The following is a 288,358-nucleotide window of genomic DNA, read 5'->3' as shown; positions in this document are numbered from 1 at the left end:
ACGAGGACGTGGAGGCAGGAGAAGTTGGGGATGCCCCGGAGGCAATCGCGTTACTGCGGTTACTCCTGTGTCCAACAGAAATCAGGATAAAGAACCTGGCCCTGATGGCAACCAACTCCTCTGCTAGAACTGTAGCTGGCCTGGTTACACCAAGGCTACATGCCCAGATTGTTCTTCCCAACAGAAGAAAAATGAGGATTCAAAAAAAGAGCGAGGGAGCAAGTAGACCAGGTCCCTACAGCTCCCCTAATTACCAGGACCTTTGAGATTAGCGACATAATGGGAGTAGCACAGGTGCCGCACAACACGATGAGTGATTCAATGCTAGCTCAAGTCAACCCTTCCGACATGCAGTCTACCAGCGATGGAGGTACCGTTATAAGCGCCCTAGTTGATAAGTTCCCCAGGTGGTGACTGACTGTTGAAGTCAGCGATTATATTTTTCGACGACTTAGGGACACCGGAGCTTCTCACACTATCCTTGGTTCCATCACCATCTCTATCGCTGCCGCTTTAAATCGGCACGTACGACCGAATGTGGGCCCCGGGGCAAAGGCAGTTGATGGCCACTATGTACCTATTATAGGTAGCGTAAAGTTATCTTTTACTTTAGGAGAGGTAACGCGTACGATTGACTCTCTGATTTTAGCTGAAGTCGACACTGAGTGCACGTTAAGTGCCGACTTCAAACGCGCCTTTTCAGCCGTGTTAGATCCTAAATCTAACAGGCTGACATATGATGGCTGCGACGAAGGCGTGCCTGTAGTGCAGAAAAGAAATTGAAAAAGTTGCTCCCCGATCCCTCTTGCGAACAGATAGGTTGTACAAGTTGGATGGCACATGACATAGACCTCAACTGCCTGAGTCCAATGAAGCAAAGATATTACCCGGTATCTAAAAGGATAGAGGACGAAATGCACGAGCAAGTGCGTAAGATGTTACGACTAGGAATAATTCGGAAGTCCCAGAGCGAATGGTCAAGGCCGGTAGTTATGATCTTGAAACCTGACGGTACGTATCGATTTTGCGTCGACTACCGTAAAGTTAATGCGGTGTCGAAAGTTCCAGCATATCCATTGCCCTACATGGATGTAATCTTGCGCAAAATCCAGCACGCCAAGTATATAAGTGCTCTAGATTGTTCTGGAGCCTTCTGGCAGATACCTCTCACGGAGAGATCAATAACAGTCACGGCTTTTACGGTCCCGGGTATGGGCTTGTACGAATTCGTTTGTATGTCTTACGGCCTGCGGGTGGCCCGGATACATTTCAAATACTGGTGGATAAAATTATCACGCCTGAAATGAAGCCCCTCGTTTTTACCTATTTAGATGACCTGATCATCGCGACTGACACATTTGCAGATCACCTGAAATGGCTCACGATGATTCTGGAAAGAATTAACGAAGCGGGCCTCTCCATCAATAGGAAAAAGTCCATGATTTACATGTCCGAAATTCGTTATCTCGGCGTGTTAGTTAATCGTGACGGCTGCCGGCCAGACCCTGAAAGAATGCGACCAATCTTAGAGTACCCTGCGCCAAGAAATCTACGACAATTGCGACGTTTTCTTGGTATGGCCTCCTGGTACCCGCAAATTCCTGCAGGATTTTGCTACATTGGCTGCGCCTCTTACAGCTCTCACGAAAAAGGACACCAAGTACGTATGGACGGACGAGCAACATACTGCTTTTACACAAATAAAAGCACTTCTAGCTACGGCCCCTGTCTTAGCAAGACCTGACTTCTCTGCGCCGTTCATTCTGGTGTGTGATGCCAGAGATACGGGCCTTGGCAGTGTTTTACTTCAGAAGATAGAAGAAGGGGATCGCGTCCTATGTTTTGCTAGTCATATCTTCACGCCTACGGAACGCCGACTATCGGTTACCGAACATGTGAATGCCTTGCAGTCTTATGGTCTATAGAAAAATTCAGGCCATAAATTAAGGGATATCGCTTCACAGTGGTGACTGATCACCATAGCCTAGTGTGGCTCAAAAATCTGCGGAGCCCCAATGGTAAGTTAGGTCGATAGTCTTTGCACCTCCAGGCATACGATTCTAACATCGTACACCGCAAGGGCAAGGATAATGTCGTGCCAGATGCACTTTCTCGCTTGTACGAGACAGACGAAGACGTAGCAGCTTCGCTAGCGTCTTTCACGGTTGTAAAAGATATAAAGGATCCGTGGTACCGGCATAAGTTTCTGCAGGTCGAACGGGATCCAAAAACGCACCCTTACTGAAAGATTGTTGGTGGCCGTTTGTTTCCGTATCGACCGGACACTGTGATCGACGATCTCATGAGAGACGACGACGCCTGGAAGCTCGTTGTTCCAAGAGAACAACGCGAGCAGATTCTCATGAAATGTCATGAGGAACCCACAGCTGGTCATTTAGGCCGACACAAAACTCACCAGAAGGTGGTGCTGCGTTATTACTGGCCAAGTGTCTACAAAGATACCGCACACTTTGTACGTAACTGTCAAGTGTGCCAGCAAATTAAAGTCGAACAACGAGCCCCTGCTCGACTGATGGGAAAACATGTTGTTTCCCGTCCGTGGGAAATCGTCTGTGCTAATACGATGGGCCCCTTTCCGAGATCACCTCAAGGAAATGAACACGTACTCATCGTCATGGATATTTTCACGAGATGAATAAAATGTATTCCGATCCGCAAGGTCAATGCCAAACCGATCAAAAAAAAGAGATTAATCATCGCATCTTCTTACGTTTTGGAATCTCTGATAGATTTCTATCGGACAATGGCACGCCCTTTAAAAACTCGTTAGTTGACTCATTCTTAGATGCACATGGCGTCTTTCATAGCAGATGCGCTCCTTATTCCCCAAATCTAACCCGACCGAGCGAGTGAATCGCACCGTCAAACCTATGATTGCGGCATTTATTGCGGATAAACATAATAAGTGGGACAAGCATATTGGCGAGTTCGCCTTTTCCTACAACACTGCTATCCACAAGACTACTCGCTCCAGTCCTGCCTTCTTAAATTACGGACGGAATCCAGGACCACCATATAACGTTCGACGCAGGGAAGAGCGCGTTGCTCTACAGCAGCTAGAAACATGAAGAATGGTACTCTCGCATACAAAAGCTTGACGAATTACGAGCTCATGTCCGCGAGAGGAGTGAAGCTGCTCATCTGCGTCAAGAGAATTACTACAACCGGAAACATCGCGATATTAACTATAACATCGGCGATAAAGTTTGCGTAAAGAACCGAGTACTTTCCTCTGCGGCTAAAGCCATAGCAACTAAACTCTGCCCTAAATACGCTGGCACATTTGTTGTTGTATCTCGCCTTGGCATGAATTCTTATCAGCTTCGGAACGAGAATGGAGTCGATGTAGGAAAAGTCGCTGTCTGTGACATGAAGCCCTGTTTCGATACCGAGCAATTTCCCTCGGACGCGACACGGGATGAGGGTGACGTCTTGTTCGGGGAATATTTAAAGCTTTACATTGATGAAAGCGCCCGCGCAGATGCTCTACCAGTGATGGAGGAATCCACGGTAACAGCCTCTTCTGTGCCGGGGAATGATGATGCTTTCGAGCTGCCGCATCCCCCGGCTTTGTCCAGAAGGTCCGGGATGAGATAGAGCGCCAGGCCTTTCTCATCCAAGCTGGAGAACGCTGGAATAAGGCCAAGGCTATCCAGAAGGAGCGCGAATGCCTTCTGGCTAAGCAAGAGCAAAAGCGGCAGGAAATCTTGGAGCTCCAACGCCAACTGGCTGGACTAAATGTCCAGTACGCATGGGCTTCTGCCGCGACTGCGAGCGCTGGTCTGTCCCCGAGCCACATGCCAGATCCAACCCGTCGGGATCCTCGCCTGCTCACCTATGAAGAGCGTTGTGAGATTGCTAGGCAGGCCTAAAGGCTGCCTGGCAGATTTTATCGGGGAAACGAGGGTCTAACCCCTCAGTATTCTGCGCTCCTGCACTAAGATGCCCCAAGGCCAGGTGGCAAATACGATGGTCCAACCCCGGAGAAAAGGGGCATTCGGTTCTGTTATGTCTGCAACTTGACGGCAGTCAGTAAGACCGAAAACTGCCCAAACTTCTTCCAACAGTGGAAGTTTAAGCAAGGGCTGGAGCCGCGATACACCTACGGTGACGAATTTGGTCAGTGCCGCCACCATTAGGCTACAATCATCACGGCCACCTCTCTTTAAGTCTTTTGCCTCAAGGCCTCGACACCGAAGAAAGAAGTGAGACGAGTGAAGATTCAAACTGAAGATCTTTCGCCTCTTGGCCTGCGCGACATTCAAATTTTGCGCCATTGCGCCTACAATGTAAGGCTTTGCCGTGCCTCTTTTATTTTCTTAATCATGGCATTAACGCCACTTTAATTTGTATTCTTTCGTTGACACGGTCCCTATGTCACAGAGAAAGAGCGCGATAGGGAATATATTTCTTGTTCCTTTTCTTTATAATAATAAATTACTTATTTTGACTATTCCCTGTAGTTTTCTTTACGAGAGAGACCTGAGATCCGAGTTGGTACCGCCCTCGTTACTAACATCTGGGGATTGGGAATATAACGAGTTGAACATCCACTCGTTATCTCTCTCTCTCTCTCTCTATATATGACCATATTTTTAAGAATATTATATATTTAAAATATTTTATTATTTGAACTATATTTCCTCTTAGCAGCAGCAGACGACGATTGCGGAGAAGGTAAGAGAGAGCGCCAGCAGAGAGAGACCGGGTGCGCGTTTAGGCTTAGCGACTAGTATGACAAACCGCGCGCCGCGCGCCGCGTGACGAAGGGCCAGCAATTAGCCGATAGCTCGCGAGACGTGCAGAGGCATTCGATCCTGCGTTCGATTGTATTAGCATTTTTGTTTGAGATACGCCTCGTGGCAACAGAGAGACTTTCGACTGTGATAAGTGAGAGAAGTGCAACTGTGCGTGCGATATTTCTCCTCCCTGGCGACAAGCGACTGCGCTGTTAGGCGCAGGCGCATGTAAGTACCGACCGTTCCATAGATCTCTCTCTCGCTTCGCCTATCTCGCCGCTCTCTCCGAACCGCCCTGTACACTGACACGTACATAAGCTTTACATATTCGTACACTATTAAAGTATGCATGGTTTTCTTCGTACTACCTTTCCTTCCTATCGCTTCCCTTAACATTCGCGATGTAAGCTGCGTGACCCACGACGCTCTCCGCGGGCCAGTTAGCGATTTGACCTACCGGGCCGGTCTTGCGTAGCAGAAAACGCAGTGCCGCAAAGAGATGCATCCAGCCTCTACTCATTGTCGGTTAATTAATATATTGGAACGGTAAATCCCCGTTACAAGACACACACACACACACACACACACACACACACACACACACACACACACACACACACATATATATATATATAATGTTAATATATATATTATAACATTTAGCCAGTACACTCCAATGTGTATTCTGACTTTGTTTTACAATGGATTTTACAATTTAGTTGAATTTATTTTATTTACTTATTCATAAGTTTATGTTTTTAAGTCTGGTGTTTGTGATAGATGACATGAGGAATCTGTTGACAAGTTTGTTTGGATGGTTTTGAAGTCTGGAGTTATATTTTGTGTAGAAATTTTTAATTTCTTGTTTGACTGTTGGAACCTGTAGATCGTTTCGGATAATTTCGATCGATACGAACCATAGGGCCCTACTATATTGCGTAAGACTTTCGATTGAAATCTTTCCAGGATTTCAATATTTGAATTGGAAGCATCTCCCCATAGTTAAATGCCATAAGTCCAGACTGGTTTAAGCATAACTTTATACAACATCAGTTTGTTTTCAATTGATAGCTCCGATTTTCCTCCGATGAACCAGTAGATTTTCCTCTATTTTAGACCCAGCTGTTTAAGTTTAGTGAATATAGGCTCTCTCCATGTAAGTCTCGACCTAGGTAGATACCTAGATATTTTACTTGATTATTTTGCGGAATGAATTTTTCGTTTAACTTAATAGGAGTGTTACGTCTCACGTAACAGCCGCGAATTGACAAGAATTACTCAAACGCTACTGTCTCTTGTCGGTCAACGCGTAAGCGCTGAACCACGGGTGTGAGACTCAAATGAAAGCAGGGCGGCAACGTATCTAAAGTACCGAGTGAATAAGTAATAATTAAATAATTTACCTGCAGTTTAACTGGTTCAGAAACTCGTAACTTAGAACCCAGAGGTGCATGTGGATTAGGTGTAACTCTCAAATAAGTTATTATAGAAATAGATTTATAATATTCATTGATCAAATTACAGCAGGTGCGTAGTGTCATAGAGTGTCTCTTACAATTATTTTGCGTTCTCTTTTATAGCACAAAATACATAAAAACTTATGGATAAAGGGTGAATCCCAGAAGTGGTAAGTGCTTCACTCAGATTAAAGTCAGCTATTAAATGACTATTGCTTTTAATTACGGGAACTAGCCATCCATAAATATTCAAATTTTACCGCCATAAAATAGTCTGACTCGTCCTCGACATAACACGCCCGCCCCTGAAGACCAGCGACGCAGGGCGCTCGCAAGTTTCACCTGCCTATTTGAAATTGCGTACATTAAGATAATATACTTATACTTTGCACATAATGAAGTTATAATAAGCACTACGTACTAAACACTTAATGATTTTACATATATATATGTTTGAAAGAGAAAAACTTCGAAGCATTATAAAGTCTCTAATTTTCAAAAGGCAAGAAACCACCACTCCACACTACATTTAATCTTCTAAGAAATATTTCTTCTCCTATGGTGCCAGGTTTACTTATACAGCATTTTTCTCCGGGTTGAAGGGCATTCTTATGGGCGGTTGACCAGCACTCCCAACAGATGAGGAAGATATTCTTCGGTCCGTGGGATAAATATTTTAAAATACACAGCTTACAAAAACGCCACATAGGTAGAGGCCGAGAGCACTGTAGACTAGGGTGGATCGTTTTTGGGTCATGTTCGAGAATTGCTTCGTAATAGCAAAAAAAAGTTAGTATTACACGTGACTTGGAAGTACCCGAAGCCTGGATTCATAATTTTATGATCTTCTGTCCCCACAATTTGAAAATACTCATTTTTTGAGCTTTTTTCGTCATTTTCACGTTTTTTTTGGCAAATCTGCTCCCCTAAATTGCAAAATCAATATTTAAATATTCTTGGCACATTGTTGCATTGACAAATAGTATAATAAAGCTTTTCTATTCATTGCCGAAGCTGTATAAGCCGGAAAAAAAATTTGTCGAGCTTTGAAAGTCATTTTTTTTTGCTTATTTTAACCGATTTTGGCTTATTTTCACATTGCTATCAAAAATAGAATTTTCCATGTATTTCAATTTTGTTGACGGTTTTAGTTTTCTTGTAACATCAACTTCGCAAAGAAAAAATTCCCGAGGGGATTCAGCGAGTAGAAAAAATTTGGTGGGCCCGATTGTAAAGAGTATTTTTTACGAATTATTAGTTTTTTTCCATTAAACTAAACAACAATTCAGGAGAAATGTTACATCGAACTTGGAATATTTCAACGGTCTCGCAGATCATACTTTCATGCAATATTTCAAACTCATTACCGAACTAAAATTAAAAAAACAAATCAATTGATAACGTTTTTTTAAAAATTATAGTAATAATTGAAGATCGACAAATGCTCGGTCTTTATAAATCGTTTATTGTATTTTGCGACAAAAGTTATGAGGTATCAACTGAAACACTATATAAAGATGTTTATTAGAACTCAATATTTTCAATTTATTCAATCTAATATAACAGTACTTCAGAGAGTTGTTATTATTGCATCTTTAGACTATATTGGTATAACTTATTTTTGTATTTAATCTGATTTCGTAGTTGGAAATTGATTTTTAGTATCAAATCGTTGGAATGTTTTTCTGGATTGTAAAGTTGTTATAATAAAATCGTTTCTATTTTCTAATCCACATACTTTGCTAGAAGCTTCTGTAACGAGTTTAACTAGACGCTCCACAGCTACGGTATGGCATGGAAAACGGCAAAAATCCCAGTCTATGAAAACTTCTTGACTTGACAATCTGGCTGTTAGTTCTTCATTGCTGATTTTCATCAAAACTGGCGGTGATGTATAATAACTAGACCAATCAATCATTTCATAGTAATTTGCAGCAGAAAAGTTAAATTTTGGAAGCTTCCGATATTTTTCACCTATTGTATAACTGTTTGCTTCTAATCTAACAGCGATAATTCGCTCTAAAGCAATTTGGCGAATAGTCAAATTTTGATCCATCATCATAGCTAATAGAATATTTTCAGGCATCGCGAAAAATGCATTTCTTGCAATAGCTTTATCTACAACATCCAATAGTGCTGGAGAGAGGTATCTTGTTAAGCGTATTGTTTCAAAAAGATGCCGAGATCCTTCTGCAATAGACTTATTTTTCCTGATAGAAAACCATTGTGGTACATATACTTTTAATAAGAAAGTAACTAAAGTTATTAACTCAGAACTTGGATTTGGTGTTGAAATATATAATCGAAGAATGCCATTCGCGCAAGTGAGCCAGCGTGCATGGTTTAAACAACCTGGTTGATTTGTGCTCAAATCTTCCGAGCATTCACCTGCTCCAATGGCTTTTGCAATTTGCAAGAAATACTTTTGATCCGTGCTCAAATCGTCAAAGTCAATGTCCGGCAAAGTAAATTCGATTTTTTCAAAGCGAATTACAGGCAAAGTTTCACATGAATTTAACTGTTTACCTATTGGACTAGTAAATGATTTTGATCCATCAGTTCGTCCATCGAGGTGCTGAAAGAGAGCACGAAAAGGCAATTCGTTGAAAAGAAGAAGACAAATGCTCCATTGAACTGGCCTACCAATTTTCGTTTCAATCTTTCTGATCACTCCTCCTTTATGCCCAGTGTTTACTACAGTGCCGTCACATCCAACTAAAATTAATTCTTCAAAGCCTCCTTTTTCCGAAACAAGATCCAATAGTCCATTGCATATATTATCGGCACTAGATGATTCTGTTACCAGGTGACCAACGTAACATGATTGAGGTTCCGATAATACAGAGATATGTTCTTCCATAACAGTCATTCTCCGGTATTTTGATCCATGTTTCAATTGCACAATGGTATTATCTTTTCGACCATCAAAATATAAACCACGGATAACACTTTCATCTTGCAAATTTTGAATTTCCGTGCTGACTTTTCTCTTACTACGTCTGACTTTATTTCTATCTATCACTAAATCATTATTTTGTTTTGACACTAAACCATGGTCGATTAAGGTAGCTGAAGAAATAGCTGCAATAGCTCTGTCGCTGACATTAAACCGTTAGCCAACAATAACTGTTTCAGATAACTTACATTTACTCTTTTTCACGTTCGCTTCTGGTATTATAAATCCTTGAGAATCATCTTTCACTACCTTCAAGCTGTCCGGATCAGATGACTGGCTTGTTTGACTTGTCTGGACTGAAGTTTGTGAATCACATTTTGCAAGAGCATTATTATACTTAATTTTCAATTTTTGTTCATTTCTTTGATCGAGTATAAAATTCCATAGACTTTCTGGTATTTTCTGTTGAGCCGGACATTGGCAATTTGTCAAATCTGAACATTTGCATGAAGAAATGTCAAAAAGTCTATTCAAACTCTGAACGAATTCATCAATTCTTGTTTTGTCTGACTCTCTCTTATTTGCTAAAACTTTCTTGATGTCGTTGTATTTTTGATGAATGCTAACAACCAACTGCTTAACTCTATTGAAACTTACATTAGGAATCATAGCATTCTCACATACTTCGATCACTTTTTCAGCTACTGTTTGACAAATCTCTGAGAAAGTTGGTTCTTTATTACTCTTAGATAGTTTACCTAAAATAAACCGTTGACTGTTACAAAAAAGTAGTACATCTTTATATGTCGGCAACATTGTAGAACATAATTCCTTCGGTCTACCAAGCAAAGGGCAGGTACATGCTGTTCTTGTGAATTTTGACATAGTTGCAGGCATCGTTATATCCAATTCAAATCATAAACATCTGAAATAATTATCAGGAATAAATTAATGAAATCGAATAAATTAAACAATAATTTTGTCCATACGGCGGCAATGAAAATCAAAATGTGTTGCTAGTACGACTTGTAGCCATCAATATACAGAACTATGTCTTGTATATAATTTCCAAATCATGCAATGCTAAAAAAAAATCATGTATTATTCAATTGAGAAAAATGCATTGATTTATTGATTTCATTTTTATATTACTAAAATAAACGAAGCAAAGGCGTTTGTCATTCGAAAAATTCCTTCGATTGAAATATATCACAACATAACCTACAAATACCATGCGAAAAAAATCAAACGAAAAAAGTTTGAAAGTAATCCAATTTACTTACTCACTCATAAAAATAATTGTTATCAATGTTTCGTATATTTTTAAGAGCTTGAGTATTCTATAAATCCAACTGATTGTTTTTAGCAAAGTAGTAAATCAATAGCAAAAGTATAACGATGCTATTTATCCTAATGCACATAATATTTATATTCAATCCATCAAAACCACAACACTGCCGGCGACGAAGGATTACCCGCTCAGCTCAGTTAGCTGTTCGATCAACCGACTATGGCGCTGCCATGGTGAGAACTAGAACTAATGTCATATTTCAAATTACAACGATGATTAAATGAAAAAAAAATTCGGTGTTACGTTCATTGAAATATTCGAAAATATTATTTTTCATGTCTCGATAAATCTTAAAGAACCCTTTACAATCGGGTCCGCCAAATTTTTTCTACTCGGTGAATCCCCTCGGGAATTTTTTCTTTGCGAAGTTGATGCTATAAGAAAACTAAAACCGTCACCAAAATTGAAATACATCGAAAATTCTATTTTTGATAGCAATATGAAAATAAGCCAAAATCGGTCAAAATAAGCAAAAAAAATGACTTTCAAAGCTCGACAAATTTTTTTTCCGGCTTATACAGCTTCGGCAATGAATAGAAAAGCTTTATTATACTATTTGTCGATGCAGCAATGTGCCAAGAATATTTAAATATTGATTTTGTAATTTAGGGGAGCAGATTTGCCAAAAAAAAACGTGAAAATGACGAAAAAAGCTCAAAAAATGAGTATTTTTAAATTGTGGGGACAGAAGATCATAAAATTATGAATCCAGGCTTCGGGTACTTCCAAGTCACGTGTAATACTAACTTTTTTTTGCTATTACGAAGCGATTCTCGAACATGACCCAAAAACGATCCACCCTACTATAGACAGTTATCAAAAGTTAATAGGTCCGCAAAACCCACACCTCCATAAGGCAAATATACAAATTCGGCGTATGTTCTTCCGCGTTCGATCCTTTCTCCATGAAAATATGCTACAAGATTATCTATCCATACCTGCATATCTTCTCTCGTACATTCATCCGGTAGTCGAGGAACATACTCTACATACTGCAGCTGATCATTTTCGTATCTTAACTGCCACCTTTTCATGATAATTTGAAGCTGCTTGTTCGTTATATCCGGTCTGGGTACTAGCGATAGGATTAGGTCGTATCCCATCATACGAGCGCAATCCTCCGATGCCTTTCGGTACTCTTCGCAGCTGTTATAGCAAATCTGCCCTAGAACTTGGGCCTCATTGTTGGATTACCTGCCCTGGATGGTCGTCCCATTTTCATTGCTTCGCCGTTTAACCACAAGATGATTCCTCGTCGATAAATTTCCGGTAAAACCACGTTGTCGTATCGTTTCGGACTTTTGAACAAGTTTAAGGGATCGCTTATCACTCCTTCTTCTTTGATCACAAATCCGTGGTTTTCTCCATAAACTTCTTCCAACTTTTACAAGACCCTACTCACGAACATGTTATACAATTACTTATAAAGATACAGACACAAACCTAGTTGACACGATGCTGTCTTACTGGCAAATAAGTTCCCTTTATTTTATTCTACCAATCAAACCGGGAGCTTAATCACTAGTCTAGCTATAAAACTCTAACTTTTATTTCTTTCCTACTCCTAGATACTACTTAATTTATTCGAACACCAGGTGTCGAATTTAGTGTATTCTATGTTAACTGTTTTTGAAGGAGCCTTGCCAGGAAATTGCAGTATAAATTGACTCTATTAATAATTTATTTATTTATATCTATTTTTATATAAAAATAGCCCCCAAAGAAAATCTATTCACTAAGATTTAGCCAATAGTTACTGTTTTCTGAAAATAACTGATCTACTTGCCTACTCCACGCCTGAATTAATTCACTTCCTCCTTGATGGAATCGGCACCTTTCGTCATCATTTTCTAATGACTTCCGATGTTCGGTTAAGGGGTACTCCAAAATTTGCATCAACACGTCCTTACACTGTTTACTTAAATGTAACGCCGTGCAGTAACGACAATTACGTACTGTCAATAATGGTAATTGACACACTGCACAATATCTAAACGTAAGGCGATTATCTTTATTAAGACTATCATAATCAATCTTAAACAGATGCTAAATGAAGATATCAGTACTTTCACTCACGGTTTGAAATAGCAAATTTTGGCTCCTGAATAAACTATCCTTTGGTACTGTAAGATATTCCGGATATTGAAATATCTCGTTATTGTTTCTTAATGTAAAACGTTTGCCTCTGGCTTGTTGTTGTGCCACTGTGCATCCTGGTATTACTGGACCTAGCAATGAGTATCCCATCTTCGTTACACTTTCCTTGCATATTTCTTGAAATTCTGATGAGTTATTATATATTATTTCTCCGATTAATTCATACGTGTTGGTTGGCTGGAAGGTCCGCACTTTGTATCCGTATTCACTTGCTGTTTTGTTCAATCAGCGGCAAGCTCCCTAGCGATAAATATGAAACGGTTCGGGTGTCCAACAGTAGTTTTCACTCGTTTCGAACAGTCCTAGAGGGTCTCGTTGCACAACACCTTTCTCGTTAAAAAGAGAAAACCGTGGTAAAATCCTCGTTCACTTATGTGTTTGATGGAAATACACTGAGCGTACATTTTTCACTGGATTATATTAATTGCTTGCTCTGTTGTTTTCTATAGACTAACTAATTTCCTCTTACTCCATTCGTTTTAATAGTGATTTTTTCTAATTCCCTACCTCTTTCTTTCTACTTTTATGTTCCTGGATGATTACCATTTTACAATCCATGACCTACTCTAGTCACACTAGGAAAGCTTTATTACTCACACCTGGCCTAATACTACGGATAACGTTCCCCCGCAAAGCTAAATATTTCATATCAATGCTAAAACTGCAACTGGCTGACTGACTCCCTCAATAACAGGTATACTGATTTATTCTTTGATATTTATTGATTCTGAGCTTTCGATTCCTATTTGTTCAGACGATTCTTCCTTTAGTTCTTCATCCTGGGTTGATTCTAATAGAGTCGGTAATATATTTTCATAGTCATGAACCTTTTTAGGAGGTATGCGGGGTATCTCGTAAGACGGTGGTCCCGTAAAATCGTATCTAAACCCGGTATCTAATTTCGACATTGGTATATATGTTTCGCTTATTGTAGTGCCTCTTCTACTTTGTTTTTTGTTGACATAGCAATATACTATAAACATAATTAGAGAGCTTATAATTAAACATAAAATTGCAATGCTGATACAAATAAGGTTCCAAGTTGACAAGTTCATTGTTTTTGATTCTACTTTTGTTGTTAGGGTATTGATCGGTTTTATCTCAATTTTAGTTGTACTGTCTAACGGCTGGTCTATATTTAAAAGGGTTAGTTGAAAAGGCGGAATAATTAGATTTTTTATTACTTCATTGCCGGTCGCACCTCTATATATTTTTCCATATGACTTAATTTAACATTACATTCATATAAAGTTTTGATTTTTGGCTTTATTAGCATGTTGAACTCACAAGATGCTTTGGTATTTTCTATTAATTCAACACTACATATTCTATAATATTTTACGATGTTACATCGTTCAAAGCCCGTTTCACTCATAAAGAAATATGAATTATTAGTTTCTGATACAACAATGTAATCATTCCGCGGTTCAATATATGCAGCGATTGACTTGCTTGTCTCAGCTTTGTCTCAGATTGTCGAAAAACTGGAAAAGACATCATTTTGTATACGACAAACTGTTCGGCATCTATGAACGGTAGTACTATTTCTACAATTAGTATTTTTCTATACATCATAAAATGTAATTGTGCTGTCACCAATATTTGCTATATTAATACTTTAACAATGGATTTTAAAAGTTATGTCTTTTCTATTTCATGTATTACTGCTTGTAAGGTGTGCATAGCTAATAAATATTTGTTATATTTAAACATTTCAACCATTAATAACATAATTTCTTTACTTTCATGTTACAGTTCTTTAATGACTGAAATTGTTTTGTGGAAATTAGCGGCCTGATTTTTGTCTGTTATGTTCGGGTTCTGTTTTAACAGTTGCACGCATCTTTTAATATAGTCAGTTTTCGAGTTTACTGATTTAATTTGTTCATGCAGGCCGTTGTCAAAGTAATAAGTGTTCGGTTCATCGCCCACAATATAAGATAGATCGATTATACGCATGTTAGTTGCTCTTTCTATAACTTTTTTTGTGTTACTCGATGCGTAACTGTTTTGAAAAGATAAAGCTTTTCCTCCCCCCTTAATTTTGTCAACAGACAAAGTGTAGACAAGACGATTCATGGAATCGTCAACATGATTAATATCCCGCAGATCATCCATAACATGCTGTATAATCGAACTTGCTTCTATGTTGGATACATTATCTTCTATGAAGATGTTATTCAAAGTAGTTACTTGATTAGTAAGTACCTTGTTCCAAATGAAAATGTATCGCATGTCAATGGTTCTTAATAAACTCCAATTTTCACGCGTAAAGGCTATACGTTCAATTTTATGAAACGCAATCCCTGGATTGTCTTCAATCAGATGTACGACGGGGTTATCTTCTCGTCCCCTAACTGCCATAAATTCAGAAATTTTCGTTAAGTTAAGAAAATACAGGCAGATTGCTGCTTTTTTCATCTTGTCTGTTTTTTTTTGGGTGTTCTGCAAACTGCAATTCGATATAGGTTACAATTATTATTCGATAAATTATATATTTTTTTTATACAAGCTTATAGGACCATTAACGTCAAATACACTATTGTTAATCCATGCTTGGGTTAGGTCGTGTATTATCGTTATTACAATTTTTCTTAAATAATACTCTTTTACAAATTTTATCTAATGAATCAAATACGTAATTTAAAAAATGCGTAATTAATCAAATTATGTAATTAAAAAAAAGATCTTTGAATGTTTCGATACTGATTAGTTGCTAAATCTGTTGCGTTTGCAATATTTTCTAATTCATTTAGATTGTTGCTAATTTGTTCAGCGTATGAAACTGCCTGCTGTAATGAACTATAAAATTTGTATTGACACATATATCTTTTTATGCCTTTGTTTAGGTATTCAACAAAACACATCGTTGCTAATTGTTATCTTTCTTCCATAGTATCTATTACTTCATCTAACTGTAATTGAGCTAAATGGCCTGTAATCTTGTATGATTTTAATAAGTTTATGGCTCTTTTTCCAAATTTATGAGTTGATTCGTTATTTCTTTGAGCCATACATATTACTTTTGTCTTTATACAAATTAGATTTTCTAGTTCTTAGATTTTTTTTTGAATCATTCATGGGGACTAATCTAATTTTAATACCAATTTTTTTTATTTATTCGTCCCTATCTAAATGAGCTCATTTATTCCTTGGAGAAGTTGATCGAATGCAAGGCTCTTGTTATACGGGATACAGTCTAGTATCTATTAATCTGTTTTCTACCTGTTGTGCGTTGGGTTTAAAGGTACACTCGATTATTTTCGCTTCTAATACTGGTGCGTCCGAGGAACTTGGAGCAGATAGGGAATTTGGAGGGGTGTTTATATAACTCTTGTTGGCCACTGATCCCCGCTCGATTTTATTTTGATTTTTATCTTGTTCCTGTTCTTCGGTAGGAGTCCTAGCTAAATGAACAAGTAAATTTGTGAGTGAATTTCACACTGCACCTATTATTTTGATAGACCATCCGAAAAGCGAATAGAGTGCGTATCCATGAATGATTGTATCGAGTATAAATTTAATCACGCGAAAAAGCATAATTACGGAAATAACGCCTGCGCTTACCGAACCAAAGCTCATAAATCTTCCCCATAATTTCGACCATGTGGATTCGGTTAATTTCTCTAGCGCTTTTTCATCGAGCATATGATAAAATGATAATTTTGCTCCGGGACGTCCGTTCAAGGATACACTTTTTGCTACTTTATTCAAAATCGCGGCTTGTTCGTTTGGAAACATTATATAGCTTTTTAATTTTTCAATATCTGACAAACTATAAATTCCGCTGTTAGTTAAGTCAATGGGTGCTAGATATTTCCATGTTTGTTTTGTCTGAGGCTTTAAAACTCCTGGTCCGTCGCTAAAAAAGGTCGGTCGTGGTAATATCTTAAACCATCGACTTCCCACCTTAAACATTACTGGTACTGTCTCATCACAGGCTGTTTCTGTACCGAAAAATTTCAAAATTTGCGTGCGAGGTGTCATAGACATAGGTCTACCGTCGCGCTCTACAGGTAGTTCTTGATAGCACTCTGAAGAGTTTCTTGTCCGTCCATCTACTGGTAAGCACTTAATTATGTGAATGACCTCACCTGCGAGTAGGCTCATGTAGCCTGGTCCGTTCATCAAATAATAGGCTAATAAATCCGGACTAATTGTTGCGATATTTAGTGCATTCATTATGACTTTCCTTTCCTACTGGCACTGTTGATATAACACGTCATAATATTACTTTTGTAAACTTCTTCTTACGTGTTTTTCAAAGAAAAGTATCTTTGCATTAAAATATGCAAATAAATCAATGTTTTTAATGTTTTTATCTTTTATTGCTGGGAAGGTATCTTTATTTTCATCGTCTAGGATAGAAATTCTCGGATGTTCTGTTCTGGTTAAGACAAATCCGCATTTAGATAATGCTCCTAGATCTTTAAATGCGAAGGACACTCATTGTGTATCTAATACGTATAGTGGTAGCCTTTCGCTACCCTGTTCCATGAGTTTATCTACGTATCCTGCGTAAAGTTCTGTGAACTTATTTTCTTGGCACTCGTGCATGAGAATTGGGTCCCAGAAAGTGTAACCAAGAACACTATCTATACATTTACGTATCGTCACTGAATTTACAAACCGTACCTGTTGATAATGTGATTTTATTATTATCTAGCGATACTGTTCTCAGTGTTCTTGCAATGAAAATTTTAGCTTATCCTGTCACAAAAACGTCTTAAAACTCGCCATATGTGTCATTATAGTAGCCTGCATTACTGCATCCACCCGTGCTACCAGCTGATCCTGCGAAAGTTGTTGCGTGTACTACTGAATTATTCACTAGTAAGGATTGGAAGAAGCGATCTCCTATAGATATTGATTTTGTGTACGTGCATTCTTTCGCATTCGTCTCTTGATGTTTCGCGTAGATATTTTATTCTTCCTAATCCAACTTCCATATTATGATTATTATAGCCGCATCTCTTAGCATCCCTATCTATTTCTATTTTGCAATAGCGCACTCGGACCGACGAGTATTCATCGAGTCGCAATAGTGATACTTCGATCCGCGTAGAATTGACGATTGGTGGTGGCAATTCGCAGTCTGCAATATCTACTAAAGAAAAAGATGTAATATTTGCGAACTTCTGCGCACAATCATAAGCAATGAAGGCCGTCGCCTTGGTGACAAGTTCCAAGAGCAGTAGGCAAATTAGAAGATTTATCATCTGCAAACAATAAATTTAAGGTATTCCTTAATAGATCTTAATCATAACATGCAATCTGTGCGATTGTTTATTAAATTTTGCGAAACGATTATTCGGCTGGCCTTATATGCGATATGCGTAAACGGTTCGTATGTATAATTTTGCTGCGGTTTTTGCCGCTCTCAATTCGTCCATTTCCGTTGGGCCATAATTTCGATACCAGATATGGACCAGAATATTGGTCATCGAATTTTTTTGGTTCGGGGCCACTTAAAAGCCAAACATATCGTTTACCTTAATTTCTCTGGGATTGATTTTTTTGTCGTAATAATGTTTTGACTTAATTTTTGCAAGTATAATTTTTTCTCGAGCAATTTGGTGCAAAGCATTCAAATGGTTAATGTTAGTTGTGACATATAATCGGCATAAGTAGGCACAAGATCTTCCGGTTCTGGCGGAGTCGCTGATGGTACTCGTGCAACTCTTGCAAACATGAGTTCATATGGAGTATAATGCGTAGCCTCATGTCTACTAGTGTTATAATTGAACATTGCCATTTCTAAAAATTCAGCCCAATCTTCAAACTTTTTTGTAAAAACTTTTAATTATTCGTTTAATGAAGAGTGTTGTCTTTCTTTTAATCCGTTTGATTCATGATGCTTGTGCGAAATTGTTTAATACGAAATCTTTTCGCTACTCTTTTCATTAATTTTGACAAAATTTTGCCCGCAATCGGTAAGTAAGCCGTTTGGTGCTCCGAATACACAGACAACACGTTTAATAAAAGCATCTGCTATAGTAATAGCCAGGTATTGGAATACCAATAGCGAAACGTGTGAACATGCATTGAAATGTTAAACAATAACGATTATTTAGTTTGGTCGTTGGCATCGGTCCCACAATGTCCATTGCAGTTTTGAAAAATGGTACTGCCAGAGAATCTGTGACGACCATCTTCTGTTTAGTTTTTTCACGTCCTAATTTTTTTGTTTGGCAATCAACACCTTGTTGTATGAAACTAAGTACATCCTCATTAAGATGTTCCCAGTTCGAGTTGTGTCGAATATGATTAAATCTTTTATGCACTCCCGCGTGTCCTCCGACTGCTGAACAATGTGCTTCTTGTATAATCTCCGCTCTCTCGTTAGGTAGGGCATGTTTTATCTGTCCGGTGCATACTATGACCATGACATCTCGTTTTCCAAGCTTATCTCGTATACAGTTAATAATTTTACTGAATAACACGTTCTTTATGCTTTCACTTTTGGCTAAGTTAAAGGTGACTATCTTGTTTTCATCAATGATGTTTCTTAAATTCATGAATAATGCTTTTAGCATAATAATTATGTCCTCGGTGCTTTCTTGTTGTTCGTACCTTAGCGGCATTATTAAATGATATCTTTTCTCAGTAGATAAGCAATGTATGTTCTGGGACACAAAGGAGCCGACAAAGGATGCCGCCAATGTATAAGGATACGTGTATGTTCTGGGACACAAAGGAGCCGCTCGATGAAGGTGTGAAGGTAGTGACACCTTTTAATTAATGGTCAGACCCCATGGTGAGTGTCTAAAAGGGATTTGATGTACCTTTGACACCTTCCGCGTGCCAGTGGGCCCCATGCTGAGTGTTAAGGGGCATTTGATGTTGGTTTGACACCTCACGCGCGCCGCCAATGTATAAGGATACGTGTATGTTCTGGGACAGAAAGGAGCCGCCCGATGAAGGTGTGAATGTAGTGACACCTTTTAATCGCGATAAGGTGAGACCCCATGCCGAGTGTTGCATTTGATGTTCATTCGACACCTCCCGCATGCCAGTGGGCCCTTCGAGGGGGTCAGTCTCCCCCCCCCTCCTTCGATAGTAAGGCGCTTCACCCACCCACCCATCCACAGAGGTTGTTAAGGTTGGATGCTGTAGAAGTCGGTAGGGTGTTTGGTAAACTATATGCTTATGCTGGCTGAGTGAAGGACCCTCGGAGAGGGGGTAGCGTCTCTAGCTTGCTAGACGCGTACGCCGTATAGTGCGGATGCTGTTTTCACTCTCTCTCTCTCTCTCTCCCTCTCTATCCCTCTCTCTCGCTCTCCTTCGATAGTAGGGCGCTTCACCCACCCGCCCACCCACCCACAGAGGTTTTAAGGTAGGATGCTGTAGAAGTCGGTAGGGTGTTTGGTAAACTATATGCTTATGCTGGCTGAGTGTGGACCCTCGGAGAGGGGGGTAGCGTCTCTAGCTTGCTAGGCGCGTACGCCGTATAATGAGGATGCTGTTCTCTCTCTCTCTTTCTATCCCTCTCTCTCACTCTCCTTCGATAGTAGGGCGCTTATGCTGGCTGAGTGTGGACCCTCGGAGAGGGGGTAGCGTCTCTAGTTTGCTAGGCGCGTACGCCGTATAGTGTGGATGCCGTTCTCTCTCTCTCTCGCTCTCCTTAGTAAGCTTATGCTGGCTGAGTGTGGGCCCTCGGAGAGGGGGTAGCGTCTCTAGCTTGCTAGGCGCAGCCACCACCAACCCACCAACCTCCTACCTTTCGTCTGACTACTCCCTCTTCAACCTACAGCGCCGAAACCGCTGCTTTCAGCGCCACCATAGTGCTTAAAATCCGTGCTCGATGGGAAAAGAGCGCAGTCTTTCGAGACAGCCCGCTTCACTAGCTTTCTTAGCAGTTGTGATGATGCGTCATCACTCGAAAATCACGCTGCCTTATGCTAGCCCCGCTCCCACTAGAAACGCGCGGCCAAGCGTCTATTGCCATACACCCGCCCACGCACTCCCGGACCTCGCGAACTATGACCTCTAGAAGTCCCCCTGACCGATTCGCACGACCCTTACGCTCGCGTACAACCCCTCGCGCACTCACGACCCGATCCGACAATCCCCCGGGGAGCTAGAAGCCCCTAAAGTTTCCAGCCGCGATCAGCTGATCGCAAGCCCCCGTTAGTTAGGCAGGCATAGCTAGACTAGAAGTAGGAGCGATCGAGCGCGTGAGAGCGAGCGAGACCGCCGATGCTAGACCGATCGGAAGCGAGCGAGGGGAATCGGTAAGACCAACGAGCGGTAGATAGAAGAGGATAGACAAGCGACGCTAGTTGACCGACCAATCGTTATCAGCTTAGGGGTGGTCGAACTAATGAGGGAAAACCGACGCTATCTTCGCGACCAGTAGGCAAATTAGGCGCGAAGGACTGACCAATAAACAAATTGCAAAAAAACATTAATATAGACGGCGCTGAGACCTGGCTTAGCAACAAGCTAGCCAATCAACAAATACGAAGGGGAAGTAAACCAGGAGAAGCGGCGCGTCGCCGAAAAACGGCGCGCCAGTAACCGTTAAGCCTCGACGGTGAGTAGTCCGCCGAGCCTCGCTGTTGCGCGGTACGCAAAGGAAGATAGATACAGTGAAAAGAATAAGTATAGCAGCGAAAATAGTGAAAGAATAAGTATAGCAGAGAAAATAGTGAAAGAATAAGTATAGGAGAGAAAATAGTGAAAGAATAAGTATAGCAGAGGAATTAGTGAAAAGAATAAGTATAGCAGAGAAAGTAGTGAAAAGAAATAAGCATAGGAAGAGAATAGTGAAAGTGAGAATAGTGGAGAGAATAGTGAAGAAACAAATAGCGATAACAAATAACGATATCAACAAGCAGCGATAACAGATAAAGTAGCGAAGCAACGACCACATCAATAACGGCGACGCAAACAATTATAATAGCGGTCGCTACAACGGCCTTAACGACCATAGTCGCAATAGTGATCGGCCGGAAAATTAACAAGAGTGAGTACCTTTCTTTCTTTTCTTAATGATTTTCTTTGTGTCACCGCTTATTGCGAGATTGCCGTGCATTGCCGACCGTCGCGTTTCGGGAGTGCCGTACGACCTTCGTGCGTTCGAGATAATAACGTTAGCGCGCCTCCATTGCCGACCTCTGAAAATCCGCTATCAGGCCGTTGTACTATCGCTGGCCGCAAACGAAGTTGTCGCGTAATTACCGAACGGGAGTGCCGCATGACCTTCGCGCGCATTACGCCTTGTGATCGAGCCTACTTGTCGTTATTTCCGAGCTTTTCTTTGTTACGTCGTTTCTTTGTCCCGCATCTGGAGTCGTCGCATGACCGCCGAATGTCCGCGCGCGGGTATGCCGTATGACCTTCGCGCGCCCGTTGCCGTTGCCGCGCATGTTTTTGCTACCGACCTTTCGAGCATAGCTTTGCGCGTCGCCGTACTGTTGTCATCCGGAGAACGAGCCTTCCTTAGAGTGCGTGCCTATGAATTCCTCTTTTGAGCCGACCTACGCTACATTACGCGAGTCGTGTTAGACCTTTGTTCGACCGGTAGAATTCGGATACATATTCGCCTTTATTTTGTTCGCGATCGTCGCTACAAGTACCGTCAACACCGCGAACAGTAGTTAACCTTCGCGCGACCGACCGAATTCCTGAGCGCAATTGTTTCGATCAAGCTGGAATTTTCGCCGTGAATAAATAAACCGACGTTGTATATCCGAATCGTATCTGAAGTCCGAAACATTCAACCGAGTTATTGTTTGTCTAAGCCGACTTCGCGCCGTAGTACGCCACTCGCGTCCCCCAGTAACCTAGACCAGGCTGACCATCGGGAGGGATAGACCACTGGGGTTGACCTGGGAAGTTCTTTTGCGTAATAAATCCGAATTGCCCTTACATCCGACTTATTATTGACTGTACCCGCTTGATCGCCTCATCCCCCGTAGCTTTCGTGATCGGTTTGAGATCGGTAAACGCGTGCGCGACTGCCCTGATCAACACCTAGCCGATAGCCGCCGTCGCAGCCACTACGCCACCAGTCCAGGGAAGGAGCTATCCCCCCTGAACCACTAGCCCGTCAACCGGGGCGCCCCTGCGACGCCCCCCTTGATGTACCCGCTTCTGGGTTAATAGCCGCCATGCCCCGAATCTTCTAGCTAGCCGAACGAGCCGCAGCCGTGGGTGGCCTTGTAAACCACCCGTTGCCCTCCTTCTTTCCCCTTTCGCTCGATACGATCTAGATTCGAACGAATCGTCGCCTAGGACTTCGCGCTCCCGCTTCATTCTTCACAGGTGATAGCCGGCCACGCGCGCAAGAACACCAACGGCGACGAGGAGGGAGGCAACGGGGAAACCACCCGACCTCACAGCGACCAGCAGGACCACCGAGCCGAGAATCAGCCAACGTTGCAGTGCTACCCGCTCTCCTAACGCGAGAGCGCGGTAGCTGGCGCCCAACATATAATAAATAAAGCTGCATACGTTGTCTCGGCTGACTGCGCGCCGCTGGCGACAGCGCGAGACCGGAAGAATAACCGTCTCTTATTTTTCCCCTCCCTCTCCCCCGTCGCACAGTGACAAGCAGTAGTAGTAGTAGTAGTAGTAGTAGTAGTAGTACTAGTAGTAGTAGTAGTATTACTAGATATCCTACGTGCATTTTCATTACAATGGCTTCTATTTCTTATTTTGAAAATACAGTACGCGATTTATGGAAAGCCTATTACAACTCAGACGCTAATAAGGATGATTTTATTAGATGGAAAAATATAATAATTACCGCTTTGCATTCTCTTGAAGAATATATGTTACGGCCTAACTTAAGTAGAGCAATACGACAGAGATGTCAAACATGCGCTACTCATTTGAATTCAATCGAAATTAATTTAAATAATTCCATAAAAGTCAGAGGAAATGTTAATTCATTACGAGTCATTCCAAACCAAATTGAAGGGGACGGAGTTGTTTGGCGTGAAATAAATTCAGCATTTGAAAAACGTATCATTACTGCATTCATAGCCAATCAAGAACATAGAGATATAAAGTCATTCTTAAAAGCAGCAAATAAATTATTACAACTACAAATACCAAAATATCTTTCAATTCATAATGCTCTAAAAATAAATATAGAAATGTCAGCTCAATTTACCGTAATAAAAGATAATGTAGAAGACATTCAAGTAAACACCGAAAATGTTTCTATTTAAAAAACGACAGATCTTAAATTATGGTTTACAGAAAATATTGAAGATGTTATACTTAAAAATTTAGAAGAATTTCAAGAAAAAGATTCCGGTTGGACATTAAAAACTATCATCGGTATTACTGTTAATATAAATAAATTTAATCCTTTCAAACCTGGCTCATATATTCAACTACCAAAACAAATAGCAGATAAAAAAGCAATTATCAATGTTCAAAATACAGATAATGAATGTTTTAAATGGGCTGTGCTTGCCTGTCTTCATCCAGCTAGATTTCATAGCGAAAGAGTTCAAAATTATATGCCCTTTGCGAATGAATTGAAATTCGATGATATAAACTTTCCTGTTGAGGTAAAGAATATTCCTAAATTTGAAAAATTAAATAGTATTTCAATAAATCTATACATACTAAAAAAATACGGTTTGAAATTCGAAGTCTCACCATATTATATATCAACTTTAAAACAAGATAAGCATGTAAATCTTTTGTTACTACAAAGCGATTATATTGATGAGAATGAAACAGAAAAATCTAATAGATCAAATAACAGTGATAATTTCAAATTAAAATTCCACTATGTATGGATTAAAAACTTATCTGCTCTTGTTAGAAGTCAAGTAACGAAATATACTGAACAAATTTATCTCTGTGAACGCTGTCTCCACTATTTTAATAATAAAGAAAAATTGAATATTCATGAGACAGATTGTTCAAAATTAAATAAATATAGAGTTAATCTACCTAATTTTCCTCTTCTGAAATTTAATCATTATGATCGAAAAGAAATGGTTCCGTTTATTATCTATGCTGATTTAGAGTGCTTATTGAAACCAGTAAATAACGGACGATCCTTCCAAGATCATGAAGCCTTTAGTGTGGGGCTTTATATAAAATGTAGTTATGATGATTCCAAATCAGTCTTTAAGATGTATGGAAAAAAACTGAATGAAGAACAATCACCCGCACAATGGATTATCAAACAATTTCAGATTTTGTTAGATGAAATGAATCAAATATATAAGAATGCAATAGAAATGAATCTTTCATGGCGTAATCAAATGGATTTCAAGATGAGCAAAATGTGTCATATTTGTAGAAAATATTTTCAACCTGATGAAACAAGAGTCAGAGATCATTGTCATTTGACGGGTCGATTTAGAGGTGATGCTCACGCATCCTGTAATTTAAATTATAAGAATCCTTATTTTATACCAGTTGTCTTCCATAACCTTACTGGATATGATTCTCATTTTATAATAAAAGAAATAGCTACTAGCTCTGATCTTGAGGGAAATGTGACTGTTTTAGCTGAAAACAAGGAAAGATATATAGCTTTCACAAAACACGTGGACGGTAGTACTATAAATTTTCGATTTATTGATTCGTTTCGTTTTATGCCATCATCTCTCGAAAAACTGTCGTCATACTTAACCAAACTAAATATCGTAGAGCATGAATTCAAGATAGATAAATATACAAAAACACAAATAGAATTATTGGAGAAAAGGCGTTTTTCCATATGAGTATGTTAACAGTTTTGAAAGATTAAAACAGACTCAATTACTACCTATCGAAGATTTTCATAGTCAATTGATAGATAGCAACATCTCTGAAGCTGACTATGAGCATGCTCAAAAAGTGTGGAATGCATTTGACATCATTGATTTAGGACAGTATTCTGATTTATATTTAAAAACTGACGTATTACTCTTGGGCGATATTTTTGAAAATTTTCGTAAAACGTGTATGGACGCTTATCAACTCGACCCGGCACACTATTATACTACTCCTGGATTAACATGGGATGCTATGTTAATGTGTACAAAAATTGAGCTAGAACTTTTAACCGATATAGACATGGTTTTATTCATCCAAAAAGGCATTCGAGGAGGTATTAGTCAATGCTGTAATAGATACTCAAAAGCTAATAATCGATATATGGGCTCAGAATATAATGAAAAAGAACCTAACAAGACTTTGATGTACTTTGACGTTAACAATTTATATGGATAGGCGATGACGCAATCATTACCATATAAAAATTTTAAGTGGGTCTCTAACATCGATGAGCCTCATTTTTTCAATGTTTCCGATAACAATGAGGTTGGATATATTTTAGAAGTTGATCTAGAGTATCCAAAAGAACTACACGACGAACATAAGGACCTTCCACTTTGTCCTGAACACAACACACCACCTGGATCAAGACAAAAAAAACTTTTAACAACACTGTATGATAAAGAACGGTATGTCATTCATTATAGAGCGCTAAAGCAGGCTATTAAATACGGACTCAAAATAAAACAAATACACAGAGCACTTCAGTTTAATCAAAAGCCTTGGCTTAAAACTTATGTAGATTTGAATACAGAAAAAAGAAAACAAGCTAAAAATAAATTTGAAAAGTTATTCTATAAATTCATGATTAATGCAGTATACGGAAAGACTATGGAGGATGAAAGGAAACGAAAAGACGTTAAATTAATTAGTACATGGAGTGGTAGATATGGAGCAGAAGCACGGATCGCACAACCCAACTTTCATAGTAGTTAATCTTTGATGAAAATTTAGTAGCAATACAGTTATCATGGACGTCTATTAGTATTAAAAAACCAATATATATTGGACTTTGTGTGCTAGATCTCTCAAAAACATTAGTATATGACTTCCACTATGGCTACATAAAAGAAAGACTACCTCATAAAGCAAAATTACTTTATACTGATACAGATAGCCTCGTATATGAATTTAAAGATGTTGATATATATGAAATAATGAAAGAAGATATCAATAAATTTGATACATCAGATTACTCAGAAAATAATCAGTTTAATATGCCGTTAGTTAATAAAAAGGTTCTCGGTATTATGAAAGATGAATGCAATGGTAATATTATGAGAGAATTCATTGGACTTCGAAGTAAAATGTATAGTATACTAATAGAAAACCATCAAGCAATAAAGAAAGCAAAAGGCGTAAAAACACATACTGTCATAAAAACAATAGATCATGAAGATTTTCGAAACTATTTATTGGATTTAGAAATTATTAGGCGGGAGCAATGTAATATACGAAGTGTATTACATCAAGTAAGAACAGAAAGAGTGCAGAAAGTAGCACTAAGTCCATATGATGATAAACGATGTATATTCGATAAAAATCCTGATACACTTCCATGGGGTCATTACAAAACTATTGAACCGTCAAAGCTTAAAATCAAGAGTGCGGAACAACGCAGGAAAAGAAAGATCATAGAAATGGATGAAAATCCTCAAGAAAGTTGTAAGCTTCTTCCAACCTCCGACAGAAGTCGCTCAGAACAGAGTAGTAATAGTGGGGAGGAAGAAGGCTCAGTTAGGAAAAGACTAAGGATAGAATAGTGAGAGAGTGGAGACAACGGTAGAGTGGGGGACAACGGCAAACATGGCGACTGAAATCTGAGGAGTATGGGCAATGGAATCATTTGAGAAATTACTCAAGTGGGGATAAGGCGAAAAGAGAGGGAAATTACGGCGGCTCGAGTTCTCCGAGAGGGGACGCATGGTACAAAACGGAGAACACACCTCAGTCCGTCGCAGTTCTTCAGCAGTAGGTTGAAGCAACAGCAGTAGTCTCTCTTCCTAGTTCTCCTATTAAACTTCTAGAGTTTCTCTTAAAAGTAAGTTTCTTGTATACTAGTAGCTCTCTAACTATATATCCTAGTAGTATTAATTATTGATTGATTTTTTGTTATTGTAGAATGGACTTTTCATCAATTAATAGAATAGCTAAATCGGCATTTTTACCAAGAAAAACGATGGCACAATTAGAAAATAACTGTACCTACATGATAACGAGATTAAGATGGCTTAATACTCGTTATGGATTTAGTGTAGTTATAACAGTAGACGACGAATTCGAAATATTTCTACCTAAGCGAGTAAGCTTAGCATTAGAAAAAGATGAAGATATGCTGAAAAAATTATTCGAGACCATGGAAAGAAAGGAGTTGTTTATTTACCATCGAGAAGGCTCGAATTTTGAATTTAAAAATTAATCTAGCATAATATGTAAATGAATAAATAGTAAATAAATTTATATTTAAAATTTTAATTATCTCTTTAATCCTAATTTAATTATTCCTTTAAATCCTTTTTTTTTTGGAGAGGTTGAAGTAAAATTACTTATACGTTCTTTCTGCTGAGTTTCGACTTAGTGTAAAGGTCTCATAAGCAATGTTAGTAGTGGAAGCACCTCACAGGTGAGAGCGATGGTTGGGGCTCTCACCATTCCCTAACAAAAAATAAGAAAAGAGGGGGGGGGGGATTTCGGCGGCTCGAAAAGCGAAGTAGTGGGGTTATATTCTAAAATATCGATAAGATGTTAATAGGAATACCATTCTGTTCGAAGCATTGGTAAGAAGAAGAAGTAGTAGTAGTAGTAGAAGCTTAGTCATGCCAGCTATAAGAGACAACAGGAGATCTCACTCCTCTTCTAGGCATGTATGGTTTGCGAAGAATGTTAAAATACATCATCTTCCATACGAAGAAAAAGACTCTAGAAAAGGTATTTGGAAGCAAATAGCACGAGATCACGAACGTTTCCAAAGACGTATTGCTGAATTGAATAAAGTTATATCACGAGTATTACTCAAGAAACGTATATTGATGATGAATAGAATGCTTGGTCCTATATTAGAAAATCATCACACTATATATATGTTAAATAAAATGGAAATCTAATTTAAAGTAGAGGGAGGCGGTTGTGGCGGCTCGAAAACCAAAGTAGTGGGGAAAGGTTTTAAAAGAGCTGTGAGCCTCGAAGAGCTTCATTCTGCCTCAAAAATAGAGTAGTAGTAGCAGAAGCAGTAGCAGCAGCATCATCATCAGCACCAACAGCAGCGAGAGCAGTATTAGAAGTAGTATTAGAAGAAGAATACGTAACATTCTAGATTTCTTTACCTACAGCAAAATGAATTTTGAAATGTTGAATAACATTGGAATGAAGCTTTTCGATATACTTCCTGAAAAAAGTCATTATGAATTGCATGAAGATGAGAATTATCTAATAACATTCATGAGACAAGATGAATCTCGAATTATTCTTGAACTCGATTGTGAGTTCGAAATTGTTCTACCGGACCGAATGTCAAGAGCGATAATTCATCATTTGGATCTTTTTATTTATCTTTCTGATAGAGTACAAAAATATGCATTATTTATTCAATATTATGGATGTGATCGATTTCAATTTAATATTAAGTAAATGTATTTGTATATCTTATTAGATCTCAATAAAGATTGTATTATATCAATTTATTTTCTGGACAGGTAAATGAGTCATTAGTGTTTCTATTAAAGCAGGTTTCGACTTGTCTTAATGGACTCACTAGTGTCGAATATAAAAAATGGAAGTACCTCATAAATAAGAGCGAAGGTTGGGGCTCTTATCCTTAAAATAAAAAAAAACAATGTAATATTTATAAATGAAAACAATTATTTATTTAAATACAAGCTAGATACATATAAATTTATATTTGTAATTCATTGTTGTATACTCTTCTTATTTATCCAAGAATTGTGAGTATTATCAAAGCCAAGCCATTTTACATAGACTTCATTACCCCGTCTTCTGAGAATTTTTTCTACAAGATAAATATCAGGATACATAGCTTTCTGTAGTTCTTGCTCATAAAAACCTCCAACAATGAGATTTTCTTGATAATCTAGTAGGTGATATGTTACAGGTTTAGTTCTCGAAATACGATGAATAGTAAAAATTTCTGTAGACCAATTAGGCGTATATCCTTTTTCAAAAACGTGTTTAGACTTGCTTACTCGCACTTTATCTCCTACCTGGAATTTCGGTTTTTTGAAAAGACGTTGATCGTAAGAGAATCGTGTCAAGGCCTGCATTTCATTTTCTTTAGTCACGTCTTTAGGCTTCATATTTATTGTACGGTGTTTTTGATTATTATAAGATTCTATTAAACTGGGGAGAAAGTCAATCCACTTATAATTTCCTATTAAACTGAATTTTTTCCACATAATATTTTTTAGTGTTCGATTGAAACGTTCACAAATTGATGCTTTAAGATTGCTATAAGTAGAATAAAGGTTTATTTTATATTTTTTCATTAAACTTTGAAAATTTGTATTGTAGAACTCTTTGCCTCTATCCACTTGGAGATTTTTAGGAATGCGTCCCTTTTTTAATACAGACTCCATTGCGTTAGTGACATCTGTAGTAGTTTTCTGTTTTACTGGAACTCCCCAATCATATTTAGAGAACGTATCTATAATAGTTAACAGATAGCGAAAACCTTTATTCTCTCTAGAATAGTTTTGCATCTCAACAAGATCAGCTTGCCACGTCTCATCTATTCCGCGTATATCGACTTTTCGACGAGGATAGTTTCGACGTGCTGGTTTGTGTAACTCATCCACCACTCTTTGATGTTTCATTTTAAAGTTTTTTTTTTTAAATTTCAAACGGTCCAATAGTTTTAAAAATGTCTAACGGTCCAATAGTTTTTTCTATCACTTTCTCTTTCTCTTTCTCTTTATGATTACTAATATTATCTTTTTCTAACTTAGCAATAATTACTCGATGCTTTACTAATTCTAATCTTATTGTATCCAATGATTTTGAGAGATCATTTATCATACTCGTAAGCGTAGTAACGTTAGCTATAATAGTTTTTTGCAACGTTCGTAAGTTTACAGCATCGTTACTCTCCTGAGGATCGGCTATATAACAAATTCTTTTGTTATTCGCGTCGTATTGTCCGTCTTTAGTGATATTATACCCTATACCAGGAGGACCTTGATTACCCTCCTTTTTTTTCAATGTACGTCCAAACACATCAACACTTATTTTATTACTGAGGAATATTTAGAATTGTCTTAATATATATAGCCAGCTTCACGTAATTCTTCAATGATTGAATGAATTTCATTAATATGACTAGGATTACCAGCGGTTTGTTCGGCGATAAGCAATCTCAATCGATCAACGAGCTCGTTTGGATCATCCCAATATACATAATCAAATAATGTTCCTTTTCTTGCTATTTTATAGTTAGGAAAAAGACCTCTTCCATCAATAGTCAATTTTCGCTTCTTAGCACTACCACTTAAAGATAAATTTGGACCAATATACTTTTTGAATTTATTTACATGCTTATTGCGATATTCTCCATTTGTTTCATATCTCTTACGATGAGCGTTAGTGATTTCAAGAATTTTTATATAATTTTCAATATCTGATGAACTGATTAATTTAGAATTAGGTTCTTTACGAAAGAGAAGTTTCATTAATCTAGGCGTCTTGCTGAATGCTTTATCATTCAGTCACATTATCATTCTGGAAAGAAATTGTAGAATTGCCTATGACATATGTATTTTCATGCAAGCGAACGCCAAATATCTTGTCTAAATTACTTTTCTGTTGCGGTTCATGCAATAGTCGAATATAGTTTCCTACAATCGAGTCATCCAATAGCTGTTTTTATTGTTTTGAACTAACATTGTCTAAATTTATTGCGGTTCTATCAAGTGTTGATTCACTAGTCTTACTAAATTCGTCTTCATCACCGTTATCAGTAATAGACATAGCGGATTCAAATGTAGAATCAAGCGGATGTAATGTTGAATTTAAGTCATTAACAGTACTATTGCAATATCGAGATTTATAGGGAGTGTCAGCTGTTGTTTTTGACTTGAAAACTTTATCGAACGTAATTTTCTTTTCCTTGTTCGTTTCCTGTTCAGTATTATCGTTAGTTTTATCAATAGCTACCTCCACAAGTTTCTTCAATGGATCAACCATAGGTTTAAAAGTTTCATACAATGTATTTTCTAAATCAGCTTTGTCACGTTTTATTAGTTGATACTTACGTCTGATGGCATCACGAGCCTCAGATAATTGCTTGAGCATCTTCTTTTCTTTTTCAAAATTAGCCATGTTGACGCTTGCAATTTCTAAAGTTAAATAATCTTCATTCGTTCACTCCGTTATATTTATAGCAAAAGAATCGAATCCTTTTCTATACCGTCCATGATTGATTGGTCTATCTCTATCAATAACTATAAATCCATGATTATCGTCTCTCCAACATTTTGAACAAATTGCTTTAACCTTCTCAAAAGTCATATCTGAGTTAACATGATCGTTATAAATATGTTTAATATTCACGTCATCTTGTCGAAACAAAACTAGTAAATTCACATTATCTCGAATGAGATGCTTCGGTATGCGAGCGTATGATTGACAGAGATAGAAACTATCTACCTTTTTATGTCTTCCCATACAGAAGAATGCTCTCACGTTGTCCTGCTTTTCAGTGGCTATATCGTCAAAAATCATGATGGAATTTGGATTAGCTTTATCCGGTGAAACAACTGCCTCATGCTCGCTGAATGCATAATACTGTATACCATCAATCGGTTCCAATAAATCTTTTAAAAACTTATACTTTGGTTGATTGAGGGACTTTGAATAAACATAAATGTTTTCAAATCTAAGTCCATTAGGATGTGTGATTAGTGTTAGCAAACAGTTAGTTTTCCCACAGTTACTAGGACCACAGAAAACTGCTCGTATACTATCAGGCAGTAGTTCACCATGTCTTTTTTCTCGTTTTTCCGTCTCAACCACATTATCAAAATTTATGACTTGCAACTTAAGTGGTTGCTCTTTGAAGTCCATATTGTTTTCTAATCACCGATCGAAGGACGAATGAGACTACTAACTATAAAAAGACTGTTTATATATTTTTAGTTTTATTAAGACTTTGTCTTCTGATGAGGTATGATCATTTGTTACAAAAGAAAGACTGGTGGTGCTGGCTTAGTGAATAAGATCATTAATAACTTACCATTCGAAGCTCATTTGCCTGGTTATCAGTATTGCGGACCGGGAACTAAATTGAAAAAACGACTTGCTCGTGGTGATCCTGGAAAAAATCCGCTAGACGCTGCTTGTAAAGATCACGATATTGCTTATTCTCAAAATCGAGAGAACATTGAGGTGAGAAACGAAGCCGACAAAATTCTAGCTAAACAAGCCTGGGATAGAGTGCAAGCGAAAGATAGTAGTTTTGGTGAGAAAGTTGCTGCATTTGCTGTAGCCAACATAATGAAAGTTAAAAGTATACTTGGTATGGGTATTAAAATTTTAAAACGAGGAAAGAAACGAGGTAAGGGATTAAAAAATCGCCAACAACAACGACAGCGACGAAAGACACATGTAAAAAGTAAAAATCTATCAATTGCATTAAAAAAAATTATTAACGCTGCCTCGAGAAGTGTTGTACCTAGTAATAAATCACTCTTTGTCATTCGTTCGGCTATAAAAGGCGCTAAAGAAGCTGTGAAGAAGGCTGGAGGAAGAAGAAAAATAAATATTCCTCGTATTCTGCCAATTCCTAGTAAAGTGGGTGGAGCTCTTCCTTTTTTAATTCCATTATTTGCCGCTTTGAGCGCCACTGGAGCTTTAGCTGGAGGAGCTGCTTCAATAGCAAAAGCCGTTAACAGTGCTAAGGCCGCTCAAAATGAATTGAAAGAAGCTCATAGACACAATAAAACTATGGAAGCTATTGCTATTGGTAAAGGACTTTATTTGAAACCACATCGTAAAGGTTATGGTCTTCATCTGAAACCATATTCAAGTGGAAAAGGTTTAAAAAAAAAAACCTCGAAATAACTTTACCTAATCGAGCACTGACAGATCATGATATAAGAAAATATGCTAAAATACTAAAAATTGCAAATTTTCGAGGTGTTTTTATGCGTGATGCTCTACCGACCGATGGGCCTCGATATCAAGAGACAGCTATTGTAAATTTGGATAATAAACGGGGGCCAGGTACTCATTGGGTAGCATATAAAAAGAAAGGCGATGAGGTTAGGTATTTTGATAGTTTTGGTAATCTATAGCCGCCTATAGATCTATTGCTTTATCTCATAGTTAATAGAATCATGTATAATTATATTAGATATCAAGATTTTAATACATATAATTGTGGCCATCTTTGTCTCAAATTTCTTTTAAACAAACTATAGAAAAGACGACTAGTATATAAAATACTCATGCAAAGAATGACTGTCATTTAATATGAATCTGTCATGGAGAATACACTAACATTGAGTCTCTCGGGAACATCATCCGTACTCGAATCATATTATTTTCCACCGATCGAATTGATAGCAAACAAAAAATACGTTCTTGGTCTAGTTGAGCTATTGACATTTAATTCAATACCAAACATTGACGTTGGTTGTAATAAATTTTACATTGAAGGTCAAGAAGCTATCACTTTACCGACTGGTAGCTACGAAATAGAAGATATTGAAAACTTTCTCATAGACGAATTAGCACCTAAAGGTATATCGTTTAGCCTAAAACCAAATAATAATACTTTACGTAGTGTCATTCGGTGCAGTCAAAAAATACATTTTGAACCAGAAGATTCTATTGGATCAATTTTAGGCTTCACTAAACGCACGCTCGTTGAAAACGAAACACATAGTTCTGACTTACCCGTCACTATACTCAATGCTTTACGTGTAGAGTGTAATATTACTACAGGCTCTTACATAAACGATCGCAAAGTACATACTATACATGAATTTTTCCCAGCAGTCCCACCTGGATATAAGATTATAGAAGTTCCCTCTCACGTCATTTACCTTCCAGTCGCTATGAGGAGTAATGATCATTTTCAAATTCGTATAGTTGATCAAGACGGAAACCTAGTTAACTTTCGAGGAGAAGTCATCACAGTGCGAGTGCATATAAAGACCATATCTTAGTAATGGGTATCATTTACAATATAAAGAGCGGCCGAGGCTATATTAAAAGACAAAAATGTCGAACAGCAATCAGTCAAGAGCGAGCTATCAGACCGCTCACACCTCAGAACATTCAATTCCTGAAAAGCTTGAGACTAGAAGTCGTCGAAAATCGTGGAAGAAAATATTGTGCATATTAGTGTGTTGTATAAAACAACAACAACAACAACAATATGGAGGGAATTCTAGACATTCATTCAGCTGTCACTTTCGATGAGTCTATAGCTCATTATGAAGTTCATGCGCATCAGCCTTATTCATTATCATATTTCAATAATAGCGATGAAATTCATATAGCAATTCAACATCAAGATTTATCTCTGCTTCCATCGCGCAGTATGATTCATATTTGTGGTAGGTTAACCAAGCCGGACGGTACTACGCCAGTGGAGAACACTTTATTAGTCAACAACACCCTCTGTCATTTGTTCGAGGAAATACGATATGAAATAAATGCTATTGAAATTGATAAAGTGAAAAATGTAGGCTTAACAACTCTCAGGAAAAATTGGCTTTCACTCAATCCATGTCAGAGCTCTATCGCTGAAAATGCCGGATGGAATGGTGATAACAATGAAGTTTTAATATGTAACGCTCAAGGTTTTTTTGATGTGACTATACCTCTCAGTATGTTGATGGGCTTTGCTGAAGATTATCGGAAAATTGTAGTCAATGTCAAGCATGAACTTATTCTCACAAGATCAAGAGATGATTTGAATGCTATTTTGTCTGCTCCAATTGGGAATCCTGCTGCTTCAGAAAAAATAAAAATTACTTTAACTAAGGTTGAATGGCTGATGCCATATGTGATGGTTGCAGACAAAGAAAAAATCAAATTACTCAATCAGATCGGACGAGATCGTGCAATTACAATGAGTTATCGTACTTGGGAAATGTATGAGTATCCAAAATTACCACGTACATCAAAGCATGTTTGGAGTGTTAAGACTTCCAATCAATTGGAAAAGCCTCGCTTTGTTATTTTAGCTTTTCAAACTAAACGTAAAAGTACAGCGAGTGTTAATTCTAGTAATTTTGATCATTGTAATATTAGTAATGTGAAGCTATTCCTCAATTCACAATGCTATCCGTATGGAAATCTCAATTTGAATATCAATCAAAATCAGTATGCTGTTCTCTACGATATGTATACTAATTTTCAAAACGCTTATTATGGTAAAGAAAACGAGCCGTTACTCAATAAAAAAGATTTCATTAATAAAGTGCCGCTAATAGTTATAGACTGCTCCAAACAAAATGAAACATTAAAAAGCGCGCCAGTCGATGTTCGCCTAGAATTTGAAACTCGGACTGATTTTCCTGAAGATACTGCAGCCTACTGCTTAATATTACACGATCGTATTGTACAATATAACCCGATTAGTGGTGATGTTAAAAAATTAGTTTGAAATTAACAAGACATTATGTAATCAATGTAAACAATGCTTTTCAATAAAAAAGAAAATAAATTATATATATTGTTGGAATTTAATAAAAACTACCTATAACCATACTATATAGTGTCTATGACGCCCTATACTTTCGATTGGTGAGGTATGGTGACTATGGCGCCCTCTACTTTCGAATAGTGAGGTATAGGCTTTATATAGAACAAACACGTGCCTCTACTCTCATAACGGTTTTGGGAACTAGTAGAGTTCACATTAACTTCAGCATCTTTTCAAATGGATTTCGTAATAGATTTTCAAGGCTTTCAAAGTTTAAACGAGACTTTTGTTTGTAAAGAACTCGCATATCTACCATTAGATATAGATACTGTTCCAACTGTGTTTTTCTTCGAACCACCATATCATTGGTTTCAACTTCCTATCAAGTATCGAAAAGTGAATCATTTCTTAGAAACGTGTCATCATGGTTTATTATGGAGATCCGGTCTTATTCCATATAAAAATTTAGCACGTGTACTAAACAATCATTTAAATAATTCTAGAAATATTTATGTAAAAGGATTAACAAAGAAACAATGGTTACAAAAAATTTTACCTGAAAAGTAAGTATTTTTATTTATTTATTTTTTGTTAGAAATTAAGATCATTATTAATTAAAAATTGTTTTCCTTTTTTAGAAAAATTTTAGAACTTGAAAGCGAGATGAGATGTCCGCCAATGAGTGCATTACCTTACCCATTAGAAACAATATGTACATATCATTATAATAAACCAGCTAACTTTGTATGTGCCGTTACAAATGCACAAAGATTGTTTTCCTGGATAAAAGCTAGACTGAAGCAATCTGAAATGGAAGGTATTGATGAAGTGGACAATATTACATATAAAAATTCAATTCAATATTTCAATATAGCGATGTCAACTACTGAAAATAAAGATTATAGACAGACTGTATTATATTCAATGTATAGTTGAATGAACAATAAATTAATAATTAAACGAAAATTCCATAAGTTTTATTAATTAATATTCGAATAAAATAATAATCGAGGTTGAAAGGTTCCCGAAATCTAATGAAAATACTATAGCGCTTGCTTAGAGAAAGAGAGAGAGAGCAGCATAAAGCTTACCAAGCTATATGCTACCCTCTCTCCAAGGGCCCCAATACCCTACTATTAAAGGAGAGCGAGAGAGAGAGAGCAGCATCTACACTATACAGCGTATGCGTCTAGCAAGCTAGAGACGCTATCCCCCTCTTCAAGGGCTATACGGCGCACGCTCCTAGCAAGCAGCTAGAGACGCTACCCCCTCTCCAAGGGCTATACGGGGTACGCTGCTAGCAAGCAGCTAGAGATGCTACCCCCTCTCCTAGGACATGCATCTAGTCAGCATGTTTACCGTTGAAGGAGAGTGAGAGAGGAAGGGATAGAGAGAGAGAGATATTTTTTTAAATTTTAATCAATTTATTTAATTTTATTACATTACCTTAAATTTAATTAGATTACAAAAATTTTTTAATTTTCAATTATTTTTCCTACCACATGGTTTGGTAGGTCGTGTTGGTTTCCTGTTAAAACAAGAAAATACACTAGGGTCCTCGATTATTTTAATACATTTTACCTTAGGTACCACTTTCTGCTTGCTCGTGGTAGATAAAATTATACTGTTGATGCTGCTGCTGCTGCTGCTACTGCTGGTAGCGATGACTGCCGGTGGAAGGGCATTTTCGATGCTACTCATGGGGCATCTTGATGGTTCATTTCGATCCACAGCATCAGTAGCAACATTCATCTAAAAAATAATATTTATTTTTAAAAAAATTTAGTTATTAAATAAAAAAATGTATTTATCTATAATAAATAATCTTACCTTAAGAAATTTCTTCTTTGGTGGAAGAGATGTAAACGCTGCTAACGGAACAGCGTTTCGACAGCTTTTCTTGGCTGCTTTTACGGCTGTCGTTTCCTTCGCAGCCCTCGCAGCCTTTTCGGCTACAGACTTTGCAGCCCTCGCCGTCTTCTCAGCCGCAGCTTTAGCAGCCCTTTCAGCCCTTTTATATACATATTTTGCAGCCTTTGCTGTTCTTTCAGCCGCGGCCCTTTCGAGCTCAGCGGCCCTCTCGCTTGCGGCCCTTTCAGTTGCAGCTTTTTCGGCTGCAGCTTTTTCGGCTGCAGCTTTTTCAGCTGCAGCTTTTTCGGCTACAGCTTTTTCGGCTGCAGCTTTTTCGGCTGCAGCTCTTTCGGCCGCAGCTCTCTCGACTGCAGCCCTTTCTATTCTCTGAACATCGCTCTGTAACTAAGAAAACAATATATATATATACTTATTTAAAAATACTTATATAAATATAATTATTTATATACATACCTTTATGACTACTGTTAATATCTGTTGAATATGTCGCCTATGCGACGGCTCCGTCACGATTATATTTAGCTGAAAAGAAAAAATAAAAAGATTAAAAATAAATATATTTAATGTTATATAAAAAATACTTACCACTCTTAAAATGGCAATAATTAACCAATAAAATATGCTAGTTGGTAAACTAGCTAGCAGGATCGGAGGAGTCTGAAAAAATAAAAAATTTATTATAAAAACTGTCTTAAATAATTAATAGAATATATAGATAAAAATACTTACATTAACCATGAAAATAATCATGGCATTTATTATACTTATTATTTGTACACTATCCATTTTAATTTTTTATAAAAAGCAAAGAATAGTTACTAAAAATATTAAATGCTTCGTCGATGTATACTTCTTGAGCACTACCGAACGATTGACTCCAGAAAAGATTTTCGAAAAAATCAGGATGATTCCTACTCTCCAAAAGAAACTCTAGTCAAATTGATAAAAATCTTTAAAGGATGAAGAACATTGATTTCGCTTTAGACGCTCAGCATGTTGGAGGAAGTTAACGCAACTAAACAAGGCTAACTCAAAAACCTTATCTCTAAGGCAAAAAAAAAAAGAGCAATAAAATGACTAACAGACAATTCATCATTAAGATTACTCTATCTCCAATCACCTACTGCGTACATACTTTCGAACGCATCTTCATTGAAAAAGGAACATCGAATGCGTTTTAACCTTCAGCATGAGGTAAAGCGTTATTGGAGAAAGTGCAAGCTGGTGTGGGTGGTCGAAAGTTTCCTAAATTATATGTGTGGCCCTGAAAAAGGATAGTACACACTGCTAGAACGCATCTTCATTTAAAAAAGGAACATCGGTTATGCTTTAGACTCTTAGCAACGACTTCTACAGCAACCTACCTTAACAACCTCTGTAGGTAGGTGGGAGAGTGGGTGAAGTCAAAGGTACATCAAATGCCTTTTAGACACTCAGCATGGGGTCTCACTCTGTCGAAGGGGCCCCATAGCGCCCTACTATCGAAGGAGAGCGAGAGAGAGGGATAGAGAGAGAGAGAGAGAGAGAGAGAGAGAGAGTGAAAACAGCATCCGCACTATACGGCGTACGCGTCTAGCAAGCTAGAGACGCTACCGCCTCTCCGAGGGCCCTTCACTCAGCCAGCATAAGCATATAGTTTACCAAACACCCTACCGACTTCTACAGCATCCTACCTTAACAACCTCTGTGGGTGGGTGGGTGGGTGAAGCGCCCTACTATCGAAGGAGGGGGGGGCCTACCCTCGAAGGGCCCACTGGCACGCGGGAGGTGTCGAACGAACATCAAATGCAACACTCGGCATGGGGTCTCACCTTATCGCGATTAAAAGGTGTCACTACCTTCACACCTTCATCGGGCGGCTCCTTTCTGTCCCAGAACATACACGTATCCTTATACATTGGCGGCGCGCGCGAGGTGTCAAACCAACATCAAATGCCCCTTAACACTCAGCATGGGGCCCACTGGCACGCGGAAGGTGTCAAAGGTACATCAAATCCCTTTTAGACACTCACCATGGGGTCTGACCATTAATTAAAAGGTGTCACTACCTTCACACCTTCATCGGGCGGCTCCTTTGTGTCCCAGAACATACACGTATCCTTATACATCGGCGGCATCCTTTGTCGGCTCCTTTGTGTCCCAGAACATACATTGCTTATCTACTACTTTTCTCAACTTTAATTAGTTTAGGATATCCTACTTTTAAATTTTCTAATCTGGGTAATTTATTTACTTCTTTGAAAAAACGAGCTCCTTCATCGAGAGGTTCTCCTTTATCATTGACAAAATACAAATAATTATCTGTTCTCATAAACAATTTTTCGCTACAATAAATGATGTTGCTTTGAGCTAATTTATTTTCTATTTCATTCTCATTATTTGCGATCTCTTCTGTTGCGTCTATCTTAGTTTCGTTTGATTCGTATTCGTCTTCTTCTTTGATGGTTTCTAAACTAGTTTGTAAAGTCACACCTGTCCCCTTGCTTTGTACGTCTGTTGCTTGGTATTTTCAGGGGTTTTTGACCTCTTGTCTTCTCTTTTTTGTTGTGTTGTTACCTCAGTGGCACTTTGGTCTCGTCTCTTTTTCTCTTTACTAGGTTTCAGTGCGCTTATAGCTTCTTCGTATTTAGCGCTAGGCTTTCGTCCAGTGCGCTATCGTGTGATCATCCCTTCCGGTTCCGATACTATATCATCATTTGCTTCTAATCCTTTTACTATATTGATTGGTTCTTGAATTAATTGCGAGTCTAATGTATGTAATTCTATTGAGTTACGTGACAAAACATCTGCATTTATATTTGTAGCTCTGGCTTTATATTTAATTTCATATTGGAAATCTGCTACCTTCAGTGAATCTTACACGCACATGTTCTGCTGGACATTCCGAAAAAGAATCTGAAGTACTCGACAACGTTGTTAACAAAAAAAAAACGATTAGAGGAGTCACGTGATCCAACAGACGATAAAAATACTGTAGATAATATTGATGAAAGAGAAAAAAGTTGTACAGCAGTGAAAACGACTGAAAGTAAAGAAGCTCATGACTCTGAAATCAATCGTTCCCCTCGTCGTGTGTACAAGCCATCTCAAGAGAAGTCAAAAGAACGAATTGATACATTGAAGACTCAAATTGTAAATTTGACAAAAGTAAATGATATTGGATTTGCAAATGAAAAGACTGAAAAACATATAACTAAATTAAGAAGAAAACTTTTAGCAGACGAAAATTCTTTGAAGAAAAAAGTTAATGATGCTATACGAAAAAGAAAAAGTCGTAAAATACAAAGTTTGAAATTAAAAAAAATATGTAACAAATTTCCTGAAGTGAACAAAGGTCTCAAATACAGAGATGATGTGATTGGAAGGCCCAGGCTGGAAGTAGACCAGCCAGAGTTGCTAAAAACGATGATTGACATTGCTACACATGGAGGAGCAGCTGACCCGCGACGCCGTACTGAACGTACGTTTTTTTTGCAATTTTAGAAAAAAATTCAACTATAAACATTATTTCCTTGTCTTAATTTGAAATAAACTTATTGAATTTAGCATAAATAATTGCATAAAGATTTCGTAAATTGAAATTAAGTTTATTATATTTTAAATAGTTAAATATAAAAATAATAATTGGATTTTTGGTTTTATCAACATTTGATTAATATTTTAGGACTTGTTTTTATGTGCACAAAACTTACAATATATAACAGATATAACTTTTGAATTTCAGTAATCAGAAGTTGCAAGACTTTGGACGATCTCACCAAAGAGCTACAGAATGATAGGTTTAAAATTTCAAAAAGTGGAGTTAATCTTCGGGTTCTTCCTCGACGCAGCAATACAGAAGAGGGCAAACGGCACGTGAAGACTGTGCCTGTCAAACTCTGTCGACCAGAAGCAGATCACCATGCCAAACATCCCGATGGACCTTTTTGCCATGCAACGATACTTGCGTTAGAAACATTGGCATCCGTACTAGGGCCTGCAGAAACAGTTTTTATGTCTGTCGATGATAAGTCAAGAGTTCCTATTGGTCTCACGGCAGCTAAAAAGCAAGCTCCGATGCTTATGCATTTGCAGTACAAAGTTTCATTACCCGATCACGATTGGGTTATTGGAGATCGACATAAGTTAATTCCATCTGTCTACGCGGGAATTGTCATCAAAGCAGACAGCGAGGGATGCCCAAATTCAGTTTCTCACTCCGGGCCAACGTATGTCGCAATTCGGAGTGGCAAACATTGCTCGTCGACGGCCGAGACGCATGCGACGGATCTTGAGCGTGCATTAAATTTGGATAGCTTCACACCTCTTGTTAAAACAGATGATGGTAGTATAAAACCTGTTATGGTAATTACTACTGACAGTGGCCCAGATGAAAACCCGCGATACACGCGAGTCATTTCATGTGCAATTCAGCATTTCCAAAAGTTCAAGCTTGATGCTCTTTTCATCGCTACCAACGCTCCTGGGCGGAGCGCGTATAACCGTGTGGAGAGACGAATGTCGGTACTGAGCAATGAATTGGCAGGCCTTATTTTGACTCATGAGCATTTTGGAACTCACCTTGATAGCAGTAATAAAACAAAGGATCAAGCATTGGTATTGAAAAATTTTGCATATGCAGGTGGTGTTCTTGCAGAAATTTGGGGCGATATTATAATTGATGACTATCCTGTAGTGGCAAAGTACATCGACCCAGAAAATGTATCATCAGTAGAGATGCCTGAAGCTGCTTGGTACAGTAAACACGTTCGAGAGTCTCAATACTTTTTGCAAATCGTCAAATGTGATGACGATGAATGCTGCGGTCCTTGGCGCAGTAGTTTACGGCTTCTTTTAAAATCTCGCGTTCTGCCTCCTCCAATGGCCATAAAGCAGTCACCTTCAGCACTACATATACCACCGTTCGATGAAAACAACAAAAAATTTTGTCCTCTTCTATTGCGATTGGCACTGAATATTGATATTGAAAACAAGACCTTCTCTCAAATTCCATATGATATGTACTGTCCAACTGTACAATCTCGAATTTCAGATAGAGTTTGTTCAGCATGTGATTTATATCATGCTTCTATCAAGTCAGTTAAAAATCATAGGAAAATACACGGAAAACAAAAAAACATTAAGAAAATAAAACCTGAAAAAGTCATTTCTGTTCGAAAAACGAATCATACAGAGGAGTTGTTATGTATCATTAAAGATGCGGAAACCGGAGCTGAAAATATCGAATTGTGACGAGAGCAAGCAGTACGCTTGCTCCTCGTCTGCCCTCCTTCTCTCTCTCCCTCTTATCACTCGGCATGGCGACGTGGTCAGCGTTCGGCGCATATATTTATTGCGCCTAACCACTGGCCTTTATGTTTTTCCAGCCGCCGAAGATTGCCGAGCAAGGTTGAGAGCGCCCGAAGAAGCAAGAGCGCAGCGACTATGAGACAGAGAGAGACAGAGAGAGAGAAAGAGAGAGAGAGAGAGAGAGAGAAAGTTAGCGAGCATGCTAGAGTGCGCGTCTATGCACGTACTATGCAGGTTTGGGCCGGCGTGTGACGCGCGACCAATTAGCGCTTTTGTCGCACGCCGCCTAATGAGTGGGCTTGGTGGGAGAGCCCGGCGAGAACGCGAACGTTGACCATGCGTCAAGTCGCGTGAGCCAGTTCCCGGAAGAAAGTTAAGGAGAGAAGTTGGAAGTAACAGCGCAAAGAGAGAAGAAGAAATACACGTGCAGGAGTGACCAGACCAGAGCGAGCCGAGACAACGTGTGGCGGCAACACCTGCAGCAGGGCATTCAGTGTCGCCCTCGCCGCCATGCACGGCATGACTTCCAGGGGGTTCACCACGGGCTACGCCGAGGAAGACGTCCAGCCAGCGGCCAGGTCAACTCCCCGTTGCCGGCTCATCGCCAAGGACAAAGGTCAGGTTATCTCTCTCTCCCGGTATTTCTCTCTCTCATGGTGATGCGCGGCCGCGTAGGAACGATAGGTAGCCAGGCGATCACTTGCCGGCTACGCTTATCGTAATGCGGTAGAGAGGTTTCGACGTATTCTTTCCTTTGTAAGGAGGCAAATGGTCAAGGCGATTTAGTCGCCGGGCCATTCATCCTCCCGCGTTAGTTTAAGTTGTTCTGTACATGTGCGCGTCATGCAAACTTTATTATAACCGATTTTGTATTTGTTTGTCTGAATAGATTTAAGTTGTATGTTCTAATTAAGGAAAATTATTTATTCGTTCGACCTATCCTCTCGTTCCCCGATTGTTAAAGAGCGAAAGTGCCTCTCTTACTCTCAAATAAATTAATTTAATAATTAATAAATTAGTGACATCAGTGCCGAATAAGGCGCTGCCCCCGTTACAGAATGGGTAGAAGAAGAAGATGTAACTTCTGAAGAACGACCTCCAGTTATTGAGACTACTGAAATGCCAGTAATTCCATCCTTCTCTGAATGGTTAACCAACCCCTGGACTCAAGAATTAAAATTTATTTATCAAAAATTATTTAAAATATGTTTAATGAGCTAAAAATGTATTTATTAAAAATTATTTAATATTGTTTTGTAAAAATATGTTTTAATATTGTTTTGAATAATATACGTGATAATATAAGTGAAATTCTATTTTTCTTATAAAACTATTTTCAAGTTAGAAAAATTAAAGGGGGGTTCAATGGCTTTGTGACATCCTTTTACGGGGGTGGATTAAAAAATATGACCAGGTGTGACAAAAGGGAGGGGTGCTTTCAGTTACACGAAAAATTAGTGGACGCCCCCTAATGACGGTAAATTTTTTTGCATATAAGTATGGTATTGATGGAAAATTAAGAAGTCTTTAGTAACAATAATAAAAATTAAAGATAATAATTATTTTTAATTCAAACTTACATCATTTCAATATCAATAATTATTAGCTTCAAATTGAAAGCAAACTTAAAAATTAATTTATATTCAAAATTAGTAGAAATTAATTACAATTATAAATTTTTTGAAAATTAAGAAAATATATTTATATGATCTTTTAGCAAACCAGACTATGTAACAGGCTGCCGTTTAACCTATTAAACCTATTTGTTAACTCGGCCAACGACGCCTTGTTATCTACGTGCCGAAAGCACGTCAACCTACCTCGTCCGGGAGTGCGCCTGCGCAGCGTCTCCTCGCCAATCCGAGTTGGGTTCCCCAACTCGCCACTTGGCGGCGCTGTCGCTCCTGCTTAGCAGCGCTCCGGCGGCTGCTGCTGGAAACTAGGTTGGCGATTCGCTTCTACCGATCTCTGCGTGATCCTTGCTACTCTACCGGCTTATTCGAATCGAAAGTAAACAAACGCGAAGTCCGGACAAAGGAAAGACAAAATGATGATTCGATTTAGTGACAACTATTGATCGCTTTATTCAGATTAAATCTGATACACGGGGAATTTGCCGAGAGTCTTGCGCACGCAATTACAATTGACAATGTCAACGGATGGAGAGAGAGAGAGAAAACCTCGCGACCGGCGCGAACTAACCGCTCGCACGCAATAAATAATTTCCTCGCGCACGCTGCGCGGGATCGCACGCTAACAACAATAAAGGGGAGGTGCACCTACCGTGAGATAGTTCAGGATACGGTGGCCAACCGTATCCGATTTACAAGCCGCTGATTAGCTGCTTCGCCGCTCGCTGCACTGCCGCTGTTACTGTTGTTGTTGTTGGTGCTGCTGTCGCTATTGCTGTTGCTGTTGGTGTTGCTGGTACCACTGAGGATATCGTCGAGGTCACTCTCGCAGCGATGCTCGTTGCTATCGCACTCGCCTCGCTATGCACGCACCCACTGCAGCACTTTCCACCGGTAAACCCTGGCTTTCTGGATCTCACTCAATAACTGTCCAAAGCGTTAGTAGCACGAAACCGTAGAGTAGATCCAGCCGGTCTGAGTGACACAGTCATACTGCCTACCGATCTCTCCCCTCCCGGTCATTGCCCCCACGCGCCCTCTCTCTCTCTCGAACCGATCGCGGCTATTCCGCTCAGCCGCTTGTTAACCTACGCGAGTCGAACAATTTTCGGTAATCGTTGCAACTAAAATAAAATTTATGTCATTAATTAAATGTAAAGCCAAAAGAGTTTTTATCTAATTCTGTTCATTGATGGTTAGTAATACCATTTTTATTTTTTTTTATCTGGTTGTTAAAAGAAGTTTTTTTTTATTATTCTTAATTTAAATAATAAATTAAGTAATAGGATAATTAGGAAAGTTAGATATAGTTAAGAAGTTAGAAATTTTTTATATAAAAATTAGTATATAGTAGGATCGGTTATTTTCATTCATCAAAAATTTGCCGCCCTTAGAAATTTTTCTAATTTTTCCTCTTACGATGCCACCTTTTGTAGAGTTTAACAATTTCTCGAATGACGTAATTAATACAATAGATCAGGTAGTAGAAGATTTATTAACATTAAAGGATAGCCAAGATACAGTGATAAATTTAGTAAATAATCATATCACATCAATACTTCAAATAAACCAAAACGGTTGTAAGCTTAGTGCGCGTGTTACAGAATTAGAGTTGGAAAACAAGAATAGAAGTAAGCAAATAGCTAGTTTAGGACATCTTTATGTTGAATTAATTAAAACCAATAATACTTTAAAGAAATAGTTGAAAGGATTAAAGAAAAAAATAAGAGTCTATAGAAAACTAATTAATCCAAAAGGAATTTGTCAAATATGGTAGCAAGATTAGCTAAAGAACTTGAGAATTTGAAATTGTAGAAAAGTTTATAGAAAGAGTTGAATATCTTTGCCTCCCATTTTTTTTCTTTTGTTTGTTTGTATATTGACTTAAAATATTAATTAAATATTTTCTTCTCTCTTTCTTTCCTTTTTCCTCAGTGAACCGCGAAAATAGTCGAATTAAAAGGAAACGGTTTCCTACTCGCTAAAGAAAAAGGTTGGCTTTCGCCGGGCTGATTTTGTAATTCTTTCGAATTACAAAATTACCCCGACGGTCTGACCCAATATATTTACGAGGCAGAATGCAAGAAGCAATTTCAAATAAATAGAGATAAACGGGATTTGGACGTGAAAATAAAGAATATACTGGCAGAAAAGAAACCCTTTAATTACAAACACGGATACGACCCACACGGTATAAGAACGTTTAAAAGATTGGACCCGATCCCAAGGAAAACCTTTATAACCTCAACGGATTTAAAAGAGTTAGTGGTGGAACCGTCTCCACCTATTTATAAACCAGAAATAAAAACAAAAGGGTCTCAACAAGTCCCAAGCAGTCACAATAAAGACAAATAAATTAGAAAATTTAGAAAAGGAGCTATTTACAGACAAATAAAACCATATTAAGAAAAATAAAACGAGCAAAAGACGAAGCCAAACAAAGGACAGCGAGAGAAATAAAGGAATTAAACAAAAAAATTAAAATTAAAGAACAAGAAATTCCCGAAAAATTAACAACTTATAAGCCCTCTGTACAATTAAAAAACTATATAATTATACTTATTTAAAATATTAAACTAATTCTCATTCTTGCGTCAAACCCACATCTAAAATTCTTTTTCCTTCCTTCTAATAACTATATATAAATTTACATGAGTAATAAGAACCCAGATGACAAACGCCTAACAAGCAGCCAAGCCCAGAATACATCGTGGATAGTAGGTAGTGGTTTGGGACGGCTTAGACATTCTTACGAATTCGAGCAGCAAAATATCGACGGTAAAGAAACTATAATTCTAAAATCCGAGTTAAATAATCAAATATACCTTGACCTAGATAAAATATATCAATTTAACGAGGAATTAAATAGTATAAAGTTAACTGAAGAAATAGATACATTAATAGGAAAAACAGCCCGGAGTAGTAGAATAAGTTCGAATGAGAATTTGAATAATATCGTTACAGATATTAGCGACAAAATCTTAAATAAATCGATATATTGTGATGATGCGTCATCACACAAAAATACACTACCGGCACGATACGGCAGAACAGCCACGACCGCATACACCCACCCACGCACTCCCGAATCTCGCGAACTATGGCCTCCCTGAGAAGTCTCCCTGACCGATTCGCACGACCCTTACGCTCGCGTACAACCCCTCGCGCACTCACGACCCGATCCGACACTCCCCCGGGGAGCTAGAAGCCCTTAAAGTTTCCAGCCGCGATCAGCTGATCGCAAGCCCCCGTTAACTAAGGCAGACCTAGTTAGACTAGAAGTAGGAGCGACCGAGCGCGTGAGAGCGAGCGAGACCGCCGACGCTATACCGATCGGAAGCGAGCGAGGGGAATTGGTAAGACCAACGAACGGTGGATAGAAGAGGATAGACAAGCGACGCTAGTTGACCGGCCAATCGTTATCAGCTTAGGGGTGGTCGGACTAATGAGTGAAAACCGACGCTATCCTCGCGACCAGTAGGCAAATTAGGCGCGAAGAACCGACCAATAAACAAATTGCGCGGGCAAAAAGTATTAATATAGACGGCGCTGAGACCCGGCTTAGCAACAAGCCGGCCAATCGACACTAACTAAGGGGAAGTAAACCAGGAGAAGCGGCGCGAGATAAATATTTTGCATACGACAACTACGCATTCGCTACTTACCGCTTATGTCGACGATTGCCCGCCTAAATCAACTTCGCGTCGTAGTACGCCACTCGCATTCCCCCTGTAACCTAGACCAGGCTGACCATCGCGAGGGATAGATCACTGGGGCTGACCTGGGAAGTTTTTTTTGCATAATAAATTTGAGTTACCTTTAAACCTGACTTGTCACTGACTACACCCACTTGATCGCCTCATCCCCCGTAGCTTTCGCGATCGGTCTGAGATCGGTAAGCGCGTGCACGAATACCCTGATTATCACCTAGCCGATAGCCGCCGTCGCGGGAACTACGCCGCCAGTCCAGGGAAGGAGTTATCCCCTAGACCGCCAGTCCGCCAGCCGGGGCGCCCCTACGACGCCCCCCCTCGATGTACCCGCTTCTGGGTTAGGAGCCGCCATGCCCCGAACTACATCTAGCTAGCCGAACGAGCCGCAGCCGCGGGTGGCCTTGAAAACCACCCGTTGCCCCCCCTTCCCCTTTCGCTCGATACGTCTCTCCGTTTCAGACTCGAACGAATTCGTAGCCTTCACAGGTGATAGCCGGCCACGCGCGCAAGAGCACCGACGGCGACGAGGAGGGAGGCAGCAGGGGAACCACCCGACTCTCACAGCGACCAGCAGGACCTTGCCGAGAACCAGCCAACGCTGCAGCGCTACCTGTTCTCCTAACGCGAGAGCACGGTAGCTGGTGCCCAACGAAATAAATAAAAGCTGCATGCGTTTTCTCGGCTGACTGCGCGCCGCTGGCGACAGTGCGAGACCGGAGAAATACCCGTCGATTATTTTTCCCCTCCCTCTCCCCCGTCGCAATATAAAAACTTAGCTGTAAACACAAGTCCTATTAAAATGAGTCAAGAGTTACAACGAACCTCTAGGCAAACAATCCAGTTAAAAGACGCGTTACAAGTTTGACCCAATTTTGATGGAAACCCTAATCAATGGATTCCATTAACAGAAGGTTGCAGGGAAGCCTTATATATGTTGCCTTCAAGTTGTGAAGAAGATCTTGTGAAATTAATAAAAAAAAAATTTAAAAGAAAAGCAAGATCAACAATTGTTGACACCAATTTTAAAACTGTTTTGAACTTATGTCATTTAGCTGATATTTTTGCCCCACCTCAAATAATGAACTAATTGTTAGGAGAATTAGGAAACGAATATCAGGAAAACAATCAAAAAGTTTTAACGTACGCTAATAGAATACGCTTATTAACACCGAAAATAATTGAAGCAAAGAAACGTCAAGACAATTCTGATATAATAAGTTCTACTGACAAGCACGACTTAGAAGAAAACGCATTTGTATGTTTTGAACGCGGTCTAAAACAAGAGATAAGAATAAATCTTCCACCAGGAGTCAATGCCAATAATACCTTAAAGGAAGCCATCAAGGTAGAAAATGAATTAGAACTACAAAAAAATTTAAGAGAGAAAATTACCAATGTTCAAGATTATTTACAACCGAAAAAACTGAATATAAAATTATGCCAATTTTGTGAAGAACACGGACATGACGCCTTAAATTGTAATATATTTGTAAATAAACCAAAATTATTTGAATTTGGAAATCCAGGACATGATATAAATAACTATTTCTCTACAATAAAGTTAAGTAATATAAGCTGCCAAAATTGTGGGAAAAAGGGCCATACTGCATTTGAATGTAAATCACATTTACATTGTCAAATTTTCAACAGAACAGGACACATTGCTAGAAATTGTAAGAATCGAATAAGAACATAGACCATCAATGAAGTTATATGCCAGTTATATAATAATTTCGGACACAGTGCCCAAAGTTGTCAAGATACAGACAGAATACAACTCATCAATGAAGCCATTTGTCAGTTATGCAATAATCGAGGACATATAGCTAAAGAATGCAAAAATCAAACCCCCAACATCAATAATAATCAATTTTTATCTAATCAAACTCCTCTTAACCAACTTGACAGATTCAATATAGAATATCACTTTTGTAAAAAGCGAGGGCATGTCATCGCTGATTGTTTTAAAAGGAAATGGTTGGATATCCAGAATCAGGGAAATGGCCAGCAGTTCTCTGTAATTCCGACACAGAGGACAAATATGACTCGGATAGAAACCAGCGAGGAGCTAGAGGATATTCAACTATACCCATAAAAAATAAAACATAATTTGCTGCAGAAGTACCAACAATAAGCGTTAGATTCTTTGAAAACATATACCACACAATGTTAGACAGTGGATCAGAAGTTAATATTACGATATGAAAATTGGAGTAATACAACATTACTTAGAATTTGTGGATATGACTACGCAACACACGTTGAAATCTATCGGCCTAGAAAGTTTTCGAACCATCGGAATAATCACTCTCCATGTATATGAAAGAAGGACTTAATTCTTGGTAGTTGAAAAAGATTCTCCCTTTCCTTGTGACATAGTACTTGGAGCGAGTCATCTCTCATCAAATAAAGTTATACTTAACTTTAAAACCCGACAATTCATCTTATCAGATAGGACTATAAATTTTAGGAAAGTCAGAGATTTAATTTATACAGGGATTTGTTGTGTGCATAACGTCAGAGGCGAATCCAAAATAGAACGATTTATTCCAAGAATCGAAGTAAAAAACCCACCTACTAGCTCAAAAGAATTTTTCCTAATAGTCTACGGGATCTGAATGTAGTTTAATCAAAAAAGGATTATTGCTACCCGACAACACTATTGACACTTCTCTCATTATTAACTTAAAAGGAATAGACAGAAATATGCTACTGATACTAGGGATAACAGAAATTAAACTTTTTGAAACAGATACTATTTTTAGTAACGTAGTTGAAGATGATTTTGAAATGACACATGCTGGAATATTAAGTGCAGTTTTTTTTCGAAGATGCTAAAACAATAATAAACTTCAAGGACAATGTTTCTGAAGTAGAGAACTTTTCGGTACCACTTATTATAGATAACTTTAACAAAAAATTCACGCAAAGGGAATTTAATAAATTAATACAAGAATTGATCCCTATAGAAGAGTTAACGCCACCAAGTTGAACAGTACGCCAAGTATTTACCATTTCGCAGAACGAAACTTTTTAAGATCTTAACTTCCTTAACCTCTCAATGCATGAGTATATGCTTGAGGCTACCCGACGGGACCTATAGAATAGCGGAACGATGTATTTCGTTGATATTCATTACGCGAAATTAAGATTAATCAAACTACAATTCAACCATTAACATTAGCTGGAAGTTTCAGATCTGACGGAGGTTGTAACGGTGCTGTGTATTCCGATGCATATGGTACTTGGGAGAATGTCGTAATTCAAGGTCTATTAAAGATAACTGTGTAAAAATATGTTGCACCAGTAGATTTGAATAATGATCAAGTAAGACCGAATGCACAAAATGCAAGTTAAGCGAGGAAAACTGCGTAGATCCAGAAGGAGGTAATACGTTTTAGAAAACAATACCAAGAGATGTATGTACAGTGCCGCTCACGCACTTTTACCCCCCCACGGGCAAAATCAGTCTAACTTCAAAGTTTTATATCTCTGGTAGAAATTAACGTACAGAGACGCGCGTGAGTGCGTTTGAAAGGTCTTTCGGAGAGCTTTCAAATGATATGATTCACGGTTGCCATCGATTGTTTTTTTAAATTTTGCAACAATTATACAAAATTGAAAATTCTGAAATTTTTTTATTATTTTTGACAATTAGCCAATTTTGGAAAAAAAATCGTACGAAAATTTGAAGTACACCATTTTTTAGCTATTACCAAGCCCTATCTGAATCACTCATCAAAAATTTATTTTCGTCAAATATGACGCGCGCACGGGCATTTTTTCCTGGAAGTGACAGTTTTTTTCAACATTTTTTATCTCCGTCAAATTGTAACAATCGAAAAAAATTTATAGGAGAAAAAATGTTTGTTGTTTCACGTAGAATACTGCAATAATTTTTTTTTTGGTTTTTCGAAAAATTTTTTTTTTCGGTTTAAATTATTTTTCAAGATCGAAAAAAAAAAGAGTTTTTTTTTTATGTAATTTACGATACTTGTTATGTAGTATTATTGAATGGGTGGGAAAAAATTTTTTTTTGTGGTTTCTCATCTTTTTAGCGTACCGACTGTGAGAAAGAAAAATTAAAAAAAACCGAAAAAAAAAAATTTTTCGAAAAACCAAAAAAAAAATTATTGCAGTATTCTACGTGAAAAAACAAACATTTTTTCTCCTATAAATTTTTTTCGATTGTTTGCAATTTGATGGAGATAAAAAATGTTGAAAAAAACTGTCACTTCCAGGAAAAAATGCCCGTGCGCGCGTCATATTTGACGAAAATAAATTTTTGATGAGTGATTCAGATAGGGCTTGGTAATAGCTAAAAAATGGTGTACTTCAAATTTTCGTACTATTTTTTTTCCAAAATTGGCTAATTGTCAAAAATAATAAAAAAGTTTCAGAATTTTCAATTTTGCATAATTGTTGCAAAATTTAAAAAAACAATCGATGGCAACCGTGAGTCATATCATTTGAAAGCTCTCCGAAAGACCTTTCAAACGCATCCACGCGCGTCTCTGTACGTTAATTTCTACCAGAGATATAAAACTTTGAAGTTAGACTGATTTTGCCCGTGGGGGGGTAAAAGTGCGTAAGCGGCACTGTAAGTTTAAACCTCTATGGGATTTTGTATGAAGGAATAGCCAGTAAGATCGTTGATGAACATCAAAATCACATATATTCTCTAGTAACCGAAGATATTACCTTCGCATTAATGGCCAAAGGTAGAAGACAAGTCAGTGAATATGAGATAGTTAAAACAGAAAACCCTAAGTTATGCATTTTCGAGACCCCAAGAGGAGCTTCAACCTTCGTTATAGCAAAAAAATGATCCTTAAATAATCTAGACATATTCGCCTATGTTAATTCTAAGTTTGTATTCGTCAAACGCTACATTAAAAATCAAATAAACAATTTGTACAGAGATGTAGTTGTACAGCGTTGTAGACAAGAACGCGCAATTTAAAAAAATGCTTTAGCGATAGCTACATATTCACCTGATCAGTTTGCATATAACTTGATGAAAAATAAACTAATAATCAAATAATAGACTCCTCTCCTTCAAATACATAAGGATATTTTTTCTTTTTCTCCTTCTCTTCATGAATAATAAGGAACCGGTTGATAAATAACTAACGCGCAGCCAATCCCGGAATACATTTACATCTTGGACAGTAGGTATTGGTTCAGAACGGCTTAGGAATTCCGACGAGTTTGTGCACGAAAAAGTTGAAGATAAAGAAACTATAGCCCTAAAATTCAATTTTAGCGATCATATACGAGGTGTGTTCAAAAAATAACGAGAATTTTCGTTTTATGAAAAAAATATTTATTTATTCATCTACATTAATATTGTCGCCTTCAAAGTAGTCCCCTTCGGATACAATACACTTATGCCAACGCTTTTTCCAATCCTCGAAACACTTTTGAAACTCGATCTTTGTAATAGCTTTTAGCTCTTTCAGCGATTCGCTTTTAATGTCATCTATGCTTGTAAAACGACGGCCTTTTAATGTTCTCTTTATTTTTGGAAATAGAAAAAAGTCACATGGAGCCATATCTGGCGAATATGGACGCTGAGGCATCGTTACAATTTCGTTTTTGGCCAAAAATTCACGAACAAGCAATGAAGTGTGAGCAGGCGCATTATCGTGGTGCAAAAGCCATTTTTGCCACAAATCCGGGCGTTTTTTTCGGATTGCTTCACGCAAACGACGTTGAACTTGTAGGTAGTACTGCTTATTGATTGTTTGACCTTGTGGCAAGAATTCATAATGCACTATGCCATTAAAATCGAAGAACACAGTGAGTAACCTTCACATTCGACCGTACTTGTCGAGCCTTTTTCGGTCTTGGCGATCCAGAATGCCTCCACTGGGACGATTGAGCCTTAGTTTCGACATCATATCCGTAAACCCATGTTTCGTCACCTGTTATAACACGTTTTAGTAGTTCTGCATCGTTATTGACTTCATTTAGCGACTCCTGAGCAACTTCCATTCGCCGCTGTTTTTGTTCGAAATTCAACAATTTTGGAACGAATTTTGCTGCCACACGTTTCATACCCAAAACATTCGAAAAGATTTGATGGCATGAGCCAACTGATATGCCAACATCATCAGCGACTTCTCTGATTGTGATTCGGCGATCGTTCATAACCATTTCTTTCACTTTTTTCACGTTTTCATCGGTTGTTGATGTGCTTGGGCGTCCGGGTCGTTCGTCATCTTCAACGTTTTCGTGGCCATCTTGGAAACGCTTATACCACTCATAAATCCTTGCTTTACTCATAGCAGACTCACTATATGCCTTTGTTAACATTTGACAAACTTTACTACACTTTATTTCATTTTTTACGCAAAATTTAATACAAATTCTTTGATCCATTTTTTTTCACAAACGAAAATCGCCGAGCTCGAAAAACACGTCTAACGTTAGCGGCTGCCACTTAAAAAGTAAGCAATGAATATAGCTGAAAATTTTATCGTACTTCAGGGGCATGTGTACCAACATAATAAAAAAAACTTTTATACAAGCGGACTCTCCAAACCCGCGAAATTTAAAAATTCTCGTTACTTTTTGAACACACCTCATATACCCTAAGCTTGATAAACTACAGAAGTTTAACGAAGAACTAGATCATTTGAAAATAAATAAAGAACCGGAAGCATTAATAGGAAGGTCAGCTCGAAATAGTCGATTAGGTTTTAGGGAAAATTGAAGCGACGTCACTATAGATATTAGTGACGAAGTTCTAAACAAGTCTATACGTGAAAACCTGTTTGAAAAACCAAATGCGACCAAAATAAATCAAGAAATACAAAGAACCTTAAAGCAAACCATCAGGCTAAACATCCAGCTAAAATATGCGTTAAGTGTTGTACCCAACTTCGATGGAACCTCCAACCAATGGGTATCATTCACCGAAGGTTATAGGGAAGCCCAAAATATGTTACCTTCAAGTTGTGAAGAAGGCCTCAGGAAATTGATAAAAGGAAAACTAGAAAGAGAAGCAAGATCAACTATTGTTGGCACCAATTTTAAAACAGTAAATGAGCTATTATCACATTTAGTAGATATTTTTGCGCCACCTCAAACCATGAATCAACTGTTAGGAGAACTGGGAAATGAATATCAGAAGGCTAATGAAAAGATCTTAATATATGCCAATAGAATTCGCCTGTTAACCACTAGGATAATAGATGCAAAGAAAAGACAAGACAATATCGAATTCATTAGCACCGACGAGAAAAATGCTTTGGAAGAAAATGCATTTGTATACTTTAAACGCGGCCTAAAACCGGAAATAAAAATAAATATACCACCAGGAATCAATGTCACCAATGCCTTAAAAAAAGCTGTAAAAGTAGAAAAGGAATTAGAATTACAGAAAAATCTAAGAGGGAAAATCAACTATACTATTATCTACAACTTAAGAAACATATAAGAATTAGTCAAATTTGTGATGAACACGGACATGAAGCCTTAAACTGAAACAGATTCGTAAACAAACAGAAATTATGTGATTTTTGTAAAGATCTAGGACACGATACAAACAGTTGACAAATATGTGGGAAAAGAGGACATAAATCGCGCGAATGTAAATGCGTTTGCAATGCCAAATTTGTAATAAAATGGGACACACTGCTAAAGATTGTAGGAACAGAATCAAAATCGAGACTATACATCAAATAAAATACCAATTATGCAATAATTTGGGATAAAACGCTCATGGTTGTCGAGATGTAGGAAGGACGCAACTTATTAACGAAATCACATGTCCAGTATGCAATAACAGGGGACATACAGCTGTAAAAATAAGACCCCCAATTTTAACAGTAATCAACTTCTACCTAATCAGCCTCTTCTTAATAAATATGACATATCCAAAATAGAATGTCTTTTCTGCAAAAAACGAGGGCACATAATGGCTGCTTGTTACAAAAAGAAATGGTTAAATGCCCAGGATCAGGGAAATGACAAGCCGTCCTCTGTAATTTCGTCACAGAGGACGAATATGACTCGGATAGACAACAACGAAGAATTAGAGGATATTCAATATTCCGATAATAAATAAAACTAAATTTGCTGCCAAAGTACCCATTATAAGTGTCCGATTTTTTTAATCCACGTATGATATGCTAGACAGCAGATCAGAAGTCCATATTATGAAGATTGGAGTAATACGACATTATATGGAATATGTAGATATGACCTGACGACATACATTGAAAGGCTAGAAAGCTTTCAAACTGTAGGAACAATTACTCTCCACGTATATGGAAGAAAGACTGAATTCCTAATAGTTGAGAATAATTTTCCAATTCCCTGTGATATAGTATTCGGAGCTAGTTATCTTTCATCCAACAAAGTTATTCTTGAGTCCGAAACCCGACAGTTCATTTTATCAGATAGAAGAATAAATTTTGAAGAAATCAGAAATTTAGTTTATACTCGTATCTGCTGCATGTACAATATCAAAGATGAATCGAAAATAGACCGAGTTATTCCAAGAATCGAAGTGAAGACTGCACCCACTGACTCGAAAGAATATTTCTTAATAGATACCGAATTAGAATATAATTTGATTAAAAAATGTTTCATTCAGCGATTGACCACTGTAGTGTACGCACGTGCAAATACAGCTCTCTAGCCGAAAAGCGGAAGTATTAGCCGATCTAAGTGCAGTGTCAGTGAATATTACAAAAATTGTTTGAAATCAAGAAGCTGAGTAATGTAAACGGCAGAAATGGCCAGCCAGTCGGAGGATACTACGATTACTCCTGATAAAAACATAAAAAATTGGAAAATAGTCAGCGTCAAAAGAAAAAGAATCAGCCCAGACAAACAAAGTCACGACAGGGAACGACAATCAAAAATACCGGACTATTGGCTAAGTAATACAAAAAACAAGTACGAACTTCTACAGAAAAATAACGAAAACGAAAGTGAAGACGACAATGAAGTAAGTAAAGATATAAACACAACTAAAGTAAAATCACCCCCGATCTTCGTATATAATGTAGAGGATATTCGTCCGTTAGAAAAACTGTTAAACTAAATAGCGAAAGACAGCTATACTCTAAAGATAACGGGGCGATCAAATCCAATCGTTAATATCCGAAAAATACTTGCCGATCGTTAGCGCTTTGAAGCAAAAACACACACAGTTCTACACATATCAACGTAAAGAGGAAAAAGGGTTTAGAGTAATTTTAAGAAGTATACACCCTTCAGTAGATATAAAAGATTTGAAAGATGCTATAGGAAATAAAGTACTGAACATCAGCAATATTCGACATCGTATCTCAAAAATACCTTTACCAATATTCTCGGTGGAAATAGAACACGATTACAAAAGCCAAGAAATTTATAAAATAAACAGGCTACTTAATACCGTAATCAAATTCGAACCACCGAACGTTAAGAGAGAAATACCGCAATGTCATAATTGTCAAGAGTTCGGACACACAAAAAATTACTGTTTTAAGAGCGCAGTATGTGTGAAATGTGCTAAACAACACTCAACTAAAGATTGTCCAATCAAAGAAAATATAAAAGAAATAGTATGTGCAAATTGCCAAGGAAATCACACAGCAAGCTATAAAGGATGTCCTACATGTAAACAGTTACAGCAGAAATTATATCGTAGACTTCGGGAAAAAGTACTAAATCAAAACAATATTCAAATGCAGTCAAATTCAAATTTAAATCCAGACATCAATAAAATTAGACCAAACATATCATATGCTCAAATAGTTTCAAAACAAAACGAACAGAGAGAGACAGACATACCAAAACAATCAGATATACAGACAGACTCAAATAATCACTCACAAGACCAAACCAATAACAAACTTGAACGTATGATGGAACAGCTAATGCAAAGAATGGACTCAATGTTAAACCTACTAACAATTCTAGTTAACAAAATGGCATAATGGAAAATTAAAAAATTGTAATCTGGAACGCAAACGGTCTTATGCAAAGGCATCAGGAATTACGAGCATTTTTAACGTACGAAAACACTGATATTATGTTGATTTCAGAAACTCACTTAACTAACAAAAATTATCTACACATTCCAAAATATATAGTGTACAAAACAAACCACCCACACGATAAAGCACACGGAGGTACTGCGATCATCATCAAAACAAAAATAAACCATTACGTTAACGAACACATTAGCGAAATAAATATACAAGCAACTACCGTAACCATCAACGATAACAAAGGTCCAATAACTATATCAGCTGTTTACTGTCCACCAAATAAAGCAATAACAAAAGAAAACTGGACGTACTTCTTCCACTCATTAGGAAATCGCTTTATAGCAGGGGGCGATTATAATGCGAAACACCCATGGTGGGGATCAAGATCATCAACTGCAACTCCACGAGGTAGAATACTGTACGAAATCTTAAGGAAAAATAACTATATACCAATTTCCACAGGAGAACCGACTTACTGGCCAACAGATATAAATAAACTACCTGACTTGATAGATTTCGCAATTGTAAAAGGAATCAATAAGAATAGCATTAAAGTATCATCAAGCTTGGACCTAACAACAGATCATTCACCAGTGATTATCACACTATAATCACAAGTTGACCAAACAGTAAACAGCTATAAAAAAACAGACTGGAAAAAATACGATTTATACATTGCAGAACAACTTAAATGTAACATACCACTTAAAACAGAAGATGATTTAGAAAATAGCATTAAAACACTAAATCAACTGCTAACAGAAGCCATAGATAAATGCTCTGTTAATATAAACAATAAGAAAGTACAGATATTCACCTCTAAAATAGTAGCAAAGAAAATCCAGGAAAAAAGAACTTTAAGAAAAAGATATCAAAAAACCAGATCAAGTCAAGATAAAGCTAAACTTAATAAAGCAGTCAAAGAATTAAAAATAATTTTATATAAAGAAAAAAATGCACAAACTGAAAAAAAACTTAAAGAACTGAATCCAACAGAAACAACGGACTACTCATTGTGGAAAGTTACCAAGAGACTCAAAAGATCAACTACATTTATCCCACCCATCAGAAAACCCAATGGCAGATGGGCTAGATCCAATGAAGAAAAAATAGACACGTTTGCTGATCACCTTTACTCAGTATTTAAACCACATCAAAGAATCATTACAAAACAGGAAGAAACAATATTACTGGAAGATCACGACGTACAAGACAATGCATCCATTGAGGCAGTTAAAGTAAGGAAGGAAGGTTAAGGCAAGGAAAGCAATCGAAAAAAAACAATACTGCACCGGACTATTCCTTGATGCAGCACAGGCATTTAATAAAGTATGGCACAGAGGACTCCTGTATAAATTAAAAAGATGCTTTCCAAAAAGACACTATGAAATACTTCAATCATATTTACAAAATAGAACATTTCAAGTCACAATAAACAAAAAAACATCTAAACAACAATTAATAAAAGCAGGAGTACCACAGGGTAGTGTGCTGGGACCAACACTATATCTGCTTTTCACCACTGATCTGCCAACGTCTCCAAACATCATGACAGCAACATACGCTGACGACACAGCCATTATAACAACACATAAAGAAGTAATAAAAGCATTCGAAGTACTACAAAAATACATAAATAATCACCTGCAAAATTGGATAAACGCATGGAGAATCAAAGTAAATGAAAGTAAATCAATACACATAACTTTCACACTTAAAAAAGATACGTGCCCACCTATTCAACTAAACGAAAAATACATACCGCAAAGCAACCACGTAAAGTACCTTGGAATACACCTAGACCAGAGACTCACATGGAAGGAGCATATATTTATGAAAGGGAAACAACTTGGACTGAAATGGAGAAAAATGTACTGGCTTATAGGAGGAAGATCAGAGCTATCAATAGAAAACAAAATACTACTGTATAAAGCAATAATAAAATCAATAAGGACATACGGAATACAGCTATGGGGTGCAGCTTCAAATTCAAATATTGAAATCCTGGAGAGATTCCAGTCGAAAGTTCTTCGGAATATCACACGGGCCCTATGGTTCGTACCCAACGACATTATTCGGAATGATCTACAGATCCCAACAGTGAAAGAGGAAATCAAAACGTTCTACACACAATACAACACGAGACTGCAAAATCATCCTAATGAACTTGTAAGTAAACTACTTAAGACATCATTAACCAGACTCAAGAAGCATAAACTAATGAAGATATAAATGAAGCACAAATAACAAAATAATTAAACCGGATCATCACTACTTGTACAACATCAAAAAATACAGAATAATACCCACTGGAGTATCATGCTTAAACTACGTTCTAACATGTCAAAATGTAACAAACATTTACTTATAGTCTCAATATAGATAGATTGTAATGAAACTTGGAGTTAAATTAAAAAAAAAAAAAAAAAAGTTTATTACCACCCAGCAATACTATTGATACGTCACTCATCATTAACCTGAAAGGAATAGGTAGAAATATGTAACTGACTCTGGGAATAACATAAATTAAACTATTTGGTACAGATACAACTTTTCATGTAGTTGAAGATGATATTGAAATGGTTCATACTGGAATATTAGGTGCAGTATTTTTCGAAGATACCAAAGCGGGAATAACTTGAAAAGATAATACTTTTGTAGTCGAGAATTTTTGAGTGCCACTAATTGTAGAAAAATCAGACATCGAAGAATATGACGATGTCGATTTTAACATAGCTGAGTTATACGTCGAAGAAAAAACTAACAATTGTAGAAAAAAAATAGATGATCATCTAGATTTGAGTCATTTGGATAATACAGAGAAAGAATATGAAGTGGACTTAGTCAATAAAGTTGCTGATGTTTTTTATTTGCCAGGAGACAAATTACCAGGTACTGAACTAGTAATGCATGCAATACATACCATTGACGACATTCCCGTGAATTACAGACAATATCAGTTTCCACATGCATTGAGAGATAATCTTTATTACCATGTTGACAAATTATTGAAAGCTGGTATCATTAAGGAATCTAATTCACCGTATAATATATCTGTGTGGATAGTCCCAAAAGTTACAGACCCAAACGGCAGTATGGTGCTCGACATGAGAGGACTCTATGAAAAAACCGTAGTCGACTCTTACCCTATTCCAAATATCACATAAATTTTTGACCAAGTAGGAGGAGCAAGGTTTTATTCCATGCTCGATCTCACCATGCGATTTTATCAAATTAATATGCACCCAAATAAACGCATAAAACAGTGTTTAGTCTTTCGGTCATTACGAATTTGAGCGTATGTCATTTGATTTAAAGAATTCAGCTGCAACCTTTCAACGACTTATGGATACCATATTATGCGGACTCCAAGGTCTCGAATTGTTTGTTTATCTTGACGATATAGTCATTTATGCCAACAGTATTGACGAACACAATCGAAAATTTAAGTTACTAGTTCAGCGATTAAGGAAAGCGAAACTAAAGTTACAAATTAATAAGTGTAAATTTCTCATGCAAAAGGTCATCTATTTAGGGAATCTTATAAGCGAGGATGGCCTAGAAGTAGACCCCAAAAAAGTTGAAGCCGTACAAGGATTTCCAAGACCAGAAACCGTTAAAAATGTTCGCCAAATCTTAGGACTATCTGGCTACTACAGGCGCTTCATCAAAGAGTTTGCCGAGATAGATCAACCATTGACTAAATTGTTACAAAAAGATACAAAGTTCAAATGGAATGAAAAAGCTGAAAAGGCATTTTTTGAATTAAAAGAGATGTTATGTAACGCGCCTCTTTTACAATTCCCTGATTTGTCTAAAGGGTATAACATACGTAATGATGCCTCTGGCACTACTATCACTGGAATACTATCCCAAGAACCGATCTCTTTACGTACTCCCTGATCTGATCATACATCTTAGGCCAGTAGTACAAGAGCCTAGCCCTGGGGAATGGACGCTCTCGTCCTTGATGTCCTGCTGTAAAAGCATCATGGACCTCCTGGAGCGCCTGGTGCCTTTTCTCCCTAGGCACCGCAAGCTTCCACGCTTCTTCGTTGTCGATGGACCCTTCACCGTCCTCATCAGGCTGATAATGATACAATCTCCCTCCCACTACCTTCCAAGTAGGGTGAGAGTGTGAGTCTTGGCATACCTCCTGGTATTGCTGTAAATACCAGGCATCAGTGGTCTCCGGACGACTATTTATGGCACTCACTTCAGTCCTCTCCTCCTCATAGGCCCTAGACAATGCGTCCGGCACCACATTAGAATCTCCCCTTCGATATTCAATATCGAAGACATTGCCTTGCAATGCTAGCGCCTAACGCGTTAGTCTTTCCGTGAGATTTTTCATACTGTGGAGCCATTTCAGGCAACTATGATCCGTGTTGACCTTGAAGTGATTCCCTTCAATGTACGACCTGAACTTCCCAATGGCCCATACCACTCCCAAGCACTCTCTTTCTCAGACTGTATAATTTCTCTCAGCGCTGTTGAGTGATCGGCTGGTGTATTCCATTACACGCTCCTCTCCATCAATATCCCGCATGAGGATCACCCTGATCCCACTGTTGCTGGCGTCAGTTTATAGTACGAACTGATCGCAAGGATCGGGTGATTGCAGTAATAGGGCGGTAATCATCGCCTACTGCAACCTCGTGAAAGGTTGCTCTTGCTCCTCCTCCCACGAGAAACGTACATTCTTTTTCGTCAGTATATTATAATAATATATATATATAATATTTATTATAATTAGTATATAATATAAAAAAATTCATCATAAACTAATTATAATAAATGTATATAAATAGCATTTTTTATATATATATATATATATATATATATATATATATATATATATATATATATATATATATATATATATATATATATATATATATATATATATATATATATATATATATATATATATATACAGGGTGGCCCATTTTAAGTGATCCACTCAGATATCTAGATTGGAGTGAGTTTTATCGAAAAAAGTTTCAGACAAAAGTTACTCAACTTTGAGGGGGCCATGTTTCTATGACCTTGGATGTGACCTTGGAGGTCATGTTCAAGGTCATTTCAAGGTCAACTTTGTTTTTTTAAATAGGAACCCCCATTTTTGACCCCGGATTCGGAAACAGCGGGAAATTTTACGTCCAAAACGATATTTTTAAATTTTTTTTCATGGCCTAGAGAAGGTCGATTTAAGGTCAAATGCTTGAAAAACTGCCTAAAAGCGTTTTTTTAATTTTTAAGATATCGAAAAATGACCTCTACAAAATTTGTTCAGAATAGAGTGGGCCACCCAATGCACCAAAAACCTTTGACCTTTAACCTCATTTTGAAGGTCATTTCAAGGTCGAAGTGTTTTTTGTAATGGAAATCCCTCTTTTTAACCCCGGATACGCACATAGCGCGAAACTCAACACAATACCTTATCCAAACGTCGGATTTCGCGCTATGTGCGTATCCGGGGTTAAAAAGAGGGATTTCCATTACAAAAAACACTTCGACCTTGAAATGACCTTCAAAATGAGGTTAAAGGTCAAAGGTTTTTGGTGCATTGGGTGGCTCACTCTGTTCTGAACAAATTTTGTAGAGGTCATTTTTCGATATCTTAAAAATTAAAAAAACGCTTTTATGCAGTTTTTCAAGCATTTGACCTTAAATCGACCTTCTCAAGGCCAAGAAAAAAAATTTAAAAATACCGTTTTGGACGTAAAATTTCCCGCTCTTTCCGAATCCGGGGTCAAAAATGAGGGTTCCTATTTAAAAAAACAAAGTTGACCTTGAAATGACCTTGAACATGACCTCCAAGGTCAAATCCAAGGTCATAGAAACATGGCCCCCTCAAAGTTGAGTAACTTTTGTCTGAAACTTTTTTCGATAAAACTCACTCCAATCTAGATATCTGAGTGGATCACTTAAAATGGGCCACCCTGTATATATATGAGCGCTTGGAGGCCCTATACCAATCTTGTGTAGCCAATATACACAATAAGAATTGTCTATGGTACTAGGGGCAGTGGCTCTAGCGATAAAGCATCGGCCTGGAGATCCAGAGGAAGCGGGTACGATTCCTCGACCTGTCTGTTCGTTTTTTTTCAATAAAATTTATTTTACTACGTCGAAAAATTTAACACACATATATAGGTAATTCTAGGCTATTTCGATTGACTTGTAACCCTTAGGTTACGGATTTTTTTTTAATTTGGCACAATTGTTGTACACATAAAACTGAGATTTTTCCCAAATTTTGGAGACGATACATTAATTATATCACAAGTTATTAACAATTAAAGAAAAATGATAAAAAATTTTCAAACAGCTATATTTTAAAAAGTAATAATGATATCGAAGTCGGATTTTTTTCAAAATACTTATAATGCCTTAAAATTTCGAAATAATTACAACAATAAACAATAAAAATTTTTTTTCGAAAGTTATTAACTTTTTGTTTAAACAATTGCTAATATCTCAAAAAGTATATTTTTTTTTTGAAAAATTCTTGCTCCTACGTATTCCTGAGGATTTTTGCTGTCGAAATCAATCATAAAATTCAAGGGCCCGACATATCGGAAAGCGTAGCCCTAATCAAAAGAAGACGCCTCGGCGTAAGGCTGCGGTAGCGCTCCAGCGGACTCACGGTCGAAAGGTACTTTAGCTTTAATCTAAAAAACTAATAAAGATACCGAATCGGAGTTTTCCCAAATTACTTATAATACCTTGAACTTTCGAAATAATTACAACAATAAACAATAAAAATTTTTTTTTGAAAGTTATTAACTTTTTGTTTAAACAATTGCTAATATCTCAAAAAGTATATTTTTTTTTTGAAAAATTCTTGCTCCTACGTATTCTTGAGGATTTTTGCTATCGAAATCAATCATAAAATTCAAGGGCCCGACATATCGGAAAGCGTAGCCCTAATCAAAAGAAGACGCCTCGGTGTCCGGTCGCTTCTTCAGGAATACGTAGGAGCAAGAATTTTTCAAAAAAAAAAATACTTTTCGAGATATTAGCAATTGTTTAAACAAAAAGTTAATAACTTTCGAAAAAAAATTTTTATTGTTTATTGTTGTAATTATTTCGAAAGTTCAAGGTATTATAAGTAATTTGGAAAAAATCCGATTCGGTATCTTTATTAGTTTTTTAGATTAAAGCTAAAGTACCTTTCGACCGTGAGTCCGCTGGAGCGCTACCGCAGCCTTACGCCGAGGCGTCTTCTTTTGATTAGGGCTACGCTTTCCGATATGTCGGGCCCTTGAATTTTATGATTGATTTCGATAGCAAAAATCCTCAGGAATACGTAGGAGCAAGAATTTTTCAAAAAAAAAATATACTTTTTGAGATATTAGCAATTGTTTAAACAAAAAGTTAATAACTTTCGAAAAAAAATTTTTATTGTTTATTGTTGTAATTATTTCGAAAGTTCAAGGTATTATAAGTAATTTGGGAAAACTCCGATTCGGTATCTTTATTAGTTTTTTAGATTAAAGCTAAAGTACCTTTCGACCGTGAGTCCGCTGGAGCGCTACCGCAGCCTTACGCCGAGGCGTCTTCTTTTGATTAGGGCTACGCTTTCCGATATGTCGGGCCCTTGAATTTTATGATTGATTTCGATAGCAAAAATCCTCAGAAATACGTAGGACCAAGAATTTTTCAAAAAAAAATATACTTTTTGAGATATTAGCAATTGTTTAAACAAAAAGTTAATAACTTTCGAAAAAAAATTTTTATTGTTTATTGTTATAATTATTTCGAAATTTTAAGGCATTATAAGTATTTTGAAAAAAATCCGACTTCGATATCTTTATTAGTTTTTAAAATATAGCTGTTTGAAAATTTTTTATCATTTTTCTTTAATTGTTAATAACTTTTGATATAATTAATGTATCGTCTCCAAAATTTGGGAAAAATCTCAGTTTTATGTGTACAACAATTGTGCCAAATTAAAAAACAATCCGTAACCTAAGGGTTACAAGTCAATCGAAATAGCCTAGAATTACCCATATACAACAGAATGAAAGTGTGGAACATAGAACGCATGAGCATCAGCTCGAGGAGTACATCAGCTGAGCTGACTTGACAGTGCCGAAGTCAAAATGCATGGGCATCAGTTCAGTAAGCTGATACTCCCCTAAGCTAAGGCCTCTCTAGTTTACCTACTCGAGTACCAAATTAGATCTATAATAAAGCTCCAAGAGGATCATTTGTGGTTAAAAATGATAAAAACAGCGGAATAAATGTCATTACACTAATAGACTCAAAGCTCGTTTCCATTTTATTCTCTGCAGCAGAAGTAACACCGTTATAAATACTACAGTATAACGTTACGAAAAAAAAGAAAAACAAAAAAAAATATGTATCTTTTCCAAACGCTTTCACTACCTATAACGAATATATAGGAGACGTTGATACACTTGACCAATATTGTAATCATCTTACATCTCCCATAAAATCAATAAAATGACATAGGTAGTATTTATGCGCTTGATCCAAGTAACTATAACAAATGCTGTTATTTTACTCAATATAGTGAATTCCTGTAATAGAAAAGCAAAAGTAGCTACAAAAGATTTCGCTTTGAGTATTTGCCAAGAGTATTGGAAGGGCTCAAAACAGGACCACATAATACGAACGGATGCATACAAAAGATGCTGTACAAATGAAAAATGTAAAATAAAAACTTTAAAATATTATGTTGATTGTGGGAAATATTATTGTGAAGTATGCTATGAGAATGTCCATTCTTCAAATGACAACAACAAAATTATAAGTTTACAAAATTCGAAAAAAAAAATTAAAAACTATAAAAAAACAATAAAACCTGAAATTATTTATGAACACTACTTCCACGTGATGAGAATTGGGTAACATTCATTCCGAATTGCTAAGAGCGTTTACACATACCTAAAAAAACCTAAAACAGTTATAGTAATCTTTATTTAAGCTCGATTAGGACATTTTGAAATTTTTTCGTCGAAAACAGAGCACTTTACGAAATAATTACCAAGAATACAAGTTTACAATTAGCCGAGGAGTACACCTGAATTTTTTCAAAGCGATTGAAGAAATTTTGAAAATTTATCAAAAATTGACAATTTGCAAAATTAAGAAAGTTGCTCGTAACTTCTCCGAAAAATTCAGACATATTCTTTGACCAATTCTAAACATTTTTTCTTCTGAAGTATTTTTTCTTGTAAAGTGCTTCTTTCTAAGAAAAAAATTTTGTACTTTGGGCACCATTTTGAAATTTTTAACTATTTAAACTGACTTCAGCACTCTATATTCTTAAGACTCAGATATAGCGTCCATGCTCTAGACCGGTTCAAAGTCAATTCCAAACCGATAACTCTAAAAACTCGATTTGAAATAAAAAATTATCTTTAAAATTCGTGATTTTTGTATTTTAAACAACACTTTTCGATAGAAAATAAAATTTCCGAATAATTTGAATGGTACGATTTGAAAAAGCACACTTCAAGCTATAAGAATGCATGTGCTGTGATTTTTTTTGCCTTGAAATACAATAGCTATGAGGGCGGGAAGAGAGTTGTGCAAACGTGTTCGGTTGGGCGTTACTGGGTCAATAAAATAAAGAAGCCTTTTCTTTAAACGAAGAATTGGTTGTTTAAGATTATTCAATTATTTAATCATAGTACAAAATTTTCATTTGTCTCATCACATCCCATTATCCACACACACACGCGTACGCACACATATATACACACATAAACACACACATTTTATTAATTTATCATGTGTGTATGTATGTATACATACATACATACATTTTTAATTTTACTTAGGAATATAAAATAAGACAAGAACATACTAATTTGAATAAATTATTCAAAGATAAAAACTTACTATCAACAGGAAGATTACTTGTTATGTAATAACTATGGTATCAAAAATATATCAATACTTAGATTATTGAAATGAAACTTTATTTATTTTTAGACAGATATTAGCTACATTTCTATTAAATTGAATAAAATTTATAACCTTAAGCTTTATTTATTCTTAACTAGGTCAACCGCTTTCACTTAAGTAAATACAACGCAAAATTGAATAGTATTTTCATTGAATTTCTTATTATTATGTTTGTCTAATAAGGACTGTAGGTTTTGGCGCGTGCGTAATGGTTATGATGTTAACTTAAAATTAAACTTCGATTCATTTTCATAATATATTGTTAACAATCTAACTTCACACTACAAAAAATATTTCTAATAAAGGTTAAATAAAAATCCGTTAACTGATACAAATTATAAATAATTAAATTATTTTCAAAGTAGTGAGAATAAACGCATAAATTGTGATATAATTACATCTTCTCAAATAATATTACAAAAATTACTACCTAATGAATAACCACCATTATTTGCTATTGAAACAGAAAATATATCGTTATACTATTATGCGTATTATCTTCCTATTACAATTACAATTATTTTTTTATTATCATTTCATTTACAATGTATTTATAAAAAGAAAAACATTTTGTTAGAAAAACATAACTAAACGGATATGCTTTTTTTATGTATGAATAAATGGAGTTATATATTATTTAAGTCTTGAGATTGTAGATGCTGTGAGCATTAAATTTCTAGCCAGACGATTTGAATCTTCATTTAATCGATTGATGTATCTTGTGCAAATTGTTGTAATTTGTTCTTTTACGGACGATATGTTAGCATCTTTCCTTAATATATTATTTGTAACAAATCATTGAAACCTTAAGACACACTGTAAAATGTTCCAATAATATCAATGTTAAATTTTACGGCAATACCCTACAGTTGAATGTCATTTGTCCAGACTAGTTTGATAATACATTCGAATATTAATATTTTATTATTGATTGATAATTTAGATTTTCTACATATTAGTCAGTAATATTTACTCAGCTGTAGCTTGAGTTGTTTATGCTAGGTCGAAATATAGTCTTTCCATATTAGCCAGTACATACTCGGTGCATATTTGGTTTTGCCTGCTCGTTATATTTTTGTTGCTTATTTAGGTGTACTGGAGACACTTGTTTTTAAGATATAGGTTATCTGAATTGACTTTGTTTATCAATTAATTATTAATTAATTAATTTTTATAATATATTCTTGTATTATTGATACAGTTTGAGTACTCCTACATATTATTACACTTGAGGTAGGTGCTGTATTACAGTGGGATATTAGTATTGTCATTTGCATATGTGGCGATATTAATATTTATAATTTTTGGAAGATTATAACTATATAATAGATACAATGTAGGCCCAAGAACTTCTTTGGAAAGGGGGCATCCATAAAGGACGTCCGATGCCAAAAGGGAGGGTCAAAGTAGAAAAATGTGACCGAATATGACAGTAAATAGTGGGGAGCTTTTTCATTTTCGGACGGTCACAATTTTGTGTTGGCTATTAAAAATACTGTAATTTCTAAATTTTGTTTTTTCAAAAAAATAAAATATTTTTCATTTTCTAGTATAATTAAAACCTTTTAAATTATTAATCGATCAAAATCAGAAAATATTAGTAATTAGAAAAAAAATTTACTGAAGGATTTTTTTGGTATGTACTAAGTTTGAATTTTGGTGGTAATCGATCGAGTGGGTCAGTACAGTGAAAAAACGTCCAGGCGGCGCGCGCGGCGTGACGATATTATAGGTCGATATCTATGGCAAAAGCGCGAGACACACAAATGACGAAGCTCTGACTTGCTCTAGCGTTGTTGTCTCAATAAAGAATTAACTCTTTTGTTTCTTGTGCACACGCTGCAACAAACGTCAATAAATCACTCACAGTGAATACGTGAGATTATTGGAATGGTTACTCCTGGTGAGTTGTATAATAATTTTTGGGCAGCATTCAAAGATGCATATCCGAAACAATCGAAAGGCAATGTACAAACAGATTTCCATGCTGAATGGAAAGAATTGAAAGATAAATTTCCGGATAATGCTGATTTGGAGCGTGAAGTGCAAACACGAGTTCGATCTTTGCAAAATAAAACGACAATAAACAAATCAATGACTATACTGAAATTCCTCAAATCAACACCGAAATCGTCCGAGCATGCATCGACGAGTTCATCAGTGAATCATACACACACATGTTCTGCTGGACATTCCGAAAAAGAATCTGAAGTACTCGACAACGTTGTTAACAAAAAAAAGGATTAGAGGAGTCACGTGATCCAACAGACGATAAAAATACTGTAGATAATATTGATGAAAGAGAAAAAAGTTGTACAGCAGTGAAAACGACTGAAAGTAAAGAAGCTCATGACTCTGAAATCAATCGTTCCCTTCGCCGTGTGTACAAGCCATCTCAAGAGAAGTCAAAAGAACGAATTGATACATTAAAGACTCAAATTGTAAATTTGACAAAAGTAAAAGATATTGGATTTGCAAATGAAAAGACTGAAAAACATATAACTAAATTAAGAAGAGAACTTTTAGCAGAAGAAAATTCTTTGAAGAAAAAAGTTATGATGCTATACGAAAAAGAAAAAGTCGTAAAATACAAAGTTTGAAATTAAAAGAAATATGTAACAAAGAGCCCAACCGGGTAAGCATGTGAAAAGTGCCCTTAGACCTTTCGAAAAAGTGACAAAGCCCAATGTTCCGGCTTATAATGAAACCCCCTCTGCCAAATTTTCAGACCCATATTGACCCATAGGGCAAAATGGGACACTATTTTGTGGTTTTAGGTTTTTTGACAATAGCTTGGTTGGTTGTGAAGATACCTAAAAACTGTAAATACAAAAGTTGTAGGGTTTTTGAAGAGCTACAAACCTATAAACACCAAATTTTTTTTAGCGCGAAATTCAAATTTTTAAAAGCATTCGAAAATTTCAATTTAACGCCAATTTTGTCCATTCATACCTGCAACTCCGAAAAAAATCTTGAATGTTTCTCATAGATAGGAGTACATGTGTGAATTTTTTTAGATTTTTATAGGTGGTAGAAAAACCACTAAAAACGAATAAAAAATCCAGTTTTTCGATTCTAGCTCTTTTTGGTTTCATTCCACGATAAAATCAATAGCGCCATCGTATTCTACGTTGAAAAGTACGTCAAAAACATGCATAACACTTTTATCATCAGACCCATTACACCCTAAAAAATCGACGACTAAACTCCCAATCTTAGCCTGCCCACATGTAATACATGGAAAATCGAAGGTCGCACGTTTCATTGTCGGTTTTTCTTTACGCGGTAGAGCTAACGATGAAAGTATGATACATGTTTTCGACGTATTTTTTAACGTAAACACAATGGTGTAACTGGTTTTATGGTAGGCCTAATCCCGAAAACGATAAAAGCGAAAAACTAGTGGAAAGCAGCTGCTTTCCAGTAGTTTTTCGATATTTTTTTGACTATAGCACTTTTCAATTACCATTCTACGATAAAACCAATCGCGCCATCGGGTTCTACGTTCAAAAATACATCAGAAACATACATCATACCTTTATTATTAGTATCATTATACGACGAGAAATCGACTATTAATCTCTGAAACTCCGTTGAAAGGCTGAACCCAATATTATTATTATTCCTGGCTATATGCATGACTTATGTTTACTACTCGTACCTTGATAATGATAAAAAAATATTATTTCCCTGTTCACGACGAAGTGCTAAATATTTTAGGATGTTCTTTGTGAAAAAAATCTGTAGGATTTTTCATGAGATTTTTGCACTATTTGGTACTGCGGCACTGTTGAATAAACCACGTAGTTTCAAAATCCTTTTTACTTACTTTTATTTTGCACCCGAATCTCCGATAAAAAAATATTATTTTCCTGTTCACGACGAAGTGCAAAAAATTCTAGGATTTTTAAAAGTGATAGAAAACTATTAAATATTTCTAAAACTCAAAACAACGGTATTCCATCGACTATTCGATCGCAGTGCTGCCCTGGTGGCCATTTGCGAAACGATACCTTGCCACATTAAAAGAACCTCCCCCTCCACGAGATAAGAAAAAATAAAAATAATAATAAGAAGATAAGATAAAACACAGAAAAGAAGTCAGAACTCACTCATATCTACTCATGTCCATGTTTCTGACTAGACCTAAAGAGAGGTTCTTTTAATGTGGCAAGGTATCGTTTCGCAAATGGCCACCAGGGCAGCACTGCGATCGAATAGTCGATGGAATACCGTTGTTTTGAGTTTTAGAAATATTTAATAGTTTTCTATCACTTTTAAAAATCCTAGAATTTTTTGCACTTCGTCGTGAACAGGAAAATAATATTTTTTTATCGGAGATTCGGGTGCAAAATAAAAGTAAGTAAAAAGGATTTTGAAACTACGTGGTTTATTCAACAGTGCCGCAGTACCAAATAGTGCAAAAATCTCATGAAAAATCCTACAGATTTTTTTCACAAAGAACATCCTAAAATATTTAGCACTTCGTCGTGAACAGGGAAATAATATTTTTTTATCATTATCAAGGTACGAGTAGTAAACATAAGTCATGCATATAGCCAGGAATAATAATAATATTGGGTTCAGCCTTTCAACGGAGTTTCAGAGATTAATAGTCGATTTCTCGTCGTATAATGATACTAATAATAAAGTATGATGTATGTTTCTGATGTATTTTTGAACGTAGAACCCGATGGCGCGATTGGTTTTATCGTAGAATGTAATTGAAAAGTGCTATAGTCAAAAAAATATCGAAAAACTACTGGAAAGCAGCTGCTTTCCACTAGTTTTTCGCTTTTATCGTTTTCGGGATTAGGCCTACCATAAAACCAGTTACACCATTGTGTTTACGTTAAAAAATACGTCGAAAACATGTATCATACTTTCATCGTTAGCTCTACCGCGTAAAGAAAAATCGACAATGAAACGTGCGACCTTCGATTTTCCATGTATTACATGTGGGCAGGCTAAGATTGGGAGTTTAGTCGTCGATTTTTTAGGGTGTAATGGGTCTGATGATAAAAGTGTTATGCATGTTTTTGACGTATTTTTCAACGTAGAATACGATGGCGCTATTGATTTTATCGTGGAATGAAACCAAAAAGAGCTAGAATCGAAAAACTGGATTTTTTATTCGTTTTTAGTGGTTTTTCTACCACCTATAAAAATTCACAACATGTACTCCTATCTATGAGAAACATTCAAGATTTTTTTCGGAGTTGCAGGTATGAATGGACAAAATTGGCGTTAAATTGGAATTTTCGAATGCTTTTAAAAATTTGAATTTCGCGCTAAAAAAAATTTGGTGTTTATAGGTTTGTAGTTCTTCAAAAACCCTACAACTTTTGTATTTACAGCTTTTAGGTATCTTCACAACCAACCGAGCTATTGTCAAAAAACCTAAAACCACAAAATAGTGTCCCATTTTGCCCTATGGGTCAATATGGGTCTGAAAATTTGGCAGAGGGGGTTTCATTATAAGCCGGAACATTGGGCTTTGTCACTTTTTCGAAAGGTCTAAGGGCACTTTTCACATGCTTACCCGGCTGGGCTCTTTCCTGAAGTGAACAAAGATCTCAAATACAGAGATGGTGTGATTGGAAGGCCCAGGCTGGAAGTAGACCAGCCAGAGTTGCTAAAAACGATGATTGACATTGCTACACATGGAGGAGCAGCTGACCCGCGACGCCGTACTGAACGTACGTTTTTTTTGCAATTTTAGAAAAAAATTCAACTATAAACATTATTTCCTTGTCTTAATTTGAAATAAACTTATTGAATTTAGCATAAATAATTGCATAAAGATTTCGTAAATTAAAATTAAGTTTATTATATATTAAATAGTTAAATATAAAAATAATAATTAGATTGTTGATTTTATCAACATTTGATTAATATTTTAGGACTTGTTTTTATGTGCACAAAACTTACAATATATAACAGATACAACTTTTGAATTTCAGTTGTGACGGAGAATTTCGGCTAGCCGGCTTCTCCTTTGTCTCTCTCTCGTCCGTTCGTTGCGCCCGGGCTGAGGGTGTATTTGTATACACTCTCATGCCTACATTTTCTCTGTTTGAGGTGCGGCGAACGGGCATTGGCGGAGCTGGAGGCGGCCGACGAGGCGACGATCCGTTGCCAGGATCGTCATGCGGGAGAGCGAGCGGGATGGGGAGAGCGCGGGCTACGCACGCATCCGACGCGTGCGCGACCGGGGGGGAAATCGGCAGTATCGTTTGGGCTGGCCGATCGCGTGCGCGCGTTGTTTTTCATTCGTCGCCGATTTTGTTGTTTTTTCCGTTAGTTTTGGAAGCGGTGCGGTGCTTCGTCGTCGTTTTGTTTGAGGATGCGCATCCGGTGTCTGGGCGCGCATCGGTGGTAATTTTTCTTGTGCGTGGAGTGAGTGGCTGGGTCGCGCCCAGCCAAGCCTTGCCGCCCAGCACCGGTGTGCGCGGGTAATGGCGAAGCCCGTACCGCCGGCGCGCGCGCGTTCGGCGAGCGGCTGGGGAACAGCCGACGGCAGCGGCAGCAGCGAGTAGCAGTGGCCGGTTGGCAACAGCGGTCGACGGCGGCAGCAACCAGGGGTGGCAGCGGCCGGTTGTCAACAACAGCAACAACAGCGGGGAGCAGCGGTAGCAGCAGTAGCGAGCGGTAGCCGGTGGCCGGGCGCGGCCAGCTTTGTTGCAGTCTCCGTCGGCGAGGTCGGTGCCGGTTTTTCTCTCTCTCTCTCTCTCTCCTTCCCTCGCTCTCTTGCATGTCCGGGGGTGTTCACGGGTGCAACGGTGCAGGTCGGGCAGTGATGCCGGCCCCCGTTGCCGGGTTTTGAGGTCGCGGGTGCATTCGCGAGCGAATAGGCTTAGTCGAATTATCGGGCAGTGATTGCCGATAATCCGATTGAGCGGATTAAGCGGATTAGCGAGTTCTGCCGATTTGTGAGACGGAGCGTGCGTGCTCCGTCCACTTATTAATTTGTGTTCTTTTTCTTTTACTTTCTTTTATTGTGTCGTATTAATAAATTTTGTTATACATATATGTGTCATATGTTATTGCGTCAACCCGTTCGTTTTCCCGACTTTCCTTTAATTCGTGCGCGATTGGCACACCCGCTCGGTGTGCCATTCAGTCGTGGGAGCATTCGTGCCTCCCGAGCCCTCCTTAAATACTGTGCGGACGGCCGCGAGCAAAATATTCCCTTGAATAGTCGGCTTAAATAATTCCGTTACACAGTAATCAGAAGTTGCAAGACTTTGGACGATCTCACCAAAGAGCTACAGAATGATAGGTTTAAAATTTCAAAAAGTGGAGTTTATCTTCGGGTTCTTCCTCGACGCAGCAATACAGAAGAGGGCAAACGGCACGTGAAGACTGTGCCTGTGAAACTCTGTCGACCAGAAGCAGATCACCATGCCAAACATCCCGATGGACCTTTTTGCCATGCAACGATACTTGCGTTAGAAACATTGGCATCCGTACTAGGGCCTGCAGAAACAGTTTTTATGTCTGTCGATAATAAGTCAAAAGTTCCTATTGGTCTCACGGCAGCTAAAAAGCAAGCTCCTATGCTTATGCATTTGCAGTACAAAGTTTCATTACCCGATCACGATTGGGTTATTGCAGATCGACATAAGTTGATTCCATCTGTCTACGCGGGAATTGTCATCACAGCAGACAGCGAGGGATGCCCAAATTCAGTTTCTTACTCCGGGCCAACGTATGTCGCAATTCGGAGTGGCAAACATTGCTCGTCGACGGCCGAGACGCATGCGACGGATCTTGAGCGTGCATTAAATTTGGATAGCTTCACACCTCTTGTCAAAACAGATGATGGTAGTATAAAACCTGTTATGATAAATACTACTGACAGTGGCCCAGATGAAAACCCGCGATACACGCGAGTCATTTCATGTGCAATTCAGCATTTCCAAAAGTTCAAGCTTGATGCTCTTTTCATCGCTACCAACGCTCCTGGGCGGAGCGCGTATAACCGTGTGGAGAGACGAATGTCGGTACTGAGCAATGAATTGGCAGGCCTTATTTTGCCTCATGAGCATTTTGGAACTCACCTTGATAGCAGTAATAAAACAAAGGATCAAGCATTGGAATTGAAAAATTTTGCATATGCAGGTGGTGTTCTTGCAGAAATTTGGGGCGATGTTATAATTGATGACTATCCTGTAGTGGCAAAGTACATCGACCCAGAAAATGTATCATCAGTAGAGATGCCTGAAGCTGCTTGGTACAGTAAACACGTTCGAGAGTCTCAATACTTTTTGCAAATCGTCAAATGTGATGACGATGAATGCTGCGGTCCTTGGCGCAGTAGTTTACGGCTTCTTTTAAAATCTCGATTTCTGCCTCCTCCAATGCCCATAAAGCAATCACCTTCAGCACTACATATACCACCGTTCGATGAAAACAACAAAAAATTTTGTCCTCTTCTATTGCGATTGGCACTGAATATTGATATTGAAAACAAGACCTTCTCTCAAATTCCATATGATATGTACTGTCCAACTGTACAATCTCGAATTTCAGATAGAGTTTGTTCAGCATGTGGTTTATATCATGCTTCTATCAAGTCAGTTAAAAATCATAGGAAAATACACGGAAAACAAAAAAACATTAAGAAAATAAAACCTGAAAAAGTCATTTCTGTTCGAAAAACGAATCATACAGAGGAGTTGTTATATATCATTAAAGATGAGGAAACCGGAGCTGAAAATATCGAATGGGTAGAAGAAGAAGATGTAACTTCTGAAGAACAACCTCCAGTTATTGAGACTACTGAAATGCCAGTAATTCCATCCTTCTCTGAATGGTTAACCAACCCTTGGACTCAAGAATAAAAATTTATTTATCAAAAATTATTTAAAATATGTTTAATGAGCTAAAAATGTATTTATTAAAAATTATTTAATATTGTTTTGTAAAAATATGTTTTGAATAATATACGTGATAATATAAATGAAATTCTATTTTTTTTATAAAACTATTTTCAAGTTAGAAAAATTAAGGGGGGGTTCAATAGCTTTGTGACGTCCTTTTACGGGGGTGGATTAAAAAATGTGACCAAGTGTGACAAAAGGGAGGGGTGCTTTCAGTTACACGAAAAATTAGTGGACGTCCTTTATGGACGCCTCCAAAGAACTTTTTTGCCTGTTTTAATTAGATATTGTTGAATATAGTTGAATAAAATTTATTTGGTAATATTTTACTCAGTTTGAATAGTAGGCTTTATCAAAATCGAAAGCCTTAGCCATATCCAGAAATACTGCATTAAATTATTCATTTTTTCGAAAGTGTTTCTGATTTTAGTAATGATTCTGTTTATTTATTCAATTGTACGTAGCATGCTTATTACAAAAACTAAATTGATAATCGAATATTATGTTCTATGTTCCTGGATAATACTCTGTTTAGTTTGTGACGGTAAACATCTTATTAGCGCTGACAGCCCAACCATGCGACTGCCTGCGGCGGCAGCACCTATCGGTTGGGGAAAGATGTGACGAGGGAATTCGGCACGCGACGGGACGGAACGCGCGCGTATGAAAATGAACTAGTCGAGGATTCGCTATCGATATTGCCTGACAGAGTCGAGGATTAGCTGTCGATATTTCCAGCGAGAGTTGAAACTCAGAACCTGAGCACGCCGCTACAGCTAGTGAAAAAGAGAGTTTTTCCCGAGTTTTCCTGAGTGTCGAGACGAGATAAATAGGAGACAGAGAAGCTGTGCCTGCGCCTGACGGAGCTGAGTGCGTGTGAGCGTGTGTGAGTGAGGGGTTTCGCCATCGAGGGCGAAACCGAATACGTGAGCTACCTAGACGTAAAAAGACAGACTGTCCCGCAACTAGAGTGCGAACTTTTACTCTCGTGCTACCGTACAAATAAAATTGATAATAACTAATCTCTCGTACTCAATAAGAATCGTGCATGTAATAACTCGGCGAACAAAGAGCGGCGAGCGATCCGACACTGCATGTTATTGTCGCGCGTGCGTCTTGTAAACATAAACATGCGGGCCGAATACATTGTAGACGTTAGAAAAAATAAACTATCTCGCATGTGATATTAACCGTAATTCTGATATTATTATTTTGTGTTAGTAGAAAGTTGGTTGACTGACACTCGTTCCCTCCTGCTCTCCGATTTTCGAATTTAAACGTGTAGATAATCCCGCGCGCTCTTCGATGCGATCGCGCACATAATTAAATAAACGGATAGCTACCCCGTTACAAGTTTTTTGAATATTATTTTTTCACATATTTTTGAGAGTATTAGCAACGATCTGATTGGTCTGTAGGTGTAACGAGCTAAGTGGGTTTATCTGGTTCACTTTTGTAACGAGACTTTTGCTCGAGGTATTTCGAACAGGAACCGAAACAAAAATTAGTTATTATTGGCGGATGAAAATTATATGTAGTGGGCGGTGTCACTATCCTACACAACTCTATGCTCCTGCATAGGCGCGTTCAGGGATCAGCTGTTTCAGGTTGCCTATTTCGTTAAAAGAGAGAAACTGGACCGCGGAGAGTGTCGTGAGCTACGCGAAAATTAACCAGTGAATAACCGAGAGGGAACGGGGCGCGAATCAATAAAGTAACTGACTATGATAAGAAGAACGGGAGTGGTTAGGTTAATAATTCGGCATGAATTTCAAGTAAACAGCAGTTTATATTGGCAAGAGAGAAGTTGACACAAAGTTCAGAATGGTAGAACGAAAATCAGGCGATACGCCTGCGTCATGTAGGCCAGTGCAACACAAACACTCATGGACATGCCACCGAGAGAAACGAGTATAGCACACGCGCCACGTAAGTGAACTGAACGCGGGCTCACGCCACGTTATGAGCTGCCGCCGATAGAAAGCGAACCGGCGCACCGTATACAAATCTGTAATCTGACACGCTTACTTAGTTGCATTCGTAAGCGAACGATAGTTGATACGACAAAGCGTCAATATGCGGCACAAAAGAAATGATTACATGCGCCCGACGCACTAGTCGCAGTAGCAAGCAGATCAAACCAAAAGTTATAGAAAATGAGCGTGAGAAGAGAGAGCATAAAAGAGAGAGAAAGTCAAGTGACGAGCCAGTACTTACAGTGCTGATCTCTCGCTTAATACTTAAGGATTCGGTAGCGTAATCGCTTCGTGGACCTAGCATGCGTATCCGCTTCTCCACTAGTGGGCGATCGCCTTAATGTTCTCGTTCGGATCCTAGGTTATCGCTGCTGATACTGCTAGTTGTATGAGAGGCTGCCTTGCTTCTCTCCTCGCTACAATTCTCCGTGTCGTACTCCTATCGTTCATCCTTTTCACGATTTAAACACACGAGTTCAGAAATGGCGATTTTGGTTATCACAATTTAAATACGAAATAATATATACAAAAGGCAAAGCTAATGCTGCTGCAAATGCACTCTCAAGGAATCCGATAGATGTAAATATTATTGAAGAAATAGCTAGATCTCAGAATTTATTACCTAAAATAGATGTGAGAAATTTAACTATAAATGTTACGAATAGCTTAATTGATAGAGATTTCGAATTTCTCATCGATACAATCTCTTACAGAAATATAATCAAGATTAGTTCCATACCTAAAAGCCTACTAATCAAGCTGAGTAAAGAAATACTATTACAACGATTCTTGATACTAGGATGCACTACTGATTTTTATGTAATAGACGGTAAATATGACCCACCCTTCGACGGAATCATTGGTTCTAAATTTCTACATGAGATAAAATGTAAAATAGACTTTGACAAATTACAATTAACTCAATCAGGAACAATCACACCGATGAGACTAAATAACAGCGAATATAATAATACTGAATTCAGAATAATGTGAAATATAGATTCACATATTGTCAAAGATGATTTACCATTAGTTAATATATGTATTCACGACCTTGGATGCTTAACACAATTCTCTATTAGTACAACAGCTAAACTGAGTATAAAGACTGTCAATCAAGAATGTGATCGACAGAGAGGAAATTAATAAAAATGAACAAATTATCCTACGAGATATTGACGGCCAAACCTATCAAACATTGGGTTCAGTGCAAACCGAAATCTTTTTAATACCGAATAAATGTTACATAGTATCTGATTATTTCCCTATAAACTCAGAAGGGATACTAGGAATCGACTACATCATTCAGAGTAGAACAATGCTAAACTTTAAAACAAGGATAATGCGGATTGAAGTCATGGTAATCCCTTTTAGAACACGAAATATTAGGCTTACAACTCGAAAATCCTACAACTATTTAAGTCTAAGCCAAAAGCTGATCAATTGCTCTGTTGCTGAAATAAATATAATGACGCGCGGACAAAAACAAAACCTGGAAAATTCATTGCCCATTAAAAGGTGAACCCTATAAAATGACCCCGAGGAAGGTCTCGTAAGAACCCACCTCAGGTTCCACTAAATATTGAACCTGAAACTTTAATAACAAGACCAGAACCAGAAGAGCAACCTCAGTTGCCAGGATATCCCTCTAAAAGATCTAGAAGTAGTCCAAAGAATGTTCGACTACCCCCGCCGAGTGACTAGAAATCGGATAGTTCTGATAAATCTAACCAATCCAACGAAGATTTAACTTTTAATGATCCTGACGAAACTTCAAACGAATATATGAGTATAAAACTGGTTAAGGTTGAGCATTTAATCCATATGTGTGCCGACAACGTGGCTTACTTTATTGATAGTAAAGGTGAACCTTGCGATGAAGGTGCCAAAATAATGATTAAAAACAATCAGATAGAAGGTAAACAAATTGCCAATGTTGGAGAAGTAATAAAAGAAAGAAAGGGAAAAAAATACTATCGCATTAGACTTTGTATATGTGGAGAAAGACATAGAATCGCTGAGCTATATAAAAGACAGTATACTCGTAACTTTACATGTATTAAGGGACCTACAGATTAGCCTAAACCTGACAGAAATTTGTTTGACTAAAAGTAAAGAAATAAGAAATTTAGAATGGGGAAAAATAGTAAATTTACTAGACATCGTCTTCAGAAATACAGGGATAATGATCTTTATATGTACGAACTCCCTTGAATATGTGCCTTTAGAAAGACGCGTCATACTATTTTATGAATGCCATCAATCCCCAATTGGAGGACATCGTTCTGTTTCTAAGACGTTTTACCGGATACACCAGGATTTTTATATTGAGAGAATTAAAAGGAAGATATTCAAAGACGAATATAATGCCTAGAGTACCAGTTGAAAAAATTAACTGCTCTATAGACCAAACAACCCATGGTAATAACTAACACCTGTGCAACTACTTTTGATAAAATAGCAATGGATACTGTAGGGCTCCTAAAGAAAACTCCGAAGAATAAAGAAGATATTCTAACTATGCAAGATCAATTAAGTAAATTTTTTCTAGCAGTACCTTAACAGCAACAACAATTGCCGATGCAAAATCAAAATTCAAAATCATAAATTCAAAATCTGTTTTAATTGACCAAGGGAAAAATTTCTTGAGTAATCTGATGAATCGAATAGCAAAACATTTTAAAATTAAAAAATTAAAAACCACAGCTTTTCATCCACAATCTAATAGTTCGCTTGAACGCTCCCATCACGTTTTGGAAGAATTTACAATATAATAATTGGGACGAATGGTTAGACTTAGCAATGTTGAATTATAACACTTGTGTTCAAGAGAGCACTAAGCACACTCCTTATTAAGTCGTTTTTGGTAAATTAGCTAGATTACCTTCAAGTTATCCATTACAAGAAGGAGACTTATTACCTACATACAAAGGCTATGTCACTGATTTCGTAACTAGAATAGTAGGAATTCAAAAGTTAGCAGATGACAATTTAGTAACTTCATAAGAAAAATCAAATGATGATGAATTTATGCTTTTCGTATTTAAAATCGCCAGAGTTCCATGTTAATCTATGATAGTAGAGTTTTAATCAGATATTTTGTCGCTTATTTTTCTCCGCTAGTCTTCGATATGGAAAGGGAGGATTGAACAAGAGTACGAGTAGTTCGTCGTTATAGTTAAGTAGAAGTATCGCTAATTCTTTCACAGCATAAGTTTTGCCCGGCATCATGAAGCCTGGCATATCCACTAAGTACTTTATTACGATAGAATAGAGCTACGACTGAGCTGCTTAAGAAAAGAGTCAATTCTATAATACCCCTCTCCCCTCCTAAATAAGTTTCTTCACATCTTCATTTATCAGATTATACTGAACGATGCGATCGTGTAGAATAAGACAATACGCTGTAGTTCCTTCGGGAATATTTTCTTTGGTTTCTAACTCACAAGCGGACATTTACTGGAGCAGTCTTTAATGACTCGTTTTGTTTCGAACAGTCAATCACTATAAGTGGCATGTAATTTTTTGTAACGGTCCTATCTACGAGCTCTTCTCTTATTTTCATTGGATTATTGCAACCCGCTAAACTCATGAATCTACATATATCAATTAGTATATTAAACGGCGCCACCTCATATATTATATAATTGTATTAGTGCTAGAGTCAAATATCATGACCATATAAGGAGCGTGACGTCACTCTTCTTATAGATATAGATATGATGATTTTTATTTTTCAATTGAAATGCGTTATTAAGAGTAATTTCGATGAAACAAAGTATATTTCTTAGAGATTTTAGGGCATAGATTAAGATTATAATATTTTTATTTACTTTTAACTAACTAATCGTATTAAATTTGAATATGCAAACTTAATTTGTTTATAACTTTGTAAATGTTAATTATTATAATAAAGCGGATACTCTAAACTCAAGATGACTATCTGAGAAAAATGAGTAAGAATTCGGTTCATTGATAACAGCTTAATTATTACTGTTATAAATAAGTAGACAATTAATAACAAATAATATTATACGAATCGAAAGCCTTAATTCTGTATAAAATGACAATATTGATATAATTTATTAATCGTAATTATCCCATTTTATATTTACCTTATAAGATTTTGCAAAAATACGAAAATTGATTATTATTCAAATGTTATTAATTAATTAATTTAATTAGTTCTTTTTCGGAATTACTTCTACAAGCAATAAACTATTTTTATATCAAAAAATTTATTGTCTAAAATTTAATTTTAATCTAAAATTTTATTGTAAATATTGCGCTATTGTATTAACTAACTTCATTAGTTAATAATTTTTAACTCCAGTTTTTGCAACGGTAGTCGATTCGATTAATCGATCCGTTCGCGATTCAGTACACTCGTGATGCTTGAACGAACAACTAAGAGAGAGAGAGAGAGAGGGCGCGCGAGAGTTTAAAAGTTTTTAGTTAAGCCTCAGCTGTTACTTGGAGAGTACCACCAAATTGTTTCACTGTGTTTCGCCCTTTTTATAAATCAGAAGTTTCTCGATTTTTTGGATTCGTGCGCGAGTGATCAGCATCACCGCATGCAAAACACGGCAGCAAAGCAGTAGTAAATTTGAGAGCAAGTAGGCAGTACAGCTGATACTTGAGGAGCATCGATAGTTGATTTCGCTGCATAAACAATTACGGCTAATCACCATAATTGCACCACAGTGTAAGTGCACCTCCCTTTTATTGCGCGACAAAATACTAGCGAGAATATTTTATCCATCGCGATTGTTATTTTTTGTATTCGCGCCGAGCGTTAGTTTTCACGGCAAAGTTCGAATACTCTCTTTCTCTCTCTCCCCATATTATTATTAATCATTGTAAATCCTATTCGCATGCGTTAGTCTTTCGGCCCATTAAAGACTGCAATTTTCTAGAATTAAACATTATTAACTTTATTCACCGCATTACGTCATTTCGTTTCTTATTAATTTAACGGATCTAATACGGATTAAATTTTAAACCGATTTTATCTAGAGGATTAGGTGGAATAAGCATTAGCTCACTCACACCTAAGATAAATCGAGTGTCACAAGTCAGGTGACTTAAGGTGAGTTCAACTCGGTTGGAATGAAGACACTGAACGAAAGTATCAAACGTAAAGGCGAATACACGTATACTCATACGTTTAACGGAGCGGCGGTTAGCTCTTCATCGTGGGAGTTTGTGCTTTACTTAATTCCTATTGCATCAGTTAATCAACCCCGTTACAGTATAAATTATACTTAAATTATTTATATCAACTTCTGTATTTTTTACATGAATTAGATTTTCATTAGCATTGTCTATTTTTATTGTAAACAAGGGAAAATAACTTTGCACACTAGCGTAAACAGCATGAAGAGGGCTGTCCTGCGAAAATAGTCGTGAAAATTTGTGTATGAATACGCTGAATTTTGCACTGGCTGGTATTCTCTCCCAGCTTTGCAAAGTGAGCGCTCCAGATTGAATAAACTTGACTTATACCTCATTTATTTCTCTCTAGTGATTAACTAAGTAATTCTTTTCCTATTGTAATTTACACTCAACTTATAGAATATTTCGCGCTATGAAAAAATTCGGCTGAATCACATCGTTTCTCAAGAGAAACTTATACTCTGCTTGTGGGACTCTTTTCACCATAAGATACTAGGGTAAAGTTTATCTTTCCTCAAGTCCGATCCAAACAATTATAAATATTTCATTATATTATTTTATTTCAAATTCAATATTCAGATATATTTATCATAATTATACGAATTCTTACTCATTAACGCAAGAGACCACGAGAGTATGAATAAAAATAAATAATAGTAGGTAATTAGTAACATTATATTTTATATTCTAGTTTTTTGAGCATCGGTTCGGCATCTTTACCGTACTATACGTTTTGAAAATTGGCATACATATCGTACAACATTGCGTACTGGTTTTTACTATAATCAATATTGAGATTGCCACATGGATAGCACTGAGAATTTAGGTACAGTTTTACATTTCTGAAATTATAATGATCAAATATAATAACGTTCGAGTTTGATTCATTTTTTCGATTAGTTTGGAAAGCTAAGATGATATATCGTAGTATTTCCAACTAATTTGTCGTTTTAAATGTCCAGACATGATTTGTATTGGTAGGCAGCGCTGGATATTCGTACAGTTCCCAACAACGAAAACTCATTCAAAAACTTCGTTCGATTTCTAGAAAGTCGAGTAGACGTATTTTCTTTGCACTCGATGCAATCACATAGGACATAAGCCATTCGACATGTGTTACATCAAGCTTGAATCCATCGTAAGCTTCAACGTCCTTGACGGTCTTCTTCGTTTGATAAACTATTGTAACGGTCCAGTCTGATTTGTCCCCTTTTTCCCTCTGCAAAATAGCAATCCGTCGTGCACGAGACAATCAAAGAAAAGCGGTAATTGAGCTAAGGCGCTTTTCTCACACATATGCAAACGTGTTAGGGCAACTCTGCGAAAACATTAGCATATAAGGAGCGTGACGTCACGACCGAAGGGAATATATTGTTTACAATGCAAAATCGACAATTATAAAGTTTTTCGAATGAACAAAAGCATTTTTTTTAGTCAATTTTGATGCGCTGATCTTGAATTTCATGTTGTTATAATTCTCAAGCTGTATTTATTGGTTTAATTTAATTTACAAGTTAATAGTGTTAGTTATTTTGCAATAAATAATTATATTGTTAATTTGAATATGCGATTACGTCCGCGACATATTGAAACAGTGAAACTAGAATTTGACACTTTGGTAACTGATTATTCATTGAATTATCAATAAATAAAAAAGTTCTAATTTATTTAAACAATTAAAATTGCGTTGTTAGATAGCGAGTTGATTGTACATATCTGCAAAATTAATGACAATGATTGTCACTAATTTGCTGATTTTTAAATGGCTAAAAATTTTGCAAATTCGTTTTTTAATTATTATTCAAAATTGGATAGCTATATTAATCGTTTTTAATTTGAATAATGTTTTACTCATCACAAGCGGTTTTTTTATGTAAAAATTTTCCGAAAATTTATTGTAAAATTGGCGTTATTTGATTATCAAATTGTATTACTTCTAACTCTGAAAGGCGATTTTTCTTCGAGAAACGATTTATGTTAAAAAACTCGTTATTTTATATTTAATTTTTTAAATCATAAAATTGCAAATTCGATCGAGCCATTATGCGACAAAACATGTGCAAAGTTTTTATCAATTTCAAAAATAGCGTTGTAGGGGCTACCAAGCGTAGAAAGGAGCCGATTTCGCAAGTATAAATTCGCTCGTCGCTGCGACAAGAGGATTCACTATCCTACCTTGCCTAGCAGGGCGAGCATTGATTAGAAATAAAGGCTCAGCAATCTCCTGAAACTAATTTCTTTATTCAGTGGTTAGCCTGCTAATTCCTCTCCTTTTGATACCTGAGCGCTCAACTCATAAGACTATCTCTCTTATGGGCAATTCTTGGCTATTTCAAACAGTTTAAAACTTCAAATCACCAATTTTGTTCAAAGTTGGTAGACTTGTAACAAAACTTGTTCCTTGTTACCAATTCTTTTGCGGGGTAAGTGAGGCGCTTTCGCTCATGACAATTGAGAGGGAAGAATGAGGGGAGGTTGATAATAAATTATATACAGACACGAATCAAATCTCACTTATAACCTATTATTATTAATAATCATTCACACTAAACAAACGCGCGCATAACATAATCTCAATTACCGACTAACAAACTAAAAATCGAACAATAAACTGCTTAAGATAATCACAACTGAACATTTCGCATTTCACTAATATTTACTCGCGTACTTAACCTATTACAAACTTACTTAAAACTACGCGGACTAATACCGGGAAATTGCCCGGCACGTGGGCGCCTGGACAATTCACCGGTCGCAACTTATATCACTACAAATTAACCTTAGCGCGAACCTTCAGATAGCCGGCACGTGAGTGCCAGGCTATCTCTTTCACCGCGTACCGGTTGTCGCATCAACAGAGAGAGAGAGTATAGAGAGAAAGAAGAAAAGGAAGACTTGACCTTTTTTCTTTGTTCCTTGCAACGTCGAGAATCCTGGGCGATGTGCTGCCGCAGGACGTACCGGGCGTCGCTGGTCAGATCGTCGCTACCCGCTGTCGCTGACCAGGTCTCCGTCGGTGGCGTTGACTCGCTTGGCAGGTGGGCTGGCTGCTGTTGCTGGCAAAGCCGTTGCCGGTAGGGTTAACCGTCCTTCCTTCCGGCTATCCCAAACTGCTCTCTCTGCTGCGCTCGGACTTCCGCACTCTAGCAAGACTAGGCTTAGACTCCCTCACTCTCGTAAGGCTCGGCTGCGACTCTCTCACGCACTAATTCTTACGCGCATTCTTGCAGTCGCTCTGCGGCGCTCGCTCCTCTCCCTACCTTGACCTATTAGTTAGGCGGCACGCGACGCGTCGCTTTTCGGTCACGCGTTGCGCGCCTGCCAATCCCTGCATAGGCCTAATGCTCTCTTTCTCTCTCTCTCTTTCTCTCACTCTCTCTCCGCGCTCTTCAACTTTTCTTGCGCTCAACTACGCTGGCTCGTCCTTAGCGCTGAAACAAAAGACCAAGTGTTAGGCGCATACTTAAATGCGCCCAACGTTGGCCACCACGCTTAGCCGAGTGGGGGAGGGAGAAACGCGGACGAGAGACGGGCAAACGGCCTGCTCTCGTCACAGACTTGTTATCTATACAGAGGTCAACATCTGTGCAGAGTTTTAGATCAAATTATTAATAAGGGGCCGACTTATCAACTGTTGAAAAAATATTGGACTTTTTTTTATTAATTCGGTTTCTCGGAGACTAATAAAGATATGAACATGATTCTTTTTTTAAAAGACGCGGAAAGAGTTTCACTTTTAAAATGTAAATAATAAAATACCAAATCATTTATTTATGCTATTTTATTTAACAATTTTTTCAAAAAATCGACGATATCTCAAAAAACGATATTTTTTTTTTTTAATTCTTGTACCACCGTGTTCCTTGTCATTTTTGACATAAGAAACCGTTGAGAAAATCGAGTGCCCGCTATTAGGATTAAGATAGCACTAAAATGAAATGAACCGCGCGCTAGCCGCTCGGCCGTCTGCTACTCGTGCGGTTCCAACGTTGCTTGCTGCAATTGCCTTCTTTAAAGAATAAATAATTTCATATTCTAATAGTCTATATGTATTTATTTAAATAATATATAAATGTATTAATTAAGTAAATGAACTATTTTTTTATACAATCTGATATAATATTGAAATTAAACATTTGCTCTCTGCGTTTGAGCGGGCTTGAGACCGACGCATATTTAGGATGCGGCCGCATTAAAAATGTTTTTTTTTATCGGACCTACACCATAATACTCTTAATAAGTTATTTACAAGTAATTTTACAAAAAAACCCTTAAAATTATGCGTCTTATTTCAAATTTAGAAGAGTATGAAGTTTTTTTTTACTTAATTAATACATTTATATATTATTTAAATAAATACATATAGACTGTTAGAATATGAAATTATTTATTCTTTAAAGAAGGCAATTGCAGCAAGCAACGTTGGAACCGCACGAGTAGCAGACGGCCGAGCGGCTAGCGCGCGGTTCGTTTCATTTTAGTGCTATCTTAATCCTAATAGCGGGCACTCGATTTTTTCAACGGTTTCTTATGTCAAAAATGACAAGGAACACGATGGTACAAAAATTAAAAAAAAAAAATATCGTTTTTTGAGATATCGTCGATTTTTTGAAAAAATTGTTTATAATAATGGCATAAATAAATGTTTGGTATTTTATTATTTACATTTTAAAAGTGAAACTCTTTCCGAGTCTTTTAAAAAAAGAATCATGTCCATATCTTTATTAGTCTCCGAGAAACCGAATTAATAAAAAAAAGTCCAATATTTTCTCAACAGTTGATAAGTCGGCCCCTTATCAATATTTTGATCTAAAACTCTGCACAGATGTTGACCTCTGTATAGATAACAAGTCTACGAACTTTGAACAAAATTGGTGATTTGAAGTTTTAAACTGTTTGAAATAGCCAAGAATTGCCCTTTTGAGAAAAAAGTAACCTGAGAGATCTCCTTCCTTCAAATTTATGAATTGTTGAGAATTTAGATTGAATATTGGTTGCGGCGCTGTCGGGCAGATAGATAGATGCAATTACGCTCAATTGTATTTCAAGACGGTTGATCGAGATAGAAAACTTTGCGTTTACTACTCGACAAATTTTGATATTTCATTTCTAGCAGAATATACACGTGTCTACTTTTTGCTACTTTCGGAAACGCGATTACAAACGCGATAGAAAGAGTCCGAACTATTATTTTGATAACGCGAGATAGACTCAAACGTTACACTATATTTGCATCGGTACTCGATCTTATGAGTTCATATCTCATATTCACTAGCACTTTGCGATAGTCCTCAGCGAATCGAAATATGAAGCTCAGAGGTATCAATATATCAAAGTCTCCATTCGCATTAGTCATTTCATGGTTCTCTTTTTCTATATTTATCTGTAAGAAACGCCGAGAGTAAGACCCTTAAACTGTACTCGAGATGTGTAGGCGACAAAATTTTGGGAAACGGCAATAAAAATTTGACCAGCGCGTGAAGGTTGTAAGGGGGGAGAATTCGAGCGATCCCAGTAGCGATAACGGTAATGAACGCTGGGCCTTCTTATTGGAAAAAGACAAGTGCGAGCCACGTGTAACACAGACGTGTCCTATCACATTTCTCTCTGGTTTTTCAAAGCCCTGCGCCGTAAGCCGTTCTCGAGTTCGTGCGCGGTTGTTAAAATTAAGGAATCGTGATGCTTGGATACACGTGCCTCGTCTTTTTGCCGCTCCTTGTCTTGCTCATGGATGTGCGCGAGCGCTTTGAAAGCGTACTCGAGGCCGTGATGCCCCCATCAGCTCTGAGGAGTTATCTTCTGGAGGCTGTAGATTTGAGCATAATCAGCGTTAGGTAAGTTGCATAAATACGGGAATGGTAATCACATGTTACCCTAGACCGGCGGGCAAGCAGACAAGGGAGCGGACAAGCGAGAGTGAGGGCAAAAGACCGAATGGAGGGGGCAGACGAAGAAACTCGCGTCCGGACTGCGTGTAGAAGGCGTAGAAGGTTTACGCGGTTTTGTTTTCAAAAATCTTTCGTTCGGCAAGCGTGCAGCGACCCAAGCGACAACCATATGCGCGACACATGTCTGACAGATCAAATTTTTGGTGCAGTAAATAATGTAAAAGATTGAGCGACGTGTGTGACTGCTAGCATATCTTATCATCCGTTAGTTTCCCCAACATTGCCTGCCGAAGACCTGTAGCGCCTCTAGCGGAAGGATTCCGCCGTGCGGGGCAGAGAATGAAAGTCTTAGGACTGTTGGTTCAGCCAGCAAGCGCACAAGTCGTTCATTCTTGCTCTCGTAAGTTAACACTTGTTCTTACTCTGTAAACCGAAGTAATAAAGAAAAACAAGAAAAATATATACCATTATTTCCTGCTCACCTCACCCTTTTCATTATCCTTCCGGCATTTTCGACAATCAAAGTTTGACTTGGAGTTAGATATAACCAGTTCTTCATAACTGTTGTGAAACCTACGTTCTTACATTTATCTATTTCTATAGCGTACAGTTTATACTGAATTTCTTCAAACATGTGATAAATACATTATTAACAAAACTAGTATTCTTTAACAAAGTGTTATTGTTGCTACATAACCGTCCACAAATGTGTTACGAGCTGGGAGAAGGTAAAGGACACAAATCTTTATGTTGTGTAACGAAAGTTCGTTAGTTATCAGTTTTTAAGGTGTGCAAGTGAGGCGCATTCGCTCATAGCAATCAAGGCAAAGAAGCAAGGGGAAAAAAGCAAAGAAATGAAAGTGATTAGGGAATTATACACACAACAAAAATTCGCATTTAAACAAATCTAATTCAAATCAAATAAAAGTCGCATTACATTTGAATTTCAAAAACCGTACATGAACAACCACAAAAAGAACAAACCGCATTATAAAATGAACTCTTATAATCAAGTTTAACAAATATTAATCTAATGAACAAAACGGTGTTGCTTTTTTTTTTTTTTTTTATTTAACGTCGCTCTATTTATGCTCCGTCAGTGCTAATCAGCGACGGAGGCTTGCAATGTGTTTGAGAACAAAGCACATAAAACTTTTTTTCAGTGGTACTTGTATCAATCAGCAGGAACTGGGAATCGAACCCGGGCCTACCAGGTGCGAGTCCGTCGCCCTACCGACCGAGCCATTGCAGGCCTCAACGGTGTTGCTGACACGTCTTAACACTATAGAACACAACGATGTTCTTAACACCTATTACAATAGAGAACAAAGAACAAATTAACTAACTTATCGCGCTTACAAATCTAAGCTATATACAACGCGCGTCGCCCAGCAAATGACCGCCTTGACTATGCACCGACTTAGCCTACTAAAAGAGAAAGTCGCCCGGCCAGGTATCGCTTGGACGATTTTCTATTTGAGTGATTTATGACCCCGACCGTAATTAGGGCAGGTAGCCGACGTGTGCACGCCTTGCTACCTACTGGACGCTTACAATTACGCACTGTGCCATACCGCTGAAGAGAGAGAGAGAGAGAGAGAGAGAGAGTGAGAGAGAAAGATTAGTTTGCGAGACTTGACCTTCAATAATGGAACGGGAGGCCTGGCTGCGCCCTGCGCACGATGTTGCTGGCCGTCGCTGTGGAACTCCTATCGGCTTCTCCGAGTAGCGTCCCGAGCAGATGCTGGAACAAGGCAGTGTTGCTCTATCCTCACGGTTCTCCTTGGCCCTTGGCGGTGTGTGCGTTCGGCAGGCCCTTTGTCCTCAACTGCACTTCAACTTTGCACCGCTGACCGTCTACCGTCTTAATGAAAACCTTCTGACTCTCTGACTGCTCGACTCACTACCGCCTGTCGCTCATTTTTTCCATGATCGACAGCTTCTTCCTCGTTCTTTTTTTCTCCCTACTTGATCTACTTATTAGGCGGCGCGCGACCAATGCGCTAATTGATTCGCGACGCGCGTCTGCCTAATCTTGCGTGGGGCACGCACTTCCCTAACTCTATCTCTTTCTTTCTAACACCTCTATACTCTGTCGTCAGCGTAACAGCTTCGAGCCGGCTTGCCCTCGCTCGGAAATTTCCGTCGGCTGAAACCATGCAGTAGGCGCATTCTTAAATGCGCCTTACGCTGGTCACCGTGCCTTGCCGAGAGAGAGGGGGAATTGGGGAAAATTCCGATGAGAACAAGCACAACGCTTGCTCTCGTCACCGTTGAATTGATATATGAATCTCGTCACTAATTTTGAAAAATGAATTGGTATAAGGTTGGTGAGCGTGGATCTCGTAATGAGCAAAGATTCATCGAAGACCATAGGTGACTGTATTTCTAGAATGTTCACTATTGTTTCGTTGAAAGCAGCAAAAAAAAATTAGGCAATTTATTTTCAACCAGGAACTACTCTTAACCCAACCCAAGACTTTTCAGGAACTTTATGTTTTGACGTGTTAAAGCTTTCGCTTTCCGTTAACGATTAATGACTGGAGTTCTCCGTATTGACATTTTCAATTTCCGTCGATGACTGATGGTGGGTTTGCATTCTTCAGTGCTTATGTAGCCACTACCACTCTTTAAATCGTAAACAATTCCCATCATACGCTTTTGAGGTGTAATCTGATGGTTATGTCTTTATCACAAAAATTAATTAAATTTCCGTCTTGATCGACGATGCGTAATTATAAATAATTGACAGACTTTTTTGTAACTGGATGATAAATCACATGAGAGGGGTTTTCAATAATTTTATATCCAGGCGGTACTGCTGGATAAAATTCGTGAATATCGTGAACAGTATTTCCGTTCAAGTAAGCGCCAGCGGTTATGTTACACTGAACTCTTATAGCGTTCACCTTGCGAATACTGACGGGAAGATCATAGTTTTGAGAAACGTTTTCCTCTAATATACTTTGTGAAAAAACCAACAATCGTCCAATAGAAGTCTGCTGACGAAAATTGATAGGTTCAGAACACTTGATTGTATAATGCAAGGTGTTGTCATTTGGTTTCAAACTTAATGTTATATTATTATCAGTAAGAAGACGTTGCACAGCTCTGCGAAGGAATTTATCAATGTCGTCGACCTTGAAGGTCCCGACAGGTATGTCGATAATATGATTTGTAAAGTAAAATTTATTATTATGTACGTCAATATTAGGTATCGAGTTGAACGTTAAGAACTCGACTAATCCCAACTTGTAATGTTTATGCTGTAATAGTTTAATTGATAGGAAATAGTGCGCTTACAACAGTGAAGAATTACCCGAGAGAGTCAGAGTCAACGAATCCTCCATAATTGTCCGAACATGACTACCGATATTTTCACATTGCCTTTACTTTTATACCCTCGCACAAAAACTGCAAACAAAGTTGGTTGTATACGCGAGAATTGAAATCATGATATTTTTTCGTATTATATTTGATCTCGATATCACCAAGATGCATCATTAAATCAATCGGTCACCTAAGATCTCCAAAGCTGTCAAAATTATGACGTCTTTTGCGATTTTCCGATAAGCCAGCCAGTGCGTTCTTATTTCTTCAACGCCATCAAAATTGACTATAGCTGATTCGTGAAAATGATGACTCATGAAGATTCCGTGAAAATTTGGTATATTCAAAATTTTTCATCAAGTTAGTGATTGTGAGGGCTCTATCCAGTAGATTTATTTTGACTTTTTTTTTGTCAAACCTGATCCCAGATAAGGTTTAAGATAAAGTCCATAGCCTTTTTTATAATGTTTGAGATACAAGCCTTTTCCCACAATAATGGCCTCTATCGTTTTGTTGTGTCTCATGTTCTCTTCCAATTACTGTTTTGCAGACTTCACATTGTTCACAGCTTTTGCGATTCCAGTGGCGCTGGTAGCTAGAGAACCAGTTGCATTCAAGCCTGTAAAAAGTGGTATGAGGGAGGGCAAAGCTTCACCCATCTTAGTTGATATTCGCAGAATTCGTGGAACGTTGATATTTTCTTTTCCACCAACTTTTTTTACGGTTGTACGAGCTTTTTTCAAAACAGAACCGATGACTTTGCCCGCACATTTACCCTTGGACCATTTGAATGTGACCGATTTGATCACGCTTTTCAAATTAACTAACTTTTTCGAATTCTTGCGTCCTTTCGTCTTCGTTTTCTTTTTTCCCTTCGCGAGATCCATACCAAACTTTGGTTTTAATTTCATGGCGTTAGATATAGCGTAAGCAGCTGCTTTCTCACCAAACTAGAATCCTTAGCGAAGACTCTATTGAACGCTTTTTCAGCTAAAACTTTGTATGTAATATTTCTAGCCTGTATATTTTCTCAGTTTTTCCAGTACGTTATATCGTGTTGCTTGCAAGCTGCGTCAAGAGGATTGATTTCTCTATCACCGTAAGCTAAACGTGTCTGTAACTGGTCTACAATATTTAGTCTAGAATATGGAGCTCAAATGGAAGTTTATTGATGATATCATTGACCAATCCTCGTCCTTTCTTTGCTCTTTGACGTTGACATATGATCATCATTCGATCAAACCCAATACACGACGAACGTTTGACACTATATAAACAGGTATATACGAGGGTCACTTGAACAGTCCGTGCAAAGTTAGAGAGATGGCGCTACTAGTGCGTATCAAGGCTATTTTCAGTTAGTGACATATCTTTTACATTCGTTTTAATCAAAGAAATCGAGTGGTTGTAAAAAAATGGACGAAAGAGAATTTCGTGTATTGATTAAACATTACTTTTTCAAAGGCAAAACGACTCAGGGGATTAAACAGAAGCTTGATAAACATTATGGTGATTGTGCACCTTCGATCAGAATGGTTTATAAAGTAGTTTCAAAATTTTCGGAGTGGCCATATCTGCACAAAAGACGCTGAAGGTTATGGCGACTGTCTTTTGGGATTCGCAAGGAATAACCTTCATCGACTATCTGGAAAAGGGTAAAATCATTACAGGCGAATATTATTCATCGTTATTAGATCGTTTGAAAACCGAGTTGCTAGAGAAACGTCCATGATTGGCCCACAAAAAAGTCCTCTTCCACCACGACTGTAACAAACGTCGAGCCACGGCGCGTAAGGAACGAGAAAATAAATCGTGCGCGCGAGAAAATAGGCCGTGATGACCGCCGGGCGTGTCGGACGGCAACTCAGCAGCTAGCGTTAAGCTAAGAACCCCGTAATAAAAAGAAGCGGGGATGTTTGGGGAAACCCGGAACGCGCGCGCGTCAGGATTCGGAAACGTGTCGGCCACATGTTGGGGCCCGGGAAAGGACCGTTCGAGCACGTCTGAAAGGGAAAGTAAAATATGGGCCCCCTTTCTTTTCTTTTTTATCTATTTTTAATTTCGCGTGGTTGTCTCTTCGCTGCGAGCTGTAGGGCGCAGTTTCGGGTATCAAAAAAAAAAAAAAAAAAAAAAAAAAAAATTGTACGCGGCGCCTTATGCGTGCAAGGCCTTACATCTGGATGACACGCGAGATTGGCGAAGGAGTGATCGGGGAAGCGAGGCCCCTGTTAAGCGAGAAACAAAAAGTTATATGGGGCCATCGATTCGCTTCGGTCTCGCTCGCGACTTGAGCTCGGGTGAAGGCAAAGTGTGTTTTCGTCGCCATGTTTGCTGATGTCAGCTCTCAGGAACTGATCCGAGAGGCTGCTAGACCCTACGGGAAGCAAGTGGCTTCCGAGTTCTCGCGGGTCGAAGAGAGAGACAGAAGAGGCCAGCCGGTTGGCCTCTGGTCGAAAGGCTGATGGGCGAGAGTGCGAGCGGGGGCGGGGACGGAGCGAGAGTGCGCGCGGCGCGTTAAGGCCCAATAGAAATAACTACGTGGAAAATTCGGCGAGGGAGGGATAGGGCCGGAAAGGCTGGAGAGGATGCGAGCGAGAAAAATAAAAAGAACGAGTCAGTCTGCGCTCGGCCGCTCTTTCGCCGAAACTAAGAGGGTCGCTGCCTCAATCACTCTTCGAGTCGCGAGCGTGCGCCTTACCTATTGTAATCTGTTGTTGGTGTGTACTTATTAATAAAAGAAAAACTTCCATAATCGCGCCTTCGACTATTTTTGATTCTCCTCACCCCTTACAATTTGGTGCCCCGGGTGAGGAAATACGAAAATCTTGAACGGAAATAGTGCGCAAGGCGGTATTCGAGTTCCCAACTGCAATTCTTCAGTGCTTCAATCGTCTATCTACGATGGCGCCGAGAAAGCGCCCTATGCCAGCAGAGGCGCCGAAAAGAAATACGAGGAGACGACGCGTGAATAATGATGACGAAGTCATCAGCGAAGCGCCACCGAACTCTACAGCTCCGCCTTGAAGGGCTTCGCAACCCAGAGCACGAGCCACAGCTGTGAGACCGCCAGCCCGACCACCAACAAAAGCGCCAAGGCGAGCACCCCGACAGCAGCGGGAGATGACACCACCGCCGAGTCCGCCCCTAACCGACCCACTCGAGCCGAACGTCAACATCATGGAACCAGCATCACCGGCAGCCGAGCAACCCAGAGATCATCTCAACAACGCAACCTACGGCAGTGATGCAAGAATCATCGGTAACGATATTGGAAGTAGTGTAGCGAATAATTCCGTGAATGCGAACATAAACCCGTTCGAAAATGCGATACTATTGTTAACCGGGACGTTGACTGACACGATGAATGCGATCCGCCAAGGCGCCGAGAGCGGACGCAACTCGCGTTTTACCGATCAGCTAGACGTAGATAAGAAACTACCGGAATTTTCGGGAAAGCTCCTGCAGTGGATTCACTTTGAAAAGACCTATACGGAAACAGCGGGCAACTTCAGCGACCGTCGTAATATCGGACGTTTAGAATGGTCAAGCGTTCGACCTAGTTAAAACATTGTTAGCAACGACTGATAACCTAAATGATGTGATGCGAGAATTAGCGAAGCACTTCGGGAATAAGTATTTGTTAGGAAAAGACATATTAAACAATCTGCACGCGCTACCTTGCTTGAGAGCAGAGAAAAACAAGCTAGCTTTGTTCGCGACGAAGTTGAAAAGCGGTATAGATGCGCTGAAACTACTAAATATGAGAGAATACTTAAACAGCGTTGATCTTCTATCCAGCGTAGTAAATAAGATTCCGGACGACTTAAAATCGACGTATTGTCGATCGAGCGCGGCCGCCGAAGACGGGCTGTCATACCTCGAACGATTAGCGACGTTTATGACCACTGAATCGGAAATGGCGATCCGTGCGGGAATATTTGACATCGAAATGGCAACCTCAAAGAGTAGCGAAAGCGCAACGAAGAGACAACCAAGGAGTGCGCGAGCGGGTTTAGTATGCGCGGCCATAAGCCAAGAGGCAATTGATAAGCTAGAAGATGCAGGGTTAAATGATAGATGCGAGCATTGCAGTAGAATGTACTATAAAATTAGCGATTGTCGGGACTTCAAAAAGGAAAGCACGAAGCGTAGGTGGGCGTTGGTTAAACTGAAAAAACTCTGCTTCAAATGTTTGAAAAGCGGACACGCGCGCCCACAATGTGATGCGAAAGTGTGTGAGACGTGCGGAAACCACCACCACACGCTGTTACATTTTGTTAGACGAAGGGATGGCCGGGATAATTGCGGTCGCGGAGAAGACCGGGACAACGCGAGTCGCGATCAACGGCAAAATCGAAGTATACGAGACGATCAACGAGAGCGTGGTAACTCGCGAACACGGGATAGAAAATCGAGTTCAAGAACAGATTGACTACCAGTGCGACGAGGTTTATTGCGTATCGCGCCGCTGAACGTAGAGGATCCTAACAGAAAGTTGATGACGTGTGCCTTATTAGACGGGGGATCGACGGTTACGCTGATCGACGCGAAGTTCGCACGCGAATTAGGTTTGAAAGGAAGAGTATTTGAAACATCGTTGCAAGGTTTGTACGGAGGCGAAAGTCGAATAAAGTGTGAAAGGACTAGCTTCGTCGTTAGCGGACCGTTCGGTAAAGAAGAGATCGAACACGCATTAATTGTCCCAAGATTAAACTTGCCGTCGCAATCGCTCGCGAAGGAACTTGTGCAGCGCGTTAAAGACCGCGAGAAGATAGAACTCTCTCCTTATCGAGACGCGCCCTTGCGTATTTTAATAGGACAGGATAACTGGCCGTTGATAACATGCAAAGAATCGAGGCAACTCGAGGAAAATGGCCTCGTAGTCTCGCGTACGCGTTTAGGTTGGTCTATTCACGGGTATATAGAGGAGCGACGAGACTCAGAGCTTAGCGCGCCCGCGTCGGCTACCTGTTTTGCGACAAGCGAGCGACAAAAACGAGCGGAGCTCGAGAGAATAATAAATCAGTATCTAGAGTTAGAAAACCTCGGGGTAGTCAAAACCACAACCGTAGACAAACACGAAAGGGCTCGAGCGATTCTAGAAGCGACTTCGCGAATGAAAGAGGATAGATGGGAGACGGGATTGCTGTGGAGGTCAGGAATGATGCCGGATTTAGACAGCAAGGCGACGGCTCTGAAACGCTTGTATTCGTTGGAAAGAAAACTGGATAAAAATCCGTTGTTCGCCGCGCGTTATTACAAGGAAATGGATCGGTTAATTGAGAATGGGTACGCCGTAAAGGTCTCGGAGGACGTGAAAAGACCAAGGGATATAATGTACATACCGCATTTCGGCGTCGTAAATATGAACAAATCCGAGAAAGTTCGTTTAGTTTTTGACGCGGCAGCGAAAACGGGGGGAGGTCGCTGAACGATTTGCTAGAAACGGGCCCAGATTTATTAGAATCGTTGATAGGGGTTCTGCTTCGATTCCGTCAGTTCCCGGTAGCTGTGAAAGCGGACATTCAAGATATGTACTTGCGAGTTAGCATGATCGAGCGCGATCGCGGGGCCCAACGATTTCTTTGGCGTGGCACGGATCGGAAACGCGAACCAGACATATGGGAGAACACAAGTTTATTTTTCGGGTCGGCTTCGTCACCCTGCAGTGCAATTTACGTAAAAAACAGGAACGCGGAGAGATTTTTAGATACCAAACCCGACGCCGTGAAGAGTATCATTCGAAACAGTTATATGGACGACTATCTAGCGTCCGGGAAAACCGTTGAAGAGATGAGAGAACGCGTTCGCGATGTAATAATGATAAACAAAGAAGCAAATTTTCACTTACATGGATGGGCATCGAACGACCCGAAAGTAGTTGCCGACGTAAGTGATGAAAACAGATTAGGGAGTCAAAAACTAGCAAGCTTGTGCGACAACGAAGATAGAGTTTTAGGACTATATTGGGATAGATCGCGCGATACGTTAAGCTTCAACGTCGGCCTGAGTAAGGTACGCGCCGAATTGCTTGAAGGGAGAGAGAAACCGACCAAACGCGAGTTTTTCAGTGTAGTGATGTCGGTGTACGATCCCCTAGGTATCATAGCTCCGTTTACGCTTCAAGCGAAGCTAATCATGCAGGATATTTGGCGTAGTGGCGTTGCTTGGGATTCACGGATCCGAGACGACGAGTTCAAAGCTTGGCTTGGGTGATTGAAAAACTTAGAGGAAATGAGGAACTGCGAGATACCGCGTTGCTACTTGTCGAAAAGGTCTAAATACGCGAAAGTGCAATTACATGTTTTTTATGACGCGAGCTTGCAAGCGTTCGCCGCGGCCGTATACTTGAGATCCGAAACACCCGACGGGTTAACGCACCTATCTCTCATCATGTCAAAGTCGCGAGTTGCACCGAAAAAACCTATGTCCGTCCCGCGGTTAGAGTTGCAAGCAGCGTTATTAGGAGTGCGGTTAGCGAAAACAATCGAGCAGGAATTAGAATTAGAAATCGAAAAACGAGTTTTTTGGTCTGATTCGACGACTGTGCTGCATTGGATCAGAGGTGAACCGCGCACCAAGCAAATGTTCGTCGCAAACCGACTCGGAGAGATTGTAGATATGACAAGGACGGAGGAGTGGCGATGGGTCCCAACTAAATCAAATCCAGCCGACGACGCGACGCGAAAATCGGAAAAATCAATGGGTTCCGGTGATCGATGGTTGGTAGGTTCCCGATTTTTTACTAAAAGCGGCCGATTCGTGGCCAACGGAAAGAGCGTTAAACAATTCCGAGGTACAAGAGATAAATGAGCTTGAATCGCGAAGGGAGTATGTAGGTACGAATTTTAGTAAAGACCCGGAAACAAGCGAGATTCCTGTGAGCATAACGATACTTGGCTGGGGAAGAATTCGTAAAACGATGGAACGCGTGAGAAAGTTCTTTTACGTATGGTATCGCAGAACGTTTGTAGAATCACCCGGGAACCGAACCTCGCGACGGCGAACAAGCGCAAAGATCAGCGCCGTACGCGCACAAGATGAATCGCCAGTGGAAAAGGCCGTCGAAGCGGAAGAAGCGTGGTATAGAGTAATTCAATTGGCATGTTTTCGGCAGGAAATCGAGGCGTTAAAAAGAGGGAAAGAGATAACTAAAGGGAGCAAGCTAATCGGAATAAAGCCATTCATAGACAAAAAAGGGCTGCTGCGAGCAAAAGGGCGCGTGTCAAAAATCGCGTCCGTACTATTTGAAAATCAACCGATAATCCTAGACGCGAGTCATTTTGCCACGAAATTGCTCATCGCAGAATTTCATCGTCGGTACAATCACACCAACAATGAAACGGTGATCAACGAACTGCGCCCACATTTTTACATCGTCGGAGTGCGAACGAGATTGCGATATCTCGCGAGAAATTGCGTGAGTTGTCGCTTGCGCCGGGCTAAACCATTAAATCCACCGATGGCCGACTTGCCCGCGAGTCGCGTAGCTTACGGTGAGCGCCCATTCACACATTGCGGGATCGACTACTTCGGCCCTATGTCTGTGAAGATTGGACGTCGGAGAGAAAAAAGGTGGGGCGTGCTCTTCACATGTATGTCAACGCGAGCGATACACGTGGAGATAGCACATACCTTGAGTGCAAGTTCGTCGATTATGGCAATTCAACGGTTAGCGGCTAGGCGAGGCTTCCCGCGTCGAATATATAGTGATAACGGCACAAACTTCGTTAGGGCAAATAAAGAACTGAAGGACGCGATCGCGGGTATCAACAAAGAGAAGCAGCAAAAATTCAGCGAACAGAATCGTTTTGTATGGCATTTCAATCCGCCCGACGCCGCGCATATGGGAAGGGTCTGGGAGCGACTAATTCGCTCTGTGAAAGTTGTTCTCAATCACGCGCTGAATGACCAGGCCCCGACGGAGGAGGATCTCGTTACACTCCTCGCGGAAATCGAACACATGGTCAACTCAAGGCCGTTGACTCATGTATCGGTCGACCCGGGAGACGAAGAAACCCTTACGCCAAATCACTTTCTGTTGGGGACGTCGTCCGGTCATTTAAAATTTGAGAAGTATGAGGCTCAAATTTTCGATCCGCGAAAAACCTATGAAATAGCTCAGCAACTAGCGAACGGTGTTGGAAGAGATGGTTACCAGAGTACTTGCCAACTCTATTGCCGCGACAGAAATGGAATTCGGACGTTCCGACCCTGAAAATCGACGACATCGTGTTAATATCCGATTACCAAGCGCCTCGAAATACGTGGAAAAAGGGCAAGGTCATAGAGATACTCCCGAACAAATCTGACGGCGTAACTAGAGTAGTGAAAGTGCGCACTGGTACTAAAACATTCATTCGCCCCGTGAATCGTTTAGTGAAGATATTTAGCCCCGCGGATGGAATCTAAAATTAAATGAATTCTTAGATTGGGGGGAGGTTGTAACAAACGTCGAGCCACGGCGCGTAAGGAACGAGAAAATAAATCGTGCGCGCGAGAAAAGAGGCCGTGATGACCGCCGGGCGTGTCGGACGGCAACTCAGCAGCTAGCGTTAAGCTAAGAACCCCGTAATAAAAAGAAGCGGGGATGTTTGGGGAAACCTGGAACGCGCGCGTGTCAGGATTCGGAAACGTGTCGGCCACATGTTTGGGCCCGGGAAAGGACCGTTCGAGCACGTCCGAAAGGGAAAGTAAAATATGGGCCCCCTTTCTTTTCTTTTTTATGTATTTTTAATTTCGCGTGGTTGTCTCTTCGCTGCAAGCTGTAGGGCGCAGTTTCGGGTATAAAAAAAAAAAAAAAAAAAAAAAATTGTACGCGGCGCCTTATGCGTGCAAGGCCTTACATCTGGATGACAGGCGAGATTGGCGAAAGAGTGATCGGGGAAGCGAGGCCCCTTTTAAGCGAGAAACAAAAAGTTATATGGGGCCATCGATTCGCTTCGGTCTCGCTCGCGACTTGAGCTCGGGCGAAGGCAAAGTGTGTTTTCGTCGCCATGTTTGCTGATGTCAGCTCTCAGGAACTGATCCGAGACGCTGCTAGACCCTACGGGAAGCAAGTGGCTTCCGAATTCTCGCGGGTCGAAGAGAGAGACAGAAGAGGCCAGCCGGTTGGCCTCTGGTCGAAAGGCTGATGGGCGAGAATGCGAGCGGGGGCGGGGACGGAGCGAAAGTGCGCGCGGCGCGTTAAGGCCTAATAGTAATAACTACGCGGAAAATTCGGCGAGGGAGGGGTAGGGCCGGAAAGGCTCGAGAGGATGCGAGCGAGAAAAATAAAAAGAACGAGTTAGTCTGCGCTCGGCCGCTCTTTCGCCGAAACTAAGAGGGTCGCTGCCTCAATCACTCTTCGAGTCGCGAGCGTGCGCCTTACCTATTGTAATCTGTTGTTGGTGTGTACTTATTAATAAAAGAAAAACTTCCATAATCGCGCCTTCGACTATTTTTGATTCTCCTCACCCCTTACAACGACAATACGCCAGCTCACGCCTTAGCAGTTGTGGCCGCAAAACTGATGGAGATAGGGTTCCATTTCGTTTCACATCCCCTCTATTCTCCAGACTTGGCTCCGTCGGACTACTATTTGTTCCCTAATATGAAAAAATGGCTGGCGCATTGTCGTCATTAAGTACTTGTAAGTAATAATGATTTTAAATACGACGTTATAGAAGTTATTTGATAATGTATAAATATACGAGGTGTGATCATAAAGTAAGGTGAATTTTGAAATTTAGCGGGCTACGTCCTTCGATCTTCGACTTTTTTATTTGGTTATGTCGGTACACTCGTCTAGAACATACGTTCCAAATTTCAGCTTTGTAGTATGTTTGGTTTGTTTGTGAGAGGCATCAAGGTTCGAAGTGTTTTGCGTGCTCCATGATTTGCTGCTGTCTAAAAACATGGATCAAAGAGTTTGCATTAAATTTTGTGTGAAAAATGAAATCAAATGTTCCAAAACACTTGAAATGCTGAAAGTGGCATACGGTGATTCTACTTTAAGCCAAAATAATGTTTACAAGTGGTATAAACTCTTCCAAGAAGGCCGAGAAGACACCGACGACGAACCTCGTTCTGGACGCCCCAGCACATCAACAACTGATGAGAATGTTGAAGAAGTGAAGAAAATAGTGTTGGGAAATCGTTGAATTACCATTAGAGAAATTGCTGATGATATTGGCATCTCATTTGGTTCGTGCCAATCAATTTTGACGAGTGTTTTAGACATGAGACGTGTGTCAGCGAAGTTTGTTCCGAAATTGCTCAATTTCGACCAAAAGAAACGTCGCATGAGCATCGCCCAAGAGCTACTGAATGACGTCAACGATGATCCAGATTTACTCAACAGGGTTATAACAGGTGACGAAACATGGGTATACGGTTATGACGTCGAGACTAAGACTCAATCGTCCCAGTGGAGGCATTCTGGATCACCAAGACCAAAAAAAGCACGCCAAGTTCGATCAAATGTAAAGGTTTTGCTTACAGTTTTCTTTGACTGCAGGGGCGTGGTGCATCATGAGTTCTTGTCACAGGGTAGAACAGTAAATAAGGAATATTACCTGCAAGTTATGCGCAATTTGTGCGAAGCAATCCGCCAGAATCGTTCGAATTTGTGGAAAAATAAAAATTGGCTTTTGCACCATGATAACGCCCCTGCTCACACATCGTTGCTTGTGCGCGAATTTTTGGCTAAAACCAACACAGTAACTATGCCACAGGCACCGTATTCCCCAGATCTGGCCCCCTGTGACTTCTTCTTGTTCCTAAAACTGAAGAGGCCCATGAAAGGACGACGTTTTGCCACGATTGAGGAGATAAAGACGGCATCGAAGGATGAACTAAACAAGATCACAAAAAATGATTTTTTGAAATGCTTTGAGGATTAGAAAAAGCGTTGGCACAAGTGCATTATATCCGAGGGGGATTACTTTGAAGGAGATAAAATAAAAATTGATGAATAAATAAATATTTTTTGAGAAAAATAAAAATTCACCTTACTTTTTGATCACACCTCGTATAATTGTAATGCGGTACATTACAAAGCTTTGCCTGAGAATGTTGCATTATTTGCAACACCTCAGGAAAGCCACCCCCGTCCCTTGCCGTCCCGTAACCAGACGTATAATTATAATCTATGCGCGCCCTAATTCAAACAATAAATTTTTTCCATATCCGTCTACCCAAACTTGAGAAAACGACGTAACAAGTTGGAAAACGCAATCTCTATGGATGAATTAAAAGATGGAACGTACGAGGAGTAAAAAGAGAGCGCACGCACACATACACTCCCGACCACGTGTTGCCAGCTATAACGAAAAACATCAAAACTTGACTGGTAAGTCCAGTGGAAATGCATGATAACGGTATGTGCAGATCCGTTACACTTCCCAACACTGACACAAACACTCTGGAGATTCTAGCACACTTGGGGGGAACAGAAAATCGTCGATGAAGCGGCAGCCGGCAGTCAGCTGTGTCAGACTGCTGCGCACCATCGGCGACATTTTGAGCTCCACACACACTGATACTACCGCCGATCACTGATCACCCCCGGAAACATACACACACCATACCCGGACACACAAAAGTATCACACAACCGACGGGTAGCATTCCAGGAGGCGCTACAGAGACCGGCAGCGAGCACGAGGTTGACACGCGGGAGCAAAGGCGGCCATCTTGAAGAGCGAGACAGACTAAATGAGAGCGAGCGAGACAGACCATATGAAGCGACCGAAGTAAAATAAATATTATACAGATTCAAATGTAAATGTGATGATAAGGGCCCTACTAAAATAAGACCGAGTTACAATTATATTATTACTACAAATAATTTAGCGATGCAATTTATACATATAACATATTAAAATATAAAATTAGAAATACTTGTATGCGGCCGTTATAACCCTTTTAAATGTATTAATAAGTGACAAGCCATCTGACAAATTAAATTAGTAACTTGATTGATGAAATTCGAAATTCTGACGAAGCTCGCTCGTGACGTCACGACCAATAAGCGAATTAGAATAAAATTTGATTTCCGTCCGCATCGAAAAATAACTAAGAGTAGTGGTAGATCTTTCTCATCAATCAATGTTAGCCGATTTAGTGGGGGGGGGGGGAGAGAGGGTAAATAGCGAAGAAAGTAGGACATAAAATGAAGGCGTTGTACTTTGCTACTTTACATATCGACCAATGACTAAATATTCGGAGGGCGCTACCTATATCTGAATTAGCATAACGGCCATTAATAGGATTTCTTCTCGTAAAAAGGAGAGAAAATAAAAATCTTAGACCGCGAAAATCTGTTTCTCGTCCATTTTGCCACTGATCGCTAGATTAGAAGGAACAATTGCGTCAGATTCGCTGCCGTAGTTTCGCTTGTCGAGTTCTTCAGCCGAAATCTGTAAGTAGGCAAAGTGCCGCTCACTAAAATTAATTTTGAAGTGCGGTGCGTGGTTTTTCTCGGGCGTCGTGATGCGTGGATCCGCCGGCACCGGGAATTTAGTGCTCTGATCGAGTCGCGCTGACCATTCGCTATTTTTCCGAATTTGTTGGAAGTGCTAGGATCAAAACAAAAAGGAATTCAGTGTTCCAACCAAGTCGCGCTGACCATTCGCCAATTTTTCTGAATTGTCGTGAGTGAGGATCAAATAGAAATGGAATTTAGATAGTGAAATACAAAATTACGGTTACGAATTCAAGGATCGAGAGTGTTAGACCGTCGTAGATTTAATCCGCCGGAACGTGTGAATCTGTTTCGCCGCGCATTGAGTGGCGTTAAGTCGTGCTGACTATCTACTATTCAGACTGTAATTGTATTTGTATTTTAGAATAAAGGAAAGTCAAGTGTGATCGATTTTCATAATTTTATATCTCGTTACCTTCCCTTCCCTGCATGTTGATATTATTTTCAGCCGCAGACCAGTTAATAACAAGAAGTCATTATTCGCCATTTTCGGTTCCGACATTAGATAACTTACCCGCGAAATCGAACGAATCTCCGACTTGTCATAGCTTGAGCTGCCGGCACTTCGAGGACACGAGAAGACAAATAAGTTGACAACTGTTGGATACCATGGGCATGATACCAGGGAAATCGCTGTATCAACGTCTACCTGCCCACTCTGCGCAGTCGCACCTTGGGTGAACAGAGATACGCCGCGATACTCTGACCCTACCTCCGACGATCGTCCTAATTTAGGTAGGGCGGTCTGGCGCCCTTATAATTAGTCGGAGAAAAAAGGCCAATTAGGCCTTGTGGTGGAACTACTTCGAGTGCGCGGCTGAGATCCCCCGAAATTCCCCCGCCACAATATATTTTTTAATTTAAAATTATAACGTGGATAAATCACTCGTTATGTCTCTCTTTCTCAGACGACGATATTTACTTATGTACATTATTCATTATTCATATATTCATTATTACATATATTCATTATTCATATATTCATTATTACATATATTCATTATTTTCATAATGAATATATACTATATTCATTATTTGGTATAATTCTAACTTTTGTACCATGCTTAGCAGTAGCAGCTGCAGTGGGCAATAGAATACAAGGTAAGAAAGAGAGAGAATATAAACAACACAACGCGAAGCAGCAAGAGAGAGAATAGACTCGCGTAAGCTTAAACTGAGTATATGCTCATGTGCGAGAGAGGGAATGAGGAGAAACTGTCGCGCTATATGAACTGATATATGTTCGGCAGAGAAGGAGAGAGAGTGGAGAGCTTTTCCGCGGGACTAGCTTGTTGATCGTGTCCGAACGCGCATGTGTTCTCGCCGGCCGGCTTTCATATTGTAATTCGACAATTCTTTTCCAATCTTAACTTGGCCTTGAGGCATCTCGAAAAAGAGACAATTGATGGCAAATCGTGCATCAAGAGTGCTGTGTGAGAGAGTGCGTTGAATTGAGTGAATGCAAGGCCGTCGCCAGGTTCGCTGTGTTCGAGAGCCAAGCAGGGTTCATCCGAGGCTCAGTCGTTCTTTGTAAGTACCTTCTCGTATCTACTGTCTCTCTCTCTCGCTAGCTTGTTACTCTCTCTCTTTATCGCTGCGCTGCACTCCTTGTAAACTCTTATGTTATGTAAACATCATTTTATCATAAGATAAACTATAAATAAATTATTATATAAATAATTTATTATATAAATGTGCCTTCTTCTTATTTACACCTGACTCTACTGCCTCTCACGTTCCCCCGTCAATATATTAATACGAAGATGAGCTGCTTGATCCACGACGCTCTCGCGGGCCTTAAGGCATAACTCGTGCGGCTACTGCACGCCCGCAACGAGCTGCATATTATATCCTTCGTTCTCTCGCGAAATAACGCGGGCAAGTAACAACCCCGTTATAAAATATATCCTTATTTTTTAGAATACCATAAATTATTATGAAAAATGATTGCAGAGATAAACATCGTCTTATTGCAGAAATAAGTTTTGCATTTCAGATATGAAAATTGTGAAACAAGATATTCTCAGCAGCTGAATTTCAGCATGTACAAGTCATGTCGAAGCTATTGATATTAGATAATTGCATTTGAAAATTTTATATAAAAGTACATATTACATTTCTAAAACAATATTTGGAATATTTTATCGTGCAACCCCCATTTGCATTAGATTAAGTTTCGTTATTAATTTCCATAACGATAAACCCGACGAAGTAGTCTTATGACATTTATTTGATGCTTATGGTGACGACAAATAATGAAGGCCTGATTATGTGACTTACAACCATATTTTTTGAAATCCAACATAATAATAGTTATATTTACTAACTATATGATTATTTATATTGTTAGTAAATATAACTATTATTATGTTGGATTTCAAAAAATATGGTTATTTTTACAGGTGGGTTTATACCTTTATAAAAATGATTTCACATTATTCTCCGGTTTACCGAAAGTTTAGACTAACAATTATATTTTCGATTTATACCTCCTAGTATTTTTTGCCAATCCATATAGAACAAATAATGAGCATAATTATTCAAATATCATTTTTTCTGTAAAAAATTGAATAGATTGATATTGAAAATATTTGTATGTTGGACTACAGAAAATTATATTATGTTCCGAGGAAATAATACTGATTATACAGAGCTTTGGGCAGGAATAACATTTACAACTATCGTAAAATTAATTTTTACAAATCAAAGCTGATGCAGTTAGTTAGGAATATTTCGAAATAGGTATTGTATGCAGAGATTGTATAATGTCTAGTCGCCAGCTAGTTTTTAACTTTCTTGAAAAACGTGTGGGGGTATATAAGGGGAAAATAATTCATTGAAGGTACTAAGGTTTCAACCAATTATTACGCTGTAAAAATAGAAAACTATGTTTATAAAAATAGTATGATTATGAATATTTCAAATTTATGAAATAAAATAAGAAAATAAAATCATTGTTTACATAACATTAACATTATAATAAAACAATATTACAATAACAAAAAACATTATATTATAATAAAACAATAATACAATAACAAAAAACATTATATTATAATAAAACAATAATACAATAACAAAAAACATTATATTATGTTTTTTGTTATAGTAATATTGTTTTATTATAACGTTAATGTTAAATACAAGGATAGGTCAATGAATAAAAGTCAGATGTTTAATCGTAATCTCCGTCGAGTGTTAATCATTTATTGAAAAAGGAAAAGATGATCGTTGTAATCGTAAAAGAAAGAAAGTCACACGACTAGCTAAGGCGTTGATGTATCTCGAGCGGCAGGAGAGAACTGAGCGCCTCCGTCGGCGTGCTTGCCGCGAAGCATCGTAGAAGGGAGAAGGGGAAGATAGGCTGGACAGTGCCTTGCGCCGAGAACAGAATGCGCCATCTTGCTGCTAACACTCCCTCCTGGCGCACTTGTCCTTGAGTTTTACTTGTCCCAGTCCTCCTCCTCCTCTTCCTTTTCAGGCTCCTGATTTTCTACCGTATCGATTACTTCTGTAATTTCAATTCTCTCTGTCACTTCCGTGACATCTAAACCTATTCTCCAGTCAGGAACACTCGTTCTGTGTGGTTTGAAGCTGTTTTCATATCGTGTATCTTCCCTGGGATAGGGATCGTTGTGTTGTTTATGATGACCGAATTGCTTCCTTCGTTCATCAAAACCTTTCTTCATCTCGAGTCGTTCCACCTCTGTAAATAATTGTTATTCATTCGTCAACTTTCGTTATTTCGTTCGCTTCGTTAGTCTATTCTTTATTGCATGTTTAATATCGCTTTTGTTTGTTCTTCGTGTATCGTAAACGTCAGCGGTTTCGTGAATATATCCGCTAGTTGTTGTTTTGAAGCTATCCACTTCAGACTGATTATTTCCCTCAATAAGCACTCTTTTACGTAGTGTTCGCGTATTTCTGTGAGGTGTCTCAATCGCATTCCTCCTTGTATTTGTGCACTCGCAATAGCTGCATTGTTATCGCAGTGTAATATCGCGGGATATATCGGTTCGTTAGTGAGTTTCTCGAGTGATTTCGCTATCGATATGAGTTCAACACAAGCTTCGCTCATTGCAATATACTCAGCCTGACATGTTGACAATGACACGTACGCTTGTTTTCGCGTTCGCCAAGACATCGTGTCTCCGTACATTTTAATTAAGTATCCGCATGTCGTTATCGATCCTTTACAGTCTGCTAAACTGGCGTCCGAATAAACTTGCATATTGTCTGTTTCACCTCTATACGTTAAAGTGTAGTCGTTAGTTTTATTTAAATATCCGAAAACGCGTTCTACAAGTTTCCATTCTGTGTCTGTCGGATTGAGCTGATGACGACTTAATACGTTTACTGTATATGACAAGTCCGGTCTAGTTGCGTTCGCGAGATATAAAAGTGAACCAATTACTTCGCGATATTTGCTCGGATCAATTACGTGTTCATTTCGCGACTCTGCTTCTCGTTCTCGTCTTTCTCTATTTAAGACTTGACTCGACACCATGGGAGTTCGTTTAGGGTGTATTTCCGTATACTCGAATTTTCTTATAATTTTCTCTATGAATTTAGTTTGATGTAATTTCAACGTTCTTTCGCGTTCGTTTCTTTCGATCGCGATACCAAGATATTCTTTCGGTTCTCCTAAATCTTTCATGTTAAATCGAGCTTGCTGTTTTTGTCTTATTTCGTTCATTTTCTTCTCGTCATTTCCTACCATGAGTACGTCGTCTACATATATTATGATTATAATCATTACTTCGTCTTTAATAAATATAAACATACACGGGTCAGAATCCTCTACTCTGAAGCCTAACTTAATTAATTCTTCTGTGATGGTTTCGTACCACCTTTTCGGACTAGTTTTCAAACCATATAATGATTTTTCTAATTTTAACACGAGTTTTCGTTTTTCGTCTGCCGTGTATGGCATCCCTTCGGGTATTTCCATATATATTTCGTCATGTATTCTACTGTTTAGAAACGCGGTTTTTACATCTAATTGAACCATTTTGAATTTATGTTTATTCGCGAATGCAAGTATTGTTCTAATTAGTGGCAATCGCGATACCGGTGCATAAGTTTCGCGTAAATTGTAAAAATTACTGTCTTTAAATCCGCGTACAACTATTCTCGCTTTTCTTACATTATCCGTTTTAGTTTTAAAAATCCAACGTGAATCTAATATGTTCGGTTTCCGACCGTTACTGTCCAAATTTGGTCTAGACACTACTCTATACACTTCGTTTTCATTCAGTGATTCTAATTCTTCGTCTACTGCTCTTTTCCATTCGAGTCTGTCAGTAAATTTCATTGCTTGTCTATACGTTGTCGGATCTTTGTTAATTTTGGCTAACAGTGTGTAGTAAGTTTCGTCACAGTTTTCGTCATTGTTACAATCGCTCAAGATCAGCATTGCTGTGTTAGTCTTTTTAGGTCTACCTCGTTTTCGTTTTTCCGTCTTTTCTGGTACTACTCCCTCCGTTTCCGACATCTCTTGTTCGTTATTTAACTCACGCGTTTCTCCCTCCGTTTCTAAATTTTCTTTTCCGTCGAATTTCAATTCCTCGTATTGTTCGTTTGATTTTCTATATACTTTCCCGAAAGTTATTCTTTCGGCAAATCTAATATTTCTACTTTCGTACATTTTCTTATTAATAGGATCGTATAGTATATATCCGGTGCGTATGTAACCAACGTGTACAACTTTAATCGTTCGCTTATCGAATTTACTCGATGGATTCTTTGTGATATAAGCTATACAACCGAATCTTTTAATTTGATTTATATCTATGTTACAGTTTGGAGCGAATAGTTTAATTGGAGCTCGAAAGTCTAAAGTTCGATGCGGTGTAATGTTATACACATATGTCATTGCGCCTAACGCTAAATCCCACATTTTGGGCGGTAATCCGGAGTCGAACAAGGCCGAACTAATCTTTCGCTGTATAGTTTGGTTGAACCTTTCGGCAACCCTATTGTGCTGCGGAGTGCCTAGACATACTGCCAGGAGTTCCGCCCCAAATTCTTTTAGCACTTCAATCGTTCGTTTTCCAGTATATTCGGTTCCTTGATCGCATTCTAAGTAACATATTTTAGAATCTTCTCTTCTAAGATTTCTTGTCGAGATGATAAAATCTCTTAGACACTCGGGTACTTCGTTTTTATGTTTAATTGGATATGTACCCGCGTATCGAGAGTGGCTATCAATGAATGACGAGATATATCTATAACCTTTCGGATGAGATGTCGGCGTGATATATCCCATTAAATCCGCGTGTATTCGCAACAAAGGTTTATCTTCGCGATGTCTTACATTCTTAAATGGAAGTTTCTTGAGTTTAGTTTGTATACACGTTTCGCATTCTTTAATGCTTTCGTCAATTTCATTTTCTTTTAAATTTTTAATCTCGGGGTATTCTATTTTTATTTTTCGAATATATTCGCTCGACGCGTGTCCTAATCTCATGTGCCATATTTTCGCTGTACTAATTCTATCTAATTGTGCAAATTCGTCTAGTTCAGTATATATATTCGTTATATCTCTTCTTCAGTTAGGTTTTCTATTTGTCTGTCTCGAACCGTACTCAACAGATCTTTAGTTTCACTTACTCTATCGTCGGTTTTTCAACCTTTTCTTTTATTTGTTTGTCCGATTTTTCTTTAGTCGTGTTTAATTTACTTCTTGTTACTACGTTTGCGTGCACGTCTGTTTTAATTCGTTTACCCTCGATCGCTTTTAAATTCTTATTTTGAGATCCGATTTTAATAATCCAAAAAGGTCGTTTATATTTACCTGACAAAAACGTTTGTTCGGTTTTAGGGTCGTATACATCGATTATTTTTCCATCTAGATATACACTTAATCCTCGATCCACGAATTTTCTTAATGATATTAGATTTTTGGCTAGATCATTCACGTATATTACATTTTTTAATTTAACGGGTTTTCCTTCGTTATTAAATCCTTCGATTATTCCTTTTCCGTTATATTTTAACCTAGCGTTTGGTGATTTATTCGCGCAATAAATAAAACCTGTTTTATCTCTATCGGGGGTGACGAAGCTTAGTCAGTTATTATTCATGTGATCTGACGCTCCCGTATCCGCGATGTATTTGTCCGCGGTTTGATTTTGATCAATTTCGTCTTCGCTATCGCTTCGTTCTGTCTCCGAGTTTTCGCTTTGCTTTTCGCCTTCGTTATCCGCGAAATTACAACGCGCTTTGTTTTTATTGAATTTTCGGAATTGACCTTTTTCAGGCTGGTACCTTGACCTATCCTTGCTGTACTGCTTCAAACTGTCGCCTCTTCTTTCGTTGTAACGAGTTGTGGTATCGTTCCTTAGCTTCTTAACCGACGTATTACGTCTTTCGTCATCGTAACTTCGTTTCCTTTTCTCTCGTCTGCATTCTTGAGCTTTATGTGTGCCAATTAGGTTACAATTGTAGCACTTGAATTTGCCCGGATTAGGGCACTTGTCTTTGGTGTGTCCATCGTCTCCGCATCCGTAGCAGATTTCCTTCTCTTTATTTGTTCGTTTCGTCATTGCATGATTTGCATTTGAAGCTTGCACAATTTGTACAGGTCCTACCTGTAATAAGATTCGTTTTAGTTCCATGTATGTCAATTTAGTTCCTTTTGTCATTTCGGTTATACAATCGGCTGTTGCTATAGACGGTATATGTTTCTTTACCGCTTGAAATATCAAATTATTTTTGTCTCTATCTACGTATTCTCCTATATCAGACTGGTTTTCGTATTGTTTCACATAATCTTCGAATCGCGAGCAAAATTGAACTATATTTTCTTTGTTCGGATTAAATTTAATATTTATCAATCGTCTATATGTGTCGTGTTCAGTCATACCTGTTTCCGACACTTTAACTTGTTTAATTTCATTTAGTCATTCTCTTGGGTTATCATGTTTTGTCACGATATCTACATATTCTTTACCTAAATGATTGAGTATTATATCAAGAACTCTAACCTCGTCGTCTTTATATTTACCTGGATTCGTATTATTACGTACAGTTTCATCACTATCTATGACATAAAAAATTTTCCGCGTTTTCAGTTCGGTATATAATAATTTCTCAAACATGTCGTATCTCGTTTCTTTGGTCAAACTGTACTTTCTATTAGATCCCGAGTCTGCGTTCGTTACTTCTACGCTCATCCTGCTATAATCTATCGACTCATTTCGCGTATCTAACTTACTTATTCTATCAATAACATTGTTGCTAATTTTCTCGGTAATTAATCTTGTCAATTCGTCTACATTTTTACATACGTATGTGTTGTCTTCCCTTTTATCATTCGTTTGACTACTTATTAGATCAGACGTGTTTACCTGAGCATTTCGATCAGCTCTATCATCGCTGTCTCTCGCTGATGCAATCAACGTGCTGTGTGCCAGTGGTGTCGATTTCAGCAACTGACTGCTAGTTGTTCCCGTTTCTCTCGTTCGTGCTGATACTGGTTCATTGCACTGTTTTTCTCGCCGAGTAATAGTTTTATCCAGAACAATTACGCGCGCGAGTGCAACAACGTGATCAACAGATTACAGCGTTACGGTAACAGCAGATTTGCAGCTGATAGGCGGTACGAGGCAGCGCAGCTGATAATCCAAGACCAGAGGCAGTTGATAGTTTTACTGACATCAACAATTACGGCTGATCACCGTAATTGCACCGCAGGGTAGGTGCACCTCCCTTAATTATCACGTGACAAAATACATTTGGTATTTTGTCCAATCGTGTTAGCGTTAATTTTTTTTTGTATTCGCGCCGAGCGTTAGATCGCGCCAATATTTGAATCTTCTCTCTCTCTCTTTCTCACCGAAAATTATTTAATTGTGAATCCTATTCGCGTGCGTCAGTCTTTCGGCCCGACAAAGACTGTAGAGATTTTTTATTAATAAAATCTGTTAAACTTATTCGCCGATTTCGTCATATAATTTTCCTAGTAGTTTAAGCAATTGAAAAAGGCTTAGGTTTTAATCCGATTACAGCTAGGGGATTAAGTGGATTAGGAGTAAAGTCGCTTACACTTAAAACTCATCGAGTGTCACAAGGCACGTGACTTAAGGTGAGTTCAACTCCGCTTGATCGAAGACAACTAAGTTAAGTCAGCTGACATTAAGGCGAATACACGTATTAACATACGTGTTAACGGAGCGGCGGTTTGCTCTGCATCGTGGGAGTTTTCTCTTAAATAAATTTCTCATTTTGTAGATTTATCCCCCCGTTACATATAATATAATATATAATATTATATAATATAAATATATAATATTATATAATATAAATATATAATATTATATAATATAAATATATAATATTATATAATATAAATATATAATATTTACATGATTATTGATAGTATAACAATGGAGTACCACGAGTAAGAACCGAGAACCATGGAGTAATCAATTTTCGTAAAACAACATAAATGACCCTGTAATCCTGTTCAGTACCATAAGAAACAATGATGAACCATGATAATAAAAAACATTAAAATACCATGGAAACCCATGGAGTATCATGAAGTAGCATGGAGAACCATGAATTCTATAGCTGTAGAATGCCATAAAACACCCATGGCGTACAATAAGAAACAATCGAGAAACATGAATCATTAATTATTTTTACACGTGAGTAGTAGACGTAAAATACGTTGAAGACGTAGAGACCTATAAAAATAAAACAAAGCGTTAGAAGAATTTTAAAATGGCGGAAAGACAACATTACTCAAAACTTTAACCCTTTGAAGCACAGTGTCCATCCTGATGGACACATTGATTTATTGCTTCTTTTGCCATTTTAGAACAACATTATGGATTTCAACAGGGTCTTTTGCATTCTTTCAGTTCATTAATAGTTCAAAAACATAATTTTGCAGTTGAAATCAATATATTGGGTTATTTTTTAATATTTTTAAATGAACAAGAAGAAAAAAATTGAATTTTTGGGGAGAAATTCATTATTGACGCGAATAATGAGAGTATCCCTTTCAAATTTGGTATATAAAGGTTTTTGGTGTCGCTGAATAATAATTTGACATCAGATTTCAAAAATTGTGTATCCAAGATGGCGGATCTAAAATTGCGGGCAAGAAGATTTCCTATATTGATACCAATACTCTAAAATTCATATCTAAAGTGTTTTAGGGGTCGCAGATAACGATTCTGATATCAGGTTTCCGAAATAATGCTTTCAAAATGGCGGATATGTATATTTTTATATTGGCTTGAATACTCTCAAACTCATATCTAAAGTGCCTCAATCTCAGTGATAATCAATATCATACTAGTTTTCTGAAATTCTGCAGCCGAGATGGCCAAAGGATATGATTGATGTACATGCTTATTTGCATGACTTGAAAGTATATCTCAGAATAGTGGATACTTCTTTCACTCATTCTCGGCATTACCCGGAGCTTACGATGAGGACGTGATGAATTCAAGCTCCATTTACGTTTTTTTTTGTATTTTTCATATTTTATATTTTTTTTGTATTTTTTATATTTTATATATTTTTTTTATTTTTTATATTTTATATTATTTTTTATTTTTTATATATTATTTTCTGCATTTTTTATGTTTCATTTTAGTCAATGAGTGTCAACAAATATATGGATGACTCCAGAAGCAAAGAGCCGATCTTTATTTATTTTTCGTAGGTCGGGGGTTGAGGGCCTTTTGGCGAATTGTATGAGCACCAAACACTTTGTATTGAATGTACTCTCCATGGGTCTGAGGGCCATATATATATATATATATATATATATATTTTTGTTTTTTTGAGAGATTCATTCACCTAATCAGAAAACAAAATACTAGAATATTTGAAACAGAATACTAAATTATATTATTAGATTTATTATCAGCACCCTTAGAAATTACGTTTCATGAAAATGAAGTCCCTAAAAATGAAATTTGACATCCGAATTTTTCGATCCGCCATTTTGGATATATTATATCGGAAATCTGATATCAGATTCGTTATCAGCGAGTCCTAAAAGCCTTTACATTGAATTTTGAAGTATTCAGGCCAATATAGAAAATAAATGCCTGTCCGCCATTTTGAATTCGCCATTTTGGATACATCATTTAGGAAACCTGATATCAGATTCGTTATCAGTGACCCCTAAAACTCATTAGTTATGAATTTTAAAGTTTTCAAGCGAATATAGAAAAAAATCTATGTCCGCCATTCTGAATCCGCCATTTTAGATGCAAAATTCGAACAATCTAATGTCAGATTCATGATCAGCGACCTCAAAAACCCCTATATATAAATTTTCATCTAAATATCCTGGAGAGAAAAGTGTATGCTTCAAAGGGTTAAACTCAAATAACTTTCTCATATCAAATGCTATTGAAGTAAATCTTTTTTTGGATAATAGAAGAGAATCTGAACTTTTTAAACTATATATCAAATTAGGGAGTCTATACGTTGAAGCAAGAAAAAATAGGTATATTCTGTTAGACAAATCTGACTTTTCTCCATTGAACTGTATAGAATATTATGGCCGACCAGCGATTGTCATGACCACTTCGTGTCTACTGGCCTACGGCTCTCGAGCGCGGCCCCTGATATCATGAAGGATGAAATTATTTATTTTTATAACTTCTGTTTCACGTAATGTGGAACAGTTGCTATTGCATCACTACATAATAATTGTTATGAGTAGTAAAATTTGTTGACTCGTAAAATAATCCCTTAATAACGTGCATAGAATTTCAGTAATGTGACGTCGTGGCAACGACACAGCTCAGGTGCGCCTGAGGCTTAGTGCAGTCTCAGGGTTTCGATGTCGCCAGAACTGCGATTTCTCGTCTAAACTGGCGTGGATCACTTGTCAAGAAAAATGTTTAATCGGGGGGATAGTACCACAGAGCCTATACTTCTACCTTCAGATTCCAATCGAAAGTTGTAATCTTTAGGCGCGAAGCACCACGGGTCCTATCAATAGTAGTACCCGGGTTTCCCTAACAAAATTAATAATAACAAAATTAATAATTGAAATAGAAAATAAAGTGTAATTTATTATATCGCACGCTGTATTGTACAGATTCGTGGGTGATTTATTAAATTATTCACTAATCATGCATTCCTATTTATTTTAAGTTTTAGTCGGAGTATTAATACAAGAAAAAAAACTTATGAAACTTAACAAGGCGATTATTTTCTAATTTCTTACAATAAAAGTTCGTTTAACAACATAGTGCGTATATATAATTTTTTTTTTTTTGGATTTTCACTGTTTTTCTTATTTTCTAGCTAATCTAAACTTCAGAGTGAGAACTCCATGAGAGGTTTAGGAGGTCACAATTATCTGGGATGTACGATATCTATGCTCCTGATCTTTCTATTCTCCATGAAATATTTATTTTCTAAAAATCTTTGTTTTTTTTTTATTTTTTTTTAACGTCGCTTTATTTATGTTTCATCAGTGCTAATCAGCGACGGAGGCTTGCAATGTGTTTGAGAACAAAGCACATGAAACTTTTTTTAGTGGTGCTTATATCAATCAGCAGGGACTGGCAATCGAACCTGGGCCTGCCGGGTGCGAGTCCGTCGCCCTACTGACCGAGCCATTGCAGGCCTTTCTAAAAATCTTAAAGGGCTAACAGTTCTTGATGAAATTAAATGTAATTTGTGAAAATCAATTTTTGCGTTGATTTCGTCCAAGAATTTATAACTTATGACACCGTGGCAAGGTAAATCGTATTTATCTTCGATAATGTAAAATTCTGTTACGTGTCCTAATGTAGGCATTTCTACACTGTATTTTACTTCTATATCTTCTGTAAATAGTCCAGATAACATAATGCTTTTATTCAAATGATTCAGTAATCCTTGCGGGACTACAACACGTTTCAAGACATTCATTGAGGTAGTTGTGTCAATCAAAAATTCTAATTCATTTTTCGTTAAATGGTTATTTACGGCTAGGATCAGATTTCTTGGTTCTAATTCTTCGTAACAGTTTCTTATCGTATTTATTTCTGACATGTTCGCGGGATTGCGCGATAATGCATCAGCAGCTGAATTAGAAAATCCAGGCTTGTAAATTATTTTATAATCATATTGCGATATCCAAAATCGCCATTTGTGTACTCTTGTATTCAGGTCAGCTGTTTTGAACCAGACTAAGGGTTGATGATCGGTTATTATGGTAATTGGTCTATTATATAAATAGGACTTAAAAACTTTTATGCTTTGCACAATGGCTAAGGCTTCCTTTTCGTCTTATTCTTTCGCATCGTATTGTCCGTCTCTAGTGATTTTATACCCTACACCAGGAGGATCTCGATTATCCTCCTTTTTATTGAATATACATCCAAACACATCAATACTCATTTTATTACTGAGCAATATTTCGGCTTCTCTTAATATATGTAGTCAGCTTCACGCAATTCTTCAATGATTGAATGAATTTCATTAATATGATTAGGATTTCATTAGCGGTTTGTTGGACGATAAGCAATCTCAATCGATCAACGAGCTGGTTTGGATCATCCCAATATACATAATAAAACAATGTTCCTTTTCTTGCTATTTTATAGTTTGGAAAAAGACCTCTTCCATCAATAGTCGATTTTCGCTTCTTAGCGCTACTGCTCAAAGATAAATTTGGACCAATATACTTTTTGGATTTATTTACATGCTTATTGCGATATTCTCCATTTGTGTTGTGATGTTCGTATCACTTATAAATAAAATAATTCGAACTCTCGTAATCTAGCTAATGAGTAAGAATTTGTTTCCAATGATTTTACTCTAATTGTCAAGAAAATAGATAAATAAATCAAATGTAATAAATAAGTAAATCAAATATACATTAGTAAGTGCAATATTTCGAGGAAAGTCAGACAATGCCCTAGTTTCTTATGGTGCGAATTGCCCCAAAGTAGAGCTAAAGTCTTTCTTTGATAGGATATAATTCGGCCCAAGATACTTATAGCGCGGGATGTTCTATAAGTCGAGCTCAAATTATAAGGAAAGGATAGTCTTGCTTAGTTAATCACAATGAGAGAAAGAACTTAGGTATTAATCCAAGTTTATTCAGACTCATGCGCTCACCTTGCAAGGCTAGAAGTGAATGCTAGCCTGTGCAGAGATGGGCCTATTTATACACAGATTTTCCCGCTTATTTTTGCAGGAGAGATGTCATCGAAAATTCGAGAGACATTTGCGAATTTCGAGAAATGAGTTTTCTTAATTTACAAGTGAATAACCATTAATATTAAGTTTTTAACACATGTAAACTTTACAGAATTTGTTATTTATTGATTTTATACAATATACAATTATCGCCAATAGTGTCGTCAAAAGTTATTAACTAATAAAGTTAATTAACGTGATATTACATTATTTACAATAGAAAATTATTAAATTTTCATATAACTTTATAGTTGATTAATTTTGGAAGTATTCTCCAAAATTAATTATTTAAATTAATTAATAACATTTGAATTATGACTAATTTTTTATATTTGTAACGGTTTTTTCTAATCTTAATATACAATTATTAGATTAATTATCTAAGATTTCTAAATTATAAAGTTATCATTATCAAGTATTAACTTAATATTTTCGTTTTATATATAGCTTATTGTGTAAATAAATTATTAATTGTTTATTTATTAATAACAGTTATTATTCAGCTGTTATTAATGAAACCAATTCTTACTCATGTTCTATGTTTGTTCACTTTGTACATGAATTATTTATATTTTTCTAATATTTCATATGTTAATAAATAAATCAACTTTGCATATTGATATTCATTATTATTTCATAATTGAAAGAGATTTTTGTTATAATATTATTAATTTACATGCTAAAATCTATATAATCGATACTTTGTTATATTAAAATTATCTATAATTAACATATTTTTCTTAATATCATAAATCATTATATCTATGTCTATTACTTTGTGACGTCACGCTGTTTATTTTGATTCGACTCTTATTTGTATACAGTCGCGTAAACAGTGAGGTAGCGCCGCTTAATGTATTGTTTTGAATAAACAGATAGATACGTTAGACTAGTTGCAGTCATTCAGTGATTTAATAAATAGCTCATAAATAGGACCGTTACAGTGTCCTATCTCTTTCGATGAACGTTAGTGAATTCAAGAATTTTTATATAATATTCAATGTCTGATGAACTGATTAATTTAGTATCACGTTCTTTACAAAAGAGAAGTTTCATTAAAACAGACGTCTTGCTGTATGCTTTATTATTCACAGTCACGTTATCGTTTTGGAAGGAAATTGGAGAATTATCTATGATATATGTATTTTCATGCAAGCGAACACGAAATGTCTGTTCTAAATTACTTTTCTGCTGAGGTTCATGCAATAGTCGAACATAGTTGCTTACAATTGAATCATCGAATAGCTGTTGTCTCTGTTTTGTAGTTACATTTAAACTACTTCTGTTCTAATTTATAGCAGTTGCATTAAGTGATGATTCATCATGATCATGATGATGATCATCATCAATAGAAATAGCAGACTCAAATGTAGTATCAAGCGGTTGCAATGTAGAATTTAATTCATTAGCAGTACTATTGAAATATCTAGATTTGTAGGGAGTGTCAGTTGCTACTTCTGACTTTTCGATTTTCTTTTTCTTTGTCGTTGGCTGTTCAGCATTAGTAGCGTTACTTTTATCGGTAGTTGCCTATACGAGTTCCTTCAATGGATCAACCATAGGTTTGAAAGATTCATGCAATGTCTTTTCTAAATCAGCTTTACCGCGTTTTATTAGTTGATACTTGCGTCTTATGGCATCACGAGCCATGGATAATTCCTCGAGTACCTTCTTTTCTCTTTCAAAGTTAGCCATGTTTACGCTTGTAATTTCTAAAGTTAAATAATCTTCATCCACTCACTCCTCTATATTTATAGCAAAAGAATCAAATCCCTTTCTATATCGTCCATGATTTATTGGTCTATCTCTGTCGATAACCAAAAACCCATGATTATCGTCTCTCCAACATTTTGAACAAATTGCTTTGAACTTCTCAAAAGACATATCTGATTTAACATCATCATTGTTAATGTGGTTAATATTCGCGTCATCTTGTTGAAACAAAACAAGTAAATTCACATTATCTCGAACGAGATGATTCGGAATGCGAGCGTACGATTGACAAAGATAGAAACTATCTACTTTTTTATGTCTACCCATACAGAAGAATGCTCTTACGTTATCTTGCTTCTCAGTGGCTATATCGTCAAAAATCATGATAGAATTTGGTCGTGTTTTATCTTGTGAAACAACTGTCACATGCTCGCTGAAAGCTTGATACTCTATAGCATTAATAGGCTCTAATAAATCTTTCAAAAATTTATATTTTGGCTGATTAAGGAATTTTGAGTAGACATATACGTTTTCAAATCTAAGATCATTAGGATAAGTGATTAATGTTTATAAATAATTAATTTTTCCACAATTACTAGGTCCACAGAAAACGGCACGGATACTATTAGGCAATAGTTCGCCATGTCTTTTTTCTTGTTTTTCCGTCTCCACCACTCTATCGAAATTAATGACTTGAAGCTTAAGAGGCTGTTCTTTGAAATCCATGCTGTTTACTCATCATCGACACCTCAATGAATGAGTTTGTTAGGTATAAAAAATCTGCTTATTTATTTTTTATTTCAATAACATGCTGTCTTTCAAAGAAGTATGATCACGTACTATAAAAGAAAGACTGATGGTGATCTAGTGAACAAGATTATAAATAATTTGCCTATCAAAGCTCACTTACCTGAATATCAGTATTGTGGTCCTGGTACAAAATTGAACAAACGATTGGTACGTGGAGATCCTGGTAAAAATCCACTAGACGTTGCTTGTAAAGAACACGATATTGCTTATGCGCAAAATCTGGAGGATATTGCGACAAGAAATAAAGCTGACGAAATTCTAGCTAAAAAAGCTTGGGAAAGAGTGCAAGCTAAAGATAACAGTTTTGGTGAGGAAGCAGCTACCATCATTGTAGCTAATATTATGAAAGTTAAAAGTATGCTTGGTATGGGTGTTGAAATGAATAAAGGTAGTAAGAAACGAGGTAGAGGATTTAAAAAACGCCAAGCACGAAAGAAATGTTAAAAAATCAAAAAGCCGTCAGTTACATTGCATAAAATTATTAATAGGGTCTCGAAAAGTAGTGTGCCTAACAATCGAGCTTTTGTAGTTATCCGTTCGGCTATAAAAGGAGCCAAAGAAACTGTGAAAAAGGCTGGCGGTAGAATTAAAATAAATATACCACGTATTTTACCTATTTCCAGTAAAGTTGGTGGAGCGCAGTAAAGTTGGTGAAGTTTTAATTCCATTATTTGCTGCTTTAAGCGCCACTGGAGCTCTAGCTGGAGGAGCTGCTTCAATAGCAAAAGCCGTTAACAGTGTTAAGGCTGCTCAAAATTAATTGAAAGAAGCTCATAGACATAATAAAACTATGGAAGCTATTGCTGTTGGTAAAGTACTTTATTTGAAACCTTATCGTAAAGGTCTTTATCTGAAACCATATTCAAGTGGAAAAGGTTTAAAAAAAAAGCTCGAAGTAACTTTACCTAATCGAGCACTGACAGATCATGATATAAGAAAATATGCTAAAATACTAAAAATTGCAAATTTTCAAGGTGTTTTCATGCGTAATGCTCTGCCAGCCGATGGACAACGATATAAAGAGACAGCTATTGTAAATTTAGATGATAAACGTGAACCAGGTACTCATTGCCTGGCATACAAAAAGAAAGATGATGACGTTATGTATTTTCATAGTTTTGGTAATCTATAACCGCCTATAGATCTATTGCTTTATCTCAAAGTTAATAGAATCATTTATAATTATATTAGATATCAAGATTTTAATACATATAATTGCGGCCATCTTTGTCTCAAATTTCTTTTAAACAAACTATAGAAAAGACGACTAGTATAAAAAATATTTATTCAAAGAATGATTATCATTTGATATGAATCTGTCATGGAGAATACATTGACATTGAGTCTCTCGGGAACATCATCCATACTCGAAACATATTATTTTCCACCGATCGAATTGATACCAAACAAAAAATACGTTCTTGGTCTAATTAAGCTATTAACATTTAATTCAAAACCAAACATTGACGTTGGTTATAATAAGTTTTACATTGAAGGTCAAGAAGCTATCACATTACCGACTCTAGCTACGAAATAGAAGATATAGAAAGATTTCTCAAAGAAGGATTAGCACTTAAAGGTATATCGTTTATCCTGAAACCACATAATAATACTTTACGTAGTGTCATACAGTGCAGTCGAAAAATACATTTTGAACCAGAAGGTTTTATTGGATCAATTTTAGGCTTCACTAGACACACGCTGGTTAAAAACGAAACACATAGTTCTGACTTACCCGTCACTATTCTCAAAGTCAACGCTTTACGTGTAGAGTTTAATATTACTACAGGCTCTTACGTAAACGATCGCAAAGTACATACTATACATGAATTTTTCCCAGCAGTCCCATCTGGATATAAGATCATAGAAGTTCCCTCTCAAGTCATTTACCTTCCAGTCGCTGTGAGGAGCATTGATCATATTAAAATTCTTATAGTTTATCAAGACCGAAACGTAGTTAACCTTCGAGGAGAAGTCATCACAGTGCGAGTACATATAAAGACCATATCTTAGTAATGGATATCATTTACAATATAAAGACCGGTCGAGACTATATTAAGAAAGAAAATGTCAATCAACTATTACGTCTCGTGCATCAACTATGAATAGCTAATGAATGAGACGTACCAATATGTTGACTAGTGGTTGGATATGTCTCACTTATAGTAAATGTATGTGGAAATGTAAATATGTATGTATGATAATTGAACTACCTTGATAATCGTAGTTTTTAATTGTTGATAGAAATGCAGCAGGCTCTAACTGCTGGTTGAATTGTATTGGATAGGTCGTTGAATAATACTTGCACGATATTACTTTGTAACAGTCGCGAGTTTATTAAGTAAAGTAATCATCAATTGTCGGACCGGTGTATACGGAGTTGAGTCTTACAGGTACTTATTGACTGACTGACGGACTACTGATCAACTGCCCTAAGTAATTTTGTTCATTTCATTTTATATCTTTTACAGCTCTTGTCAGCTTAGTGTTGCGATATGGTGTGACATTTTGTTTTTGCTGAATATAAATTCTTGCGTTCGGTGACTTTATTTCGGAGTGTCATTTACCTCGTGTTTCGTCAGCTTTTTGCTGACGTGCGAATAATTTAGCAGCTTTGAATTTTACGAATGTGCATTTGTTACAAAAGGGATGCATCGTAAGACGTAACAACTTTATTTCGGAGTGTCATTCACCTCGCGTTTCGTCAGCTGATGTGCGAGTAGTTTAGCAGCTTTGAATTTCACGAATGTGCATTTGTTACAAAAAGGATGCGTCATAAGACGTAACACCCCAAGGCCTAAGACATTGCAATGTTTGCATAAAAATACTTCTGAAATTCAAATCTACTAGCGGTTTATACAGAAATTTTGCGATGTGTGCACTTTAATTAGTATATAAGGAGCGTGGTTGCTCGACCTTGTACAGTTCAATTTTGACTTGTAATTTACAATGTTTGGATTTCCAAGGGAGCGTCATTCGATGGTCTGCGTAAGTATTTTACAAATTGATTGTAGTTCTTGTTACTTAGTTTCTAGTTCTTGTTGTTATTATTATCATTATATATTTTCCTTTTTCTAGTTTGCGGGTTGGCAGCATTCCCATGCGGTAAAGAAAGCCAGACGAGAGGGCCTTTACCAGCCGCACCTAAACCCGGGACCCGGAAATATGTGAGAATAGATGTAAGTGTTTTACAATGTATATTTGTATATTGGTATATTGATATATCTGATTAATTTGTTTCCTGTTTGCTTGTTAGTTTCAGAAATGGAAATTAGTGCGTATTCTGAGGCATTGCGACCGAGTGACACGGACGGCCTTCTTCTTAGGGGAGTACGGTCCAAATGAAGATACTTGGAATCTTCGTGAATTATTTTTTTATGATTTGTTAGTATATTGTAACGGTTTTCATCGAGTATGTGTGGAGGTTTTTAATGATTTTTACTATGTAATTATAGGTCCAAGTGATATAATTGTAATTGTATATAAGTGTAATTATATTTGTAAACATAATTGTAATTTTGTAAACATAAATATTTTTTTTTCTAGTCTTAGCCTAATATCTTAAAGCGAATATCTCGCTTCCCTCCCCGCTTAAAATGTAGCTATGACGTAAAGCATTTAGGATACTGAACGACACGACAATTAATTAGACTTTTGTTGAAAATAGGTCATGATTGTCTTTGACTAGTGTTGATTAGAGAGGTAAGCTTTGTTAAGGAATACGACAGTGGGCATCAGTGTAAATTTGTATCTTGACGTCTGTGTCGTTCAGGTTTGTGTGTACTGTATCCAGTTAAATTTTTGCGTTTTGTTTGTTATTTTTTGTCATACTGTAATGGTTCTGTCGTCCTAGTATCACTAGCAGGTGGGTTAGTGAGCTGAAGAAGGCCCATAGTAGATTCATAAACCAGCCATAAACCATGTGCAGCGTATATCCTCTGATGATGGTATAAATCGTCAATTTTATTATTTGCAGTAATATTAATATCATTATGATTACTGATGAGATTGATCCGCACGTGATTTGTTTGTTGAACATGTGATTCCAAGTGCTTTCAGCCAATTTCGCAAGTGTATTTTCTGTAAAAATGTTCTTTGTTGTTCCTTCTCCTGATATCTCTTTAGCTATAATATTTAACAGAGATGCTTTTTCCATGGGGAACATTATTTGTTGTTGTAGTTGGTCCAATTCTTGTTGTGAGCCGCTAGTTGCTAATGAATCTATGGATTCAAATTTCCATTTTATGTTTGTGTTAGGTTTGAGTGCTTGTGGTGGTATTGTTTTCATTGGTTTGGGCGTTAGTTTTATCCATTTGTTGTTTACTTTGTAGTATGTAGGTATTATGGAGTTGCAGTTCATTGGAGTACCTTTTCTTTTGAGGATATGTGTTTTTGGAGTAAGAAACCAGGTTTCATTGCCTGAAATTACTGGTAATTCGTTGTAGCATTCGCTAAGGTGCTGTGCCTTTATTACAGTAGGGGTGCATTTTATGACATGAACTGCTTCTCCTGCGATCCTGGCAATGTATCCAGGTTTCTTCATGATGTTGTATGCGAATTCGTCAGGGGAGAGGATTGCAAGGGATAGGGAGTTTTGTATTGTTTTCCTCTCTACTTCGACCTATCTGTAATGACTTTTCTGTAAAGGTCGTTCAGCTGTCTACCCAAATGCTTTTCGACATATACAAATTTAGAATTTACGTGTGTGAATAAATCTATCGTGACCTTGCTTTTGCTAGTAACAGTATCTTTATCGAATTTGTATTTGTTGAAGTTATTGTTTTCTTCCGCGATAAAGAGTTTTGGGTGTTCTGTTCTTATGAACTCTCTGTAGCATTTGAATATTTTATCTTTGGCTGTTAAAGCAAAAGTCGTGTCGCTAGTGTTTACCATGTATATTATGTCGTTATTGTGTGTGTTAAAATATTTTGTTACTGGACCTTTATATAAAATATCATAAGTGTTGGTAAAACATTCTTCCTGAGGTAAAATATCCCAAAATGTATAACCCCCGTCAGAGTCTTCGCAAGTTGTGTCTGAAAATTTACACGTCGTTCCTGAGCTTAAATGTAATTTGTCATTACTCAGACAAATTTTCGCATAGGCTTGTATTAATGTGGTTTTAATTGTGCCTTGAACATGTACCTTACTCCACGATCCGAACCTGTCTGCGTAGGCTACGCCGCTGCAGCTTCCTGCATCGCCAGCGAAGTCTATTCCCTTGGTTGTTGTGGCGTTTATTTTTAAATCAGCAATCGTATGAAAATTGTCATATTTAAAAATTCTCGTTTCGTGGATAGTTTGGCATTGTTCATGGCTCAATTCATACAAGTATTCTTGTTCGCCGTTTTGTTCAGGTTCGAGATGTCCGAATAATCCGCATTGGTATACTGTCCGATGGATTTCAATTTTGCATTAATGTACTGGAACATCTCTAAATTCGGCTGCTTGGATAAGTTCTACATTTACTATTATTGAGTTTATGGTTTCGGTGTTAAAGTCGCATTCGTCAGCGTCCAGTAGGGAGAATGTTGTGATGTTAGTGTTTGTGGTGCCGCAGTGACATCCAATGTATGCATAAGTAATTTGAAAGAATGTAATGAATAACGTTATTTTTGAAAACATGATTTCTTTGTCCTAAAACAGAGAAAAGTTTATCAGTTTATATACTCTTGTGTAATATTAATTTATTTGCATGAACTGTATTCGATTTTCCACCCTTATTTATTGTTACGTTATATTTATCTGTGATGTTTAATATTTCAAAGGGACCCAGGTTGTGATTCTTTTCTAATTTTCCTGGTTTAGGTTCTTTAATGAGCCACACTTTATCTCTTATTTTGAAATTGCAAGGGTTTATATGGCGATCGTAGTATTTTTTTTATTTTTCTTTTGCTGTTACGAGGTTTTCTCGCGCTAAGCATGCAATATCCTGCATGTTTTGTATAAGTGTTGATAGATAATTATTGAATGTTGGCAATTGTTCTGAAATTTTTAACGGTTCACTAGACGGTAATCGTAGTGGGTAAGCGAAGACCAGTTCATGTAGAGTAAATCTATGTGCGCTGTGAACGACAAGCGTTAAGGTTAACAAAAGGTTAACGTTTAATACAAGGTTGTAATGAAATTGGGCTAATTCTAATAAATTGTCCCATTCAATTTTTTTACTAGAAAAAATTTTCAAATATTCACAAAGGGGGTGATGTGCTCTTTCTAGGGAGCCGTTTGATTGTGGTGAAAATGCGGTTTTTTCTATTTTTGCTAACTTAAATCTACGAGCAATGGCTTTTAAAATTTTACTCATAAAGTTCGCTCCTCTGTCGGTGAGGACTACTTTTGGTGAACTGAAAATACATATAAATCTTTTGATTAGGGCGTCTGCAATTGTTTCTGCGGTTTGTTTAATGAGTGGAAAACTATTATGAATTTTGGGAGTAGAGGTCTTGTATAGAAAGAATGTATTTGTTCTGATTACACAGGCCTGCCTTAGTATTTTTTGGATAATGATTCTAGAATCATTATTGATGGACAATTGGCCGAATTTTTAAGCTCATGGTGAAACCTCAAAAATGGCAAATTTCCATTGATGATATCTTGATGAAAAAAAATGATATCTTAAATTTGAAAAATGAGTTTTAAAGGGTAAGAGTGCTTCTTTAAGATGCCGTCAACCGTTTTTGAAAAGAATATAAACTCACGATGTAATCAAGCCTTGAATATGGCCAAAAAACGTTTTTTCGACCTTTAGGGGACGATTACTCAAAAACCTGACGTGATGGAGAAATTCTGATGACGGATTCGAATTCTACGCCAAAAATTACTTCGGAAATGACCCTCAGTTGCAAAAGAACAAAACCTTGCAGGCCTGTGTTATAGTAACGTTTAGAGGTCCTACTATGTCCATTGCGATTTTGTCGAATGTTTTCATGGGAGTGTCCGTTATTATCATTGGTTGTCTAGTTTTTATTCTTTTTAGTTTATTTCTTTGACAAGTTTCACAATTTTTGATACGGTTCTCTATATCAGTTTTCAGGTTTTCGCAATAGTATTTGTTCTTTATTCTGTTTCATGTTCTGTTGATTCCCGCATGTCCTCCTAGTGTACTTGAGTGATATTGGTCGAATATATTGTCTCGGTCTTCGAGTTTTACGTAGTCGATGTAGTTTAGGCAAATGATAATTTTAGTTTCAGAAGTTTCGAATGTTGTTGCTAGAATGTTTTCTATTTCGGCCCAATGTATGTTTTTTAGTTGTAGGTCTCTTGAGATGCTGAATGTTGTTATTTTCTTGCAAATTATTAATGTTCTTAATAATTTGAAGAGACCTTTGTGATTCTCCTTTATCCTCATAGCAGACTGTCTTGTGTCAAGACAGGCTATGAAGATATTTTTTGTTCCTGACTGTATTATTTCAATTTCCTGGGGGCTGTAGAATTTTGTCTGGTTGTATCTGTTTGATTTTTATTAGTCTTTCTGTTGCGTTATCTAATGATTGATGTTTGTTGTCGATAAAATGTTGTCTTTTCTTGATTCGATGGGTTTTTTCGTAAATCGAATGTTATGTTCTTTCTGTATTTTTGCTTCATTATTTGTATTTTCTTCATTTTCCATATGTACTTGAACTTGTGTAATATTTTTATATCTATTTTCTTTTTCTTTGTCTTGTTTTCTTGTTATTTTGATTTGTTCCTCTTGTTTTTCTTGTACTTGACGTTCATTTGTTATTATTTCTATTGATTCTTGTTTTGCTTTTTGTGCTCTGGTAACTGCCTTTATTTTTATATCTTCCATCGGATTTCGTGATATTGCATCGGCATTTGTATTTATTTTGCCAGGTTTGTAGATAATATCATAATCATAATCTGCTAGTTTTAGTCTCCATTTTTGTACTCTTGATTTGTTATCTGCTGATTTGAAAGATAACAATGGTTTGTGATCACTAACAATGGTAAATTTATTTCCGTATATGTAATTCTTAAATGTCTTTATTGCGAATACTATGCCAAGTGCTTCTTTTTCGTATGTATGGTATTTTTTCTCTACTGATTTTAAGATTCTTGATGCAAATGCTATTGGTCTGTCATCACCAATCTCTCCTTGAGAGAGTACACAACCCAGCGCGTAGTTTGAAGCATCTGTTGTAATGATGAATGGTTTTTTCATATCTGGGTATTGAAGAACTGGAATTGTGCATAGGGCATTTTTTAATTTTTCAAATGCTTTTTGTCTTTCTTCAGTCCAAATAAATGGTTGTTCTTTTTGCAGTAAATCTATGATAGGTTTTGCTATTTGTGAGAAGTGTCCAATAAAGCGTCTGTAGTAGCTTGTTAGACCTAAGAATTCTCTGATATTTTTGAGTTTTCGGGATAGGAAATTTCTTTATTGCTTCTATTTTCTTTGGATCTGTTTTGATGCCTTCTTCACTTATAATGTCGCCTAGGAATTCTACTTCCTTTTGGAGAAATTTGCATTTACTCGATTCAATTTTTAATCCTGCCATTCTTAATTTTTCTGCTATGAGTTTGAATCTTTTATTATGTTCTTCAACTGTATTTGCAACGATAATTATATCATCGATGTACAGGTAGCAGAACCCTTTTTCCAATAGGTCTCCGAATACTTTTGTTAGTGCTCTTTGGAAGACCCTAGATGAGTTTATTAGTCCGAAAGGTAATACTTTGAATTCAAAACGTCCCAAGCCAGGGATACTAAACGCCGTTTTATGTATATCTGATTCTTTCATTTTTAGTTGATGAAATCCAGAAACTATATCGATGGTGGTGAAAACTATTTTTTCCTATGCAGTCGAAAATTTCTAATATGTTGGGTATAAGATATGGGTCTGGAATAGTTTTTGCATTCAATTTTCGATAATCTATTACCATTCTCCATTTTTTCTTTCTGTCTTTTGTTATTCCCTTTTTTGGCACGATCCATACTGGCGCGTTAAATGCAATTGTTGAGGGTCTAATTAAGTTATTTGCAATTAGCTTCTTTGTTTCATCACATGCGATTTGTTTGAGTGTATATGGCAGAAGAAATTGTTTAACATATACTGGTTTATCATCAGTTAAATTAATTTCGTGTTCTTCTATGTTGCATTTGCCAAGTTTATCTCCTTCTAACCAGCATATGTCTTCGAATGACAGTATTAAATTTTCTTTTTTACGTTGAGTCAGGTGTTCTAAGTTTATTGTATTTATCAATTGCTTTCGTCGTATTTTTATTTCGTGTTCTTGTGTCTCTTTTTGTGCGATTTTGTTGTGTGTAATTGTAAATATATGTGTCGATTTTAAATTAGTTTCTTTAGCTGTGAATTTTTTATTAATGTTTTTGAAGTTATTTTCTATATCATTCATAATGTGAATTTGCTGCTTCGTTATTTTGTCATATTTTCTGTCAATCTCTCCTGCAACGTTACCTTTTCACGTGTTGCAAAAATTTGAATAATCATTAATAGTATAAAATATTTCTTCGGTTTCATTGGATTCGTCTTCCAGGGCTTTACTAATATTTCCAATAAATTGTGCCAAGCTTGAGTGATAGTTAAGTTGAGACAATATTTTTGTTTCTGGATTCCCATATATTTGATCATTCGTACTATTTTTCGTTTCTTTTTGTATGTCACTTATTATATTTATGATTTGTGTTACATCTTTATGTATTGATACTTCTTGCTGTGTGTTGTCGTATTTGTTTCGATATTATTTTTGTCTACTATGTATTTTTTGTCAAATGCTATGGGTTCCCATGTGTCATGATGTTCATTAATTTCTTTTGATGTTTGTACTGTAAATGTGTTTGTTTGATTTCTGCTAGTAGTTTCTTTTAATGGCACTTTTTGATTGTTTATTTCTAAGTAACCTCTATCTAATTTTAATTTGTGTTTGGATAAAGCATTTATTCCTATTATTCCATCGTAAGGAATAGAAAAGTTATCTGGTGCTACATGGAAATCAAATGGTTCATCTGCAATATGCATTTTTGTTGAACCTATTGTTCTTATGGCGTCTTCTGTGATTCCTGATATAGATATTTGTTCGTTTCTATTTAAATGCTTTTGTGGAATGCTGCTATTCTTGATAATGTTTAGTTGTGCTCCACTGTCTACTAGTAGTTGCAGTTTGTTATTTGAGTTTGGTTCAAATATTTCTATGTACTTGAGAAGGTTTTTAAGTTTGACAATGTATATTTTGGTACAGTCGTTTGTAATTTGTTGATTAATATCAGTACTGTTTTTAGCTATATCTGTCTTTAGCATGGTACTCTCTATTTTCTTTACATTTCCTTCGAATTTTCTGTATATATCTATGTCCTGTTTTGTTTGTATTGGGAGAGTGGATGTTTCGTCGTGGAACGTTTTTAATGTCTGCTCATTCCTTAGGCGTTCCTTCCTAAAGTTTTCCGAGTTTATCCCATATTTACGGCATTGTTCTGTTGTATGACCGATACCTTTACAGGTTCTGCAAAATATTCTTTCTTCTTGTAATCTTTTAATTTTTTTACAGTTATCTATGTTATGTCCTGTTTCATTGCAACCTTCGCATGTGATTGAAATATTTTGAAGTGGGTAATTTTTTAGTGCTTGTAGTTTCCTACATTCACTCGCTGTGTGACCCATATTTTTGCAATAGGCACAGAATTTTTTCCTTTGATCATTGTTAAAATTGTTTCTGTAGCCGTTATTGTAGTTTCTATTGTAGGTGTTGTAGTTTTGTGGAGTTTGCTGAGGGCTTGCAGATTATTGTGTCTTCGCAATTTTTCTGCAGAACTTTGCTGTGTGACCTAACTGATCACATAATTGGCACTTGTAAATTGATTTGCTTCTTTGTTCTGTGAAATATATTCGCGCTTCTTCACAATCCTGTTCTTCATGTCTCTGTCCTTGGCGTAGGGTGCATATTCTATAAGGTGATCTATTTTTACCTGTTGTGCAAATTTTGATAGAGTGACCTTTTTTGTTGCATTTTTTACAAAAGACTTCAGGGCACTCTTGCGTTGAATGACTTCCCTCTTCGCAAATATCGCATTTGTTTACTTTTTGTGTGATCTTATTTTTACACTTGATGGCTTCATGTCCCGTTTCTCCGCATTTCCAACATTTTATGTAGTCGGCAATGTAGGGGCATTGACCTACCTCATGTCCTAATTCTTGACAGTATTGGCAATGGATATTTCTTCCTTTTGTAACGGAATTATTTAAGCCGACTATTCAAAGGAATATTTTGCTCGCGGCCGTCCGCACAGTATTTATCAAAAGGAGGGCTCGGGAGGCACGAATGCTCCCACAACTGAATGGCACACCGAGCGTGTGTGCCAATCGCGCACGAATTAAAGGAAAGTCGGAAAACGAACGGGTTGACGCAATAACATATGACACATATATGTATAACAAAATTTATTAATACGACACAATAAAAGAAAGTAAAAGAAAAGAAACACAAATTAATAAGTAGACGGAGCACGCACGCTCCGTCTCGCAAATCGGCCTAACACAAAATTCGCTAATCCGATTCGATCCGGCAATCACTGCCCGATAATCCGACTAAGCCCGCTCGCTCGCGAATGCACCCGCGACCTCAAAACCCGGCAACGGGGGCCGGCATCACTGCCCAACCTGCACCGTTGCACCCGCGAACACCCCCGGACATGCAAGAGAGCGAGAGAAAGAGAGGGAGAGAGAGAAAAAACCGGCACCGACCTCGCCGACGGATACTGCTCGCTACTGCTACTACCGCTGCTACTCGCTGTTGTTTCTGTTGTTGACAACCGGCTGCTGCTACCCCTGGTTGTTGCTGCTGTCGACCGTTGTTGCCAACCGGCCGCTGCTACTCGCTGCTGCCGTCGGCTGTTCCCCAGCCGCTCGCCGAACGCGCGCGCGCCGGCGGTACGGGTTTCGCCGTTACCCGCGCACACCGGTGTTGGGCGACAAGGCTTGGCTGGGCGCGACCCAGCCACTCACTCCACGCACGAGAGACAAAACCACCGATGCGCGCCCACACACCGGGTGCGCATCCACAAACAAAACGACGACGAAGTACCGCACCGCTTCCAAGACCAACGGAAAACCAACCAAAATCGGCGACGAACGAAAACAACGCGCGCACGCGATCGGCCAGCCCAAACGATACTGCCGATTCCCCCCCCCCCCCCCCCGGCCGCGCACGCATTGGATGCGTGCGTAGCCCGCGCTCTCTCCATCCCGCTCGCCCTTCCGCATGACGATCCTGGCAACGGATCATCGCCTCGTCGGCCGCCTCCAGCTCCGCCAATGTCCGCTCACCGCACCTCAAACAGAGAAAATGCAGGCATGAGAGTGGATACAAACACACTCTCAGCCCGGGCGCAACGAACGGACGAGAGAGAGACAAAGGAGAAGCCGGCAAACCGAAATTCTCCGTCACAGTTTGTTTAGCGGGCAAGCGCTTATTGAGCTGTTTCCACACAGCTGTTTCCTAAAGCTTCTTCTGCTTCTCTCTTCATTCTCACTTTCAATAGTTCTACTACATTGTGTTCATCTTGGTCATCTACTAGATTGTTTACTCGTCGTAGTCTCCTGATGTACTTTGCGGGCGGCATATTTTTACAATCGAAGTCCGGGACATAATTTACCAATTCTTTGAGAGATAATTTGATTGGATGTGAATTTGCCATATTTATTGGGTTTGTTGCTGGGCTTGTGATACGTTGGTTTTCTTGAATTTGTTTTCCTTGAATTTTCTGAGTGTTTCTTTCACTCTCTTTTTCTTTTGTGTATTCTGTTGTGTTTATTTGCCTAATGTCTTTTGTTGAGTCTTCACTGTTCTGGTGTTGGTCAGAGAATTTGGATAATGCGTATTTTGTGTAGACTGATTCTTCGTTTTTGTTTATGGTGAATAATATGTCCTTTGGTGTCCCTAATATTAGACTTTGTTCACCTAAAAATCCTCCAATGTCTGAATATCTATCGTGTTTTTCTGAGGCAAATGTGTCAAACGTCTGGTCTAATAGTGAGTATCTGTCTGAATCAGTGTAGTCTGTTTTGTTTGTTTATTTTTCTGTTAAATCAACTAATTGGTTAGTTGTTGGTATGATTTTCTTTATTGCTCCTGTGATTTTCTCTTTTTCTGCGATTTCGTCTTTGGTCCTAGTCGGCGATCTTCGTAGTTTGTTACTCTTTTTGAAAGCTAATTCATCCAGTCCTTTTTCTAAAAGGTTTTCTAATTTTGGATTCTTGTCAATTTGTGATCGCGTAAGTTTCCTAATTACGGATGATATGTCCTTCATTGTGCTGGACTTCTTGCTCATTTGGGCATATTTTTTTTTTTTTTTTTCTTTTCTTTTATAAACAAAGGGAATTCGACAAAATCAAAATAGAGTGAAGCAGGGAAAATATAAGAAAAATTATTGTTAGCAAAAAAAGTTATGGTAGAAATATGTAGAAGCACAATTACTTATTAAGATGGCAAAAAAGAAAAAAAAAAAAAATTGTAACAATGAAATTGTTAGATACATAATAATATATATATTGTTTGATTTTCGTACCGGAACCAATTGTTACGTCTGGTGCATCAACTACGAATAGCTAATGAATGAGACGTTCCAATATGTTGACTAGTGGTTAGATATGTCTCACTTATAACAAATGTATGTGGAAATGTAAATATGTATGTATGATAATAATTGCACTACCTTCATAATCGTAGTTTTTAATTGTTGATAGAAATGTAGCAGGCTCTAAATGCTGGTTGAATTGTATTGGATAGGACGTTGAATAATACTTGCACGATATTACTTTATAACAGTCGTGAGTTTATTAAGTAAAGTAATCATCAATTGTCGGACCGGTGTGTACGGAGTTGTATCTTACAGGTACTTATTGACTGACTGACGGACTACTGATCAACTGCCGTAAATAATTTTGTTCATTTCTTTTTATATCTTTTACAGCTCTTTTCAGGTCAGTGTTTCGATATGGTGTGACATTTTGTTTTTGCTGAATATAAATTCTTGCGTTCGGTGACTTTATTTCGGAGTGTCATTTACCTCGCGTTTGGTCGGCTTTTTGCTGACGTGCGAATAGTTTAGCAGCATTGAATTTTACAAATGTGCATTTGTTACAAAAGGGATGCATCGTAAGACGTAACAACTTTATTTCGGAGTGTCATTCACGTCGCGTTTCGTTAGCTGACGTGCAAGTAGTTTAGCAGCTTTGAATTTCACGAATGTGCATTTGTTACAGAAAGGATGCGTCGTAAGACGTAACACAACAACCAGTGAACAGCCAGCTAACAGACCGCTTACACCTAAGAACAGTCAATTCCGGAAAAGTTTGAGACTGAAAGTCGTCGTAAATCGTGGAAGAAAATATTGTGTATATTAATGTGCTGTATTAAACAACAATAACAATATAGAGGGAATTCTAGACATTTATTCACGTGTCACTTTCGATGAGTCTATAGCTCATTATGAAGTTCATGCGCATCAGCCTTATTCATTATCATATTTCAATAATAGTTTCCATATAGCAATTCAACATCAAGATTTATCTCTGCTTCCGTCACGGATTCATATTTATGGTCGGTTGACCAAGCCGGACGGTACTACACCAGTGGAGAACACTTTATTAGTCAACAACGCCCTCTTTCATTTGTTCGAGGAAATACGATATGAAATAAATGCTATTGAAATTGATAAAGTGAAAAATGTAGGCTTAACGAGCCTCATGAAAAATTGGCTTTCACTCAATCCATGTCAGAGCTCTATCGCTGAAAATGCCGGATGGAATGGTGATAACAATGAAGTTTTAATATGTAATGCTCGAGGTTTTTTTGATGTGACTATCCCTCTTAGTGTGTTGATCGGCTTTGCTGAAGATTATCGGAAATTTGTGGTCAATGTCTAGCATGAATTGTCACAAGATCAAGAGATGATTTGAATGCTATTTTTCGAGTACGTATTCCAGTAAGGAATCCTGATGCTTCAGAAAAATAAAAAATTACTTTATCTGAGGTTGAATGGTTGATGCCATATGTGATGGTTGCAGACCAAGAAAAAATCAAATTACTCAATCAGATTGGACGAGATCGTGCAATTACTATTGTTACAATGGCCACCTTTTCTCGTACTTTTGAACCGCGAGTAGCACTGCCCTACGAGTCATCCACCAGCAACCAAAAGTAACCTACAGTAAGGGATATTTATTAAAGTACCTTTCAGTATATTATTGGCCATAATAAACCATTGAATGACCGCTTACTCTGTTCACATTATGTGCCCCTAATACTAAGCATTGTAATTGCGACTAGTTATACTTATGTGATATGTACCATGGCATGCGGCCATGCTCTTCTTATATTATGTTCTCCTATTCCATATTATGATTTTCTATTATTAAAGATTCACTATTATACACATATTATATTATATAGCTAGCAATACCAGTTGCAAGCTCCTTAAACCTCATGTTCTCCTATTCCACATCATCCCTTTACCTACGGTATCCACGATACAGAATCACGAAGGGGGTAGCACGAAGGTAGCACGACAGTGGTTGTGCTCCACCTACCTTATGTTTGCCTGGTACCTCTAATACTCTAACTATGCGCCGGTAACATAGAATATGTACCATAGCAAGCCGCTATGATCTTTACCACTTATGTTCTCCTATTAGCATTGCGACAATTTTCTATATTTCTACGTATAAGATTTCATATGTACTCCTTCTATATAAGCATCCCGAGCATGATGCTCCTTCTCTATACGTTTACTTGCGAAATGTATGAGTATCCAAAATTATCACCTAATCAAATATAAGGAATACGCAGTTTTTAGGCTGCTATTTGTTATTAGCCACTCGATATTTAATTTTTTTGCATAAAATTGTTGTATGTAACATTAAGAACTAGTGTACGAAATTTGAGGCCGCGGAACGATATAGAACTACCCCTAAGTTAAATCAACAATATACGCGATCAAGGAAATTCGCTGTGTTTACGCCCCCATTTTTTATTAGCCACTCCTTTTTTGTTTTTTTGAATAATATTATTGAATGTCATATAAAGAACTGGTGTACGAAATTTGAGGCCGCGGAACGATATGGAACTACCCCTAACTTAAATCAACAATATATGCGATCAAGGAAATTCGCTGTATTTACGCCCCCATTTGTTATTAGCCACTCCTATTTTTAGTTATTTTGAATAATATTATTGAATGTCATATAAAGAACTGGTGTACAAAGTTTGAGCGCGCGGAACGATATGCCACTACCCCTAAGTTAATTTAACAACTAATGAAATATCGGGAATACGCAGTTTTTAGGCTGCCATTTGTTATTAGCCACTCCTTTTATTAATTTTTTTGCATAACATTATTGAATGTCATATATAGAACTGGTGTACAAAGTTTGAGCGCGCGAAACGATACGTACCTACCCCTAAGTTAACAATATAATTTAACAATATACGCGATCAAAGAAATGTGGAGTTTCAATTCTCCCATATGTTATTAGCCACATAATTTTTCACTTTTATTGTTTCCAAATGTTGAATGTTATATAAAGAAATGGTGTATAGAAATTTGTTACATATAATAGTTGACTATCCTGCAAATAATTAATGAGCAAAGTTTGATACTGGGAAAAAACATGAAATTGTCCTTAAATACATTCAAGAAGAAAAATATTTTTAATTTATACTAGTTCTGCTTCAATTTATTATGTGTATACATAACACATAGTAGTTGATGGTGTAATATGTGGTGATATATATCTATATATTGTAACGGGGTAACACCGTTTAATTATTTTTATTCGCGCGATTTTATCGAAAGGGCGAATGTAATCATCTATGCTCAAAGTGTAGTCCGGGGAGCATGGGGAGACAGGCGTCAGTCAACCAGTAAATCTATTAAGCTATAAGAAAATGAGTGGAAGCAAAAAGAAGTAAGCGAGTCGAAAAGACTTGTTAGTAACACGAACAGAACCTTTTATTATCACTTAAATGCTACATAAGGTCGGCCCACGCGTTTGTTTACATCGACGCCCGCTCATCGACAACACGTATTGTCGGGACGCTCGCTGCTCTTTGTTATTGGAGCCATTACATGCACGCTTCGAATTTTATTAATCAATTATTAGACATGCAACCGTGATCGCGAGATTAAGCTGGCCAGCTTACCTTAATATCGCAGGGGTACGAAGGTGACACAGACGAGTCGCACAACAAGAAAATTGTCCTATTGTTTATATCGCGGATCGCGAGTTCGCGCACACGCGGTTTCGCCCTCGATGGCGAAACCTCACACACACTCTCTCGATCTCTTCACGGGCGACGTTTCTCCGTCGGCTCGGGAATCTCCCCTTGATGGTTGTATGGTACCTTCGCGACAGCGGTCACTGCTAGCTGGTACTGTTCTGGGCGTTCTTCTCTCAACAATTGGCTTTAACAGCACTCGGATCAACAATAGCGAAAAGAACAGCGGGCGAACGTGACGATGGTCAGTGCTTCACTAGTTCGGTTTCAATCGCGCGCGTTCCGTCTGTTCGCGCGCCGAATTCCTTCGTTACGTATTTCGTCCCCCCCGGTAGGTGCTGCCCTCCCAGGCAGCAATCAGATTAGGTTATCAGCGCTAATTTGACGTTTACCGTCACAATATATATATTTAACTATTTATTTAATTATTGCGAACTTTTTAATACAATTATTAATTATAATTAGTAATATAACATTTGTAATTTAATATATTGTTAATAATTCATAGTTATGATTTTATTATATAAAACCAATTTCCTTTCTACATTCATAAGGGCTTGAGACCTTCATGTGAATAATGTTGTTTTACAATACAAATCTATAAATAATAAATCAATTCTTTATTTTCATGATAAATATTTTCAATAATTATAATATGCAACGATTACCGAAAATCGTTAGACTCGCGAGAGGTAAATGAGCGGCTAAACGAGAGGAGCCGCGTTCAGTTCGCGAGAGAGAGAGAGCGCGCGTAGGGGCAATGACCGGGGGGGAGGCTCCGACCGGCAGTATGACTGTGCCACTCAGTCTATCAGCGTCGCGCTAACCTCCATTCTTCCTAGTTTTTCGTGCGTTTTTCCTGGTGACATTACGAACGTTGGTGCAGAGTGCTGAGTGCAGCAGCAGCAGCGAGGGTAGCAGCAGTAAATGCAGCAGCAGCAGCAGCAACAGTAGTAGCAGTGACAACAGCAACAACAACAGCAGTAACAGTATTTGAGGCGGTGCAGCGAGCAGCGAAGCGGCGTTCCAACGATTTGCTAGTCGGATACGGTTGGCCACCGTATCCTCATCGTTCTTGCGGTAGGTGCACCTTTTCCCCTTTTTACCGTTATATTTAGCGTGCGATCCCGCGCAGCGAGCGCGAAGAATTTGTTGCGCGCGAGCGATTAGTTCGCGGCATCCGTGGTCTTCTCTCTCTCTCATATTCAGCGTGTATTGTCATTCACGCGAGCGTGCGTAAGACTCTCGGCAGATTCCCCGTGTCATTGATTTTATTGAATAAATCAATCATTATCTTTATTTAAACGAGTTTCAGTTATTGTGTCTTTCCTTTGTCCGGAGGTCGCGTCAGTGTTTGTTTACGGTCGATTCGAATTCGCCGGTAACGTAGCACGAAGCACGTTAATCGTTAGGCGGGAATCCTCAACTTAGGTTCCTGCGGCGGCCGCACGAGCGCTACTAGCAAGGGGCGACAGCGCCGCCAAGCGGCGAGTTGGGGGAACCCAACTCGGAATAGTGAAGAGACTCTGCGCAGGCGCACTCCAAGGCAAGGTAGGTTGCTGTGCTTCGAGCACAGAGATAACAAGGCTTCGTCTAGTCGTAATAAAGGCACTTTCAAGAGATTATCGACTAAACGGCAGCCTGTTACAAATATTCAATAATTGTTAAAACCAATAATTTAAGTTAACTGAATTTTCTAGATTTATATCAATCTTAGTCCAGTGACTTACTGTTTTTACAACTTTTAATTCTCAGATAGAAATCTGATTTTGTAGCTGAAACTGAATAGACCATGAATTTGATGATTATATAAAAACTTTGGAAGTTTTATTTGATTTTAAAATATTTCATATTATTAATTTTTACATCCTGTTTTGGAATTGTCTCACACGTCATTTCTTTGTCTTTATTAGTAAGATCTATTATGTCAAGATTTTGACGATCATCTCCTTCGAATTTTCTTTTACTCGTTGATTTATCTAATTTCTTCTTTTTATCGGTCGCCGTAAGAGCACGTATTTGCAAATAATTCTTGATATATTCTGTGCCATCAACTCTATTTTCGCCGCAGTTATACTACTTTTACTTATTTTTCTTTCATTAATCTGCACTTTCTGTAACTCTTTTGTTTCCAAATCATTCTTTAAGTTTTCTTCTACTTTTCGTAATTTTTTTGCTTCATGAATAAAAATGATGATGATGCATTAAGATGGTTCTTTTTACAATGCTTTTTGATATTTATCTTAGTATCTGCTGATGACTTTCTATCCCACGTCTCTTATAAGTACGGGTTAGCAACAGTTGCTGGATATTTAGCTTTCTTATTCGATAATCTGGTTCTTTTTATACATGGGTTGAGTTTAATGAAAACTGCCATTTCTTATCTGCTTTTATCTAGTATGCGTATTACATCACCAATACAAGACCTAGTATTTCCATTCAGAACATTATTTTTCATAACTTTTGTGGAGCTTTCGATGTAAGCATTGCTTACTTTTGAGATAGTGTTATCTACTAAATCCAAATCTAATCCACTCCACATCATCCATTTTTTTATAGCGTATTCAACAAATTCTGGAGCAAAGTATTTATTCGATACTGTTTTTGGAATTTCCTTTTCGCATTGTATTTTACTACCATAGATTGCATATATTTCTGGTAATAACGTTGATAAAATGGTGATTGTTTGTAGGTGGCACGGTTAAATAGCACTAGCTATTAAACTTCAATTATTAATTAAACTTATTAATTTATTAATTAAACTTCACTATCCACTATCTCAAAATCTTCATTTGTGTTGCCAACATCCCGTTCACTTTCTTTATTTTTAATCAATAATGACTGCAATGCATTGATACTATCATTCATATTTTTTCTTCTGTAGTCAGTAAAACGTTACAAATGTGTTGAAATATTTCGTCCTTTTCAATAAGATTTCTGCACAAGATTAATGAACAAATGCAATCTAACAAGAAGCTATCTACGTTCTTTTTTTCTTTTTGGTCGTGCATTTTATTATGTACAAAACGTGAAAAATTGACTTTCAAGGATCGTGAAACTGCGTGTGCAAAGTGAGCGCAGCATATTTTTACAATAATAAATCCTTTAGGTGGTAATACACCTTCTACACAGAAAGTATACAAAATGTCTATATACTTCGGTAATAGAATATTGGTCCATTCTAACAGCAATGAGTGAATGAATACCCATCACCAATCAGTAACTATACATCGTACAATTGGCCATCTTTTTAACTTTTCCATTGCAAGATTTCTGTATACTTTTACAGCCATTTACTAATTGATGAAACGCCATTCAGATGTGATCATATGCGTTATTTTGACTATTGCTGCATCATGTCTTATTAATATATTATAGTAATAGATCTTCTTACAATTCAGGTCCTGTGGATTTCGTATTACAGATCCCGTCGCATCTATATGAAATATTGCATTTTTTATTTCTGCTAATACATTCAACTCTTGTTCTGCATGCATGATAGCAGTTAATGGCAGTTGTACTATTCGCAAAAAAGGATCTTTTAGTTTTGCATGTTCCATCCACAATTGAAAAAGATCGGATAAATCCATTGACTCCAATTTACACCGATTTTTTGTTTTTAATTTAGATACGGCCTTGTAGACTGTTGACGTTTAGACTCAGACAATTCAAACTCGCTGTCTATACTTTCTAACTAACGAAAGAAATTTTTACGTGAAACTGGTTTTATTTCTCTCTTCCATTATTTTGCCTTCATTTCACCAATCGGGAATTTCTCAACACTTTCTATATTAATCTTATTATTTTTATATACAAAGGAATAAGGATCATCAATTTCCTTTTCACTTATATATTTTTCTATTTGTGTATCTTCCAAAATTGCTGCAGGATCATCTCTATTTTCTTCAATAGTAAGGGCACAATATTTTATCCAAGACAACCCAATGACCTTCCACCAGATTCCCAAGTAATAAAATATAGAAGCAAAGTTGATCTTCAGAGACAGCTGTATTTTCATCTACTTTAGTTATATTCAAGTCACCTGGTTTTTTAATAAAAACTTTCATATTAACTCGATATAACTTGATGAAAACTGCTATTTCATACAAAGTCCCGTATTCTCCTAATTTTCCCATTACGTTTTTATAATGAGTAGCATCACTATATTTAACGATACTAGGATTAGAATATATCCCCGACGATAATTCTGATTCCCAGATTTTCGTTGTGTAATCAACTATACATTGTCTCACTTTTTCATGATAAGATTGATCATCATACAAGAAGTCAGATAAATATCTAAATAAACAATTTCCATTAACAATAATATTTTTTTGTCTGTAATGGTGCAAGCCATCAGACTCAACGATATCTTCTAATTTATTTTCTATTTCATCACTTGAAACTTCACTATTTTTTATAACTTCACTTCTATCTTCAGCAAGTTGTTGCTCCTTATTAATATTATTAAATAAGTTTAGCTCATTATTAGATGAATACTGTAATTTACAGTTATCATTAAACTCTTTTTTATGGTCTTCAGTTACTCTACCGTCTTTACATTTATGTAAACAAACCGATTCTTTATAATAGCGTCAGCGTGCAATGCCGATAAATTCACTACTATTACCAATTATTTATAAAGAGGGAAGGTAAGGGAGGCGGTGTATCGCTCCAAGCAAAGCAGGAAGGAGAACAGCGGGCAAAAATGATTTCACACACACAACTCGTTAACAAACCGTTTATTACAAACGCACTACCTCGAGTGCCGACGAGAGTGCAAATCACTTATTAGCAATAATGCACAAACTTAGTCTAAATGAGATGACGGCACGTTAGCGCCATGTCACCTCGTTAACCGGCTCAAACAACAACTTATACTACACTGCCGAAAACTACGCCGGCTCGGGAAAGCCTGGCGTAGCAACGCGAACCGTGAGAATCGCCGTTTTAAAATGTCTAGGGACGTAGTAAATCACAAAAAATTAAAACTAAGCGTAAAAAAAAATTAATTTCCTTTATTTTTTTAATGCGCTAAAACACCGAAAAAAAATTTTTTCTCTATTTCTTTATTTTGACTTTATTTTTGTATTCTTGGGCACAAAATGAAATTTTTTTCCGAAACGTACGCAAGTCGAAGTAATTGAGGATTGAAAAAAAAGGTTATTTTTTTACAAAAAACGCCGTAACTCGGTTAAAAAACATCGGATAGAACCCCGCGGGGGCTAATTTTAAAGGGAAAGACATTACCCTCCGAACCCCTCTGGTCGATTTGCCCTCCACCGCCTGGTTCTAAATTGGCATTGATTTAAGTCGAGGTTAAAAAAATTGAAATTTTTTTAATCAGTTTTTTTACTGTAAAAAACACATATTTTCATTTTTAAGTCTCTGCACGTCTTAAATGGAAGCTTTTGCAATTACCTTTACAATGCCCTGCTGTTTCTTGTGATGCGATGATTTCCGACCGAGATACAAAACTTTCAAGTTTGCCCAATTTTGAGGTAAGCATGGCAAAAGTGATTGACGGGCAGTGTAGTTCTGAGTTTGGCTATGTCCATAGATACTTAATTTTTTTCACAAACCCGCTGTCACCTTTCTTCTTTGTACTCTTACAAATCTACAGAGAAACGAAATTAAATTAACATAAAAAATTTTTACGGACATCTACATTTAGTCGGATGTCTATCTACATAAAATTGTTTAATAAAAGAATTTGTAGTTATATTATAAAATTAATCACATATTGACTGGCTGTCGAGTATCTATAATTATATAGTAAGAATATAGGAAGAGATAATTAATGAAAATAATTTCGACAATTTTGTATCTATTAACGAGAACCTGAAGAAACAGAAATATGAAATAAGCTTTTACTTCGTGAAAGGATAATATATTAAGTAACGTTCATCCTTCTATCTAAAAAACATTTAAAATCTCAAATGATTTTGATTTGTGGATTGAGGGATCACGTGATGTGACGACGTAGAATTAGCGAGATATTTAAAGTTTTTCATTAATATTTTTCAATTTCAATTTAAAGTAAATTATTTTAATGTGAATAAGTACTATTAGTTGCTAATATTCTAATTATAATTATGTTACAGATGGAACATTACATGACAATGAAGATTGTTTAAATATACCATTACGTTGTTTGCTTACAGTTTCAGCAATTATTATTAAAAATATTTTAGAACACTTATTCGTGAAAAAAAACATAATAACGTGAGTTAATGTGCGGTATTGTCAACTAAAAATATTGATTGATTAATCATGAATTGATATAGGCGACATGAAACTAAAAAATACCAGTTTGTAGATATGACAAATGAGTATTTATAAAGTACAGTTGATGCTATATTAAATAAAATAATGGTGAAATATATGAACTTTGAAAATTATTCCAGACGAATAATTTCCCGTAGAATCCAAATCCGGGATTAAAAATAAAGGTTTCCATTTAAAAAAAACAAAGTTGACCTTCAGATGACCTTGAAACTCAAGTTTAAAGTCAAGTTGGAGGTCACCATCGGCATCCTAAAACTTTTATCCAAACGTTTTTTCGCTATCATGCTTCCGAAACGAAATAATTGGCCACCTCAATTAAAATAGTTCACTCTGTATAAAAATAATATCTACTTGCGCGGCAAGTTTCGTTTGTCGCACTCCCTAAGAACCACCCCTCCAGCTACTTCAAACGGCCATTCCCAGCGAATTTCAAAGTATTATTTTTTTTCTAAAGATGTTTTTTCTAGTAGATATTGGTTAGATCTATATGCTGTAACGGGGTAAAACCGTTTAATTATTTTATGCGCGCAATTACACTGAAAGGACGCGCGTAGTTAATTATGCTTAGTACGTAAATCGGGGAACATGTGGAAACGTGCGTCAGTCAACCAGTAAGTTCTCTTATCTAAGGAAAGCGAGTGGAAGCTATGAGGTATAAGTGAATCAAAAAGTACTTGTTAGTAATACGGACTAGATCTTTTATTATTCCTCATAATCTACAGAAGGTCGGCCCGCGCGTTTGTTTACATTGACGCTCGCTTGCCGGCAACACGTATTGCCGGGACGCTCGCTGCTCTTTGTTGTTAGAGTAACGACACGCACGCTTCGGATATCGGAAATTAGTTATCAATCATGCAATCGCGATCGCGAAATTAAGCTGGCCAGCTTACGTTATATTTGCAGGCGATCGGAGAAAACACAAATAACTCGCACGACGCAGAACAGTTTCAATTGTCTATTTCGCGAGTCGCGGATTCGCGCACGTTATGATTTCGCCCTTGATGGCGAAACCTCACACACACACACACTCGTCCTGGCCTCAAACTCGTAGCTGAATGGCACCTTGGCGGCTACAATCCTGAATAACTGGATGCTGCTGTTTTGATGCGTTGTAGTTGTCAAGGGCACGTGAATCGGCGGTGGCGATAACGAAAAGCGGGCGGACACAACGATGGTCTAAGCTTCACTGGTTCGAATTCGAAAGAAAAGTGATGGAAGCCATATTGAAGCATTTTATTCGTGACCTGATTGGCCCAAATGAAAAAAAACGCGAGAATTCAAATGATTTTTATTTTGGAATTAATTAAATTTATTTTTAGCAAAAAAATAAAAAATATAAAAAATATAATCTTTCATTCATCATTTAAGATCATAATGTAGTTCATTGTTTATCAGTTTTATCCCTTATAAAAAAGTGATGGATGCTACGTTGAAGCATATAGTGATCTGATGGCTGAGATATAATTGTGTGATATACTTATGTGGCGGAAAATAAGCATATAGGTGTGGTCTTGAGTTGAGATTTTACTAATAAAAATTCAAATCATCATAATTTATCATACGGATAATTTTGAAGATAAGGAAGTAAAAAAAGTAAACTGTAATATTGTTTATACACTCATAATATGAAACTAACAACGACAAAATCGTTTCATACAAATAATATAGGTTGAAATTGCTCTAAATATTTTCTATGCAACGATTACCGAAAATCGTTTGACTCGCGCGATGTAATTAGCGGTTAAGCGAGGTGAGCCGCGTTCGGTTCGCGAGAGAGAGAGAGCGCGTAAGGGGCAACGACCGGGAGGGGAGGCTCCGAGCGCCAGTACGACTGTGATACTCAGTCAACCCGTGCGCCTAACCTCCATCCGTCCCGAGTTTTCTCGTTTTGTTGTTTCGCCATTGACTATTCCTGGTGAGCGTGCGTGGGTGAGGTGCAGCAGCAGCAGCAGCAGCAATAGCAGCAGCAGCAACTGCGTTAGCAGTTACAGCAGCAGCATCGACAACAGCAACACCAGAGGTGACAGCAGCAACAGCAATAACAGCATTGGAAGCAGTGCAGCGAGCAGCGAGTCGGTCGATCAACAATTTGATTGTCGGATACGGTTGGCCACCGTATCCTCGTTGATATTGCGGTAGGTGCACCTTCCTTTCCCTTTTGTTAATTGTTAAATTTTGCGTGCGAATCCGCGCAGCGAGCGCGAAGAGTTCATTGTTTTGCGTGCGAGCAGGTAGTTCGCGGCAATCGCGGTTTTTTTCTCTCTCTCTCGAAAAGCGTGTGTTGTCATTCACGCGTGCGCGCGTCAGTCTCTCGGCCAAATCCCCGTGTAATTGATTTTATTAAATAAATCATCCCTTGGTCTTTATTCGAACGAGTTTCCGTTATTGTGTTTTCCCTTTGTCCGGAGGTCGTGCCAGTGTTTACATTCGATTCGAATTCGCCGGTTACGTAGCACGAACCGCGCGAGTATAGGTAGTCACGAATCGACGACTTGGGTTCCGGAGGCGGCCGCACGAGCGCTACTAGTACGAGCGACAGCGCCGCCAAGTGGCGAGTTGGGGGAACCCAACTCGGAACATCGAGGATACTCTGCGCAGGCGCACTTCGGGCAGGGTAGGTGATTGTGCTTCGTGCACTTAGATAACAAGGCGTCGTATAGTCACTTTTAGGTGGATTCAACGATTTATTGACTAAATGACAGCCTGTTACATGGCGCCCAACTGATTTAGGACTCACACACGGGGAAAATTATACAAAAAAAAAAGAGAGCAACGCGCGCGAGAGAGAGACGTTTGCGCGCGTGCGTAATAAGGTGCGAGCGGGTAAAATAACGCGTGGCTCGTCCGGTACGTGCTCTGCAGTAGGGGAAAGACGCCTCTCCGACCCAATAATAGCTGCTTTTGTGAGCCGAGAGCACACTAACCCCAGGGGTCGAAGAGACGTCCGTAGTCGCTCTAACGTGAAAATAAAAGGTGACTAACTGTATTTAGGTTAACTTTTTGCTTTTTAGGTGTTTTATTACACATTAGAGTAAGTAAGTGGGGGTTAGTCACCGAGCGACAGTACCCGCAGAGCGCGCAATTAGGGTGTGTGTAGGGTTAGACTAACTAACCCGGTGGAGCTAACAAACAGTTAGCCTCCACCTATAGGCAGGTAGCTGCGAAGCGGAAGTTAGTACTTCCTTAGACTACGCGATACCTGCACACACCCACAAGCCACGCGTATTGTTGCCTTGTAAATAAAGGCGTAACTGGGTAGTTGGCGATAAAAATCGCAACACCCCGCTCGCGCCTTGGGCGATAGGAGGCGGTAGTGGTCGAGTACGAAAACTAACCTCAACCGTCACCTACGCCCCAACATAAGCGTCATGGAGGACACCGCCGACGCGATAACCCGGTGGGCTTCGGAACTGCCTTCGACACAACTGGAGTTGCGCACAGATGGTCCTAGGCTGATGCAGGCAGTCCGATTAGCATATTGGTTGCTAGGCGAATACATCGACCTAGACTTCCAAGGAGCGGCGTTGGATAGGGAGGCCACACAACGCAGGCGACGGAGCCGAGAGAGGTGGCTGGAGACCAAGCGACGCGAGCTGGAAGCAGCCGACGCCGAGGATCTTGTCGCCCACCCACTCATGCTGCTATATAGGGATGAGGCGGTGGAGGCGAACCTGACGCGGACTCTCGCCGTCTACGAGAACTTGGAAGAGGAGAGCCAGAGCGAGATGGGGGAGCGAGAGCCCGCAGAGGAAGAGGGGACCGGCGAGGTCAAGGGGCCCACGGAGGGGGTCGGCAGTGAGCACAAGGGCTCCACCGGATCGCCGGATAGGCGAAGAGCCCGTCGCTTCGAGAACGCGGAGCTACAACCTCCAGAGGAAGAGGTGGAGCGGTGCGTGACCGAGCGACTAAAAGAGGAGATAGAGTGCAACCGGGTCGGGATAAACCGCATATTGGAGATGCTGGAAAAGCACGACCAGGTATGCGCTCGGTGGAGCGAGCAGCTGACCGCTCTGCAGGTGGAGTTCCAGCAGTTTAGAGACCGGGACCCCACCAATCGACGCACGGTCATACCAGAGCGGCCCCGCAGGACCGTGGACTTCCAGTCCACGTATACGTGCCACTACGACCCAAGGGTACCAGGTAGTACCCCGGAGCCCCAGCGATCGACCCCTGGCGAACCTCGAGAGGCTCCCCAACGGCAGATGCCTCCAAGGACGGAACAGCCACCGACAAGAGGACCAAGAGACTCCGACAATGGTGAAGGGCAGATGATCCCAGAAGGATCCGCCTGGTATGACGCCAATGCGGCGTCGGGGTACTACGCGACTCGGGACGCGGGTAGGATTGTGAGAGGGTGGAAGCTGCGATACTCTGGTACGGCTTCAGAGTGCGTAGACACCTTCTTGTCTAGGCTAGAAGATCTACGCGCGGGGTCTGGGCTAACGGACGGCGAAATCTTGTGCTCGGTATCAGAGCTCCTCGAAGGCGTTGCGAGGACATGGTACGAGCTTAACAAGCTGAAGTGGAGGAATTACGCCGACTTCGTAGCAGGCGCTCGACGTTGGTTTGGGTCGAGTGAGCTTCAGCAACAGAGGTTGCTACAAGAGGCCCAAGCTCGGTACCAGGAGAAAGGAGAGCTGGTACGAGAATACGCCTGCCACCTCCTCTTCATGTTAGCCCAGTTGCGTCCGCCGTTACCAGAGCAGAGGCAGTTAGATTTGCTGTATGCAAATCTCCTACCCGCCATCCGGATGCAACTACGGAGGAATGCGTTCTCCAACGTGGACGAATTCCACGCCCGGGCGACCGAAATCGAAACCGCTTTGCGGGACGACGAGCGCCCGAGGACCAGGTTGGAGCCAACGTCCACGTTGTACCCCGAGCACATGGGGGTGTCAGCTAAGGCACCACCGCCCCGGGCAGGACCCCGAACGGCGGCCATGTCCAGCAAGTCTCGGGGTAGGGAGCAGCGGCAACCCGAGTCGCCGGTTAGAACCCCGGCCAAGAGACCCGAGGACCGGCCCACCATCGCTGCAACGCAGGTAACAGACCCCATCGAGGATCTGTCGTCGCAGATTGCGATCCTGCGGCGCGATATGGACCGGTACTTTAAGGAGAGGAAGGCTAACTCTCCCAGGCGGCCGAGGGGTCGGCCACAAGAGAAGGGGAGGAATAAAACACCCCCAGGGTCTCCTGGCCAGCGACGAGAGGGTCAGCGGAGGAAAATAGATTACTCCCAACCCATCAAGTGCTCGTCTTGTGGCAGACTGGGCTTTACCAGAAGGTACTGCCCGGATTGCAACAAGGGAAACGGGCAGGGAAGCGGAGGACGGAGGTCCCCTCCGCGTCCCCAGTAAAGGTGACCTCTCGTCGCAGGTCATTTGAGCGTGGCAGAGGCCCGTCAACGACCTCAGGGTTCAGGGAAACCTCGACAGGGGTATCGGACCCCACGAGACCCAGCAGTGCAGCGGCATTAGAAGCGACAGCGACCGAACAGATGCCTGATCTGGGTAACCGGGCATTCTGTATCCTCGAAGGGTACGGAGGTCGGATTCAGGTGGTGGAGCAGGGGTTTGAGTGGGCCGGAGAGGAGACCACCGGACCCAAAAGCTCCAGGAGACCACCTGACGCTCCGGAGGATACGCCGGCGACCCAGACACCTGCGGGTGAGAGCACGTCGACGCGAGTAGCGGCTGCCCAAGGCAAGAAGAGCCGTGAAAGCCTCCCGTCCACAGAGGGGAGAGGGACGGCAAAAGCTCCCCGCAGGTACAGACCCGAGGATGAAACCAGGTGGTGGCTTCAGGTGGGAATAGGTGCCTATAAATTAAGGGCACTCTACGACACCGGGGCCTCATCAACGGTAATGGGTCAACTCGGGCTTAGGTTGGCATCTGATATGGGACTGGGCCTGGACGTCACTCGAGCGGGAGAGGCGAAGCTCGCTGACGGCCGTCCATGTCCCATCTTGGGTCATGTGATTTTCCCCTTCACGGTAGGGGGAATCACAAAAGACGTAAGGGTCGCCATAACGCCACTGCTGTCTGATGACTGCTACGTCGGCGCGAATTTCGTGAGGGAATTCAGCGCCAACCTGAACCCTGACACGGACCAGCTGTACTTGGCGAAAGCCAAAGTGGCGGTACCGTTGGAAGTGGCAAGCGTCACTGGTACGTCGTGCCTCGCACCCGTAGGCCTGGTAGAAGCCACGGAAGCACAGCGTCAAGAAGTGGCTAGCCTCGTCGATGGATTAATTCCAGACGAAGGCGAGTGTTTAGGCTGTGCTGTGGGGGTCGAGCATGAGATAGACATCGGAGACGCTCGACCCTGTAAACAGAAATACTACCCGGTCTCCGACAGGGTGCGAGACGAAATGCACGCGCTGGTCAAGGCCATGCTGGACAACGACGTCATTGAACCAGCAACCAGCGGGTGGTCAAGTCCAGTGGTGATGGTTAAGAAGGCGGACGGCAAATATCGGTTCTGCGTAAATTACCAGAAGGTAAACGCAGTAACCAAGCCGGACGCCTACCCATTACCCTTCATGAGCGACATCCTGCGAAGGATCAGGGATGCTAAGTTCATCTCGACACTGGACTTGAGTAGCGCGTACCACCAGATACCTCTTAAAAAGGAGTCGCGCCCAATTACGGCGTTTACGGTCCCCGGCCTGGGGCATTTTCAGTTCAAGAGAATGCCCTTCGGATTGTCCTACGCCGGCGCGACTTTCCAGAGGTTGATGGACAGAGTGATTGGCCCGGATTTAGATCCTTTCGCTTTTGCGTACCTCGACGACGTGATTATTATCTCGCCGTCTTTTGAGGAGCATAAGCGACACCTGGGATTGGTTTTACAACGAATCCTGGGTGCGGGCCTCACTGTGAATAAGACCAAAAGCCACTTCTGTAAGTCGGAAGTCAAGTACCTGGGGGTCCTAGTGAACCGTGAAGGGGTAAGGCCAGATCCAGAGAAGATCAAGCCCATCATGGAGTACCCAGTACCACGGACGATCAGACAGGTGAAGCGATTCATGGGGATGATGTCGTGGTATCGTCGCTTCATACCCGACTTCGCAACAATCGCTGAGCCGATAAACTGCCTGACGAAGAAGAGCATCCCGTTTGCGTGGCAGCAGGAACAGGAGCAGGCTTTCGAACGGTTACGAGACGCAATGGTCTCGGCACCGATCTTGCAGTCGCCAGATCCCAACGCGCAGTTCGTGCTACAAACGGACGCGAGCGATAGTGGGATAGGCGCGGTATTGACGCAAGAAGTCGATGGACAGGAGCGCGTAATCGAGTACGCCAGTCGCTCCTTAAACAGTGCGGAGAGGAATTACACAGTCTCCGAACGAGAATGCCTGGCGGTAGTATGGGCTATCGGGAAGTTCCGGCCCTATGTTGAGGGGCACCACTTCAAAGTCATCACCGATCATAGTTGCCTTAAGTGGCTCCACAGTATGAGGAATCCTACAGGAAGGCTAGCGCGTTGGGCGTTAGCACTACAAGGACACGTGTTCGATATCGAGTATCGAAAAGGAGACCTCAACGTGGTGCCAGACGCTTTATCTAGGGTCTATGAGGAGGGGGTGGTAGAAGTGGGTGCCATGACTCATCAGCCGGAAACTGCCGATGCCTGGTACCTTCAGAGATACAGGGAGGTATGTCAGGACCCACATTCTCAGCCTACCTGGAAGGTAGTGGGTGGGAGACTGTACCATTACCATCCGACTGAGGAGAGCGAAGGGTCCATCGACAACGAGGAAGCCTGGAAGCTAGTGGTTCCTGCCGAGAAGAGGCATCAAGTACTTGAGGAGGTGCACGATGCGCCAGCAGCGGGACACCAGGGGAGAGAACGAACGTTCTCCCGGGCTAGGCACCTGTATTTCTGGCCAAAGATGTACGACCAGGTCAGAGAGTACGTGCGGAGTTGCCCGGTATGTCAGCAATGCAAGGCAGAGCAAAGGCCGCCTTGCGGGCTGATGGGTCGTCGAGAGGTCTCGCGACCCTGGCAGGTGGTGGCCAGTGACATCACTGGCCCCTTCCCAAAGAGCTCACGAGGGTTCGAGTCTTTGGTCTTTTTAGACCTGTTCACTCGGTGGGTGGAGTGCGTGCCCGTACGCAAGGCCAACGGAAGGACCATCGTACGGGAATTGCACGAGAGGGTGGTCACCAGGTTTGGGGCGCCGGAGATTTTTCTTTCGGACAACGGGACCGAATTTAAAAATCAAGAGGTCGATGCCTACCTGTCGAGGAACGGCATCCAGCGCGCCCTTACCCCAGTTTACCACCCACAGGCAAACCCCACGGAGCGAGTGAACCGAACCCTCAAGGCCATGCTCATATCGTATGTGGAGCGGGACCATAAGAGCTGGGACGAGCACCTGCCTGAGTTCAACTTTGCGTTGAACTCGGCAACTCACAGCGCGACAGGGTATAGCCCGGCCATGCTGGTCTTCGGTAGACAGCCCACTCCCCCCTCGACCTTTAGAAGGGCCCAGGATCAGTTGGCTCGGGAAGTGTCCGAGGGCCAAGAACTGACCGAATGGGGCGAGCACATGCGCCAGTTACCAAACTTGTGGGAACGCGCTGGCTCTAAGTCCAGGGAGGAGGCGGCTCGTCAGGCGGTCTACTACAATCGGAGAAGACGTCAGGCCGACTTTAGGGTTGGGGACTGGGTGTGGAAGCGGAACCGCATCTTGTCTTCCGCAGCTCAGGGCATTTCGGCGAAGTTGGCACCGAAGTATGCTGGTCCCTACGTGATTCTAGAGGTATGCGGGACGAATACCTACCGCCTAGGTAACCAGCAGGAAGAGTTGCCCGAGCTGATCCACGCCAAGGACCTCAAGCCCTATTTCGGCCCATACTCTGATGAGGACGACGAGGAACCAGGAGGCGGGGACTCAGCACCGTTGGACGAAGAGGAGGGCGTAGGCGACCCGCCAGCGAAGATCGAGGAATCCAGCGAGGATCCGATATGCGAGCGCGTCGCGAATGCAGCCCCCTCGAACGAGCGTGAGAAACCCGCGACGGCTCCGGAAGTACCGATCGAGGCGCCGGTTAAGCGAGGTCGAGGAAGGCCGCGCAAGGACCCCGCGCGCGAACCTCGGGAACCAGGTGGAGGCGACCTGGATGGCAATGCGGTAAGGGGAAGGGGCAGGCCACGTAAAACCGCTCAGCACGTGCGGAAGGTGGTGCTGCCAGCTGCCCCCGCAAAAGTGCCATGTTCGCGAGGAAAGCGCCGGGGACCGGGGCGTCCTCGTAAACAATAGCGCCGAGCGTTACACGGCGACGGGTAGGTTAAGGGCTGAACCTGAGAAATCCCTTGACCCCACTTCTTCTCTTTTACAGATGGAGAGGAAGCTGGTCATCAGTGAGGAGGCCCTCGAGACGGCCACCCAGCTACTGCTCGACCTGGGGTTGGGCCCGGGCGCCGATCGGCTGATTGGCGACCTAAGAAGATTCGTCCGGGCCCAGGTCGAGGCGACCGCTCGAGAGGGCCGCTCACGTCAGCGGGTGGATGACTTCCTCCGGGAAGGCATGAGGGCCCAAACCTCCAGGCCTGCGACCCGGGAAGCATCCACCCAGACCGACGGTCCACCCGAAGAGGGCCGTCGGTCTCAGTCCACTACGGACCAGGGTGTGCAGACCCAAGGGTCGAGCACGGCAACCGTGGAGAGCTCGACCCAGTGCCCCGGGCCAAGGGAGGCCTGCGGCCGACAGCATTGGGTCTGCACCCACCCACGAGTCCCCCAGCAGGTAGGTCTCGAGAACACCTGGAGGCACGTGAGGTTGGGCCTCCAGGAGCTCGAGAACGCCTGGGAATTCGTCGGGGAACTCCAGCGCCAGGTACACACACACCTGGGGGAGTTCCTCGACTTCCGAGGCGCCCAGGAGATGTTGGGGGAGTGGGCTCCTGTAGTCCGGCGGCAGAGGGCCTACGGTGAGGCCCTCCTGCGCGTTGACCGGGGGTTGGAGTCCCCAGAGGCCGCGGGCCCGCCGGCAGTGTTGCCACCGGCGGCCCCGACAAGTAGAGATGCGGCCAGGACTCCGGCCAAGCCCCCGACCAAGACCCAACCCAAGAAGGTCTCGGGGGCCCCCGGCGCCGGGCAGGAATTTGTGGTCCGAGTGGACGGGTCGGTTTCCGACCCGACCGTGGTGATGCGAACCGTAGGGGGACGCACATCCGCCACGGTGGGCGGCGTTACCTTCATCGCCGCCCCGGCGTCAGCAGCCACGCCGCCCCAACAACCGTCCGGAAGCCAGGGCCATGGGGCGGAGCCCAGCCTCATCAGGAGACCGGGCAGGGGCTGCTACATTTGCGGCCATCCCGGCATCACGACGACGTCGAAATGCCCCAACAAAGCGGAGCACTGGCGCTACCCCAGGCACAAGGCGCCAGGGGGCTCCGGCAGGTGACGGGGGGGCATCGGTGGTCCGGGATGGGCCAATAAAATGTGTACATTGAGAATAGGATGTGTTGGTTTTTCTCCTTTCCCAATCCTATCCTTGGGGTCGCGAGTCAATAGGGTAGTTCGATCCGGTAGTTCGAAGCTAGGAGGGGGCTGCAACGATTACCGAAAATCGTTTGACTCGCGCGATGTAATTAGCGGTTAAGCGAGGTGAGCCGCGTTCGGTTCGCGAGAGAGAGAGAGCGCGTAAGGGGCAACGACCGGGAGGGGAGGCTCCGAGCGCCAGTACGACTGTGATACTCAGTCAACCCGTGCGCCTAACCTCCATCCGTCCCGAGTTTTCTCGTTTTGTTGTTTCGCCATTGACTATTCCTGGTGAGCGTGCGTGGGTGAGGTGCAGCAGCAGCAGCAGCAGCAATAGCAGCAGCAGCAACTGCGTTAGCAGTTACAGCAGCAGCATCGACAACAGCAACACCAGAGGTGACAGCAGCAACAACAATAACAGCATTGGAAGCAGTGCAGCGAGCAGCGAGTCGGTCGATCAACAATTTGATTGTCGGATACGGTTGGCCATCGTATCCTCGTTGATATTGCGGTAGGTGCACCTTCCTTTCCCTTTTGTTAATTGTTAAATTTTGCGTGCGAATCCGCGCAGCGAGCGCGAAGAGTTCATTGTTTTGCGTGCGAGCAGGTAGTTCGCGGCAATCGCGGTTTTTTTCTCTCTCTCTCGAAAAGCGTGTGTTGTCATTCACGCGTGCGCGCGTCAGTCTCTCGGCCAAATCCCCGTGTAATTGATTTTATTAAATAAATCATCCCTTGGTCTTTATTCGAACGAGTTTCCGTTATTGTGTTTTCCCTTTGTCCGGAGGTCGTGCCAGTGTTTACATTCGATTCGAATTCGCCGGTTACGTAGCACGAACCGCGCGAGTATAGGTAGTCACGAATCGACGACTTGGGTTCCGGAGGCGGCCGCACGAGCGCTACTAGTACGAGCGACAGCGCCGCCAAGTGGCGAGTTGGGGGAACCCAACTCGGAACATCGAGGAGACTCTGCGCAGGCGCACTTCGGGCAGGGTAGGTGATTGTGCTTCGTGCACTTAGATAACAAGGCGTCGTATAGTCACTTTTAGGTGGATTCAACGATTTATTGACTAAATGACAGCCTGTTACATCTATTAATAATCGAAAATTTGGTTTTTGAATATGTAAAATAAAAGTTGTAATATTGCAATCTTTATTCAAAAAGTTGAATAAAAGTTAAGTAATATATTAACCCGTTTAGAAAAAAATAGTATAAGATTATATTTATTGCAGTTTTTGATATAATAAATCATAAATTTGAAAACGTGTTTCATCACTGTTATAGTTGTGGGTGGGGTTGAGCAGAATTATTTTCCGAGTGTAAAAAATTATACTTCAATTATTTATTTGAACGAATAAGACATAAACAAATTTATAATATCGCAATATAAATCGGCGAACTAAACAGAAAATTATCTTAATTTCTAACGGAAGCCGAAGGGACGAGCGACTTGCCCATTTGCCGGCTGATACTGCAGTACAATTTTCTTGGTAGCGCACCACGAGCGCCGCGCCGCGCGTCTTCTCTCTTCCCGCTACGAATTTTCAGCGGTCCTCGCCCCGCTTCTCGGCCATAGCGCGGGGCGCTTTTCTTCCCTTTCCCTCTCTCTCCTTCTCTAATCCTCTCTCTCGTTACAGTGCCTCCGGTCCTCGGGTTGGCCATAAGCCTTCCGTCTCCATGTATGGTGATCCACATATGTAGACAGGGAGGACCTCCTCCCCCTGAGGGATCTATAGCCCTCAAGGAGTATAACTCCTTGAGGCTAGAAAAAGGCGCCATGGCCTTAGCGGCGAGACAGCGCAGGTGCCATCTATTCCGAAACCGAGTTTTGAGAGGAATAGAGAGAGACTAACGATATCGCACAATGGTATCCAACCGATGATATCGAACACCCGTCTAAGCAATCAGGCATGTCGCTCCCCCCTTTCACGCACAACTTCAAATACTTATTCATAACGGCGTATCCGCGCTTATGCTAGTTAACATATCGTGGGTTATTTTTTTATACAAACTCGAGTCTTATCTCTATCTTAAAGTTAGGTTCACGCGCGCGTCGCATTCAAACTAATAAATCAATGCGCAAAGCATGCAGAGAATTCCTCGAGAACCGCACGCATATTTTATTTTCCGCCGCGCGACAAGAACGGAGCGAGACAAATTAAGCTGTAAAACAGCAACAAGAAACCTTTCGGCGCCGAGACCTTTTCTCTATTATACGCACGGTACACATCTTCGACGCACGTGTGGCTTTCGCGTTGTCCGGGAGTGTGCGGCCGATACGATCTTTTAGACCCGTCAACGAGACTCTTTTTATGGGATCAGCCGTTTTGCTCGATGTCTCTCTTGTCTGCGGGTTTTCCCTCGATTGCCCTACCGCGCACGCGCTCCGCGGACCGCCCATATACTTTATTACCAGTGCGCGAGACAATTCAAATGGGCCCGTCGCTTCTGCACCGCGCCGCCCTTCTCTTCGCTGGTCCTTTTTTTTACGTTTTTAACAATCTCCCCCCAGTCTAAGAATTAATTCAATTTTAGACTTCATCCGACGGACTGAATATTTTCACTAATTTATTTACCGTTCTCACGAGTTCTTTTTTGTTCGCGCGAACTTTCACGGTTCTAATCATCTCGTCGGACTTGCTTCGATAAACCTCTACGACTGTACCCTGTCTCCACGAATTACGAGGCGCTTGATAATCGACGATGAGCACGATGTCGCCGACTTTGAACGGCACGGTCGGCGTGTGCCATTTCGTACGCAGTAGCAATTATTAATTATTAATTATTAATTCTCGCAACTATCTTTTCCAGAAGCGATTGGCGAAATTTTGTACTCTTTCGAACGCTTTCCGAGGATGGGATATTTCAGTGTCGTATTTTTCAAATCGTACGTGACCAGACGAGCTACCCATCAAAATGTGATTCGGCGTAAGCGCTTCCTCATCTCGCGGATCGACTGAGACGTGTGTTAAAGGTCGCGAGTTGATCATGTGCTCGATTTCGACGAGTAGTGTGTACAGAACTTCTGGCGTTTGTGCTTGACCGTCAAGAGAATGATTCAGCGCGGTTTTCACGGATCGAATCAGTCGCTCCCAAGCCCCCCCTCATATGAGAAGCGTAGGGTGGATTAAAATGCCACTAAAACGATGCTCTTTCGCGAACGTTAATTGCTTTAACATATCGTCGCACATTGACTTTATAGCGCTTTTCAGTTCTTTGTCGGCTCTCACGAAGTTAGTGCCGTTGTCGCTATACATGTGTCGCGGAAACCCCCTCCTGCACGCGAGCCGCTGAATCGCCATTATGGCCGAACTTGCGTCCAATTCATCTGCTAATTCGAGATGTACCGCTCGCATAGTCATGCACGTAAATAACACGCCCCATCGTTTCTCCGACCGTCTCCCAATTCGCACTTCCATCGGACTGAAGTAATCGATTCCGCAATGCGTAAAGGCTTGTTGTCCATAAGCCACGCGACTTTTCGGTAACACGGCCATCGGCGGATTTATCGGCTGCGCGCGACGCTTTCGGCAAATAAAGCACCGGTGGGCTAGCCATCGGAGTCTTGTGCGGAGTCCAACGATATAAAATAGCTGACGTAACTCATTCATAACCGTTTGATTATTCAGTGATCGTATCTTTTATGGAACTCATGTATCAGTAATTGGTCGCGAAATGACTTGCGTCTAAGATCACAGGGTGAATTTCGAGCCACAGTTCCTCACCGTTCTCATTTTCGACCTTGATAACGCGCCCTCTTGCTCGTAACAAACCTTCGCTATCGATATACGGGTTTAGGTCAATCAGTTTACTGTTTTTCGGTAATTGAGCCTTCCTTTTTAGCAAATTGATCTCGTGCAAAAAACAAGACGATTGGATAACGCGATACCAAACTTTTTCCGACGCCAACGTTCTCGCCTCCTCCGTCTCCACTTTTCTATACGGCGGTAAAGGAACTGCCAGGCGCGTGTCCCGTTTTACCCTTGACACTTTGGCTCTGATCACGCGCGCTCGCGCCTTCTGTTGTTTCGGTTTTTTACACGCGTTGTCGTACCAAATATAAAAGTATTCTCGGATGTTTGCTACTAAGCTTCTAATTTGACCCTAACCAACTATTTTATACCTTAAATCTAAACTATTCCACTTATCCGGCGTATCTGAAAGTCCCGATAAATTCTTTACGAGCTTCCGACTCATCAAGTTCACGTCTTTTAGACTCGCTCAAGGCTTCCAGAGTCGGCCATGTGTCGGGATGTTCCTCGAGAAATTTCGGGCCCGGTAACCAACGATCTGTCGAAGTCATTGGCACATCCGTTGCTCGCGTCGCGTCGTCAGCCGGGTTAAATCTCGTAGGCACCCAGCGCCATTCTGCCCGTTTCGTCGACTCACCGATCTCACCGAGACGATTTGCCACGAACATTTGCTTGTGCGAAGGGTCGCCGCGGAGCCAGTGCAAAACAGTCATCGAGTCCGACCAGAAAATTCTTTCGTTGATCGCGATTTCGAGCCCTTCTCCTATCACGCCCGCGAGTCTCGAGCCGAGTAACGCAGCTTGCAGTTCCATCCGCGGCACCGTCGTCGGTTTTGTTGGGCCAACGCGCGTTTTAACCATTACGAGCGATAAATTCATGGACCCGTAGCACGCCTCAGATCTTAGGTACGCTACCGTAGCGTACGCTTTCAGACTCGCGTCGCAAAAGATATGCAGCTGTGTTTTGACATCATCAAACCTAGAGATATTGTAGCAGCTCGGAATCTTGCAGCGTGCAATTTTGCCCAGGTTTTTTAGCCAAGTCACCCATGTTTTAAACTCTTTTTCCCTAATCTTTTCGTCCCACTTGACTCCGCTGAGCCAAATGTCCTTCATTATGAATTTCGCTTGTAACGTGAATGACGAAAGTATACCGAGTGGATCGTATACCGACATCGCGATACTGAAAAATTCACGCCAAGTCCGCTCGAATTTTCCCTAACCCTACATTAAAACTAAGTTCGTCTATGTCCTTATCCCTATATAAACGTAGCACGCGATCTTCGCCGTTACAAAAGGCTCGCTTTATCGCCCTCGACCAGCTTGTCCTTATTGCTTTCGCGAATCTCTCAGCGTTTTTGTTTTTTACATAGATCGCGCTACACGGAGGCGATTTTGAGCCGAAAATCAAACTGATAATTTCGTACTCATCCGGCTCGCGATCGCGATCGGCAATTGTCTTGTCCGATTAAAATGAGGGAATTATGGGAAGCAGAGCAGGTGAAATAAGAAAAATATGGTGTTTAGAACAAAAACTTTTATTCCTACTTAGCACAAGAAGGCGTGCGAACGCCTCGACTGACCGACTCGGTAAGCCGGGGAGCGCGCTTGCCGCAGTCAGCGCCGCGAGCGGCCTTTCTCACTCACACGCATAGCATGACACACACACACTCGTAGTGACTATTCCAACACTCCCTCCTGTCATGTTATCAATAGTTATGCAGTTACAAAAAAAGTAAACCTAAACTTACTACATGGTCAAATAAAATAAACTCTAATTTTTACATTGTCTCTCTTAAAGCTGTTTCAGAACCTTACAAACAAATAAAATACTCTGTTGCATTCAACGATCTTAATTTTCTAATCTTTGTAAACAAGTATAAAAATACAAAAGTCTATACAGTAATCTACCATACACCTCGCGAATAGCGCCAATCCTTTAATCCTTCATCCCAATAATAGATGTTTCCCAGTTTATCGGTAGCATAAGTAACACCGCCTTTGACTTCATAGAGATACTCCTCATCAGAGAAAGTTTCCTGAGGGGCAATTTTCTCCTCAGATTGATAGTCGTAATCCTTTTGATATCTCGACTTATCCCAAACAGGATCATAATATTCAGTCTCTCCTTATCCTAATGAATCTGTAAACATGAACCGTTATTTATTGATTATTTTCTCCATCAAGTTTTCGTGCAATGAAAAAGATAGAGGTTTAGTGAAAATATCAGCCAGTTGTTCCTTCGAGGGTACCCATTTAACAATCACGTGTCCTCTAACTGCGCACTCTTTAACAAAGTGATACCTTATTTCAGTCAAATGCCTGAGACCTACAGCACCTTGAATTTCTGTGCATTTTATAGCCGACAAATTGTCACAGTGTAAAGTCATTGGGTAAAGAGATTTACCGACAAATAATTCTAACGAGAAACCTAAAGCTATCATTTCCTTGCAAGCTTCGCTCATTGCTATGTACTCAGTTTGACAAGTAGATAATGACACGTAATGTTGTTTTTGGGTTTTCCATGCAATGATATCACCGTATAATCTAACTAAGTAGCCGCATGTAGTTATTGAGCCTTTGCAGTTAGCTAAACTAGAGTCGGAGAAACCGTCAATACCTTCGCCTTTCCCTCTGTAAGTCAGTGAACTTCCTTTAGTATATGAGATATTGAAAAACGCGTTCTAACATTTTCCAATCCAGCAATGTGGGATTTAATTGATGTCTACTCAATATATTAACGGCATAACTTATATCCGGCCTCGTAGCGTTTGCTAGATAGAGGAGAGATCCTACAGCCTCTCTAAACGCGGTCGGAGAAATTACGTTTTCATTTCTATGTTCACCTTCCCTAGCTCTCCTTTCTCTGTTTAGGACCTGATTGGTCATCATTGGTGACCTCTGAGAGTGGCCTGTTCATAGCCAAATTTTCGAATCATTTGTTCAATGAACCTCGTTTGATTTAGTTTCAACGTACCCGCCTTCCTATCTCGACTGATAGTAATGCCTAGATATTCTTTGGGTTCTCCCAAGTCTTTCATACGAAATTTTTCCATAAGTTCATCTTTATATTTCATTAGAGCCTTTTCACTGTTGCCTGTTAATATGATATCATCAACATAGAGTAAAGCTAATACAACTAATTTTTCTTTAATTAATACAAATAGACACGGGTCGTTTTCATTTCTAGTAAAGCCAAGTTCTTTTATCGTATCAAAGAATGTTTCGTACTATCTTCTCGGACTGGTTTTTAACCCATACAGAGATTTTTCCAATTTACAAACTTTTGCCTTTTTCTGAGATTCCGTATACAAAAGTCCGTCTGGGATTTCAATGTAGATTTCCTCAAGTACTTTACTATTTAAAAATGCCGTTTTTACATCAAGCTGAAACATAGACAAATTATGTTTATTTGCAAAAGATACCACAGCCCTAACTAGAGATATTCTTGTCACAGGAGCGTATGTTTCGTGTAGATTGTAAAAGTTTTTGTCTTGAAATCCTCGGGTAACCAATCGCGCCTTTTTAATTGTTTCCGTCAGAATTTACTTTTTCTTTGAAAATCCAACGCATGGTGAGAATATTTAACTTGCGACCTTGAGAATTTAACATCGGCCTATTTACACTGAGAGAAATGACCTTATAAATTTTATGATAAATGTAAGAAAAATTACTATAATAAATTATAAAGTAAGGATATACTTGTCTTATGATAAACTTTGATATAATTAAATCAATTATTACAATTATTGTAATAATTTTTATAAGAAGTGGCGTATAAAAATTGCTACAACGTATTATAAAAATTACTACAATACATAACATAAATTAGGATATTATAATATTTCCGATACCTATTGTAATATTTACTATGGCTATTATAATATTTACTATGTACCTAACTAATTTTATAATAGCATATATATTTTTTTCTGATTCTGCTTTGTAAAAATTGCTATACACATAGCAAAATTGGCCATTTTCAAATAATGCCACGGATTATTCTAAAATTTACTATGTGAAATAGTAAAGAAAGCAACTTAAAGTAGTTATATTTACTGCTTTGAAAGATAGAGCGCTCCATCGTAGTGTTAGGTTAGGTAAGGTGTGCTAAAAGCGCGCTTGACACGTGCATCAAGATCAAAACATGGTGGTGTTCGCCGGCACGAATTTTTGTGGTATCTTGTGCTTTTATATTTGGATTGACAGTCGTAAATACCATATAATATCAATTTTAGTAATTAAAAAGTAGTTGTTGGTTTGAAGAACTGTAATATGTATTGATTTGCTAGAACGTTATATCAATCATTTTCATAGTGCTATGTATGTAACATTTTCAACCTAACTTTCATTCTTTCCATATATCATTTCTTAAGGAGTAGTCGGTTGTTTTGGTTTGCAATTGAGTATATTTAATAATTAATAATGGAAAATGAAAGGGACTATGAGGAGGTAATTGTTGGATTTTATGAATGTTTGTTCGTAAATCAATTTCAATATCTGTTATGAAACTAATTAGTTGCATTTCTGTACAATGTTAGGCGCAGGTTATTGATGAAGGCATTGAACATCAAGAGTTAGTAGATAGAAGGCCGCTTGAAAATATTATTAATCAAGAGGTAGTGATTCAACTCCCACAAGCAAACATAGATCAACTTGAAGAAGATCAGCCTGCTTATGTTAGCACAGAAAGTTTTAATTTGATGATTATTTTTTCTATTTTTTATAATATTTAATAAAATAAATTTGTAATCTTTTTAGGGGCTACTTGCTTATATGCAAAATAAACCAGAGGGAAAAGCTATTTTGAAGGCGTATATTAGCACAGACCAGGAAACAACCATTGAAAAGGACAATAAGAAACAGATTGAGTAGATTAGTAATTGGTCGAGAAAAAGATAGAGTATTGAAAAATATTGGCGTAGAGGAAAAGTTGGAAAAGTTCGTGTAAGTAGATATACTTAACCATAAATTTTAACTTTGGAATATATGTTTTTTGTGCATATTTCAGAATCGTAAAGCAGCGGTTTGAAACATTAGCCAATGAGATAGCACACATATTCAAGTATGAGTGTCCTGCTACCTACTTTATGGGACATGAGCAGCATACCAAAGGGTCCAAAACAATCAGTATTTTAGTAACAGGCAAGCTTTGGAATCATTATAATTATACCAAGAAAAAGCTCAGAGAAGATCTAATTCTCAATAAATGTGCAGGTGGTCGACCAACTAATATTTTAAGCGCTGAAGAATTAGAATCTGCTATTACAGGTAATGTGAAACTCTTGCTAAAATATTTATAATGATTATTACTATCTACTCATTGTAATGTACGATTGTATATTTTCAGCGAATGAACATATTGACTGGTTACAAGGTCACGTGGAACCTTGGGATGAAGTAGCAGAGCGATGGAATGCATGCTATGAACTGAGGCGAGCAATACTAAGCCAAGAGTATTTGAGTGTGTTCCAGTACATGGAAAAGTTTCCATGCCTGAAAAATAACGAAGCAAAACTATTGGTATGTCTAGAAGTTGTATTATTTATTACTTATGCTATTATTACTCATTTTACATTATTTATTTATCTCTAATTACATTATTTATTAATTATGTTACTATTTCGAACTTAATTTTTTCAGTATGACATAGATTTTGAAAATTTATATCCGGATAATCACTTTGTACAGCCTGAAGATTGGGTAAAAATTAATGATTCTTTAATATCGTCTTTGGAACGTGATGGAAAAATTACAAATGCGCAGGATTCCATATGGCTTGGACTTTTGTTATGTGGAGATTTGAGTACAGGTGCATTAAACAAAGTGTATATATATATATATATATGTATATATATATATATTTGTGTATAAAAATTTGCACTATTTCTTGCTTTGTTATAGCAAATTAAAAGAGGAAACCTTCATATTTTTTTAAAGCTCAGAAAATTATATTTTTAGGTTTGTGACGAGAGCAGGCCGTTTGCCCGTCTCTCGTCCGCGTTTCTCCCTCCCCCACTCGGCTAAGCGTGGTGGCCAACGTTGGGCGCATTTAAGTATGCGCCTAACACTTGGTCTTTTGTTTCAGCGCCAAGGTCGAGCCAGCGCAGTTGAGCGCAAGAAAAGTTGAAGAGCGCGGAGAGAGAGTGAGAGAAAGAGAGAGAGAGAAAGAGAGTATTAGGCCTATGCAGGGATTGGCAGGCGCGCAACGCGTGACCGATAAGCGACGCGTCGCGTGCCGCCTAACTAATAGGTCAAGGTAGGGAGAGGAGCGAGCGCTGCACAGTGGGAGATTTGGAAATTTTTTTGGACAAAATTGAATATCTTTTGATTGGAAAAAGATATCGACATCAATCCAAGGGCATTTTGAAGCTTAATTGGTGCTGAATAAAGGAAAACTATCATTATCAATATCATTATATATATCTTTGACCTTTAAAAATAAGGTCAAAGTTGGCATTTTATGAAAAAATTTCATTCTTTCCAATTTTTAGCCTTCAAACGGATGATAATTTAATATAAATATATCGCATTTTTTTAGGATTTTGAACGAGAATTCCGAATCCGTTATCAGAATTTCGATTAAGTATAGTAGTCATTGAGAAAAACGCGTCCGAAGCCAAGGAAAGCCCGGTTTTCCTTGTTATTTGTGGTTTATCTCCCTGCAAACTGTGGATATCGTCTTTTTCATGACAAACATATGTTGTTGTTTTATGTATGATTGAATTTCCCCATGAATGGGTACGGAGAAATTCAATATGAAATTCAATATGAAATGGACATCAACAAGAAGAATAAACATAGAAACACATAATATCATGAATATCATATGAAAAACTACAGCTAACAACATTCATAACGAAAATAACTCACCAGTATTGTTGTAAGTTTAGTAAATCTAAAGGTCTACTTATTGAAGTAAATATATAACTTTTCTAAGCGTCTATCAAAATGGGAATCCCGAAAAGCACTCTGGATGGGATAATAGAATTGAAATCTACTATAAAAAAGTAAAATCTAGAAGAGCACTACAAATGTGAAAGTAGAATAAAGAACTTTGAAAATAATTTCTCTTGATAATGTATTGTTGTAATAAAATAATTATATTTAATTATTATGGCGTACATTATAGTTGTCATTTTAGGTAATAGAATTTTTTATTTAGTATAGTCAATTAGTTAGAGAACAAGAGTCATGGAAAACCGGGGTTTCCTCGACTTTGCAAGTGCTTTTACCAATTAACAATATAGATAAATGAAATTCTGACAATAAATTCGGGTTTCTCGTTCCTAATGAAATATATATTCGTTTTTCTCAATGACTACTATACTTAATCGAAATTCTGATAACGGATTCGGAATCCTCGTTCAAAATCCTGTAAAAATGTATATTCCGTTTATGGAATAAGACGATATCCACCGTTTGCAGGGAGATAAACAAGAAATAACAAGGAAAACTGGGCTTTCCTTGGCTTCGGACGCGTTTTTCTCAATGACTACTATACTTAATCGAAATTCTGATAACGGATTCGGAATTCTCGTTCAAAATCCTAAAAAAATGCGATATATTTATATTAAATTATCATCCGTTTGAAGGCTAAAAATTGGAAAGAATGAAATTTTTTCATAAAATGCCAACTTTGACCTTATTTTTAAAGGTCAAAGATATATATAATGATATTGATAATGATAGTTTTCCTTTATTCAGCACCAATTAAGCTTCAAAATGCCCTTGGATTGATGTCGATATCTTTTTCCAATCAAAAGATATTCAATTTTGTCCAAAAAAATTTCCAAATCTCCCACTGTGCGCCGTTGAGCGACTGCAAGATGCGCGCAAGAATTAGTGCGTGAGGAGAGTCGCAGCCGAGCCTTACTAGAGTGAGGGAGTAGAAACCTAGTCCTACTACAGTGCGGAAGTCCGAGCCCAGCAGAGAGAGCAGTTTGGGATAGCCGGAAGGAAGCACGATCAACCCAACCGGCAACGGCTTTGCCAGCAACAGCAGCCAGCCCACCTGCCAAGAGAGTCAACGTCGCCGACGGAGACCTGGTCAGCGACAGCGGTTAGCGACGATTTGACCAGCGACGACACCCGGTACTTCCTGCGGCAGCACATCGCTCAGGATTCCCGACGTTGCGAGGAACAGGAGAACAAAGGTCAAGCCTTCCTTTTCTTCTTTCTCTCTACACTCTCTCTCTCTGTTGTTGCGACGGCCGGTGCGCGTGAAAGAGATAGCTTGGCACTCACGTGCCGGCTATCTGAAGGTTCGCGCTAAGATTAATTTGTAGTGACGTAAGTTGCGACCGGTGAATTGTTCAGGCGCCCACGTGCCGGGCAATTTACTCGGTATTAGTCCGCGTAGTTTTTAAGTAAGTTTGTAATAGGTTAAGTACGCGATTAAGTAAGTATTAGTGAAATGCGAAATGTTCATTTGTGATTATCTTAAGTAGTTTATTGTTCTATTTGCAGTTTGTTAGTCGGTAATTTAGATTATGTTATGCGCGCGTTTGTTCAGTGTGAATAATTATTAATAATAATAGGTTGTAAGTGAGATTTGATTCTTGTCTGTGTATAATTTATTTATCAACCTCCCCTCGTTCTTTTCTCTCAATTGTCATGAGCGAAAGTGCCTCACTTACCCCGCAAAAGAATTGGTAACAAAGGATCGAGTTTTGTTACAGGTTTAAAATTTTAAATCACTGCCTTTTAGTAGATTTTTTTTACAAAAAATACTATCGTTTTTTTTTATACTACAAATTTATTTATTTATCGAATCCAATTTTTCAGCTAAAGAAGACTTTATTCTTTTCTATTTGCTTTGCTACTTGATTAAACCTAAAAGAAGCGGGAAGAGGAAACGAGCGGAGAACGGCGGAGCTCTCGCAGAAGCACCACAAAAATTGTCTATGCATGAGCGTAGAGAGTCATTTATCCTTAGAGTTGAAGTAAAATTCTGCGTTTTCAAAAACGTTTTATTTATCAGGAATATGGATTTTAATGATTTATTTATTAATTACAGGCTGCAAATGAAGTAGAAGCTAGAATTGCTGATTTGAAACAACGCTACGTAGCAGCTGGTGAAACATTTCAGCCTGCCATACTTGCAGTCGGATCGATAAATCGAATCAACAGCTTTCACGTTGTTGTTAACAATCAAATCTACGACGTCGACAATGTTATGAAAGCAGTTGAGTTAGCGATAAAAGTATTTTTTGAACTAGATTGTAGTTATCCTAAATATTTAAAAACAATTTAGGTTTTTTTGCATACAATTTATTCAACATTTCTCTCGTCGATGACGAAGTAACAATTGATGGTAATGCTCTTTTAGGGCAAATTCGCCAATTAGAATTATCACGAAAACTAACATAGAGTATTGATATTGTGGTCAAATAGGATAAATAATTGTTAGCTTATTCAATTCTGATTTTTTTTATTATTATTATTATGGCTGATATAAGATGTTCTCATTGTGATTTGTCTTTTGACAATTACAAATTTTTGTTTGAACACGTATTGCAATACCACAACAATCTAAGTAATCTACGTTGTATTTTTGAAAATTGTAGTAGAGTATACTCTAATTTCGATTCATTTAGGAAACACGTGAATACGAAGCATAAAGATTTATTGCAATTAGACCATGCTAAGACCGCGCCATTACATTCTACTGTTCATGAATTTATCGATATTCCACATTCCACTGAATTTAGCGATACTGAATTTATCGACAAATTTAGTGATATAAGCAGTGATTCGGATGAGACTGTTGAGTACAATTCATCCCATGAAATGGATGTAATTGAAGATGACGAATCGCTGTATTATTTAGAGCCACTAAAAAAAATAGTTGTAAAGTATAGTGCAAGTATTTCTAGATTAAAAAATATACCGAGAAAACATGTCAATGACGTGATTGAAAAGACTAAAAATCTTTTATCTGATATTTCAAAGATTTTAAGACATGAAATTACAAATGAACTCGTTAGTGAAAATGGCAATAAGCTTTTTAATATCAATCGATTACTCGATCATTTTTCGAGCTGTCTAAATAGCGTAGATTCTGAAAAAAAAGATTCACTCATTATAAAAAATTGCAATCCTTTATTCCACCAGTTAGTGTTGGAGTTGGAGAGAGACTTGAATATCGTAAAATAAAAAATGTACAAACGCTTGTTCATGTGCCCGTAAATATACAATTCATACCATTAAGATTTATATTAAAGCACTTCTTTGAGCTTCCTGATATTTTCAATGAAACAATGAGTATGTAGATGAAATCATATAAATATATTCAAACAAAAAAATATCAACAAATTTTGTGCAGGGAGATTTTTGGAATGAGCGATTACAAACATTCAAAGATAAAATTGTATTTTCACTTATAATGTATTATGACGATTACGAGAATAACAATCCATTAGGTACACATAGAGGAATATCAAAATCGGGTGCGGTCTATATAAGTATACCGTCGTTACCTCTGAAATATCAATCAAAAGTGCAAAATATTTTCTTATTTTTATTATTTAACTCGCTAGATCGGAAGATTTTCAAAAATCCTGTCATTTTATCTAAAGCCATTGATGAGATAAATTTTTTAAATGAATGGGGCATTGAACTTGATTTAGTTAATGGTAAGAAAAAAGTGTTTTTTGAATTGGTCCTTTTTATTGGAGATAATCTTGGTCTGCACACATTACTTGGATTAACTGAAAGTTTTCATGCTAAGATTTTTTGTCACCATTGCTTGATTGAAAGTGATAAAAAACATACCGTTTTTCTAGAAAAGCAATGTAATCTTCGAACAGTCGAGAATTATCAAAGCTTGCTAAATTTAAACGATCCAGAAGTAACAGGAATATTGGAAAAATGTGTACTGCACAGAATACGTCATTTTCATTGTAATGAAAATATCGCTGCCGATATCATGCACGATGTGTTAGAGGGCATTTGTCGCTATGATATAGCTCTTTTATTGAATTATTTCATTTGTCTTGAAATCACTAACTTTAGATGATTTTAATTCAAAAATACGCGGTCTTGACTATGGTTCTGGACACAATGTCAATAAACCTACAGAGTTAACCGAGAAAGCGATTAAGAGTGGATATATTATTTTATCATCAAGCGAAATGTTCTATTTAGTTTTAAACATTAATTTGATTATAGGCCCGTTAGTACCTGTTGATAATGAACAGTGGCAACTGTACTTATTACTAAGAGAATTAGTTGTAATACTTTTGAGTAGCAAAGTACACTTATCTGCCTATAAGTATTTAGAATCAATTATTTTCGAATATTTGTCACTTTTGGTATCGCTTTTTCCAGATTCATTCAATCCAAAGCATCATTTCCTGATTCATTATCCTCGTTTTATGAAATTATTTGGTCCCTTATGGAAAATATGTTGCATGCGTTACGAATCTAAAAACCAAGAAGGCAAAAATGTTACCAAAAATACTACGAGTCGCGTAAATATAAACAAAACAATTGTTATTAAGCATCAGCTATATTTGAATTATAGATTCATGGCAAAAGAAACTGCCGATCCAGTGATTAAGTCCACAAATCATAAAGTTAAATCAACAAACACACTGGATGAATTTCATAAATATAGCTATTTGATAAATAGTTCTAATGTCATAATTGTAAAGTCGGTTTCTTTTTATGACAAAATTATTAAAAAAAAAGTATAATCGTGACGGTTACTCCTTCAGGACCAAACTTTCAAATGGTTCATGAAATCATTTATTAAAATTCCAATCATATTTTTATAACCAAAAATCTAAATGATTGTTATTATGATAATCATTTGAATGCTTATAAAGTTTATAGCTAGACAGCTTCGATTGGGGAAATTTAGAAGAAAAATTCATGATTGTTACTTAACAAATATGGTATTATTAGGCGACAGTTTTCATTACATTTGTAAAAATTGGATGTGAAATAAATAATGTATAAAAAATTGATATCTTTATTCTATTCATTGCATAAAATACTATTTTATTTATCAATTTATTCCATGAGAAAATCGATTGATTTTCGTCACCTGATTTTATGTGGTACCCAAGTACGTAACACAACTAGGTGGCGTCTTCTAACTCGCGAGAGACCGAAACTCTGTCCAGTTGATATATAAGGGCAGGGCTTCCTGTCGTATATATATAAAAATGCGTGCGATGCGAATTGTGTAGCGAATTGCGAATTTCAGGTTAGGAATTAGATAGGACAATTAAAAATTAAGTTTATCGGTGAGGAAGCTGGGAATGGAACTATTGAAAAGAACGTGATAAAAGCACCACTGACTATCTTACGGCAAGCAAGATAAATTTTTTCCATTTATGGTTCGGAAATCTATAAAAATTATTACAATCTTGATGAAAATTTGCGATATTGGAAAGTAAAATTTATAAAAATCTTCAGCAAAAAGTATTTTCTGATTATAGTAAAATTTATATTTGAAAATTTTACTATGTAACATAATAGTTATTCCTACAATGCAAGTATGTCCCAAGCTTATAATGTTACATAGTAAATTTTATTACAATTATAATAAATTTTATAAGGTCATTTCTCTCAGTGTATTACTCGAAATACTTGGTTAATTGTCATAGCATCTAATTCATTTTTAACGGCTTCAAGCCATTCTGTCTTATCGTGTCTGCTCAAAATTTCTTTGTAATTTTTAGGATCGCCAGTAATATCAGTCAACAACGCGTGATATTCTGAACTAACGCGACCATTTCTTATTCCTTTAAGAGACGAGTACAACAATATTGGCTCAGCTACCTTTTTACGCGGCCTACCTCTTTTCCTTTTATTCGAGAGCTTAATCTCTCCCTCCGAATCTGAGTTTTCAGTTCGATTGCTTTCTCCCTCCTTTTCTAAGCTTATTGATTTATTTTGAATTTTATCATTAGACTTTTCGGGATCATCGTGACTTATTTGCAATTCTTCGTTTTTTTCATTGTAAACATCGCCGTAAACATATCTCTCTATAAATTTAACGTGCCTTGCTTCAATTATTCTTTTAGATTCTGGATGATATAACAAATAACCTGTCGGATGATATCCTACTAGAAATGTTCTAATTGATACTTCACTGAATTTAGTTTCGTTTTTAACTTTAGTGTACGCGATACATCCAAACCTTTTCAGCTGATTTACTTCGAACTTGTAATTGGGTGCTAATAATTTTATGGGAGATTGCATATTTAACGTTTTGTGTGGACTCATATTGTACACATGAGTGACCGTTCCTAACCCGACGTCCCACATAGTGGAAGGCAAACCTGAGTCTAACATGAAAGCTCTTAGCTTTTTCTGAATTGTTTGGTTAAATCTCTCGACTACGCCATTGTGTTCTGGTGTCGATGGGCAAACTGTCTTAAGTTGAGTCCCGAACTCGTTCAAGACGTCTATTGTTTTTTGACTTGTAAATTCCGTACCTTTGACGCATTCCATATAAATCCCATAACGTCCGCGTGTATTTTCAGCAATGGAGCCGCCTCCCTACGTCTAATTTTGAGAAATGGTAATTTATTCATTTTTGCTCGAAAGCAAATGTCACATTCCCTTATACTCTCGTCAAAAACGGACTTATCAAAATTTTCTATTTCGGGATAGAGTTTCTTGAATTTAAACAGATATTGAGGTGACATGTACCCGAGCCTAGCATGCCGTAATAAGATTGTATTTAATTTTTCCTTTTTTATAGATTTCAATTGAATACCACCATTAATTTTCCCAGCAAGTATATTATCCGCCCTTTCAATTTTTCTATTGTTTATTGTTTTCAATAGTTTGTTTTCAGTTGTTATTGTTTCCTTTGATTTTATCTTTTTATTTTTGGGAGGTAATTCTCCTCTTCTTGTCGCCAAATTAATGAATATTCCTTTATTTTTGTTTGTATTACTACTAGTACCTGATTGATTTATTACTAATTCTATTTCCTAAAATGGTTTATTGTAAAAGCCTGAAATTATCGTTTTGTGGGTAATTGGATCGTATATATTTATCCTTTTATTGTCTAAAAATATTGTGAGCCCTTGATCGACAAATTTCCGAAGAGAAAGCAGATTTTTAGCTAAATTTTTCGAATAAATAACATTTTTCAATTCCACTTTTCTTCCATCAATTAATTGCAAATCTATATCTCCTTTACCTTGAAAATTTAAATTCGCCTTAGAACTTGACCCTTTTGCTTGTAGTTTAAATTTTTGAACATCAGTCATGTGTTAGAAATGTGTTCTGTCGCGCCTGAATCAGCTATAAATTTATTTATTGTTTCATGTTCGCTCTCGGACTCTGAGCTTGACCGAGAGCTCTCCGTTTCATTTTCATCAGCTAAGTGAGCCCTTACTCTACCTTTACCCTTCTAAACCTTTTTAGAATTATTAGTGAACCTTTTACCTTGTTTTGACTGAGGATTTCCCTTGACATCCTCGTTTCGGAAACCGAAGGGTCTCCTGTCGACCTTGGGCTTTATCGAAGTCCTTGGCTCAAAATTTCGACGCCTTTTGAGTGGGACCTTTGGTGGCCTGTAGCCGGGTTCTTCCTTGCAGTCCGACCTTCTGTGACCGCGGCGTTTGCACCTAAAGCAAACATTCTCTCCGTAAGGACAGGAGGTGCGGTCGTGCTCATCATCGCCGCAGTAATAGCAATGTTCCTCAATGCTTTCCTTACTACCAAAACCTTTTGACATAGTGTTCATCGCACTAGTCTGCTCTTTAGTAGTAGTACGGGGTCCTATCTGTAAAACAAGTTTCTTTAGTTGATTGTAATCACAGTGAGTGTTTTTGGATGTTTGACTAACGCTATCAGCTATCGTAACAGCAGGGAGAACTTTCATCACTGATTGATAAAAAAGCTTTCGCTTGTCATCATCCGGATATTTTCCGGTTTCACAGTGATTTTCGTATGTTCTTACGGTCTTTTCAAATCGAGCAATGTACTGAACAGTATTTTCCTTTTTAGGGTTGAATCTAATATTTATTAAATTTTTAAACGCTGTATGCTCGTCTAAACCAATCTCGCCCAATTTAACATCTTTTATCGCGTCTAATATTTCTTGGGGTGGAGAGTTGATCAAATGTATAAAGTCGTTTTCATAGTCTTTCAAATTAATACTATTAAATATAATGTCCCTGACTGTATTTTCATCCTTTCCTAGTGTATTTTTCATTTTCCTCAAATACATAGTCTAAATTTCTAACCTTCAATTCAGCAAATAAGTCCCTTTAAAGGTTTCAAAGTTCATTCCTTTTGTTAAATTATACCTCCTTTGTACGTTTAAATTTGATTGACTATCAGAGAACTCAATATTTATTTTGCTAGAATTTTCATTTGAATTAATATTACATTTACTTGCAAAGTCGCTCAAATTCTTTTTGACACCTTCAGTTATACTTTGCGTTAAAAATTTTATATCAATTTTATCTAGATTATTATTCGCACCTTTGATACCCTTATCACCGTGAAATCGTTTTACCTGATTGTTTGGAGTAGAGGAAGCGAATTGTTTCGGAGCGCGCTTTTCGTCGTACTGTTCCTGATCTAAGTCGCTCGAGATTTCTCCGTCTTCTCGATTTTCCACTCCCGCGGCTGACTTTTGTCGAAAACCGCTGGGATCGTCCCAGTCTTCCCCTGACTCCTCGGACCTTTCGGCTTGCATCACAGTTTCCTCGACTTGATGTTTGCCGCCAGCGTCTATGGGAGACTCGGTCTCGTCGAGGTCCAAAATGGGGTGATGTCGTTAAGTTCGCCTGAATTCAATTGGTCCCCCCTATGCGCGAATGTGACCCTTCGAGGCACGACCTCGACAGATTTTACTTTGGGGCCGGGGCCCTTTTCAGCTTCAGCCGAGACGACCTTTGTGATTTCATCAGCGTCGGCGTGAAGACTCGGTGCCTGCGACTTCTCCATGAAGGTCAGCATCTTTGTCAACAGCTGGTTCGTTGTGTCGAGCCTTTGTTGAACCGCCTTGAGCTCGTCCTTAGTTTCTTTATTGGAAGAAATTATCATCATTATCGCCTCCTTCGTTAGGTGGAGGTGGCTGAACAGCTGGTCGGGTCTTGGGCCTCAAAAGCAGCTGCTTGTTGCCCAAGATCTGCTTGAAGAGCCATCCAACTTCCGTCAGATCCACTACGTCCTGGTCTGAGAAAAAAAATCAAATAATTAATACGATATCTTGAATTTTGGTTGGAGGTTTTTGTGCTACTAAATGTCTTGTTGACAAGTTGACATTCGTAACGAGCATTACGTCGGGCTTATCCAATGACTTCTAAGCCTTCTGTAATACCCTAGTCCAATATCATTTCCCTCCATGGATGACCAGAAGCGAAATGATATTGACCCTCGCAACTGTGCCTTTATGTTTGCTGAGAGCGAAAACACCCTTCCGATAAACATCCATAACCGTGAGGTTTTGGATGCCAGTGCACTGTTCCCTTTTGAAAAACTGATATTTTTGTTTTCCACCTTTATCATATTCATAGATGTGCATCTTACCTATTTTCACAATCTCCTTGTTGGTAAATGCCAAGCAAAAACCTGGAGATGTCAACGTTTGCATCATGTAGATGCCCTCCGTTGGATGCAAAGCTTGCACACTTGTACCGCGCCCATAGCTTCTCCTTGATGCCTTCAAATGTTTTTCCTAGATAACGTAATGTTCTATAATTAGCCTTTTATTTTCAGAGATATCATGCCTTATTACTTTTAATTATTCAAGATAATTAGTATTTTTCTTCTTTAATTAACATTTATCCTGAAAAATTACCCCATTCTTTTATTTTTAAATTTGAGGCAACGCATTGCCGAATCCGTTTTAATTTACTGCGTGCGCAGACACTCTAACATTTTTATGCGAGATTACGTTCTGAGATCGCGCGTCGGCTGAGGAACTTTCCGAGCTTCCGCTCCTTCGCGTACACTCTACGGAACGCTCCACCTTTCCACCTCTCCGTGAACCCGCATGATGATAGCGGCGCGGTGCGAGCATGAGCGCGCGCCCGTCTTCTTCGCTCTCCCCGACCTTCTCTCGAAAAGACTGGTCGCGCGCCATGCTGCCGTTTCCCCCGCGACGCGCTCGTTTTTCCGCCATCTTGGACACGCGGCCGCCGCGTGCCTGTAATTCTGAGAATCAACAGGTTGGCGCCTGTCGCGTGCCCTGTGTTTCTCGATTGCGTCATTCGCCGCTAATCCCGAAATCGAGCGTCTTTCAACGGGATTTTTGACGAAACTATATTTTTCGTTCGCCCGAGCTTCAACGACACTCCCTTCAGAAAATTGCTTTTTCGCGACGCGAACTTTTATGAAATTTTCAGGCACCTACCTTCAACCTCCTTTGACTGTTTTTCCTCGTTCGTCGATTAAACTCCTTTGTCCGACGGGTCCATGACCTGGCCATAGCAATTCTTTGTTGCAGCTAGATAACGAAAGGACATGCAAAACGCACTGCAGTCCTTTTCTCCTTCACTTCCTTTTCACTCGCAAACTACCTCGCAACTTTTCCTTGCTCGCGCCTCGCACGTGTTGGCAGCTCTCGCCTTTGTCCGAAAAGTCCTTCGCGCCTTCCTACCCTCGCACACACTTTTACTTTCACTTCACACGCGCAGCGGAAGCGTGCTGGGCCCATAACCTGACGGAATTATGGGAAGCAGAGCAAGTGAAATAAGAAAAATGTGGTGTTTAGAACAAAAACCTTTATTCCTACATAGCACAAGAAGGCGTGCGAACGCCTCGACTGACCGACTCGGTAAGCCGGGGAGCGCGCTTGCCGCAGTCAGCGCCGCGAGCGGTCTTTCTCATTCACACGCATAGCATGACACACACACACTCGTAGTGACTATTCCAACAAAATTAGTGCCCGCGCGTTCGCGTACGGTACCACGTCTATTCCGATTTATAATTTCACGACTCGCGCGATATCCTGCGATAACGATTGTTGCGGCAAATCAAGTTTAGGGGCTACCATCGTGTGCTCTACCGTTCGCTCTCCGAGTGTGCCGCTTACGCGGAAACTCAACCTTTCGCACCTCGCATTCACGGCGCCGCGCCGCTCCATAAGCCCCGGATCGACATGTCCAACTGCACCCCGCGCAACCCCAGCCTGTACGCGAGCTTTTTATCGATCACGGTGATCGTTGAGCCTCCGTCGAGTAATGCGTAAGTGTCTTGTTCCCCGCCCGGCCCTATGCACGATCTTCAGCAGTCCCTTTCTCGTCTCTAGTTAACGCTTTGTGCTGGGCGAACGATCACGCGCGCGCCGGTTGTCGTCGCGCCTCGGGCCGTCCTGCACAGTGTGCGTCTGTGCGCTCTCTCCTTACCTTTCGCCCCATCGCGGTCACCCAACTTTTTGAAAAAATGTAAGAGCGAATGGTGATTTTTGCCACAGTGATCGCATTTCGTTCGACCCTCACATTGGTGCTGCGTGCGTCCACGCTTCAGGCATTTGAAACAAACCCCGAATCTTTGGACTAGGAACCACTTCCGGCTTACTTTTTCGCTTTTGAAATTGCGGCAGTTCGACAAACAATGATTGTCCCGATTGCAGAGCCTGCATTTATCGCCCGGTTTCGAGCTCTCGCTTTTTTCGCCGTTCGTGTCCTGGTTTCACGACGCACAAACCACGGCTGTTCTTGAGTTCTTTGTGTGCTTCTTCGGCACATTAACGCACCGGTCGCTGTCCGCGAACGATGCATCCTCGATATCAAAAATTCCGCCTTGTAACGCCAAAACTGACTCCTTGCTTATGAAGCTTGCGAGCTTTTCCAGCGTAGTCATCATCGCATCCCCGGGGTGTCGTCGGGGTACCGGTAGAAAGCCGTTTTCAAGTCGTTTGGTATCTTGCTAGCTACGCTCGCTAGCAAGTCGATGCTGTTAAGGTACTCTGACAATCTCATCGATTTCAAGGCAGCAACGTACATGACAAGGTGTTCGCGAACCCGACAAGATTGATTTTGCCTGCCTTGAGGCTCGGTAGCTTTTTCAGATCATTGACAAGCTTGTTTGCGATCAAGTGCCGATTGCCGAAACGTTTGTCCAAGGTATCAATGACAAGGTCCGGATCCAGCGTCATATGCAGAAGAGTACCAATGTACGCCTCCGCCTCGCTTATCAAAGCCTTCTTCAATCGCCCGATATTGTAGCGAACGGTGAAATATCCGGCCGTCTCCGCGTAGGTCTGCTTGAAATGATCTCACTCGAGTGGGTTCTCGCTGAACTCGGGTAGCTTTCTGATGTGATCAAGAGAGGATACAACCGAATTTTCAGCCACGCCGTCACGTATCACACGCATAGTCTCGACCAACGCATTCGAAATCAGTGTTAGCGCACTTTCTGTCGGATTCGTGCCCGCACTTGGTGGCATATTAGCTACAGTACCTCTACCTTCGTTCGCAAGCCCGCCTTCGTCGGCGGCTCGAATGTTGTCTCGTACTTGCTGGCTGGCAGGAGCTGGAACTTCGGGCGGCATGGCAATGATGGCGTTGATCTCTACGGGGTACACAGGCTGTGGCCGCTGGTGTTCGGACGCTCGACGTTGCCGCTGCCTCTGCTGTCGTACCGTCACCACTTGCTCGTTGTCGCCTCTCGCTCTGGGCCTGGAGCGCCTGCTCCTTGGCGCGGGAGCAGCTTCCAGGTTGGCTGCAGGTGTGGCGTCTACGTCGTTCGGTCGAAGTCTGCTTGCGTCCGGCTCTTTGTTGGCGGGTGCCAGCGCGCGTCGTTTTCTCGGGGCCAGTTCGAAACACGCGTCAATTAGCACAACACGACGATAAAAGGCACCTACACTCTGTTATTCCTGCTCGGCTATTCGTCTTGCCCACCCGGGGGCGCTAATTGTTATAGCTGTGGGTGGGGTTGAACAGAATTATTTTCCGAGTGTCAAAAATTGTACTTCAATTACTTATTTGAACGAATAAGATATAAACAAATTTATAATATCGCAATACAAATCGGCGAACTAAACAGAGAATTATCTTAAGTTCTAACGGAAGCCGAAGAGACGAGCGACTTGCCAATTTACCGGTTGATACTGCATTACATTTTCTTGGTAGCGCACCACGAGCGCCGCGCCGCGCGTCTTCCCTCTCCCCGCTACGAATTTTCAGCGGTCCCCGCCCCGCTTCTGAGCCATAGCGCGGGACGCTTTTCTTCCCTTTCCCTCTCTCTCCCTCTCTCATCCTCGCTCTCGTTACAGTGCCTCCGGTCCTCGGGTTGGCCATAAGCCTTCCGTCTCCGTGATTTGGGTGATCCACATATGTAGACAGGGAGGACCTCCTCCCCCTGAGGGATCTATAGCCCTGAAGGAGTATAACTCCTTGAGGCTAGAAAAAGGCGCCATGGCCTTAGCGGCGAGACAGCGCAGGTGCCATCTATTCTGAAACCGAGTTTTGAGAGGAATAGATATAGAGACTAACGATATCGCACAATGGTATCCAACCGATGATATCGAACACCCGTCTAAGCAATCAGGCATGTCGTTCCCCCCTTTCAGGCACAACTTCAAATACTTATTCATAACGGCGTATCCGCGCTTATGCTAGTTAACATATCGTGGGTTATTTTTTTACACAAACTCGAGTCTTATCTCTATCTTAAATTTAGGTTCACGCGCGCGTCGCATTCAAACTAATAAATCAATGCGCAAAGCACTCAGCGAATTCCTCGAGAACAGCCACCCATATTTCATTTTCCGCTGTGTGACAAGAACGGGGCGAAATAAATTAAGCTGTAAAACAGCAACAAGAAACCTTTCTGCGCCGAGACCTTTTCTCTATTATACGCACGGTACACATCTGCGGATCTCTATGATGGTTTTAGCCATAAGATCATCATGGGTGATCTAAACGTCGACATGGGCTCGCGGTCGGATGATACTCTTACCGTTGCGCGTCTGTGTGGGGAATTGTCGCTGTGCTTGGTTCGGCATGGCCCAACTCATCGTGTGGGCGATTCCCACAGGTGGATTGATATCATGCTGATTGACACATGCGACACCATCACAGACTTCAAGAATAGATGTCGCGATTAACATCTACGTGCCATCTCCTGCAACGGAAAGCTTCTTGTACCGCAGCTTGCGTGGTATTTGCTTGGATTTACTTTTAGACTTTTTGACAAGCTGGGACTGGGAACTTGCTGGTTCGGCCAGGTCAGATTTGGAGGGTGCCATTGCGGGTCTTAATAATAATTTAATTGCGGCCATTAACAAGTTTGCACCTGAGAAGACGTTCTGCCTTAGGAAAAAATATGCTCCTTGGTTTGGTCCGGAACTGAGGGGGCTCATCGACAAGCGTGATGCTCTATTTAGACTCTATAAGCGTACTAGGCGAGCGGATGTTTTGGAGGAGTCTCGCAGGCTTGGCAATGAGGTCGATGTCCGCATGGAACAGGAGCGCATTAACTTCCTTCAGAACCATCTATCCAGCGCTATTGATGAAGGCAAAAATATTTGGAAGGAAATGCGGAACCTTGGCCTCTTGCCGGGGGCAGGTGGGGATGGGCTTCACGGTTTCACCTTGGACGAGCTGAACGACCGCTTTGCTGGAGTCTCGGTCTCGCCGCTTGAAGACATAGACAGCGGGATGGACGGGATGGACGCTGCGGATGAGAGGGGTTTTACCTTCAAACCTGTTGGCGTTAGTGACGTTATCTTGGCTGTCTCTCATTTCACATCGCAGGCGAGTGGCGTTGACGGGTTTCCTCATGGGTTGGTGGCGAAGGCTCTTCCGATCATAGGTGAATACCTGAGGTCAATATTCAATTCTTCCTTTGCTAGGGGGGTGTTCCCGGAAACCTGGAAGCGGGCACAGCTTATCGCCCTGAAGAAAAGCAACACTCCTTCTTCGGCCTCGGATTTTCGTCCGATAGCTCTGCTCTGCTTTATCTAAGGTTCTCGAGAAGCTTGCCCATGACCAGATTAAGGAGTATCTGAATAAAGAAAATCTTTTGGATCCCTTTCAGACTGGCTTTAGGCGGAACCACAGTACACAGACAGCATTAATAAAATTGACTGATGACATCCGAATGGCCGTTGACAGGCGAGATCGGTGGCGGGCTGGGCCCATGAATCGGGTCTGTGCCTCAATACCGGCAAGACCAAAGCAGTCATTTTCGCAACCAATAAGGGTGTGAATGACATCTATGCGGAGGGCTTGCCTGGTGTTGAGGTTCAGAAAGGCATGCTCAAAATATATAAATATCTCAAAATATCTCCTCCCTTCAGCGAGGAGATAACCAGCCTTGGGGTCGTGTTGGACGGTAAACTTTCGTGGCGGTCGCATATTGATCGGGTCGCGGCAAAGGTCAGGAGAGCTCTGTATGGCCTGCGCTTTATCAGACCTTACACCACGGAGCTGCTCCGACGCAAATTGGTGGAGTCGCTGATCCGGCCTCACCTGGACTACTGCACTGTTATATACCTGGGGGCCTCGGCGGAGCAGAGGGAGCGGCTACAGAGGCTGAGCAACGCCTGTGTGAGATACATCTTTGGTATCGCGCGCAATGTCTCGGTCTCTCCATTTAGACAAAAATTGGGCTGGCTTCGCGCGGACGTTCGCAGGGAGTATTTCGCTTCCCTACTCATGTATAGGTGCCTGCGAATGCGTGAACCTGGATACCTGGCGGAGTTCTTCAAAGAGCACAAATCAGGGTATCCGGGGAGAGCGGGGCAGGCGGAACTTAGAGTTGCCAGGGCTAGGACGGAAACGGCCAGCAGATCCTTCCAGGTAATGTGTGCCCAACTTTGAAATACCCTTCCCTCGGACCTGAGGCATGCGCCGTCGCTGGGTAGCTTCAAGAAAAGGGCGTGCGTATATTTTGCTGCATTTAACGTATAGGACGCAGAGAGACCACTGGAGTGCCATATGTTATTTATTTATTTATTGCATTGTTTGATGACGAAAACTAGTCACAATAGAACTTTTGGCTGCATAACTAGTTTTAAGACATATAAGCTTGCTTAAGCAAATGATTTCCTCTGGAATATCAACTATACTGGTCCAGTTCTAGTCCGCCTAGTATAAGTTTGACTGCTTTTATTATATTGACTGATTTTTATATATAAAATTTTTAAATTTTAGACTATATTTTTGTATTAAATTTAAGCTTTTGACTGAGGAAACGTGTGAAATAACATCTGTGACATTTGCGATACCGTGATACGGCACTATTGCTCGACAACTTTGTATAAATCATTATAGGAGGTGTATTCAAAAAGTAACGAGAATTTTTAAATTTCGCGGGTTTGGAGAGTCCGCTTGTATAAAATTTTTTTTTATTATGTTGGTACACATGCCCCTGAAGTACGATAAAATTTTCAGCAATATTCATTGCTTACTTTTTAAGTGGCAGCCGCTAACGTTAGACGTGTTTTTCGAGCTCGGCGATTTTCGTTTGTGAAAAAAAATGGATCAAAGAATTTGTATTAAATTTTGCGTAAAAAATGAAATAAAGTGTAGTAAAGTTTGTCAAATGTTAACAAAGGCATATAGTGAGTCTGCTATGAGTAAAGCAAGGATTTATGAGTGGTATAAGCGTTTCCAAGATGGCCAAGAAAACGTTGAAGATGACGAACGACCCGGACGCCCAAGCACATCAACAACTGATGAAAACGTGAAAAAAGTGAAAGAAATGGTTATGAACGATCGCCGAATCACAATCAGAGAAGTCGCTGATGATGTTGGCATATCAGTTGGCTCATGCCATCAAATTTTTTCGAATGTTTTGGGTATGAAACGTGTGGCAGCAAAATTCGTTCCAAAATTGTTGAATTTCGACCAAAAACAGCGGCGAATGGAAGTTGCTCAGGAGTCGCTAAATGAAGTCAATAACGATGCAGAACTACTAAAACGTGTTATAACAGGTGACGAAACATGGGTTTATGGATATGATGTCGAAACTAAGGCTCAATCGTCCCAGTGGAGGCATTCTGGATCGCCAAAACCGAAAAAGGCTCGACAAGTACGGTCGAATGTGAAGGTTATGCTCACTGTGTTCTTCGATTTTAATGGCATAGTGCATTATGAATTCTTGCCACAAGGTCAAACAATCAATAAGCAAGTTCAACGTCGTTTGCGTGAAGCAATCCGAAAAAAACGCCCGGATTTGTGGCAAAACAATTCATGGCTTTTGCACCACGATAATGCGCCTGCTCACACTTCATTGCTTGTTCGTGAATTTTTGGCCAAAAACGAAACTGTAACGAAGCCTCAGCCTCCATATTCGCCAGATATGGCTCCATGTGACTTTTTTCTATTTCCAAAAATAAAGAGAACATTAAAAGGCCGTCGTTTTACAAGCATAGATGACATTAAAAGCGAATCGCTGAAAGAGCTAAAAGCTATTACAAAGATCGAGTTTCAAAAGTGTTTGGAGGATTGGAAAAAGCGTTGGTATAAGTGTATTGTATCCGAAGGGGACTACTTTGAAGGCGACAACATTAATGTAGATGAATAAAACGAAAATTCTCGTTATTTTTTGAACACACCTCGTATATATAAAAAGTGCTGTACAAATGTAAAAATTATGCCACGGGCGAATAAAAATATTGTCTATCTATCTATCCTCTCGTTTCATTACCTAACCTTATTTACAAAGGCCTACAGGCCTTTTATTCTTCCCTCTCCTTGAATTTCCTTTAACCTATACCTTTTCATTTCTTCTTTTAGTTCTTTCCACTCGTTTATGTATCCTGATTTTTCTAGTTTTTCTTCTAGTTCTTTTTCTTCTTTTTTTTCTCTTATTTCTTCCCAAAACTCTTCCCTCATTTCATCTCCCTCTTCCCTCTCTCTGTATATTTTACTTTTTTCTAGCCTTTCTTTTTAATTTTTTAGCCTTTCTCTCCTCCTTCTTACCCTTTTTATCTTTTTCATTTCTTTCCCTTTTCTTTAGTTCTCTCCATGCATCTTTTTTTATTAAACCATCTCTTTCTTCTCTTATTTTATTTTCATACTTCACTGTTCTTTCTAATGCTGTTTCTTTCATTTCTTGTCTTCCTGTTTCCCATCGTATTAAATAACTTGGCGTGTATCTATCTAATCCTAATACCCACTTTATGTATTTTAGTTGTAGTCTCTCTATTTCTTCATATCTCTTCCATCCCCAGATATCTGCTTCATATATAATCACGCTTTTCGCCAGTGCATCGAACAAGTTCATCCTTAGCTCCCAATTTTCTCTAAATAGTTTTTCTCCTAGCCCCCATAGTCTTCCGAGTCCCATATTTATTTTCCCTTCTACCTTCTTTATCTCCTTTTTATTTCCGTTATTTCTGCTTATCACATATCCCAAGTAGTTGTACGCTTTAACCATCTTTATCTTCTCACCTTCCCATTCAAATTCTTCTTCCTACCCCCTTCCTCCTTCTCTCCTGTATTTCATCATCTTTGATTTTCCTACATTTAACTCTAATCCCCTTTCTTCCAGGTATCTTTTTAATTTTTCCAGCATTGCTTTCATTACACTTTCACTCTTTGCCATCATCACTATATCATCTGCGTATCCTAATGTCCATATTTTCTTCCTTCCTATCACTACCCCTCCTTCCTGCACCTGCTTGATCTTCACTTCCAGGTCGGCGAAGGCAAGATTAAATAGCGTGGTGCTCAAAGGGCACCCATGCCTTACGCCTTTGTAAGTCTCAAACTCCCCAATTATTTCTCCTCCAACTTTTCCCTAACCCCCTGTTTTCTTGTATATTTCTTCTATTCTTTTCCTAATTTTTCTATTTATCCCTTTCTCTTTCATTGTTTCCCATATTTTCTTCCTCTTTATCTTGTCAAAAGCAGCCTTTATGTCAGCAAAGAATACAAACAGTTTTCCTCCTTTTTCCCTTATTTCCTTCCACATTATTGTTTTTAATATATATATTGCGTCCATTGTTCCTCTTTTCTTCCTAAATCCCATCTGCGTATCACTTAGCGTTTCTTTAGCTTCTAGTCATTCCAGCTTTTTCCTCAGTATTTCCGCATATATTTTATATCCCGTGTCCATCAGCGGTATTCCTCTATAGTTTTCTACTTCTTCTTACCTCCCTTTCTTATATATTAGTACTATTATTCCCTTCCTCCAAACTTCCGGATATCTTTCTCCGTTCCATATTCCGTTTAACATTTTATCATATCTTTTATCAAGCCTTCCGTGCATTCCATCCACGCTTCATTTGCTATACCATCTTCTCCTGTCGCCTTTTTCTTTTTCATTTTTCTTATTACCTCTTTTATATCTCTTTCTTTAATTTCTTCACCTTTCTCTTCTTCGCTGTCTTCGGTTTCTTCCCATTTGCTTTCTTCCTTTTCTTTCTCTCCCAATTGTTCCTTGAAATGCTTTATCCGTTCTTCTTTTCCTATATTTTCATCTAATCCGATTCTTTTCTTCCTATTGCCATTCACTTTATCTCTCGTTATTCAATTTTCTTCTCGTCTTATCTTTTCTTATTTCTTCTGCCACTATTATCCCCTCATCTTCTTTTGCTTTTCTTATATGCTCTCTGTATTCTCTCTTTACTTCTAGATATTTGCCTGTGTCTCCTTCCTCTTTTCTTACCTTATTTAAAACTGCCATCACCCTAGCCCTTTTTATCTTACATTCTTTTCTCCACCAGCTTTTTTTCGATCCTTGTTTTTTTCTTATCTTTTTTTTTACAACTGCGTTCTTCACTCTATTTCTTATCTCTTTCCATTTTTTTGGTCCCTCTATTACGTCTATCCATCGCTGGTACTCCCTTATACCTCCTTCGCTCCAGTTATCTATCATTCTTTCTTCCTCTTCTTTTCTTTCTTCCGCTATTTTGTCTCCCAATTCCACCTCTATTGGTAAGTGGTCCGACTTTACCCTCTCTTTTATTTAAACCCTTTTTATTGCCTTATCACCTTCCTCGTTACCTACTACATAGTCTATCGTTGACATTCCTCTCGCTCCTCCTATATATGTTATTTCTCTCTTTTCATCTCCTTTTCTCCCATTTCTCCTAGCCATTTCTCCTAGCCATTTTATCATTTCTTCGCCCTCTGCGTTTAACACTTTATCCTTGGCCTTAATTTCTTCTAGGTTTTCTTCTGTCTCCCATTCTCTTCCTTCGTTTCCTATTCTTGCATTGAAGTCTGCTCTTATAATTATTGTTTTTCCTCTGTTCTCCTCTATCTCTTCGCTTAGGTATTCATAGTTTTCCTTCTTCTCATGTTGCATATACACCGATGCTATCATGTATTCCCTCCCTCCGATCTTTATTTCTCCTACTATTACCTCACTTGTCCTTTCTTTCTTCCATTCAACCTTACATGAGTAAGGGATGACCCTTTCCTCTCTGTTACCACCATTACTCCTCCCCCTATTTCTCTCCCCCTTCTTCCTTCCCTTCTTGAGACTCTCCACTCTATGTTGTACCCTTTCAGTTGTTTCCCACACCAGTTCTTGACCCTTGCCTCTTCACCCAGGTTTCCGTTAGACCTATTATATCGTATTCCCTAATATATGACCAGTCATTTTCGTCCATGCTCCTCATCCTCGCCACGTTCCAGAATAGTATCTTTACTGTCTTTCTTGCCTCTCTCTCCCTTCCCTCCTCTCACTCTCTTTTATCCCTACTGTTTTCGAAACCCTTCCGCCCTTTTTCCTACCATTTTTCCCTCTTTCACGCTCCACCACCATTCTTCTTCCTCTGACTTCACCCCGTTATGCCACATCTTTACCTCTTTATCTTTACTTTTTCTTTCTCTCGCTTTCCTTCTTACTTCCTTTCTTATTTTCCTCTTTTTCCACGTCCAGTCCTGATCTATGTATATCTTTTTCTGTCCCAACTTCTTTTTCTTCCTCATAATTCCTTCTTTTTATTCCCATGAAGCGCATCTAATTTGTCACCTATTTTTTCCTCTTTCTCTCCCATCATCCTTCTTCGCTGTCCCTCCTATTCTTCTCAGATTCACTATCTCTCCTTTCATTTCTAGTTCTTCCCTTAACCAGTCCTCTAGCTCTCCCTTCTTTTCCCATCTTAACTCACCCTCTAAGTCTGTCACTATTATATTGTTTATTCTACTTTCTCTATGCATTTCTCTCTCATATACTCTCTAATTCTTCCTTATTACCTACTTCTGTTCGTCTTTGCTTCTTGTTTCCTCCTTCTATACTTTCTTTTAGTTTCACGCATTCCTCTTCCAACTGGTTAATCCTCTCTCCCCATTTTCCTGCAGTTTCTTTTCTCTACGTTCTGCTTTTTCCCTTTCTTCTTTCGTCTCTTTCTTTCTTTCTTCTCTCTCTCTCTCTGTCTTATTCTCTCCTAACTTTCTCTATTTATTTCTCCTATCTTTCTTCCCCTCTGCCTCCATTCTATCCATTTTTCCCATTATTTCTTTAAACATTTCTGTCCATTCTTTCCTTTCATCCTCCCATGCCTCTCTTAAATCCCTTATATCTGCCCGTATCTTTTCCATTATATGAGGTGTATTCAAAAAGTAAAGTGACTTTTCAAATTTCACGGGCAACGTACGATTATCGATTTTTGTTTTGTTATGTGGTACACTCTTCCCGAACATCTGTACCAAGTTTCAAGTGTATAGCATTTTTTGTTTGGTTGTGAGAGGCGTAAAGGTTATAAGTGTTTTGCGTGCTCGGTGATTTCTGGCTATCGAAAAATATGGATTAAAGGATTTGCATCAAATTTTGTGTAAAAAATAAAAATAAAGTGCTCCGAAAAACTTGAAATGTTGACGGTGGCATACGGTGAAACTGTTCTGAGTAAAAAAAATGTTTATAAGTGGTACAAACTCTTCCAAGATAGCCGGGAAGATGCCAATGACGAGCCTCGCTCTGGACACCCAAGCACGTCAACAACTGATGAAAACGTTCAAGCAGTGAAGAAAATTGTTCTGGAAAATCGTCGAACCACTATCAGAGAAGTTGCTGAGGATGTTGGTTGGCTCGTGCCATGAAATTTTTTCTAACGTTTTGGGCATGAGACGTGTGTCAGCGAAGTTTGTTCCAAAATTGCTAAATTTTGACCAAATGAGTATCGCTCAAGAACTGTTGAATGACGTCAACGACGACCCAGATTTACTCAAAAGGTTTACTCAACTGGTGACGAATCATGTGGGTATACGAGTGGGTAAGTTTAGGTATGAATGTATGCAAAAATCGGCGATTTTTTACTATTTTATCAATTATACTACAAAACCTGGCGTGCTGGCTTGATTCGTGTTCAGCAACCCCAAAAACGTAAAGTATACCTATTAGGATTTCAGTAGACTCTCAAAAATATTTTGTGGTCCTGTGTAATTAATCTAGTAATTACGTTTATAACATTGCGTTTATATTTTATCTTATAGATTATAGAAAAAACCGTTAAAAATATGAAAATTTGTTATAATTCAAATATTATTACTAATTTGAATATTTCTTTTTAGAAAATATCTCTAGAATTAATAAATGATAGTTATGTAAAAATTTAATAATTTTCTATTGTAAATATTGTAATATTGCATTAATTAACTTTATTAGTTAATAACTTTTGACGACACTATTTGTGATAATTCTAAATTACACTAAATCGACGAATAACTAATTCTGTAAAGTTCACATATAATAGCTTAGTATTGATGTTTATTTACTTGTAAATTAAGAAAATTCATTTCTCAAATTCGCGAATGTTTCTTGAATATTCAAAAACTTCTCGAAGAGAACTCTCCTGCGAAAATAGGCGGGAAAATCTGTGTATAAATACACCCACTATTGCACAACCTGTATTCACTTCTAGCCTTGCAAAGTGAGCGCATGAGACTGAATAAACTTGGCTAATACCTAAGTTCTTTCTCTCATTGTAATTAACCGAGCAAGACTTTTCCTTTCCTAGAATTATGGGACGATTGGCACCCTAAGAAACTAGGGCATAGTCAGACTTTCCTTGAAACCTTATTCATATTCTCATATATTTGATTTATCGATTTATTTTATTGACAATTAGAGTAATTTTACTAGAAACGAATTCTTACTCATTAGCGCAACTAGATAGGAGAGTACGAATTATTATCTATAAGTGATACGAACATCACAAATTGCTGTCAAAGAATCATAACAAGAAACAACATCAATTCACTTGTTGCCAAAGTTGGATAAAAAATTTAACAAACATTGATCTTCCTAAAGAGGTTGCGCAAACAATTTCACTTGGTCCAAAATTTTGTTACTCCACTGAGGTTTATAAACCACAAATATTAACTACTATAAAAATATGGAAGGTCTATTAGAACCAGACTATATAAAAACGATGTGGCGGGGAATTTCGGGGGTTTTAACCGCGTTACCGAATTTCATCCGCCACAAGGCCTTATCGGCTCTTTACCCCCGGATATTTAGGGCGCCAGACCGCCGTCTAATTAAGGCGATCGTCGGGGGTAGGGCCTAAATGTCGTCGTATATCCCGGTTTTCTTTCACGGCGACTGCGCCGGGTGGGCAAACGAGTGAATACTCGCGATCTCCTCTTCTCCAGGTCTCGGTGTCCAACAATTCGTCACCTATTTGTTTCCTCGCTTATTATATGCCGGCAGCTCAGATGATGAGGATCTCTGATACGAAACAAAGTACTTCGTCATCAGTCAGCCCGGCGCCCACGCGCAGATCTTCCAACCTCGACAGAAACGTTTCCACGCTCTGTCCCCGACTGCCAGCAAACCTCAATTTACATCCGCGAACGACTTTCCTAATATCTCTGGTTGTGGAGAGCCCTGAGGATAATTGAAGACCGGTGCAAGACGATCTGCTTCGACTCCTCTGTCGAACAGATGCGGATCTCCCGTACTCCTCCGGATCCTCTTCACCTCCTCTTCTTTGGAGGGCTTCCGGTGGAGTGACGTGGGTACTGGTCTATGAGGAACCGGTGTGATTTCTAGAATCCTAGAATCATAGTGACAGGTGAATGTGTCCTGAGTGTCCACATTACATCTGGAGCGCGGTTGAACCGAGTCGCGCTGTGAAGAACGGATTGCATTGGCCATTTCATGCATTCCGTCTTCCAGCTCTCGTATTCGTAGGCGCATGTCCTGTGCCTCGCGCTCCGCACACACCTGTATTCCCTGCAGAGTCTGAAGGGTTTCTAGGATTCGACCTACCAGCTTGCTGTTGCGGTCAACTCCCTCCTTCAGGTACACTATTTTCCAGAAGACTTCACTCAAGGATAATTCTTCCTGAGGTTCCTTTCGGTAACAGGATTCCTGCGACCTGAGATCTGGATTGCTCCGTCTCCTCTCCCCCTCCTCCTGCTCTTGGGTACGGAGGGACTTCTGGGTGAGCTCATCCTCTTCTTGGCGGCTGGCTTCACCCTCAGAGTCTTTATCCGGGCAGGCGAATGTCCTTGACATATCTGTCAAGAATATTCCCTCCCTGTTGATGAATTTCAGGGGATGGTCGCTGTTCTCATCTGCGCTGAGGTTTTCCAACTCGTCACAGACTGTGTCGAGCCACGCTTGTCGGGTGCGCCTCCTGCGCCCCGCCACCTCTTTGCTGCGCGTGGTCTATTCGAAATCTGTGACGGTGTGCTCTCCTAGCAACCGTCTCCCAAACCTAGCCGCCTGCTGGATGACACTTCCATCCTTGCGCAGCTCTAAATCCGCCAAGTAGCGTTCGCGCTGTGTGGAGGTCAGCTCTAATGCCCAATTGTCGATTTGAGCTGACAGCAGAGCCATCTTGCCTCCGCACGGGTGTAGGATACGGTCGAGGTTTGAAATTATCGACCTAATCAACCACTACCGCCTCCTATCACCCAAGGTATGAGCGGGGTATACATTATTTAGTGTAACTACTCTTAATGCCTCCTTTTTATAAGGCACAAACTCGCGAGATTATGATCACGTGCAGTCTCCGCAAACTATCTATTAATATTATAAAAATATCCTACCTAAGGTCGGATCGTGCTGTTTGCTTGCTACGCCTGGCTAATATTTTCTGGACCACACGCTTGGGTCGCGCTCTCTGCTTTTATCGTCGTTCACGTGCTTTCAACCCCCCTTTACCCGCCAAACTATGGCTGAAATGAGTTAACACCTGATTACTCGAACGTCCTGAAATCCTGAACGTCACTTCGACTTACTAATAACTACCGCTTTCGGACCTTATTACAACAAACTTAAGTGTTAACTTTATAAGCAAAAGGTCGAAGTGATTTCGTTTTTTTCCCTGCAGAGGGCGTACCGCTCACGATCTCGGACTACCACCCGCTCAAACCTTCCTAAGCGCTAGCGCAATCGTCTCTCTCTCTCTCACGACGCACGATTACCTTCGGCACACAATCCTATTCGCACGAAACGGTGTTACATCCCGAGCTTAGAGATAATAATTAAATAAGTAAAGGGACTTAGCTGTAGGTTTTCGATGCAGGCAAGGTGACCCGTAGTTCGGCGAAATTCGCAGAAAGGGCAGTGGTGGAGCTCGGTGACTCCAATTGTATCCGCCGTTGCTCGTGCTTGGCAGGAAAACTCGGTTACTGCTACACCGGATAGGCTCCGAGTTCTGCTGTATGCTGCTGTCACCACTCCTGGTTGTTAAACTGGGCAGGAGTTCCAGTAGATGGTTCAAGTGTCCGAAATAAAAGGGTCGCACACGCGAATAAATGTAACTCAAGTTAAAGTAGAACACACCTTTATTTGAACTAAGACTGAATCGGTAGTACAAAGAATTGAGACGGTTTAAGACTACGCGTATGCTCTGGTCGAAGAGTGGAGTACGACTGCCTGCCTCGAAGCGACGCTGCTATGAGCTGGAAAATGCGGGTGACCCCCTCCAGAATAACTTTGGAGTGACTCGATGCGTGGGGTGATCTCAGTCTATCCTCTGATTGGTCGAAGGCGTGGTATGACATTGGTAAGGCGTTGTCTGGCTGTGATAGGGTCTCGTGACGTAGCGCTGACGTGTTTGCCCATGACGTGTTGTTTGTGAGGCATGGTTCAGGAACAGACTTGCGCTCTGCCTACAGTGGTGTGGCAAACAAAGTGATTCACATCATAAAGGTGTGATCTAAACGTATAGATAAAGAGCATTATGCTCGGTATACTTATATAGAAGGAGTACATATGAAATCTTATTACGTAGAAATATAGAAAATAGTCGCAATGCTAATAGGAGAACATAGGCGGTAAAGATAATAGCTGCTTGCTATGGTACAGATTCTATATGTTATCGGCCTATAATTAGAGTATTAGAGTTACCAGGCAAACATAAGGTAGGTGGAGCACAACCACTGTCGTGTTACACCTCCTTCATGATTCTGTATCGTGGATACCGTAGGTTAAGGGAAAATGTGGAACAGGAGAACATGAGGTTTAAGGAGCCTGCGACTGGTATTACTAGCTATATAATAGTATGTGTATTATTATAATATAATATAATAGTGAACGTTAAACATAGAAAAATATAATATGGAATAGGAGAACATGATATAAGAAGAGCATGTCTATTTGTCGCAACGCATGATACATATATATATATATATACATATAGGATTGCGCAGCGATCGTGATACTAAGTACTAGGAGAACATAATATAGGAAGAGCATGGCCGCATGCCATGGTACATATCGCATAGGTATAACTAGTCGCAATTACAGTGTTGGGGACAGAGTAATAAGCGGTCATTCAACGGTTTACTATGGCCAAATAATACTAAGTAAGTTACTTTAATAAATACTCTTTAGGTTACTTTTGATTGCTGGTGGATGACTCGTAGTGCAGTGCCACTCGCGGTTCAAAGGTACGAGAAAAGGTGGCCATCGTAACACCCCCCTCCTTAAGATCAGTGCCGGGATGTGAAACAGAACGGCTCTGATCAAACAACATCGATGGCGAGCTTTTCTCGATAACGGGGTTCCGTGGAGGTATTGGTGGGGGCGTTTTAGGACGTTTAGGGCAAGGAGCGTTAGGAGGGAAAGATTCAATGTTTTGTTCTACGGCGGGAGTCTGTCCAGTTCCCTTTTTTGATAACGGACCTTGACTCAAATGAATTAGCAGGTTAGCTATTGTTCCCCATAGAGCTCTGAGTATCCTAACTCCGAAACCGTAGATTCTGTATAATGTGTAACCGTCAATTATCGTGTTGAGAACGTATCTAATCGCGCCTAGGATGATTCCGATCATCATTACTCCTGCGCTTATTGATCCGAAGGTCATAAACTTGTTCCAGAGTTTCTTTGCTGTGTTTTCTGTGAATTTGTGAAGTGCGTCTTCGGAAATCAAGTTTAGTACATTAAACCGGTCGGTGCTAACGTCTTCACCTATCATACCGCGGGCTACTTGATTCAGAACGGCGGCTTTCGACGCGGGGAACATAAGAGCTTTCTTATACTCATTGAGGTCTTTCTCTGTATATATGCCGCTTTTTGCAAGCTCACCAGGGTCCGTATATTTCCAAGTTGGCTTATTTAGGGGCTGAAGAGTTTGCGGTTCGTCCGCGCGCGAGAGTATTGGGTCCAGTTGGTACCACTTGTTGTCTATCTCGAAAATGGTTGGGAGTAGCTTATTGCAATTTCATTGAGTTCCGCGGTCCGTGAGTATCCTAGATTTTGGTGTTAGATAATAAGAACCGTTATTGAATGAAACTGGTAGTTCCGCGAAGCATGTGCCGTTCGTTTGTCTAACTTTTACGGGTACCGGATTGCATTGAATAATATGGGCTACTTCATCAGCGAAAACTGCCATATAACCAGGCCCTTTCATAATTGAATATGCGAATTCGTCAGGATTAACCGATGATTGGGCTAATGAATTCTTGATAACTTGTTGTTCTAGGATGCATCGTTGTTGAATAACGTCGCGGTATAATGATTTGATTTCTGTCTTTATATGATGGTTTAAGTACAAAATTTTTGTGTTGAAATAGGCTTTTACATCCTTCGGGTTGATTTCTCTCACTGTAGTGGGGAAGGGATTTCCCAATGTGGATTCAAAGATATACAAGCCGGGCTGTTCGGTTAATAGCAACGTGTGACCGCAGATAAATTCGTTTCCGGAATCCGTAAACGCAAATTTTGTCTTTGTATCGTTTGCAAAATAAAGTGCATGAGCTTGACTGAGATTACTGGAGGTTTTAGTCGCGTATCCTTCGTATAAAATGATGTAATTATTATATCCGCAAGTCGAAGCGTCTACTTTTGTCCAGAATGCGTGTGTGTCGTCTTGTTCTGTACATTTTTCACTACTGTAAGGGCATTGTGTTTGTGAGGGTAATACGATTGTATTCTGCGAACGTGCGACGGTAGCTAAATAATTGTTCAGTACGATCTCTAGTGTCAATTCAACAAGGTCGGGTTGTCCGTCGAAAATTTCTCCGTTACAAGCAGACGTTCCGTCTACTACTCCGCGTACTCTGGCAGTTCTGTAATTCGTACGGTTGATTTCCAAGCCGTTTATAATCTCCTCGTAAATTTTGTATTGATCGTATTTGTGCATATCATTGCAAGCTTCGCGTGTAATGTATTGCGCGTATTTTTTATTTTTGTTGGTAAGGGAAGTGTGCGAGTGCATACCGCAATAGTAATTAAAATTTTACAGGAGAAAACCTTTATGTTTTCATACTCGGTTTTTTGTAGTAGGTTTATATATTTCACCTCAGTGGCCATAGTAATGTCATTGAAATCGCACTTACCTACGTGGCGCAAAGAAATAGTCGTTATATTTGGAGCTTTGCCGTCGCAGTTGTATCCGATGAGGCCAACGGCTGCGGGCACATGAATTGTTAGTGCCATGACTGCTAACAGGAGGAGAGGCTCCATCTGAAATAGTTGAGTCTGATTCAGAATCCGATTCCTCTGAGGTGTTGGCGTTCAATCGCGTAAGCATAATTTTGTTCTTATTCTATTTCCAATTAGTAAATCGATATTTCCGTTCGCTGCTATTTTATAAATACGGTAAGGGCCGTTAAACTCATTTGCAAACACACCTTTTTTGTGATCGTTCAAGAGCTTAACGTAATCTCCGACTTTGAATATACAGGGTCTAATTATCTTATCATAATAGCGCTTGGAACGCTTTTTAGCTCCTTTTAAATTATTTTGCGCGACCTCCTGAAGGTTACTTATACGCCTTTTTAAAACTAACAAGTAACTAAAATATGAATCATTGACGTGCTGATCGTTTATGTTAATATTTGTTGACGGGATGTGCGCGATTTTTCCGAATACGCATTCATACGGCGTTAATAGAGTGCCTTCGTGTACACTGGTGTTATAACAAAAGGCGGCACTCGCGATACAATCGTCCCACGTGTTTTCCGATTTAACGTAACATTTCAAATACTCTTTCAGCACGTGGTGCATTCGCTCGATGCTCCCGTTGCTTTGGGGACGGTAAGCCGTTGTCGTGCACTTCTGCGTTTTGCAAATTTTCGCGATGTTTTTTATTAAGGAGGACGTGAACTTAGGGGTAGTTGCATATCGTTCCGATAGCTCAAACTTTGTACACAAGGTCTTTACATGACATTCAACAAGTTTATGCAAAAAAACTAAAAAAAGGAGTGGCTAATAACAAATGGGGGCGTAAATACAGTGAATTTCCTTGATCGCGTAAATTGTTAATTAAACTTAGGGGTAGTTGCGTATCGTTCCGATCACTCAAACTTTGTACACAAGGTCTTTACATGACATTCAACAAGTTTATGGAAAAAAACTATAAAAAGGAGTGGCTAATAACAAATGGCAGCCCGAAAACTGCGTATTCCCTATATGTGATTAGTTGTTAAATTAACTTAGGGGTAGTTGGGTATCGTTCCGATCGCTCAAACTTTGTACACCAGTTCTCTACATGACATTCAACAATAATATACAAAAAAATTTAAATATCGAGTGGCTAATAACAAATGGCAGCCCAAAAACTGCGTATTCCCTATATGTGATTAGTTGTTAAATTAACTTAGGGGTAGTTGCGTATCGTTCCGCTCGCTCAAACTTTGTACACCAGTTCTTTACATGACATTCAACAATGTCAAGCAAAAAAATTAAAAAAAGGAGTGGCTAATAACAAATGGGGGCGTAAATACAGCGAATTTCCTTGATCGGGTAAATTGTTAATTAAACTTAGGGGTAGTTGCGTATCGTTCCGCTCGCTCAAACTTTGTACACCAGTTCTTTACATGACATTCAACAATGTCAAGCAAAAAAATTAAAAAAAGGAGTGGCTAATAACAAATGGGGGCGTAAATACAGCGAATTTCCTTGATCGGGTAAATTGTTAATTAAACTTAGGGGTAGTTGCGTATCGTTCCGATCGCTCAAACTTTGTACACCAGTTCTCTACATGACATTCAACAATAATATACAAAAAAATTTAAATATCGAGTGGCTAATAACAAATGGCAGCCCAAAAACTGCGTATTCCCTATATGTGTTTAGTTTTTAAATTAACTTAGGGGTAGTTGGGTATCGTTCCGATCGCTCAAACATTGTACACCAGTTCTTTACATGACATTCAACAATAATATACAAAATAATTTAAATATCGAGTGGCTAATAACAAATGGCAGCCCAAAAACTGCCTATTCCCTATATGTGATTAGTTGTTAAATTAACTTAGGGGTAGTTGCGTATCGTTCCGCTCGCTCAAACTCTGTACACCAATTCCTTACATAACAATAAATAATTATATGCGAAAATATAAAACAATTTAGTGGCTAATAACAAATTAGAGCTAAAAGATATCAATTTTGCTTTCTCACCTGTTTAAATGAAATTGGGGGTGGTTCGGGGTAGTTCCAAGCGCTCAAAATTTTCACTCATGATTTTACATAAGAATAAATAATTGTTGTTGAAAATAATTAATTATTTTGTAATTATTTTGTGATTAGCCACTAAATTGTTTTAAATTTTCGCATATAATTATTTATTGTATAACGAACGGCATGTAAGTTCGTTATGCCTCTCTCTTCCCAGGAAGCCAACAAATAATAATAATTAATTATCATGTAAACGTGTTTAAGTAATTACAGCGTGGACGTCAGCGAACGGGTAAGTGACGCGACTATCGATCGATCATCGATATCGACTCGCGGCGCGGACCCCGCTGAAAGGCGGCCCCCTTCGAGGAGAGAGAGAGAGCGGTAACAAAAAAAAAGTAGGTCTGCTTCCGACCGGCAACGTAGAAGCAGCCGGCAACGCGAGCTCGCGAATTACTGGAGAGAGAGCAATTAAGTTAAGCAGATATCCACGTGACAACCGCCAACGCTGTTCCGGAAGAGTCCTGTGAGCACCCGGTGATAGCACCAGTCTGAAAAAGCGCGAACGCAAGAAGCGATAACGCGGATACTCAATCCTTCATAAGCGAGCGCGCCGTGAGTTACTCACGGATTAACCATAGAGCGACTCGTCCGTTTCAGCACTGTAAGTACCAGTTTGTTAACTTGGCTTGTCTCTCTCTATGGCTCTCTCCTCTTGCGTTGCTTAAGCTGTGTATCCTCATCGATACTTCTCCGCATAGTTGATTACTTCTTGCCTGTTTTCGTTCGGCCTACGAATAGGATTCCGTTACACGCGTACTGTCGCTTCGCCCGGTGTACAACGAGCAAGTGCGGTTGCCGTTTCTATCTCAGTCGGGTTACCGAGATATTTCGACCGGCTAAGAGCCAACACGAGCAAGCGACGTTACTTTTCCGTTCGAACGGTGGGCGCCGGTTAGCCGTCGCCATGGTGCCTAACCGCTCTTAACATGGCGTGCGCGCGCACGTCCTCGCTGCGTAGCGTGTGCGTAGCTCGTCGGCTGCAGCGAAATTCGACGCGAGACCGTCCACGCTGCCGCTTATGCTGCGTGCGAATTACGCTACCGTTTGTTTGTTAAATAAATGAATTGAACTCATCCCTTTTGCTGTCTATCATTTTCTTCGATCCCTAGTCGTACATGCGATTACGCGTTTTAGCTTCTCTTTGGCTGTCGCGCCTTGTCACACGAAAGCTTACGACACTCTCCGCGGGCCAAGTTTTCGACTCGAGAAGGAGGAAACTGAGCTGCTGGACCCAGGACGTTCGGTGCAGGAGTGCCGATCTGCTCTGGAGAGCAACCTAATTTATTTCCCGCGACTTGATATTATATAACTGTTCCTGCCCAGGCGAAGCTGAGCAGAAACCCCGTTATAATTGTCATGTGAGGAATTGGTGTACAAACTGGTATAGGAAGGTTGAGCGTGCGGAACGAGATGGAACTATCCCTAAGTTAATTGAACAACCAATCAAATATAGGGAATACGCAGTTATCAGGCTGCCATTAGTTATTAGCCACTCGATATTTAAATTTGTTTGAATAACATTATTGAATGTCATATAAAGAACTGATGTACAAAGTTTGAGCGAATGGAACGATACACAACTACCCCTAAGTTAATTTAACAACCAATCAAATATAGGGAAGTTTTTAGGCTATTATTATATTATAGTTATTAGCCACTCGATATATAATTTTTTTGCAAGACATTGTTGAGTGTCACATAAAAAACTTGTTTACGAAATTTGAACGCGCGGAATAATACGGAGCGACCCCTAAGTTACATTAACAATATACGCGATGAAGGAAATTCGCTGTATTTACGACCCCCATTTGTTATTAGCCAGTCCTTTTTTAGTTTTTTTGAATAACATTATTGAATGTCATATAAAGAACTGATGTACAAAGTTTGAGCGAATGGAACGATATACAACTAGCCCTAAGTTAATTTAACAACCAATCAAATATAGGGAATACGCAGTTTTTAGGTTGCCATTTGTTATTGGCCACTTCTTTTTTTAGTTTTTTTGAATAACATTATTGAATGTCATATAAAGAACTGGTGTACAAACTTTGAGCGCGCGGAATGATATACAATTAGCCCTAAGTTATTTTAACAACCAATCAAATATAGGGAATACGCTGTATTTACGCCTCCATTTGTTATTAGCCAGGTTTTTTTTTAATTTTTTTGCATAACGTTGTTGAATGTCATATAAAGAACTGGTGTACGAAGTTTGAGTGTGCGGAACGATATACAACTAGCCCTAAGTTAATTTAACAACCAATCAAATATAGGGAATACGCAGTTTTTAGGTTGCCATTTTTTATTGGCCGTTCCTTTTTTTAGTTTTTTTGAATAACATTGTTGAATGTCATATAAAGAACTGGTGTACAAACTTTGAGCGCGCGGAACGATATACAACTAGCCCTAAGTTAATTTAACAACCAATCAAATATAAGGAATACGCAGTTTTTAGGTTGCCATTTGTTATTGGCCGCTCGATATATAATTTTTTTGCATAACATTATTGAGTGTCACATAAAAAACTTGTTTACGAAGTTTGAACGCGCGGAATAATACGGAGCTACCCCTAAGTTACATTAACAATATACGCGATCAAGGAAATTCGCTGTATTTACGACCCCCATTTGTTATTAGCCAGTCCTTTTTTTAGTTTTTTTGAATAACATTATTGAATGTCATATAAAGAACTGATGTACAAACTTTGAGCGCGCTGAACGATATACAACTAGCCCTAAGTTAATTTAACAACCAATCAAATATAGGGAATACGCTGTATTTACGCCTCCATTTGTTATTAGCCAGGTTTTTTTTTAGTTTTTTTGAATAACATTATTGAACGTCATATAAAGAACTGATGTACAAAGTTTGAGCAAATGGAACGATAGACAACTACCCCTAAGTTAATTTAACAACCAATCAAATATAGGGAATACGCAGTTTTTAGGCTGCCATTAGTTATTAGCCACTCGATATATAATTTTTTTGCAAGACATTGTTGAGTGTCACATAAAAAACTTGTTTACGAAATTTGAACGCGCGGAATAATACGGAGCGACCCCTAAGTTACATTAACAATATACGCGATGAAGGAAATTCGCTGTATTTACGACCCCCATTTGTTATTAGCCAGTCCTTTTTTAGTTTTTTTGAATAACATTATTGAATGTCATATAAAGAACTGATGTACAAAGTTTGAGCGAATGGAACGATATACAACTAGCCCTAAGTTAATTTAACAACCAATCAAATATAGGGAATACGCAGTTTTTAGGTTGCCATTTGTTATTGGCCACTTCTTTTTTTAGTTTTTTTGAATAACATTATTGAATGTCATATAAATAACTGGTGTACAAACTTTGAGCGCGCGGAATGATATACAACTAGCCCTAAGTTATTTTAACAACCAATCAAATATAGGGAATACGCTGTATTTACGCCTCCATTTGTTATTAGCCAGGTTTTTTTTTAATTTTTTTGCATAACGTTGTTGAATGTCATATAAAGAACTGGTGTACGAAGTTTGAGTGTGCGGAACGATATACAACTAGCCCTAAGTTAATTTAACAACCAATCAAATATAGGGAATACGCAGTTTTTAGGTTGCCATTTTTTATTGGCCGTTCCTTTTTTTAGTTTTTTAGAATAACATTGTTGAATGTCATATAAAGAACTGGTGTACAAACTTTGAGCGCGCGGAACGATATACAACTAGCCCTAAGTTAATTTAACAACCAATCAAATATAAGGAATACGCAGTTTTTAGGTTGCCATTTGTTATTGGCCGCTCGATATATAATTTTTTTGCATAACATTATTGAGTGTCACATAAAAAACTTGTTTACGAAGTTTGAACGCGCGGAATAATACGGAGCTACCCCTAAGTTACATTAACAATATACGCGATCAAGGAAATTCGCTGTATTTACGACCCCCATTTGTTATTAGCCAGTCCTTTTTTTAGTTTTTTTGAATAACATTATTGAATGTCATATAAAGAACTGATGTACAAACTTTGAGCGCGCTGAACGATATACAACTAGCCCTAAGTTAATTTAACAACCAATCAAATATAGGGAATACGCTGTATTTACGCCTCCATTTGTTATTAGCCAGGTTTTTTTTTAGTTTTTTTGAATAACATTATTGAACGTCATATAAAGAACTGATGTACAACGTTTGAGCAAATGGAACGATAGACAACTACCCCTAAGTTAATTTAACAACCAATCAAATATAGGGAATACGCAGTTTTTAGGCTGCCATTAGTTATTAGCCACTCGATATATAATTTTTTTGCATAACATTGTTGAGTGTCACATAAAAAACTTGTTTACGAAGTTTGAACGCGCGGAATAATAGGAGCTACCCCTAAGTTACATTAACAATATACGCGATCAAGGAAATTCGCTGTATTTACGACCCCCCATTTGTTATCAGCCAGTCCTTTTTTCAGTTTTTTTGAATAACATTATTGAATGTCATATAAAGAACTGATGTACAAAGTTTGTGCGAATGGAACGATATACAACTAGCCCTAAGTTAATTTAACAACCAATCAAATATAGGGAGTACGCAGTTTTTAGGTTGCCATTTGTTATTGGCCACTTCTTTTTTTAGTTTTTTTGAATAACATTATTGAATGTCATATAAAGAACTGGTGTACAAACTTTGAGCGCGCTGAACGATATACAACTAGCCCTAAGTTAATTTAACAACCAATGAAATATAGGGAATACGCTGTATTTACGCCTCCATTTGTTATTAGCCAAGTTTTTTTTTAGTTTTTTTGCATAACGTTGTTGAATGTCATATAAAGAACTGGTGTACGAAGTTTGAGTGTGCGGAACGATATACAACTAGCCCTAAGTTAATTGAACAACCAATCAAATATAGGGAATACGCAGTTTTTAGACTGCTATTTGTTATTAGCCAGGCCTTTTCGTTTAGTTTTGTTGCATAACATTGTTGAAAGTCATATAAAGAACTGGTGTAGGAAGTTTGAGCTTGGGGAACGATATGGAACTACCCTTAAGTTAATTTAACAATTAATCAAATATAGGGAATACGCAGTTTTTACGCTGCCATTAGTTATTAGCCACTCCTTTTTTTTAGTATATTTGTATAACATTATTGAATGTCATATAAAGACCTTGTGTACAAAGTTTGAGCTCGCGGAACGAAACACAACTACCCCTAAGTTAAATATATACTTTAACAATATACGCGATCAAAGAAATTTGGATTTTCAATACTGCCATTTATTATTAGCCACTTAATTTTTCACTTTTATTGTTTACAAATGTTGAATGTTATGTAAATAAATGGTGTATAGAAATTTGTTACATATAATAGTTGACTATCCGCAAATAAGAACTAAGCAAAGTTTGTTACTGGGAAAAAACATGAAATTGTCCTAAAATCCATTCAAGAAGATATATATTTTTAATTGACACTAGTTCTGTTTCAATTTATTATGTGTATTCATATATATAATACATAGAAGTTGAAGGTGTAATATGTGGTGATATATATGTTGTAACGGGGGAGGTATCTGTTTATTTAATTTACGCGCGCGATCTCGTCGAAGAGCGCGTGGGATTGCCTATACATTTAAATACGAAAATTGGGGGGCAGGAGGGAACGGATGTCAGTCAACCAACTTTCTACTAGCACAAAATCATAATATCAGAATCACGATTAATATCACATACGAGATCGGTTATTTCCTCTAAAGTCTACAATGTATTCGGCCCGCGTGTTTATGTTTACAAGACGCGCGCGCGACAACAACATGCAGTGTCGTATCGCTCGCCGCTCTTTGTTCGCCGAGTTATTACATGCACGATTCTTATTGAGTACGCGAGATTAGTTAATAACAATTACAGTAATAGCGGAATTAAGCTGGCCAGCTTACCTTATTAGCAGTTGTACAGTAGCACGAAAGTAAACGTTCGCACCCTAGTTGCGGAAAAGTCAGTCTTTGTCGCAATGTAACTCGCGTTTTCAGTTTCAGCCTCAATGGCGAAACTTCTCACTCACGCACACTAGCACGTACTCACCTCCGTCAGGCGATGGCACAGCTCCTCTCTATCTTTATCAGTAGACTCTCTTTGGCGATATCGATAGCTAATCCTCGTAGCACTCCCAGAAAACTCAGGAAAAACTCCGATCTTTACTATCAGCAGCTAAGTGTGCGGGTTCAAATCTTCCACTGGTTTGTTTTCATACGCGCGCGTTCCGTCTCGTCTCGTGCCGAATTCCCTCATTATATTTCGTCCTAACCGGCAGGTGCTGCCCTTGCCGGCAGCCTCATGGTTTGGCTGTTAGCGCTAATAAGACGTTTACCGTCACAGCCCCCTTCCAGTTTTAACCTAAGGGATCCTCGACGATAGAATCACATTAGCTCTATTCTTTTAGAGGATCAGAGGGTAAAGGACAATAAAAGGTCATATTCTCTGTGATATTTTGAGCAAACTTTATTGCGTGTTGGCGTGGGTGTGGCCCTGCCCACAGGGGCAGGGATCTTCAACCTGGCTGGTCACTGGTCATCTCCCGTCCTTCTGCGTCCAATGGAGGGCGGCCGCGGGCCTCCCATCCCAGCCTCTCCTGGACCAGGTCGACGTGTTGGCTGACACGGGGACACCGGTCTGTACGGGTCACCCCGGGGTAGTGGCATATGTTGCACCTTCCCACTGTACGCGGGAGAGAGTGCCACGAGGGAGGCCTCACTCCATGGAGGTCAGCGGCAACCCGTCCCGTCGGTTCGGGGCGGACCACAGCGACCTTTCGACCGCGGAGTCCTCACCCGTGGACTCTACCACAAGATTTATGTGGATGGGTCCCGTTGCCTGACCCCCGTTGCTGCTGTCCACGTTGACGACGAGGTTTACCCCGCACGTCCGCGGATCCCGATGTGCCGTGGCCTCCGACTGGCGGTGACGGCGCTGAACTTCTTTCAGCGCCTGTGCGAACTGGCGCCGTCGGGACACCACCTTGCTCCAGTAATCCATATCGCTGGGGCTGTATCCCGCAGCCGTATACGCATCGTATTCTGCGTATTCGGCTCGCTGGAGGGTATTCAGTGTCGTCCAGCCTTGCTCGACCTCTCTCAAACCCTCTACTATCTCCTCCCAGGTTCGTTCACCAGGCGAGGATGCCTGGCTAGTGAACCCGGGGGCGCCAGATCGTATCGGCGCAGGCTCCCTCCGTCTGCGTGCCTATGGAGGTTGGTGGGGCCTTCATGAGGATTGCTCCCGCTGGTGCTCGGGGCAGTGGCGTCGACTCCTCGCGCACGACGCCCTGCACTGCTGTGGGACGCGGAGACTTCGTCGGCGACCTCCTCGATGATCACGGATAACGAGCTAGCGTGAGCTCGCATCCGTGATTGCTCCTCCTCTTCTTTTTTCTCATCGAAGAAGGGCAGGGAGGCGTGCACTACCCCCTCGACGGCAGGACCTAGGTCCAGCCTAATGAGGGCGGCTGCTACCTCTTCGATTTGTTCGAAGGTGATCTTTATCCTGTAACAGTCACATGTATCAGTATCTATGACCCTTTCCTCGGGTATCGAAGGTGGGCGCCTGTTCGGCTGCCCAGGGCCTTTGTCGCCGGAATTGAAGGTGGGGTCCTTTTCGTCGGTCCCCCAGGTCCTTCGTTCGCAGGGCCTCATGCATCCACGGTCGGTGTTCTCGGCGGTCTACCCCTCTTCCTTTTCCCGACGATAGGAGGGGGAACACGTGGATTCTGTCGATACGGTGTATTCCGGGTGGTTAGCGCGTTCTTGCGAGGTCTCTCTCGCGGGCGCTTTGCTGTGTTAGTTGGAGGGGCGGTTATCAGGATCTCGTCGGAAGGATCGGAAGGGGCGTGATGAGGTTGGCTCAAAGTTGTCGCGCTATCATTCCGGATTGCGTTATCCGTAGTAACGGCGTCCCCACTTCCGCGTATTGTCGCATCGCTCGCAGTAGACGGAATGCTCGTCAGCTCGGTTCCCTCCGTGGTAGATGTATCGTTGTCATCTCGCCGTCGGGTTCAATCTTCCGGCAAGGCATCCTCCTGTCTATAATAGGTTTTGAGGTCTTTGGCGTGGGCAAATTCTGTGACCTCTTCCTACTGGTTGGCAAGGCGGTACGAGTTAACTCCGAGTACTTTCGTGACGATAAATGGACCTATGAGCTTTGGCACTAACTTCGCGGAAATACCCTGCGTCGCACTGGACAGTATGCGATTTTTCTTCCATACCTAGTCCCCTTCCTTGAAACCAGGGGTCCTGTGCTTGACGTTATAATATCTCGCCTTGCCTCAGGGACTCGTCCGAAGCGCTTTCACGAGCTTGCTGACTAACAACTCGGTAATTCTTCATATCCTCGTTCCACTGTCCGATTCGGAGCAAACTTTCCTCTCGAGCTACAAGCTCGTCCATTCGTCTCTGAAGGGTGTTCGGGGCTTCAGGTTGCCTGCCGTAGTTGAGCATGGCAGGGCTGGTTCCGGTGGAACTGTGGACAGTAGTGTTCAACGCGAACGCGAGTTCAGGTAACGCTCGGTCTCATTCCTTGCGATTCCCACGCAGGTACGAGTCGTCTTCAAAGTTCTGTTAACTCTTTCGATAGCGTTAGCTTGTGGGGTATAGGTCGGGGTAAAGGTCCCTTGGTCTCTCAGGTACCCGTCTACCAGCTGATTATGGAACTCGGTGCCATTATCGGACAGGAAGACCTTACGCACCGAAGCGCAGGAACACTCGTTCCCGGAGTTCCTTCGCGATCGTCTTACCATTGGCACTACGTATACGTATGCACTCGACCCATCGCGTGAATAAGTCGATGAACACTAATACGTATTCGTGCCCTCGAGGGCTTCTTGGAAAGGGCCCGACGATGTCGCCCTCTACCACCTGACAGAGGTGTGGACAACATCCGATCCCTCATGCACCCGCGTGGTAATCGCTGTTCGACCTTACACTGCTGGCAAACCTGACACTTTTGGACGTAACCTTTAACGTCTGCGTACATCCCTGGCTAATGGTAGGATTGGGCGCCGTGGACGAAGGTCTTCTCGCGTCCCAAATGTCCAGCAGTCTCGAGGTCGTGGTTCTCGAACAGAACCGCTTTTCGGTCATCTGGCGGTACGACAAGCTTCCAATTGTCGTCGTACCCATCTTCGCCTTGGTAGTCACCGCTCGGCTTTTGGTGATACAGCACCTTGCCAACTACTTTCCAGTCCGGGTAGTCTTCCGGGTGGTCCTCGACGCGCTGGAACTATTCCGCGTACCAGGCGTCGTCCCCAGCCTTCGGTTGGTCTATTGCACTAACCTCAGCGTGATAACGCGTCAGGCAACACGTTGTCTGCCCCCTTTCGATACTCGATCCCGCAATTATGGCCTTGGAGTTGCAAGGCCCATCGGGCTAGACGTCCAATCGGGTTCTTTAGATTGTACAGCCACTTCAGGCTGTTATGGTCCATTACCACCTTGAATCGGTACGCCTCTGTGTATGGGCGGAACTTCTGTATGGCCCATACGACCGCCAAGCACTCGCGCTCCGTGGCAGAGTAATTTTACTCCACTGGGTTAAGGACTCTGCTAGCGTATTCGATAATCTGGTCTCCGTCTCTTACTCTTTAAATCACGACGGCACCTATTCCCGTAGCGCTAGCATCTGTTTCCAGCACGTACTGCCCGTCGGGTTCCGGTAACCCGAGGCATGATGCGGATATCATGAGTGCCTTAAGTTTAGCGAAGGCTTGTTCTTGGTCCGATCCCCACACGTATTCGCATTTTTTCCCCGTTAGTTTCGTTAACAGTTGAGCGTATGTGGCTAAGTCACTCAAGAATCGGCGGTACTATGAAGCAACGCCCAGAAAGGTGCGTAGCTGTCGCACGTTTCCTGGTCGCGGGTACTCCATGATAGAGCGCACCTCTTCAGAGTCGGGCCTCACATCCTCGCAGTTAATCAACAAACCTATATATTTGGCCTCCGGCTTCCAGAAGACGCTCTTCTCCAGATTAATCGAGACAACACGGTTTTAAGATGTTGCAGGTAATCCTCGAACTTGGACGATACTACGATGATATCATCCAAATAAGCGAAAGCGAAATCGCCAAGCTCAGGTCCGATCACGCTATCTATTAACCGTTGGAAGGTGGCGCCGGCGTACGAGAGACCGAATGGCATTCGTACGAACTAGAAATGTCCTAATCCGGGCACGGATTTCTTGCTCGACCTTGTGTGATACTGGATAGTAGTGTTGCTTGATCGGTTTCGTATCACCGACCCAAATCTCGCGTTCAATGCCTGCCGCACATCCCAGTCCCACGGGGGCCTGCGATAAGGCCTCGCCGATGGTCCTCTGCAATAACGCCTGTTAAGAGGCTGTCACCTCGGCTAGTCCGATCGTAGCTAATCTTGGACCAGCCTCCAAGCTAACTACCTCTAGCTTCATCTTGGTTTGTGATTTCTTGAACAGCAACGTATTATCATCGGGGTCAAGCACCACTCTAAACAGTCTAACAAAATTCACTCCTAGGATACATTTATCGACGAGGGTAGGGAAGATATCTACCCTCGTCGGCATCGTCATATCCCCCACGGTAAACGGCAACATGGCGTTACCAACGATCGTTAACTTACGACCATCTGGTAGTTCTGCCGTACCCGCATGGGCGGAATCTAACCTGATGCCTAGCACAGACGATATCTGCAGAGGATTACTTCCCATTGCTGTGGTGGAAGCCCCCGGATCATAGAGAGCCCGTATCTGGAAGTCTCCTATTTTCACCGGCAGCCACCAGCGCTTTTCCTATTCCGGGGAATATTGCGAACAGATTCGGCTGCTCCACAGGCATGCTCTTTGCACACCATAGCGCTAGCCACTGTGCTCTCGCGTGGTAAAGTCCATTCGCCACCACCTCGGCCGGTCCAAGGTCTTGGACTTTACTAACGTCAGTACCCTCTCTCTCCGTGTTCACTTTACCTTCACGCTTATCATTGGCATCACCAGGGGAGTTCTCGCTCTCGTCGCTCAACACGCTCGCTACTATCGGTTCTGACTGTGTTGGCGAAGGCCGCGAGATCTCGTTTACGGGGTTTACTTTAGATGATGAAGGAGTGGGGTCAACCTCACCTAACCACTCCTTTCCTCCTTTCACTTGTTGCATTGGCGACAGTACATTTTGCTGTACCCCAGTAACCCGCTCTCGATGCACTTGAGTGGCTTGGAGAAGTCTCTCTCCCGTCTTCGAGGAGCTTCCGGCTTCCTAGTGCGGTCCTTCGAGGTCAAGTTTTTTCCAACGAGGATGTGCTTCATCCCTTCAGAAATCTCCTTGACAGCACTTGGCTCAATAGATCGGCGGGTGGAGTCTTCTTTTCGCCATCAACTGCCTCTAGGCTCGGACTAGGTGTCGCTCCCGAAGGCGTCGGTGTGTAGACGACCTGGTGCGTCACCTTCTCGAGCACTTTCTCCATACGGTCCAACCTGTCGCTGACCTCCGGCTTATCGCTGGACATTGATGCCACTTTGCCCTGGCGGCCCTTGCTTCCATCGGTGCGAGGATGGTACGCCAACTCCGGGTACAGAGTTGATTGGGGATCCGGTACCACCCGTTCTACCTTTCTCTGGTGCAAGCTGTTCTGTGCCGCCGTGGCCAGCGCGTTTAGGGTCCGTATGGAGCTCACTTCGGATCTCCGCACCTGGCCCTGAATGTCCGGGAGAAGGTTGGCGTGCACCGGGTCCAATTGGAAATCGGGCGTCATTTGGGGGTTTGGCCGCTTCACACACATCAGGACCATCATGTTGGCGACGTAAACATTCACGAGTTCGTCGGGGCCCTGATATCGGCTCTGAATTTCCCTCATCAGACGCTGTTGTTGCTGCACACAGGTATCAAACCATTCTCTTGCGTCCATCTCGAATTCGGCGTAGGAGAGCCATTCTTCCTTCATCGCCTCGTACCAGGTGAGGTCGGGGCCGACGAGTAGCTCCGATACCGTTACGAGCATCTCGTCTTCCGTGAGTACCGCGCCGTTTTTCAAGTTATCCAGCCTAGACAGGAAGGTGTCAATGCTCGCGTTGCCCTCTCCTGAAAACTTCAGTTTCCATCCTCGGACAACGCCACCAACATCCCTTGTAGTCGACCAAGGGTTCGTTGTCTACTGAGATGACCACTTGCTCGGCGGGTGGTTATTCACTTCAGCATTGACTCCACTGAGTTAATGCTGTCCACCCTCTCCGAAAGGGAGCGTCCGGCGGGAGATCCTGACGATGGCCCCCGTGGGCCTCTGTCCGGGTCCAGCTGGAGTACTGTGGAGTGACCTGGTGTCGTGATGATAGGTGAAGGTATCTTGGAATGCTACGCTCCTACGCGTGTTTTCTTGTTGTTGCATTTCGCCAGAATTATTCGCATTATTTTGTTGTACATTCCTGTTTTCGGCATTTTCCAATGAGCTCATTCTGGCAGATAAGTCGTCCAGTTGGCTCTTGACATTGCTGCAGTTGTTGTATAATACTTTCCGGTCTAATACTTTCGTTAGATTCGACACGTTTACTCTTAACGAGTCTAGCAGCTCGAGCTTCTTCTCATTTTCTCTGGACCGGAAAATGAGGTCTTGGATCATTACTGCAAATGCCGGCGGGAGTTGAAATTGGCTACCATCATTAGCCGTTATAGTAATATACTTATTACTACTCGTACTCTCGCCATCGTTTGTAATGTTTATGTCTGTTTCTTGAATACGCAATATCACCTCTGCAGTTTGCATTAGCTGGGCTAGCGGGTGTTCACCTTCTTGTTCGGACGCTGTGTGTTCCGCGCATAAGGATACTATCAGCTCCGAGTGTAGGGCTGCCCTTCTTGCTGGAATGCCGTGTAGGTTGACAACTTCCGCGAAATCCGCCGCAGAGTAGTCGCCCAATAACCATTTTTGCAGTCGTCCAGCTCTCGAGAGCTTATTCCAGATTGTATTGAGCTCCAAGTGTTCGAAGTATTCGTTTATTTCCTTGTCTTGGAGCGTCAACACCCAGTCTTCGACCTCTTTTTAAGTGTAGTCCATTGTCATCCGTTAGTTATGCCACAATTAATTTTTATATCAAATTTACACGCTTGTTTGACGGATGATGCGAGTATGAGTGCTATATTTGTATTTACAAGCAAACCAGCAAAAATTTTGATTTTACTAGCCGACAATAGGCTCAACAAATGGCATTTAACGTTGTGGCGAGCAACTATATGCGTAGTCACCAATAACCGTAGCAAGCAATATTTAAAAAAAATACATTTACGTTAAGACAACAAATCTAATCTAATCTATATCTAATGAAACTATTAATTTGAGTTTCTTTTGTTTGAATATTGCCGGCGTTCGTTTTCTCCGAGCAAACGGGTACAATATTATTGATTTGCGGCAACTTTCAAAACCTATTGGTGTTTACACTTTGACTAAGAGTCGTTCGGTTGCACTCGCACGATATATTCAACAATGTTATGCAAAAAAATTTAAATATCGAGTGGCTAATAACAAATGGCAGACTAAAAGCTGCGTATTCCCTATATTTCATTAATTGTTAAATTGACTCTGGGGTAGCTCCATATCATTGCGCGCGCTCAAACTTTGTACACTAGTTCTTTATATGACATTCAATAATGTTCTGCAAAAATACTGAAAAAAGGAGAGGCGAATAACAAATGGCGGCATGAATACTGCGTATTCCCTGAATTTTATTAGTTGTTAAATTAACTTAGTGGTAGTTCCATATCGTTCGGAGGGCTCAAACTTTGTACACTAGTACTTTATATGACATTCAAAAATTTTTTACAAAAATACTAAAAAAAGGAGAGGCGAATAACAAATGGCGGCCTGAATACTGCGTATTCCGTATATTTTATTAGTTGTTAAATTAACTTAGTGGTAGTTCCATATCCTTCCGCGCGCTCAAACTTTGTACACTAGTTCTTTATATGACATTCCATAATATTATGAAAAAATACTAAAAAAAGGAGTGGCTAATAACAAATAGCAGCCTGAATACTGCGTATACCTTATATTTTATTAGTTGTAAAATTGACTTAGGGGTAGTTCCATATGCTTCCGCGCGCTCAAATTTTGTACACTAGTTCTTAAATGACATTCAATAATTTTATGCAAAAATACTAAAAAAAAGAGAGGCGAATAACAAATGGCGGCCTGAATACTGCGTCTTCCGTATATTTTATTAGTTGTTAAATTAACTTAGTGGTAGTTCCATATCGTTTGGCTGGCTCAAACTTTGTATACTAGTCCTTTATATGACATTCAATAATTTTCTGCAAAAACACTGAAAAAAGAGGTGGCTAATAACAAATAGCAGCCTGAATACTACGTATTCCCTATATTTTATTAGTTGCAAAATTGACTTAGGGGTAGTTCCATATAATTCCGCGCGCTCAAACTTTATACACTAGTTCTATATATGACATTCAATAATTTTTTGCGAAATACTAAAAAAAGGAGTGGCTAATAACAAATAGCAGTCTGAATACTGCGTATTCCCTATATTTTATTAGTTGTTAAATTAACTTAGTGGTAGTTCCATATCGTTCGGAGGGCTCAAACTTTGTACACTAGTTCTTAAACGACATTCAATAATTTTATGCAAAAAGACTAAAAAATGGAGTGGCTAATAAAAAATGGCAGCCTGAATACTACGTATTCCTTATATTTTATTAGTTGTAAAATTGACTTAGGGGTAGTTCCATATCCTTCCGCGCGCTCAAACTTTGTACACTAGTTCTTTTTATGACATTCCACAATGTTATGCAAAAATACTAAAAAAAGGAGTGACTAATAACAAATAGCAGACTGAATACTGCGTATTCCCTATATTTTATTAGTTGTTAAATTAACTTAGTGGTAGTTCCATATCCTTCCACGCGCTCAAACTTTGTACACTAGTTCTTTATATGACATTCAATAATTTTTTGCAAAAATACTAAAAAATGGGGCGGCTAATAATAAATGGCAGCCTGAATACTACGTATTCCTTATATTTTATTAGTTGTTAAAATGACTCTGGGGTAGTTCCATATCGTTCCGCGTGTTCAGACTTCGTAAACTATACCTTTATATGACATTCAATAATGTTCTGCAAAAATACTGAAAAAAGGAGAGGCGAATAACAAATGGCGGCCTGAATACTGCGTATTCCTTATATTTTATTAGTTATAGAATTGACTTAGGGGTAGTTCCATATCCTTCCACGCGCTCAAACTTTGTACACTAGTTCTTTATATGACATTCAATAATTTTATGCAAAAATACTGAAAAAAGGAGAGGCGAATAACAAATGGTGGCCTGAATACTGCGTATTCCGTATATTTTATTAGTTGTTAAATTAACTTAGTGGTAGTTCCATATCGTTTGGCTGGCTCAAACTTTGTATACTAGTCCTTTATATGACATTCAATAATTTTCTGCAAAAACACTGAAAAAAGAGGTGGGTAATATCAAATAGCAGCCTGAATACTACGTATTCCCTATATTTTATTAGTTGCAAAATTGAATTAGGGGTAGTTCCATATAATTCCGCGCGCTCAAACTTTATACACTAGTTCTCTATATGACATTCAATAATTTTTTGCGAAATACTAAAAAAAGGAGTGGCTAATACCAATAGCAGCCTTAATACTGCGTATTCCATATATTTTATTAGTTGTAAAATTGACTTAGGGGTAGTTCCATACCCTTCTACGCGCTCCAACTTTGTACACTAGTTCTTAAACGACATTCAATAATTTTATGCAAAAAGACTAAAAAATGGAGTGGCTCATAAAAAATGGCAGCCTGAATACTACGTATTCCTTATATTTTATTAGTTGTAAAATTGACTTAGGGGTAGTTCCATATCCTTCCGCGACCTCAAACTTTGTAGACTACTTCTTTATATGACATTCAATAATTTTTTGCAAAAATACTAAAAAAAGAAGAGGCGAATAACAAATAGCAGCCTTAATACTGCGTATTCCTTATATTTTATTAGTTATAGAATTGACTTAGGGGTAGTTCCATATCCTTCCACGCGCTCAAACTTTGTACACTAGTTCTTTATATGACATTCAATAATTTTATGCAAAAATACTGAAAAAAGGAGAGGCGAATAACAAATGGTGGCCTGAATACTGCGTATTCCGTATATTTTATTAGTTGTTAAATTAACTTAGTGGTAGTTCCATATCGTTTGGCTGGCTCAAACTTTGTATACTAGTCCTTTATATGACATTCAATAATTTTCTGCAAAAACACTGAAAAAAGAGGTGGGTAATATCAAATAGCAGCCTGAATACTACGTATTCCCTATATTTTATTAGTTGCAAAATTGAATTAGGGGTAGTTCCATATAATTCCGCGCGCTCAAACTTTATACACTAGTTCTCTATATGACATTCAATAATTTTTTGCGAAATACTAAAAAAAGGAGTGGCTAATAACAAATAGCAGCCTTAATACTGCGTATTCCATATATTTTATTAGTTGTAAAATTGACTTAGGGGTAGTTCCATACCCTTCTACGCGCTCCAACTTTGTACACTAGTTCTTAAACGACATTCAATAATTTTATGCAAAAAGACTAAAAAATGGAGTGGCTCATAAAAAATGGCAGCCTGAATACTACGTATTCCTTATATTTTATTAGTTGTAAAATTGACTTAGGGGTAGTTCCATATCCTTCCGCGCGCTCAAACATTGTACACTAGTTCTTTTTATGACATTCCACAATGTTATGCAAAAATACTAAAAAAAGGAGTGACTAATAACAAATAGCAGACTGAATACTGCGTATTCCCTATATTTTATTAGTTGTTAAATTAACTTAGTGGTAGTTCCATATCGTTCGGCGGGCTCAAACTTTGTACACTAGTTCTTTATATGACATTCAATAATTTTTTGCAAAAATACTAAAAAATGGGGCGGCTAATAATAAATGGCAGCCTGAATACTACGTATTCCTTATATTTTATTAGTTGTTAAAATGACTCTGGGGTAGTTCCATATCGTTCCGCGTGTTCAGACTTTGTAAACTATACCTTTATATGACATTCAATAATGTTCTGCAAAAAAACTAAATAAAGGAGTGGTTAATAACAAATAGCAGCCTTAATACTACGTATTCCTTATATTTTATTAGTTGTAAAATTGAATTAGGGGTAGTTCCATATAATTCCGCTGTCTCAAACTTTATACACTAGTTCTCTATATGACATTCCACAATGTTATGCAAAAATACTAAAAAAAGGAGAGGCGAATAACAAATGGCGGCCTTAATACTGCGTATTCCATATATTTTATTAGTTGTAAAATTGACTTAGGGGTAGTTCCATACCCTTCTACGCGCTCAAACTTTGTACACTAGTTCTTAAACGACATTCAATAATTTTCTGCAAAAACACTGAAAAAAGAGGTGGGTAATATCAAATAGCAGCCTGAATACTACGTATTCCCTATATTTTATTAGTTGCAAAATTGAATTAGGGGTAGTTCCATATAATTCCGCGCGCTCAAACTTTATACACTAGTTCTCTATATGACATTCAATAATTTTTTGCGAAATACTAAAAAAAGGAGTGGCTAATACCAAATAGCAGACTGAATACTGCGTATTCCCTATATTTTATTAGTTGTTAAATTAACTTAGTGGTAGTTCCATATCGTTCGGCGGGCTCAAACTTTGTACACTAGTTCTTTATATGACATTCAATAATTTTTTGCAAAAATACTAAAAAATGGGGCGGCTAATAATAAATGGCAGCCTGAATACTACGTATTCCTTATATTTTATTAGTTGTTAAAATGACTCTGGGGTAGTTCCATATCGTTCCGCGTGTTCAGACTTTGTAAACTATACCTTTATATGACATTCAATAATGTTCTGCAAAAAAACTAAATAAAGGAGTGGTTAATAACAAATAGCAGCCTTAATACTACGTATTCCTTATATTTTATTAGTTGTAAAATTGAATTAGGGGTAGTTCCATATAATTCCGCTGTCTCAAACTTTATACACTAGTTCTCTATATGACATTCCACAATGTTATGCAAAAATACTAAAAAAAGGAGAGGCGAATAACAAATGGCGGCCTTAATACTGCGTATTCCATATATTTTATTAGTTGTAAAATTGACTTAGGGGTAGTTCCATACCCTTCTACGCGCTCAAACTTTGTACACTAGTTCTTAAACGACATTCAATAATTTTATGCAAAAATACTGAAAAAAGGAGAGGCGAATAACAAATGGCGGCCTGAATACTGCGTATTCCTTATATTTTATTAGTTATAGAATTGACTTAGGGGTAGTTCCATATCCTTCCAAGCGTTCAAACTTTGTACACTAGTTCTTTATATGACATTCAATAATTTTATGCAAAAATACTGAAAAAAAGAGAGGCGAATAACAAATGGTGGCCTGAATACTGCGTATTCCGTATATTTTATTAGTTGTTAAATTAACTTAGTGGTAGTTCCATATCGTTTGGCTGGCTCAAACTTTGTATACTAGTCCTTTATATGACATTCAATAATTTTCTGCAAAAACACTGAAAAAAGAGGTGGCTAATATCAAATAGCAGCATGAATACTACGTATTCCCTATATTTTATTAGTTGCAAAATTGAATTAGGGGTAGTTCCATATAATTCCGCGCGCTCAAACTTTATACACTAGTTCTCTATATGACATTCAATAATTTTTTGCGAAATACTAAAAAAAGGAGTGGCTAATAACAAATAGCAGCCTTAATACTGCGTATTCCATATATTTTATTAGTTGTAAAATTGACTTAGGGGTAGTTCCATACCCTTCTACGCGCTCAAACTTTGTACACTAGTTCTTAAACGACATTCAATAATTTTATGCAAAAAGACTATAAAATGGAGTGGCTCATAAAAAATGGCAGCCTGAATACTACGTATTCCTTATATTTTATTAGTTGTAAAATTGACTTAGGGGTAGTTCCATATCCTTCCGCGCGCTCAAACTTTGTACACTAGTTCTTTTTATGACATTCCACAATGTTATGCAAAAATACTAAAAAAAGGAGTGACTAATAACAAATAGCAGACTGAATACTGCGTATTCCCTATATTTTATTAGTTGTTAAATTAACTTAGTGGTAGTTCCATATCCTTCCACGCGCTCAAACTTTGTACACTAGTTCTTTATATGACATTCAATAATTTTTTGCAAAAATACTAAAAAATGGGGCGGCTAATAATAAATGGCAGCCTGAATACTACGTATTCCTTATATTTTATTAGTTGTTAAAATGACTCTGGGGTAGTTCCATATCGTTCCGCGTGTTCAGACTTCGTAAACTATACCTTTATATGACATTCAATAATGTTCTGCAAAAATACTGAAAAAAGGAGAGGCGAATAACAAATGGCGGCCTGAATACTGCGTATTCCTTATATTTTATTAGTTATAGAATTGACTTAGGGGTAGTTCCATATAATTCCGCTGTCTCAAACTTTATACACTAGTTCTCTATATGACATTCCACAATGTTATGCAAAAATACTAAAAAAAGGAGAGGCGAATAACAAATGGCGGCCTTAATACTGCGTATTCCATATATTTTATTAGTTGTAAAATTGACTTAGGGGTAGTTCCATACCCTTCTACGCGCTCAAACTTTGTACACTAGTTCTTAAACGACATTCAATAATTTTATGCAAAAATACTGAAAAAAGGAGAGGCGAATAACAAATGGCGGCCTGAATACTGCGTATTCCTTATATTTTATTAGTTATAGAATTGACTTAGGGGTAGTTCCATATCCTTCCAAGCGCTCAAACTTTGTACACTAGTTCTTTATATGACATTCAATAATTTTATGCAAAAATACTGAAAAAAGGAGAGGCGAATAACAAATGGTGGCCTGAATACTGCGTATTCCGTATATTTTATTAGTTGTTAAATTAACTTAGTGGTAGTTCCATATCGTTTGGCTGGCTCAAACTTTGTATACTAGTCCTTTATATGACATTCAATAATTTTCTGCAAAAACACTGAAAAAAGAGGTGGCTAATATCAAATAGCAGCATGAATACTACGTATTCCCTATATTTTATTAGTTGCAAAATTGAATTAGGGGTAGTTCCATATAATTCCGCGCGCTCAAACTTTATACACTAGTTCTCTATATGACATTCAATAATTTTTTGCGAAATACTAAAAAAAGGAGTGGCTAATAACAAATAGCAGCCTTAATACTGCGTATTCCATATATTTTATTAGTTGTAAAATTGACTTAGGGGTAGTTCCATACCCTTCTACGCGCTCAAACTTTGTACACTAGTTCTTAAACGACATTCAATAATTTTATGCAAAAAGACTATAAAATGGAGTGGCTCATAAAAAATGGCAGCCTGAATACTACGTATTCCTTATATTTTATTAGTTGTAAAATTGACTTAGGGGTAGTTCCATATCCTTCCGCGCGCTCAAACATTGTACACTAGTTCTTTTTATGACATTCCACAATGTTATGCAAAAATACTAAAAAAAGGAGTGACTAATAACAAATAGCAGACTGAATACTGCGTATTCCCTATATTTTATTAGTTGTTAAATTAACTTAGTGGTAGTTCCATATCGTTCGGCGGACTCAAACTTTGTACACTAGTTCTTTATATGACATTCAATAATTTTTTGCAAAAATAATAAAAAATGGGGCGGCTAATAATAAATGGCAGCCTGAATACTACGTATTCCTTATATTTTATTAGTTGTTAAAATGACTCTGGGGTAGTTCCATATCGTTCCGCGTGTTCAGACTTTGTAAACTATACCTTTATATGACATTCAATAATGTTCTGCAAAAAAACTAAATAAAGGAGTGGTTAATAACAAATAGCAGCCTTAATACTACGTATTCCTTATATTTTATTAATTGTAAAATTGAATTAGGGGTAGTTCCATATAATTCCGCTGTCTCAAACTTTATACACTAGTTCTCTATATGACATTCCACAATGTTATGCAAAAATACTAAAAAAAGGAGAGGCGAATAACAAATGGCGGCCTGAGTACTGCGTATTCCTTATAATTTATTAGTTTCATATCATTCCGTGCGCTCAAACTTTGTACACCAGTTTTTAATATGACATTCAATAATTTTTTGCAAAAATACTAAAAAAAGGAGTGTCTAATAAACAATTGGCAGACTAAATGCTGCTTATCCCCTATCGTTGATTAGTTGTTAAATTGACTTAGGGGTAGTCCCATATCGTTCGGCGGGCTCAAACTTTGTACACTAGTTCTTTATATGACATTCAATAATTTTTTGCAAAAATACTAAAAAATGGGGCGGCTAATAATAAATGGCAGCCTGAATACTACGTATTCCTTATATTTTATTAGTTGTTAAAATGACTCTGGGGTAGTTCCATATCGTTCCGCGTGTTCAGACTTTGTAAACTATACCTTTATATGACATTCAATAATGTTCTGCAAAAAAACTAAATAAAGGAGTGGCTAATAACAAATAGCAGCCTGAATACTGCGTAGTTCTTATATTTTATTAGTAGTAAAATTGACTTAGGGGTAGTTCCATATCCTTCCGCGACCTCAAACTTTGTAGACTACTTCTTTATATGACATTCAATAATTTTTTGCAAAAATACTAAAAAAAGAAGAGGCGAATAACAAATAGCAGCCTTAATACTGCGTATTCCATATATTTTATTAGTTATAAAATTGACTTAGGGGTAGTTCCATATCCTTCCACGCGCTCAAACTTTGTACACTAGTTCTTTATATGACATTCAATAATTTTATATAAAAAATACTGAAAAAAGGAGTGGCTAATAACAAATGGCGGCCTGAATACTGCGTATTCCCTATATTTTATTAGTTGCAAAATTGACTTAGGGGTAGTTCCACATCATTCCGAGGGCTCAAACTTTGTACACTAGTTCTTTATATGACATTCAATAATTTTTTGCAAAAATACTAAAAAAAGGAGTGGCTAATAACAAATAGCATCCTGAATACTGCGTATTCCCTATATTTTATTAATTGTAAAATTATCTTAGGAGTAGTTCCATATCGTTTGGCTGGCTCAAACTTTGTACACTAGTTCTTTATATGACATTCAATAATTTTTTGCAAAAATACTAAAAAAAGGAGTGACTAATAAACAATTGGCAGACTAAATGCTGCTTATCCCCTATCGTTGATTAGTTGTTAAATTGACTTAGGGGTAGTCCCATATCGTTCGGCGGGCTCAAACTTTGTACACTAGTTCTTTATATGACATTCAATAATTTTATGCAAAAATACTGAAAAAAGGAGAGGCGAATAACAAATAGCAGCCTGAATACTGCGTAGTTCTTATATTTTATTAGTAGTAAAATTGACTTAGGGGTAGTTCCATATCCTTCCGCGCCCTCAAACTTTGTACACTACTTCTTTATATGACATTCAATAATTTTTTGCAAAAATATTACAAAAAGGAGTGACTAATAAACAAATGGCAGACTAAATGCTGCCTATCCCCTATCGTTGATTAGTTGTTAAATTGACTTAGGGGTAGTTCCATATCGTTGCGCGGTCTCAAACTTTGTACACTAGTTCTTTATATGACATTCAAAAATTTTTTACAAAAATACTAAAAAAAGGAGTGACTAATAAACAATTGGCAGACTAAATGCTGCTTATCCCCTATCGTTGATTAGTTGTTAAATTGACTTAGGGGTAGTCCCATATCGTTCGGCGGGCTCAAACTTTGTACACTAGTTCTTTATATGACATTCAATAATTTTTTGCAAAAATACTAAAAAAAGGAGTGACTAATAACAAATAGCAGACTGAATACTGCGTATTCCCTATATTTTATTAGTTGTTAAATTAACTTAGTGGTAGTTCCATATCGTTCGGCGGGCTCAAACTTTGTACACTAGTTCTTTATATGACATTCAATAATTTTTTGCAAAAATACTAAAAAATGGGGCGGCTAATAATAAATGGCAGCCTGAATACTACGTATTCCTTATATTTTATTAGTTGTTAAAATGACTCTGGGGTAGTTCCATATCGTTCCGCGTGTTCAGACTTTGTAAACTATACCTTTATATGACATTCAATAATGTTCTGCAAAAAAACTAAATAAAGGAGTGGTTAATAACAAATAGCAGCCTTAATACTACGTATTCCTTATATTTTATTAGTTGTAAAATTGAATTAGGGGTAGTTCCATATAATTCCGCTGTCTCAAACTTTATACACTAGTTCTCTATATGACATTCCACAATGTTATGCAAAAATACTAAAAAAAGGAGAGGCGAATAACAAATGGCGGCCTTAATACTGCGTATTCCTTATATTTTATTAGTTATAGAATTGACTTAGGGGTAGTTCCATATCCTTCCAAGCGCTCAAACTTTGTACACTAGTTCTTTATATGACATTCAATAATTTTATGCAAAAATACTGAAAAAAGGAGAGGCGAATAACAAATGGTGGCCTGAATACTGCGTATTCCGTATATTTTATTAGTTGTTAAATTAACTTAGTGGTAGTTCCATATCGTTTGGCTGGCTCAAACTTTGTATACTAGTCCTTTATATGACATTCAATAATTTTCTGCAAAAACACTGAAAAAAGAGGTGGCTAATATCAAATAGCAGCATGAATACTACGTATTCCCTATATTTTATTAGTTGCAAAATTGAATTAGGGGTAGTTCCATATAATTCCGCGCGCTCAAACTTTATACACTAGTTCTCTATATGACATTCAATAATTTTTTGCGAAATACTAAAAAAAGGAGTGGCTAATAACAAATAGCAGCCTTAATACTGCGTATTCCATATATTTTATTAGTTGTAAAATTGACTTAGGGGTAGTTCCATACCCTTCTACGCGCTCAAACTTTGTACACTAGTTCTTAAACGACATTCAATAATTTTATGCAAAAAGACTATAAAATGGAGTGGCTCATAAAAAATGGCAGCCTGAATACTACGTATTCCTTATATTTTATTAGTTGTAAAATTGACTTAGGGGTAGTTCCATATCCTTCCGCGCGCTCAAACATTGTACACTAGTTCTTTTTATGACATTCCACAATGTTATGCAAAAATACTAAAAAAAGGAGTGACTAATAACAAATAGCAGACTGAATACTGCGTATTCCCTATATTTTATTAGTTGTTAAATTAACTTAGTGGTAGTTCCATATCGTTCGGCGGACTCAAACTTTGTACACTAGTTCTTTATATGACATTCAATAATTTTTTGCAAAAATAATAAAAAATGGGGCGGCTAATAATAAATGGCAGCCTGAATACTACGTATTCCTTATATTTTATTAGTTGTTAAAATGACTCTGGGGTAGTTCCATATCGTTCCGCGTGTTCAGACTTTGTAAACTATACCTTTATATGACATTCAATAATGTTCTGCAAAAAAACTAAATAAAGGAGTGGTTAATAACAAATAGCAGCCTTAATACTACGTATTCCTTATATTTTATTAATTGTAAAATTGAATTAGGGGTAGTTCCATATAATTCCGCTGTCTCAAACTTTATACACTAGTTCTCTATATGACATTCCACAATGTTATGCAAAAATACTAAAAAAAGGAGAGGCGAATAACAAATGGCGGCCTGAGTACTGCGTATTCCTTATATTTTATTAGTTTCATATCATTCCGTGCGCTCAAACTTTGTACACCAGTTTTTAATATGACATTCAATAATTTTTTGCAAAAATACTAAAAAAAGGAGTGTCTAATAAACAATTGGCAGACTAAATGCTGCTTATCCCCTATCGTTGATTAGTTGTTAAATTGACTTAGGGGTAGTCCCATATCGTTCGGCGGGCTCAAACTTTGTACACTAGTTCTTTATATGACATTCAATAATTTTTTGCAAAAATACTAAAAAATGGGGCGGCTAATAATAAATGGCAGCCTGAATACTACGTATTCCTTATATTTTATTAGTTGTTAAAATGACTCTGGGGTAGTTCCATATCGTTCCGCGTGTTCAGACTTTGTAAACTATACCTTTATATGACATTCAATAATGTTCTGCAAAAAAACTAAATAAAGGAGTGGCTAATAACAAATAGCAGCCTGAATACTGCGTAGTTCTTATATTTTATTAGTAGTAAAATTGACTTAGGGGTAGTTCCATATCCTTCCGCGACCTCAAACTTTGTAGACTACTTCTTTATATGACATTCAATAATTTTTTGCAAAAATACTAAAAAAAGAAGAGGCGAATAACAAATAGCAGCCTTAATACTGCGTATTCCATATATTTTATTAGTTATAAAATTGACTTAGGGGTAGTTCCATATCCTTCCACGCGCTCAAACTTTGTACACTAGTTCTTTATATGACATTCAATAATTTTATATAAAAAATACTGAAAAAAGGAGTGGCTAATAACAAATGGCGGCCTGAATACTGCGTATTCCCTATATTTTATTAGTTGCAAAATTGACTTAGGGGTAGTTCCACATCATTCCGAGGGCTCAAACTTTGTACACTAGTTCTTTATATGACATTCAATAATTTTTTGCAAAAATACTAAAAAAAGGAGTGGCTAATAACAAATAGCATCCTGAATACTGCGTATTCCCTATATTTTATTAATTGTAAAATTATCTTAGGAGTAGTTCCATATCGTTTGGCTGGCTCAAACTTTGTACACTAGTTCTTTATATGACATTCAATAATTTTTTGCAAAAATACTAAAAAAAGGAGTGACTAATAAACAATTGGCAGACTAAATGCTGCTTATCCCCTATCGTTGATTAGTTGTTAAATTGACTTAGGGGTAGTCCCATATCGTTCGGCGGGCTCAAACTTTGTACACTAGTTCTTTATATGACATTCAATAATTTTATGCAAAAATACTGAAAAAAGGAGAGGCGAATAACAAATAGCAGCCTGAATACTGCGTAGTTCTTATATTTTATTAGTAGTAAAATTGACTTAGGGGTAGTTCCATATCCTTCCGCGCCCTCAAACTTTGTACACTACTTCTTTATATGACATTCAATAATTTTTTGCAAAAATATTACAAAAAGGAGTGACTAATAAACAAATGGCAGACTACATGCTGCCTATCCCCTATCGTTGATTAGTTGTTAAATTGACTTAGGGGTAGTTCCATATCGTTGCGCGGTCTCAAACTTTGTACACTAGTTCTTTATATGACATTCAAAAATTTTTTACAAAAATACTAAAAAAAGGAGTGACTAATAAACAATTGGCAGACTAAATGCTGCTTATCCCCTATCGTTGATTAGTTGTTAAATTGACTTAGGGGTAGTCCCATATCGTTCGGCGGGCTCAAACTTTGTACACTAGTTCTTTATATGACATTCAATAATTTTTTGCAAAAATACTAAAAAAAGGAGTGACTAATAACAAATAGCAGACTGAATACTGCGTATTCCCTATATTTTATTAGTTGTTAAATTAACTTAGTGGTAGTTCCATATCGTTCGGCGGGCTCAAACTTTGTACACTAGTTCTTTATATGACATTCAATAATTTTTTGCAAAAATACTAAAAAATGGGGCGGCTAATAATAAATGGCAGCCTGAATACTACGTATTCCTTATATTTTATTAGTTGTTAAAATGACTCTGGGGTAGTTCCATATCGTTCCGCGTGTTCAGACTTTGTAAACTATACCTTTATATGACATTCAATAATGTTCTGCAAAAAAACTAAATAAAGGAGTGGTTAATAACAAATAGCAGCCTTAATACTACGTATTCCTTATATTTTATTAGTTGTAAAATTGAATTAGGGGTAGTTCCATATAATTCCGCTGTCTCAAACTTTATACACTAGTTCTCTATATGACATTCCACAATGTTATGCAAAAATACTAAAAAAAGGAGAGGCGAATAACAAATGGCGGCCTTAATACTGCGTATTCCATATATTTTATTAGTTGTAAAATTGACTTAGGGGTAGTTCCATACCCTTCTACGCGCTCAAACTTTGTACACTAGTTCTTAAACGACATTCAATAATTTTATGCAAAAATACTGAAAAAAGGAGAGGCGAATAACAAATGGCGGCCTGAATACTGCGTATTCCTTATATTTTATTAGTTATAGAATTGACTTAGGGGTAGTTCCATATCCTTCCAAGCGCTCAAACTTTGTACACTAGTTCTTTATATGACATTCAATAATTTTATGCAAAAATACTGAAAAAAGGAGAGGCGAATAACAAATGGTGGCCTGAATACTGCGTATTCCGTATATTTTATTAGTTGTTAAATTAACTTAGTGGTAGTTCCATATCGTTTGGCTGGCTCAAACTTTGTATACTAGTCCTTTATATGACATTCAATAATTTTCTGCAAAAACACTGAAAAAAGAGGTGGCTAATATCAAATAGCAGCATGAATACTACGTATTCCCTATATTTTATTAGTTGCAAAATTGAATTAGGGGTAGTTCCATATAATTCCGCGCGCTCAAACTTTATACACTAGTTCTCTATATGACATTCAATAATTTTTTGCGAAATACTAAAAAAAGGAGTGGCTAATAACAAATAGCAGCCTTAATACTGCGTATTCCATATATTTTATTAGTTGTAAAATTGACTTAGGGGTAGTTCCATTCCCTTCTACGCGCTCAAACTTTGTACACTAGTTCTTAAACGACATTCAATAATTTTATGCAAAAAGACTAAAAAATGGAGTGGCTCATAAAAAATGGCAGCCTGAATACTACGTATTCCTTATATTTTATTAGTTGTAAAATTGACTTAGGGGTAGTTCCATATCCTTCCGCGCGCTCAAACATTGTACACTAGTTCTTTTTATGACATTCCACAATGTTATGCAAAAAAACTAAATAAAGGAGTGGTTAATAACAAATAGCAGCCTTAATACTACGTATTCCTTATATTTTATTAGTTGTAAAATTGACTTAGGGGTAGTCCCATATCGTTCGGCGGGCTCAAACTTTGTACACTAGTTCTTTATATGACATTCAATAATTTTATGCAAAAATACTAAAAAAAGGAGTGACTAATAAACAATTGGCAGACTAAATGCTGCTTATCCTCTATCGTTGATTAGTTGTTAAATTGACTTAGGGGTAGTCCCATATCGTTCGGCGGGCTCAAACTTTGTACACTAGTTCTTTATATGACATTCAATAATTTTTTGCAAAAATACTGAAAAAAGGAGTGGCTAATAACAAATATCAGCCTGAATACTGCGTAGTCCTGATATTTTATTAGTTGTAAAATTGACTTAGGGGTAGTTCCATATCGTTCCGCGCTCTCAAACTTTGTACACCAGTTTTTAATATGACATTCAATAATTTTCTGCAAAAATACTGAAAAAAGGAGTGGCTAATAACAAGGAGCAGCCTGAGCACTGCGAATTCCTTATATTTTATTAGTTGTTAAATTGACTTAGGGTTAGTCCCATATCGTTCTCCGGGCTCAAACTTTGTACACTAGTTCTTTATATGACATTCAATAATTTTTTGCAAAAATACTGAAAAAAGGAGTGGCTAATAACAAATATCAGCCTGAATACTGCGAATTCCTTATATTTTATTAGTTGTTAAATTGACTTAGGGGTAGTTCCATATCCTTCCACGCGCTCAAACTTTGTACACTAGTTCTTAAATGACATTCAATAATTTTCTGCAAAAATACTGAAAAAAAGAGAGGCGAATAACAAATGGCGGCCTGAATACTGCGTATTCCTTATATTTTATTAGTTGCAAAATTGAATTAGGGGTAGTTCCATATAATTCCGCGCGCTCAAACTTTATACACTAGTTCTCTATATGACATTCAATAATTTTTTGCGAAATACTGAAAAAAGGAGAGGCGAATAACAAATGGCGGCCTGAATACTGCGTATTCCTTATATTTTATTAGTTATAGAATTGACTTAGGGGTAGTTCCATATCCTTCCAAGCGCTCAAACTTTGTACACTAGTTCTTTATATGACATTCAATAATTTTATGCAAAAATACTGAAAAAAGGAGAGGCGAATAACAAATGGTGGCGTGAATACTGCGTATTCCGTATATTTTATTAGTTGTTAAATTAACTTAGTGGTAGTTCCATATCGTTTGGCTGGCTCAAACTTTGTATACTAGTCCTTTATATGACATTCAATAATTTTCTGCAAAAACACTGAAAAAAGAGGTGGCTAATATCAAATAGCAGCATGAATACTACGTATTCCCTATATTTTATTAGTTGCAAAATTGAATTAGGGGTAGTTCCATATAATTCCGCGCGCTCAAACTTTATACACTAGTTCTCTATATGACATTCAATAATTTTTTGCGAAATACTAAAAAAAGGAGTGGCTAATAACAAATAGCAGCCTTAATACTGCGTATTCCATATATTTTATTAGTTGTAAAATTGACTTAGGGGTAGTTCCATACCCTTCTACGCGCTCAAACTTTGTACACTAGTTCTTAAACGACATTCAATAATTTTATGCAAAAAGACTAAAAAATGGAGTGGCTCATAAAAAATGGCAGCCTGAATACTACGTATTCCTTATATTTTATTAGTTGTAAAATTGACTTAGGGGTAGTTCCATATCCTTCCGCGCGCTCAAACATTGTACACTAGTTCTTTTTATGACATTCCACAATGTTATGCAAAAAAACTAAATAAAGGAGTGGTTAATAACAAATAGCAGCCTTAATACTACGTATTCCTTATATTTTATTAGTTGTAAAATTGACTTAGGGGTAGTCCCATATCGTTCGGCGGGCTCAAACTTTGTACACTAGTTCTTTATATGACATTCAATAATTTTATGCAAAAATATTAAAAAAAGGAGTGACTAATAAACAATTGGCAGACTAAATGCTGCTTATCCTCTATCGTTGATTAGTTGTTAAATTGACTTAGGGGTAGTCCCATATCGTTCGGCGGGCTCAAACTTTGTACACTAGTTCTTTATATGACATTCAATAATTTTTTGCAAAAATACTGAAAAAAGGAGTGGCTAATAACAAATATCAGCCTGAATACTGCGTAGTCCTGATATTTTATTAGTTGTAAAATTGACTTAGGGGTAGTTCCATATCGTTCCGCGCTCTCAAACTTTGTACACCAGTTTTTAATATGACATTCAATAATTTTCTGCAAAAATACTGAAAAAAGGAGTGGCTAATAACAAGGAGCAGCCTGAGCACTGCGAATTCCTTATATTTTATTAGTTGTTAAAATGACTCTGGGGTAGTTCCATATCGTTCCGCGTGTTCAGACTTTGTAAACTATACCTTTATATGACATTCAATAATGTTCTGCAAAAAAACTAAATAAAGGAGTGGTTAATAACAAATAGCAGCCTTAATACTACGTATTCCTTATATTTTATTAATTGTAAAATTGAATTAGGGGTAGTTCCATATAATTCCGCTGTCTCAAACTTTATACACTAGTTCTCTATATGACATTCCACAATGTTATGCAAAAATACTAAAAAAAGGAGAGGCGAATAACAAATGGCGGCCTGAGTACTGCGTATTCCTTATATTTTATTAGTTTCATATCATTCCGTGCGCTCAAACTTTGTACACCAGTTTTTAATATGACATTCAATAATTTTTTGCAAAAATACTAAAAAAAGGAGTGTCTAATAAACAATTGGCAGACTAAATGCTGCTTATCCCCTATCGTTGATTAGTTGTTAAATTGACTTAGGGGTAGTCCCATATCGTTCGGCGGGCTCAAACTTTGTACACTAGTTCTTTATATGACATTCAATAATTTTTTGCAAAAATACTAAAAAATGGGGCGGCTAATAATAAATGGCAGCCTGAATACTACGTATTCCTTATATTTTATTAGTTGTTAAAATGACTCTGGGGTAGTTCCATATCGTTCCGCGTGTTCAGACTTTGTAAACTATACCTTTATATGACATTCAATAATGTTCTGCAAAAAAACTAAATAAAGGAGTGGCTAATAACAAATAGCAGCCTGAATACTGCGTAGTTCTTATATTTTATTAGTAGTAAAATTGACTTAGGGGTAGTTCCATATCCTTCCGCGACCTCAAACTTTGTAGACTACTTCTTTATATGACATTCAATAATTTTTTGCAAAAATACTAAAAAAAGAAGAGGCGAATAACAAATAGCAGCCTTAATACTGCGTATTCCATATATTTTATTAGTTATAAAATTGACTTAGGGGTAGTTCCATATCCTTCCACGCGCTCAAACTTTGTACACTAGTTCTTTATATGACATTCAATAATTTTATATAAAAAATACTGAAAAAAGGAGTGGCTAATAACAAATGGCGGCCTGAATACTGCGTATTCCCTATATTTTATTAGTTGCAAAATTGACTTAGGGGTAGTTCCACATCATTCCGAGGGCTCAAACTTTGTACACTAGTTCTTTATATGACATTCAATAATTTTTTGCAAAAATACTAAAAAAAGGAGTGGCTAATAACAAATAGCATCCTGAATACTGCGTATTCCCTATATTTTATTAATTGTAAAATTATCTTAGGAGTAGTTCCATATCGTTTGGCTGGCTCAAACTTTGTACACTAGTTCTTTATATGACATTCAATAATTTTTTGCAAAAATACTAAAAAAAGGAGTGACTAATAAACAATTGGCAGACTAAATGCTGCTTATCCCCTATCGTTGATTAGTTGTTAAATTGACTTAGGGGTAGTCCCATATCGTTCGGCGGGCTCAAACTTTGTACACTAGTTCTTTATATGACATTCAATAATTTTATGCAAAAATACTGAAAAAAGGAGAGGCGAATAACAAATAGCAGCCTGAATACTGCGTAGTTCTTATATTTTATTAGTAGTAAAATTGACTTAGGGGTAGTTCCATATCCTTCCGCGCCCTCAAACTTTGTACACTACTTCTTTATATGACATTCAATAATTTTTTGCAAAAATATTACAAAAAGGAGTGACTAATAAACAAATGGCAGACTACATGCTGCCTATCCCCTATCGTTGATTAGTTGTTAAATTGACTTAGGGGTAGTTCCATATCGTTGCGCGGTCTCAAACTTTGTACACTAGTTCTTTATATGACATTCAAAAATTTTTTACAAAAATACTAAAAAAAGGAGTGACTAATAAACAATTGGCAGACTAAATGCTGCTTATCCCCTATCGTTGATTAGTTGTTAAATTGACTTAGGGGTAGTCCCATATCGTTCGGCGGGCTCAAACTTTGTACACTAGTTCTTTATATGACATTCAATAATTTTTTGCAAAAATACTAAAAAAAGGAGTGACTAATAACAAATAGCAGACTGAATACTGCGTATTCCCTATATTTTATTAGTTGTTAAATTAACTTAGTGGTAGTTCCATATCGTTCGGCGGGCTCAAACTTTGTACACTAGTTCTTTATATGACATTCAATAATTTTTTGCAAAAATACTAAAAAATGGGGCGGCTAATAATAAATGGCAGCCTGAATACTACGTATTCCTTATATTTTATTAGTTGTTAAAATGACTCTGGGGTAGTTCCATATCGTTCCGCGTGTTCAGACTTTGTAAACTATACCTTTATATGACATTCAATAATGTTCTGCAAAAAAACTAAATAAAGGAGTGGTTAATAACAAATAGCAGCCTTAATACTACGTATTCCTTATATTTTATTAGTTGTAAAATTGAATTAGGGGTAGTTCCATATAATTCCGCTGTCTCAAACTTTATACACTAGTTCTCTATATGACATTCCACAATGTTATGCAAAAATACTAAAAAAAGGAGAGGCGAATAACAAATGGCGGCCTTAATACTGCGTATTCCATATATTTTATTAGTTGTAAAATTGACTTAGGGGTAGTTCCATACCCTTCTACGCGCTCAAACTTTGTACACTAGTTCTTAAACGACATTCAATAATTTTATGCAAAAATACTGAAAAAAGGAGAGGCGAATAACAAATGGCGGCCTGAATACTGCGTATTCCTTATATTTTATTAGTTATAGAATTGACTTAGGGGTAGTTCCATATCCTTCCAAGCGCTCAAACTTTGTACACTAGTTCTTTATATGACATTCAATAATTTTATGCAAAAATACTGAAAAAAGGAGAGGCGAATAACAAATGGTGGCCTGAATACTGCGTATTCCGTATATTTTATTAGTTGTTAAATTAACTTAGTGGTAGTTCCATATCGTTTGGCTGGCTCAAACTTTGTATACTAGTCCTTTATATGACATTCAATAATTTTCTGCAAAAACACTGAAAAAAGAGGTGGCTAATATCAAATAGCAGCATGAATACTACGTATTCCCTATATTTTATTAGTTGCAAAATTGAATTAGGGGTAGTTCCATATAATTCCGCGCGCTCAAACTTTATACACTAGTTCTCTATATGACATTCAATAATTTTTTGCGAAATACTAAAAAAAGGAGTGGCTAATAACAAATAGCAGCCTTAATACTGCGTATTCCATATATTTTATTAGTTGTAAAATTGACTTAGGGGTAGTTCCATTCCCTTCTACGCGCTCAAACTTTGTACACTAGTTCTTAAACGACATTCAATAATTTTATGCAAAAAGACTAAAAAATGGAGTGGCTCATAAAAAATGGCAGCCTGAATACTACGTATTCCTTATATTTTATTAGTTGTAAAATTGACTTAGGGGTAGTTCCATATCCTTCCGCGCGCTCAAACATTGTACACTAGTTCTTTTTATGACATTCCACAATGTTATGCAAAAAAACTAAATAAAGGAGTGGTTAATAACAAATAGCAGCCTTAATACTACGTATTCCTTATATTTTATTAGTTGTAAAATTGACTTAGGGGTAGTCCCATATCGTTCGGCGGGCTCAAACTTTGTACACTAGTTCTTTATATGACATTCAATAATTTTATGCAAAAATACTAAAAAAAGGAGTGACTAATAAACAATTGGCAGACTAAATGCTGCTTATCCTCTATCGTTGATTAGTTGTTAAATTGACTTAGGGGTAGTCCCATATCGTTCGGCGGGCTCAAACTTTGTACACTAGTTCTTTATATGACATTCAATAATTTTTTGCAAAAATACTGAAAAAAGGAGTGGCTAATAACAAATATCAGCCTGAATACTGCGTAGTCCTGATATTTTATTAGTTGTAAAATTGACTTAGGGGTAGTTCCATATCGTTCCGCGCTCTCAAACTTTGTACACCAGTTTTTAATATGACATTCAATAATTTTCTGCAAAAATACTGAAAAAAGGAGTGGCTAATAACAAGGAGCAGCCTGAGCACTGCGAATTCCTTATATTTTATTAGTTGTTAAATTGACTTAGGGTTAGTCCCATATCGTTCTCCGGGCTCAAACTTTGTACACTAGTTCTTTATATGACATTCAATAATTTTTTGCAAAAATACTGAAAAAAGGAGTGGCTAATAACAAATATCAGCCTGAATACTGCGAATTCCTTATATTTTATTAGTTGTTAAATTGACTTAGGGGTAGTTCCATATCCTTCCACGCGCTCAAACTTTGTACACTAGTTCTTAAATGACATTCAATAATTTTCTGCAAAAATACTGAAAAAAAGAGAGGCGAATAACAAATGGCGGCCTGAATACTGCGTATTCCTTATATTTTATTAGTTGCAAAATTGAATTAGGGGTAGTTCCATATAATTCCGCGCGCTCAAACTTTATACACTAGTTCTCTATATGACATTCAATAATTTTTTGCGAAATACTGAAAAAAGGAGAGGCGAATAACAAATGGCGGCCTGAATACTGCGTATTCCTTATATTTTATTAGTTATAGAATTGACTTAGGGGTAGTTCCATATCCTTCCAAGCGCTCAAACTTTGTACACTAGTTCTTTATATGACATTCAATAATTTTATGCAAAAATACTGAAAAAAGGAGAGGCGAATAACAAATGGTGGCGTGAATACTGCGTATTCCGTATATTTTATTAGTTGTTAAATTAACTTAGTGGTAGTTCCATATCGTTTGGCTGGCTCAAACTTTGTATACTAGTCCTTTATATGACATTCAATAATTTTCTGCAAAAACACTGAAAAAAGAGGTGGCTAATATCAAATAGCAGCATGAATACTACGTATTCCCTATATTTTATTAGTTGCAAAATTGAATTAGGGGTAGTTCCATATAATTCCGCGCGCTCAAACTTTATACACTAGTTCTCTATATGACATTCAATAATTTTTTGCGAAATACTAAAAAAAGGAGTGGCTAATAACAAATAGCAGCCTTAATACTGCGTATTCCATATATTTTATTAGTTGTAAAATTGACTTAGGGGTAGTTCCATACCCTTCTACGCGCTCAAACTTTGTACACTAGTTCTTAAACGACATTCAATAATTTTATGCAAAAAGACTAAAAAATGGAGTGGCTCATAAAAAATGGCAGCCTGAATACTACGTATTCCTTATATTTTATTAGTTGTAAAATTGACTTAGGGGTAGTTCCATATCCTTCCGCGCGCTCAAACATTGTACACTAGTTCTTTTTATGACATTCCACAATGTTATGCAAAAAAACTAAATAAAGGAGTGGTTAATAACAAATAGCAGCCTTAATACTACGTATTCCTTATATTTTATTAGTTGTAAAATTGACTTAGGGGTAGTCCCATATCGTTCGGCGGGCTCAAACTTTGTACACTAGTTCTTTATATGACATTCAATAATTTTATGCAAAAATATTAAAAAAAGGAGTGACTAATAAACAATTGGCAGACTAAATGCTGCTTATCCTCTATCGTTGATTAGTTGTTAAATTGACTTAGGGGTAGTCCCATATCGTTCGGCGGGCTCAAACTTTGTACACTAGTTCTTTATATGACATTCAATAATTTTTTGCAAAAATACTGAAAAAAGGAGTGGCTAATAACAAATATCAGCCTGAATACTGCGTAGTCCTGATATTTTATTAGTTGTAAAATTGACTTAGGGGTAGTTCCATATCGTTCCGCGCTCTCAAACTTTGTACACCAGTTTTTAATATGACATTCAATAATTTTCTGCAAAAATACTGAAAAAAGGAGTGGCTAATAACAAGGAGCAGCCTGAGCACTGCGAATTCCTTATATTTTATTAGTTGTTAAATTGACTTAGGGTTAGTCCCATATCGTTCGGCGGGCTCAAACTTTGTACACTAGTTCTTTATATGACATTCAATAATTTTTTGCAAAAATACTGAAAAAAGGAGTGGCTAATAACAAATATCAGCCTGAATACTGCGTAGTCCTTATATTTTATTAGTTGTAAAATTGACTTAGGGCTAGTTCCATATCGTTCCGCGCTCTCAAACTTTGTACACCAGTTTTTAATATGATATTCAATAATTTTATGCAAAAATACTGAAAAAAGGAGAGGCGAATAACAAATGGCGGCCTGAATACTGCGTATTCCTTATATTTTATTAGTTATAGAATTGACTTAGGGGTAGTTCCATATCCTTCCACGCGCTCAAACTTTGTACACTAGTTCTTAAATGACATTCAATAATTTTCTGCAAAAATACTGAAAAAAGGAGAGGCGAATAACAAATGGCGGCCTGAATACTGCGTATTCCTTATATTTTATTAGTTATAGAATTGACTTAGGGGTAGTTCCATATCCTTCCAAGCGCTCAAACTTTGTACACTAGTTCTTTATATGACATTCAATAATTTTATGCAAAAATACTGAAAAAAGGAGAGGCGAATAACAAATGGTGGCCTGAATACTGCGTATTCCGTATATTTTATTAGTTGTTAAATTAACTTAGTGGTAGTTCCATATCGTTTGGCTGGCTCAAACTTTGTATACTAGTCCTTTATATGACATTCAATAATTTTCTGCAAAAACACTGAAAAAAGAGGTGGCTAATATCAAATAGCAGCATGAATACTACGTATTCCCTATATTTTATTAGTTGCAAAATTGAATTAGGGGTAGTTCCATATAATTCCGCGCGCTCAAACTTTATACACTAGTTCTCTATATGACATTCAATAATTTTTTGCGAAATACTAAAAAAAGGAGTGGCTAATAACAAATAGCAGCCTTAATACTGCGTATTCCATATATTTTATTAGTTGTAAAATTGACTTAGGGGTAGTTCCATATCATTCCGCGCGCTCAAACTTTGTACACTAGTTCTTTATATGACATTCAATAATTTTTTGCAAAAATACTAAAAAAAGGAGTGGCTAATAACAAATAGCAGCCTGAATACTGCGTATTCCCTATATTTTATTAGTTGTTAAATTAACTTAGTGGTAGTTCCATGGCGTTCGGCGGGCTCAATCTTTGTACACTAGTACTTTATATGACATTCAATAATTTAATGCAAAAAAACTAAATAAAGGAGTGGCTAATAACAAATAGCAGCCTGAATACTGCGTAGTTCTTATATTTTATTAGTAGTAAAATTGACTTAGGGGTAGTTCCATATCCTTCCGCGCCCTCAAACTTTGTACACTACTTCTTTATATGACATTCAATAATTTTTTGCAAAAATACTGAAAAAAGGAGAGGCGAATAACAAATATCAGACTGAATACTGCGTAGTCCTTATCATTTATTAGTTGTTAAATTAACTTAGGGGTAAATCCATATCGTTCCGCGCTCTCAAACTTTGTACACTGGTTCTTTATATGACATTCAATAATTTTTTTTACAAAAATACTAAAAAAAGGAGTGGCTAATAACAAATAGCAGCCTGAATACTGCGTAGTTCTTATATTTTATAAGTTATAAAATTGACTTAGGGGTAGTTCCATATCCTTCCACGCGCTCAAACTTTGTACACTAGTTCTTTATATGACATTCAAAAATTTGTTTCAAAAATACTAAATAAAGAAGAGGCGAATAAGAAATAGCAGCCTTACTACTGCGTATTCCATATATTTTATTAGTTATAAAATTGACTTAGGGGTAGTTCCATATCCTTCCACGCGCTCAAACTTTGTACACTAGTTCTTTATATGACATTCAATAATTTTATGCAAAAATACTGAAAAAAGGAGAGGCGAATAACAAATGGTTGCCTGAATACTGCGTATTCCTTATATTTTATTAGTTGTTAAATTAACTTAGTGGTAGTTCCATATCCTTCCGCGGGCTCAAACTTTGTACACTAGTCCTTTATATGACATTCAATAATTTTTGCAAAAATACTGAAAAAAGGAGTGGCTAATAACAAATAGCAGCCTGCATACTGCGTAGTCCTTATATTTTATTAGTTGTAAAATTGACTTAGGGGTAGTTCCATATCGTTCCGCGCTCTCAAACTTTGTACACCAGTTTTTAATATGACATTCAATAATTTTCTGCAAAAATACTAAAAAAAGGAGTGGCTAATAACAAATGGCAGTCTGAATACTACGTATTCCTTATATTTTATTAGTTGTTAAATTAACTTAGGGGTAAATCCATATCGTTCTGCGGGCTCAAACTTTGTACACTGGTTCTTTATATGACATTCAATAATTGTTTTTACAAAAATACTAAAAAAAGAAGAGGCGAATAACAAATAGCAGCCTTAATACTGCGTATTCCTTATATTTTATTAGTTGTTAAATTAACTTAGGGGTAGTTCCATATCGTTCGGCGGGATTCAAACTTTGTACACTAGTCCTTTATATGACATTCAATAATTTTTAGCAAAAATACTGAAAAAAGAAGTGGCTAATAACAAATATCAGACTGAATACTGCGTAGTCCTTATCATTTATTAGTTGTTAAATTAACTTAGGGGTAAATCCATATCGTTCCGCGCGCTCAAACTTTGTACACTGGTTCTTAAATGACATTCAATAATTTTCTGCAAAAATACTGAAAAAAAGGAGTGACTAATAACAAATAGCAGACTGAATACTTCGTATTCCCTATATTTTATTAGTTGTTAAATTAACTTAGTGGTAGGTCCATATCGTTGGGCGGGCTCAAACATTGTACACTAGTTCTTTATATGACATTCAATAATTTTTTGCAAAAATACTAAAAAATGGGGCGGCTAATAATAAATGGCAGCCTGAATACTACGTATTCCTTATATTTTATTAGTTGTTAAAATGACTCTGGGGTAGTTCCATATCGTTCCGCGTGTTCAGACTTTGTAAACTATACCTTTATATGACATTCAATAATGTTCTTCAAAAATACTAAATAAAGGAGTGGTTAATAACAAATAGCAGCCTTAATACTGCGTATTCCATATATTTTATTAGTTGTAAAATTGACTTAGGGGTAGTTCCATATCCTTCCGCGCCCTCAAACTTTGTACACTACTTCATTATATGACATTCAATAATTTTTTGCAAAAATACTAAAAAATGGGGCGGCTAATAACAAATAGCAGCCTGAATACTGCGTATTCCCTATATTTTATTAGTTGTTAAATTAACTTAGTGGTAGTTCCATGGCGTTCGGCGGGCTCAAACTTTGTACCCTAGTACTTTATATGACATTCAATAATTTAATGCAAAAAAACTAAATAAAGTAGTGGCTAATAACAAATAGCAGCCTGAATACTGCGTAGTTCTTATATTTTATTAGTAGTAAAATTGACTTAGGGGTAGTTCCATATCCTTCCGCGCCCTCAAACTTTGTACACTACTTCTTTATATGACATTCAAAAATTTTTTACAAAAATACTAAAAAAAGAAGAGGCGAATAACAAATAGCAGCCTTAATACTGCGTATTCCATATATTTTATTAGTTATAAAATTGACTTAGGGGTAGTTCCATATCCTTCCACGCGCTCAAACTTTGTACACTAGTTCTTTCTATGACATTCAAAAATGTGTTTCGAAAATACTAAAAAAAGAAGAGGCGAATAACAAATGGTGGCCTGCATACTGCGTAGTCCTTATATTTTATTAGTTGTAAAATTGACTTAGGGGTAGTTCCATATCGTTCCGCGCTCTCAAACTTTGTAGACCAGTTTTTAATATGACATTCAATAATTTTTTGCAAAAATACTGAAAAAAGGAGTGGCTAATAACAAATAGCAGCCTTAATACTGCGTATTCCATATATTTTATTAGTTGTAAAATTGACTTAGGGGTAGTTCCATATCCTTCCGCGCCCTCAAACTTTGTACACTACTTCTTTATATGACATTCAATAATTTTTTGCAAAAATACTAAAAAATGGGGCGGCTAATAACAAATAGCAGCCTGAATACTGCGTAGTTCTTATATTTTATTAGTAGTAAAATTGACTTAGGGGTAGTTCCATATCCTTCCGCGCCCTCAAACTTTGTACACTACTTCTTTATATGACATTCAAAAATTTTTTACAAAAATACTAAAAAAAGAAGAGGCGAATAACAAATAGCAGCCTTAATACTGCGTATTCCATATATTTTATTAGTTGTTAAATTAACTTAGTGGTAGGTCCATATCCTTCCGCGCGCTCAAACTTTGTACACTAGTCCTTTATATGACATTCAATAATTTTTGCAAAAATACTGAAAAAAGGAGTGGCTAATAACAAATAGCAGCCTGCATACTGCGTAGTCCTTATATTTTATTAGTTGTAAAATTGACTTAGGGGTAGTTCCATATCGTTCCGCGCTCTCAAACTTTGTACACCAGTTTTTAATATGACATTCAATAATTTTTTGCAAAAATACTGAAAAAAGGAGTTGCTAATAACAAATATCAGCCTGAATACTGCGTAGTCCTTATATTTTATTAGTTGTAAAATTGACTTAGGGGTAGTTCCATATCCTTCCACGCGCTCAAACTTTGTACACTAGTTCTTAAATGCCATTCCATAATTTTCTGCAAAAATACTGAAAAAAGGAGTGACATAACAAATAGCAGACTGAATACTGCGTGTTCCCTATATTTTATTAGTTGTTAAATTAACTTAGTGGTAGTTCCATATCGTTCGGCGGGCTCAAACTTTGTACACTAGTTCTTTATATGACATTCAATAATTTTTTGCAAAAATACTAAAAAATGGGGCGGCTAATAATAAATGGCAGCCTGAATACTGCGTAGTCCTTATCATTTATTAGTTGTTAAAATGACTCTGGGGTAGTTCCATATCGTTCCGCGTGTTCAGACTTTGTAAACTATACCTTTATATGACATTCAATAATTTTATGCAAAAATACTGAAAAAAGGAGAGGCGAATAACAAATGGTGGCCTGAATACTGCGTATTCCTTATATTTTATTCGTTGTTAAATTAACTTAGTGGTAGTTCCATATCCTTCCGCGGTCTCAAACTTTGTACACTAGTTCTTTATATGACATTCAATAATGTTCTGCAAAAATACTGAAAAAAGGAGTGGCTAATAACAAATGGCAGACTAAAAGCTGCGTATTCCATATATTTTATTAGTTGTAAAATTGACTTAGGGGTAGTTCCATATCCTACTACGCGCTCAAACTTTGTACACTAGTTCTTTATATGACATTCAATAATTTTTTGCAAAAATACTAAAAAATGGGGCGGCTAATAATAAATGGCAGCCTGAATACTGCGTAGTCCTTATCATTTATTAGTTGTTAAAATGACTCTGGGGTAGTTCCATATCGTTCCGCGTGTTCAGACTTTGTAAACTATACCTTTATATGACATTCAATAATGTTCTTCAAAAATACTAAATAAAGGAGTGGTTAATAACAAATAGCAGCCTTAATACTGCGTATTCCATATATTTTATTAGTTGTAAAATTGACTTAGGGGTAGTTCCATATCCTTCCACGCGCTCAAACTTTGTACACTAGTTCTTTGTATGACATTCAAAAATTTGTTTCGAAAATACTAAAAAAAGAAGAGGCGAATTACAAATAGCAGCCTTAATACTGCGTATTCCATATATTTTATTAGTTATAAAATTGACTTAGGGGTAGTTCCATATCCAACTACGCGCTCAAACTTTGTACACTAGTTCTTAAATGACATTCAATAATGTTCTGCAAAAATACTGAAAAAAGGAGTGGCTAATAACAAATGGCAGACTAAAAGCTGCGTATTCCATATATTTTATTAGTTGTAAAATTGACTTAGGGGTAGTTCCATATCGTTCGGCGGGCTCAAACTTTGTACACTAGTTCTTTATATGACATTCAATAATTTTTTGCAAAAATACTAAAAAAAGGAGTGGCTAATAACAAATAGCAGCCTGAATACTGCGTATTCCCTATATTTTATTAGTTGTTAAATTAACTTAGTGGTAGTTCCATGGCGTTCGGCGGGCTCAAACTTTGTACCCTAGTACTTTATATGACATTCAATAATTTAATGCAAAAAAACTAAATAAAGGAGTGGCTAATAACAAATAGCAGCCTGAATACTGCTTAGTTCTTATATTGTATTAGTAGTAAAATTGACTTAGGGGTAGTTCCATATCCTTCCGCGCCCTCAAACTTTGTACACTACTTCTTTATATGACATTCAAAAATTTTTTACAAAAATACTAAAAAAAGAAGAGGCGAATAACAAATAGCAGCCTTAATACTGCGTATTCCATATATTTTATTAGTTATAAAATTGAGTTAGGGGTAGTTCCATATCCTTCCACGCGCTCAAACTTTGTACACTAGTTCTTTCTATGACATTCAAAAATTGGTTTCGAAAATACTAAAAAAAGAAGAGGCGAATAACAAATAGCAGCCTTAATACTGCGTATTCCATATATTTTATTAGTTATAAAATTGACTTAGGGGTAGTTCCATATCCTTCCACGCGCTCAAACTTTGTACACTAGTTCTTTATATGACATTCAATAATTTTATGCAAAAATACTGAAAAAAGGAGAGGCGAATAACAAATGGTGGCCTGAATACTGCGTATTTCTTATATTTTATTAGTTGTTAAATTAACTTAGTGGTAGTTCCATATCCTTCCGCGCGCTCAAACTTTGTACACTAGTCCTTTATATGACATTCAATAATTTTTGCAAAAATACTGAAAAAAGGAGTGGCTAATAACAAATAGCAGCCTGCATACTGCGTAGTCCTTATATTTTATTAGTTGTAAAATTGACTTAGTGGTAGTTCCATATCCTTCCGCGCGCTCAAACTTTGTACACTAGTCCTTTATATGACATTCAATAATTTTTGCAAAAATACTGAAAAAAGGAAGGGCTAATAACAAATAGCAGCCTGCATACTGCGTAGTCCTTATCATTTATTAGTTGTTAAATTGACTCTGGGGTAGTTCCATATCGTTCCGCGTGTTCAGACTTTGTAAACTATACCTTTATATGACATTCAATAATTTTATGCAAAAATACTGAAAAAAGGAGAGGCGAATAACAAATGGTGGCCTGAATACTGCGTATTCCTTATATTTTATTCGTTGTTAAATTAACTTAGTGGTAGTTCCATATCCTTCCGCGCGCTCAAACTTTGTACACTAGTTCTTTATATGACATTCAATAATTTTATGCAAAAATACTGAAAAAAGGAGAGGCGAATAACAAATGGTGGCCTGAATACTGCGTATTCCTTATATTTTATTCGTTGTTAAATTAACTTAGTGGTAGTTCCATATCCTTCCGCGCGCTCAACCTTTGTACATTAGTTCTTTATATGACATTCAATAATTTTATGCAAAAATACTGAAAAAAGGAGTGGCTAATAACAAATGGCAGACTAAAAGCTGCGTATTCCATATATTTTATTAGTTGTAAAATTGACTTAGGGGTAGTTCCATATCCTTCCACGCGCTCAAACTTTGTACACTAGTTCTTTATATGACATTCAATAATTTTTGGCAAAAATACTAAATAAAGGAGTGGTTAATAACAAATAGCAGCCTTAATACTGCGTATTCCATATATTTTATTAGTTATAAAATTGACTTAGGGGTAGTTCCATATCCTACTACGCGCTCAAACTTTGTACACTAGTTCGTTATATGACATTCAATAATTTTATGCAAAAATACTGAAAAAAGGAGAGGCGAATAACAAATGGTGGCCTGAATACTGCGTATTCCTTATATTTTATTCGTTGTTAAATTAACTTAGTGGTAGTTCCATATCCTTCCGCGCGCTCAACCTTTGTACATTAGTTCTTTATATGACATTCAATAATTTTTTGCAAAAATACCAAAAAAAGGAGTGGCTAATAACAAATAGCAGCCTGAATACTGCGTATTCCCTATATTTTATTAGTTGTTAAATTAACTTAGTGGTAGTTCCATGGCGTTCGGCGGGCTCAAACTTTGTACACTAGTTCTTTATATGACATTCAAAAATTTTTTACAAAAATACTAAAAAAAGAAGAGGCGAATAACAAATAGCAGCCTTAATACTGCGTATTCCATATATTTTATTAGTTATAAAATTGACTTAGGGGTAGTTCCATATCGTTCCACGCGCTCAAACTTTGTACACTAGTTCTTTATATGACATTCAAAAATTTGTTTCGAAAATACTAAAAAAAGAAGAGGCGAATAACAAATAGCAGCCTTAATACTGCGTATTCCATATATTTTATTAGTTATAAAATTGACTTAGGGGTAGTTCCATATCCTTCCACGCGCTCAAACTTTGTACACTAGTTCTTTATATGGCATTCAATAATTTTATGCAAAAATACTGAAAAAAGGAGAGGCGAATAACAAATGGTGGCCTGAATACTGCGTATTCCTTATATTTTATTCGTTGTTAAATTAACTTAGTGGTAGTTCCATATCCTTCCGCGCGCTCAACCTTTGTACATTAGTTCTTTATATGACATTCAATAATTTTTTGCAAAAATACCAAAAAAAGGAGTGGCTAATAACAAATAGCAGCCTGAATACTGCGTATTCCCTATATTTTATTAGTTGTTAAATTAACTTAGTGGTAGTTCCATATCCTTCCGCGCGCTCAAACTTTGTACACTAGTCCTTTATATGACATTCAATAATTTTTGCAAAAATACTGAAAAAAGGAGTGGCTAATAACAAATAGCAGCCTGCATACTACGTAGTCCTTATATTTTATTAGTTGTAAAATTGACTTAGGGGTAGTACCATATCGTTCCGCGCTCTCAAACTTTGTACACCAGTTTTTAATATGACATTCAATAATTTTCTGCAAATATACTGAAAAAAGAAGTGGCTAATAACAGAGAGCAGCCTGAGTACTGCGTATTCCTAATATTTTATTAGTTGTTAAAATGACTCTGGGGTAGTTCCATATCGTTCCGCGTGTTCAGACTTTGTAAACTATACCTTTATATGACATTCAATAATGTTCTTCAAAAATACTAAATAAAGGAGTGGTTAATAACAAATAGCAGCCTTAATACTGCGTATTCCATATATTTTATTAGTTGTAAAATTGACTTAGGGGTAGTTCCATATCGTTCCGCGGTCTCAAACTTTGTACACTAGTCCTTTATATGACATTCAATAATTTTTTGCAAAAATACTGAAAAAAGGAGAGGCGAATAACAAATAGCAGCCTGAATACTGCGTAGTCCTTATCATTTATTAGTTGTTAAATTGACTTAGGGGTAGTTCCATATCGTTCCGCGCTCTCAAACTTTGTACATCAGTTTTTAATAGGACATTCAATAATTTTCTGCAAAAATACTAAAAAAAGGAGTGGCTAATAACAAATGGCAGTCTGAATACTACGTATTCCTTATATTTTATTAGTTGTTAAAATGACTCTGGGGTATTTCCATATCGTTCCGCGTGTTCAGACTTTGTAAACTATACCTTTATATGACATTCAATAATGTTCTTCAAAAATACTAAATAAAGGAGTGGTTAATAACAAATAGCAGCCTTAATACTGCGTATTCCATATATTTTATTAGTTGTAAAATTGACTTAGGGGTAGTTCCATATCCTTCCATGCGCTCAAACTTTGTACACTAGTTCTTTGTATGATATTCAAAAATTTGTTTCGAAAATACTAAAAAAAGAAGAGGCGAATTACAAATAGCAGCCTTAATACTGCGTATTCCATATATTTTATTAGTTATAAAATTGACTTAGGGGTATTTCCATATCCTTCCACGCGCTCAAACTTTGTACACTAGTTCTTTATATGACATTCAAAAATTTAATGCAAAAAAACTAAATAAAGGAGTGGTTAATAACAAATAGCAGCCTTAATACTGCGTATTCCATATATTTTATTAGTTGTAAAATTGACTTAGGGGTAGTTCCATATCCTTCCATGCGCTCAAACTTTGTACACTAGTTCTTTGTATGATATTCAAAAATTTGTTTCGAAAATACTGAAAAAAGGAGAGGCGAATAACAAATGGTTGCCTGAATACTGCGTATTCCTTATATTTTATTAGTTGTTAAATTAACTTAGTGGTAGTTCCATATCCTTCCGCGCGCTCAAACTTTGTACACTAGTCCTTTATATGACATTCAATAATTTAATGCAAAAAAACTAAATAAAGGAGTGGCTTATAACAAATAGCAGCCTGAATACTGCGTAGTTCTTATATTTTATTAGTAGTAAAATTGACTTAGGGGTAGTTCCATATCCTTCCGCGCCCTCAAACTTTGTACACTACTTCTTTATATGACATTCAAAAATTTTTTACAAAAATACTAAAAAAAGAAGAGGCGAATAACAAATAGCAGCCTTAATACTGCGTATTCCATATATTTTATTAGTTATAGAATTGATTTAGGGGTAGTTCCATATCCTACCATGCGCTCAAACTTTATACACTAGTTCTTTATATGACATTCAATAATTTTATGCAAAAATACTGAAAAAAGGAGAGGCGAATAACAAATGGTTGCCTGCATACTGCGTAGTCCTTATATTTTATTAGTTGTAAAATTGACTTAGGGGTAGTTCCATATCGTTCCGCGCTCTCAAACTTTGTACTCCAGTTTTTAATATGACATTCAATAATCTTTAGCAAAAATACTAAATAAAGGAGTGGTTAATAACAAATAGCAGCCTTAATACTGCGTATTCCATATATTTTATTAGTTGTAAAATTGACTTAGGGGTAGTTCCATATCGTTCCGCGGTCTCAAACTTTGTACACTAGTCCTTTATATGACATTCAATAATTTTTTGCAAAAATACTGAAAAAAGGAGAGGCGAATAACAAATAGCAGCCTGAATACTGCGTAGTCCTTATCATTTATTAGTTGTTAAATTGACTTAGGGGTAGTTCCATATCGTTCCGCGCTCTCAAACTTTGTACATCAGTTTTTAATAGGACATTCAATAATTTTCTGCAAAAATACTAAAAAAAGGAGTGGCTAATAACAAATGGCAGTCTGAATACTACGTATTCCTTATATTTTATTAGTTGTTAAAATGACTCTGGGGTATTTCCATATCGTTCCGCGTGTTCAGACTTTGTAAACTATACCTTTATATGACATTCAATAATGTTCTTCAAAAATACTAAATAAAGGAGTGGTTAATAACAAATAGCAGCCTTAATACTGCGTATTCCATATATTTTATTAGTTGTAAAATTGACTTAGGGGTAGTTCCATATCCTTCCATGCGCTCAAACTTTGTACACTAGTTCTTTGTATGATATTCAAAAATTTGTTTCGAAAATACTAAAAAAAGAAGAGGCGAATTACAAATAGCAGCCTTAATACTGCGTATTCCATATATTTTATTAGTTATAAAATTGACTTAGGGGTATTTCCATATCCTTCCACGCGCTCAAACTTTGTACACTAGTTCTTTATATGACATTCAAAAATTTAATGCAAAAAAACTAAATAAAGGAGTGGTTAATAACAAATAGCAGCCTTAATACTGCGTATTCCATATATTTTATTAGTTGTAAAATTGACTTAGGGGTAGTTCCATATCCTTCCATGCGCTCAAACTTTGTACACTAGTTCTTTGTATGATATTCAAAAATTTGTTTCGAAAATACTGAAAAAAGGAGAGGCGAATAACAAATGGTTGCCTGAATACTGCGTATTCCTTATATTTTATTAGTTGTAAAATTGACTTAGGGGTAGTTCCATATCGTTCCGCGCTCTCAAACTTTGTACTCCAGTTTTTAATATGACATTCAATAATCTTTAGCAAAAATACTGAAAAAAGAAGTGGCTAATAACAAATATCAGACTGAATACTGCGTAGTCCTTATCATTTATTAGTTGTTAAATTAACTTAGGGGTAAATCCATATCGTTCCGCGCTCTCAAACTTTGTACACTGGTTCTTTATATGACATTCAATAATTTTTTTTACAAAAATACTAAAAAAAGGAGTGGCTAATAACAAATAGCAGCCTGAATACTGCGTAGTTCTTATATTTTATAAGTTATAAAATTGACTTAGGGGTAGTTCCATATCCTTCCACGCGCTCAAACTTTGTACACTAGTTCTTTATATGACATTCAAAAATTTTTTACAAAAATACTAAAAAAAGAAGAGGCGAATAACAAATGGTTGCCTGAATACTGCGTATTCCTTATATTTTATTAGTTGTTAAATTAACTTAGTGGTAGTTCCATATCCTTCCGCGCGCTCAAACTTTGTACACTAGTACTTTATATGACATTCAATAATTTAATGCAAAAAAACTAAATAAAGGAGTGGCTAATAACAAATAGCAGCCTGAATACTGCGTAGTTCTTATATTTTATTAGTAGTAAAATTGACTTAGGGGTAGTTCCATATCCTTCCGCGCCCTCAAACTTTGTACACTACTTCTTTATATGACATTCAATAATTTTTTGAAAATACTGAAAAAAGGAGAGGCGAATAACAAATATCAGACTGAATACTGCGTAGTCCTTATCATTTATTAGTTGTTAAATTAACTTAGGGGTAAATCCATATCGTTCCGCGCTCTCAAACTTTGTACACTGGTTCTTTATATGACATTCAATAATTTTCTGCAAATATACTGAAAAAAGAAGTGGCTAATAACAGAGAGCAGCCTGAGTACTGCGTATTCCTAATATTTTATTAGTTGTTAAAATGACTCTGGGGTAGTTCCATATCGTTCCGCGTGTTCAGACTTTGTAAACTATACCTTTATATGACATTCAATAATGTTCTTCAAAAATACTAAATAAAGGAGTGGTTAATAACAAATAGCAGCCTTAATACTGCGTATTCCATATATTTTATTAGTTGTAAAATTGACTTAGGGGTAGTTCCATATCGTTCCGCGGTCTCAAACTTTGTACACTAGTCCTTTATATGACATTCAATAATTTTTTGCAAAAATACTGAAAAAAGGAGAGGCGAATAACAAATAGCAGCCTGAATACTGCGTAGTCCTTATCATTTATTAGTTGTTAAATTGACTTAGGGGTAGTTCCATATCGTTCCGCGCTCTCAAACTTTGTACATCAGTTTTTAATAGGACATTCAATAATTTTCTGCAAAAATACTAAAAAAAGGAGTGGCTAATAACAAATGGCAGTCTGAATACTACGTATTCCTTATATTTTATTAGTTGTTAAAATGACTCTGGGGTATTTCCATATCGTTCCGCGTGTTCAGACTTTGTAAACTATACCTTTATATGACATTCAATAATGTTCTTCAAAAATACTAAATAAAGGAGTGGTTAATAACAAATAGCAGCCTTAATACTGCGTATTCCATATATTTTATTAGTTGTAAAATTGACTTAGGGGTAGTTCCATATCCTTCCATGCGCTCAAACTTTGTACACTAGTTCTTTGTATGATATTCAAAAATTTGTTTCGAAAATACTAAAAAAAGAAGAGGCGAATTAGAAATAGCAGCCTTAATACTGCGTATTCCATATATTTTATTAGTTATAAAATTGACTTAGGGGTATTTCCATATCCTTCCACGCGCTCAAACTTTGTACACTAGTTCTTTATATGACATTCAAAAATTTAATGCAAAAAAACTAAATAAAGGAGTGGTTAATAACAAATAGCAGCCTTAATACTGCGTATTCCATATATTTTATTAGTTGTAAAATTGACTTAGGGGTAGTTCCATATCCTTCCATGCGCTCAAACTTTGTACACTAGTTCTTTGTATGATATTCAAAAATTTGTTTCGAAAATACTGAAAAAAGGAGAGGCGAATAACAAATGGTTGCCTGAATACTGCGTATTCCTTATATTTTATTAGTTGTTAAATTAACTTAGTGGTAGTTCCATATCCTTCCGCGCGCTCAAACTTTGTACACTAATCCTTTATATGACATTCAATAATTTAATGCAAAAAAACTAAATAAAGGAGTGGCTTATAACAAATAGCAGCCTGAATACTGCGTAGTTCTTATATTTTATTAGTAGTAAAATTGACTTAGGGGTAGTTCCATATCCTTCCGCGCCCTCAAACTTTGTACACTACTTCTTTATATGACATTCAAAAATTTTTTACAAAAATACTAAAAAAAGAAGAGGCGAATAACAAATAGCAGCCTTAATACTGCGTATTCCATATATTTTATTAGTTATAGAATTGATTTAGGGGTAGTTCCATATCCTACCATGCGCTCAAACTTTATACACTAGTTCTTTATATGACATTCAATAATTTTATGCAAAAATACTGAAAAAAGGAGAGGCGAATAACAAATGGTTGCCTGCATACTGCGTAGTCCTTATATTTTATTAGTTGTAAAATTGACTTAGGGGTAGTTCCATATCGTTCCGCGCTCTCAAACTTTGTACTCCAGTTTTTAATATGACATTCAATAATCTTTAGCAAAAATACTAAATAAAGGAGTGGTTAATAACAAATAGCAGCCTTAATACTGCGTATTCCATATATTTTATTAGTTGTAAAATTGACTTAGGGGTAGTTCCATATCGTTCCGCGGTCTCAAACTTTGTACACTAGTCCTTTATATGACATTCAATAATTTTTTGCAAAAATACTGAAAAAAGGAGAGGCGAATAACAAATAGCAGCCTGAATACTGCGTAGTCCTTATCATTTATTAGTTGTTAAATTGACTTAGGGGTAGTTCCATATCGTTCCGCGCTCTCAAACTTTGTACATCAGTTTTTAATAGGACATTCAATAATTTTCTGCAAAAATACTAAAAAAAGGAGTGGCTAATAACAAATGGCAGTCTGAATACTACGTATTCCTTATATTTTATTAGTTGTTAAAATGACTCTGGGGTATTTCCATATCGTTCCGCGTGTTCAGACTTTGTAAACTATACCTTTATATGACATTCAATAATGTTCTTCAAAAATACTAAATAAAGGAGTGGTTAATAACAAATAGCAGCCTTAATACTGCGTATTCCATATATTTTATTAGTTGTAAAATTGACTTAGGGGTAGTTCCATATCCTTCCATGCGCTCAAACTTTGTACACTAGTTCTTTGTATGATATTCAAAAATTTGTTTCGAAAATACTAAAAAAAGAAGAGGCGAATTACAAATAGCAGCCTTAATACTGCGTATTCCATATATTTTATTAGTTATAAAATTGACTTAGGGGTATTTCCATATCCTTCCACGCGCTCAAACTTTGTACACTAGTTCTTTATATGACATTCAAAAATTTAATGCAAAAAAACTAAATAAAGGAGTGGTTAATAACAAATAGCAGCCTTAATACTGCGTATTCCATATATTTTATTAGTTGTAAAATTGACTTAGGGGTAGTTCCATATCCTTCCATGCGCTCAAACTTTGTACACTAGTTCTTTGTATGATATTCAAAAATTTGTTTCGAAAATACTGAAAAAAGGAGAGGCGAATAACAAATGGTTGCCTGAATACTGCGTATTCCTTATATTTTATTAGTTGTTAAATTAACTTAGTGGTAGTTCCATATCCTTCCGCGCGCTCAAACTTTGTACACTAGTCCTTTATATGACATTCAATAATTTAATGCAAAAAAACTAAATAAAGGAGTGGCTTATAACAAATAGCAGCCTGAATACTGCGTAGTTCTTATATTTTATTAGTAGTAAAATTGACTTAGGGGTAGTTCCATATCCTTCCGCGCCCTCAAACTTTGTACACTACTTCTTTATATGACATTCAAAAATTTTTTACAAAAATACTAAAAAAAGAAGAGGCGAATAACAAATAGCAGCCTTAATACTGCGTATTCCATATATTTTATTAGTTATAGAATTGATTTAGGGGTAGTTCCATATCCTACCATGCGCTCAAACTTTATACACTAGTTCTTTATATGACATTCAATAATTTTATGCAAAAATACTGAAAAAAGGAGAGGCGAATAACAAATGGTTGCCTGCATACTGCGTAGTCCTTATATTTTATTAGTTGTAAAATTGACTTAGGGGTAGTTCCATATCGTTCCGCGCTCTCAAACTTTGTACTCCAGTTTTTAATATGACATTCAATAATCTTTAGCAAAAATACTGAAAAAAGAAGTGGCTAATAACAAATATCAGACTGAATACTGCGTAGTCCTTATCATTTATTAGTTGTTAAATTAACTTAGGGGTAAATCCATATCGTTCCGCGCTCTCAAACTTTGTACACTGGTTCTTTATATGACATTCAATAATTTTTTTTACAAAAATACTAAAAAAAGGAGTGGCTAATAACAAATAGCAGCCTGAATACTGCGTAGTTCTTATATTTTATAAGTTATAAAATTGACTTAGGGGTAGTTCCATATCCTTCCACGCGCTCAAACTTTGTACACTAGTTCTTTATATGACATTCAAAAATTTTTTACAAAAATACTAAAAAAAGAAGAGGCGAATAACAAATGGTTGCCTGAATACTGCGTATTCCTTATATTTTATTAGTTGTTAAATTAACTTAGTGGTAGTTCCATATCCTTCCGCGCGCTCAAACTTTGTACACTAGTACTTTATATGACATTCAATAATTTAATGCAAAAAAACTAAATAAAGGAGTGGCTAATAACAAATAGCAGCCTGAATACTGCGTAGTTCTTATATTTTATTAGTAGTAAAATTGACTTAGGGGTAGTTCCATATCCTTCCGCGCCCTCAAACTTTGTACACTACTTCTTTATATGACATTCAATAATTTTTTGAAAATACTGAAAAAAGGAGAGGCGAATAACAAATATCAGACAGAATACTGCGTAGTCCTTATCATTTATTAGTTGTTAAATTAACTTAGGGGTAAATCCATATCGTTCCGCGCTCTCAAACTTTGTACACTGGTTCTTTATATGACATTCAATAATTTTTTTTACAAAAATACTAAAAAAAGGAGTGGCTAATAACAAATAGCAGCCTGAATACTGCGTAGTTCTTATATTTTATAAGTTATAAAATTGACTTAGGGGTAGTTCCATATCCTTCCACGCGCTCAAACTTTGTACACTAGTTCTTTATATGACATTCAAAAATTTGTTTCAAAAATACTAAATAAAGAAGAGGCGAATAAGAAATAGCAGCCTTACTACTGCGTATTCCATATATTTTATTAGTTATAAAATTGACTTAGGGGTAGTTCCATATCCTTCCACGCGCTCAAACTTTGTACACTAGTTCTTTATATGACATTCAATAATTTTATGCAAAAATACTGAAAAAAGGAGAGGCGAATAACAAATGGTTGCCTGAATACTGCGTATTCCTTATATTTTATTAGTTGTTAAATTAACTTAGTGGTAGTTCCATATCCTTCCGCGGGCTCAAACTTTGTACACTAGTCCTTTATATGACATTCAATAATTTTTGCAAAAATACTGAAAAAAGGAGTGGCTAATAACAAATAGCAGCCTGCATACTGCGTAGTCCTTATATTTTATTAGTTGTAAAATTGACTTAGGGGTAGTTCCATATCGTTCCGCGCTCTCAAACTTTGTACACCAGTTTTTAATATGACATTCAATAATTTTCTGCAAAAATACTAAAAAAAGGAGTGGCTAATAACAAATGGCAGTCTGAATACTACGTATTCCTTATATTTTATTAGTTGTTAAATTAACTTAGGGGTAAATCCATATCGTTCTGCGGGCTCAAACTTTGTACACTGGTTCTTTATATGACATTCAATAATTGTTTTTACAAAAATACTAAAAAAAGAAGAGGCGAATAACAAATAGCAGCCTTAATACTGCGTATTCCTTATATTTTATTAGTTGTTAAATTAACTTAGGGGTAGTTCCATATCGTTCGGCGGGATTCAAACTTTGTACACTAGTCCTTTATATGACATTCAATAATTTTTAGCAAAAATACTGAAAAAAGAAGTGGCTAATAACAAATATCAGACTGAATTCTGCGTAGTCCTTATCATTTATTAGTTGTTAAATTAACTTAGGGGTAAATCCATATCGTTCCGCGCGCTCAAACTTTGTACACTGGTTCTTAAATGACATTCAATAATTTTCTGCAAAAATACTGAAAAAAAGGAGTGACTAATAACAAATAGCAGACTGAATAATTCGTATTCCCTATATTTTATTAGTTGTTAAATTAACTTAGTGGTAGGTCCATATCGTTGGGCGGGCTCAAACATTGTACACTAGTTCTTTATATGACATTCAATAATTTTTTGCAAAAATACTAAAAAATGGGGCGGCTAATAATAAATGGCAGCCTGAATACTACGTATTCCTTATATTTTATTAGTTGTTAAAATGACTCTGGGGTAGTTCCATATCGTTCCGCGTGTTCAGACTTTGTAAACTATACCTTTATATGACATTCAATAATGTTCTTCAAAAATACTAAATAAAGGAGTGGTTAATAACAAATAGCAGCCTTAATACTGCGTATTCCATATATTTTATTAGTTGTAAAATTGACTTAGGGGTAGTTCCATATCCTTCCGCGCCCTCAAACTTTGTACACTACTTCATTATATGACATTCAATAATTTTTTGCAAAAATACTAAAAAATGGGGCGGCTAATAACAAATAGCAGCCTGAATACTGCGTATTCCCTATATTTTATTAGTTGTTAAATTAACTTAGTGGTAGTTCCATGGCGTTCGGCGGGCTCAAACTTTGTACCCTAGTACTTTATATGACATTCAATAATTTAATGCAAAAAAACTAAATAAAGTAGTGGCTAATAACAAATAGCAGCCTGAATACTGCGTAGTTCTTATATTTTATTAGTAGTAAAATTGACTTAGGGGTAGTTCCATATCCTTCCGCGCCCTCAAACTTTGTACACTACTTCTTTATATGACATTCAAAAATTTTTTACAAAAATACTAAAAAAAGAAGAGGCGAATAACAAATAGCAGCCTTAATACTGCGTATTCCATATATTTTATTAGTTATAAAATTGACTTAGGGGTAGTTCCATATCCTTCCACGCGCTCAAACTTTGTACACTAGTTCTTTCTATGACATTCAAAAATGTGTTTCGAAAATACTAAAAAAAGAAGAGGCGAATAACAAATGGTGGCCTGCATACTGCGTAGTCCTTATATTTTATTAGTTGTAAAATTGACTTAGGGGTAGTTCCATATCGTTCCGCGCTCTCAAACTTTGTAGACCAGTTTTTAATATGACATTCAATAATTTTTTGCAAAAATACTGAAAAAAGGAGTGGCTAATAACAAATAGCAGCCTTAATACTGCGTATTCCATATATTTTATTAGTTGTAAAATTGACTTAGGGGTAGTTCCATATCCTTCCGCGCCCTCAAACTTTGTACACTACTTCTTTATATGACATTCAATAATTTTTTGCAAAAATACTAAAAAATGGGGCGGCTAATAACAAATAGCAGCCTGAATACTGCGTAGTTCTTATATTTTATTAGTAGTAAAATTGACTTAGGGGTAGTTCCATATCCTTCCGCGCCCTCAAACTTTGTACACTACTTCTTTATATGACATTCAAAAATTTTTTACAAAAATACTAAAAAAAGAAGAGGCGAATAACAAATAGCAGCCTTAATACTGCGTATTCCATATATTTTATTAGTTGTTAAATTAACTTAGTGGTAGGTCCATATCCTTCCGCGCGCTCAAACTTTGTACACTAGTACTTTATATGACATTCAATAATTTTTGCAAAAATACTGAAAAAAGGAGTGGCTAATAACAAATAGCAGCCTGCATACTGCGTAGTCCTTATATTTTATTAGTTGTAAAATTGACTTAGGGGTAGTTCCATATCGTTCCGCGCTCTCAAACTTTGTACACCAGTTTTTAATATGACATTCAATAATTTTTTGCAAAAATACTGAAAAAAGGAGTGGCTAATAACAAATATCAGCCTGAATACTGCGTAGTCCTTATATTTTATTAGTTGTAAAATTGACTTAGGGGTAGTTCCATATCCTTCCACGCGCTCAAACTTTGTACACTAGTTCTTAAATGCCATTCCATAATTTTCTGCAAAAATACTGAAAAAAGGAGTGACATAACAAATAGCAGACTGAATACTGCGTGTTCCCTATATTTTATTAGTTGTTAAATTAACTTAGTGGTAGTTCCATATCGTTCGGCGGGCTCAAACTTTGTACACTAGTTCTTTATATGACATTCAATAATTTTTTGCAAAAATACTAAAAAATGGGGCGGCTAATAATAAATGGCAGCCTGAATACTGCGTAGTCCTTATCATTTATTAGTTGTTAAAATGACTCTGGGGTAGTTCCATATCGTTCCGCGTGTTCAGACTTTGTAAACTATACCTTTATATGACATTCAATAATTTTATGCAAAAATACTGAAAAAAGGAGAGGCGAATAACAAATGGTGGCCTGAATACTGCGTATTCCTTATATTTTATTCGTTGTTAAATTAACTTAGTGGTAGTTCCATATCCTTCCGCGGTCTCAAACTTTGTACACTAGTTCTTTATATGACATTCAATAATGTTCTGCAAAAATACTGAAAAAAGGAGTGGCTAATAACAAATGGCAGACTAAAAGCTGCGTATTCCATATATTTTATTAGTTGTAAAATTGAATTAGGGGTAGTTCCATATCCTACTACGCGCTCAAACTTTGTACACTAGTTCTTTATATGACATTCAATAATTTTTTGCAAAAATACTAAAAAATGGGGCGGCTAATAATAAATGGCAGCCTGAATACTGCGTAGTCCTTATCATTTATTAGTTGTTAAAATGACTCTGGGGTAGTTCCATATCGTTCCGCGTGTTCAGACTTTGTAAACTATACCTTTATATGACATTCAATAATGTTCTTCAAAAATACTAAATAAAGGAGTGGTTAATAACAAATAGCAGCCTTAATACTGCGTATTCCATATATTTTATTAGTTGTAAAATTGACTTAGGGGTAGTTCCATATCCTTCCACGCGCTCAAACTTTGTACACTAGTTCTTTGTATGACATTCAAAAATTTGTTTCGAAAATACTAAAAAAAGAAGAGGCGAATTACAAATAGCAGCCTTAATACTGCGTATTCCATATATTTTATTAGTTATAAAATTGACTTAGTGGTAGTTCCATATCCTACTACGCGCTCAAACTTTGTACACTAGTTCTTAAATGACATTCAATAATGTTCTGCAAAAATACTGAAAAAAGGAGTGGCTAATAACAAATGGCAGACTAAAAGCTGCGTATTCCATATATTTTATTAGTTGTAAAATTGACTTAGGGGTAGTTCCATATCGTTCGGCGGGCTCAAACTTTGTACACTAGTTCTTTATATGACATTCAATAATTTTTTGCAAAAATACTAAAAAAAGGAGTGGCTAATAACAAATAGCAGCCTGAATACTGCGTATTCCCTATATTTTATTAGTTGTTAAATTAACTTAGTGGTAGTTCCATGGCGTTCGGCGGGCTCAAACTTTGTACCCTAGTACTTTATATGACATTCAATAATTTAATGCAAAAAAACTAAATAAAGGAGTGGCTAATAACAAATAGCAGCCTGAATACTGCTTAGTTCTTATATTGTATTAGTAGTAAAATTGACTTAGGGGTAGTTCCATATCCTTCCGCGCCCTCAAACTTTGTACACTACTTCTTTATATGACATTCAAAAATTTTTGACAAAAATACTAAAAAAAGAAGAGGCGAATAACAAATAGCAGCCTTAATACTGCGTATTCCATATATTTTATTAGTTATAAAATTGAGTTAGGGGTAGTTCCATATCCTTCCACGCGCTCAAACTTTGTACACTAGTTCTTTCTATGACATTCAAAAATTGGTTTCGAAAATACTAAAAAAAGAAGAGGCGAATAACAAATAGCAGCCTTAATACTGCGTATTCCATATATTTTATTAGTTATAAAATTGACTTAGGGGTAGTTCCATATCCTTCCACGCGCTCAAACTTTGTACACTAGTTCTTTATATGACATTCAATAATTTTATGCAAAAATACTGAAAAAAGGAGAGGCGAATAACAAATGGTGGCCTGAATACTGCGTATTTCTTATATTTTATTAGTTGTTAAATTAACTTAGTGGTAGTTCCATATCCTTCCGCGCGCTCAAACTTTGTACACTAGTCCTTTATATGACATTCAATAATTTTTGCAAAAATACTGAAAAAAGGAGTGGCTAATAACAAATAGCAGCCTGCATACTGCGTAGTCCTTATATTTTATTAGTTGTAAAATTGACTTAGTGGTAGTTCCATATCCTTCCGCGCGCTCAAACTTTGTACACTAGTCCTTTATATGACATTCAATAATTTTTGCAAAAATACTGAAAAAAGGAAGGGCTAATAACAAATAGCAGCCTGCATACTGCGTAGTCCTTATCATTTATTAGTTGTTAAATTGACTCTGGGGTAGTTCCATATCGTTCCGCGTGTTCAGACTTTGTAAACTATACCTTTATATGACATTCAATAATTTTATGCAAAAATACTGAAAAAAGGAGAGGCGAATAACAAATGGTGGCCTGAATACTGCGTATTCCTTATATTTTATTCGTTGTTAAATTAACTTAGTGGTAGTTCCATATCCTTCCGCGCGCTCAAACTTTGTACACTAGTTCTTTATATGACATTCAATAATTTTATGCAAAAATACTGAAAAAAGGAGAGGCGAATAACAAATGGTGGCCTGAATACTGCGTATTCCTTATATTTTATTCGTTGTTAAATTAACTTAGTGGTAGTTCCATATCCTTCCGCGCGCTCAACCTTTGTACATTAGTTCTTTATATGACATTCAATAATTTTATGCAAAAATACTGAAAAAAGGAGTGGCTAATAACAAATGGCAGACTAAAAGCTGCGTATTCCATATATTTTATTAGTTGTAAAATTGACTTAGGGGTAGTTCCATATCCTTCCACGCGCTCAAACTTTGTACACTAGTTCTTTATATGACATTCAATAATTTTTGGCAAAAATACTAAATAAAGGAGTGGTTAATAACAAATAGCAGCCTTAATACTGCGTATTCCATATATTTTATTAGTTATAAAATTGACTTAGGGGTAGTTCCATATCCTACTACGCGCTCAAACTTTGTACACTAGTTCTTAAATGACATTCAATAATGTTCTGCAAAAATACTGAAAAAAGGAGTGGCTAATAACAAATGGCAGACTAAAAGCTGCGTATTCCATATATTTTATTAGTTGTAAAATTGACTTAGGGGTAGTTCCATATCGTTCGGCGGGCTCAAACTTTGTACACTAGTTCTTTATATGACATTCAATAATTTTTTGCAAAAATACCAAAAAAAGGAGTGGCTAATAACAAATAGCAGCCTGAATACTGCGTATTCCCTATATTTTATTAGTTGTTAAATTAACTTAGTGGTAGTTCCATGGCGTTCGGCGGGCTCAAACTTTGTACACTAGTACTTTATATGACATTCAATAAATTAATGCAAAAAAACTAAATAAAGGAGTGGCTAATAACAAATAGCAGCCTGAATACTGCGTAGTTCTTATATTTTATTAGTAGTAAAATTGACTTAGGGGTAGTTCCATATCATTCCGCGCCCTCAAACTTTGTACACTACTTCTTTATATGACATTCAAAAATTTTTTACAAAAATACTAAAAAAGGAAGAGGCGAATAACAAATAGCAGCCTTAATACTGCGTATTCCATATATTTTATTAGTTATAAAATTGACTTAGGGGTAGTTCCATATCGTTCCACGCGCTCAAACTTTGTACACTAGTTCTTTATATGACATTCAAAAATTTGTTTCGAAAATACTAAAAAAAGAAGAGGCGAATAACAAATAGCAGCCTTAATACTGCGTATTCCATATATTTTATTAGTTATAAAATTGACTTAGGGGTAGTTCCATATCCTTCCACGCGCTCAAACTTTGTACACTAGTTCTTTATATGGCATTCAATAATTTTATGCAAAAATACTGAAAAAAGGAGAGGCGAATAACAAATGGTGGTTTGAATACTGCGTATTCCTTATATTTTATTAGTTGCTAAATTAACTTAGTGGTAGTTCCATATCCTTCCGCGCGCTCAAACTTTGTACACTAGTCCTTTATATGACATTCAATAATTTTTGCAAAAATACTGAAAAAAGGAGTGGCTAATAACAAATAGCAGCCTGCATACTGCGTAGTCCTTATATTTTATTAGTTGTAAAATTGACTTAGGGGTAGTACCATATCGTTCCGCGCTCTCAAACTTTGTACACCAGTTTTTAATATGACATTCAATAATTTTCTGCAAAAATACTGAAAAAAGAAGTGGCTAATAACAGAGAGCAGCCTGAGTACTGCGTATTCCTAATATTTTATTAGTTGTTAAAATGACTCTGGGGTAGTTCCATATCGTTCCGCGTGTTCAGACTTTGTAAACTATACCTTTATATGACATTCAATAATGTTCTTCAAAAATACTAAATAAAGGAGTGGTTAATAACAAATAGCAGCCTTAATACTGCGTATTCCATATATTTTATTAGTTGTAAAATTGACTTAGGGGTAGTTCCATATCGTTCCGCGGTCTCAAACTTTGTACACTAGTCCTTTATATGACATTCAATAATTTTTTGCAAAAATACTGAAAAAAGGAGAGGCGAATAACAAATAGCAGCCTGAATACTGCGTAGTCCTTACATTTATTAGTTGTTAAATTGACTTAGGGGTAGTTCCATATCGTTCCGCGCTCTCAAACTTTGTACATCAGTTTTTAATAGGACATTCAATAATTTTCTGCAAAAATACTAAAAAAAGGAGTGGCTAATAACAAATGGCAGTCTGAATACTACGTATTCCTTATATTTTATTAGTTGTTAAAATGACTCTGGGGTATTTCCATATCGTTCCGCGTGTTCAGACTTTGTAAACTATACCTTTATATGACATTCAATAATGTTCTTCAAAAATACTAAATAAAGGAGTGGTTAATAACAAATAGCAGCCTTAATACTGCGTATTCCATATATTTTATTAGTAGTAAAATTGACTTAGGGGTAGTTCCATATCCTTCGGCGCCCTCAAACTTTGTACACTACTTCTTTATATGACATTCAAAAATTTTTTACAAAAATACTAAAAAAAGAAGAGGCGAATAACAAATAGCAGCCTTAATACTGCGTATTCCATATATTTTATTAGTTATAGAATTGATTTAGGGGTAGTTCCATATCCTACCATGCGCTCAAACTTTATACACTAGTTCTTTATATGACATTCAATAATTTTATGCAAAAATACTGAAAAAAGGAGAGGCGAATAACAAATGGTTGCCTGCATACTGCGTAGTCCTTATATTTTATTAGTTGTAAAATTGACTTAGGGGTAGTTCCATATCGTTCCGCGCTCTCAAACTTTGTACTCCAGTTTTTAATATGACATTCAATAATTTTTAGCAAAAATACTGAAAAAAGAAGTGGCTAATAACAAATATCAGACTGAATACTGCGTAGTCCTTATCATTTATTAGTTGTTAAATTAACTTACGGGTAAATCCATATCGTTCCGCGCGCTCAAACTTTGTACACTGGTTCTTTATATGACATTCAATAATTTTTTTTACAAAAATACTAAAAAAAGGAGTGACTAATAACAAATAGCAGCCTTAATACTGCGTATTCCATATATTTTATTAGTTATAGAATTGACTTCGGGGTAGTTCCATATCCTTCCACGTGCTCAAACTTTGTACACTAGTTCTTTATATGACATTCAATAATGTTCTGCAAAAATATTGAAAAAAGGAGTGGCTAAAAACAAATGGCAGACTAAAAGCTGCGTATTCCATATATTTTATTAGTTGTAAAATTGACTTAGGGGTAGTTCCATATCCTTCCACGCGCTCAAACTTTGTACACTAGTTCTTTATATGACATTCAATAATTTTATGCAAAAATACTGAAAAAAGGAGAGGCGAATAACAAATGGTGGCCTGAATACTGCGTATTCCTTATATTTTATTCGTTGTTAAATTAACTTAGTGGTAGTTCCATATCCTTCCGCGGTCTCAAACTTTGTACACTAGTCCTTTATATGACATTCAATAATTTTATGCAAAAATACTGAAAAAAGGAGTGGCTAATAACAAATGGCAGACTAAAAGCTGCGTATTCCATATATTTTATTAGTTGTAAAATTGACTTAGGGGTAGTTCCATATCCTTCCACGCGCTCAAACTTTGTACACTAGTTCTTTATATGACATTCAATAATTTTTTGCAAAAATACTAAAAAATGGGGCGGTTAATAACAAATAGCAGCCTTAATACTGCGTATTCCATATATTTTATTAGTTATAAAATTGACTTAGGGGTAGTTCCATATCCTACTACGCGCTCAAACTTTGTACACTAGTTCTTAAATGACATTCAATAATGTTCTGCAAAAATATTGAAAAAAGGAGTGGCTAATAACAAATGGCAGACTAAAAGCTGCGTATTCCATATATTTTATTAGTTGTAAAATTGACTTAGGGGTAGTTCCATATCGTTCGGCGGGCTCAAACTTTGTACACTATTTCTTTATATGACATTCAATAATTTTTTGCAAAAATACCAAAAAAAGGAGTGGCTTATAACAAATAGCAGCCTGAATACTGCGTATTCCCTATATTTTATTAGTTGTTAAATTAACTTAGTGGTAGTTCCATATCCTTCCGCGCCCTCAAACTTTGTACACTACTTCTTTATATGACATTCAAAAATTTTTTACAAAAATACTAAAAAAAGAAGAGGCAAATAACAAATAGCAGCCTTAATACTGCGTATTCCATATATTTTATTAGTTGTAAAATTGACTTAGGGGTAGTTCCATATCCTTCCACGCGCTCAAACTTTGTACACTACTTCTTTATATGACATTCAATAATTTTTTACAAAAATACTAAAAAAGAAGAGGCGAATAACAAATAGCAGCCTTAATACTGCGTATTCCATATATTTTATTAGTTATAGAATTGATTTAGGGGTAGTTCCATATCCTACCATGCGCTCAAACTTTGTACACTAGTTCTTTATATGACATTCAATAATTTTATGCAAAAATACTGAAAAAAGGAGTGGCTAATAACAAATGGCAGACTAAAAGCTGCGTATTCCATATATTTTATTAGTTGTAAAATTGACTTAGGGGTAGTTCCATATCCTTCCACGAGCTCAAACTTTGTACACTAGTTCTTAAATGACATTCAATAATTTTTTGCAAAAATACTAAAAAATGGGGCTGCTAATAATAAATGGCAGCCTGAATACTGCGTAGTCCTTATCATTTATTAGTTGTTAAAATGACTCTGGGGTAGTTCCATATTGTTCCGCGTGTTCAGACTTTGTAAACTATACCTTTATATGACATTCAATAATTTTGTGCAAAAATACTGAAAAAAGGAGAGGCGAATAACAAATGGTGGCCTGAATACTGCGTATTCCTTATATTTTATTCGTTGTTAAATTAACTTAGTGGTAGTTCCATATCCTTCCGCGGGCTCAAACTTTGTACACTAGTTCTTTATATGACATTCAATAATTTTATGCAAAAATACTGAAAAAAGGAGAGGCGAATAACAAATGGTGGCCTGAATACTGCGTATTCCTTATATTTTATTCGTTGTTAAATTAACTTAGTGGTAGTTCCATATCCTTCCGCGCGCTCAAACTTTGTACACTAGTTCTTTATATGACATTCAATAATTTTATGCAAAAATACTGAAAAAAGGAGTGGCTAATAACAAATGGCAGACTAAAAGCTGCGTATTCCATATATTTTATTAGTTGTAAAATTGACTTAGGGGTAGTTCCATATCCTTCCACGCGCTCAAACTTTGTACACTAGTTCTTTATATGACATTCAATAATTTTTGGCAAAAATACTAAATAAAGGAGTGGTTAATAACAAATAGCAGCCTTCCTACTGCGTATTCCATATATTTTATTAGTTATAAAATTGACTTAGGGGTAGTTCCATACCCTACTACGCGCTCAAACTTTGTACACTAGTTCTTAAATGACATTCAATAATGTTCTGCAAAAATACTGAAAAAAGGAGTGGCTAATAACAAATGGCAGACTAAAAGCTGCGTATTCCATATATTTTATTAGTTGTAAAATTGACTTAGGGGTAGTTCCATATCGTTCGGCGGGCTCAAACTTTGTACACTAGTTCTTTATATGACATTCAATAATTTTTTGCAAAAATACCAAAAAAAGGAGTGGCTAATAACAAATAGCAGCCTGAATACTGCGTATTCCCTATATTTTATTAGTTGTTAAATTAACTTAGTGGTAGTTCCATGGCGTTCGGCGGGCTCAAACTTTGTACACTAGTACTTTATATGACATTCAATAATTTAATGCAAAAAAACTAAATAAAGAAGAGGCGAATAACAAATAGCAGCCTTAATACTGCGTATTCCATATATTTTATTAGTTATAAAATTGACTTAGGGGTAGTTCCATATCGTTCCACGCGCTCAAACTTTGTACACTAGTTCTTTATATGACATTCAAAAATTTGTTTCGAAAATACTAAAAAAAGAAGAGGCGAATAACAAATAGCAGCCTTAATACTGCGTATTCCATATATTTTATTAGTTATAAAATTGACTTAGGGGTAGTTCCATATCCTTCCACGCGCTCAAACTTTGTACACTAGTTCTTTATATGACATTCAATAATTTTATGCAAAAATACTGAAAAAAGGAGAAGCGAATAACAAATGGTGGCCTGAATACTGCGTATTCCTTATATTTTATTAGTTGCTAAATTAACTTAGTGGTAGTTCCATATCCTTCCGCGCGGTCAAACTTTGTACACTAGTCCTTTATATGACATTCAATAATTTTTGCAAAAATACTGAAAAAAGGAGTGGCTAATAACAAATAGCAGCCTGCATACTGCGTAGTCCTTATATTTTATTAGTTGTAAAATTGACTTAGGGGTAGTTCAATATCGTTCCGCGCTCTCAAACTTTGTACACCAGTTTTTAATATGACATTCAATAATTTTTTGCAAAAATACTGAAAAAAGGAGAGGCGAATAACAAATAGCAGCCTGAATACTGCGTAGTCCTTATCATTTATTAGTTGTTAAATTGACTTAGGGGTAGTTCCATATCGTTCCGCGCTCTCAAACTTTGTACACCAGTTTTTAATAGGACATTCAATAATTTTCTGCAAAAATACTGAAAAAAGGAGTGGCTAATAACAGAGAGCAGCCTGAGTACTGCGTATTCCTAATATTTTATTAGTTGTTAAATTGACTTAGGGGTAGTTCCATATCGTTCCGCGGTCTCAAACTTTGTACACTAGTCCTTTATATGACATTCAATAATTTTTTACAAAAATACTAAAAAAGAAGAGGCGAATAACAAATAGTAGCCTTAATACTGCGTATTCCATATATTTTATTAGTTATAGAATTGATTTAGGGGTAGTTCCATATCCTACCATGCGCTCAAACTTTGTACACTAGTTCTTTATATGACATTCAATAATTTTATGCAAAAATACTGAAAAAAGGAGTGGCTAATAACAAATGGCAGACTAAAAGCTGCGTATTCCATATATTTTATTAGTTGTAAAATTGACTTAGGGGTAGTTCCATATCCTTCCACGAGCTCAAACTTTGTACACTAGTTCTTAAATGACATTCAATAATTTTCTGCAAAAATACTGAAAAAAGGAGTGACTAATAACAAATAGCAGACTGAATACTGCGTGTTCCCTATATTTTATTAGTTGTTAAATTAACTTAGTGGTAGTTCCATATCGTTCGGCGGGCTCAAACTTTGTACACTAGTTCTTTATATGACATTCAATAATTTTTTGCAAAAATACTAAAAAATGGGGCGGCTAATAATAAATGGCAGCCTGAATACTGCGTAGTCCTTATCATTTATTAGTTGTTAAAATGACTCTGGGGTAGTTCCATATCGTTCCACGTGTTCAGACTTTGTAAACTATACCTTTATATGACATTCAATAATTTTATGCAAAAATACTGAAAAAAGGAGAGGCGAATAACAAATGGTGGCCTGAATACTGCGTATTCCTTATATTTTATTCGTTGTTAAATTAACTTAGTGGTAGTTCCATATCCTTCCGCGCGCTCAAACTTTGTACACTAGTTCTTTATATGACATTCAATAATTTTATGCAAAAATACTGAAAAAAGGAGAGGCGAATAACAAATGGTGGCCTGAATACTGCGTATTCCTTATATTTTATTCGTTGTTAAATTAACTTAGTGGTAGTTCCATATCCTTCCGCGCGCTCAAACTTTGTACACTAGTTCTTTATATGACATTCAATAATTTTATGCAAAAATACTGAAAAAAGGAGTGGCTAATAACAAATGGCAGACTAAAAGCTGCGTATTCCATATATTTTATTAGTTGTAAAATTGACTTAGGGGTAGTTCCATATCCTTCCACGCGCTCAAACTTTGTACACTAGTTCTTTATATGACATTCAATAATTTTTGGCAAAAATACTAAATAAAGGAGTGGTTAATAACAAATAGCAGCCTTCATACTGCGTATTCCATATATTTTATTAGTTATAAAATTGACTTAGGGGTAGTTCCATATCCTACTACGCGCTCAAACTTTGTACACTAGTTCTTAAATGACATTCAATAATGTTCTGCAAAAATACTGAAAAAAGGAGTGGCTAATAACAAATGGCAGACTAAAAGCTGCGTATTCCATATATTTTATTAGTTGTAAAATTGACTTAGGGGTAGTTCCATATCGTTCGGCGGGCTCAAACTTTGTACACTAGTTCTTTATATGACATTCAATAATTTTTGCAAAAATACTGAAAAAAGGAGAGGCGAATAACAAATAGCAGACTGAATACTGCGTGTTCCCTATATTTTATTAGTTGTTAAATTAACTTAGTGGTAGTTCCATATCGTTCGGCGGGCTCAAACTTTCTACACTAGTTCTTTATATGACATTCAAAAATTTTTTACAAAAATACTAAAAAAGAAGAGGCGAATAACAAATAGCAGCCTTAATACTGCGTATTCCATATATTTTATTAGTTATAGAATTGATTTAGGGGTAGTTCCATATCCTACCATGCGCTCAAACTTTGTACACTAGTTCTTTATATGACATTCAATAATTTTATGCAAAAATACTGAAAAAAGGAGTGGCTAATAACAAATGGCAGACTAAAAGCTGCGTATTCCATATATTTTATTAGTTGTAAAATTGACTTAGGGGTAGTTCCATATCCTTCCACGAGCTCAAACTTTGTACACTAGTTCTTAAATGACATTCAATAATTTTTTGCAAAAATACTAAAAAATGGGGCTGCTAATAATAAATGGCAGCCTGAATACTGCGTAGTCCTTATCATTTATTAGTTGTTAAAATGACTCTGGGGTAGTTCCATATTGTTCCGCGTGTTCAGACTTTGTAAACTATACCTTTATATGACATTCAATAATTTTGTGCAAAAATACTGAAAAAAGGAGAGGCGAATAACAAATGGTGGCCTGAATACTGCGTATTCCTTATATTTTATTCGTTGTTAAATTAACTTAGTGGTAGTTCCATATCCTTCCGCGCGCTCAAACTTTGTACACTAGTTCTTTATATGACATTCAATAATTTTATGCAAAAATACTGAAAAAAGGAGAGGCGAATAACAAATGGTGGCCTGAATACTGCGTATTCCTTATATTTTATTCGTTGTTAAATTAACTTAGTGGTAGTTCCATATCCTTCCGCGCGCTCAAACTTTGTACACTAGTTCTTTATATGACATTCAATAATTTTATGCAAAAATACTGAAAAAAGGAGTGGCTAATAACAAATGGCAGACTAAAAGCTGCGTATTCCATATATTTTATTAGTTGTAAAATTGACTTAGGGGTAGTTCCATATCCTTCCACGCGCTCAAACTTTGTACACTAGTTCTTTATATGACATTCAATAATTTTATGCAAAAATACTGAAAAAAGGAGAGGCGAATAACAAATGGTGGCATGAATACTGCGTATTCCTTATATTTTATTCGTTGTTAAATTAACTTAGTGGTAGTTCCATATCCTTCCGCGGTCTCAAACTTTGTACACTAGTCCTTTATATGACATTCAATAATTTTATGCAAAAATACTGAAAAAAGGAGTGGCTAATAACAAATGGCAGACTAAAAGCTGCGTATTCCATATATTTTATTAGTTGTAAAATTGACTTAGGGGTAGTTCCATATCCTTCCACGCGCTCAAACTTTGTACACTAGTTCTTTATATGACATTCAATAATTTTTTGCAAAAATACTAAAAAATGGGGCGGTTAATAACAAATAGCAGCCTTAATACTGCGTATTCCATATATTTTATTAGTTATAAAATTGACTTAGGGGTAGTTCCATATCCTACTACGCGCTCAAACTTTGTACACTAGTTCTTAAATGACATTCAATAATGTTCTGCAAAAATATTGAAAAAAGGAGTGGCTAATAACAAATGGCAGACTAAAAGCTGCGTATTCCATATATTTTATTAGTTGTAAAATTGACTTAGGGGTAGTTCCATATCGTTCGGCGGGCTCAAACTTTGTACACTATTTCTTTATATGACATTCAATAATTTTTTGCAAAAATACCAAAAAAAGGAGTGGCTTATAACAAATAGCAGCCTGAATACTGCGTATTCCCTATATTTTATTAGTTGTTAAATTAACTTAGTGGTAGTTCCATATCCTTCCGCGCCCTCAAACTTTGTACACTACTTCTTTATATGACATTCAAAAATTTTTTACAAAAATACTAAAAAAAGAAGAGGCAAATAACAAATAGCAGCCTTAATACTGCGTATTCCATATATTTTATTAGTTGTAAAATTGACTTAGGGGTAGTTCCATATCCTTCCACGCGCTCAAACTTTGTACACTACTTCTTTATATGACATTCAATAATTTTTTACAAAAATACTAAAAAAGAAGAGGCGAATAACAAATAGCAGCCTTAATACTGCGTATTCCATATATTTTATTAGTTATAGAATTGATTTAGGGGTAGTTCCATATCCTACCATGCGCTCAAACTTTGTACACTAGTTCTTTATATGACATTCAATAATTTTATGCAAAAATACTGAAAAAAGGAGTGGCTAATAACAAATGGCAGACTAAAAGCTGCGTATTCCATATATTTTATTAGTTGTAAAATTGACTTAGGGGTAGTTCCATATCCTTCCACGCGCTCAAACTTTGTACACTAGTTCTTTATATGACATTCAATAATTTTTTGCAAAAATACTAAAAAAGGAAGAGGCGAATAACAAATAGCAGCCTTAATACTGCGTATTCCATATATTTTATTAGTTATAAAATTGACTTAGGGGTAGTTCCATATCCTTCCACGCGCTCAAACTTTGTACACTAGTTCTTTATATGACATTCAATAATTTTATGCAAAAATACTGAAAAAAGGAGAGGCGAATAACAAATGGTGGCCTGAATACAGCGTATTCCTTATATTTTATTAGTTGCTAAATTAACTTAGTGGTAGTTCCATATCCTTCCGCGCGCTCAAACTTTGTACACTAGTCCTTTATATGACATTCAATAATTTTTTGCAAAAATACTGAAAAAAGGAGAGGCGAATAACAAATAGCAGCCTGAATACTGCGTAGTCCTTATAATTTATTAGTTGTTAAATTGACTTAGGGGTAGTTCCATATCGTTCCGCGCTCTCAAACTTTGTACATCAGTTTTTAATAGGACATTCAATAATTTTCAGCAAAAATACTGAAAAAAGGAGTGGCTAATAACAAATGGCAGTCTGAATACTACGTATTCCTTATATTTTATTAGTTGTAAAATTGACTTAGGGGTAAATCCATATCGTTCCGCGCGCTCAAACTTTGTACACTGGTTCTTTATATGACATTCAATAATTGTTTTTACAAAAATACTAAAAAAAGAAGAGGCGAATAACAAATAGCAGCCTTAATACTGCGTATTCCATATATTTTATTAGTTATAAAATTGACTTAGGGGTAGTTCCATATCCTTCCACGCGCTCAAACTTTGTACACTAGTTCTTTCTATGACATTCAAAAATTTGTTTCGAAAATACTAAAAAAAGAAGAGGCGAATAACAAATAGCAGCCGTAATACTGCGCATTCCATATATTTTATTAGTTATAAAATTGACTTAGGGGTAGTTCCATATCCTTCCACGCGCTCAAACTTTGTACACTAGTCCTTTATATGACATTCAATAATTTTTGCAAAAATACTGAAAAAAGGAGAGGCGAATAACAAATAGCAGCCTTAATACTGCGTATTCCATATATTTTAATAGTTATAAAATTGACTTAGGGGTAGTTCCATATCCTTCCACGCGCTCAAACTTTGTACACTAGTTCTTTCTATGACATTCAAAAATTTGTTTCGAAAATACTAAAAAAAGAAGAGGCGAATAACAAATAGCAGCCGTAATACTGCGCATTCCATATATTTTATTAGTTATAAAATTGACTTAGGGGTAGTTCCATATCGTTCCGCGCTCTCAAACTTTGTACATCAGTTTTTAATAGGACATTCAATAATTTTCAGCAAAAATACTAAAAAAAGGAGAGGCGAATAACAAATAGCAGCCTGAATACTGCGTAGTCCTTATAATTTATTAGTTGTTAAATTGACTTAGGGGTAGTTCCATATCGTTCCGCGCTCTCAAACTTTGTACATCAGTTTTTAATAGGACATTCAATAATTTTCAGCAAAAATACTAAAAAAAGGAGTGGCTAATAACAAATGGCAGTCTGAATACTACGTATTCCGTATATTTTATTAGTTGTAAAATTGACTTAGGGGTAGTTCCATATTCTTCCACGCGCTCAAACTTTGTACACTACTTCTTTATATGACATTCAATAATTTTTGCAAAAATACTGAAAAAAGGAGTGGCTAATAACAAATAGCAGCCTTAATACTGCGTATTCCATATATTTTATTAGTTGTAAAATTGACTTAGGGGTAGTTCCATACCCTACTACGAGCTCAAACTTTGTACACTAGTTCTTAAATGACATTCAATAATGTTCTGCAAAAATACTGAAAAAAGGAGTGGCTAATAACAAATGGCAGACTAAAAGCTGCGTATTCCATATATTTTATTAGTTGTAAAATTGACTTAGGGGTAGTTCCATATCGTTCGGCGGGCTCAAACTTTGTACACTAGTTCTTTATATGACATTCAATAATTTTTTGCAAAAATACCAAAAAAAGGAGTGGCTAATAACAAATAGCAGCCTGAATACTGCGTATTCCCTATATTTTATTAGTTGTTAAATTAACTTAGTGGTAGTTCCATGGCGTTCGGCGGGCTCAAACTTTGTACACTACTTCTTTATATGACATTCAATAATTTTCAGCAAAAATACTGAAAAAAGGAGAGGCGAATAACAAATGGTGGCCTGAATACTGCGTATTCCTTATATTTTATTAGTTGCTAAATTAACTTAGTGGTAGTTCCATATCCTTCCGCGCGCTCAAACTTTGTACACTAGTCCTTTATATGACATTCAATAATTTTTTGCAAAAATACTGAAAAAAGGAGAGGCGAATAACAAATAGCAGACTGAATACTGCGTGTTCCGTATATTTTATTAGTTGTTAAATTAACTTAGTGGTAGTTCCATATCCTTCCGCGCGCTCAAACTTTGTACACTAGTCCTTTATATGACATTCAATAATTTTTGCAAAAATACTGAAAAAAGGAGAGGCGAATAACAAATATCAGCCTGAATACTGCGTAGTCCTTATATTTTATTAGTTGTAAAATTGACTTAGGGGTAGTTCCATATCGTTCCGCGCTCTCAAACTTTGTACATCAGTTTTTAATATGACATTCAATAATTTTATGCAAAAATACTGAAAAAAGGAGTGGCTAATAACAAATGGCAGACTAAACGCTGCGTATTCCATATATTTTATTAGTTGTAAAATTGACTTAGGCGTAGTTCCATATCCTTCCACGCGCTCAAACTTTGTACACTAGTTCTTAAATGACATTCCATAATTTTCTGCAAAAATACTGAAAAAAGGAGTGACTAATAACAAATAGCAGACTGAATACTGTGTGTTCCCTATATTTTATTAGTTGTTAAATTAACTTAGTGGTAGTTCCATATCGTTCGGCGGGCTCAAACTTTGTACACTAGTTCTTTATATGACATTCAATAATTTTTTGCAAAAATACTAAAAAATGGGGCGGCTAATAATAAATGGCAGCCTGAATACTGCGTAGTCCTTATCATTTATTAGTTGTTAAAATGACTCTGGGGTAGTTCCATATCTTTCAGCGTGTTCAGACTTTGTAAACTATACCTTTATATGACTTTCAATAATTTTATGCAAAAATACTGAAAAAAGGAGAGGCGAATAAAAAATGGTGGCCTGAATACTGCGTATTCCTTATATTTTATTCGTTGTTAAATTAACTTAGTGGTAGTTCCATATCCTTCCGCGCGCTCAAACTTTGTACACTAGTTCTTTATATGACATTCAATAATTTTATGCAAAAATACTAAAAAATGGGGCGGCTAATAATAAATGGCAGCCTGAATACTACGTATTCCTTATATTTTATTAGTTGTTAAAATGACTCTGGGGTAGTTCCATATCGTTCCGCGTGTTCAGACTTTGTAAACTATACCTTTATATGACATTCAATAATGTTCTTCAAAAATACTAAATAAAGGAGTGGTTAATAACAAATAGCAGCCTTAATACTGCGTATTCCATATATTTTATTAGTTGTAAAATTGACTTAGGGGTAGTTCCATATCCTTCCATGCGCTCAAACTTTGTACACTAGTACTTTGTATGATATTCAAAAATTTGTTTCGAAAATACTACAAAAAGAAGAGGCGAATTACAAATAGCAGCCTTAATACTGCGTATTCCATATATTTTATTAGTTATAAAATTGACTTAGGGGTAGTTCCATATCCTACAACGCGCTCAAACTTTGTACACTAGTTCTTAAATGACATTCAATAATGTTGTGCAAAAATACTGAAAAAAGGAGTGGCTAATAACAAATGGCAGACTAAAAGCTGCGTATTCCATATATTTTATTAGTTGTAAAATTGCCTTAGGGGTAGTTCCATATTCTTCCACGCGCTCAAACTTTGTACACTACTTCTTTATATGACATTCAATAATTTTTGCAAAAATACTGAAAAAAGGAGTGGCTAATAACAAATAGCAGCCTTAATACTGCGTATTCCATATATTTTATTAGTTGTAAAATTGACTTAGGGGTAGTTCCATATCCTTCCACGCGCTCAAACTTTGTACACTACTTCTTTATATGACATTCAATAATTTTCAGCAAAAATACTGAAAAAACGAGAGGCGAATAACAAATGGTGGCCTGAATACTGCGTATTCCTTATATTTTATTAGTTGCTAAATTAACTTAGTGGTAGTTCCATATCCTTCCGCGCGCTCAAACTTTGTACACTAGTCCTTTATATGACATTCAATAATTTTTTGCAAAAATACTGAAAAAAGGAGAGGCGAATAACAAATAGCAGACTGAATACTGCGTGTTCCGTATATTTTATTAGTTGTTAAATTAACTTAGTGGTAGTTCCATATCCTTCCGCGCGCTCAAACTTTGTACACTAGTCCTTTATATGACATTCAATAATTTTTGCAAAAATACTGAAAAAAGGAGAGGCGAATAACAAATATCAGCCTGAATACTGCGTAGTCCTTATATTTTATTAGTTGTAAAATTAACTTAGGGGTAGTTCCATATCGTTCCGCGCTCTCAAACTTTGTACATCAGTTTTTAATATGACATTCAATAATTTTATGCAAAAATACTGAAAAAAGGAGTGGCTAATAACAAATGGCAGACTAAACGCTGCGTATTCCATATATTTTATTAGTTGTAAAATTGACTTAGGCGTAGTTCCATATCCTTCCACGCGCTCAAACTTTGTACACTAGTTCTTAAATGACATTCCATAATTTTCTGCAAAAATACTGAAAAAAGGAGTGACTAATAACAAATAGCAGACTGAATACTGTGTGTTCCCTATATTTTATTAGTTGTTAAATTAACTTAGTGGTAGTTCCATATCGTTCGGCGGGCTCAAACTTTGTACACTAGTTCTTTATATGACATTCAATAATTTTTTGCAAAAATACTAAAAAATGGGGCGGCTAATAATAAATGGCAGCCTGAATACTGCGTAGTCCTTATCATTTATTAGTTGTTAAAATGACTCTGGGGTAGTTCCATATCTTTCAGCGTGTTCAGACTTTGTAAACTATACCTTTATATGACTTTCAATAATTTTATGCAAAAATACTGAAAAAAGGAGAGGCGAATAAAAAATGGTGGCCTGAATACTGCGTATTCCTTATATTTTATTCGTTGTTAAATTAACTTAGTGGTAGTTCCATATCCTTCCGCGCGCTCAAACTTTGTACACTAGTTCTTTATATGACATTCAATAATTTTATGCAAAAATACTAAAAAATGGGGCGGCTAATAATAAATGGCAGCCTGAATACTACGTATTCCTTATATTTTATTAGTTGTTAAAATGACTCTGGGGTAGTTCCATATCGTTCCGCGTGTTCAGACTTTGTAAACTATACCTTTATATGACATTCAATAATGTTCTTCAAAAATACTAAATAAAGGAGTGGTTAATAACAAATAGCAGCCTTAATACTGCGTATTCCATATATTTTATTAGTTGTAAAATTGACTTAGGGGTAGTTCCATATCCTTCCATGCGCTCAAACTTTGTACACTAGTTCTTTGTATGATATTCAAAAATTTGTTTCGAAAATACTACAAAAAGAAGAGGCGAATTACAAATAGCAGCCTTAATACTGCGTATTCCATATATTTTATTAGTTATAAAATTGACTTAGGGGTAGTTCCATATCCTACAACGCGCTCAAACTTTGTACACTAGTTCTTCAATGACATTCAATAATGTTGTGCAAAAATACTGAAAAAAGGAGTGGCTAATAACAAATGGCAGACTAAAAGCTGCGTATTCCATATATTTTATTAGTTGTAAAATTGCCTTAGGGGTAGTTCCATATCCTTCCACGCGCTCAAACTTTGTACACTAGTTCTTAAATGACATTCCATAATTTTCTGCAAAAATACTGAAAAAAGGAGTGACTAATAACAAATAGCAGACTGAATACTGCGTGTTCCCTATATTTTATTAGTTGTTAAATTAACTTAGTGGTAGTTCCATATCGTTCGGCGGGCTCAAACTTTGTACACTAGTTCTTTATATGACATTCAATAATTTTTTGCAAAAATACTAAAAAATGGGGCGGATAATAATAAATGGCAGCCTGAATACTGCGTAGTCCTTATCATTTATTAGTTGTTAAAATGACTCTGGGGTAGTTCCATATCGTTCCGCGTGTTCAGACTTTGTAAACTATACCTTTATATGACATTCAATAATTTTATGCAAAAATACTGAAAAAAGGAGAGGCGAATAACAAATGGTGGCCTGAATACTGCGTATTCCATAAATTTTATTAGTTATAAAATTGACTTAGGGGTAGTTCCATATCCTTCCACGCGCTCAAACTTTGTACACTAGTTCTTTATATGACATTCAATAATTTTCTGCAAAAATACTAAAAAAAGGAGTGGCGAATAACAAATGGTGGCCTGAATACTGCGTATTCCTTATATTTTATTAGTTGTTAAATTAACTTAGTGGTAGTTCCATATCCTTCCGCGCGCTCAAACTTTGTACACTAGTCCTTTATATGACATTCAATAATTTTTGCAAAAATACTGAAAAAAGGAGAGGCGAATAACAAATATCAGCCTGAATACTGCGTAGTCCTTATATTTTATTAGTTGTAAAATTGACTTAGGGAGAGTTCCATATCGTTCCGCGCTCTCAAACTTTGTACACCAGTTTTTAATATGACATTCAATAATTTTATGCAGAAATACTGAAAAAAGGAGTGGCTAATAACAAATGGCAGACTAAACGCTGCGTATTCCATATATTTTATTAGTTGTAAAATTGACTTAGGCGTAGTTCCATATCCTTCCACGCGCTCAAACTTTGTACACTAGTTCTTAAATGACATTCCATAATTTTCTGCAAAAATACTGAAAAAAGGAGTGACTAATAACTAATAGCAGACTGAATACTGCGTGTTCCATATATTTTATTAGTTGTAAAATTGCCTTAGGGGTAGTTCCATATCCTTCCACGCGCTCAAACTTTGTACACTAGTTCTTAAATGACATTCCATAATTTTCTGCAAAAATACTGAAAAAAGGAGTGACTAATAACAAATAGCAGACTGAATACTGCGTGTTCCCTATATTTTATTAGTTGTTAAATTAACTTAGTGGTAGTTCCATATCGTTCGGCGGGCTCAAACTTTGTACACTAGTTCTTTATATGACATTCAATAATTTTTTGCAAAAATACTAAAAAATGGGGCGGCTAATAATAAATGGCAGCCTGAATACTGCGTAGTCCTTATCATTTATTAGTTGTTAAAATGACTCTAGGGTAGTTCCATATCGTTCCGCGTGTTCAGACTTTGTAAACTATACCTTTATATGAAATTCAATAATTTTATGCAAAAATACTGAAAAAAGGAGAGGCGAATAACAAATGGTGGCCTGAATACTGCGTATTCCATATATTTTATTAGTTATAAAATTGACTTAGGGGTAGTTCCATATCCTTCCACGCGCTCAAACTTTGTACACTAGTTCTTTATATGACATTCAATAATTTTCTGCAAAAATACTGAAAAAAGGAGTGACTAATAACAAATAGCAGACTGAATACTGCGTGTTCCCTATATTTTATTAGTTGTTAAATTAACTTAGTGGTAGTTCCATATCGTTCGGCGGGCTCAAACTTTGTACACTAGTTCTTTATATGACATTCAATAATTTTTTGCAAAAATACTAAAAAATGGGGCGGATAATAATAAATGGCAGCCTGAATACTGCGTAGTCCTTATCATTTATTAGTTGTTAAAATGACTCTGGGGTAGTTCCATATCGTTCCGCGTGTTCAGACTTTGTAAACTATACCTTTATATGACATTCAATAATTTTATGCAAAAATACTGAAAAAAGGAGAGGCGAATAACAAATGGTGGCCTGAATACTGCGTATTCCATATATTTTATTAGTTATAAAATTGACTTAGGGGTAGTTCCATATCCTTCCACGCGCTCAAACTTTGTACACTAGTCCTTTATATGACATTCAATAATTTTTGCAAAAATACTGAAAAAAGGAGAGGCGAATAACAAATAGCAGCCTTAATACTGCGTATTCCATATATTTTATTAGTTATAAAATTGACTTAGGGGTAGTTCCATATCCTTCCACGCGCTCAAACTTTGTACACTAGTTCTTTCTATGACATTCAAAAATTTGTTTCGAAAATACTAAAAAAAGAAGAGGCGAATAACAAATAGCAGCCGTAATACTGCGCATTCCATATATTTTATTAGTTATAAAATTGACTTAGGGGTAGTTCCATATCGTTCCGCGCTCTCAAACTTTGTACATCAGTTTTTAATAGGACATTCAATAATTTTCAGCAAAAATACTAAAAAAAGGAGAGGCGAATAACAAATAGCAGCCTGAATACTGCGTAGTCCTTATAATTTATTAGTTGTTAAATTGACTTAGGGGTAGTTCCATATCGTTCCGCGCTCTCAAACTTTGTACATCAGTTTTTAATAGGACATTCAATAATTTTCAGCAAAAATACTAAAAAAAGGAGTGGCTAATAACAAATGGCAGTCTGAATACTACGTATTCCGTATATTTTATTAGTTGTAAAATTGACTTAGGGGTAGTTCCATATCCTTCCACGCGCTCAAACTTTGTACACTACTTCTTTATATGACATTCAATAATTTTTGCAAAAATACTGAAAAAAGGAGTGGCTAATAACAAATAGCAGCCTTAATACTGCGTGTTCCCTATATTTTATTAGTTGTTAAATTAACTTAGTGGTAGTTCCATATCGTTCGGCGGGCTCAAACTTTGTACACTAGTTCTTTATATGACATTCAATAATTTTTTGCAAAAATACTAAAAAATGGGGCGGCTAATAATAAATGGCAGCCTGAATACTGCGTAGTCCTTATCATTTATTAGTTGTTAAAATGACTCTGGGGTAGTTCCATATCGTTCCGCGTGTTCAGACTTTGTAAACTATACCTTTATATGACATTCAATAATGTTCTTCAAAAATACTAAATAAAGGAGTGGTTAATAACAAATAGCAGCCTTAATACTGCGTATTCCATATATTTTATTAGTTGTAAAATTGACTTAGCGGTAGTTCCATATCCTTCCATGCGCTCAAACTTTGTACATCAGTTTTTAATAGGACATTCAATAATTTTCAGCAAAAATACTAAAAAAAGGAGAGGCGAATAACAAATAGCAGCCTGAATACTGCGTAGTCCTTATAATTTATTAGTTGTTAAATTGACTTAGGGGTAGTTCCATATCGTTCCGCGCTCTCAAACTTTGTACATCAGTTTTTAATAGGACATTCAATAATTTTCAGCAAAAATACTAAAAAAAGGAGTGGCTAATAACAAATGGCAGTCTGAATACTACGTATTCCGTATATTTTATTAGTTGTAAAATTGACTTAGGGGTAGTTCCATATCCTTCCACGCGCTCAAACTTTGTACACTACTTCTTTCTATGACATTCAAAAATTTGTTTCGAAAATACTAAAAAAAGAAGAGGCGAATAACAAATAGCAGCCGTAATACTGCGCATTCCATATATTTTATTAGTTATAAAATTGACTTAGGGGTAGTTCCATATCGTTCCGCGCTCTCAAACTTTGTACATCAGTTTTTAATAGGACATTCAATAATTTTCAGCAAAAATACTAAAAAAAGGAGAGGCGAATAACAAATAGCAGCCTGAATACTGCGTAGTCCTTATAATTTATTAGTTGTTAAATTGACTTAGGGGTAGTTCCATATCGTTCCGCGCTCTCAAACTTTGTACACCAGTTTTTAATAGGACATTCAATAATTTTATGCAAAAATACTAAAAAATGGGGCGGCTAATAATAAATGGCAGCCTGAATACTACGTATTCCTTATATTTTATTAGTTGTTAAAATGATTCTGGGGTAGTTCCATATCGTTCCGCGTGTTCAGACTTTGTAAACTATACCTTTATATGACATTCAATAATGTTCTTCAAAAATACTAAATAAAGGAGTGGTTAATAACAAATAGCAGCCTTAATACTGCGTATTCCATATATTTTATTAGTTGTAAAATTGACTTAGCGGTAGTTCCATATCCTTCCATGCGCTCAAACTTTGTACACTAGTTCTTTGTATGATATTCAAAAATTTGTTTCGAAAATACTAAAAAAAGAAGAGGCGAATTACAAATAGCAGCCTTAATACTGCGTATTCCATATATTTTATTAGTTATAAAATTGACTTAGGGGTAGTTCCATATCCTACTACGCGCTCAAACTTTGTACACTAGTTCTTAAATGACATTCAATAATGTTCTGCAAAAATACTGAAAAAAGGAGTGGCTAATAACAAATGGCAGACTAAAAGCTGCGTATTCCATATATTTTATTAGTTGTTAAATTAACTTAGTGGTAGTTCCATGGCGTTCGGCGGGCTCAAACTTTGTACACTAGTTCTTTATATGACATTCAAAAATTTGTTTCGAAAATACTAAAAAAAGAAGAGGCGAATAACAAATAGCAGCCTTAATACTGCGTATTCCATATATTTTATTAGTTATAAAATTGACTTAGGGGTAGTTCCATATCCTTCCACGCGCTCAAACTTTGTACACTAGTTCTTTATATGACATTCAATAATTTTATGCAAAAATACTGAAAAAAGGAGAGGCGAATAACAAATGGTGGCCTGAATACTGCGTATTCCTTATAATTTATTAGTTGCTAAATTAACTTAGTGGTAGTTCCATATCCTTCCGCGCGCTCAAACTTTGTACACTAGTCCTTTATATGACATTCAATAATTTTTGCAAAAATACTGAAAAAAGGAGTGGCTAATAACAAATAGCAGCCTGCATACTGCGTAGTCCTTATATTTTATTAGTTGTAAAATTGACTTAGGGGTAGTTCCATATCGTTCCGCGCTCTCAAACTTTGTACACCAGTTTTTAATATGACATTCAATAATTTTCTGCAAAAATACTGAAAAAAGGAGTGGCTAATAACAGAGAGCAGCCTGAGTACTGCGTATTCCTAATATTTTATTAGTTGTTAAATTGACTTAGTGGTAGTTCCATATCGTTCCGCGGTCTCAAACTTTGTACACTAGTCCTTTATATGACATTCAATAATTTTTTGCAAAAATACTGAAAAAAGGAGTGGCTAATAACAGAGAGCAGCCTGAGTACTGCGTATTCCTAATATTTTATTAGTTGTAAAATTGACTTAGGGGTAGTTCCATATCGTTCCGCGGTCTCAAACTTTGTACACTAGTCCTTTATATGACATTCAATAATTTTTTGCAAAAATACTGAAAAAAGAGAGGCGAATAACAAATAGCAGTCTGAATACTGCGTAGTCCTTATCATTTATTAGTTGTTAAATTGACTTAGGGGTAGTTCCATATCGTTCCGCGCTCTCAAACTTTGTACACCAGTTTTTAATAGGACATTCAATAATTTTATGCAAAAATACTAAAAAATGGGGCGGCTAATAATAAATGGCAGCCTGAATACTACGTATTCCTTATATTTTATTAGTTGTTAAAATGATTCTGGGGTAGTTCCATATCGTTCCGCGTGTTCAGACTTTGTAAACTATACCTTTATATGACATTCAATAATGTTCTTCAAAAATACTAAATAAAGGAGTGGTTAATAACAAATAGCAGCCTTAATACTGCGTATTCCATATATTTTATTAGTTGTAAAATTGACTTAGCGGTAGTTCCATATCCTTCCATGCGCTCAAACTTTGTACACTAGTTCTTTGTATGATATTCAAAAATTTGTTTCGAAAATACTAAAAAAAGAAGAGGCGAATTACAAATAGCAGCCTTAATACTGCGTATTCCATATATTTTATTAGTTATAAAATTGACTTAGGGGTAGTTCCATATCCTACTACGCGCTCAAACTTTGTACACTAGTTCTTAAATGACATTCAATAATGTTCTGCAAAAATACTGAAAAAAGGAGTGGCTAATAACAAATGGCAGACTAAAAGCTGCGTATTCCATATATTTTATTAGTTGTTAAATTAACTTAGTGGTAGTTCCATGGCGTTCGGCGGGCTCAAACTTTGTACACTAGTTCTTTATATGACATTCAAAAATTTGTTTCGAAAATACTAAAAAAAGAAGAGGCGAATAACAAATAGCAGCCTTAATACTGCGTATTCCATATATTTTATTAGTTATAAAATTGACTTAGGGGTAGTTCCATATCCTTCCACGCGCTCAAACTTTGTACACTAGTTCTTTATATGACATTCAATAATTTTATGCAAAAATACTGAAAAAAGGAGAGGCGAATAACAAATGGTGGCCTGAATACTGCGTATTCCTTATAATTTATTAGTTGCTAAATTAACTTAGTGGTAGTTCCATATCCTTCCGCGCGCTCAAACTTTGTACACTAGTCCTTTATATGACATTCAATAATTTTTGCAAAAATACTGAAAAAAGGAGTGGCTAATAACAAATAGCAGCCTGCATACTGCGTAGTCCTTATATTTTATTAGTTGTAAAATTGACTTAGGGGTAGTTCCATATCGTTCCGCGCTCTCAAACTTTGTACACCAGTTTTTAATATGACATTCAATAATTTTCTGCAAAAATACTGAAAAAAGGAGTGGCTAATAACAGAGAGCAGCCTGAGTACTGCGTATTCCTAATATTTTATTAGTTGTTAAATTGACTTAGTGGTAGTTCCATATCGTTCCGCGGTCTCAAACTTTGTACACTAGTCCTTTATATGACATTCAATAATTTTTTGCAAAAATACTGAAAAAAGGAGTGGCTAATAACAGAGAGCAGCCTGAGTACTGCGTATTCCTAATATTTTATTAGTTGTAAAATTGACTTAGGGGTAGTTCCATATCGTTCCGCGGTCTCAAACTTTGTACACTAGTCCTTTATATGACATTCAATAATTTTTTGCAAAAATACTGAAAAAAGAGAGGCGAATAACAAATAGCAGCCTGAATACTGCGTAGTCCTTATCATTTATTAGTTGTTAAATTGACTTAGGGGTAGTTCCATATCGTTCCGCGCTCTCAAACTTTGTACACCAGTTTTTAATAGGACATTCAATAATTTTATGCAAAAATACTAAAAAATGGGGCGGCTAATAATAAATGGCAGCCTGAATACTACGTATTCCTTATATTTTATTAGTTGTTAAAATGATTCTGGGGTAGTTCCATATCGTTCCGCGTGTTCAGACTTTGTAAACTATACCTTTATATGACATTCAATAATGTTCTTCAAAAATACTAAATAAAGGAGTGGTTAATAACAAATAGCAGCCTTAATACTGCGTATTCCTTATATTTTATTAGTTGTTAAATTAACTTAGGGGCAGTTCCATATCGTTCGACGGGAACAAACTTTGTACACTAGTCCTTTATAAGACATTCAATAATTTTCTGCAAAAATACTGAAAAAAGGAGTGGCTAATAACAAATGGCAGACTAAATGATGCCTATCCCCTATCGTTGATTAGTTGTTAAATTGACTTAGTCGTAGTTCCATATCGTTCGGCGGGCTCAAACTTTGTACACTAGTTTTTTATATGACATTCAATAATTTTTTGCAAAAATACTGAAAAAAGGAGTGGCTAATAACAGAGAGCAGCCTGAGTACTGCGTATTCCTAATATTTTATTAGTTGTTAAATTGACTTAGGGGTAGTTCCATATCGTTCCACGCGCTCAAACTTTGTACACTAGTTCTTTATATGACATTCAAAAATTTGTTTCGAAAATACTAAAAAAAGAAGAGGCGAATAACAAATAGCAGCCTTAATACTGCGTATTCCATATATTTTATTAGTTATAAAATTGACTTAGGGGTAGTTCCATATCCTTCCACGCGCTCAAACTTTGTACACCAGTTTTTAATATGACATTCAATAATTTTCTGCAAAAATACTGAAAAAAGGAGTGGCTAATAACAAATATCAGCCTGAATACTGCGTAGTCCTTATATTTTATTAGTTGTAAAATTGACTTAGGGGTAGTTCCATATCGTTCCGCGCTCTGAAACTTTGTACACCAGTTTTTAATATGACATTCAATAATTTTCTGCAAAAATACTGAAAAAAGGAGTGGCTAATAACAAATATCAGCCTGAATACTGCGTAGTCCTTATATTTTATTAGTTGTAAAATTGACTTAGGGGTAGTTCCATATCGTTCCGCGCTCTGAAACTTTGTACACCAGTTTTTAATATGACATTCAATAATTTTCTGCAAAAATACTGAAAAAAGGAGTGGCTAATAACAAAGAGCAGCCTGAGTACTGCGTATTCCTTATATTTTATTAGTTGTTAAATTGACTTAGGGGTAGTTCCATATCGTTCCGCGCTCTGAAACTTTGTACACCAGTTTTTAATATGACATTCAATAATTTTCTGCAAAAATACTGAAAAAAGGAGTGGCTAATAACAAAGAGCAGCCTGAGTACTGCGTATTCCTTATATTTTATTAGTTGTTAAATTGACTTAGGGGTAGTTCCATATCGTTCCGCGGTCTCAAACTTTGTACACTAGTCCTTTATATGACATTCAATAATTTTTTTTACAAAAATACTAAAAAAAGGAGTGGCTAATAACAAATGGCAGTCTGAGTACTGCGTAGTCCTTATATTTTATTAGTTGTAAAATTGACTTAGTGATTGTTCCATATCGTTCGGCGGGCTCAAACTTTGTACACTAGTCCTATATATGACATTCAATAATTTTCTTCAAAAATACTGAAAAAAGGAGTGGCTAATAACAAATAGCAGCCTGAATACTGCGTAGTCCTTATATTTTATTAGTTGTAAAATTGACTTAGGGGTAGTTCCATATCGTTCCGCGCTCTGAAACTTTGTACACCAGTTTTTAATATGACATTCAATAATTTTCTGCAAAAATACTGAAAAAAGGAGTGGCTAATAACAAAGAGCAGCCTGAGTACTGCGTATTCCTTATATTTTATTAGTTGTAAAATTGACTTAGGGGTAGTTCCATATCGTTCCGCGCTCTCAAACTTTGTACACTAGTCCTTTATATGACATTCAATAATTTTTTGTAAAAATACTGAAAAAAGGAGTGACTAATAAACAAATGGCGGACTAAATGCTGCCTATCCCCTATCATTGATTAGTTGTTAAATTGACTTAGGGGTAGTTCCATATCGTTCGGCGGGCTCAAACATTGTACACCAGTTTTTAATATGTCATTCAATAATTTTCTGCAAAAATACTGAAAAAAGGAGTGGCTAATAACAAATGGCAGTTTGAATACTACGTATTCCTTATATTTTATTAGTTGTTAAATTAACTTAGGGGCAGTTCCATATCGTTCGGCGGGAACAAACTTTGTACACTAGTCCTTTATAAGACATTCAATAATTTTCTGCAAAAATACTGAAAAAAGGAGTGGCTAAGAACAAATGGCAGACTAAATGCTGCCTATCCCCTATCGTTGATTAGTTGTTAAATTGACTTAGTGGTAGTTCCATATCGTTCGGCGGGCTCAAACTTTGTACACTAGTTTTTTATATGACATTCAATAATTTTCTTCAAAAATACTAAAAAAAGGAGTGGCTAATAACAAATGGCAGCCTGAATACTGCGTAGTCCTTATATTTTATTAGTTGTAAAATTGACTTAGGGGTAGTTCCATATCGTTCGGCGGGCTCAAACTTTGTACACCAGTTTTTAATATGATATTAAATAATGTTTTGCAACAATACTGAAAAAAGGAGTGGCTAATAATAAATAGCAGCCTGAATACTGCGTAGTCCTTATATTTTATTAGTAGTTAAATTAACTTAGTGGTAGTTCCATATCGTTCCGCGCTCTCAAACTTTGTACACCAGTTTTTAATATGACATTCAATAATGTTTTGCAAAAATACTGAAAAAGGTGTGGCTAATAACAAATATCAGCCTGAATCCTGCGTAGTCCTTATATTTTATTAGTTGTAAAATTGACTTAGGGGTAGTTCCATATCGTTCCGCGCTCTCAAACTTTGTACACCAGTTTTTAATATGACATTCAATAATGTTTTGCAAAAATACTGAAAAAGGAGTGGCTAATAACAAATATAAGCCTGAATACTGCGTAGTCCTTATATTTTATTAGTTGTAAAATTGACTTAGGGGTAGTTCCATATCGTTCCGCGGTCTCAAACTTTGTACACTAGTCCTTTATATGACATTCAATAATTTTTTGCAAAAATACTGAAAAAAGAGAGGCGAATAACAAATAGCAGCCTGAATACTGCGTAGTCCTTATCATTTATTAGTTGTTAAATTGACTTAGGGGTAGTTCCATATCGTTCCGCGCTCTCAAACTTTGTACACCAGTTTTTAATAGGACATTCAATAATTTTATGCAAAAATACTAAAAAATGGGGCGGCTAATAATAAATGGCAGCCTGAATACTACGTATTCCTTATATTTTATTAGTTGTTAAAATGATTCTGGGGTAGTTCCATATCGTTCCGCGTGTTCAGACTTTGTAAACTATACCTTTATATGACATTCAATAATGTTCTTCAAAAATACTAAATAAAGGAGTGGTTAATAACAAATAGCAGCCTTAATACTGCGTATTCCATATATTTTATTAGTTGTAAAATTGACTTAGGGGTAGTTCCATATCCTTCCATGCGCTCAAACTTTGTACACTAGTTCTTTGTATGATATTCAAAAATTTGTTTCGAAAATACTAAAAAAAGAAGAGGCGAATTACAAATAGCAGCCTTAATACTGCGTATTCCATATATTTTATTAGTTATAAAATTGACTTAGGGGTAGTTTTCCATATCCTACTACGCGCTCAAACTTTGTACACTAGTTCTTAAATGACATTCAATAATGTTCTGCAAAAATACTGAAAAAAGGAGTGGCTAATAACAAATGGCAGACTAAAAGCTGCGTATTCCATATATTTTATTAGTTGTAAAATTGCCTTAGGGGTAGTTCCATATCGTTCGGCGGGCTCAAACTTTGTACACTAGTTCTTTATATGACATTCAATAATTTTTTGCAAAAATACCAAAAAAAAGGAGTGGCTAATAACAAATAGCAGCCTGAATACTGCGTATTCCCTATATTTTATTAGTTGTTAAATTAACTTAGTGGTAGTTCCATGGCGTTCGGCGGGCTCAAACTTTGTACACTAGTTCTTTATATGACATTCAAAAATTTGTTTCGAAAATACTAAAAAAAGAAGAGGCGAATAACAAATAGCAGCCTTAATACTGCGTATTCCATATATTTTATTAGTTATAAAATTGACTTAGGGGTAGTTCCATATCCTTCCACGCCCTCAAACTTTGTACACTAGTTCTTTATATGACATTCAATAATTTTATGCAAAAATACTGAAAAAAGGAGTGGCTAATAACAAATAGCAGCCTGCATACTGCGTAGTCCTTATATTTTATTAGTTGTAAAATTGACTTAGGGGTAGTTCCATATCGTTCCGCGCTCTCAAACTTTGTACACCAGTTTTTGATATGACATTCAATAATTTTCTGCAAAAATACTGAAAAAAGGAGTGGCTAATAACAGAGAGCAGCCTGAGTACTGCGTATTCCTAATATTTTATTATTTGTTAAATTGACTTAGTGGTAGTTCCATATCGTTCCGCGGTCAAACTTTGTACACTAGTCCTTTATATGACATTCAATAATTTTTTGCAAAAATACTGAAAAAAGGAGTGGCTAATAACAAAGAGCAGCCTGAGTACTGCGTATTCCATATATTTTATTAGTTGTTAAATTGACTTAGGGGTAGTTCCATATCGTTCCGCGCTCTGAAACTTTGTACACCAGTTTTTAATATGACATTCAATAATTTTCTGCAAAAATACTGAAAAAAGGAGTGGCTAATAACAAATATCAGCCTGAATACTGCGTAGTCCTTATATTTTATTAGTTGTTATTTTAACTTAGGGGTAGTTCCATATCATTCCGTGCGCTCAAACTTTGTACACCAGTTTTTAATATGACATTCAATAATTTTTTGAAAAAATATTAAAAAAAGGAGTGACTAATAAACAAATGGCAGACTAAATGCTGCCTATCCCCTATCGTTGATTAGTTGTTAAATTGACTTAGGGGTAGTTCCATATCGTTGCGCGGTCTCAAACTTTGTACACTAGTTCTTTATATGACATTCAAAAATTTTTTACAAAAATACTAAAAAAAGGAGAGGCGAATAATAAATGGCGGCCTGAGTACTGCGTATTCCTTATATTTTATTAGTTCGATATCATTCCGCGCGCTCAAACTTTGTACACCAGTTTTTAATATGACATTCAATAATTTCTTGCAAAAATACTAAAAAAAGGAGTGACTAATAAACAAATGGCAGACTAAATGCTGCTTATCCCCTATCGTTGATTAGTTGTTAAATTGACTTAGGGGTAGTCCCATATCGTTCGGCGGGCTCAAACTTTGTACAGTAGTTCTTTATATGACATTCAATAATTTTTTGCAAAAATACTGAAAAAAGGATTGGCTAATAACAAATATCAGCCTGAATACTGCGTATTTCTTATATTTTATTAGTTGTTAAATTGACTTAGGGGTAGTTCCATATCGTTCCGCGGTCTCAAACTTTGTACACTAGTCCTTTATATGACATTCAATAATTTTCTGCAAAATACTGAAAAAAGGAGTGGCTAATAACAAAGAGCAGCCTGAGTACTGCGTATTCCTTATAATTTATTAGATGTAAAATTGACTTAGGGGTAGTTCCATATCGTTCCGCGCTCTCAAACTTTGTACACCAGTTTTTAATATGACATTCAATAATTTTTTGCAAAAATACTGAAAAAAGGAGTGGCTAATAACAAATAGCAGCCTGAATACTGCGTAGTCCTTATATTTTATTAATAGTTAAATTAACTTAGTGGTAGTTCCATGGCGTTCGGCGGGCTCAAACTTTGTACACTAGTTCTTTATATGACATTCAAAAATTTGTTTCGAAAATACTAAAAAAAGAAGAGGCGAATAACAAATAGCAGCCTTAATACTGCGTATTCCATATATTTTATTAGTTATAAAATTGACTTAGGGGTAGTTCCATATCCTTCCACGCGCTCAAACTTTGTACACTAGTTCTTTATATGACATTCAATAATTTTATGCAAAAATACTGAAAAAAGGAGAGGCGAATAACAAATGGTGGCCTGAATACTGCGTATTCCTTATATTTTATTAGTTGCTAAATTAACTTAGTGGTAGTTCCATATCCTTCCGCGCGCTCAAACTTTGTACACTAGTCCTTTATATGACATTCAATAATTTTTGCAAAAATACTGAAAAAAGGAATGGCTAATAACAAATAGCAGCCTGCATACTGCGTAGTCCTTATATTTTATTAGTTGTAAAATTGACTTAGGGGTAGTTCCATATCGTTCCGCGCTCTCAAACTTTGTACACCAGTTTTTGATATGACATTCAATAATTTTCTGCAAAAATACTGAAAAAAGGAGTGGCTAATAACAGAGAGCAGCCTGAGTACTGCGTATTCCTAATATTTTATTAGTTGTTAAATTGACTTAGTGGTAGTTCCATATCGTTCCGCGGTCTCAAACTTTGTACACTAGTCCTTTATATGACATTCAATAATTTTTTGCAAAAATACTGAAAAAAGGAGTGGCTAATAACAAAGAGCAGCCTGAGTACTGCGTATTCCTTATATTTTATTAGTTGTTAAATTGACTTAGGGGTAGTTCCATATCGTTCCGCGCTCTGAAACTTTGTACACCAGTTTTTAATATGACATTCAATAATTTTCTGCAAAAATACTGAAAAAAGGAGTGGCTAATAACAAATATCAGCCTGAATACTGCGTAGTCCTTATATTTTATTAGTTGTAAAATTGACTTAGGGGTAGTTCCATATCGTTCCGCGCTCTGAAACTTTGTACACCAGTTTTTAATATGACATTCAATAATTTTCTGCAAAAATACTGAAAAAAGGAGTGGCTAATAACAAAGAGCAGCCTGAGTACTGCGTATTCCTTATATTTTATTAGTTGTTAAATTGACTTAGGGGTAGTTCCATATCGTTCCGCGCTCTGAAACTTTGTACACCAGTTTTTAATATGACATTCAATAATTTTCTGCAAAAATACTGAAAAAAGGAGTGGCTAATAACAAAGAGCAGCCTGAGTACTGCGTATTCCTTATATTTTATTAGTTGTTAAATTGACTTAGTGGTAGTTCCATATCGTTCCGCGCTCTCAAACTTTGTACACCAGTTTTTAATATGACATTCAATAATTTTCTGCTAAAATACTGAAAAAAGGAGTGCCTAATAACAAATAGCAGCCTGAATACTGCGTAGTCCTTATATTTTATTAATAGTTAAATTAACTTAGTGGTAGTTCCATATCATTCCGCGCTCTCAAACTTTGTACACCAGTTTTTAATATGACATTCAATAATGTT

Source organism: Phymastichus coffea, unplaced genomic scaffold, assembly GCF_024137745.1.
Source record: "Phymastichus coffea isolate CEN01 unplaced genomic scaffold, Cenicafe_Pcof_1.1 PCOF00001, whole genome shotgun sequence".
In the NCBI taxonomy this organism is placed as follows: domain Eukaryota; kingdom Metazoa; phylum Arthropoda; class Insecta; order Hymenoptera; family Eulophidae; genus Phymastichus; species Phymastichus coffea.
Note: the sequence above shows the minus strand (reverse complement) of the source record.